This window comes from Leptodactylus fuscus, chromosome 5 (genome assembly GCF_031893055.1).
Source record: "Leptodactylus fuscus isolate aLepFus1 chromosome 5, aLepFus1.hap2, whole genome shotgun sequence".
Taxonomy (NCBI): Eukaryota; Metazoa; Chordata; class Amphibia; order Anura; family Leptodactylidae; genus Leptodactylus; species Leptodactylus fuscus.
In genome coordinates, this window is record NC_134269.1 from 6,903,581 (window position 1) to 7,191,938 (window position 288,358).

A 288,358-nucleotide genomic window follows, 5' to 3' on the forward strand; every position below is an offset into this window, starting at 1 on the left:
TATTCAGTGGATATACATCATCGGGATCTCATGGGTATCTCCCAATGTGCCCACAAGATTGTGGAAATATTGAGTATTCAATGTATTCACTGTTACCCAGACACAGGGGCATAACTACCGCGGTAGCAGTGGCACCGGCTGCCACGAGGCCTGAGACATCAGGGAGCCCAGCGGCAGCCGCTACAGCTGCAGATCTTTTTGTTGTTGTTTTTTTTAATAGGTCATTACCTGCTAGAGTAACTCCAGAGTAATGGGCCCTATTAACTTACCAACCCTGGCTCCTACTCCTACTAGCCGCTGGAGCTTCCCCTTCCCTCCCCGGGATCGGTAAGTGAGGCCGTGGGCCCGTGAACTCCACATACACCGCTATCATTATACTATTATACTGTAGAATCTATTCATGATTGGAGGCCCATGGTGAGGGAACTTAAAAACCACAGTTGCTTACCTCTCCTGGGTTCCAGCAAGCTTCGAACCTAGTTGATGACGTCACGTAGTAGGAGTTGCGACGCAAGCCTGGCTCAAGTGACATCCCATACATCATTGAACATGGCCAAAATCAACAAAGAGTGCTGTTTTTTATGTTTGTACCCTCCTCTGGTTCTCCGATTTCTGTACTCTCTGGTCTGATGTCAAATGTTCTCCTTGGGGCCCCACCATTCCTAGTTACTCCACTGCTCAGACACTCAGCCACCAAGACTAGAGTGTGTGTGTGGACCCATAGAAATGCATGTCTGTACTTTCATCGCAATTGAGGATCAAAACTATAGTTGTGTGCAGGAAGCCTAAGACTTTTGCATAATACTCTGTCTTTTTACATAACAATTTTTAGATACATTGCAAGAATTGTTGTTTTTTTCATTTTCTCCAAAAAGAAATAAAAAAAAACTATTAAAACATAAAAGCAAAACGCGCCCTGACATTGCTTTGTCAAATTAATAAAAATATTCAAAACTGTTCAAAAAATATACCCTCATATGGATACGCTTTTATCAGAAAGTCTGCAGATGTCTCCTTTGTGGACCTTCTACTTTCATCATCTCTATAGGGAACCCATTGGCATTTCCATAGGTATAATTGCTGCGAATTCCAAAACCACAATGATGTAAAACGTAGCGTTTTTTGCTGCGGCATTCTTTTATACAGAAGTATAAAACAAGATAAGTAACTGTCTATAGAGATTTATCGTCTTATGAGTTGTGCAGTAACTAGAGATGAGCCATCTGAAGCTGACAAATTGGAATTTGATCCGAATTTCAGGAAATATTCAATTTGCAACAAATGCAGATTTTCTCACGCGTTGTGCATTTTTTCTTAAAATGGCTGCTGCATGTTAGGACATGGGGCAAGGAAGTCTGGGAACGTGAGATCACCCACAGTGCCAATCAGCAGCCAGCCCGGTGATGTTACAGCCCTTTAACCCGTTCGTGACTGCCCACAGCATCAAGAGTGGGTGTTAACTGTAACAGATAGCTAATACCCTGCTCAGAGCACGGAGTTTTAACCTCTTGGATGCTGCGGTCAAACATGACCTTGGCATCTAAGTGGTTCCTCCATGCTACATGTCCCTCTCGGCACCCCCTGCAGTGAGTTTGGAGGGGGGAGGGGGTGCCGAGAGGGACATGTAGCATGGAGGAACCCCTTAGATGCCAAGGTCATGTTTGACCGCAGCATCCAAGAGGTTAAAACTCCATGCTCTGACTGGGGGTTATGGAGCAGGGTATTAGCTATCTGCATCTACTTGCCCAGAAGTGAAGAAGTCAGCCTATGCAGACATTTATTGTAGTCTACAGTGCTAAACCAGTGACAGGGCATTGCTGGTTCAGGTTCTCTAGTGGAACATCACTAAAAACCACTGTTAGGCACAGTGCTCTACACCACTATACAGGCTCTCTTCAGCCAGGAAATAGCAGGGTTTTTTAAACGCAATTTGCTGTGAATTAATTTTGATTGTATTGAATCTTATCGGAAAATTTGGCAAAGTTGCCGAATTAGAAAAAAAATTCACTGATCTCTAGCAGTGACCAGAATATTATGTCACTCCAAGCAAGGGTCACATTATACTGAGTTCATATGTGCACTACACGGCCATTTTTGCTATGTTTTTATAGACCCATTTGCTATGTGAGGCCTTAGCCTAAAGGATTAAGGATTTTAATTACTCATAATACAAGTTCAATACAATATTGTAACCCTTAGTCGACTGAAATCTATATCACCACCACTGAATGGTCACATATAGACACATATAGTATAAGTAACACCCAACAAATTAATTGCCAAGTGCCAAACCAGAGCCCCCGCTGCGATATACGGAGGATGCCGGCCCGCTGTACTAGTTGTGCCAGGTCTGTTGTTCCTGGGTCCTTTCTGGGGGAGGACCAGAACATCCGTAATAGTCTGCGGGGGTTGCTGGTCGCCTCCTGGGACCATAACCCAGACTTCCAGGGTCAGGGGTCAGGTGGCAAGCTAGAGGCTGTTTAGGCCTGACACTGGCACCAGCTTGCCACTGGCTATTCAGACATTCATCAGTATCAGCTTGCCCTGCATCCTATCCACCCCTGTCCCAGTTTGCCGACGCCTATTGTATATCTGCTACTTGCCTCTCATGTATATGACCCTGCTTGCTTTCCAGACCTCCTCTCCTTGACCTGCGACTCTGTATCTTGTGTCCTCCAGTTTATGACCCGGCTTGCCTGAAGAACATATCTCCTTGACCTGCGACTCTGTATCTCGTGAACTCCAGTGTATGACCCGGCTTGCCTGAAGACCACCTCTCCTTGACCTGCGACTCTGTATCTCATGATCTCCAGTGTATGACCCGGTTTGCCTGAAGACCACCTCTCCTTGAGCTGCGACTCTGTATCCAGTGGACTCCAGTGTATGACCCAGCTTGCCTGAAGACCACTTCTCCTTTAACTGAGACTCTGTATCTCGTGATCTCCAGTGTATGACCCGGCTTGCCTCAAGACCACCTCTCCTTGACCTGCGACTCTGTATCTCGTGTCTTCCTGTTTATGACCCGGCTTGCCTGAAGACCATATCTCCTTGACCTGCGACTCTATATCTCGTGAACTCCAGTGTATGACCCGGCTTGCCTGAAGACCACCTCTCCTTGACCTGCGACTCTGTATCTCGTGACCTCCAGTGTATGACCCGGCTTGCCTGAAGACCACCTCTCCTTGACCTGCGACTTTGTATCTCGTGAACTCCAGTGTATGACCCAGCTTGCCTGAAGACCACCTCTCCTTTAACTGCGACTCTGTATCTCATGATCTCCAGTGTATGACCCGGCTTGCCTGAAGACCACCTCTCCTTGACCTGCGACTCTGTATCTCGTGTCCTCCTGTTTATGATCCGGCTTGCCTGAAGACCATATCTCCTTGACCTGCGACTCTGTATCTCGTGAACTCCAGTGTATGACCCGGCTTGCCTGAAGACCATATCTCCTTGACCTGCGATTCTGAACCATGTGACCTCCAGTGTATGACCCGGCTTGCCTGAAGACCTCCTCTCCTTGACCTGCGACTCTGTATCTCGTGTCCTCCTGTTTATGACCCGGCTTGCCTGAAGACCACCTCTCCTTGACCTGCAACTCTGTATCTCGTGACCTCCAGTGTATGACCCGGCTTGCCTGAAGACCACCTCTCCTTGACCTGCGACTCTGTATCTCGTGAACTCCAGTGTATGACCCGGCTTGCCTGAAGACCACCTCTCCTTGACCTGCGACTCTGTATCTCGTGATCTCCAGTGTATGACCTGGCTTGCCTGAAGACCACCTCTCCTTGACCTGTGACTCTGTATCTCGTGATCTCCAGTGTATGACCCGGCTTGCCTGAAGACCACCTCTCCTTGACCTGTGACTCTGTATCTCGTGATCTCCAGTGTATGACTCGGCTTGTTCGACTACGTCCTGCCTCATCCCTGGAAACTGAGTGACCTCCTGACTACCCATCCGGCCTATATGACTACTCCGCAGTGCTTTCGTCTGGCAAAACTCTCTTTATTGTACTCTTTTCCGCTGACCAGCTTCATCAGTTTCTTCACCCACCTGGGTGAGTGTTTTTCTGGGTCCTGCTGTAACTTGGGGTGTGCTGTGTGTGTGAAGCCCTCTGGACGGCTGCGGTTCTGGGTCCCAGAATTTACCAGTCCAACTCCACCATCAGGAGCTCTGCCGAAGACCTCTGGGGTCTGGTTCTTCTCTGGCTTGGAGGGTGTTGGAGACTCAGTGCTGTTTTGACTCAGTGTGCAGGGGAGTCTGGTTGCCCGGGACTAACTGTCTGCTCTATACTGTATTTGGTCTCTAACATTAACCCTTAAATATTATCATGGTGTCTATCATAATGATATGTGTATGACGGTAGTGTATAATAGACACCCTGATAGTACTTAAGGGTTAATGCAAAGTCAAGTTTTAGGGGATTCTATGTTAGTAAATACTAATAAATTAGATGTAAACATCTTTTCTGTTCCTTTAAGACATCTAAATCTCCTGCTAGTATTAGACGCTGTTCTCAGGAGAAATGATTGGAGAAGTCTCCCGGGATCTGATCTGCTAGGATTGTAGCATTGTATCTATAAAAGGACACAAGTAATAAGCTTAGGAAGGAATTCTGCGTCTTAGAGGCTTCATGTCACACTTATTCCTTATTCTTCATCCAGCTCTGTACTGTATACTATATAATATTATATATACACTATAACCAGGCTTATAAATTATTAGGAACATGAATTGTATTGTTTGGTATTTGGGAATGGATTGAAATTGAAATAGATGGACATTCTGTTTGAAACATATTCAATTTTGTTTAACGAATTTGTGAATTTTGCTTGGCATTGCATCTTATTTTTAGGTAAATATTAACATATTAATAACATAACACTATATAAGATTGTTCACATTGGATCACATGCAATAAGCCGCAGAGGTTACAATGTGACAGGTTCCATCTAGAAGGTGTTTGCGTGGACGATGGAGAAGAGGAAACAGATCTGGCTACAAAGATTCTGCATGTGATTTGGACACCAGAGCTGATCAGAGAGTCCTTCTGATATTAGGGTCAGCGGATGAACACCTTCGGATCCCTGGATTTATATTGTTATAAATTTCAATGTAAGAAAACATTTCTATATCAAAGAGGAGGAAGAGAGAGAAGCCTTGAATAATGAATTTCTTTATTACTTTCTACATTATGACTCTGCCACGTAAGGGTATTTTCACACAGAGTTTTTGGAGCAGATTTTGACGTGGAATCTGTCTCAAAATCCGCTGCCAAAACAGCTCCCATTGACTTCAATGGGAGCCGCTTGCTTCTTTTTTCTGCTTGCTAGTAGCGGAAAAGAGAAGCAAGCCGTCCCATCTTGCTGCGGATTCCACGGCTGACACAGCCATGGCGTCTGCAGTGCGAGGATCCCTTCCGATTAGATCCATTCAATCGGGTCTAAACCGGAGCGGGATGCCAGTGTACTGAGCCAGCATTTCATCACAGCTAGCCGTGTGGAAAATTCACACGGCTGAATGCAAATTCGGCTGTGTGAACATACTGTAAAGCAGGGATAGGGAACGTACGGCTCTCCAGCTGTTGTAAAACTACAACTCCCAGCATGTATACTCGCTCTGCTGTTCTTGGAACTCCCATGGAAGTGAATAGAGCATGATGGGAGTTGTAGTTTCACAGCAGCTGGAGAGCCGAAGGTTCCCTATCCCTGCTGTAAAAGTTACCCAAGTCACATAAATAGACTGTGTGTAAGACTCATGACTTTAACCTAAGGATGAGGCTCCACGTTGCGAAAACGCAGCATTTTTTAGTTTCATATTTTACCGTGTTTTTTTCACCAAATCCAGGAGTGAACTGAGCTGAAGGTAGAAGTGTAAGAAATTCCTAGAAATTTCAATTTTTTTTTTGTAAGTACTTCTGGGTCTGCAAAATCTGAAACAAAAAAAATTGCTTCTTCACAACATGGGACCTCAGCACCACGTAGCAGGCCCCAACGAAAAAGCACTTTTCACAGAATGTCCACTGAGATTTCCTCTGTGGACTTGATGCTTCCAGCTTGCCGCCAGAATTTCCGTAGGGATAACACAATGGTTTTGGAAATCGCAGCATTTCTGCTTCACGTAGTTTTTTGCAATGTGTGGATGAATCCACTTTGCATTGACTGTATAATGCTGCTGTTTTTGCCATAGAGTTTACACCATATACAAATAACGCAATGACCCTTCCCATCTCCCGAGCTACTCTCTGCTCCTCTACTATACCATAGATAAGAGATCCAGATATTGTACGGTTGAATCATTTACTTCTCTATTCCATGTTGTTTTGTTCTATTTTCTCTTTTAGAAATGTATTTTCCTGAACATGCAGCACAGAAATTCTAACACAGTGACTGAAATTGTCCTCTTGGGATTCCAGAATTTACAAAATGTGAATATTTTTTGCTTTCTTCTCCTGTTAATTATTTACTGTGTGACCCTATGTGGAAACCTCCTGATCATCCTGGTGGTGTCCTCCAGCAGATCCCTCCACTCTCCCATGTACTTCTTCCTCACACAACTCTCTTTTTTAGACATCCTCCTCACCACCATCATAGTACCCAACATGCTCCATATTGTGTTGTACGAAGAAGCTTCTGTGTCTCTGATCGGCTGTTTCGTTCAGTTTTATTGTTTTGCGGCCACTGATTCATTGGAATGTCTTCTCCTGACGGTGATGTCCTATGACCGGTATCAGGCCATCTGTCACCCTCTACATTACACCTCCACCATGGACCTCACCTTTTGTATAAAAGTTGTTCTATTGTGCTGGCTGATAATATTTCTGATGGTTTTGATGCTCTCCATAACCATGAGTGGCTTTGAGTTCTGTGGACCAAACGTCATTGACCATTTCTTCTGTGATTTGGATCCATTACTTGCACTTTCCTGTTCGGATACGTTTGCAATGAAAATGGAAAGTGAAGCGCTGGTTATACCGCTCGCCATCTGCCCAGTTACAGTGATAATAGTCTCATATGTGTATATTATCATCACCGTACTGAAGATCCCGTCAGTGACCGGGAGACAGAAGACCTTCTCCACCTGTAGCTCTCACCTGGCCGTGGTCTGTATGTTTTACGGGTCACTTATTAGTATGTACTTATTTCCAAATCAGGGCGATATCAAAAAAATTCTCTCCTTGTTGTACACGGTTGTAACCCCTCTCCTTAATCCTATGATATACAGTCTGAATAACAGAGACATTAAACTGGCTCTTCGAAAGCTACTGTGGAATGTGTCTTCTGTCCTCCAAATGGCCAACAACTTCATTTATCTTTGTCCTTCATCTATGAAGTGCAACTAACTTTTTATTATGTGGTTGTCCTAATTGGAATAAATCGCCAGACAAAGTTGCCATGTGAGAAGTAGGGATGAGCCGATCGTGAGATTTCAGGATCGATTTTAAAATCTGATTTCCGATCATTTTCCAGCTGATCCCAATCGCGATTATGAAATTTGCTCGATCGCCGATCGGAATCCGATCTTTCCCAATTCCGATTGCTCAACCCTAGTTCTCAACCACCACCTTCACATTAGCTTCTACTCTTCTCTTGGTACCACAACCAGATTACCATCATGACAAGAACTATTTAATTACTCATTGGTTGGAAGCTGCAAAATCTCTCATTCCTCAAAACTGGTTCTAGACAACTCCTCAATCAGATACTCTTTGGATTGATAAGGTCAACTGGATTTCTAGGTCCGAACAGATCTTGAGTTGGTCCATTAGATCTCATGATCGCTTCTTCCACCTATGGTCTCCCTGGTTTTGAGATCAGAATATGGGGATAGTCACAGATTGACTCACTTCCTGATCCTTTTTTGAGGACTCTGGCTCCACTCAAGTGCACCCACTGCTATACTACCACACTTTCTGACCCTTACTTACTTTTACCTCTTACTCTTCTTCCTCCTCCTCTTCATCATCCATTTAATTTCAATGTAACAATCCACACTAGTTATAGTACTGGCTGAAACGTCATTCATCGGCCATATCTCCCACTGTACATATCACTTCTAACTATTACACTTTGTCTTCTCGTGTTCTTATGGATACTTTTTAATCAATTTAGTCAGTATCTCTGATGATGATGTTTGTACACATTATAAAATGCCTAATAAATTTAGATTTTTGTTAAACAAAGTAATAATAAAATATATTAATGACCCGTATTAGTAAACCCCATTACGACCCTAAAGATCCATACCTATCTCTGAGACCAGTTTCTTAGGTATTGTTGATGGAGGACAGTTATCTGTCAGGTCAGACACAACAATATATATAGTTGTATCATGTTTATAAAGCAAATTTTAAGAATTGTTAAAATCCTGCATCTGTGGCCCTTGGTCTCATCCACACATGAGAATGAAGATTGATACCTGCAATGGTGAGCTCAACATCTTGTGGGAGCCTCAAATGTAGAACTGGACTCCATGAAACGACCAAACATATCATTCCACTGGACCTAGATCATAGCATGCAATAAGTAGTAAAAAATTAAAAAAAAAAGATCTTAAAAATGTATGCATAGACATATAAACATGGGCCGATCTGCTTAAGCAGTGTGTATTGTGGTTTTCATCTCAGTATGGCAGATTGCCTCCACCTGTGACAACAGTGTGAGGGAGCCATGCAGTGACCCAGTGGCAGAGTGTGGAGGTTGCAGCAGACTTACAAGGCGAGGTGGCAGCAGTGTTAGGAACCCATACAGTTACCAAGTGGCAGAGTGCAAAGGTGGCAGCAGTGTGAGTAGCACACAGACTGGCAAATTGATATAATATGGTGGTAGCAACAGCCTTAGGAGGCCATACAGTGATCCGTTGGCAGAGTGAGGTGAGGCAGCATGGATCATTTAATCTGCTAAATCAGGCATTGGTGGAAATCCTGGCTGATCCATTCCTGATTCATCTTCTTAAAGGTGAGTCTGTCCAAATTTTCGGTGGACTGGCGAGTTCTTCTTGGGGAGACTATGGTCTATGCTGGACGCAACACCCATTCTGTTACCACACTACTGGCTGGGCAGGACAGTTTTTCCAGGCAAATTTGGCCATTTGTGGCCACAAATCCAGTTTGGATACCTAGACATCCAACAAATCTTCCACTACGGGAGGTAGGGTGCACTCTAAGTAGGCAACCACCTGCTGGTTCCTTCCACAGTAGCGCTCTATACAATTTCCTGTTTTTTTTCGCACCTCAAAACCCGGTAAAATCTGCCACTAATAAAAGCTGCGTTTTCGCAACATGGTGCCTCATCCTTAGGTTAAAGTCATGAGTCTATTTATGTGACTTGGGTAACCTTTACAGTATGTTCACACAGCCGAATATGCATTCAGTCATGTGAATATTCCACACGGCTAGCTGTGATGGGACGCTGGTTCAGTACACTGGCATCCTGTCGTGGCATGCCGCTCCGCTTTAGGTCTGAATGAATGGGCCTAATCGGGAGGGAGCCTCGCACTGAACAGAATGGTGAATATGCTCCTTGTCTGTTTCCCCACTATAAAACACCTTTAAATAAGTGTTAGAATAGCTGCTAACCGCGGAGATTAGTGACTAAGAATTATTGATTTTTGCCACAAATGTATTGAAAAATAACTTGTAATTGTATACTCAGTACACAATGGCTAATAAGCCCCTTATTTGTTTCCCCACTAATAAACACCTTTACAAAGGTGTGAGAACAGCTGAGTGCAGGTATTAGCGGATGGTAATTCACAGTTTTTTTTTTTTGCTGTAAAAGGCTTGTTGTGTTCCATAAACATAAATAAGCAACACAATTATCACACTTACTCCTATCAGTTCGGAGCTGCCTCTTCTCATAATATAAACTAGACAATAAAATTTCCAAAGACCAATGAACACTAGTAAACCCTTTTTGGTGTACAGGGTCCCTAGATGTACCATGGTGCAGCCCATTTCAGGGAGTCTAGGCTCAAGAATGCAGGAACTTTTCTTCATATACAATCTATAAGTGGCTCTATGATAAGTCCTCAGTATCTGGGTCAAAATAAATTGAAGCTAGTTACTAACAGATATTAATAAAATCTATGTAAACATCTTTCTATTCCTCGTGGAGATCCCTAAATCTCCTGCTGATATTAGAAATGGTTCCCGGGAGAAATTATCAGTGAAATCTCCCCGGCTTTGTTATGCCACGTTTTCTATATTCCCTCTATAAAAGAGCTGCGTGAAATAACCTTATGAAGAAATGAAGATTCTTCTTCCTGGTGCACATGAGAGGCTTCATCCAATGTTGCCCTTAATAATACATAGTAAATTCTGTGTTCTCTGTAACATTGCACTGTATACTCTATATGACCAGTATATAAGAGCTTTATAAGGGACCTGAATTATATCATCAAAACCTTTGTATTCCTTTGTCAGATATATTGTGAATAGATTCTCTTTATAATTGCAACACAGAAGGGAATTCGTATGAATTTCTAATTTTTTTTTCTTATAAATTTGGATTTAAAAAAAAGGAATATTGTGAATTTTGCTTGGAATGAATATTAACACATAAAATAAAAAAATTTCCACAGTATTTTTTTTTTTACCTAAGTTTTGTTACTTGAGGCTTTATCCTTAGAGCGATTTTCCTATCAGCCAAATCAAAGTCAAAGCCCCCCATGTAAAACCTTGATGTCCCAATGGCCATACATGCAATATAGTGGCCTTCAAAAGTCAAATTTTTCCCTTCTTTATCATATGTAATTTTTTGGATATTTTATTTGAGAAAATTAGTCTTCAGAGTATGCAGAACAGAAATTCTAGCACAGTGACCGAAATTGTGCTTTTGGGATTTCAGAATTTACAAAATTTGAATATTTTTTGCTTTCTTCTCCTGTTAATAATTTACTGCGTGTCTGTATGTGGAAACCTCCTGATCATCCTGGTGGTGTCTTACAGCAGATCCCTCCACTCTCCCATGTACTTTCTACTCACACAACTTTCCTTGTCAGACATCCTCCTCACCACCATCATAGTACCCAACGTGCTCCCCGTTGTGTTGCATCAAGTAAGTTCTGTGTCTCTTATGAGATGTTTGACTCAGTTTTATTGTTTTGCAGCCACGATATCATTGGAATGTCTTCTCTTGGCTGTGATGTCCTATGACCGGTATCAGGCCATCTGTCACCCTCTACATTACACCTCCACCATGGACCTCACCTTTTGCATAAAAGTTGTTCTATTGTGCTGGCTGGTGATTTTTCTTGTTGTTTTGATGCTCTCGATAACCATGAGTGGCTTTGAGTTCTGTGGACCAAACGTCATTGACCATTTCTTCTGTGATTTGGATCCATTACTTGCACTTTCCTGCTCGGATACGTTTGCAGTGAAAATGGAAAGTGAAGTACTGGTTATACCGCTAGGAATTTTTCCAGTTACTGTAATAATAGTCTCCTATGTGTATATTATCATCACCGTACTGAAGATCCCATCTGTGACCGGGAGACAGAAGACCTTCTCCACCTGTAGCTCTCACCTGGCTGTGGTCTGTATGTTTTACGGGTCACTTATCAGTATGTACTTATTTCCAAATCAGGGTGATATCAAAAAAATTCTCTCCTTGTTGTACACGGTTGTAACCCCTCTCCTTAATCCTATGATATACAGTCTGAATAACAGAGACATTAAACTGGCTCTTCTAAAGCTACTGTACAATATTGTATCGTCTGTCCTGGACATGGGAAAGTTGAGTATTTGCCTTTCTACCTCATCTATCAAGTGCAACTAGCTTTTTATTACGTGATTGTCAAAATCGAAATAACTCACTGGACAAAATTGCCATGTCAGAAATTCATTTAAAAATTGTTCAAATATGGGTGGAAATCAGGAGGTGGACCTCCATTATAGTATATGAGGTCCATGGGTTTCAGGGGGTAACCGCTTAGGTTTCTGTTCGTGGAACCCGAATGCAGGTGTAATACAATCACAGTGCTTGAAGTGTAAGGCACTGGGAATAAAAAGGGTGGTCATGTTTAAGTTAGGTTGACACTAGCATTCGGGTTTCTATTCTTCAAGTCCACTTTGGCGCTATGATATTCATGAATATTTTGGAAACCCACCAAGGGGTTGTTACTAGAGATGAGCGAACAGTAAAATGTTCGAGGTTCGATATTTGTTTCCAGTAGCCCCTCAATATTCGACTACTCGAATTGAATATCGAACCCTATTATAGTCTATGGGGGGGAAATGGGGGTAGGCAACGTTCGATCAAATTATACTTACCAAGTCCATGAGTGAGGGTCGGGCTGGATCCTCCGAGAAGTCTTCTCCATGCAGCGTCCCTGTGGCGTCTTCTGGCTCTTCATTCACTCTGCTAGACATCGGGCCTGGGCAGAGCCGACTGCGCATGTCCACACTACAAGCAGGCATGCGCAGTCGGCTCTGCCCAAGCCTGATGCCTGGCAGAGTGAATGAAGAGCCAGAAGACGCCGCGGGGAAGCTGCACGGAGGACTTCTAAAGGTAGGAGAAGAACCAGCGTTGATTGGCCGACTGTATAGCATTCGGCCAATCAATGCTCGTTCTGCATCGAACTTTTCCATTCGAACAGCGAGTGGTACTCAATCGAGTACGAGTATTTCGAATACCGTAGTATTCGATCGAATACCTACTCGATCGAATACAACTCGCTCATCTCTAGTTGTTACAGTTTCCAAAAGATAATAATAAGATGACTACATGTCTTCGTACAAAACTATGTGCATCCTTAGGATATTTTTTTGTATTTTGGCAAAAAAAAAATTGGTCAAGTGTTCTCTGAGGAATTTTTTTCGGGGTTACCCTGAGTTTTAAAAGGTTGGTAAACATTGCTGTAGGTGTCCCCAAAACTTTTACTTTACCTTTCGGGACTGAGTATAAATATCCAATAATAATACAATGTATTAATGACCCATGTTAATGGATCTCGATTAGACCCTAAGGGTAAGTTCACACAGGGTTTTTTTGGTTAGGATTTTGAGGCCATAATCACTTCAAACTCCTGACCAAAAAGATGGCTCCCATTTAAATCAAGCTGGCTTCTGGAAAAATAAGCGAGGTGCTCATTCTTCAGACCGTTTTGCCTTTTGATTTGGCCTGAATACACTCCCTCCTCCCGAATAGGCCCATTCATTGGGCCTAATCTGGAGTGGAGTGTGCAACTGGATGCCAGTGCACTGCATCAGCATTCAGTCGCGGCTACCCTTCTTTTGGATGGGAACCTGCGGAAGCCTCCGCCTCAAGTTCCGGTCCAAAAAACCCTGTGTGAACCCTAATGATCCATATCTATCTCTTCAAAGTTTTCGGAGCATTGTTAATCTAGCTGGAGATGGAGGACAGTTATCTGCCAGGTCAGACACAACAACATATAAAGTTGATTCATATTTAAAAAAGCAAATTAAGAATTGTTAATATCCTATATCTCTGGACCGTGGCCTCACCCATACATGATACTGAAGATTTATACCAGAAATGGGACAACATCTTGAGGGGGCCTCAAATATAGACCTGGACTCCGTAAAAGAGCCACACATCAGATTTGGGTCATGGCATGTAGACAAGTGTTATTCTTTTAAAAATGTGAACATAATTCTTATAAATTATTTATGAATAGAGATGAGCGAACACTGTTAGATCAAATAGGTATTCGATCGAATATCAGGCTGTTTGAGGTATTTGATTCCAATCGAATACCACGCGGCAAACGCAGTAAAAATCCATATCCCCTCCCACCTTCCCTGGCGCAATTTTTGCACCAATAACTGTGCAGGGGAGGTGGGACAGGAACTACGACAATGGAGGCAGTAAAAAAAAAAATTTGAAAAAACCCATTGGCTGCTGAAAACATGTGACCTCCCATTTATAAGAATAGCCAGCACCATTTCATTTCATTTTCAGGCTTTCAGACATACAGTGTTGGCCAAAAGTATTGGCACCCCTGCAATTCTGTCAGATAATACTCCGCTTCTTCCAGATAATGATTGAAATCACAAACTCTTTGGTATTATTATCTTCATTTAATTTGTCTTCAATGGAAAACCACAAAAAGAATTGTCAAAAAGCCAAATTGGATATAATTCCTCACCAAACATAAAAAGGGGTTGGACAAAAGTATTAGCACTGTTTGAAAAATCATGTGATGCTTCTCTAATTTGTGTAATTAACAGCACCTGTTACTTACCTGAGGCACCTAACAGGTGGTGGCAATAACTAAATCACACTTGCAGCCAGTTGAAATGGATTAAAGTTGACTCCACCTCTGTCCTGTGTCCTTGTGTGACCATATTGAGCATGGAGAAAAGAAAGAAGACCAAAGAACTGTCTGAGGACTTGAGAAGCAAAATTGTGAGGAAGCATGAGCAATCTCAAGGCTATAAGTCCATCTCCAAAGACCTGAATGTTCCTGTGTCTATCGTGCACAGTGTCATCAAGAAGTATAAAGCCCATGGCACTGTGGCTAACCTCCCTAGATGTGGACGGAAAAGAAAAATTGACGAGAGATTTCAACGTAAGATTGTGCGGATGGTGGATAAAGAACCTCAACTAACATCCAAACAAGTCCAAGCTGCCCTGCAGTCCGAGGGTACAACAGTGTCACCCCGTACTATCCAGCGTCAGCGTCTGAATGAGAAGGGACTGTATGGTAGGAGACCCAGGAAGACCCCACTTCTTACCCAGAGACATAAGCCAGGCTGGAGTTTGCCAAAACTTACCCGAGAAAGCCAAAACCGTTCTGGAAGAATGTTCTCTGGTCAGAGGAGACAAAAGTAGGAAAAGGCCTCAACATGGAGTTTACAGGAAAAAAAAAAAAAGAGGCCTTCAAAGAGAAGAAGATGCCCCTAGAGTCAGACATGGCGGAGGTCCCTGATGTTTTGGGGTTGCTTTGTTGCCTCTGGCACTGGACTGCTTGACCGTGTGCATGGCATTATGAAGTCTGAAGACGACCAACACATTGTGCAGCATCATGTAGGGCCCAGTGTGAGAAAGCCGGGTCTCCCTCAGAGGTCAGGGCTCTTCCAGCAGGACAATGACCCAAAACACACTTCAGGTCAGCACTAGAAAATGGTGGTGAGAGAAAGCCCTGGAGACTTGTAAAGTGGCAGCAATGAGTCCAGCCCTGAATCCCATAGAACACCTGTGGGGGAGGGGGAGAGATCTCTTGGTGGCAGTTTGGAGAAGGCCCCCTTCACATCTCAGGGGGGACCTGGAGCAGTTTGCCAAAGAAGAATGGTCTAAGATTCCAGCCGAGCCTTGTAAGAAACTCATTGCTGGTTAGCGGAAGCGGTTGTGCGCAGTTATTGTGTCTAAAGGTTGTGCGACCAAGTATTAGGCTGAGGGCGCCAATACTTCTGTCCGCACCATTTTTAGAGTTTTGTGTAAAATGATCAATGATTTGACTTTTTTTCATTCTCTTTTGTGTTTTTTTCTTTGCAAACAAAATAAATGAAGATATTACCAAATAGTTTGTGCTTGTGATCATTATCTGGGGGACACCGAGGATTATCTGACAGAATTGCAGGGGTGCCAATACTTTTGGCCAACACTGTAGGGACAAACGTGCTGCTGAGGGCTAGATAGGGATCAGCTTCAGATAGGCAGGGAAAAACGGAAGAACAACAACGGCTCTTTTCAGAGCTATATACTGCAGGGAGAGGAGTCGATATACGCTCAACCCAGCTTTGCCGGCAGTGTCTCCCCAAACACCTAATAGGGATATAGAGCAATTCAGTCCAGTGATATACGCTCAACATATGGTATCTAGGGTTTCTGCGTGTGGCGACCTCGCACAACAGCCGGTGCTTCAGGCAGATGTAGGCATTGCTGGAGTGTATTGAGGCTAGCAGCAGCTACTGTAGACTTCCCAAAGTAGGCACACAAGCACCGCGCTTTAACCAGTAGCTTGTGTAAATTGGGGTACGTTTTTAAAAACCATTGCACCAATAAGTTGAAAACATGGGCCAGGCATACACCGTGTTGGAGGCTGGCAAGCTTGAGAGCCGCTACCAGGTTCGGTCCATTATCACACACAACAAAAATGCCTGGCCCCAGGTGCAGCGGGGGAAACCACATTGCTATAATATCCAGTATGGTATACCTGACCTTGGAGGCACTGTGCTGTCTGTCCCCCAAGCTGATGAGCTTCAGCACGGCCTGCTGATGTCTCCCCGCACCAGTGTTGCAGCGTTTCCGGATCGTAGCTGGGGTCAATTTAATGGCAGAGGAGGAGCGTGGTGTTTCAGCACTCCTGCCAGGAATATTGGGTGGGGAGACAAGGCAGGCCACCACAATTTGTGACCTGGTCCCAGCCTCAACTACATTCAGCCAGTGTGCCGTGATTGAGATGTAGTGTCCCTGGCCGCATGCACTTGTCCATGTGTCGGTGGTCAAGTGGAACTTTGTGCAACTTAGCGCACAACTTAGCGTCCGTCTGATGTTACGGGACACACGCTGGTGCAAGGCTCAACTCACCCTAAGGCTGCATTCACACAGAGTAACGCCAGGCGTCATTTGTGTGTAATTTGTGTGTCTTTTACGGCCGTCATAAAACGTTTACATAGAGTTCTATAGGAAAAGACGTCCGTAATTTACTGCCGTCATTTACGGCCGTCATTACAATGACGGCCGTAAATGACGGCCGTAAATGACGGCGTCTTTTCCTATGGAACTCTATGTAAACGTTTTATGACGGCCGTAAAAGACACACAAATTACACACAAATGACGCCTGGCGTTACTCTGTGTGAATGCAGCCTAAGGGCCAAAAACACTGCTGGTGAATTTTCTTCAGTTCCAAAGGACTCTGTGTTTACATTTGGCTCAGTCGCAGCTCCAGGACGTGCCTTTGAAGGCAAGGTTTCCTTTAGTGGCTCCATCTCAGCAGGATGATGATGGTGAAGCTTGGTTAAATCTGGTGTTGGAAGGGAAAGTGGTTTCTGATCTACATCTAAAGTACTGGAGCATGTTGTTTGCGCAATTGATCAGAACCCTGTATAGGTAATGTAGAGTCCGATATTAGAGGACCATTACCGCTAGTAGTGGTTGCAGCCAATTCTCCCCCTTTGCGGTCCTCTAAATAAAAGTTACCCCCAGGACCTGATGCCAAAATGTTATCAATTTCACAATCAAAATCAAGGTCAATGTCTGGGTCCTCAGTCCAATCCACTGCATCAATCCAACACAATGAGAGTGATGGTTCTGGAACCACTGTTTTAGGGGCTAACAGTTTTAAAGGGGCTAACACTCTGCTGGTGCAAGGCTTTACTCACTCCAAGGGCCAAAAACACTGCTGGTGCAAGGCTCTACTCACCCAAAGGGCAAAAAACTCTGCTGGTACAAAGCTGAACTAAGTTAAAGGGCCTAAAACTCTGCTGGTAGCTCAGTTTCAGGGCCACATCACACACACACACACACACACACACACACACACACACACACACACACACACACACACACACAATGACAGTTCAGGGTGGGGACTGTTGGATTTCCCATTGCCTATTCCATCTGTGATTGTCATGGGTGCTTGATAATGTTTCTTTATCTTAAATTGGGGTTTCTGTCCATCCAATTGGGTAAGAAAAAAGGTTTCCAGGTATTTAAGTATAAGTAAGGTATAAGTGTGGAAAGTGTGTAGTTGTTAGGCTGTGATAGTGGGGTAATACTGTGACTTAGGCTTGTTAGATGCCCCCAGACATGCTTCCCCTGCTGTCCCAGTTGCATTGCAGAGGTGTTGGCATCATTTGCTGAGGTGTCGTAGTGGACTTGGTCACTCTCCTGAGTTGAATGGTGGGAAATGAAGCATTTTTCCCCATAGACTATAATGGGGTTCGATATTCGTTCAAACAGTCTAATATTGAGCGGCTACTTGAATCGAGTAACAAATATCCAATATGTTACTGTTCGCTCATCTCTATTTATGAATAGAGATGAGCGAACAGTGTTCTATCGAACTCATGTTCGATCGGATATTAGGCTGTTCGGCATGTTCGAATCGAATCGAACACCGCGTGGTAAAGTGCGCCATTACTCGATTCCCCTCCCACCTTCCCTGGCGCCTTTTTTGCTCCAATAACAGCGCAGGGTAGGTGGGACAGGAACTACGACACCGGTGACGTTGAAAAAAGTAGGCAAAACCCATTGGCTGCCGAAAACATGTGACCTCTAATTTAAAAGAACAGCGCCGCCCAGGTTCGCGTCATTCTGAGCTTGCAATTCACCGAGGACGGAGGTTTCCGTCCAGTTAGCTAGGGCTTAGATTCTGGGTAGGCAGGGACAGGCTAGGATAGGAAGGAGAAGACAACCACAACAGCTCTTATAAGAGCTAAATTCCAGGGAGAAGCTTGTCAGTGTAACGTGGCACTGACGGGCTCAATCGCCGCAACCCAGCTTTCCCAGGATCCTGAATGGAATACACTGTCAGTGTATTCCCGTATACCCGATATATACCCCCGATACCCGTTCCAACGGTGTGCCCCCCCACCTTCACCCCAGAAATACCCTGCAAGTCCCCTAGCAATAGGATTGGGGCTATATACACCCACAATTTTTGCTACTGCCATATAGTGCCATTGTCTCACTGGGAATTCAAAGAATATATTGGGCTTACATATAACTTCAATTCCAGGGAGAAGCTTGTCAGTGTAACGTGGCACTGACGGGCTCAATCGCCGCAACCCAGCTTTCCCAGGATCCTGAATGGAACACACTGACAGTGTATTCCCGTATACCCCATATATACACCCCAAATCCCCGTTCCAACGGTGTGCCCCCCCACCTTCACCTCAGAAATACCCTGCAAGTCCCCTAGCAATAGAATTGGGGCTATATACACCCACAATTTTTGCTACTGCTATACAGTGCCATTGTCTCACTGGGAATTCAAAGAATATATGGGGGTTATGTGCACCCACAATTTTTAATACTGGTATACAGTGCCATTGTCTGACTGGGAATTCAAAGAATATATGGGGGTTATGTGCACCCACAATTTTTAATACTGGTATATAGTGCCATTGTCTGACTGGGAATTCAAAGAATATATTGGGGTTATGTGCACCCACAATTTTTACTACTGGTATATAGTGCCATTGTCTGACTGGGAATTCAAAGAATATATTGGGGTTATGTGCACCCACAATTTTTACTACTGGTATATAGTGCCATTGTCTGACTGGGAATTCAAAGAATATATTGGGGTTATGTGCACCCACAATTTTTAATACTGCTATACAGTTCCTTTGTCTCACTGGGAATTCAAAGAATATATGGGGGTTATGTGCACCCACAATTTTTAATACTGGTATACAGTGCCATTGTCTGACTGGGAATTCAAAGAATATATGGGGGTTATGTGCACCCACAATTTTTAATACTGGTATACAGTGCCATTGTCTGACTGGGAATTCAAAGAATATATGGGGGTTATGTGCACCCACAATTTTTAATACTGGTATACAGTGCCATTGTCTGACTGGGAATTCAAAGAATATATTGGGGTTATGTGCACCCACAATTTTTACTACTGGTATATAGTGCCATTGTCTGACTGGGAATTCAAAGAATATATGGGGGTTATGTGCACCCACAATTTTTAATACTGCTATACAGTTCCTTTGTCTCACTGGGAATTCAAAGAATATATGGGGGTTATGTGCACCCACAATTTTTACTACTGGTATACAGTGCCATTGTCTGACTGGGAATTCAAAGAATATATGGGGGTTACGTGCACCCACAATTTTTAATACTGCTATACAGTTCCTTTGTCTCACTGGGAATTCAAAGAATATATGGGGGTTATGTGCACCCACAATTTTTAATACTGGTATACAGTGCCATTGTCTGACTGGGAATTCAAAGAATATATTGGGGTTATGTGCACCCACAATTTTTACTACTGGTATATAGTGCCATTGTCTGACTGGGAATTCAAAGAATATATGGGGGTTATGTGCACCCACAATTTTTAATACTGGTATACAGTGCCATTGTCTGACTGGGAATTCAAAGAATATATTGGGGTTATGTGCACCCACAATTTTTACTACTGGTATATAGTGCCATTGTCTGACTGGGAATTCAAAGAATATATGGGGGTTATGTGCACCCACAATTTTTAATACTGGTATACAGTGCCATTGTCTGACTGGGAATTCAAAGAATATATGGGGGTTACGTGCACCCACAATTTTTAATACTGCTATACAGTTCCTTTGTCTCACTGGGAATTCAAAGAATATATGGGGGTTATGTGCACCCACAATTTTTAATACTGGTATACAGTGCCATTGTCTGACTGGGAATTCAAAGAATATATGGGGGTTATGTGCACCCACAATTTTTAATACTGGTATACAGTGCCATTGTCTGACTGGGAATTCAAAGAATATATGGGGGTTATGTGCACCCACAATTTTTAATACTGGTATACAGTGCCATTGTCTGACTGGGAATTCAAAGAATATATTGGGGTTATGTGCACCCACAATTTTTACTACTGGTATATAGTGCCATTGTCTGACTGGGAATTCAAAGAATATATGGGGGTTATGTGCACCCACAATTTTTAATACTGGTATACAGTGCCATTGTCTGACTGGGAATTCAAAGAATATATTGGGGTTATGTGCACCCACAATTTTTACTACTGGTATATAGTGCCATTGTCTGACTGGGAATTCAAAGAATATATGGGGGTTATGTGCACCCACAATTTTTAATACTGCTATACAGTTCCTTTGTCTCACTGGGAATTCAAAGAATATATGGGGGTTATGTGCACCCACAATTTTTACTACTGGTATACAGTGCCATTGTCTGACTGGGAATTCAAAGAATATATGGGGGTTACGTGCACCCACAATTTTTAATACTGCTATACAGTTCCTTTGTCTCACTGGGAATTCAAAGAATATATGGGGGTTATGTGCACCCACAATTTTTAATACTGGTATACAGTGCCATTGTCTGACTGGGAATTCAAAGAATATATTGGGGTTATGTGCACCCACAATTTTTACTACTGGTATATAGTGCCATTGTCTGACTGGGAATTCAAAGAATATATGGGGGTTATGTGCACCCACAATTTTTAATACTGGTATACAGTGCCATTGTCTGACTGGGAATTCAAAGAATATATTGGGGTTATGTGCACCCACAATTTTTACTACTGGTATATAGTGCCATTGTCTGACTGGGAATTCAAAGAATATATGGGGGTTATGTGCACCCACAATTTTTAATACTGGTATACAGTGCCATTGTCTGACTGGGAATTCAAAGAATATATGGGGGTTATGTGCACCCACAATTTTTAATACTGGTATACAGTGCCATTGTCTCACTGGGAATTCAAAGAATATATGGGGGTTATGTGCACCCACAATTTTTAATACTGGTATACAGTGCCATTGTCTCACTGGGAATTCCACAAATAATTTGGGGATTCATTCACCCTACATCTCAGGCTCTTGCCATATTCACCCAGGTTGTCAGTGCTGCACCAGCTCGTTCCCAGACAGCTCGGCCCGAAAAACACGTTACCTATATAGAGGATTTGGACAATGAAGACAACATGTTCTAAATCTAATGTCTGCACCTTCTCCAGAATTAAAATAAAGGCAGCGTTTAACTTTCAAATAGCACTGCACAAAGGAAGAGCTTATCAGCTTGTCTCATGACATGCTACTGAAAAGTTTCATTTGTGTATCTTAATGTAAATATAGTTGTATAAGCTTTTTGGGTTTTAGGCACTGCCAAGTTATTTATTACCACCCGCTCCCTTATAATGATGATGACGCCAAAGTCACTGTGGGTGTTCAGAGCTCACAGCTTTGGGTGACATTTGTCTTGCTCTCTGTCGGTACCAGCTGTCTTTTTGGATACCGTAAAGTTATGTTGACTTTATTAACAGCTATAGAAGCTTTAGCCAGGTTGTGACGGTGTGTAACCCTAACAACACTAAGTGGGATACACATTAATAGTCAGTCTATGTACGCTAAACGTATCACTGAAGTAATTTTTTTTCCCTCTCCCCTAATATAAGAAAGGAACAGACATTAGACCTAGACCGGGGTTCGAGGCTTGAAAAAATCCAGTATTATTTGTTCTTCATGATGTGAAATATGTGTTGAAAAGCAACCCAAGATGAAGTCAGCCATGTGTGCCAGTGTGTTACTTGGCATGCCTTTGTTGGCCCCAACTGTAAGGGTCACTCTCCATTTCCTCCATTTTCCACTCCCCTTCACACCATTTGTGGTGAAGCAATGGGATGCACTGAAGTGCACCCTCTAGCCTCGTGTGGGATAGGGACATCAGATGCCACTCCAACCCCCTCGTCTTCCTCCGCCAGCCAACGGTGCGAAGATGAGAGGAGTGTGCTCTGAATGTTTTCTGCCTAGCAGAGGCTAGTTCTCACTTACGAAAATGGCCCCACTTTGACCTGTATATCAGGCACAATGGTGTAGGTTTCAAAGAAACATGGCACCAACAAGTTGGAAAACGTGGGCCATGCGTGGACCGTGTTTGAGTCTGGCAAGCTCCAGATCTGCTACCAGGTTCCAGCCATTATCACAGGCGCAAAAATGCCAGGCCCCAGGTGTAGCAGGGAAAAAAAAATGCCATCTCAGCCAGGATGGCATCCCTGACCTCGGAGGCACTGTGCTGTCTGTCCCCCAAGCTGATCAGTTTCAGCACGGCCTACTGACATCTCCCCATGCCAGTGTTACAGTGTTTTCCGCTAGTAGCTGGGGTGGAGGTTGCAGCTTCGTAGGGTTTCAGTCTACTCCTGCCATGAATTTTGGCCTGGGAGAGGAGATAGGCCACCCCAGTTTGCACCCGGGGAACAGACTCCACCACATTCACCCTGCCTGTCATTAAAGATAAGCACTGCAGCATCCCTGACCACAGGCGCTTGTCCATGTGTCGGTGGTCAAGTGGACCTTGCAGCAAAGCGCAGAGCTCTGGGCCCGACTGATGTTATGGGACACATGCAGGCGCAAGGCAGAGACAGCACACCAAGAGAAGTAGTAACGGCTAGGCCCAGCATAGGGAGGTGCCCCAGCTGCCATCTGCTGACGGAAGGCCTGGGTCTCCAGAAGCATAAACAAACACCAACATCTCCAGGGCCAGCAGTTTATCGATGAGGCTGTTACAGGCTTGGGCATGGGGGTGGGTTGTATTGTACTTCTGCCTGCAATGAAAAGCTTGGGAAATGTGGAGTGGCTGGGAAGAGGCGCATGATGGTGCAGGCCAAAAGGGCGCATGAGGGTGAACTCCCCAATGTGTCAGAGATAGGTGTGTAGGTGTCCTTGCATCATATACTTGCACCATATTTGGCTTTGGAAGTTAATTTTGTGCCAAAAAGTGGTTAAGACAGCGATCCCTCAGCTACTCCCGTTACACTGTCTATTGAAGTTACCATCTGTGGAAGTGGACCACCATTTCTAAGATCCCAAAGGAAGCAGGCAAGAGATGTGCAGTTCAGAAAAAAAGATGAGAAAATAAGTTTAGGCTGTAGAGCACAGAGGGATCGGAGAGGACAGAGCTGGTGTCGGCCAGGTATTCCCACAACATGCGCCTATACTTGTCCCTCCTGGTGACACTAGGCCCCTGAGTGGCAGTAATTTGTCCAGGGGGGCCATTAACGTGTTCCAGACCTAGGAATAAGTCTTCCAACAGGGTAGAGTTTTGCATGCCTTTGCTTCTACCCACTGTTTTTGCTGCTTAGCTTCCCTCCACATCTACTCTGCTTTCACCCCTAAACATCACCCCAGTTTATGCCTTTGCTTCTACCCAGGTTTTTTGTTGATTTAGCTTCCCTCTACATCTACACTGCTTTAGCCCCTAGACATCACCCCTGTCCATGTGGGGTCGGTGGCCTCGTCATCCACCAACTCCTCTTCCAATTGCGCACTGCCCCCTTACTGCAAACCGCACATGACCACAGCTTGCCTTGATGGCAACTGTGTCTCATGATCCCCACTTAGGTCCAGACAAGTCGGTGGCGGGTCCAAAACCCCAAAATTGGAAGGAAATGGCAGATGCTGCAGTATTTCTAACACCTGTTCCTGGTGCTCGGGCCTGGTCTGTGTTGTACCCTGCACCCTGCTTAACGCATCTGCCATATCCGAAGTTGTGCTGAGCGCATGCTAATGTTTCGTGTCCAGTGCAATGGATGGGATGGGATTTCACATAAGTCTGCCACCCATGGCCACTCATGGTTGAGCAACTGAGGGAGTTGACTTTGACGAACCCGAGGGTTTTGGAGTTGGAACTACATCAAAGGTCTGTGCTGCTCACACACTCTGCTCAACACATGATATGTTTAGTGCCAGCAGTGTGGAGACGTCGCACAACAGCCGTTGTTCCAGCAGGTACAGGCGTTGTAGGAGTGCATAGAGGCTAGCAGCGGCAACTATACACTTTAAAAACTATCCGCACAAGCGCCACACTTTCACCAGTAGCTCAGGAACATTGGGGTACCTTTTTCAAAAGATTAGCAGCAATGAGTTAAAAACGTGGCCCAGGCATGGAATATGTTGCAGGCTGCCAAGCTACAGAGCCAATCCCAGGTTACGGCCATTATCACACATGACAACATGCCTGGGCCCAGGTGCAGTGGCAAAAACCACATTGCCGTCTCATCGAGGATGGCATGACTCACTTTGTAGGCAGTGTGCTGTCTGGCCCCCAAGCTGATGAGCTTCAGCACGGCCCGCTGACGTCTCCCCACACCAGTGTTGCAGCGTTTCCAGCTCGTAGCTGGGGTCAATTTAACAGCGGAGGAGGGTGGTGTTTCAGCCCTCCTCCCAGGAATGTTGTGTGGGGAGACAAGTCAGGCCACCACATTTTGCGACCCGGTCCACGCCTCAACTACATTCAACCACTGTGCCCAAATTGAAAGGTAGCGTCCCTGTCCACATGCACTTGTCCATTCGTAACTGGTCACATGGAACTTTAGGGCTAAGCGCTGAATTTAGGGACCGCCTCATGTTTGGGGGAAAGTGCTGGTGTGGACGGCACAGTGCGGTGGCGCAGTAGACACTCTGCCCAAAAAGGGCAGAGTGTCCCCCAGCCGGGATTCCAACATCTCCTGGGCCAGATTTCTTGAGATGAGGCCGTTGAAGCCTTGGGCATGTGGGTGGGTTGCGCTGTACTTTAGCATGAAATGAAAGGCTTGGGAGATGGGGAGTTGCTGGGAAGAGGCGCATGATGGCGCGGGCAAAAGGAGAAATGGCAGGAAAAGGTGAGGATAAGGGTGAACTCCCCAAAGTGTCAGAGGCAGATGTGGAGGTGTCCTGGCTCCTGGTCTGGACTGCAGCGCCAGCCCTGTCAACAGTGGAAGAGGCAGTGGCCGCCAGGCCAAACGACGATTATCCTGCGCTTGCTCTCACCCACTGAGCCCAGGGCTTGCCTTCCAAATGATGGCACCCGCAAGAGGTGGTGAGATTCCTCTCCGCAGATCTCCAAACCATCTTGGACTTGCAAATTGCACTAAATTTGTCATGTAACTGACATGTATATGATGAGTCTATCCATTGTCTGTTCATTTTGGTGAAAGTCAGCCTGTCAGCTGACAGACAGCTGTGCTTGTCAGTGATGATGTCACCGGCTGCTTGTACCCCTAGTTTTTGCTGCTTAGCTTGCCTCCACATCCACACTGCTTTTGCCCCTACACATCACCCCTATCCATGCCTGTGCCTCTAGCCATAAGTCTGCCACCCATGGAAACTCATGGTGCAGAAAGTGAGGGAGCTGACTCTGAGGAACCCTTGGGTTTTGTAGCTGGTACTCCATCAAAGGTCTCTGCTGCTCACACACCCTGCTGAACATACGGTATCTAGGGTTAGAGCGTGTGGTGACCTCGCACAACAGTAGGTGCTTCAGGCAGATGTAGGCCTTGCTGGAGTGTATTGCGGCTAGCTCCAGGTACTGTAGACTTGGGAAAGTGGGTGTCCAAGTGCCGCACTTTCACCCTTAGCTCAGCTAATTTGGGGTATGTTTTTAAAAATCATTGCACCACTACATTGAACATGTGGGCCAGGCATGGAACGTGTTGGAGGCTGGCAAGCTCCAGAGCCCTCCAACAAGCTAAAAAACCTGGCCCCAGGGGCAGCGGGGATAAACAAATTGCCATCTCATCCAGGATGGCATCCCTGACCTCAGAGGCAGTGTGCTGTCCGTCTCCCAAGCTGATGAGCTTCAGCCCAGCCTGCTGACGTCTCCCCACACCAGTGTTGCAGCGTTTTCAGCTCGTAGCTGGGGTCAATCTAACAGCGGAGGAGGAGGAGGGTGGTGTTTCAGCCCTCCTCCCAGGAATGTTTTGTGGGGAAACAAGTCAGGAAAATTCTTGAAACGGGAGAGTTTTGCATCTTTGCCCTTGCTGCCTATGGACATCCCTTTGCCTCTAGCCACCATTTTCCCTGCTTTGCTTGCCTCCACATCCACACTGCTTTTGCCCCTAGACATCACCCCAGTCCATGCCTTAGCTTGTACCCCCAGTTTTTCCTGCTTAGCTTGCCTCCACATCCACACTGCTTTTGCCCCTAGACATCACCCCAGTCCATGCCTTAGCTTGTACCCCCAGTTTTTCCTGCTTAGCTTGCCTCCACATCCACACTGCTTTTGCCCCTAGACATCACCCCAGTCCATGCCTTAGCTTGTACCCCCAGTTTTTCCTGCTTAGCTTGCCTCCACATCCACACTGCTTTTGCCCCTAGACATCATCCCTATCCATGCCTCTTCCCCTAGCCATAACTCTGCCACCCCTGGAAACTCATGGTGCAGAAACTTTGGTTGCTGACTTTGAGGAACCCTTGGGTTTTGTAGATGGAACTCCATCAAAGGTCTGTGCAGCTCACACACCCTGCTCAAGATATGGTATTGTAGGGTTTCAGCGTGTGTGAATGACGGACAACAGCCTGTGTTTGGACAGATGTAGGCCTTGCTAGAGTGTTTTTAGGCTAGCAGCGACTCCTGTGCACTTGCAAAAGTGGGCGCACAAGCGCCGCATTTTCAACAGTAGCTTCGGTACATTTGGGTATGTTTTTAAAAAACTTTGCACCACTAGGTTAGACGTGGGCCAAACATGGAACGTGTTGGAGGCTGGCAAGCTCCAGAGCCGCTACCAGGTTCCAGCCATTATCACAGGCGTAAAAATGCCAGGCCCCAGGTGTAGCAGGGAAAAAAAAATGCCATCTCAGCCAGGATGGCATCCCTGACCTCGGAGGCACTGTGCTGTCTGTCCCCCAAGCTGATGAGCTTCAGCACCGCCTGCTGACGTCTCCCCACACCAGTGTTTTAGCGTTTGCCGCTAGTAGCTGTGGTGGAGGTTGCAGCGTCGTAGGGTTTCAGTCTACTCCTGCCATGAATTTTGGCCTGGGAGAGGAGATAGGCCACCCCAGTTTGCACCCGGGGAACAGACTCCACCACATTCACCCTGCCTGTCATTAAAGATAAGCACTGCAGCATCCCTGACCACAGGCGCTTGTCCAAGTGTCGGTGGTCAAGTGGACCTTGCAGCAAAGCGCGGAACTAAGGGCCCACCTGATGTTGAGTGACACGTGCTGGTGCAAGGCGGGGACGCCACACCGGGAGAAGTTGAGACGGCTAGGGACGGCATAGTGAGGTGCCACAGTTGCCATCAGGTCCGGGAAGGCGGGAGTTTCAACAAGCCGGAACGCCAACCTCTCCTGGGCCAGCAGTTTAGCGATGTTGGCGTTCTAGGCTTGCGTGGGTGGGTGGTTAGCGGTGTATTTCTGCCGGCGCTCCAATGTCTGAGAGATGGTGGGTTGTTGTAAAGAAGCGCCTGATGGTGCCTTTGATGGTGCAGGAGAAGGAGATAAGACAGAAACAGGGGAGGATGAGGGAGAAGTCAACAAAGTGGCGGAGGCAGATGAAGTGATGTCCTGGCTCGTCCTCTGGAGTGCATCGCCAGCACTGTGAGCAGAGGCAGTGGCATGAACAGCGGGCGACGTTTGTCCTGCCGTTGCTGCCTGCCACTGATTCCATTGCTTGGATTCCAAATGACGGTGCATTGAAGTGGTGGACAGGTTGCTCTTCTCAGGGCCCCTACTCGATTTCGAGAGGCAAATTGTGTAGACGACACTATATCTGTCCTCGGCGCATTCCTTGAAAAAACTCTACACCTTCAAGAAACGTGCCCTCGATGGGGGAGTTTTTCTGGGCTGGGTACAAAAGGGAACATCTTCAGACATTCCGGGTCTGGCCTGGCTTCGGCAAAGCAGCTGACCTCTGCCTCTGGACATGTCTCTGCCTCTAGCTACCCTTTTTGGTGCTGCACCTGCCTCAACATCCACACTACTTTCCCAGCTTGACATCTGCCTTGTCCAGGTGGGGTCGGTGTCCTCGTCGTCCACCACCTCCTCTTCCAACTCCTGTCTCGCCTCCTCCTCCTGCACAATGCGCATGTCAACTGGCTGCCCTGACAGCAACTGCGTCTCATCGTCGTCGATGAGGGTGGGTTGCTGGTCATCCGCCACCAAATCGACCGGAGATGGAATGGAGGAGACTCTAGTGTTTGAGCATCTGGACACAGATACTCGTCTGTTAGGTCCGTGGAATCGCGAAATGGAGGGGCAGGTTGCGGTACAGTCAAAGGAAGGGAGAACAGCTCTGGGGAGCAGGGACAGTTGGGGTTATTGTTCTGAGAAGATTGGGAATTTTGGGTGGAAGGAGGACAGGACTGTTGGGTAAGAGGAGGTAGAGGCTGACTGGCTGGTGGACAATGTGCTTTAAGCGTTATCCGACAGCCATTGCAAGACCTGTTCCTGGTTCTCGGGCCTACTAATCTTTGTACCATTCAGCCTAGTTAATGTGGAACTTTTGTGCAAAGCGCAGAACTTAGAGCCCGCCTGATGTTAAGGGACACACGCTGGTACAAGGCTCAACTCACCCTAAGTGCCAAAAACACTGCTGGTGCAAGGCTCTACTCATGCCAAGGGCCTCAATCTCTGCTGGTAGCTCAGCTTAAGGTCATGTAACTTTGTTTGGAAGGGCTCATGTTAAGGGCTAGAAAAGTGAATTTTGGAAGGTCTTACCACATCACACACACACACACACACACACACACACACACACACACACACTCAAAATGACAGTTAAGGGTGAGGGCTTTTGGAATTCCCATTGCCTATTCCATTTGTGGTTGTCATGGGGAACGTGATTTAAAGGGGTGGTTGTTACTGTTTGTTGAGCTTAAATTGGGGTTTGTGTCCATCCATTTGGGGAGTAAAGAAGGTTTCCAGGTATTTTCCCACTTTGATAGAGGTTTTTTTGAATGTGGAAAGTGTGTAGTTGTTAGGCAGTGATGTTGGGGTAATAGAGGGTCTTTGGTGTGTTAGATGCCCCCAGACATGCTTCCCCTGCTGTCCCAGTGTCATTCCAGAGGTGTTGGCATCATTTCCTGGGGTGTCACAGTGGACTTGGTGACCCTCCAGACACGGATTTGGGTTTCCCCCTTAACGAGTATCTGTTCCCCATAGACTATAATGGGGTTCGAAACCCGTTCGAACACACGAACATTGAGCGGCTGTTCGAATCGAATTTCGAACCTCGAACATTTTAGTGTTCGCTCATCTCTATTTATGAACAAATTACAAAAACATTTTAAAAAAAAAAAGCCTTCTAAAATTAGTTTTTGTTTTGGGTAAAATTTATTTTCAGTGAATACAGACATATAAGAATGTCCACATGTACATATATGTTACATCTCTCTGTGACAGTGTATATTGTGGTTTTCGTCTCTCACTATGGCACGGTGCCTTCACCTGAATCTTGCTGGGAGCTCAGTAGGAGGAGGGTCTTCCTCTTCTCCCATGTGCCGTTTCGGGAAGCCAATGCTAACAGTAATCTCAGTACACCCTCATTTTATCATTGTACAATCTCATTGATATCATTGTAAAACAGCTGGGCAGATTTATATTATAGAGGGCAAACAGCCGTGAGCATGAAAAATAGAAATAAGAGAGAAGTACAACCAGTTACACAACATAACACTAGTACAATCTCATATGATTAAAGGGGTTTTCCAGGATTTTTTTTTTCCCTTTAAAAAAAAAATTCTATTAGTGCCAATAATGGGTTAATAAATAGAGATGAGCGAGTAGTATTTGATTGAATACATCCCCTGCATAGTTATTGGTGTACCACACGGTAAACGCAGGAAAAATTCAATTCCCCTCCCACCTTCCCTGGTGCTTTTTTTTTTTTTTTTACACCATTAACTATGCAGGGGAGGTATTCAATTGAATACTACTTGCTCATCTCTATTAATAAGTACACCCAAATTCCTTTATTAGTATTTTGAGTGATTTTTGGGTTTCTCTGGGAGCTCCTTGAATCCTCTGTATTTGTTTAGCTTCCTACTCTTTTATCCTACAACTACCATGATGCTTTGCTCTTCACTCAGATCCCCTCTCACTCCCTCCCCTCTCTCTCACACCTCCCCCCTGTTTCTCTTGACCATTACTAACCCTTCCTAACTATCTAACTCAGCCCACCTCCCCACCTCATCTATCTTCTGGTCATGGGAGATCCCTTCCTTCTGTGCAGCAGGCTCCTTCCCCTGTTGATGTCTGCCGGCGTTTGCACAATAGAGCTGTAGTGCCGGCACTTTGTCTATATTGTGCAGACATGGGAGGCCAGCTCCTACGTCAAGAAGAGGAGGAGCTAGACCCCGTGAAGGAACTGATGTTTCATGCCCAGAAGGAAGACATGGGGTTGGGGGGGCTAGTATAGGTGACATTCCGTTTCTGGAAAATGGGAAACATAACTTCACCGAAAAAAATCTGAAAATGTGCCTTGGGTGGTAACTTCACCGCCCCGATGATCTGGGTATATACACATTTTTGGTAAAGTAAGTGAAAGAGGTGCAGGACAGGAATTGTAGAGCACGTTTGCCCCATGAAAGGTCCTTGTGTCACATATGCAACACAATATTGCCCCTCTGTGCCGCAAAAACTGGCTAGGAGGGATTGAAACATCGGTCATAGAAGTTTTTTTTTTGGGGGGGGCAGATAGGGGTAGCTCATGTTATCGTTATTAATGTTTGTTGCTTTCATCCATCATAGGATAAGAGCAATGGACATTAAGTGACAGAAGCAGACATGTTGTGTCCGTCTACATTCATTCTCATGTAAAAACCATCACATAAGCTTTCTCCAGTCATGTTTTTACTTTTCTGGTGGAAAAAGAGAAAGTTGCGCACGACTTCTCCTTCTATTACAAAAGTAAAGAAACAGGATAGAAGAAAGTGTCCGTCATGTTTTGTACATTATCGGCCACGTGAACAAACACAGATGGGGAGGAGGCACTGTATCAGTCCTCTTACTACTGTCAATGTCCATTGCTCTCATCCAATGAACGAGGAACAATAGTGTGAATGTAACCCGACACAATGGTTAAGATTTACTAAGCTAACTTAGCTATAACTGGTCCTCATGCAGTGTACGTCTTTTATTAGCTGACTCTGTTTAAGATACTAAATTATTAAAATCCAAATAGATGTGTCTCGCTGAAAGGAGGTGACTTAAAGGGATTCTACCATTAAAAACTTTTTTTGTGGATAAGACGTCAGAATAGCCTTTAGAAAGGCTATTTGTCTCTTACCTTTCGATGTGATCTCCGCCTCGCCGTTCCTTAGAAATACTGGTTTTTACCGGTATGTAAATTAGTTCTCTCGCAGTGATGGGGGCGGGCCCTAGTGCTGGAAATGCAATGGGGGCGTCCCCACTGTTGCTTGAGGACAGGCTCCAGCGACACCTCTATCTTCGGCTGGATCCTCCCCTTCTTTCTTCGTCTTTCTTCGGCGTCACCTCTGACGCCTGCGCAGTTGGCTCTGCCAGTGAGACACTAGTAGAGCCGACTGTGTATGCCCACGGCCATAGTTCTGATGCCACAATTGTGCTCATGTGCAGTCAGCTCTACTAGTGTCTCACTGGCAGAGCCAACTGCGCAGGCATCGGAGGTGACACTGAAGAAAGATGAAGAAAGAAGGGGAGGATCCAGTAGAAGATAGAGGTGTCGCAGGATTGTGTTCTCGCGCAGCAGTGGGGATGCTCCCATTGCATTTCTAGTAAGTTTTTTTGGGAATCTTCATTTCCCTTGGGTATGATGTTCACAGTATGAGATAAATCGGCAGCATTCCGCCTCCTCCTTCTTTCAGAGACGCCTCCTTCTTTTAAAACGAGTCCTCCTCTTCATCCTCTTTGCTGAATACTGAGTACTCCTTAGAACTACAAGAGCGTACGGCGCCTGCACGGGATTTGGATCTCCACAGAAGATAATTGGAGGATGAAGAGGAGCACTCATTTTATAAGAAGGGGGCATCTATGAAAGCAGGAGGAGGCGGAATGTTGCTGATGACGGTGCTGTGCTTGGAGCACAGGGGTAAAGAAAAGAAGAAAGGTAAGACTAGAAATGACTAAGGCTGGAGCCCCATGGGCCGGAAACGCAGCGTTTTACAGTACTTGCAAAGTGGATGGCATTCATGTGAATCCCACTTTGCGGAACAAAATCACAGCGCGGCCACACTGCGATTTCCAAAAACATTGTGGTTTTGAAAATCACAGCATGTCAATTATATCTACAGAAACACTGGCGGCTTTCCCATAGATATAATTGTAGCAGAAAGTCTGCAGAGAAAAACTGTGAACTTTCTGTTCAAAGCACTGCAGGAAGAACCACGATGCGTTCACGCATAAGTGAGGCGGTTCCGGCCTGTGGGGTCTTAGCCTAAAGGCTGTTCTAACATACAAATGCCTTAATCCAATGCTAAAGTTATTACCAAATATGTATTTAAAACATTGAAGTCATAGTAACCTTGGCTCCATCTAGAAGGAATATAGGTAGGGTTGAGCAATCGAAAACGGAAGAGATCGGATTCTGATCGGCGATCGAGTAAATTTCACGATCATGATTAGAGATGAGCGAACACTAAAATGTTCGAGGTTCGAAATTCGATTCGAACAGCCGCTCACTGTTCGAGTGTTCGAATGGGTTTCGAACCCCATTATAGTCTATGGGGAACATAAACTCGTTAAGGGGGAAACCCAAATTCGTGTCTGGAGGGTCACCAAGTCCACTATGACACCCCAGGAAATGATACCAACACCCTGGAATGACACTGGGACAGCAGGGGAAGCATGTCTGGGGGCATAAAAGTCACTTTATTTCATGGAAATCCCTGTCAGTTTGCGATTTTCGCAAGCTAACTTTTCCCCATAGAAATGCATTGGCCAGTGCTGATTGGCCAGAGTACGGAACTCGACCAATCAGCGCTGGCTCTGCTGGAGGAGGCGGAGTCTAAGATCGCTCCACACCAGTCTCCATTCAGGTCCGACCTTAGACTCCGCCTCCTCCGGCAGAGCCAGCGCTGATTGGCCGAAGGCTGGCCAATGCATTCCTATGCGAATGCAGACTTAGTAGTGCTGAGTCAGTTTTGCTCAACTACACATCTGATGCACACTCGGCACTGCTACATCAGATGTAGCAATCTGATGTAGCAGAGCCGAGGGTGCACTAGAACCCCTGTGCAAACTCAGTTCACGCTAATAGAATGCATTGGCCAGCGCTGATTGGCCAATGCATTCTATTAGCCCGATGAAGTAGAGCTGAATGTGTGTGCTAAGCACACACATTCAGCACTGCTTCATCAAGCCAATACAATGCATTAGCCAGTGCTGATTGGCCAGAGTACGGAATTCGGCCAATCAGCGCTGGCTCTGCTGGAGGAGGCGGAGTCTAAGGTCGGACCTGAATGGAGACTGGTGTGGAGCGATCTTAGACTCCGCCTCCTCCAGCAGAGCCAGCGCTGATTGGCCGAATTCCGTACTCTGGCCAATCAGCACTGGCTAATGCATTGTATTGGCGTGATGAAGCAGTGCTGAATGTGTGTGCTTAGCACACACATTCAGCTCTACTTCATCGGGCTAATAGAATGCATTGGCCAGCGCTGATTGGCCGAATTCCGTACTCTGGCCAATCAGTGCTGGCCAATGCATTCTATTAGCTTGATGAAGCAGAGTGTGCACAAGGGTTCAAGCGCACCCTCGGCTCTGATGTAGCAGAGCCGAGGCTGCACAAGGGTTCAAGCGCACCCTCGGCTCTGATGTAGGAGAGCCGAGGGTGCACTTGAACCCTTGTGCACCCTCAGCTCTGCTACATCAGAGCCGAGGGTGCGCTTGAACCCTTGTGCACACTCTGCTTCATCAAGCTAATAGAATGCATTGGCCAGCGCTGATTGGCCAATGTATTCTATTAGCCCGATGAAGTAGAGCTGAATGTGTGTGCTAAGCACACACATTCAGCTCTACTTCATCGGGCTAATAGAATGCATTGGCCAGCGCTGATTGGCCAGAGTACGGAACTCGACCAATCAGCGCTGGCTCTGCTGGAGGAGGCGGAGTCTAAGATCGCTCCACACCAGTCTCCATTCAGGTCCGACCTTAGACTCCGCCTCCTCCAGCAGAGCCAGCGCTGATTGGCCGAATTCCGTACTCTGGCCAATCAGCACTGGCTAATGCATTGTATTGGCGTGATGAAGCAGTGCTGAATGTGTGTGCTTAGCACACACATTCAGCTCTACTTCATCGGGCTAATAGAATGCATTGGCCAATCAGCGCTGGCCAATGCATTCTATTAGCGTGAACTGAGTTTGCACAGGGGTTCTAGTGCACCCTCGGCTCTGCTACATCAGATTGCTACATCTGATGTAGCAGTGCCGAGTGTGCATCAGATGTGTAGTTGAGCAAAACTAACTCAGCACTGCTAAGTCTCTGCATTCGCATAGGAATGCATTGGCCAGCCTTCGGCCAATCAGCGCTGGCTCTGCCGGAGGAGGCGGAGTCTAAGGTCGGACCTGAATGGAGACTGGTGTGGAGCGATCTTAGACTCCGCCTCCTCCAGCAGAGCCAGCGCTGATTGGTCGAGTTCCGTACTCTGGCCAATCAGCGCTGGCCAATGCATTCTATTAGCCCGATGAAGTAGAGCTGAATGTGTGTGCTTAGCACACACATTCAGCTCTACTTCATCAGGCTAATAGAATACATTGGCCAATCAGCGCTGGCCAATGCATTCTATTAGCTTGATGAAGCAGAGTGTGCACAAGGGTTCAAGCGCACCCTCGGCTCTGATGTAGCAGAGCTGAGGGTGCACAAGGGTTCAAGTGCACCCTCGGCTCTCCTACATCAGAGCCGAGGGTGCGCTTGAACCCTTGTGCAGCCTCGGCTCTGCTACATCAGAGCCGAGGGTGCGCTTGAACCCTTGTGCACACTCTGCTTCATCAAGCTAATAGAATGCATTGGCCAGCACTGATTGGCCAGAGTACGGAATTCGGCCAATCAGCGCTGGCCAATGCATCCCTATGGGAAAAAGTTTATCTCACAAAAATCACAATTACACACCCGATAGAGCCCCAAAAAGTTATTTTTAATAACATTCCCCCCTAAATAAAGGTTATCCCTAGCTATCCCTGCCTGTACAGCTATCCCTGTCTCATAGTCACAAAGTTCACATTCTCATATGACCCGGATTTGAAATCCACTATTCGTCTAAAATGGAGGTCACCTGATTTCGGCAGCCAATGACTTTTTCCAATTTTTTTCAATGCCCCCGGTGTCGTAGTTCCTGTCCCACCTCCCCTGCGCTGTTATTGGTGCAAAAAAGGCGCCAGGGAAGGTGGGAGGGGAATCGAATTTTGGCGCACTTTACCACGTGGTGTTCGATTCGATTCGAACATGGCGAACACCCTGATATCCGATCGAACATGTGTTCGATAGAACACTGTTCGCTCATCTCTAATCATGATCAGAATTCCGATCCCGATTTTTCCGGCGGGATTGAGGTCGGAGTTTATTTCCCACAATGATTGGCCAGTAGCCAGGCATCGTGGGAAAAGCTAACATTAGGGTTGAGTGATCAGGATCGGGAAAGATCGGATCCTGATCAGCAATCAAGCAAATTTCATGATCGGGAAGGGTGGAAAATGATCGAAAATCGTGAATCCTGAAATCTCAAGATCGGCTCAACCCTAACTATAAGATGTCTATCAACTCTCTAAACCTTTTACATTGCCCCATTGATACAAATCATACGTTTTTATTAGAGATGAGCGAACACTAAAATGTTCGAGGTTCGAAATTCGATTCGAACAGCCGCTCAATGTTCGTGTGTTCGAACGGGTTTCGAACCCCATTATAGTCTATGGGGAACATATACTCGTTAAGGAGGAAACCCAAATCCGTGTCTGGAGGGTCACCAAGTCCACTGTGACACCACAGGAAATGATGCCAACACCCCTGGAATGACACTGGGACAGCAGGGGAAGCATGTCTGGGGGCATCTAACACACCAAAGACCCTCTATTACCCCAACATCACAGCCTAACAACTACACACTTTCCACATTCAAAAAAACCTCTATCAAAGTGGGAAAATACCTGGAAACCTTCTTTACTCCCCAAATGGATGGACACAAACCCCAATTTAAGCTCAACAAACAGTAACAACCACCCCTTTAAATCACGTTCCCCATGACAACCACAAATGGAATAGGCAATGGGAATTCCAAAAGCCCTCACCCTTAACTGTCATTTTGAGTGTGAGTGTGTGTGTGTGTGTGTGTGTGTGTGTGTGTGTGTGTGTGTGGTGGTAAGACCTTCCAAAATTCACTTTTCTAGCCCTTAACATGAGCCCTTCCAAACAAAGTTACATGACCTTAAGCTGAGCTACCAGCAGAGATTGAGGCCCTTGGCATGAGTAGAGCCTTGCACCAGCAGTGTTTTTGGCACTTAGGGTGAGTTGAGCCTTGTACCAGCGTGTGTCCCTTAACATCAGGCGGGCCCTAAGTTCTGCGCTTTGCACAAAAGTTCCACATTAACTAGGCTGAATGGTACAAAGATTAGTAGGCCCGAGAACCAGGAACAGGTCTTGCAATGGCTGTCGGATAACGCTTAAAGCACATTGTCCACCAGCCAGTCAGCCTCTACCTCCTCTTACCCAACAGTCTTGTCCTCCTTCCACCCAAAATTCCCAATCTTCCCAGAACAATAACCCCAACTGTCCCTGCTCCCCAGAGCTGTTCTCCCTTCCTTTGACTGTACCGCAACCTGCCCCTCCATTTCGCGATTCCACGGACCTAACAGACGAGTATCTGTGTCCAGATGCTCAAACAGTAGAGTCTCTTCCATTCCATCTCCGGTCAATTTGGTGGCGGATGACCAGCAACCCACCCTCATCGACGACGATGAGACGCAGTTGCTGTCAGAGCAGCCAGTTGACATGCGCATTGTGCAGGAGGAGGAGGCGAGACAGGAGTTGGAAGAGGAGGTGGTGGACGACGAGGACACCGACCCAACCTGGACAAGGCGGATGTCAAGCTGGGAAAGTAGTGTGGATGTTGAGGCAGGTGCAGCACCAAAAAGGGTAGCTAGAGGCAGAGACATGTCCAGAGGCAGAGGTCAGCTGCTTTGCCGAAGCCAGGCCAGACCCGGAATGTCCGAAGATGTTCCCTTTTGTACCCAGCCCAGAAAAACTCCCCCATCGAGGGCACGTTTCTTGAAGGTGTAGAGTTTTTTCAAGGAATGCGCCGAGGACAGATATAGTGTCGTCTACACAATTTGCCTCTCGAAATCGAGTAGGGGCCCTGAGAAGAGCAACCTGTCCACCACTTCAATGCACTGTCATTTGGAATCCAAGCAATGGAATCAGTGGCAGGCAGCAACGGCAGGACAAACGTCGCCCGCCGTTCATGCCACTGCCTCTGCTCACAGTGCTGGCGATGCACTCCAGAGGACGAGCCAGGACATCACTTCATCTGCCTCCGCCACTTTGTTGACTTCTCCCTCATCCTCCCCTGTTTCTGTCTTATCTCCTTCTCCTGCACCATCAAAGGCACCATCAGGCGCTTCTTTACAACAACCCACCATCTCTCAGACATTGGAGCGCCGGCAGAAATACACCGCTAACCACCCACCCACGCAAGCCTAGAACGCCAACATCGCTTGTTGAAACTCCCGCCTTCCCGGACCTGATGGCAACTGTGGCACCTCACTATGCCGTCCCTAGCCGTCTCAACTTCTCCCGGTGTGGCGTCCCCGCCTTGCACCAGCACGTGTCACTCAACATCAGGTGGGCCCTTAGTTCCGCGCTTTGCTGCAAGGTCCACTTGACCACCGACACGTGGACAAGCGCCTGTGGTCAGGGATGCTGCAGTGCTTATCTTTAATGACAGGCAGGGTGAATGTGGTGGAGTCTGTTCCCCGGGTGCAAACTGGGGTGGCCTATCTCCTCTCCCAGGCCAAAATTCATGGCAGGAGTAGACTGAAACCCTACGACGCTGCAACCTCCACCACAGCTACTAGCGGCAAACGCTAAAACACTGGTGTGGGGAGACGTCAGCAGGCGGTGCTGAAGCTCATCAGCTTGGGGGACAGACAGCACAGTGCCTCCGAGGTCAGGGATGCCATCCTGGCTGAGATGGCATTTTTTTTTCCCTGCTACACCTGGGGCCTGGCATTTTTACGCCTGTGATAATGGCTGGAACCTGGTAGCGGCTCTGGAGCTTGCCAGCCTCCAACACGTTCCATGTTTGGCCCACGTCTAACCTAGTGGTGCAAAGTTTTTTTAAAACATACCCAAATGTACCGAAGCTACTGTTGAAAATGCGGCGCTTGTGCGCCCACTTTTGCAAGTGCACAGTAGTCGCTGCTAGCCTAAAAACACTCTAGCAAGGCCTACATCTGTCCAAACACAGGCTGTTGTCTGTCATTCACACACGCTGAAACCCTACAATACCATATCTTGAGCAGGGTGTGTGAGCTGCACAGACCTTTGATGGAGTTCCATCTACAAAACCCAAGGGTTCCTCAAAGTCAGCTCCCAAAGTTTCTGCACCATGAGTTTCCAGGGGTGGCAGAGTTATGGCTAGGGGCAGAGGCATGGATAGGGATGATGTCTAGGGGCAAAAGCAGTGTGGATGTGGAGGCAAGCTAAGCAGGAAAAACTGGGGGTACAAGCTAAGGCATGGACTGGGGTGATGTCTAGGGGCAAAAGCAGTGTGGATGTGGAGGCAAGCTAAGCAGGAAAAACTGGGGGTACAAGCTAAGGCATGGACTGGGGTGATGTCTAGGGGCAAAAGCAGTGTGGATGTGGAGGCAAGCTAAGCAGGAAAAAACTGGGGGTACAAGCTAAGGCATGGACTAGGGTGATGTCTAGGGGCAAAAGCAGTGTGGATGTGGAGGCAAGCTAAGCAGGAAAAACTGGGGGTACAAGCTAAGGCATGGACTAGGGTGATGTCTAGGGGCAAAAGCAGTGTGGATGTGGAGGCAAGCTAAGCAGCAAAAACTGGGGGTACAAGCAGCCGGTGGCATCATCACTGACAAGCACAGCTGTCTGTCAACTGACAGGCTGACTTTCACCAAAATGAACAGACAATGGATAGACTCATCATATACATGTCAGTTACATGAAAAATTTAGTGCAATTTGCAAGTCCAAGATGGTTTGGAGATCTGCGGAGAGGAATCTCACCACCTCTTGCGGGTGCCATCATTTGGAAGGCAAGCCCTGGGCTCAGTGGGTGAGAGCAAGCGCAGGATAATCGTCGTTTGGCCTGGCGGCCACTGCCTCTCCCACTGTTGACAGGGCTGGCGCTGCAGTCCAGACCAGCAGCCAGGACACCTCCACATCTGCCTCTGACACTTTGGGGAGTTCACCCTTATCCTCACCTTTTCCTGCCATTTCTCCTTTTGCCCGCGCCATCATGCGCCTCTTCCCAGCAACTCCCCATCTCCCAAGCCTTTCATTTCATGCTAAAGTACAGCGCAACCCACCCACATGCCCAAGGCTTCAACGGCCTCATCTCAAGAAATCTGGCCCAGGAGATGTTGGAATCCCGGCTGGGCAGAGTGGAATCCTTTTTGGGCAGAGTGTCTACTGCGCCACCGCACTGTGCCGTCCACACCAGCACTTTCCCCCAAACATGAGGCGGTCCCTAAATTCAGCGCTTAGCCCTAAAGTTCCATGTGACCAGTTACGAATGGACAAGTGCATGCGGACAGGGACGCTACCTTTCAATTTGGGCACAGTGGTTGAATGTAGTTGAGGCGTGGACCGGGTCGCAAAATGTGGTGGCCTGACTTGTCTCCCCACACAACATTCCTGGGAGGAGGGCTGAAACACCACCCTCCTCCGCTGTTAAATTGACCCCAGCTACGAGCTGGAAACGCTGCAACACTGGTGTGGGGAGACATCAGCGGGCCGTGCTGAAGCTCATCAGCTTGGGGGCCAGACAGCACACTGCCTACAAAGTGAGTCATGCCATCCTCGATGAGACGGCAATGTGGTTTTTGCCACTGCACCTGGGCCCAGGCATGTTGTCATGTGTGATAATGGCCGTAACCTGGGATTGGCTCTGTAGCTTGGCAGCCTGCAACATATTCCATGCCTGGGCCACGTTTTTAACTCATTGCTGCTAATCTTTTGAAAAAGGTACCCCAATGTTCCTGAGCTACTGGTGAAAGTGTGGCGCTTGTGCGGATAGTTTTTAAAGTCTATAGTTGCCGCTGCTAGCCTCTATGCACTCCTATAACGCCTGTACCTGCTGGAACAACGGCTGTTGTGCGACGTCTCCACACTGCTGGCACTAAACATATCATGTGTTGAGCAGAGTGTGTGAGCAGCACAGACCTTTGATGTAGTTCCAACTCCAAAACCCTCGGGTTCGTCAAAGTCAACTCCCTCAGTTGCTCAACCATGAGTGGCCATGGGTGGCAGACTTATGTGAAATCCCATCCCATCCATTGCACTGGACACGAAACATTAGCATGCGCTCAGCACAACTTCGGATATGGCAGCTGCATTAAGCAGGGTGCAGGGTACAACACAGACCAGGCCCGAGCACCAGGAACAGGTGTTAGAAATACTGCAGCATCCGCCATTTCCTTCCAATTTTGGGGTTTTGGACCCGCCACCGACTTGTCTGGACCTAAGTGGGGATCATGAGACACAGTTGCCATCAGGGCAAGCTGTGGTCATGTGCGGTTTGCAGTAAGGGGCCAGTGCGCAATTGGAAGAGGAGTTGGTGGATGACGAGGCCACCGACCCCACATGGACAGGGGTGATGTCTAGGGGCTAAAGCAGTGTAGATGTAGAGGGAAGCTAAATCAACAAAAAACCTGGGTAGAAGCAAAGGCATAAACTGGGGTGATGTTTAGGGGCTAAAGCAGTGTAGATGTAGAGGGAAGCTAATTCAACAAAAAAAACAGGGTAGAAACAAAGGCATAAACTGGGGTGATGTTTAGGGGTGAAAGCAGTGTAGATGTGGAGGGAAGCTAAGCAGCAAAAACAGTGGGTAGAAGCAAAGGCATGCAAAACTCTACCCTGTTGGAAGACTTATTCCTAGGTCTGGAACACGTTAATGCCCCCCCTGGACAAATTACTGCCACTCAGGGGCCTAGTGTCACCAGGAGGGACAAGTATAGGCGCATGTTGTGGGAATACCTGGCCGACACCAGCTCTGTCCTCTCCGATCCCTCTGTGCTCTACAGCCTACACTTATTTTCTCATCTTTTTTTCTGCACTGCACATCTCTTGCCTGCTTCCTTTGGGATCTTAGAAATGGTGGTCCACTTCCACAGATGGTAACTTCAATAGACAGTGTAACGGGAGTAGCTGAGGGATCGCTGTCTTAACCACTTTTTGGCACAAAATTAACTTCCAAAGCCAAATATGGTGCAAGTATATGATGCAAGGACACCTACACACCTATCTCTGACACATTGGGGAGTTCACCCTCATGCGCCCTTTTGGCCTGCACCATCATGCGCCTCTTCCCAGCCACTCCACATTTCCCAAGCTTTTCATTGCAGGCAGAAGTACAACACAACCCACCCCCATGCCCAAGCCTTTAACAGCCTCATCGATAAACTGCTGGCCCTGGAGATGTTGGTGTTTGTTTATGCTTCTGGAGACCCAGGCCTTCCGTCAGCAGATGGCAGCTGGGGCACCTCCCTATGCTGGGCCTAGCCGTTACTACTTCTCTTGGTGTGCTGTCCCTGCCTTGCGCCTGCATGTGTCCCATAACATCAGTCGGGCCCAGAGCTCTGCGCTTTGCTGCAAGGTCCACTTGACCACCGACACATGGACAAGCGCCTGTGGTCAGGGATGCTGCAGTGCTTTTCTTTCATGACAGGCAGGGTGAATGTGGTGGAGTCTGTTCCCCGGGTGCAAACTGGGGTGGCCTATCTCCTCTCCCAGGCCAAAATTCATGGCAGGAGTAGACTGAAACCATACGAAGCTGCAACCTCCACCCCAGCTACTAGCGGAAAACACTGTAACACTGGCGTGGGGAGATGTCAGCAGGCCGTGCTGAAACTGATCAGCTTGGGGGACAGACAGCACAGTGCCTCCGAGGTCAGGGATGCCATCCTGGCTGAGATGGCATTTTTTTTTCCCTGCTACACCTGGGGCCTGGCATTTTTGCGCCTGTGATAATGGCTGGAACCTGGTAGCAGATCTGGAGCTTGCCAGACTCAAACACGGTCCACGCATGGCCCACATTTTCCAACTTGTTGGTGCCATGTTTCTTTGAAACCTACACCATTGTGCCTGATATACAGGTCAAAGTGGGGCCATTTTTGTAAGTGAGAACTAGCCTCTGCTAGGCAGAAAACATTCAGAGCACACTCCTCTCATCTTCGCACCGTTGGCTGGCGGAGGAAGACGAGGGGGTTGGAGTGGCATCTGATGTCCCTGTCCCACACGAGGCTAGAGGGTGCACTTCAGTGCATCTCATTGCTTCACCATAAATGGTGTGAAGGGGAGTGGAAAATGGAGGAAATGGAGAGTGACCCTTACAGTTGGGGCCAGCAAAGGCATGCCAAGTAACACACTGGCACACATGGCTGACTTCATCTTGGGTTGCTTTTCAACACATATTTCACATCATGAAGAACAAATAATACTGGATTTTTACAAGCCTCGAACCCCGGTCTAGGTCTAATGTCTGTTCCTTTCTTATATTAGGGGAGAGGGAAAAAAAATTACTTTAGTGATGCGTTTAGCGTACATAGACTGACTATTAATGTGTATCCCACTTAGTGTTGTTAGGGTTACACACCGTCACAACCTGGCTAAAGCTTCTATAGCTGTTAATAAAGTCAACATAACTTTACGGTATCCAAAAAGACAGCTGGTACCGACAGAGAGCAAGACAAATGTCAACCAAAGCTGTGAGCTCTGAACACCCACAGTGACTTTGGCATCATCATCATTATAAGGTAGCGGGTGGTAATAAATAACTTGGCAGTGCCTAAAATCCAAAAAGCTTATACAACTATATTTACATTAAGATACACAAATGACACTTTTCAGTAGCATGTCATGAGACAAGCTGATAAGCTCTTCCTTTGTGCAGTGCTATTTGAAAGTTAAACGCTGCCTTTATTTTAATTCTGGAGAAGGTGCAGACATTAGATTTAGAACATGTTGTCTTCATTGTCCAAATCCTCTAAATAGGTAACGTGTTTTTCGGGCCGAGCTGTCTGGGAACGAGCTGGTGCAGCACTGACAACCTGGGTGAATATGGCAAGAGCCTGAGATGTAGGGTGAATGAATCCCCAAATTATTTGTGGAATTCCCAGTGAGACAATGGCACTGTATAGCAGTAGCAAAAATTGTGGGTGCACGTAACCCCCATATATTCTTTGAATTCCCAGTCAGACAATGGCACTATATACCAGTAGCAAAAATTGTGGGTGCACGTAACCCCCATATATTCTTTGAATTCCCAGTCAGACAATGGCACTATATACCAGTAGCAAAAATTGTGGGTGCACATAACCCCCATATATTCTTTGAATTCCCAGTGAGACAATGGCACTGTATAGCAGTAGCAAAAATTGTGGGTGCACGTAACCCCAATATATTCTTTGAATTCCCAGTGAGACAATGGCACTGTATAGCAGTAGCAAAAATTGTGGGTGCACGTAACCCCCATATATTCTTTGAATTCCCAGTCAGACAATGGCACTATATACCAGTAGTAAAAATTGTGGGTGCACATAACCCCAATATATTCTTTGAATTCCCAGTGAGACAATGGCACTGTATAGCAGTAGCAAAAATTGTGGGTGCACGTAACCCCCATATATTCTTTGAATTCCCAGTCAGACAATGGCACTATATACCAGTAGTAAAAATTGTGGGTGCACATAACCCCAATATATTCTTTGAATTCCCAGTCAGACAATGGCACTATATACCAGTAGCAAAAATTGTGGGTGCACGTAACCCCCATATATTCTTTGAATTCCCAGTCAGACAATGGCACTGTATACCAGTAGCAAAAATTGTGGGTGCACGTAACCCCAATATATTCTTTGAATTCCCAGTGAGACAATGGCACTGTATAGCAGTAGCAAAAATTGTGGGTGCACGTAACCCCAATATATTCTTTGAATTCCCAGTGAGACAATGGCACTGTATAGCAGTAGCAAAAATTGTGGGTGCACGTAACCCCCATATATTCTTTGAATTCCCAGTGAGACAATGGCACTATATACCAGTAGCAAAAATTGTGGGTGCACGTAACCCCAATATATTCTTTGAATTACCAGTCAGAAACTGGCACTATATAGCAGTAGCAAAAATTGTGGGTGCACATAACCCCAATATAATCTTAAAATTCCCAGTGAGACAATGGCACTGTATAGCAGTAGCAAAAATTGTGGGTGCACGTAACCCCAATATATTCTTTGAATTCCCAGTCAGACAATGGCACTATATACCAGTAGTAAAAATTGTGGGTGCACATAACCCCAATATATTCTTTGAATTCCCAGTCAGACAATGGCACTATATACCAGTAGCAAAAATTGTGGGTGTATATAGCTCCAATTCTATTGCTAGGGGACTTGCAGGGTATTTCTGAGGTGAAGGTGGGGGGGCACACCGTTGGAACAGGGATTTGGGGTGTATATATGGGGTATACGGGAATACACTGTCAGTGTGTTCCATTCAGGATCCTGGGGAAGCTGGGTTGCGGCGATTGAGCCCGTCAGTGCCACGTTACACTGACAAGCTTCTCCCTGGAATTTAGCTCTTACAAGAGCTGTTGTGGTTGTCTTCTCCTTCCTATCCTAGCCTGTCCCTGCCTACCCAGAATCTAAGCCCTAGCTAACTGGACAGAAACCTCCGTCCTCAGTGAATTGCAAGCTCAGAATGACGCGAACCTGGGTGGCGCTGTTCTTTTAAATTAGAGGTCACATGTTTTCGGCAGCCAATGGGTTTTGCCTACTTTTCTCAACGTCACCGGTGTCGTAGTTCCTGTCCCACCTACCCTGCGCTGTTATTGGAGCAAATAAGGTGCCAGGGAAGGTGGGAGGGGAATCGAGTAATGGCGCACTTTACCACGTGGTGTTCGATTCGATTCGAACATGCCGAACAGCCTAATATCCGATCGAACATGAGTTCGATAGAACACTGTTCGCTCATCTCTAGTTTTTATGTTTGACAGTGTCGGTGATGCTGAATGAAATAAATTTTCTCTCTTATGCACATCAGTCTGTGGGAGTAGTGGAGGCGTTCCCGACCATCCCCAAGCACTGCTCCCTCCATGGACATAGCTATAGAGGGTGTAGAGGTAGCAATTACTACCAGGCCTTGGAGCCTTATGGGGCTCTCTACAATGTAAGAAGTTACCAGTTGATAAGTTAAGGCCCCTTAGATATTTTGCATTTGGACCCAGGAACTCTGTCTCTCGCCATTGAAAACACACCCCTGTTCATGTATGAATAGCCTACTAAGCTTGGGGCAGGGCTCCGATGTCACCATCTCCTTGAAACACTATTGCGAACAGGAGCAGATTCTTTATGCTCGAGGTGAAACTCTTGGAACTGGTTAATTTGCATAATGGATGAAACTTATTTTTCGTGACATCCTCAGCACTAAACATAAAATATAAGATTTATCAGTGTTGCAGCATCTACAGCACTACGGGGCAGTGATATAGGGTTGGTGGAGGTGATAGACCCCCTTTAAATCTAACAAAGGAATACCCTTTTACATATATCAGTTGATAGACTGTTGCAATGGCGCTAACATTTTCCTTCTTGTTTCACTCATGGCTTTCTTAATGTCTTTGTTCCTCAAGCTGTATATGATGGGGTTGATGAATGGCGTGAACACAGTATATAGCAGGGAGAGGATTTTACTAACGGTCAAGGTTTGACCCCTTGTTGGAAAGACATAAACAATGAATATAGTCCAATAAAATATACAGACGACGATGAGGTGGGAGCTACAGGTGGAGAAGGCTTTCTTCCTATCTATATTGGATGGAATATGTAAGATGGTGACGATAATACGGACATACAATGCTATGATTATTATACTTGGGATGATGACTAAGGGGAGACTTAGTAACGTGACCTCAATTTCGACAATGAAAGTATCTGAACAAGCGTTTTCTAGCAGAGGGACATAATCGCAGAAGAAATGGTCAATGACGTTTGATCCACAAAAGTTTAGCCTTGACGTTGTTATGACATAGAGCGACACCATGGAAAAGCCTGTTATCCAACACATGGCGGCCAGCTTCACACAATGTCCACTTGTCATTATAGAACTGTATCGGAGGGGATTACAGATGGCCACATATCGGTCATAGGACATCACCGTGAGAATGAGACATTCAGATGCCTCTGTGGCCCCAAAAAAATACAACTGAGTGATACAGTCATTGAAGGAAATGGTTCTCCCGTTATACAGTAGGACGTGGAGCATGTTGGGGACAACATCTGTGGTCAAGAAGATGTCACTGATGGAGAGTTGTGTGAGGAAGAAGTACATTGGGGTGTGGAGGATCTTACTGGAGGACACCAGGGTGATGATCAGGAGGTTCCCACATATTGCAAGAGTGTAAATAATGAGAAGATGACAGAACAGGACAAGTTGTAGATGTCTGCTGCCTTGAAATCCTAACAGGAAAAATTCTGTAACCTCAGTCAGATTGTTCTTCTAGATTTGGAGCAATAAGAGATTTGTGATATAGACATCATATGGAATCAGGTGGTAGCAGTATTATAATATTATATAATATCACATGTAGTAGAATTAGTAGTATGAGACAATGTATAACTGTATGCATTATCAAACTGGAATTTAGAGGGGTCACCCAGCCTTAGATAATCTGGGGGGCTTTTTTCAGAAAACACTTCTGTCATGAATGTGCTTGCAGGGGTCCACTATAGATGACTGGTTCAGTGGCTAACCTATCCCCTTATCTGTGACAGGTCTGGATTAGGGACTGTAATGAGTGTTGAGAGTCTTTCGTCTATATCTATACACGTCTATATCAGGGCCGTTTTTGCATTCATGGAATAAGATTTTTGCTGAGCCATTGCTAGTTGTTTATTCCAATCTTTTGTGCTTTGTTTCTTTATAATATCACAACATACTAACAAACATCTGCAATCCTCTTTGCCCAGCTGGGTGGTCACTTATAGACACACAGGATAGCAGATGTGATAACTTATTATGAGACCATGTGATACATTATATCTGCACTAGGGGCACGTGGTCTTGATGAAGTAGTAACTTCACGAGCCATTCATCCCGGTCAGGCCGGGTCCTCCAGTCACCACGTTCTCAATATCATTTTCCTCAATTCAAGGGTTTTAGGGTTGTTTTGTCTCCTGCTGGGGCTTCACTCTCCGCTCCAGATACCCACCCCTCCCTGCAAACAAAATGGGAAAACCTGGGAGATGTCACTCAAGCAATAGGGAGCTGGTCGTCAATTACGAGTGGTTATCTAGAGCAGAGGGTGCAGCCCCTGATGAACGTCTGGTCATCAAACTAGCAATCACTTCCTAATATCTGATCTCATCTTTTGTGTCATCATAAAATTATTGTCAATGGGTCATGTGTTACTGAAATTTACTCCAATTGTACAAGGACCAAGTAATGCCGGAGTCCTGAGGACGTGGAGGTGGATTCTTCCTATTTTGGGGTGTATAGATCTTGGCATCAGTGAACTAAGTTTTGATGTGATGGTAACGTGAAAATATCTTAAAATGACTCACATCTGTAGAATTTTTTGTCTCAACCTTTGGCTTTTGACCTTCATTAGCCGACCTCTTATCTATAGCAAACAGATGTAACAATTTCATATTTCATATTGTATCAATGTACATAATGTATATAGATGTAGATAATGTATAGACTTCCCTGCAGTCCTATCATAGACATCAGCTGACCAGTTACTCCTTAATGTTCTGAATTCTACAAAGTCTATAACGTGAGGACAAAAACTCTAATATCAAAATGTATATAAATGAGATGACCTGGGGGGCGGAGCCTAACCGTCAATGCAGATGGACGCCTGAGCCTGCAGCTCCGTCTGTAAATCAGCTTATACCCGCTCCAAACTCAGCGAACAGCCGCACAAATGGGGAAGAACGGTCGTGACAGAAGCCAGGACGCTCCCGGTACACCGATTGGGAGAAATCAGCAAGGGGAAATGCATAAATTCTTTAAGAAGAAGCCGGCCCGGTCCCCCGCTTTGGCGCGCAAGATGGCGCAGGAGGAAGTCCAGGAGGGATACAACGCTGAGGACTCCGACATGGAGAGCGTGACCAGCGCAGACAGGTTAGACACAAACCCCTCCGCTACGGTCACTAAGTCCTTTATGCGCAAGCTAATTTCTCAGACGATGGCACCGATAATGTCGGAGCTAGCAGCTCTAAGGGAGGATATGCAAGGCCTAGGTAACAGGGTCTCGTCGGTTGAAACAGCATGCTCTGCCCTTGTTGCTCACTCTGCTACTGTAGAACAACATGTCGCCCTGCACCATGCTCACATCAATAGAGCCAGTGAAATGCTGGAGGACTTAGAAAACCGCAACAGACGTAGGAATATTCGCCTGAAAGGTTTGCCTGAATCCTACCCACAGGAGGATTTGAGAAATATCATGGCATCCATATTCACAGGGCTCCTGGGCCAGGAAAGGGCGAGCATTATTCAAATTGAAAGGGTACATCGTGCAGTCAGGCCCAAACCAGCAGCTACAGACCCCCCCAGAGACGTTATATGTGGACTATTAACCTCAGTGGACACTATGGAGATTTTGGCTGCAGCCAGAACAAAGAGACCACTCCAGTACGAGCAAACAGACATCCAGCTATATCAGGATTTGGCTCCACAAACCCTGTCTAAAAGACGCATGCTTCGGCCATTACTAGAGGCATTGAAGGAAAAAGGTCTGCAATACATGTGGCTTTTTCCATTTGGACTGGCAGTCCTGAAGCAGGGTCGCAGAATAGTAATCCGTTCGCCTGCAGACCTTGAAGCCGCCTGGCCTCTGTTAGATATATCGCCTATTCCTATACCCTCCTGGCAGGCGCTCAATATGGATATTAATGCTTGGCCTAGACTCCCGGATTCTGACTGGCCTGAACGCCCGCACAAGCCAAAATCCCCGAAGGCGAGGAAGGCGATTGTCCCCTGAGCCTTTGAAACTTTGGACTCTCGGAAATCTCTCTATTAGCGATGGGACTGGCTTGCTTCCTCCTGCTTATGGCAGCCTAAATTGCCCATCGGACGCTTTTTTCTGACTGGCTCTAGTTGGTCCTCTTGGTTCTTGGTTCCTGACCCTGGCACATATTTTTTGTTTTTTGTTATTTGGTTCTTCAGACTTAGAGTTGGTTCAGGACTCATTCTGTTATGCTCCACTGATGGCTACCTGCCTTTGGCGCTGTATTGTGCCAGGATATTTTCCGCCCTGACAGCCATAGTTCTGCTTGTACCATATTGTGTATCCTTGGGAGGGGTCCTGCCCGTGGCCCTGGGGCTCTTTTGGTGGCCCCGCGGCCTCGGGTGGCTATCCTTTCTCAGACCCTGTCCAGCATATGGATGGGGGATTATATTGCCTCAATTCTACTGTCCTTAAGCACAGGACCTGTGAAATAGCTACTTGTTAGTTTTTGAGGCACCCTGTAATTTGAGATGCTAGATTTACTTCTTGCATATTTGTCTTCCGTGCTCGCTAGTCTGTCTTTTACTGCTCCGTTATAAACCATGTCCCTCTCTCTTCTCCATGTGCTCATCTCTTTTTCGACTACTCTCCTGGTTCTTCTCCTTGCTCCATCCCTTGATTCCGTTCCCTCTGCTTGTAACCTCTGATACGTGTCTTATTTACTTTCAGTTATTGCATTTCTTTGTGCCTCGTTTGTACTTACATTTTCAGTTTGGAGTGGTCAGCTGATATTCACGATTAGATCCCAACTCCTACCTCCATTTGGCTGTCTGTTGACAGTGAATTTCATAGTCTGCGGATATCAGGCTTGCCGCGGCTATAGACACCCTAGTTTATCAGTTTCATAGTATAATTATTATTGTTTGTCTTGTACTATATTACTGCATATTTTTGCCTACTCTTTGAAACAATCTGTAGCGGGTAAATATAGAGAGAACCTTTCCCACACGTAAAGACCGCACCGCTTGGTTATTTCCTTGATCTGCATCCTCCTCACCCTCCCCCTCGCCACCTTTCCCCCCTTTCCCCAGCCTCTTATTACTTTTGTTGCGCTCTTAACATATAGTTCTACCTAGTTCTGATACCGGAGTGCCCCCATGGCTAAGCTAGTATTTACCTCCTTCAACACAAACGGGATGAACTCACCCAATAAGAGATCACAAGTCTTTACAATTTTGAAGAAGCTCCGTACCAACGTAGCTTTTCTACAAGAAACCCATTTTAAGTCTGGTTCCATCCCTAGATTCCCCACCAATGCTTTCCCCCTCTGTTTTCATTCGGCAAACCCGATTAAACGTACATGTGGGGTCTCTATCCTGTTTCATAATTCTGTCCCATTCATGTGTACTCACACATACGAAGATCCGGATGGTAGAATGCTTCTGCTGAAGGGAACGATAGCTTCCCGTGTCTATACATTTGCAAACTTATATGCACCTAACAAGGGCCAGGTGGATTGGCTTATTACAGCGCTGAAGACATTAGAACTTTTTGCTGAGGGACAGGTGATTTTGGCAGGGGATCTAAATGCTACGCTTAACCCGTCAGTTGACTCCTCTTCCGGGGTTTCCTCAATATCCCAGAAGGCGCTGGGTAGATTGAACCAGGCATTTACTGATGCAAATTTAGTGGATTTGTGGCGTACACATAACCCATCCATGAGAGATTATTCGTTCTTTTCCAACCCTAAAAAATCTTATCAGAGACTGGACTATATATTTGTTTCCAAATCTCTGGTTGGATACTCGCTGGACTCACGCATTGACTTGATCTCGGTTTCGGACCATGCTCCGGTATGGGCAACACTGACGCTGGATCAGCTCCCTAGGAGAGACTGGAATTGGCGCTTAAATGAGTCCTTACTGGACAGGGCTGATTTCCATCAAACAGTTAAACAACAACTGGATGTATATTTCGAGATAAATGCTAACCCAGACACTTGCCCTGTAATCACGTGGGAAGCCCACAAGTCCGTCATAAGAGGGGTCTTTATTTCATTGGCCTCCAAGGCTAGGAAGGAATCGCAGATTAAACTGGACTCTCTCCTTTCTGAGATTGCGGCCATAGAACGCCTAAGGAAGCTGAGTGTTCAGCGCCCCCTTCACGATAGACTCATCAAGTTGAGGGAGGAATTGAGGGACTTAATAAATGCCCGTACGGCGAAACAATTTCTCCACTTCCAACATAAGTTATATGCCCACGGCGACAAAAGTGGTAAGTTAATGACCTCACTGATTAAGAAAAGAAAGGCCAAATGTTTTATTGCTAAAGTTAAGGATCAGACAGGTGTAACTTGTACTTCCACTCCAGATATTACCTCCGCCTTTCTCTCATTTTACTCTTCTTTATACAACCTCAATGGAAATGACTCTGTTTCTGACACAGATGATAAGGCACAGAAGAGGAAGGACTTTCTGGAATCTGTTCCTCTACCGTCTCTATCGGACGAAGAGGCGACGGCCCTCCTGGATCCCATCTCTCACGAGGAACTTAAACAAGTGGTAGATAGTTTCCCCTCCGGGAAAAGCCCAGGCCCAGACGGCTTCCCGTTACAGTATTACAAAGTCTTTAAATCCGAACTTATTCCCCATCTCTCCAATTCATGTAACGCCCTACTTGGGGGTAAGCCCCTCCCCAGTCAGGCTCAGGAGGCCCACATTACCCTTTTACCCAAGGAGGGGAAGGACCCCTTATCCTGTGGCAGCTATCGTCCCATATCTCTATTAAATTTGGATTTAAAGATATGGGCGAAGGTGCTAGCCACTAGAATTAAGCCACTAATCCCTCATCTGATACACCCGGACCAAGCAGGGTTTGTGAAGGGGAGAGAGGGAAAGGATAATTCCCATCGCTTGCTTCATGCCATTGCACATGCCCGTAAGTACCAATCTAAATTAGTTTTGTTGGGCCTCGACGCAGAAAAAGCGTTCGATAGGGTAGACTGGGGCTTTATGTACGCAACATTGGAAAAATTTAAGTATCCTCTCCCGTTCATTAGAGCAATTTTCTCTCTGTACCATGCGCCGCATGCTAGACTCAAAATCAATGACACTCTGTCGTCGAGTTTCAATATTAAAAATGGTACTCGGCAGGGCTGCCCCCTTTCCCCCTCTCTCTTTCTCCTAGTGTTGGAACCCCTTCTGCAAACGGTTCGCCTACATCCAGATGTATCGGGACTTCAAATAGGGAAATTCCAGCTTTATTCTGCAGCTTTTGCGGATGATGTCCTATTTTTGGTCTCTAACCCAGAGAAGGGTTTGCCTACCATTATACGTTTGTTGTCCCAATACGGATGGATCTCAGGCTACAAAGCTAATCTAGATAAGTCGGAGGTATTGAATATTACTCTTCCGCGGTCTCAGGCCACTTCTCTGGCATCCTCCTCCCCATTTACATGGTCGTCCACATCCCTGAAGTACCTGGGAATCACTCTGACGGCGGATCCTAGTCAATTATATCCGGCCAACTTTGTCCCCCTGCTGAAAGATATACGCTCTAAATTGGCTTCCTACCGGAAACTTCCATTTTCTTGGTTGGGCCGTAAAAATTTCCTCAAATCGTATATCCTACCCAAAATTCTTTACAACCTGCATATGCTCCCCATAAGGTTGCCTCAAACTTTCTTTAAAGAAATCAGAACCCTCTTCACGACGTTTTTGTGGAATGGTAAAAAGTCGAGACTCCCTCTGTCGCTCCTTATGAAGAAAAGGACGGAAGGAGGTATAGGTATGCCAAATGTTCTAAGCTACTACAGAGCGATACAACTGAAGCGATGGGTTGACTTGACGAACCTTTCCACTCCATCCCTTGTTTCAGACATATCTTTACAAACCTTCGGCCCCCGATCTCAGGCAGACCTTTGGCTTTTTGGATCACCTGGTAATCGTACTAAGACGATTGACCAACTCATCTTGGGTCCCTGCGAAGTCTGGAGAGAGGTCAAGGGAAGATTGGCCCCCGATTCCTCGCTTTTGTCCCCTATAGGCCTCATCCCCTCACAACTAGGCCATCCACACTCTTCATATGGAGATATTTGGGAAAGACTTCTGCCACACAGGCTTATTGACAATATAGACAGTAGCTCAAAAATTGATTATGCCATGTTGGAATCGCGCTTGTCTCCCTCTACACTTTCCTTTCTCCAAAAACATCATTTGCACAAGTTGGCTGAGGAATGGTTGGCGAGTAACGCACCACGCACAGCCCTTACACCCTTTGAGCGATCGGTACTGGCGCACAACGCACAGCTTTGCAAGACAGCTTTTGTCTTGAAACAGTATATCGATCCACAATCGTTTTATAAACCTGCATATGTCTCTTCTTGGGAGTCTGACCTAGGGATCAAACTGACGGACGATCAAGTCACCGTGGTCTTGCGAAACTCTCATGGTTTTTCCCCATGTGTGCGTTTGCAGGAAACGCATTTCAAATTATTAACGAGATGGTATCACACTCCTGAACGCCTTTCACGTATGAAATTGAATGCCTCGGAGCTATGCTGGAGGTGCAAACTGCATACAGGCACCCTGTTTCATATCTGGTGGCAATGTCCGCTTATCCGCGCCTTCTGGGATGATGTTCAAACTACTGTCAGGAAAGTCACTTCACATTCTTTCGAGATTCTCCCCTCCATGGTAGTACTCTCACTCCCCAATGCAGACTATAAACCGTCCAGATCTAATTTAGTCTCCTTGCTTTTGTCGGCGGCCAACTCACTTATCCCGGGTAGGTGGCTTAGTACCGAACCCCCAACCAGACTTGAATGGATAGCTAAGGTAAATCAGATAGCTAGGTTTGAAGAGTTGTCCAGTTGGCAGGCAAGAAGGCATCAAGCTTTTCTCAAAACCTGGGGCCCCTGGAAACAGCTTCAACTCTAGCCCACAGTCTAATTACCCCCCTTACCCTCCCCCCCCTCCTTTCCCCTTTCTTTCCCCTCTGTCCTTGGATGCGCTCTCTATGTATATGTTCGTGTGGTGGAATGGCTCTCTCGTATTCCTCAATTCTTGTTCTCTAAATTAGCTAACACATGCTTTTTCAGTTGCTGAAACTAATAGCCTTCATAGGAATCGTTTACATTCTTTAGTACGCTCCTAAAATGTTTTGTATTTCTTTACGAATTTTCTGTTCACATTTCATATTATGCTGTTTAAGTGTCATTTCTTTATGGAAAACCAATAAAAATATTATGAAAAAAAAAAAAATGAGATGACCTCCTAGAATGTTAAGGTGATAGATATAGACCTGACGGCTCCTGGCTCCAGAATGTGGCCCTATAGTTACTTACATCAGCAGTTTTCATGTCCAAGAGGAAATATCTTCCTTCTAATGAATCTGAAGATTTCCGGAGTTATAGGATCAGAAGGGTTACAAAAAGTTTCCAGTTATCCATGTGAGATGATGTGTGAATCAGACACATGAATACTATATGTATATATTGTGGCCTATATAAATACACAGAAGGACGGCAAGGGACTGATTAGCAGAAATCCAGGGAGAGTCTTCTCATTGCCTCTGGGGTTTAATCCACACAGGAAAATAACAAAGAATATCGGTAACATTAGAAAGATTATGTCTTCTAGAATAAGAAATCACAATGAGCTTTCTTTCTTTCTATGTATCTGCTGAGGCCTCTTATTGAGCAGCTGTCACATGAAAACCTATAAGGTCACCCCAAGTGACCATCATAGGACCCAATCACAGGATTCGGCAGACCCCGATGTGTCACCAAGAAGAAGATGGAAGATACCAGAGAATTAAGGCAACAGTATTGGAAATCAAATCATGTCTGCTGCCCATATTTCCCAGCAATCTGTCGATAGGATTCACCACAGTCCCATCTACTCTGCAGAGACTGAGAAACACCAGGTTTAAGCCATTTGGGGCCCTGGCCTAAATGTCCATGTAGTAAATAGTGTTGTTTGGCACAGACCGATTTGAGTTTTCTCCAGACTGGCTTTTTGATGGGCAGAAATCATTCTGGGCAAAACTTACTTAGGTTCTTATGTAAGACATGGGTTTAGAACGAAGATGCCCAATATTAAATCATAGCTCAATTTTATCTAGATATAAATATTCAGTTGCAGCATTTTTTTCAGCAGACATGATCATTTTATGGCTTTTTATGGGTTGTAGTTTTTATTGCATATTGCATATTTATTGTATATCTTTACCATTATAACATAGTATATGACACTTTCTTAGGGCTTTATAAACATAGTATAGGAAACTGTCAGGGCTCCTAGGACTATATATCTATAATACATAGTGTATGACACTACTAGGACTCCTGGCCCGCAACAGAATCCCTGGCAGAACTGGATAAGCCAATCTTTAGAACCTGCCACCTGAGATCTCTGACAACTTAGAACTCGGTGCTTATAGATGTGTCAACACTAAGCACTGTATGCTAAGAAAAGCCTTGAAAGGCTGCAACTAGGGTTGAGCCGATCTTGACTTTTCAGGATCGATTTTAAAATCCGATTTCCAATCATTTTTCATTTGAACCCGATCTCAATCCCAATTCCGATCCCAATGCAAGTCAATGGGATTTTATTTTATTAATTGGAGATCGGATTTTAAAAGCAATCCTATTCACTATACAGTATGGAATCTAACAATTGAATGCTTTAATTATTTGAATCCATGCTGTGTAGTGAATCACTAAGTAGCCAGAGGATTTTTTTTTTAATCCTCTGGCTACTTAGTCCCCCCTGGTGTCCACTTACCTGCAGAGATGGCTGCTCCGCTGTTCTTCTTCACCTTGCTGCCGCTCCACGCTGCTCTTCTAGACAAAGTGTGAGCACCCGGTGGGTGTCGGCTCACACTATTTAAAGGGAAGTCCCCGCCCAATAGGCCATGACCTCACCACTCATGCTCAGTAGGGGGGAAATGGCACTTAGCTTGTGAGCAGCTGCAATAAGTCTGAGCATGCTCAGTAAGGTGAAAGCTGGATGGTTAGACTGACCTACAGGTGGCACTGTGCGCTATGATAGCAACCTGTGGGACCTAATCCTAACATCTAGCAGGAAGTAAAAAAACAAAACATGCCAAAAAAGTACAAAAACCTAACATGTCATCCCTTCCACTTTTGCACAAGTGCTTTGGCCATGGCCATGTGCTATATAGAAATTCTTCATGGTAGAAATTGTTATGCAGACTTTGCTTGAAAACTGTTTTTATTGAGTACAGAAGTAGGAGGCTATGAAAGCGCATACATCAAATATCAAAAACTTTGCACAACATTTTTCATTTTACAAATTAAAACAGGGTCTATCACTAGGCCCAAAAAGGCTCTTTGTAATGTCTTAGATAAACAGAAGAGGAATAAATGACCAGCTATCTCTAACTTGACTCTCCCTGGCACTCTAATGTCCCCCATTTAGAAGATCTGCGCCCCTTTTGTGGCTGCTGGAAAGGAACCAGTGTCCTATGTGAGGGACATCCCTGAGGCATCTGCTGTGGTCAGTGATTGTTCTGAAGGTCATGCAGGACTTCTAACAATAAAGGCACAAAATAAATTAGCGACAAGCGACAACAGAGTGCTGGAGACAAGAGAGCAAGAGAGCATTTATTTTTTAATTTTTAGATGTTATAGCTTCCGCGGCCTCCTCCGTGGTCTGTCCAATACCTAGGCAACCCCACAATCACCTTAAGTGCTAAGTTTGAAAATTTTGAGTTGCACATTTCCTTCCATGTCAACTTTGGAAAGTTTAGGAAGGTTAGTTATAAAAAAATGTTACATTCTGCCAAACTAACGCCACTATTTGTCAAAAAACTGCGAAAACTAGAAGGATGAATCAGCAGTAGAAAATAACTTGTATTCTCTCTTATGTATTCACCCCAAACCTTAGCTCGACATCATCTTTTTGTTACAGTAAGTTTCCTTTTACTAAATATTATCATTGTGTCATTTATAAAGTAGTCAGAACTGTAGTCGTAGTCAGAGTTTAATATAATAGTCGGGCACTTGACTTATGGACTGCACAGCCCTGGTAGGAGCCCAAAACTCAGTTTCCCTGAAACTTAAAGGGGTTTTCCTATCTCACTGTTTTGGCAGTCCTCCTGTTTTCTCTCCTTCTCACCTCCTGTATCCCCCCCTTCCTGAAGAGCACACTAAGATATCACAATACTTATGGAGATCAGATAATATGCACTTGCTTCTCGAGAATGGACTCAGTGTTATCTGTGTATTTACATTTAGAGATAACAGACTTTATCAGCAAATTGCAATGAACTGAACTGATTGTCCTGTTGGCACTGAGTAAGTGACTTGTCCTATCACACAGGTCTGTGGTTATGGCAATGATAGGAATAAGTTCACATAGCAGGCAAACAAAACAGAATTTCTAAAGCAATATATTTAGGAAACATCTTCAATTAACATAAGCTACCAGTATAGATAGGATCCTTGAGATGGGACAACCTGTTTAAGTATAATTGAGTTACAGATAAAGGAACTTATATATCTAGAACATTGACTTCTTGATACTCAATAGTTTCTTAAGACCCTTTTTAATGTCCCTATTACTCAGACTATAGATCATTGGATTAAGGAGAGGAGTTAAAACCGTATAAAACAGGGATAGAAGTTTCTTAACACTGTTTTGATTTGGGAATAAATAGATGGTAAAAAGAGATAAATAAAAGACGGACACGACAGTCAGGTGAGAGCTACAGGTGGAGAAGGTCTTCTGCCTCCCGGTCACGGAGGGGATCTTCAGTATGGTGATGATAATACACACATAAGAAACCATAATGATGGTAAATGGAGAAATTGCTAGTGGTATAACTAGAATAATATCTTCCATCTTTACTATAAATGTGTCTGAACAGGAAAGTTCTAATATCGGGTCTAAATCACAGAAGAAATGGTCAATGATATTTGGCCCACAGAAATCTAAATGACTCATTGTCACAGAAAACATCAAAACAACAGCAAAAACTATCACCCAAAATAGCAAAACTGCCTTCAAACAAAATGTGAGGTCCATGACCGTGGAGTACTGAAGAGGGTGACAGATGGCCTGATACCGGTCATAGGACATCATGGTCAGGAGAAGACATTCCATTGCTACAGAGCCTGCAAAGAAGTAAAACTGAATCAAACATCCAATAAAAGACACCGAAGCTCCGTCGTACAATACGACCTTGAGCATGTTGGGCATGATCGTTGTGGAAAGTAGAATATCGGAAAACGAGAGCTGAGTGAGAAGAAAGTACATGGGAGAGTGGAGGGATCTACTGGAGGACACCACCAGGATGATCAGGAGGTTTCCATATAGAGTCACACAGTAGATGAGCAGCAGAAGGCAAAACATGAGCAGATTTGGGCCTTGAAACCTCCGAAATCCCAACAGGAAAATTTCAGTCACTGCACTAAAGTTATAAGATTGCATGCTGTAACAAACAACTTTGTAGAAAGAATTCAGTCAGTCAGCCGCGGCGCATTGGTTGTCATTTCTAGGTTTGCCATCGAATATTTCCACGTAGACAAAAATTATTTTTCATATTAATGAATAGATAAATCATTGGCACAATTCTTATATATTTTTTTTTAAATAGAAAAATCTCCCAAAAACTAAAGTAAATTACGAAAATGATGTTTTACAATAAAATTAACCTAAAAAAATCACATGTAAAATTGAACTCTGTAAATGTAAATATACAAGACAAATGCAACATTAAAAATTAAAATTGTAACAAATTTTAAATTCTATCAAATAAAATTGTTTCATTCTATAAAATGATTTTCTATAAAATTAATGGGACATTTTAAATTAAAAGCAATTGCTATGAACATATATTCCATATAAATATATATAAACATGGATTATCACAACCATAAATCACAAAAAATAATAGTCTAAAAACAATGTAATACAACGTTTTCTGCATACCTGCTCCATCATTCTAGCCATGTGACTGGGGTTGTCTCATCATCAGTGGTAGCTAGCGAGAGGAGCTTGTGTTCTCCCCCTCCATCATGTAGTTTCATGTTAGAGGAAGTCGGATTGTGATATTTGTAATGCAAATTCCAGGAAGTCAGAAGATCACAGATAGAAAGGAACAATAAAATATCCAAGTTTAGAATTCAGTTTTTGACCAAGTGTATCGGACACAAGCACCTTCCACTTCGTAATCATATAGGCCACTGATGATTTTGGGTAACTCTGTTCGCTTGCTATATCCCTTAAGGATCGACCATTTCTGGGGTACCTCACAATTACCCCTTTCTTGAAATCAGATAACTCTGCACTTTGTGGCTTCTTGCATGTGACTAATGCCAATGCTGTTTCCTACATGTGGAAGGCGTGACGTACATCACGACCACAGATATCTTCATTTGCATGGGGTGTCCAAATACTTATTGGTAGACAGTGTACAGTATATCGAGAGATGTTTACATCGAGATCAGATTACAGTTATCTATACTTCTAGAAGTTTCTGCCCCACAACAAACTTCTGTTCCATTGTGGTTTCAGGACAGGACAGTGACAGCAACTCCTAGCAACATAGACACCATAAGGCTAGGACCGTGTCTAGGTAGACCGCTCAGATACGGACCGAATTTCATGGACGTAACTCAGTTGTGTGAACCTAGGCTTAGGATACCTTCCTACGTTATAGCATGTGTTGTGGAAGAGCTGATAAAAACACTTTCAACAAACACCTGGACTTCTACAAGCCCCATTCAGATGGATGGAGTTCATTTTCAGTTATTTTCTGCCACCCAACCTGCAATATGTGAAGACACTCCAGTGGTACTGAGCGCAACCGGGCTTTAGTAATGTGAAACATCACTCTAAGGACTTGTTCTACTTCCAAAAGTGAAAAACAGTTTAGCTAAGCCTCTTTACCATGAATTGAGGAGGTCAATTACAATCCCTGGGTCTTCATACTACAGATGTGCCATCTTTCTACAGTAGATGCATGTTAGGGCTCAGGATACACATTGAGGAAAAGTAGGGTTTTTAGTGCAGATTTTGCTGCATGTGGCCTCAGCCTGATGCTCATATTATATAGGTATTATTTATACCTTATGTCCAACAATGAAACTCTATATATCAAATATTTTATCATGTTATTGGACACATATGAAGGAAAATACAGTAGGGACTCTCAGGGTAGAACTTCACACGTTCTATGCGTCCTTCTCCTTACCTTCCTTTAGTTTCCTGATTCCAAACTCTCATCAAATTTCTAATAAGAAATTGTAATATACATATTATAATATAGGAAAAAATAATAATTTCTTACTTAAAGTAAAAACAAATTGTCTTTTCAGGTCGATGAAGTAAATATAAAGGTAGGATTTTCTGTTCCTTTTATGCTGTAAGTGAGAAATTACAACAGATACATAAAAGCCTTAGAGAGTTCTATTGATCCCACAAGGAAAGAAGCTGGAAAGAAAATGATATAAAAAAAAATGAAATAAAGTTTTTAGTATTAGAAAAGTTTTAAAAAGAAGTTTGTATTATAAAAGTCTCAGCACTGAGATGGAATAATAATTCTAATTTTGTTTGGGATCTCTGAAATTCCAATGCTGTATCATGTAAAAGTTTGTTTTTTATATACAGTAGATATATTTTTAGGTGTTTTTAGGTGGCAGTAGCTTGAGGAGGCCCTACAGGGACCCAGTGGCAGAGTATGGAGGTTACAGAAGCCTCAGGAGGCCAGACAGTGACCTATTGGCAGAGTAAGCAGGCAGCAGTGTGAGAAGGCCATACAGTGATCCAGTGGCAGAGTGTAGAGGTGGCAGTAGCCTTATGAGACCATACAGTGACCCAGTGGCAGAGTGTGGAGATGGCAGCAGCCTTATGAGGCCATACAGTGACCCAGTGGCAGAGTGTGGAGATTTCAGCAGCCTTTGTTCGCCCAAGCAAATGAGGTATAGAACAGCGTGACACCACTGTATCCTTCACATGTGGTATGCTGGAGGAGCACTAGTGATATGCTGGAGGAGTCCCTGCAGTGAAGGCTGAGGACACAGTGGAGGATGCACTCTACGTATGCCACCACCTGCTGGTTGAAGTTCTGCTCTGTGCCTATCTGCTGATGAGCAACTTCTTCACTATGTGGGTGATCAAAACTGCTCGTCAGCGACCCTAGGCTCAGGTTGCTGCTGATGGAGATGATACTGTTCCTGCCACCCCCACCCACTCCAACAGCTGCCATGCCAGTGCAATTGAGCGTGGACCGGGCCATTTGCGCAAGTGACTCCAAGGGATTCCCTGCATCCATCTCCACTGCAAACTGCCACAGTGTGTCTGGGTCAACTGCCTCGTCCTCCTAATCTTCCTCTTGATGTTCCAGTCCTGCTCCTCCTATCCATCCATTTGGCTTCACATTGCTTTTTCTTTTAATGTCCTCCTCATCCTCCTCCTCCAGTTCAGCTCCCACAAGGCTCATGTGACCGCAAGATGTTGGCACCACATCTCCACCCTCCTGACCAGCCAGATTGAAAAGCATATTTTCCTGGATGTGAATCAGTGGAATGACGTTGTTTATCCCGTAGTCCTGGCAATTGACTAACAAAGTTGCCTCATCAAAGGGAAAGAACATCATATAATCGATCCAGCATATGGAGCGTTGAATTCAAACGGGTGGAAACATCGCATACGAGCCTATATTGTGAGAGGCCATTATGCTGCTGCAGCTCAAGGAGGTTGTGCTTGGCTGTGTACGAGTGGCAGAAATACATGCAAGTTTCCTTGATATTTTTAGGATGTCTTGAAGATGGAAGACTTAAAGAAACTCTTGACAATCAGATTGAACACGCATGCCATGTAGGGCGCATAGCGCAGCCCTCTTTGATGTAGCGCCGACACCATGTTTTTGGCAGCGCCGACACCATGTGTTTGCTGTTGTGTGTCACCATGGTTCTGATTTTAAGTTCTCGATTTCTTGATTGAGATAATGGAGCAGTTCCTCCCCTTTGGGACTTCATTATCCCAGACAAACGAGGTGTAGAACAGCGTGACACTGTAGTACCCTGCATATGTAGTATGCTGGAGGAGCACTGGGAGTTTTCCCTGCAGTGCAAGCTGAGGTCAGTGGAGAATGAGGAGGACATTGCAGGACCAATGGCGTGAGAACATTGAGAAGCTGCGTCAACTGTCATGCGTGGAGGTTTCAGCAGCCTCATGATGCCATACAGCCACCGAGTGGCACAGTGGAGGTTGCAGCAGTGTGAAGAGCCAATACAGTCACCCAGTGGCAGAGTGCAGAGGTGGCAGCAATGTGAGGAGCCCATACAGTCAGCAAGGGGTAGAGTTTGGAGGTGGCAGCAGTGTGAGCAGGCCACAGAGTGGCAAGTTGATATATTGTGGAGGTAGCAGACCCAGTGGAAGAATGGAGGTTGCAGCAATGTTAGGAGCCCATATAGTCACCCAATGGCAGAGTGCAGATGTGGCAGCAGTGTGAGTAGGTCAAAGAGTGACAAGTCGATGTAATGTGTAGGTAGCAACAGCCTTTGGAGGTCATACAGATGATGGGAAGGACACACAGCTTCCTTCGCCTGAAGTGGTGGAGCCTTGACTCCCTGAAATGGGGTGCATGCCACTGGGTGTTTCAATGGTTCTTGAGGTAGGCTGGACCCCCACATTGGAGCCACGGCTCTCCCAGGCCACTTTATGGTGCCTCTATATATGTTGACACAGGGCTGTGGGCCTGTATTAATTAACAGTATCAACCAACATGAACAGCCCAAAAAGTAACAGTATAAGTCTCAAAAACCAACACAGTATACAACCAAAAGAACCAGAGAATATTTGAAAATAAAATAAATAGATACTTTATTATGCTAAATTAAAAATTATATATACAAACAAACATTACACTAACAAGGGGAGACAAGTGGGAACCCCAACATGCAGTAGCGGTATAACACTGCACCCTCCCACTGGTGGAACCAATCCCTAACCCCCAAAATAACAGTAACAATGTATTATAAACGTAAGAAATGAAGTCCTATATACATATACATATGTATAATACTAGCAGGTATGTATACTAAGTGATAAGCATAGATCCTATAATGTCACACTATCTAAATAGATATACTGATTAATGTTGACACTTAATATATCAAGACAACAATAATGAAATAGGGTAAGATGGAAGAGAGTGTTCCCTGGGGGATCACATATACATACCCGTAACAACAGACATCACTTCCACGATTAGATGGTAACAATAACAATAAATAATAGAGGGGAGGGGGGTGTTAAAGGTACACCACCAATGGGACCATCACAGAAACGCCTGACGCGCGTTTCCTCATCACCCGGCTTTGTCAGGAGTCATTAACAGTATGTCAGTCAGAGAAGCAGCAGACCATGCATGGGGGAGGGGCACAGGCCTAAGTGTTTCTGGTGCAGACACAGCGCGCAGCATAGTAAGTGGCCTTGGCAGCAGGGGTCACTCACAGAGGACTGAGCTCCCAGTGTCAAGTAGCAGTGGTGTCTTGACAAGCAACCCAACGGTTGTAGACTTGTTGACTCGGTCATCCACTTAATCCCAGTCAGGTGTCGGTGGATTCGTCAGACACAACCGTTAGTTGGCATGGCCAAGAAGCAGGCCCTGTACCCTAACATTTTCTCAACCTTCCTTTGTCCTTTAGTTAGGGAAATACTCTATGCTGTGGGCTCAGAGCCACTATTCAGTGAAGACTTAATACAGCCAAAATGTGGAGGAGACATTCACCACTTCCTCCAGTAGCAATGAGGAGAGTGGAATGGCAGCTGGTGTTGTGAGTGGTGAGGCTCCTGCCTCAGAGACCATTGAGGAGGATATCAGTGACCTGCAGACATTAGTGGATGATGATGTAGTCAATTGCAATTAGGAGCTGGATGGCAAAGCTTCTTCATCTTGATCATCTTATTGTGGAGTGTTGGGGGTAAAATCACCTACTCGGCAGTGTGGTAGTTATGTATTAAGTTGCCGGGGTAGGTGAATATGGCCATATGTACAATCTGTGGCCAGAAAATGAAGCGTGGCAAGGGTGCCAAAATGGCCTGGAATTTTAGACTTAGAACAGAACGGCAAATATTCTTATTGTCTGTTTCCCTATCATTAAACACTTTTAAATAAGCGTTGGAATAGCCACTAACTACACAGATTAGTTGCTAAGAATTTTTAGTTTTTGACGTAACTATATTGAGATATGGCCTGTAATTGTATACTCTGAACAAAATGGCTTATGAGACCTTAATTTCTTTCCCTCCTATAGAACGCCTTTAAAAAGGCATCAGAACACACAAGTGCAGGTATATGTGGATGATAATTCACTGTTTTGGCTGTAAAAGGCTTGTTGTGTTGCACCTTGTACACACAGGTATGAGTAATGAGCAGCTGTATAGCAGCAGTGAGCTCTGCAATGTGTATTAAGTTTCTTTCCATTAACGACGCTGCAACCTCCCCAAATTCTTCTCTGAGTTCCTCCCTATACTTTCCCTTCACTAGCAATCCTCTTTCCCTGAACTTCTATCTGTTTTCTATCCCTGTCCCGAGCTCCTGCTGATGTCTGTCCCTGCTGTAAGAGCGATGTGAAGTGACTATACATAAAATGGCCGCTGGTTATTATAGGGCTGTGACATCCCCGGGGCTGTGGCTGCTGATTGGCTGCATGCTTGGCATTATGAATGATCCCGCATTCCCAGAGTAGGTCAGAACTCCCAGAGCAGCTTCTGAATGAATAAAGCCCTTTTCACATCTGCGTTCGGGTCTCTGTTTGGTGAATCCACTTGGGGTCCCCCCAAATAGAAACCTGTGTGCATAACAGAGTGGTTATCTAAGGGAGCCCTCAAACCCCGTAGACTATAATGAGGTCCATGTGGTTTCTACACAAAACATGCAGAGAGAAAACAAGCAGCGCTTTTCTTTCCGCAAGTTTCATACAGAAATTGAGCAGAAACCACATGGACCCCATTATGGTGACTCGCTCTTTATGGTCCTCCCCTTTGACTGACACTTGTTTGTTCATTCATTGTTCCTTTGTTCAGTGCATTGACGTTTATACTCATACTTATGTTCCAGCCATTTGCAAACAATATAACATTATTATATTTGAAGGTTTGCTTGATTATGTGACACCTAATAATAAGAAATTTTAAAAGATAAGGAATAGCCTACTCAGGACCTGGATCTTTACCCAAAGAACAGTGAATCTATGGAATAGCTTACCCATGAGCTAGATCTATAATGTAAAGACTGTGACTCTATGGAATAGCCTTCCCAGCAACTGGATCTATAATGTAAGGACTGTGAATCTATGGAATAGCCTACCCAAGAGTTGGATCTATACTGTAAGGACTCACACTCTATGGAATAGCCAACTCAGGAACAAGATCTATAATGTAAGGACTGTGAATCTATGGAATAGCCTACCCAGGAGTTGGATCTATACTATAAGGACTGACACTCTATGGAATAGCCAACTCAGGAACTAGATCTATAATGTAAGGACTGTGAATCAAAGGAATAGCCTACCCAGGAGTTGGATCTATACTATAAGGACTGCAAATCTAACAAATAGCCTACACAGGAGCTGCATTTATAATGTAAGGACTGTGACTCTATGGAATAGCCTACGCAGGAGTTGGATCTATACTGTAAGGACTGAAAATCTAATGAATAGCCTACACAGGAGCTGGATCAATAATGTAAGGACTGTGACTCTATGGAATAGCCTACCCAGGAGCTGAATCTATATTGTAAGGACTGTGAATCTATGGAACAGCCTACCCAGGAACTGGTCACAGCAGTCACAGCTTGTTCAACAAAAAAGATGTATTGCCTTTCTAGATTACAATAGCATTGATGCTTATAGAAATGTACAGACTGACCTGCTCTATACATATTAACTATGTAACTATAAATTCAATGTTATTCAGCAAAAAATAATGGCAGAATCCTCAGGGAACATCATTTATAGCTAATTGTAGAATTTATAATCAGCAATGTCTAACGACCAATTATTGGAATAAATCTTTAGACGATGTACAAGGTCCCTGTTGGGAGAGCTCTGGGAATCTCCACGGCCTCAATGTGCACCTAGAATGTCATCTATAAAACGGTGCAGAGAAATCATCTCACAACACCGGCTCACCGAGAGGAACGTTCCTCGCTCCTGTGGGAAAGAAGAAGTGAAACGCGCCCAAATCAAATGTGCCCAAATCTATTCTGAAGATCGGAGTTTGCTTGGACTATGGATATTGTTTCTAAAAATTGTAGTTTGGTGACAGAAATATTTCTTCTGGGATTCCAGAATTTACAGAATTCAAGGATTTTCTTCTTCCTCCTGCTATTGGTCATCTACTGTTTGACTCTATGTGGAAACCTCCTGATCATCCTGGTGGTGTCCTACAGCAGATCCCTCCACGCTCCCATGTTCTTCTTCCTCACACAACTCTCCTTCTCGGATATCCTCCTCACCACCACCATTGTTCCCAACATGCTCCGTGTCCTGCTGCATGAAGGCAGTTTTGTGTCTTTCGTTGGCTGTTTGGCGCAATATTATGTTTTTGTGGCCTCTGAGGCGCTGGAATGCTTTCTCCTGACGGTGATGTCCTATGACCGGTATCAGGCCATCTGTCACCCTCTCCATTACACCATGGTTATCAGCATCCCGTTCTGTATTAAAACCGTTTTATTGTTCTGGTTGATGATTTTTTGTGTTATTTTGATGTTTTCTGTAACAATGGGTCAATATCAGTTCTGTGGACCCAATGTCATTGACCATTTCTTCTGCGACTTGGATCCCATACTTGAACTTTCCTGCTCGGACACTTCTATAGTGAAATTAGAAAGTATGATATTGGTTATACCCATAGTATTGTGCCCATTTACTGTGATTATTGTCTCCTACGTCTACATCATCTTCACCATACTAAAGATCCCGTCTGTGACGGGGAGGCAGAAGACCTTCTCCACCTGTAGCTCTCACCTGGCCGTGGTGTCTGTATATTACGGGGCAATCATTTGTATGTATTTATTTCCAAATACAGAACGGGTTAAGAAAATTCTCTCCCTGTTCTACACGGTTCTCACCCCACTTCTGAACCCAATAATATACAGCCTGAACAACAGAGATATAAAGGAAGCATATAGGAAGCTAAAGAGCAAAATGTCTTCTGGACTTCCAATGGGTTTCCTCAAAGACTAACCTGTATGTCAGAAACTGACAACCATGTGGGATTTATTTGTGCATTGTTGTCAGGATTTTGCATTGAGTAGTGGAATAATAATAATTCAAGCAGAAGAGGATCATATAAACAGAAGCAACTCCTTTCAGAAGAGGATGTGATGGATCATTCCGGGGACGTGGCAAAGTCAGCAAATTGCAGTTGAATATAATGTCAATGTTCTAACTAATGGACAATAGTGGGGACTCCAGTCCCGTATCAGAGGAGCCGTGCTCAATGGCCGTATGGGTGACACAAAGAGTCCAAATATTGGTAGAAGAACCTTTTATTGACGCATCTGGCCTGAAGTGACCTGGTAAATTTGCACTTGATAAAGGGCTATCTTAGAGCCTGAAACGCGTTGTACCTACTGTATTTTACTTCAATAAAAGGTTCTTCTACCAACATTTGGACTCTTCGTGTCACCAATATGGTCATTGAGCGCGGATCCTCTGGTATGGGATTTGAGTCCCCACTATTGTCCATTTCACTTCCCAGCTCTCCACTCTCACCAGGACCCTGAATGTAGTTAAGGGTGTTGTGATCCACTCACAACCCCACCAGGTGAGAGGCCAACTGGTCGTTTTTCAATTTTTCAATATTCTGTGTCACAATTTACTCCAATACTGCACTTAGTGGCACTCGGTGTCCTCTTTTCTCTTTGAATGTTCTAACTAAGGCCTTGTTAATATCGAAGTTGGTAATCCGTTCGGGGGAATCCACATGGGGATCCTCCTGAACGGACTACTGAATGCATTTGCAAGCGCTGTGCAGTGAAAGCACACAGATCCCATAGACTATAATGGACTCTGTGTACGTGCTTCAAGATTTCCGCAGGGAACATGTGGACAGGAGAGTACTTCACAGTCCGCACGACTTGTGCAGAGATCTGGCGGCAAGCACGCGGACCCCTTTATAGTCTATGGGCTCTGTGTGTTTTTACTCTTCACCACTTGCAAATGCGTTTGGTAGTCCATTTGGGGGGTCCACAACTAGAACAGATTACAAAACGCAGATGTGAACAAAGGGTAAGAGCTGGTGAATGAGGGGTATTTGGTGGGATGTTTTCTTGGCACACTCTGTAGATGTTACCAGTGTATGCTGTAATTCTAAAGGCCAATGGAAGTTCAATGCACTACTAGATGGTTGTCTCTAATAAAGTGGCCATTCAATGGCCAGTGAGATGTCGTCATCTTCAACCTGAATCTGATAACTTGCTGCAACGGGATGACTCTAAACAAGACTTTAAAAAGTCAAGCTGAAGTAATTAGTACCTATTTACTTAAGTTGTTATAATTCATGTTACACTTGGCTGCATCTGTATGTGTGTGGCGTCACATAACACAAAGGGCATTTGCTTCTGACCCAATGATGAGCCAATATTTCTATGTCATCCTGTTCTATGAGATCAAGACGGAATGGACACATAATATGACCATCATCTCGGAGAATAAGACAGGTTTTATTGCTTTATGTCCAATTTTCTTTTAGGTCCAAAATTATTTCTAAGATAACTAATAACTTTATGAGTATTATTGATATATTTTTTATACATTAACATAATAAATCTATGTTACACTTTATATAGATGGAACATTGTCATTGTGTACATATATTCTAAATATTGATATTAGGGTGCATTCACACAATGTAACGTGGAGCGTGATCTGGCACGTCTACGCGTGTCAGCAGATTGCGCCCTCTAAACGATCCCATTCATTTCAATGGTAGTTACGAGCGTATACGCCGCGTTATTTTGCACCCGTGATTTTGGTGAAAAGTGACCAATGGGGCTTCTGCAATTTGGCTGGTATTCAAGGGGCCACTTATGATCTTCATATGACTGTGAGTAATACATTAAGTTCAGGAACCCCTTCTTTCTTGTATGAGTCCCTGCACTCTAGTTCACGGAGATTCAAAAATGTGGGACAATTTGTGCAACGGGGGGACCAAGACATAGGGTGCTAGGGGTCATTGGTCTCCTATTCAATATAAGTCAATAAACACTAACTAAGCCTTACTATGTTATGTAGCCAATGAGCTGTTATTGGTTGGTTTATTTCATTGGAGAACTAGTGCTGGACCAAATCATCAGTCTAAACCAGGGGTCCTCAAACTGCGGCCCGCCAAGGACATTTGTCTGGTCCACTGCATGTGGTCTGCGCGCCAGGATTCCCCTATTAGTGAGCTTTTGTTGCTTTCAGTTGTATATGCAAATGCTGATCATGATATCACGAATGGCCAGGTGACAGAAAAATATGTACATTGGGGAAAACCAATATGATGATCAGAAGATTTCCTACTATGCTTGCTGAGTATACTGCTGTGAGAAGACGTATAAAGAGGACCTCCAAATCAGAGATCGTGGAACCTCAAGAGAAGAGATTCTGTGAGTGCTGTGAAGTTATACCTAAAGGGGACAGAAGAAAGGAAAATAAGTAACAGGACAGGAAGGAAATGGAGAAGATGAGGAGGAGAAGAAGAACATTAGATGAGAAAATCCACTAAGGAAGTGTTTGATCTCTAATGATGGGTTGGAAGGGAAGGTTGTCCTTAGAATGCTTAGAATCCATGTGTCCATTGTCCTTCAGATCGTAGTTAGCAATGTTGCCTGTTGAACATCAGGGTCTTATTCTTACTACACATTTCAATCAAACTGAAGTGCCCACCAACTTTTTTAAGTGGGTGCTTACTCTTTTTGTGGTGTTACTGTCGGATGAACACCACCGTTACAGCAGAGGGGAAACCACCCAACAACTGGAGAGCGTCCTATGTAAAGTGCCTGATATTACTCTGACTCCAGCTTCTGTTCTGTTGTATATCCGATACAAAAGAAGGATGATCCAGCAGACTATTTCCCAAATAAAAAATTTTCTTCTTTGTCTTTATTTTATTGAATAATTTCCATTAAAACACAAATTTGTACCAAGGAAAAGGAAAGTTCAGACGTGAAACAGAACAGTCTGTTCTTCTGAAGTCATTTCCTAGGTCGGAGGGAATTTGGAGTTCCGAGCAACTTTCCTATCCAAGGAACCGTGAGTGAGTCCTGCCATATACTTTCTAGTGCTACATTGTGGGCTGTGTTTCCCTTTCCTCATTTTTCCCTTCTTGTGTATATATTAATCTGTTCTGTTGTGGTTACCATCTGGGAATTGGTCGCCAGTAATGGGTGATCTTGCTACTCTTCTGATCCAAGCCTCTAAATCATTGATATCACTCAATTGGCTTAACATAGAACCCACTTCTGTGTCCAAATGGGTGAATAAGATGGATGAGATTGCCAGGCTTGAGGAATTATATACTTGAGAACTGCATAAACACCAATCTTTTGTGGAGCTCTGGCGCCCATGGTTTGAATTTAGAGGAAGCTGTAGACCCCCACAGGATACGCTGTTTCCTTCCTCTCCCTGTCAGCTGGTCATAGAGTTATCACCTGCTTATGATGCTCACCTGTCTGGATTGCTCACACCTAGACATCTTGTATCTTGCTCCATTTGCCTTCCCTTTTACGCCCTTCTTATTCCCTCTCCCTACATTATTGAGCACCACCCCTCTATCTCCTTTTCTTGCCTCTTTCCTTTCTTGGTCAATCTAAAGGTATCAACACAGTTTGTATATTTGGATTTTTCCTCTGGACTTGGGGCCTTCACTCCTAATCACTCATTTGTCTTTGTATTTGTTGGGTCTTTACTCAGTGTAGTGGCCATGGACTTCCCTCACCACCATCCACTTTGTTCATCATATTTCTGTATGTCCCATATCATTCTCTGTTACAAATCTAATCAAATCAAAAAAGCTTTATTGGCACGTCCGAATATAGATTTAGCATTGCCAAAGCAAAGAGAGTAGTTGGGGGGGGGGGGGGCATGGAGTGGGTGGATGAGTGTGAGAGTGGGTGGTTTGGGGGTACAATAGTTCTTGGGGTCTCATCGTTCTTGTTTGGGACATGTGGGTATGGGTGGGTTGCGGGTGGGTGATTAGATGGGGTGATAATGGGGTATAATAGTCCTTAGGGTCTTATCTTCCCCTTATTTGGTGACAGCTGGACACGTATTGGACAGCGATCCCCACAGTGGCCTCTTCTTCTCCCAGTAGGATGTAGAGTTTGCTCTTCTCGTCTGCAGATGTGAAGTCTGGGATGTGGGCTGAGAGTCTTTGGTAGTAGACGGCCCTCACAGCTGAGTATTTGGTGCAGTGTAGCTGGAAATGGGTCTCATCTTCTAGGGCCCCCTGGTCGCAGTGTTGACTTTACCCCATTTGTCTTATTTTATCTTATTATATTGCATTGCACCATAACTCATTGTTTTGTATGGTATCATATTCCATTTTATTTTATTTTAGTCTCACTTCCTTTACACATCTGAGTCTTTTGCATGTTGCAGTTGTTAATTTGAGATTGCGCAACATTTGCTCTTTCATGTTGCAATTTGTACGTTTACCTTTTTTTCAATAAAAAGAGGTTTGGAAGAAATATTGATAGGATTTAGGTTTCTCCTTTGTTCATTGAACAAAGGTACCCGCCCACTTGGTCAATACAAGATCATTTACATATCATGTTCCAGGGGCCATATATTTTGCATGGATGTCATATTGTGTAGGAGTGCAGCACCATAACACATTGTATGGAATTTATCACTTTGTACTGCAGAACCAGATGGCCGGCTGTAAGAAAATTAGGAAATACAATTAGATTTAACCATGAATACCCTGGCCAGTATTAGACTGTAACATACTCACTGAGCTTGTTAACAGCAGTTTTTCTATATTGGTTAACAAAAAAACCAAAAACACTACTGCCAAACAACCGCTTAACACAACTTTATATGTATTGGTTAACAAAGGACATGAAAAATTGTTTTACCATGGTAATGGGACGTTGTTAAAAAAAAAAAAAAAAAATATTGTGCAAAAAAAAAAACTCTTAATAAAATCAGAACTGAGTTTATCACCAAACTACGCAAAGAAATGACAAATCTGTTGCAAATTGTTGTGTTGCAAAATAAGACTTAGGTTAAAAATTAGATTATTAGCAAGGAAAGGCTGAGCTGCCCCCTGTATGTGTAACACAGTAACAATTACATTCATACAGTTCAGTTCAGCTATTCGTCCTCCGCACTAACTTATGATTTTTCTGTCAACATGGATACAATGTCATTCTCCTATAATTCTATAATGTAATATCTCTGCCTGTCTAGGTCTCTCCACCACTCTCTGAAGGAGGAGATTTCATTTTGACTCTTTGCTTAAAGTTTTTTTGTTGCTCTGTCTGAACACTGCTCTATTACCTCTGTAATTGCATTACCTCCACACCCATCTCCTGCACCTTGTTTCCCTCTGTTCTTCAAATAATCTTAGCCTTGCCTGTGTGATTCACAGCCTGTCTATCAATGAAGTTTCAGGCAGGTCCTGGACTTCAGGTCATCGGCCCACACAGGTTTGCTGGCTATTGTGACTATGTCCTGTGACTTTGTCCCTGCTAAGCTCCTCTTTCTGCTCCTATTATATTACTGAACTCTGACCTTTGGCTTCCCTTGTGACTTCTCTTTTGAATTACAATTTTGTACTGCTTTGTCACTCTGGTTTGGACCCTTGCCTTGCTGACTTCTCTTCTGTGTTGTTTTCTCCTGTCTTGTTCTGACAATTATTTTTAATGAAGGGGCCATCGCCAAGCTGCTCTTGGCATTAGTGCATCATGGCAAGTAGGTAAGGACAGGGGCTGAGTCAAGTTAAGGACTCACTGCCTCTGTCTCTCCCTTCTTTCTTGATTCAGCAGCAGCAATAACAAATTGCACAACTAGCAATTCCCTTACATATATACTGTGCTCCACTAGTCCTCTCCAATATTTCTATATACTGTGCTCCACTAGTCCTCCTCCTATAATTCTATATACTGTGCTCCACTAGTCCTCTCCTATAATTCTATAGACTGTGCTCCACTAGTCCTCCTCCTATAATTCTATATACTGTGCTCCACTAGTCCTCCTCCTATAATTCTATATACTGTGCTCCACTAGTCCTCCTCCTATAATTCTATATACTGTGCTTCACTAGTCCTCCTCCTATAATTCTATATACTGTGCTCCACTAGTCCTCCTCCTATAATTCTATAGACTGTGCTCCACTAGTCCTCTCCTATAATTCTATATACTGTACTCCACTAGTCCTCCTACCTATAATTCTATATACTGTGCTCCACTAGTCCTCCTCCTATAATTCTATAGACTGTGCTCCACTAGTCCTCTCCTATAATTCTATATACTGTACTCCACTAGTCCTCCTACCTATAATTCTATATACTGTGCCCCACTAGTCCTCTCCTATAATTCTATATACTGTGCTCCACTAGTCCTCCTCCTATAATTCTATATACTGTGCTCCACTAGTCCTCTCCTATAATTCTATATACTGTACTCCACTAGTCCTCCTACCTATAATTCTATATACTGTACTCCACTAGTCCTCCTCCTATAATTCTATATACTGTGCTCCACTAGTCCTCCTCCTATAATTCTATTTACTGTATCCCCACTAGTCCTCCTCCTATAATTCTATTTACTGTGCTCCACTAGTCCTCTCCTATAATTCTATATACTGTTCTCCACTAGTCCTCTCCTATAATTCTATATACTGTGCTCCAATAGTCCTCTCCTATAATTCTATATACTGTTCTCCACTAGTCCTCCTCCTATAATTCTATATACTGTGCTCCACTGGTCCTCCTCCTATAATTCTATATATTGTGCTCCACTAGTTCTCCTCCTATAATTCTATATACTGTGCTCCACTAGTCCTCCTCCTATAATTCTATATACTGTGCTCCACTAGTCCTCCTCCTATAATTCTATATACTGTGCTCCACTAGTCCTCTCCTATAATTCTATATACTGTGCTCCACTAGTCCTCTGCTATAATTCTATATACTGTGCTCCACTAGTCCTCTCCTATAATTCTATATACTGTGCTCCACTAGTCCTCTCCTATAATTCTATATACTGTGCTCCACTAGTCCTCCTCCTATAATTCTATATACTGTGCTCCACTAGTCCTCCTACCTATAATTCGATATACTGTGCTCCACTAGTCCTCCTCCTATAATTCTATTTACTGTGCTCCACTAGTCCTCCTCCTATAATTCTATATACTGTGCTCCACTAGTCCTCTCCTGTAATTCTATATACTGTTCTCCACTAGTCCTCCTCCTATAATTCTATATATTGTGCTCCACTAGTTCTCCTCCTATAATTCTATATACTGTGCTCCACTAGTCCTCCTCCTATAATTCTATATACTGTACTCCACTAGTCCTCCTACCTATAATTCTATATACTGTTCTCCACTAGTCCTCTCCTATAATTCTATATACTGTGCTCCACTAGTCCTCTCCTATAATTCTATATACTGTTCTCCACTAGTCCTCCTCCTATAATTCTATATACTGTGCTCCACTGGTCCTCCTCCTATAATTCTATATATTGTGCTCCACTAGTTCTCCTCCTATAATTCTATATACTGTGCTCCACTAGTCCTCCTCCTATAATTCTATATACTGTGCTCCACTAGTCCTCCTCCTATAATTCTATATACTGTGCTCCACTAGTCCTCTCCTATAATTCTATATACTGTGCTCCACTAGTCCTCTGCTATAATTCTATATACTGTGCTCCACTAGTCCTCTCCTATAATTCTATATACTGTACTCCACTAGTCCTCCTACCTATAATTCGATATACTGTGCTCCACTAGTCCTCCTCCTATAATTTTATTTACTGTGCTCCACTAGTCCTCCTCCTATAATTCTATATACTGTGCTCCACTAGTCCTCTCCTGTAATTCTATATACTGTTCTCCACTAGTCCTCCTCCTATAATTCTATATATTGTGCTCCACTAGTTCTCCTCCTATAATTCTATATACTGTGCTCCACTAGTCCTCCTCCTATAATTCTATATACTGTACTCCACTAGTCCTCCTACCTATAATTCTATATACTGTGCTCCACTAGTCCTCCTCCTATAATTCTATATACTGTGCTCCACTAGTCCTCCTCCTATAATTCTATTTACTGTATCCCCACTAGTCCTCCTCCTATAATTCTATATACTGTGCTCCACTAGTCCCCTCCTATAATTCTATATACTGTGCTCCACTAGTCCTCTCCTATAATTCTATACACTGTACTCCACTAGTCCTCTCCTATAATTCTATATACTGTGCTCCACTAGTCCTCTCCTATAATTCTATATACTGTGCTCCACTAGTCCTCTCCTATAATTCTATATACTGTTCTCCACTAGTCCTCTCCTATAATTCTATATACTGTGCTCCACTAGTCCTCTCCTATAATTCTATATACTGTTCTCCACTAGTCCTCCTCCTATAATTCTATATACTGTGCTCCACTGGTCCTCCTCCTATAATTCTATATATTGTGCTCCACTAGTCCTCCTCCTATAATTCTATATACTGTGCTCCACTAGTCCTCCTCCTATAATTCTATATACTGTGCTCCACTAGTCCTCTCCTATAATTCTATATACTGTGCTCCACTAGTCCTCTGCTATAATTTTATATACTGTGCTCCACTAGTCCTCTCCTATAATTCTATATACTGTACTCCACTAGTCCTCCTACCTATAATTCAATATACTGTGCTCCACTAGTCCTCTCCTGTAATTCTATATACTGTTCTCCACTAGTCCTCCTCCTATAATTCTATATATTGTGCTCCACTAGTTCTCCTCCTATAATTCTATATACTGTGCTCCACTAGTCCTCTCCTATAATTCTATATACTGTGCTCCACTAGTCCTCCTCCTATAATTCTATATATTGTGCTCCACTAGTTCTCCTCCTATAATTCTATATACTGTGCTCCACTAGTCCTCTCCTATAATTCTATATACTGTGCTCCACTAGTCCTCTCCTATAATTCTATATACTGTGCTCCACTAGTCATCCTCCTATAATTCTATATAGTGCTCCACTAGTTCTCCTCCTATAATTCTATATACTGTGCTCCACTAGTCCTCTCCTATAATTCTATATACTGTGCTCCACTAGTCCTCTCCTATAATTCTATATACTGTGCTCCACTAGTCTTCCTCCTATAATTCTATATACTGTGCTCCACTAGTCCTCCTCCTATAGTTCTATATACTGTGCTCCACTAGTCCCCTTCTATAATTCTATATACTGTACTCCACTAGTCCTCTCCTATAATTCTATATACTGTGCTCCACTAGTCCTCTCCTATAATTCTATATACTGTGCTCCACTAGTCCTCTGCTATAATTTTATATACTGTGCTCCACTAGTCCTCTCCTATAATTCTATATACTGTACTCCACTAGTCCTCCTACCTATAATTCAATATACTGTGCTCCACTAGTCCTCCTCCTATAATTCTATTTACTGTGCTCCACTAGTCCTCTCCTGTAATTCTATATACTGTGCTCCACTAGTCTTCCTCCTATAATTCTATATACTGTGCTCCACTAGTCCTCTCCTATAATTCTATATACTGTGCTCCACTAGTCCTCTCCTATAATTCTATATATTGTGCTCCACTAGTCCTCCTCCTATAATTCTATATACTGTGCTCCACTAGTCCTCCTCCTATAATTCTATATACTGTGCTCCACTAGTCCTCTCCTATAATTCTATATACTGTGCTCCACTAGTCCTCTGCTATAATTTTATATACTGTGCTCCACTAGTCCTCTCCTATAATTCTATATACTGTACTCCACTAGTCCTCCTACCTATAATTCAATATACTGTGCTCCACTAGTCCTCTCCTGTAATTCTATATACTGTACTCCACTAGTCCTCCTCCTATAATTCTATATATTGTGCTCCACTAGTTCTCCTCCTATAATTCTATATACTGTGCTCCACTAGTCCTCTCCTATAATTCTATATACTGTGCTCCACTAGTCCTCCTCCTATAATTCTATATATTGTGCTCCACTAGTTCTCCTCCTATAATTCTATATACTGTGCTCCACTAGTCCTCTCCTATAATTCTATATACTGTGCTCCACTAGTCCTCTCCTATAATTCTATATACTGTGCTCCACTAGTCATCCTCCTATAATTCTATATAGTGCTCCACTAGTTCTCCTCCTATAATTCTATATACTGTGCTCCACTAGTCCTCTCCTATAATTCTATATACTGTGCTCCACTAGTCCTCTCCTATAATTCTATATACTGTGCTCCACTAGTCTTCCTCCTATAATTCTATATACTGTGCTCCACTAGTCCTCCTCCTATAGTTCTATATACTGTGCTCCACTAGTCCCCTTCTATAATTCTATATACTGTACTCCACTAGTCCTCTCCTATAATTCTATATACTGTGCTCCACTAGTCTTCCTCCTATAATTCTATATACTGTGCTCCACTAGTCCTCCTCCTATAATACTATATACTGTGCTCCACTAGTCCTCCTCCTATAATTCTATATACTGTACTCCACTAGTCCTCTCCTATAATTCTATATACTGTGCTCCACTAGTCCTCCTCCTATAATTCTATATACTGTGCTCCACTAGTCCTCTCCTATAATTCTATATACTGTGCTCCACTAGTCCTCTCCTATAATTCTATATACTGTGCTCCACTAGTCCTCCTCCTATAATTCTATATACTGTACTCCACTAGTCCTCTCCTATAATTCTATATACTGTGCTCCACTAGTCCTCCTCCTATAATTCTATATACTGTACTCCACTAGTCCTCTCCTATAATTCTATATACTGTGCTCCACTAGTCCTCCTCCTATAATTCTATATACTGTACTCCACTAGTCCTCTCCTATAATTCTATATACTGTGCTCCACTAGTCCTCTCCTATAATTCTATATACTGTGCTCCACTAGTCCTCTTCTATAATTCTATATACTGTGCTCCACTAGTCCTCTCCTATAATTCTATATACTGTGCTCCACTAGTCCTCCTCCTATAATTCTATATACTGTGCTCCACTAGTCCTCTTCTATAATTCTATATACTGTGCTCCACTAGTCCTCTCCTATAATTCTATATACTGTGCTCCACTAGTCCTCTCCTATAATTCTATATACTGTGCTCCACTAGTCCTCCTCCTATAATACTATATACTGTGCTCCACTAGTCCTCCTCCTATAATTCTATATACTGTGCTCCACTAGTCCTCTCCTATAATTCTATATACTATGCTCCACTAGTCCTCTCCTATAATTCTATATACTGTGCTCCACTAGTCCTCCTCCTATAATTCTATATACTGTGCTCCACTAGTCCTCCTCCTATAATTCTATATGTAGTAGCCAATGTGATACAAAGTGAAACATAATGCAGTTAGATATACATGTATTATTATACCTTTTTGTGACATATTTCATATTTTCCATCCGTTTTTATAGATCTGACTGATCAGTTTCTGCATAGCTCGCTTCATCTCGTTGTTCCTCAGGCTGTAGATAATGGGATTCATCAATGGGGTCACTACGAGGTACAACAGGGATCTGTACTTGTTTATATCGCCTGAGCCCTCATCAGTTGAGCCCATGTATACTGTCATTAGGGTCCCATAATAGGCGCACACTGTGATCAGGTGGGAGCTACAAGTGGAAAAGGCTTTTCTTTTACCATAAGCCGAAGAAATTTTAAGGATGGCAAAGAAAATAAAAAAGTATGTGATAATGATAAAAGCAAATGGGAAAAAAACTGCCAAGATGCAAAAAACAAAGTCTAGCAACGCCAAAATAGTAGTGTCTGATGTGGACAATTCCAATATTGGTCCAAGGTCACAGAAGAAGTGATCAATGGAATCCAAGCCACAGAAGTTATATTGGATATAAATAAAGAACTCACTTGACATTAAAACGATGACTAAAAGCCATGACCCAACAACAAGCAGGAGACAAAGATCTGGACTCACCAGTGAAGAATAACGTAATGGATGGCAAATGGCCAAATATCGATCATAGGACATGATGGCAAGGAGGAAACATTGTACGAATCCAAACATACCAAATAAATACAACTGTATCATACAGCCCCAAAGAGACAATACACCCTCCTCAACAAATATTATGTCCAACATTGTGGGGACAATGCTGGTGGTGAGTAAGATATCAGCGGTGGATAAATGTTTCAGAAAGTAGAACATTGGGGTCTTCAGGTGGTCAATAGTGGTCACTAATAGGATGATGAGAAGGTTTCCGGCCAGTATAAATATGTAAGTCAAGAGGAACACGATGAATAGAAGAGGTTTGTATTTGTGTAGACCTCGGAATCCAAGAAGACGTATCTGAGTGACTTGTGTCTGGTTTTCCTCACACATCATTTATATCTTGAAGATCTTAGAATTGTTTCTTCTACGAATTGGAAATACTTAAACAGAAATGTATCTAAAATGCCCTGAAATGTATCACATGGAAATGTATTAGATTGCACAGTATATTCTACTTACTAATTGTTACCCTTAGGAGAAGCTCACAAGAGGATTAGGGAATTATCCGCCGAGATGAGATATACAGGCGTCGGGGCATTCTCTATGTAAATGGTGAAGCTCACAGATGTTGCGGTTTTTATAGTGTCAGATAAACAAAGAAATTCCCCGAAGGATCCGGAAATAATGATCATAGTCAAGTGATTGAAGTAAACTGATGAGACTGGAGGGTTACACTAATTGATAGGCTGTGCACGGTGTGAGGCTTGTTATGGTCCATTATTCTATATTATATAGTATATGACATTCAGAATGAACAATAAATAATATTAATAATCAATAAATAATCATTCCTTACCTTCCCTATTGACTCCAGATAGCCTAAGATCAGTAGTGCAAACTAAAAAAATGGACTCAGTGTTATCTGAGTATTTACATTTAGAGATAACAGACTTTATCAGCAAATTGCAATGAACTGAACTGATTGTCCTGTTGGCACTGAGTAAGTGACTTGTCCTATCACACAGGTCTGTGGTTATAGCAATGCTGTGTAAATAATGAGAGGAATAAGTTCACATAGCAAGCAAACAAAGCAGAATTTCTAAAGCAATATATTTAGGAAAAATCTTCAATTAACATGAGCTACCGGTATAAATAGGATCCTTGAGATGGGACAACCTGTTTAAGTATAATTGAGTTACAGATAAAGGAACTAGAACATTGACTTCTTGATACTCAATAGTTTCTTAAGACCCTTCTTAATATCTCTGTTACTCAGACTATAGATCATTGGATTAAGGAGAAGAGTTAAAACCATATAAAACAGGGATAGAATTTTCTTAACACTGTTTTTATTTGGGAATAAATAGATGGTAAAAATATGCAGATAAATAGGTTAGTGTCACCAGACCCAGCATATCACCCCAGCCCTGCAGATATATAGGTTAGTGTAACAAGAACCAGCATATCACCCCAGCCCCACAGATAAATAGGTTACTGTCACCAGACCCAGCATATCACCCCAGCCCTGCAGATAGATAGGTTAAGATAAGATAAGATAATCCTTTAATAGTCCCACATTGGCAAAATTTCAGCATGTTACAGCAGCATAGTAATACAGGTACAGGATATTACAGAGTAATATATTACAGACGTAGACACACATAAGCTGAGAAGAAAAGATATACTAGGAGTCCATAGCAGCTAAAGAAAAACGGAAGAGAAAGAGGGAGACCTCATGGTCATCGTCATAATCACTAGTTCTCTGTGCGGAGTGAACTTCGCTTGGTCTGATGTAGATTATACAGCCTGGTCGCGGTTGGAAGGAAGGACCTGCGATAGCTCCTTCTCACACTTGGGGTGAAGCAGACGGTCACTTACAGTGCTGCCAAGTCCCATCAGGGTCCCATACATGGGGTGGGATTTGTTCTCCCGCATGGAGGTCACCACAGACAGTATCCTTCTGTCACCCACCACCTGTACTGGGTCCAGGGGGCTCCCCAGGACAGAGCTGGCCCTCCTGATCAGCCTGTCAAGTCTATTTCTGTCCCTGGTTGATATACTGCTCCCCCAGCAGGCCACACCGAAAAAGATGGCTGAGGCAACCACAGAGTTGAAGAAGGCCCTAAGAAGTGTCCCCTGGACTCCGAAGGCCCTCAGCCTCCTGAGCAGGTAGAGTCTGCTGTGGCCCTTTCTGTGCAGCGCCTTCAGGTGATCAGCCCAGTCTAGTTTATTATTGAGGAGCACGCCCAGATACTTATAGGTCCTGACTATCTCAATACATGTTCCTTGAATCTCCACGGGGGTCGGAGCACCTCTCCATTTACTAAAGTCCACCACCATCTCCTTGGTCTTCCCAGCATTAATCCTGAGCTGGTTCTGCTGGCACCATTCAACAAAATCCCGGTATAAGTCTCTGTATTCCCTATCGTCGCCATCAGTGATAAGGCCTACTATAGCAGAGTCATCGGAGTACTTCTGTAAGTAACAGCTGGATGAGTTGTGCCTAAAGTCAGCAGTGTACAGTGTGAAGAGAAATGGGGCAAGAACTGTACCTTGTGGTGCCCCCGTACTATAGATCACAGTGTCAGACACACCGTCTTGGGCTCTCACATACTGAGGGCGGGTTGTCAGGTAGTCTAGGATCCAGTTGGACAGGTGATGGTCCACTCCACCAAGGTTCAGCTTCTCCCTCAGTAGCCCTGGCTGAATGGAAATCACAGAACATTATTCTCACAGTGTTACTGGGTTTCTCCAGGTGAAAGAGAGTTCTATGAAGAAGGTGGATGATGGCGTCATCTACCCCAATGCCCGACCGATAGACAAACTGGAGGGGGTCCTATCGGAGCTCACTAGGGGGCATAGGTGTGTCAGGACCAGTCTCTCTAGGACCTTCATCAGGTGGGATGTCAGTGCTACTGGTCGGTAGTCATTGTAGCCCATCGGGTTGGGTTTCTTTGGGACTGGTACCACGCAAGATGTTTTCCACAGTTGAGGTACCACTCCCAGCTTTAGAGTCATATTGTACATGTGTGTAATAATGCCAACGAGCTGCTCACTGCACATTTTAAGAACTCTTGCGCTTATACCATCAGGTCCTCCCGCTTTGTCTGCTCTAATCTTCTTCATTTCCTTACACACCTGAGACTCCTGCAGGATCAGATATTCAGATTGCAGTTGACCGCAGTTCGGTGGGGGTTGGGTCTTGGTGTGTGAGGGATGGGGGGTTGGCTGACATGCTGGTGGAGGGAGCATTGGCTTGGAGTAGAATCTATTGAAGAATAGATTAAGCTCGTTAAGCCACTTCCTGTCCCCTACTGTTCGATGCCCTGTTATTTTTTTCTTGTGTCCTGAAATTGCCTTAAGGCTGTCCCACATCTCCGAGATTCTACCCTCCCCCATCTGTTGTTCCATCTTCCGCCTGTAGTTGGCTTTCCTTTCTCTGATCAATTGTCTTAGCTGTTTCTGCACCGCCCCAGGCTATTTTTGTCCCCAGACCTAAAAATTCTCTTTTTTTTCCTTGAGAAGAGTTTTAATTTCAGAGTTAATCCATGGTTTGTTATTGGAGAAACACCTCACCTTTCTAGTTGGTACCGTGCTGTCCACGCAGAAATTAATGTAGTCCGTTATGCAGTGTGTGAGTCCCTCAATGTCCTCTGGAAATGAGTCTTGAAACACTTCCCATAAAGTTATATTGAAACAGTCCCTTAGAGACTCGACACTTTCCTCTGACCAGATTTTCACCGTACGGGTAACCGCCGGATCTCTGCGCACCAGTGGAATGTATGTGGGTCGCAGATTTACCAGGTTGTGATCCGATCTGCCTAGGGGTGGTAGGGCAGATGAGTTATATGCATCCCTTACATTAGCAAAGAGCAAGTCCAGTGTTTTGTTGTCTCTTGTATGGCAGGTTACATACTGTGTGAAGCCTGGTAGAGTGGATGCTGAGACATGGTTGAAATCTCCCGACACTAGGAGCAGGGCATGGGGGTGAGATGATTGCAGCTCGCTCACAGCAGCATGGAGGACTTCACAGGCAGCATCAGTTTTAGCAGAGGGGGGGGGGACATATGCAGCTAGTACCATAACATGTGATTGTTCCCTTGGCAGGTAATAAGGTCTCATGCTCACAGCTAGTAGTTCAATATCCTTTCCACACAATTGTTTCTTAACTACTATATGTCCTGGATTACACCATCTCTCATTGACAAATATTGCAAGCCCTCCTCCTTTTCGCTTACCGCTCTCTAGCATCCTGTCCGCCCGAAGAAGTTTGAAGCCCTCCACGGAGGCAAGTATGTCCGGAGTGATTTCAGTAAGCCAAGTCTCTGTAAACAGCATCATACTGCACTCACGAAACTCCTGTTGATGTCTGGTCAGTGCTGTCAGTTCATCCATCTTATTCACAATTGATCTCACATTCCCCATGATGATGGACGGGATCACATGCTTTTTGCGTTTTTTTCCTTCGCGTTTCAGTATGCCGGCTCATTTTCCGCGTTTTCTAAGTTTTCTTATTAGTTTGTGGGGGATGGTGAGAGCATGCTTGCCCTTTAGCTTGTCCTGCAGCATGCTTCTAAGCTGTAATAGTGTCTCCTTAGTGTACACCAGTCTTCCTTGTCTGTGTGGAGGCATGCTTCAGACAAAAAGGCTCAAAAAGGATTTCTTTATAAGAGTTTCTGCATCAAATTCCAGCCCACGGTAAGTTCTTATACTAATGTTCCTTATAGTAATAGAAAAAAGTGAAGAAAAAGGACAGGATAGAGAAAGATCAGTTTAGTTTGTAGCAGCTGTAAACACAGGCAGCCACACACTAGGCAGGCGCCAGAACCAGCATATCACCCCAGTCCTGCAGATAGATAGGTTAGTGTCACCAGAACCAGCATATCACCCCAGCCAGGGGTGAACCTGCCCCTTTTGCCGCCCGAGGCGAACAACAGAAAGCCACACACCCCCGGAGGGGGCGTGGCTGAACGGAGGTGGCGGGGCTAAACGAAGGGGCGGGGCTTATCGGAGTTCGCAGGCAGAGAGCAGGCACGGAGAGGACCTGCTCTCTGCCTGAGCGTGAGGGGAGGCTGCTGGAGCAGTGCTGCTTCAGTGGCCTCCCCAATCCACCACTCGGTGCTAAGCCAGTCCAGGACAGCTTGTCCTGGACTGGCTTAGGTAATCAAAAATGCCGCCCTCCCTGGGGCCCTGACATAGCACCGCCTGAAGCGGTCGCTTCAGGTCGCCTCATGGGAGGTGCGGCGCTGACCCCAGCCCTACAGATAGATAGGTTAGTGTCACCAGACCCAGCATATCACCCCAACGCTACAGATAGATAGGTTAGTGTAATCAGAACCAGCATAACACCCCAGCCCTACAGATAGATAGGTTACCGTCACCAGAACCAGCATATCACCCCTGCCCTACAGATAGATAGGTTACTGTCACCAGAACCAGCATATCACCCCAGCCCTACAGATAGATAGGTTACTGTCACCAGAACCAGCATATCACCACAGCCCTACAGATAGATAAGTTAGTGTCACCAGACCCAGCATATCACCCCAGCCCTGCAGATAGATAGGCTAGTGTCACCAGACCCAGCATATCACCCCCAGCCCTGCAGATAGATAGATTACTGTCACCAGAGCCAGCACATTACCCCAGTCCTGCAGATAGATAGGTTACTGTCACCAGAACCAGCATATCACCCCAGCCTTGCAGATAGATAGGTTACTGTCACCAGACCCAGCATATCACCCCAGCCCTGCAGATAGATAGGTTACTGTCACCAGAACCAGCATATCACCCCAGCCCTGCAGATAGATAGGTTACTGTCACCAGAACCAGCATATCATCCCAGCCCTGCAGATAAATAGGTTACTGTCACCAGAACCAGTATATCACCCCAGCCCTGCAGATAGATAGGTTACTGTCACCAGAATCAGCATATCACCCCAGCCCTGCAGATAGATAGGTTAGTGTCACCAGAACCAGCATATCACCCCAGCCCTGCAGATAGATAGATTACTGTCACCAGAGCCAGCACATTACCCCAGTCCTGCAGATAGATAGGTTACTGTCACCAGAACCAGCATATCACCCCAGCCTTGCAGATAGATAGGTTACTGTCACCAGACCCAGCATATCACCCCAGCCCTGCAGATAGATAGGTTAGTGTCACCAGAACCAGCATATCACCTAAGCCCTGCAGATAGATAGGTTAGTGTCATCAGATCCAGCATATCACCACAGTCCTGCAGATAGATAGGTTAGTGTCACCAGAACCAGCATATCACCCCAGTCCTGCAGATAGATAGGTTAGTGTCACCAGAACCAGCATATCACCCCAGCCCTGCAGATAGATAGGTTAGTGTCACCAGATCCAGCATAGCACCCCAGCCCTGCAGATAGATAGGTTAGTGTCACCAGATCCAGCATATCACCCCAGTCCTGCAGATAGATAGGTTAGTGTCACCAGACCCAGCATATCACCCCAGTCCTGCAGATAGATAGGTTACTGTCACCAGAACCAGCATATCACCCCAGTCCTGCAGATAGATAGGTTAGTGTCACCAGATCCAGCATATCACCCCAGTCCTGCAGATAGATAGGTTAGTGTCACCAGGACCAGCATATCACCCCAGTCCTGCAGATAGATAGGTTAGTGTCACCAGGACCAGCATATTACCCCAGCCCTGCAGATAGATAGGTTACTGTCACCAGGACCAGCATATCACCCCAGTCCTGCAGATAGATAGGTTAGTGTCACCAGGACCAGCATATCACCCCAGTCCTGCAGATAGATAGGTTAGTGTCACCAGGACCAGCATATAACTCCAGCTCCGCAGGTAGGTTAGGATCACCTGAATTGAACAGTGTTTTCTCCTTGTAAATTGGGCTCCATTGTCATAGTGATTTGAGATATTGTCATCTTTGTATATATGCATGTGAGCACTTTAGAGCTCCTAAGAAGTTAAGTTTATAGGGTTCATTTGGCAGAGTCATTAGAAATAGTAACAGGCTATGTAACTAGTAGGTTTTCCACCATTGACGACCTTTCACCACCTCCATCAATTCACATTTTTTGTGTGCCTCATTAGGTGATATTCCACTGATTCTGTTGCAGTTGGAATACTTTATCTCACCTCCACTGATTATGCTTTCTACTGTAATCTGGGTGGTCCTAGACTGGAGAAAGCCTGGGAATGTCCACCTGACAACGGAGTTCATAATAATAATAATAAAATTAACTGCACTCTATTTTCTGGAAGTGGGAGCTAGAGAAAAAAAATACAACTGCACCAGAATCAGTTCAGCATTGAAGGATATAAAGAGTAGGAGTTGTTGTAGTTGGTGAAAGCTGACCCCTTGTCCATTGCATGACTTAGAGTAGCCTATAAACCAATTAGAGTGCAGGGGCTTCTGCAATTTGGCTGGTATGTAAGGGGCCACTTATGATCTTAATATGACTGTAATACATTAAGTTCAGGAACCCCTTCTTTCCTGTATGAGTCCCTGCACTCTAGTTCACAGAGATCCAAAAATGTGGGACAATTTGTGCAACGGGAGGACCAAGACATAGGGTGCTAGGGTTCATTGGTCTCCTATTCAATATAAGCCAATAAACACTAACTAAGCCCTACTATATTATATAGCCTGTTATTGGTTGGATTATTTCATTGGAGAACTAGTGCTGGACCAAGTCATCAGTCTAAACCAGGGGTCCTCTAAATGCGGCCCACCAAGGACATTTGTCCGGCCCACTGCATGTGGTCTGCGTGCCTTTGCCCGGATCACTCACTAACAGGTAATCCAGTACAGGATTTCCCCATTAGTGAGCTTTTGTTGCAAATGCTGATCATGATATCACGGATGGCCAGGTGACAGAAGAATATGTACTTTGGGGAAAACCAATATGATAATTAGAGATGAGCGAACAGTGTTCTATCAAACTCATGTTCGATCGGATATTAGGCTGTTCGGCATGTTCGAATCGAATCGAACACCGCGTGGTAAAGTGCTCCATTACTCGATTCCCCTCCCACCTTCCCTGGCGCCTTTTTTGCTCCAATAACAGCGCAGGGTAGGTGGGACAGGAACTACGACACCGGTGACGTTGAAAAAAGTAGGCAAAACCCATTGGCTGTCGAAAACATGTGACCTCTAATTTAAAAGAACAGCGACGCCCAGCTTCGCGTCATTCTGAGCTTGCAATTCACCGGGGACGGAGGTTTCCGTCCAGCTAGCTAGGGCTTAGATTCTGGGTAGGCAGGGACAGGCTAGGATAGGAAGGAGAAGACAACCAACAGCTCTTATAAGAGCTAAATTCCAGGGAGAAGCTTGTCAGTGTAACGTGGCACTGACGGGCTCAATCGCCGCAACCCAGCTTTCCCAGCATCCTGAATGGAATACACTGACAGTGTATTCCCGTATACCCCATATATACACCCCAAATCCCCATTCCAACGGTGTGCCCCCCCCCCCCACCTTCACCTCAGAAATACCCTGCAAGTCCCCTAGCAATAGAATTGGGGCTATATACACCCACTATTTTTGCTACTGCCATATAGTGCCATTGTCTGACTGGGAATTCAAAGAATATATTGGGGTTACAAATACCCTCATTTCTTGCTACTGTTATATAGTGCCTTTGTCTGACTGGGAATTCCAATAATATATTGGGTTTGCAAATACCCTCATTTCTTGCTACTGCCATATAGTGCCAGTTTCTGACTGGGAATTCCAAGAATATATTGGGGTTACGTGCACCCACAATTTTTGCTACTGGTATATAGTGCCATTGTCTGACTGGGAATTCCAAGAATATATTGGGTTTACAAATACCCTCATTTCTTGCTACTGCCATATAGTGCCAGTTTCTGACTGGGAATTCAAAGAATATATTGGGGTTACAAATACCCTCATTTCTTGCTACTGCTATATAGTGCCTTTGTCTGACTGGGAATTCCAATAATATATTGGGTTTACAAATACCCTCATTTCTTGCTACTGCCATATAGTGCCAGTTTCTGACTGGGAATTCCAAGAATATATTGGGGTTACATGCACCCACAATTTTTGCTACTGGTATATAGTGCCATTGTCTGACAGGGAATTCAAAGAATATATTGGGTTTACAAATACCCTCATTTCTTGCTACTGCCATATAGTGCCATTGTCTGACTGGGAATTCCAATAATATATTGGGTTTACAAATACCCTCATTTCTTGCTACTGCTATATAGTGCCTTTGTCTGACTGGGAATTCAAAGAATATATTGGGGTTACAAATACCCTCATTTCTTGCTACTGCCATATAGTGCCATTGTCTGACTGGGAATTCAAAGAATATATTGGGGTTACAAATACCCTCATTTATTGCTACTGGTATATAGTGCCATTGTCTGACTGGGAATTCAAAGAATATATTGGGTTTACAAATACCCTCATTTCTTGCTACTGCTATATAGTGCCAGTTTCTGACTGGAAATTCAAAATGCGCAAGGCTCCCGGAAAGGGACGTGGACGAGGCCGTGGGCGAGGTCGGGGGAATGGTTCTGGGGAGCAAGGTAGCAGTGAAGCCACAGGGCCAGGGTTGCTTGCCACATTAACTAAACTGCAGGGTACAAACCTTAGTAGGCCCGAGAACCAGGAACAGGTCTTGCAATGGCTGTCGGATAACGCTTACAGCACATTGTCCAGCAGCCAGTCAGACTCTGCCTCCTCTCCTCCTATTACTCAACAGTCTTGTCCTCCTTCCTCCCAAAATTCCCAAGCTTCACAGAACAATAACCCCAAATGTCCCTGCTCCCCAGAGCTGTTCTCCGCTCCTTTCATTGTCCCTCAACCTGCCCCTCCACGTCGCGATTCCACGAACCTAACAGAGGAGCATCTGTGTCCAGATGCTCAAACACTAGAGTCTCCTCCATCTCCGTTCGATTTGGTGGTGGATGACCAGCAACCCACCCTCATCGACGATGATGTGACGCAGTTGCCGTCAGGGCATCCAGTTGACCTGCGCATTGTGCGGGAGGAGGAGATGAGACAGGAGTTGGAAGAGGAAGAGGTGGATGATGAGGACACTGACCCGACCTGGACAGGGGGGATGTCAAGCGGGGAAATTAGTGTGGATGTTGAGGCAGGTGCAGCACCAAAAAGGGTAGCTAGAGGCAGAGGCAGAGGTCAGCAGCTTAGGCGAAGCCAGGCCACACCCGGAATCTCCCAAGATGTTCCAGTTCGTACCCAGCCCCGAAAAACTCCCACCTCGAGGGCACGTTTCTCGAAGGTGTGGAGTTTTTTCAAGGAATGCGCCGAGGACAGATATAGTGTTGTTTGCACAATTTGCCTCTCGAAATTGATTAGGGGCTCTGAGAAGAGCAACCTGTCCACCACTTCAATGCGCCGTCATTTGGAATCCAAGCACTGGAATCAGTGGCAGGCAGCAACGGCAGGACAAAGGCCGCCTGCCGTTCACGCCTCTGCCTCTGCCTCTGCGACTGCCTCTGCCTCTGCCTCTGCCACTGCCACTGCCACTGCTGACTGTGCTGGCGATGCACTCCAGAGGACGAGCCAGGACACCACTTCATCTGCCTCCGCCACTTTGTTGACTTCTTCCTCATCCTCCCCTGTTCCTGTCTTATCTCCTTCTCCTGCACCATCAACGGCACCATCAGGCGCTTTTTTACAACAACCCACCATCTCTCAAACATTGGAGCGGCGGCAGACATACACCGCTAACCACCCACACGCGCAAGCCTTGAACGACAACATCGCTAAACTGCTGGCCCAGGAGATGTTGGCGTTCCGGCTTGTTGAAACTCCCGCCTTCCTGGACCTGATGGCAACTGCGGCACCTCGCTATGCCGTCCCTAGCCGTCACTACTTCTCCCGGTGTGCCGTCCCCGCCTTGCACCAGCACGTGTCACTCAACATCAGGCGGGCCCTTAGTTCCGCGCTTTGCACAAAGGTCCACTTGACCACCGACGCGTGGACAAGTGCATGCGGACAGGGACGCTACATTTCACTGACGGCACACTGGGTGAATGTAGTTGAGGCTGGGACTGCTTCCCAAACTGGCCCGGTGTACCTCGTCTCCCCGCCTAACATTCCTGGCAGGGACACGAGAAGAACACCCCCTCCTCCTCTTCCTCCACCGCCTCCTCCTCCGCCACCGCCTCCTCCTCCGCTGTTAGATTGACCCCAGCTACGAGTTGGAAACGTTGCAGCACTGGCGTTGGTAGATGTCAGCAGGCCGTGCTGAAGCTGATCAGCTTGGGGGACAGACAGCACACTGCCTCCGAGGTGAGGGATGCCCTCCTCGATGAGACGGCAATATGGTTTGAGCCGCTGCACCTGGGCCCAGGCATGGTCGTTTGTGATAACGGCCGGAACCTGGTAGCAGCTCTGGAGCTTGCCGGACTCCAACATGTTCCATGCCTGGCCCACGTCTTCAACCTAGTGGTGCAACGTTTCCTAAAGAGCTACCCCAATGTTCCAGAGCTACTGGTGAAAGTGCGGCGCATGTGCGCCCACTTTCGCAAGTCGACAGTAGCCGCTGCTAGCTTAAAATCTCTCCAGCAACGCCTGCATGTGCCACAACACCGGCTTTTGTGCGACGTCCCCACACGCTGGAACTCAACGTTTCAGATGTTGAATAGAGTGGTTGAGCAGCAGAGACCTTTGATGGAATACCAGCTACAAAACCCTAGGGTGCCACAAAGTCAGCTGCCTCAGTTTCTCATCCATGAGTGGCCATGGATGAGAGACCTTTGTGACATCCTACGGGTGTTTGAGGAGTCCACAAGGAGGGTGAGCTCTGAGGATGCGATGGTGAGCCTTACAATCCCGCTCTTGTGTGTTCTGAGAGAATCCCTGATTGACATCAGGGATAACTCAGATCACACAGAGGAGTCAGGGATAGCATCCGATCCGTCACAGCTGGAGAGTAGGTCCACACATCTGTCCGCTTCATCGCGTTTAATGGAGGAGGAGGAGGAGGAAGAAGAGTTGTCCGATGATGTGATGGTGATACAGGAGGCTTCCGGGCAACTTCGAATCGTCCCATTGTTGCAGCGCGGATGGGTAGACATGGACGATGAGGAGGAAATGGAGATTGAACTTTCCGGTGGGGCCAGAGGAGTCATGCCAACTAACACTGTGGCAGACATGGCTGAGTTCATGTTGGGGTGCTTTACAACCGACAAGCGTATTGTCAAAATCATGGAGGACAACCAGTACTGGATCTTTGCTATCCTTGACCCCCGGTATAAAAACAACATCTCCTCTTTTATTCCGGTACAGGGGAGGGCCAATCGCATCAATGCTTGCCACAAGCAATTGGTGCAGAATATGATGGAGATGTTTCCAGCATGTGACGTTGGCGGCAGGGAGGGCAGTTCCTCCAGTAGGCGACCAAGTTCTCACCGGTCCACACAAACGAGGGGCACACTGTCTAAGGTCTGGGACACCTTGATGGCACCCCCTCGCCAAAGTACCGCCACGGAGGGTCCTAGTGTCACCAGGCGTGAGAAGTATAGGCACATGTTGCGGGAATACCTTTCCGACCACAGCCCTGTCCTCTCCAACCCCTCTGCGCCCTACACGTATTGGGTGTCGAAGTTGGACCTGTGGCTTGAACGAGCCCTATATGCCTTGGAGGTGCTGTCCTGTCCTGCCGCCAGCGTCCTATCTGAGAGGGTGTTCAGTGCAGCCGGTGGCATCATCACTGACAAGCGCACCCGTCTGTCAGCTGAGAGTGCCGACCGGCTCACTTTGATAAAAATGAACCACCACTGGATAGAGCCTTCATTTTTGTGCCCACCTGTGTAAAGCACCCCAACATGAAACTCCATGTCTGTGCTCAACCTCTCCAATTCCTCCGCATCCTCATACTCATCCACCATAAGCCTTGCACAATTCTGCTAATACTAGGCTCCCTCCACCCTGATTTCCCCCAACTCTGCTGGTTAGAGGCTCCCTCCACCCTGATTTCCACCAACTCTGCTGGTTAGAGGCTCCCTCCACCCTGATTTCCCACAACTCTGCTGGTTAGAGGCTCCCTCTACCATGAATTGGTCCAAACTGGGCTGTTTAGAGGCTCCCTCCACCATGAATTTGGCCTAACTGGGGTTTTTAGAGGCTCCCTCCACCATGAATTGGTCCAAACTGGGGTTTTTAGAGGCTCCCTCCACCATGAATTTGCCCAAACTGGGCTGTTTAGAGGCTCACTCCACCATGAATTGGTCCAAACTGGGGTTTTTAGAGGCTCCCTCCACCATGAATTGGTCCAAACTGGGGTTTTTAGAGGCTCCCTCCACCATGAATTTGCCCAAACTGGGGTGGTTAGAGGCTCCCTCCACCATGAATTGGTCCAAACTGGGCTGTTTAGAGGCTCCCTCCACCATGAATTGGTCCAAACTGGGGTTTTTAGAGGCTCCCTCCACCATGAATTTGCCCAAACTGGGCTGTTTAGAGGCTCCCTCCACCATGAATTTGCCCAAACTGGGCTGTTTAGAGGCTCCCTCCACCATGAATTGGTCCAAACTGGGGTTTTTAGAGGCTCCCTCTACCATGAATTGGTCCAAACTGGGGTTTTTAGAGGCTCCCTCCACCATGAATTTGCCCAAACTGGGCTGTTTAGAGGCTCCCTCCACCATGAATTTGCCCAAACTGGGCTGTTTAGAGGCTCACTCCACCATGAATTGGTCCAAACTGGGGTTTTTAGAGGCTCCCTCCACCATGAATTGGTCCAAACTGGTGTTTTTAGAGGCTCCCTCCACCATGAATTTGCCCAAACTGGGGTGGTTAGAGGCTCCCTCCACCATGAATTGGTCCAAACTGGGCTGTTTAGAGGCTCCCTCCACCATGAATTGGTCCAAACTGGGGTTTTTAGAGGCTCCCTCCACCATGAATTTGCCCAAACTGGGCTGTTTAGAGGCTCCCTCCACCATGAATTTGCCCAAACTGGGGTTTTTAGAGGCTCCCTCCACCATGAATTTGCCCAAACTGGGGTGGTTAGAGGCTCCCTCCACCATGAATTGGTCCAAACTGGGGTTTTTAGAGGCTCCCTCCACCATGAATTGGTCCAAACTGGGGTTTTTAGAGGCTCCCTCCACCATGAATTTGCCCAAACTGGGGTGGTTAGAGGCTCCCTCCACCATGAATTGGTCCAAACTGGGGTTTTTAGAGGCTCCCTCCACCATGAATTGGTCCAAACTGGGCTGTTTAGAGGCTCCCTCCACCATGAATTTGGCCTAACTGGGGTTTTTAGAGGCTCCCTCCACCATGAATTTGCCCAAACTCTGCTGGTTAGAGGCTCAATCCACCCTGATTTCCAAAACAAATGCTGGTGCCAACCTCAACTTACTACAAGGGCCAAATTCACTGCTGGTGACAAGCTCTCCTCACTCCAAGTGCCAAATACACATGTTTCAAGGTGTTTTCCTACTGTCAGAGAGGTGGTATTGAGTGTGTAAAGTGTGTAGTTGTTAGGCTGTGATGTTGGGGTAATAGAGGGTCTTTGGTGTGTTAGATGCCCCCAGACATGCTTCCCCTGCTGTCCCAGTGTCATTCCAGAGGTGTTGGCATCATTTCCTGTGGTGTCATAGTGGACTTGGTGACCCTCCAGAGACGGATTTGGGTTTCCCCCTTAACGAGTATATGTTCCCCATAGACTATAATGGGGTTTGAAACCCGTTCGAACACACAAACAGTGAGCGGCTGTTCGAATCGAATTTCGAACCTCGAACATTTTAGTGTTCGCTCATCTCTAATGATAATCAGAAGATTTCCTACTATGCTTGCTGAGTATACTGCTGTGAGAAGACGTATAAAGAGGACCTCCAAATCAGAGATCGTGGAACCTCAAGAGAAGAGATTCTGTGAGTGCTGTGAAGTTATATCTAAAGGTCTCCTGTAAATGGGACAGAAGAAAGAAAATAAGTAAAAGGACAGGAAGGAAAAGGAGAAGATGATGAGGAGAAGAAAATTAGATGAGAAAATCCACTAAGAAAGTGTTTGATCTCTAATGATGGGTTGGAAGGGAAGGTTGTCCTTAGAATCCTTAGAATCCATGTGTCCATTGTCCTTCAGATTGTAGTTAGCAATGTTGCCAGGGTCTTATTCTTACTATATATTTCCATCAAACTGAAGTGCCCACCAACAATTCCATGGTAATCTTCTTTGGTAAGTGGGTGCTTACTCCTTTGGGGGTGTTACTGCAGGATGAACACCACCGCTACAGCAGAGGGGAAACCACCCAACGGCCAACAGCAACCCTGCTACTGTAAGGGGGGAGGAGGAAGGGAAAGACACGGCAGCCGACTGGCTACCGGGGCTCTTGCAGGAACTTTTAGGATACAGCGGTTCCACGGACAGGCACAACCACACCAGACACGAAGTAAGAAATATAAATTTTACTCTATACCCTTTTGGGGTGAACTCCAGGCTAACAGGCCTGATGAAATCAATAATTACAAGACACTCAGCCGAGGGCTGAGACCCCTGAGTGACACTGCACCGTGACCTAATATGTCAGAACTAGTGAACTATGCCTTTAACTAGCGGCTACATATATATAGCAGCTGCAATTTACCTATTAATACCAAGCTAACAAAACAATGTAAGTATGCAGAGGAAGATCACCTGCGGTGTCACACTGGGGTTAACAATATCACAGTTTACTATTTAACTTACCCACTCCCCAATATCCACATTTCAACACACTACCCCAACCCTGCAGGGAGGACTTCAGCAACCGGTTTTGTTTTATCAGAAGTTGGTGCTTAGCTGCACAAGTCTTAGTGAAACAAATAACTCCTCTTATGATGTACTTCTGGTACTATAATCCAGGATATAGTGTCTCTTTTGAATAGCAGGACAACACGTGCTGTATCTCCGTTTAGATAGAACTCGCTTTAAAGCAAAATGGCCGGAACCAGTCTATGCTAGGTTTTTGGCGCCAAAAAAAAACAAAAAAAAAAAACTATTTACTGCGTGTATACACTATTCACCCTTATGAAAGGTGAATCGGAGCTCCGCTTACCCGGGTTAGCAAGGGGGCGAACAGTCAGATGGACTTTTCGAAGGAAACAGGAATTTCTTTGCCTCCAGGCAACTGGAACACGGTGTCACAAGGGCTGGTCCTTCTTGTCATCCGCTCCGCGGCGTCTGCACAGCAATCGTCTCCAACTCTCCTGACATGGGAACCAGCAACAGGTTCGGGCTTCTCCAGAGCTGGCCCTGGCCTGAAACAAGCGTTGCAGGGCAGCGGATGGCAATGGATTGTCCCTCAGATCTCTCACTGCTCACAGCCAGCTTCTTCTCCCCCACTACAGCAGTCCACTTCCTGAACTCGTCACTTCCTGGTTTTTCCTTTACCTAACACAGCGGCATCTTGTGGTCAAAAAGAATTACTACAATAGAATTTTTCATTACAGAAACATCTTTTACCACTGCTATTACACACTTGTCAGTGAGAAGTGTTCTGAGACTGTATAGCATTAGTCACCCCGTGACACACCACCCCACTAGAGGTCGGCGTCCTCGACAGACCTCCCCAGACAAACTCATCCTGGGCGTATCGCTGTGGGGGAACCCCAGCATTAGACCTTGGCGTTCTGCGTAAAGTCGGGGCGTCAGTCACTTCGTTCCCACAGGTCGGCTCAGGTTCCTGTACAGGGGCAGCCATTAGTGTCGTCCCCTCCCGTGGAGGTAAGATCACCACGGCTGGAACCGTTTCAGACATGGGAACTGGTACATCCCACCACTCATCGGGATCAATCTGTGCAGCAGGTGTGAAGGTTGGGGCTGTTGGATTCAACCGAGACACCTCAGTCTCTGTTGTGGGAGTCTCTGAATTACAAGGTCTGAGCATATTACGGTGAAGAGTCCGGGTAACTCCTTCACCCCTTTCAGGCTCTATCTCATACACTGGTCCGTCAGGGATGACCCTTCGTTTTACTCGATATGGCATTGCCTCCCACCGATCATCCAACTTTCCTGAGGGTCTCTTGGCCCTTACTAACACCCTGTCCCCAGGTTGGAAGGGTTCATGTTGAACCGGGGTCTTGTCTGGGTGACTGGACAGTCGGGTTTTGTCAATCACCAATCGGTGTATGGTCTGCAGTTTTCGACGGTGTAGTTCTACCCAGTCATCGGGCGAGCGAGCGCCCTCTCTCTCAGGATTTGTCAAGTTCAATTCTTCAATCTCCCGTCCGGGATGCCCAAACAGCATCAGGTATGGCGTGTAGCCGGTGGTACTATGGACCCGATTATTATAGGCCCAGAGCAACTCAGCTAAGCTCTCTGGCCACCGAGCTTTTTGATCTTTCTCCAACGTTCGCAACATCTGAAGGAGGGTGCGATTGAATCGCTCACAGGCCCCATTCCCCTCTGGGTGATAAGGAGTCGTCCGGGATCTGTGGATACCATACACCCGATACAACTCCGACATGAGCCGCCCCTGAAAACATGCCCCCTGATCTGAGTGAATACGAGTGGGGCACCCATACACTTGGATGAAGTGCTTACACACAGCCCTGGCGGCAGATTCGGCAGTCTGATCTTTCGTAGCTACTGCTACTGCAAACTTGGTAAAGTGATCGGTCATTACCAAACAGTACTGATGTCCGCTGTTGGAGTGTCCTATCAGGACATAATCAATCATCAGCACCTCCAACGGCGCAGTGGTCCTAATCGTCTGAGTGGGGGCCCTTTGTTCTGGGGGTTTAGCGAGCTCACAGGCCCTGCAGGCTTGGCACACGTCCTGCACTGTCTGCTCAAGACCAGGACAATAGACAAATCGCTGGAGCCACTTGAACGTTTTATCAGGACCAAAGTGGGCCCCTCTCACATGAGCCTCACGGGCAACTTCCCTGGCACTGGTACTTGGTATTACTAGTTGCCATCTCACCTCCAACTCAGTCTCTAAATATACTTTACGGTACAGTAACCCATTCTCACACTTCAGTCTATCCCACTGTTGCATTACTCTTGCCCCCATAGGTGGCAAGCGTTTGCGCTCCATCGGGGTAGGCCACTCCTTTGCCATCACCCACTGCTTGATCTTTCTTAGGGTCACGTCATCATTCTGAGCATATACCCAATCTCCATGGGTTTTCCCAAGCAACACTGGTCGGTCTGTCACCACCCCACTTGTCCGTGCCAGTATCACAAACAAGGGTATTCTACCCAAGTGGGGAACCTCTGAGTCTTCCAACTCTCCATCCTTATCTCGTCCGGAGTCATCCGGCGTCACTCGAGACAGGGCATCCGCATTTGCATTTTCTCTACCGGATCGGTACTTGATCTTGTACTTGTACCTGGACAACCTGGCCATCCATCGCTGCTCCAAAGCACCCAACTTTGCATTGTCTAGGTGCGCCAAGGGATTGTTGTCGGTCATAACAGTCACTTCCGCTCCTGTCAAGTATTCTGAGAATTTCTCCGTCATGGCCCACACTAGGGCCAGTAGTTCCAGCTTGAATGAACTATAGTTGTCAAAGTTCCTCTCTGTCTCCCTCAGGGACCGGCTTCCATAGGCTATGACCCTCTCACGGCCATCTTGTTCTTGGGCGAGCACCGCACCTAGGCCATGGAGACTCCCATCTGTGTATAACATGAAGGGCTTGTCAAACTGCGCATAGGCGAGTATTGGTGCACTCGTCAGGGCTTCCTTCAACTCCTCGAACGCCTGTTGTTGTTTCTCTCCCCATGGAATGGGCTGGTTCTTTGGCCCCCGGGAGGTCCCCCTCAGCAATTCGTTCAGCGGTCCTGCCTTCTTTGAAAAATTTCTTATGAAGCGCCGGTAATATCCAGCTAGGCCCAAGAATGCGCGAAGTTCCCTGAGGGTTCTTGGGACAGGCCAGCGTTGTACCGCTTCCACCTTGCTGCTTGCCGGTTGCACCCCCTCAGCAGAGACAATATGCCCCAGGTACTCAATCTGTGTCTGGAACAGCTGGCACTTCTTGGGCTTGACCTTGAGCCCATGCTCCATCAGGCGCTTCAGGACTTGTCTCAGCCTCTGAAGATGTTGTTCGAAGGACGATCCGAAGACCACAATATCGTCCAGATAGATGAGCACCGACTCAAAGTTTAGGTCACCAAGACAATACTCCATAAGTCTTTGGAATGTGCCGGGGGCATTGGACAATCCAAAGGGCATCCTTCTGAACTCATACAAGCCCATCGGCAAGATGAACGCCGTTTTCTGTCTGTCTTCTGCTGCCATTGGCACTTGCCAGTATCCGCTCGCCAGGTCTAGGGATGAGAAGTATTTCGCCTTTCCCAATGCGGATAAGGATTCCTCGATCCGCGGCAAGGGATAAGAGTCTCTCACTGTCTGTGCGTTCAGCTTCCGGTAGTCGACACAGAAGCGTAGGGTGCCGTCTTTTTTTCGGACCAGCACCACCGGGGCAGCCCACGGACTCTGACTTGGTTGTACCACGCCATTATCCAACATTTGATGTAACATCTCTTTCACTTCTTGGTACATGTTTGGTGGGATCTGTCGATACCTTTCACGGATTGGGGCCGTGTTTCCAGTCGGTATTCGGTGCTCGATAGCAGACGTACAGCCAAAGTCTTCGTCATGCCTAGAAAATGCAGCTTGGAACTCCCATAGGGTCTCTTCCACTAGCCGTACTTGGTCTGGACTCAAAGAGGGACGGTTTATTCCCATCATTTCCAGGATCTTCCTCCCATTCCACTCGGGCGTGGGTTTTTCAGGTTGATCCATCTGTACCGCCAAGGTCCAAACGTCCCCTCTCTCTTCCCTAAGAGTAAAGGGTCTTCTCCGGGCTGTCTCACCCTGGTGTAGGAAGACTCTGGCGACCTTGACTCTCCTTGGTAGGGTCACTTCATGATCCTGTAGATTCACGCACCGCACCGGCACTCGCCCGTTTCGGACTGTGGCCACCACTCGCCCAAACATCACACCAGTTATCTCTTCACACCGCTCTACCGGTTCCAGCTCGACATCCAATCCGTCCACATTCAGATTGGTCCCCACAGGCAACATCAATGTCCGTTCCTGCCGGGGAGGTATTTTTACGGGCGCACCATTCGGGGTATACACCGCCCCCAGCCGGTGGTTTTCAGGGAGTCCCTTCTGGATTCGGCAAGTCTGGACAATTTGCCGGAAAACTTGCTGTGTTGGCCTATGTGCCGTAGTCCGCTTCCAGTACTCCGGTCCTTTCTTGGTGAAAAGCACGTGGTTCAGGTCTCGCAACACATTCATGCCTAGAATCACCGGGACCTCCGGCAAGTAGGTAGACTTGACAAGGATAACTCCCTTGACTCCTAATTCTTGGCCACAGGCCCGAAGCCGCATCCAGACTACCCCATGTACAGGGATAGTTCCATTATCTGCCGCTCTCAGTCGGATAACCATTCCGGTGTTTGGTCGCATAAGGTGGCCATGATGCCGTTCAAAATAGTCTAAGGGCATTGTTGTCACTTCAGAACCCGTATCCACTAGGCAGGGGACCTTCTTTCCCTCAAAACTCACTTCCAGCACGGGGCTTTTTGCGATCAAATCATGTGGGCTTTTTGGAGGACTTGGGCCCCCTGATACCCCCGCAGTGCGCCCTCTTACCGCGGAGGTCTCCCGTTTAACGGCGGTGAGTTGCTTGGCCTGGCCCTTCTCGGTCCTGGGCAGTTCCTTGAGATATGCCCGAACTCTTGACATTGCCAACATTGAACATTGCTATAGTCCCACTCCCGAGGTGGTGGCCTTTGTCGCAGTTGGGGGTCAGGAGGAGAGCGATACCACGGCCGTGATGGAGATGGCCTTCCCTGTGGTTCCTCTGTTTGCCACATGGGGGGTCTTGCTGAGCATTGACATGGGGGCCCGTCTGAGGGAGTTGGTAACGGGTTCCCAGCAGCAGGAGTCTGTACCCTACTCTGCACCTGGCTCAATTGTTGGGTTAGCGCATCTATAGTACGCTGCATTTCTCTCATCTGGGCCTCTGTCTCACCCCCTACAGCATTGGTCATCACCCTTCCAGCTCTCTGCATGGCGACCTGACCCACCTCTGGCTCCTCCATTTGAGTCCTGGCGATGGTCTCCTCCAGAATCTGGACAAAGGTCAGGGTCTTGTCCGCCAGCACGCGGTTCTGTAGTTCCCGCCTCACCGTACTCAAACATAATCCCCGAATAAAATAGTCCCTCAACAGCTCATCATCTTCCTCAGGGGCACGCTGGGCGTGGGATTCGGCCCTCCGGACATCAGCTAACAACCCCTGTAGTTCATTAGCATACTCAGGGACGGTCTCCCCCTCCCTCTGTCTCCGATTAACAAACCGGGCAAGTAAATCAACTGACGGGGCACGGTTCCCGTAAACCTTCTCCAACCTGTTTACTATGTCTGTCACCGTACTCCTCTGGGACTCTGGCAGTAATGTGATTGTCCGTCGGGCATTCCCTTCCAGAGCATTTATCGCTACCTCCGGTTGGAGTTCGGGGGCTAGATTACACAGTTTAATCGCACTCCTCAGTCGTTCAGTCCAATCGGTCAGCAACATGTTATGTCCGTCAAATTTAGTCAGTTGGTTTAAGATGGCACCTGCTGGTAAACACCTGACTGGGGCTGTCGGTGCAAGGGTAGGTGCAACAGGCGGGAGGACAGCACCTACAGCCACCCCGCCATTAGGCACACGGTCCGCGTCCACCAAGGGCGCGTCCCCAGATGCGTTGTCCATGTCCATGGTGGCACCGTATCCTACCGACTACGCCAAAAATGTAAGGGGGGAGGAGGAAGGGAAAGACACGGCAGCCGACTGGCTACCGGGGCTCTTGCAGGAACTTTTAGGATACAGCGGTTCCACGGACAGGCACAACCACACCAGACACGAAGTAAGAAATATAAATTTTACTCTATACCCTTTTGGGGTGAACTCCAGGCTAACAGGCCTGATGAAATCAATAATTACAAGACACTCAGCCGAGGGCTGAGACCCCTGAGTGACACTGCACCGTGACCTAATATGTCAGAACTAGTGAACTATGCCTTTAACTAGCGGCTACATATATATAGCAGCTGCAATTTACCTATTAATACCAAGCTAACAAAACAATGTAAGTATGCAGAGGAAGATCACCTGCGGTGTCACACTGGGGTTAACAATATCACAGTTTACTATTTAACTTACCCACTCCCCAATATCCACATTTCAACACACTACCCCAACCCTGCAGGGAGGACTTCAGCAACCGGTTTTGTTTTATCAGAAGTTGGTGCTTAGCTGCACAAGTCTTAGTGAAACAAATAACTCCTCTTATGATGTACTTCTGGTACTATAATCCAGGATATAGTGTCTCTTTTGAATAGCAGGACAACACGTGCTGTATCTCCGTTTAGATAGAACTCGCTTTAAAGCAAAATGGCCGGAACCAGTCTATGCTAGGTTTTTGGCGCCAAAAAAAAACAAAAAAAAAAAACTATTTACTGCGTGTATACACTATTCACCCTTATGAAAGGTGAATCGGAGCTCCGCTTACCCGGGTTAGCAAGGGGGCGAACAGTCAGATGGACTTTTCGAAGGAAACAGGAATTTCTTTGCCTCCAGGCAACTGGAACACGGTGTCACAAGGGCTGGTCCTTCTTGTCATCCGCTCCGCGGCGTCTGCACAGCAATCGTCTCCAACTCTCCTGACATGGGAACCAGCAACAGGTTCGGGCTTCTCCAGAGCTGGCCCTGGCCTGAAACAAGCGTTGCAGGGCAGCGGATGGCAATGGATTGTCCCTCAGATCTCTCACTGCTCACAGCCAGCTTCTTCTCCCCCACTACAGCAGTCCACTTCCTGAACTCGTCACTTCCTGGTTTTTCCTTTACCTAACACAGCGGCATCTTGTGGTCAAAAAGAATTACTACAATAGAATTTTTCATTACAGAAACATCTTTTACCACTGCTATTACACACTTGTCAGTGAGAAGTGTTCTGAGACTGTATAGCATTAGTCACCCCGTGACACTACATGGTACAGTTCCCTTTGCTTTAGACCCTGTGACAGCAATGAACCAAGTGAACAGATCACAAAAACAATGTGGTCTTAGGGAACAGAGAGCAAGTTATTAGTCCTAGTTAAAGATGAGCGAGTACTGTTCAGATCAGCTGATCCCAACAGCACGCTCCATAGAAATGAATGGAAGCACCCGGTACTTCCGCTTTGACGGCGGCCGGCCTCTTAACCCCCCCGCGTGCCGGCTACGTCCATTCAATTCTATGCGAGCGTGCTGTTTGGATCGGCTGATCCGAACAGTACTCGCTCATCTCTAGTCCTAGTATACGAATGTTTTGCAAATTTTACAAATAAACTGGACATTTTGCAATATGATGGTGTACCAAGCAACCTCAGTGGTGGTCAGGGTCTCTTCTCAATATAGAGCGACCATGAGGTAGTTGTAAAGGGTTGCTCTGTGGTGGGTATCTCATGAGAAGAGAACCTGACCACCACTGAGGACTATAAGGTCCATAAATATAATGCAAGAAATAAAATACAGTGAAGACTGACACACTGGCACTGAACTAGTAGAAGAGAGGCAAGGTTATGTTTCTTACGATCTGTGGTCTGTATGGCTTCCTCTACTTCTTTGCATCCAAAAGGGCAAAAGAACAGCGGCATAGCAGTCTCAGAGAAGAGTGTCAGATGACAAATCACCTTATCCCAGCTTTAGAAAGACCTGAGGAAGACGCTGGACCGGCGTCGAAACGTGTAGCCATTTCCTGTCGATTTGGAACCAATAAAGCTTTTTTAACTCATCCTTGACTTTTCTTGGCTCCATCCAATATCCCTTTTTTTTTTTCCCTTTGTTTCCTTAGCTTTAATCTGGGAGATTTAAAACTGGGGCAAAGCACAATAGCTAAAGTGTTCCTCCAGTTACAAACATCCTATCAGATGAATAATGCATTCAAATATAAAAAAAAAAATAAAAAAAATAAAAAATTGTCACATATCTCATTAAGGATTTCTGTTTTCTTCTCCATTTATTAGATGGTTCTCCTTTTCCGTATCTACAATCTACTTGTTTAGATTATATCCTTCTCAGCATTCAGCCTCATACATACAACTCTAAGAGGAGTTTTTTTGTCTCATTCTGTGTACTAATAACCTCTTATCTACAACCTAGTATTGTCAAAAAGCTAGGAATAGCAGAGTGTAACAGCAGCAATTATTTGAGTGTCTTTTCTACACCGCTCCTCTCTTCAGAGACTAATATGGAGAAAGTAACTCCCTGGAAAGTGGGGAAGAAATCATAATTATTTAGTATTAAAAAGTTTCATATATTAATCTATACTATTCATTTCTATAAAAGTTTTTTATAATTGGCTTCAAATAGACTATGACATCTGTTGCAGATGATGCAACATGATTTCTTTCTTTATTTTTAGGCCAACACTGTAGCAGTAGCAAAGAGTTATAGTGATATCTGATGGACCAGGCCAGGACAGGTCTGACTAAGTGGTGTTAGCTGTGGCAATATGAGTGGCAGTATGGCACCAAACAAGCTGTGTGACTCGGTTCGTTGGGTGAGGAAAAAACCCTTAAGGCTGTTCGACTGTTCGAACGGGTTTCGAACCCCATTATAGTCTATGGGGAACATATACTCGTTAAGGGGAATCCCAAATCCATCTCAGGAGGGTCACCAGGTCCACTATGACACCCCAGGAAATGATGCCAACACCCTGGAATGACACTGGGACAGCAGGGGAAGAATGTCTGGGGGCATATAAATCATTTTATTACATGGAAATCTTTGTCAGCTTGCGATTGTCGCAAGCTAACTTTTTCCCATAGGAATGCATTGGCCAGCGCTGATTGGCCACAGAGTACAGAATTCGACCAATCAGCGCTGGCTCTGCTGGAGGAGGCGGAGTCTAAGATCGCTCCACACCAGTCTCCATTCTGGTCCGACCTTAGACTCCGCCTCCTCCAGCAGAGACATCGCTGATTGGCCGAATTCCGTACTCTGGCCAATCAGCGCTGACCAATGCATTCTATTGCATTCTATTAGCGTGATGAAGCAGAGCTGAATGTGTGTGCTTAGCTCAACTACGCCAGTGGAGTAGTTGAGCTAAGCACACACATTCAGCTCTGCTTCAATCAGCGCTGGCCAATGCATTCTATTAGCGTGATGAAGCAGAGCTGAGTGCGCACAAGGGTTCAAGCGCACACTCGGCTCTGATGTAGCAGAGCCGAGTGTGCACAAGGGTTCAAGAGCACCCTCGGCTCTGATGTAGCAGAGCCGAGTGTGCACAAGGGTTCAAGCGCACCCTCGGCTCTGATGTAGCAGAACTTGAACCCTTATGCACACTCAGCTCTGCTTCATCACGCTAATAGAATGCATTGGCCAGCGCTGATTGGCCAGAGTACGGAATTCGGCCAATCAGCGCTGGCTCTGCTGTAGGAGGCGGAGTCTAAGGTCGGACCAGAATGGAGACTGGTGTGGAGCGATCTTAGACTCCGCCTCCTCCAGCAGAGCCAGCGCTGATTGGTCGAATTCTGTACTCTGTGGCCAATCAGCGCTGGCCAATGCATTCCTATGGGAAAAAGTTTATCTCACAAAAATCACAATTACACACCCGATAGAGCCCCAAAAAGTTATTTTTAATAACATTCCCCCCTAAATAAAGGTTATCCCTAGCTATCCCTGCCTGTACAGCTATCCCTGTCTCATAGTCACAAAGTTCACATTCTCATATGACCCGGATTTGAAATCCACTATTCGTCTAAAATGGAGGTCACCTGATTTCGGCAGCCAATGACTTTTTCCGATTTTTTTCAATGCCCCCGTTGTCGTAGTTCCTGTCCCACCTCCCCTGCGCTGTTATTGGTGCAAAAAAAGCACCAGGGAAGGTGGAAGGGGATACAATTTTTTTTTGAGTTTTCCACGTGGTGGAACAGCGAACAGCGAACAGCCTGATATCCGATCAAACTTGTTTAATAGAACACTGTTCGCTCATCTCTATATATGATCTCTTGCCTACAGCCTAATTGTTTATGTACTATGTCTGCTTGCCCTAGGTCTCCCCTCTGTTTTATTCTCTCATGTTTTCTTTGTGTTTCCCCTCTGTCCCTCTCTGTTTCCCTCTTCCACTTACCCCATTCCTTTTCCCCTCTCAGTTCTAGCCTCCCTTCTGGTACATCTTGTAAGGTATAGATGACTTTGTTAATCATTGGAATAACAGCAGCATTCACCAGAGATAAGATTTTATTGAAAGTGAATGAATATCCTCTTGTTGGAACAGTAAACAGTATGAGATTGCGTGTTCCCTCGAAAGTAATCTGGGAGTAATGGTGGAGGAGGATGAGGAAATATAATCCATGAATGCCTTCTCCTCTACATTTACATAGGAAAATGCAATGAGGGTTTACATCATGAGAGATAATGTAAATTCCCCATTAAATGATACCTGCCTTACCCACAAAAAAGCTCAGACGTGTCTTAAAAACAGTAAACTAGACAAGTCAACGGGTCCTGATAAAATTCATCCACAGGTTCTGAAGGAGCGATAGGAGAGACCACCATTAGAGACATTGGGTGCACTATGATCTATCGCTGTGAAAACAATTGTGGCAGTGGGCAAAAAAATGGTATAGCCCCATTATATTTTTCACCCACTGCCACCAATTTGTATACTATCCCTGTACTATGACATCATAGTGTCACGAGACACCTTCTCTGGCACAAAATTCAAATGGACAAAGTGTCTATACATAGTAATAATAATACATTTTATTTATATAGCGCCAACATATTCTGCAGCACTGTACAATTTATAGGGTTCAGATACAGACATACATAACAAAGAACGTCATTTCAAACAATGGGACTGAGGGCCCTGCTCAAAAGAGCTTACAATCTATGAGGTAGAGGGGGTGACACAAGAGGCAGCAGGGGCGGCATTGCTTATACAGTGTTCAGACAATTTTGTGCATTAGGAATTGTGATAGGCCTGTCTGAAAAGATGCGTCTTTAGTTTGCGTTTGAAACTGTAGAAGTTGGGAGTTAATCTTATTGTCCGGGGTAGAGCATTCCAGAGAAGTGGTGCAGCTCAGGAGAAGTCTTGTATACGAGCATGGGAGGTTCTGATAATAGAGGATGTAAGTGTTAGATCATTGAGTGAGCGGAGAACACGGGTTGGGCGGTATGGACCCTTAGTAGAGCCACCGCCAACTCCGTTATGTTTTTGTTTTTTTTCTATTTTTGACCCACTGCCACCAATTTTCTTTTACTATTCCTGTACTGTGACATCATAGTGTCATAGCACAGGGATTGCTCATAGCTGGACCAACACTGCTATTATAAGCGGAGATCCTGCTTTCACAGTGGAGCCAATAGCAACAGCAGCACTCCTGTGATTGGCTCACACAAGCGTCAGGTTTTTCTACAGTATGTTTTATACCAATTAAGGGTCCATTCACACGGCGTAACGTGGTGCTCATTTGGTTCTTATTTTTACGCCGAGCGCCACGTTACGGTAGCGTGTACGCCGCGTTTGTGCTGCGTGTTTTACGGTTCGTGTTTACGGCCGCGTTTTCAAATTTCAGGGGTGTCATTTATCTCAAAATAGTTGGATAATGATTCCGCAATCTGTCTAACTGTGTCTGGATTGTCTAAGAGGGACTCGTTCAGTCTCCAGGTCCATTGTTTACTTGGAAGTTCCGGGAGAGAAAAAGTCATAGTTACGGGAGCGTGATCGGAGATGCTTATGCAGCCTTTTTTGGATTTAATGATTTGCGGTAGCAGGGAGATATGGGAGAAAATATGATCCAATCTCTGGTACGAGTTGTTAGGAGGGGAAAATAAATTAAAATCTTTTTCGGATGGATTATAGAACCTCCATGAGTCCCGCAGGTGGAGATCCTGTATGGCTATTCGAAGGCGTCCTAAGGCACTTTGGGAAATAGCTGACTTCCCAGTTGAAGTGTCCATCAACGGGTTGAGAGCAATGTTTAGATCACCCCCTAGGATTATTTCTCCCTCCACAAAGCATGACAATGTTTGGAGGGTATCAATAAGCCAAGAGACTTGTTTATTAGGAGCATACACCGTGGCTATGGTAACTTTTCTAGAGGCTAGGAAACCTTTTAAGAACAAAAATCGACCCTCTGAGTCCGAATGTTGACTTGTGATGGAGAGAGGGCAAGAGTTTTTGATTGCAATTGCTACTCCTTTGGAATTGGAGGACAGACTATTTGAATAAAACCATTTTGTGTACATAGATTTTGGTGGTTTCGGGTTTTTTTCTTGCGTATAATGAGTTTCCTGCAACAGTAGGATATCAGAGGCCAGACTTTTGCATACATCTATGACCCATCGCCTTTTCTGTGGAGAGTGGAGACCTTTCACATTCAAAGATGTGATCGTGAGGTTCTTAGGGGTATCACCCTGTTTGGGAGGGGGAGACATGCTGTCTAAGAGTTATATAAGCTATTCAATAACTATAAACGACCTTAGAAAAAATGTAAAAATCTATAAAAAAGGAGGAGGGGGGAAGGGGAAAGAGAGTCTGAACAAGGGTTGGTGTTAGTCCGTACCGTAAGGATGAAGAAAATTCTGTAGAGAGTGGAGAAAAAGGGTGGAGGGAGGGAAGGGTAGGTAGGGAGTTAAGGCTAGGAGTGGAGAGAAGCGATCCCTACGAGTTGCCCACAATTAGCCCACCCCTCGGATCAGGAGACACGAGTAGTAGGCCGTTAGGGCCCCTCCAGGGATCTGCTATATTCACAATACAATGACAAGTGAACTGGGTAGGGTGTGGAGAAAATTTCCTGATTGGTGTTGTGCCCCAATTTCCCTGTCTTGAATCGGTTAGCATCTTCAAAAGAAACACTCTAAAGCATGCAATAACACATGGTAAAGGGTACCGGGCAGAGTAAGTAGACATACTAAGTACAAGTAACTAAGTCATAACTATAAACCGTTATATGAGTCCTTGATAACCACTAAAACAAGCTATGCATAACATAAGTCACTGACGATAAGCAACCAAAATATGGAGGAGTCATTCAATAAGCGCTCACAGTCCCTGATTTGGGTAGAGGACGGTTTCGCTCACAAGGTCGCTTGACGCAGTTTTGAAATGGCTTTCCTCATTCTTGGCAATCTGGAATTCCCCTCTGACCAGGAGGAAAGAGGAGGTAGATCAGGTATCGGTGCGATATCCGCTGTGGGTAGCCATGACTGGATAGGGACCGGATCAATATCCAAGATTTGCCAAATTGGAGACAGGTCTTCAGGTGAGTGAACAACAAACCTTTTGCCCCTTAAAAGAACTGCCAGTCCAAAAGGGTACATCCATGCATATTGAATATTTCGTGATCTAAGGATTTCCAATAGTGGTTTCAAAAGCCGGCGCTTTGCCAAAATGGAGGGTGCTGTGTCTTGATATAGGGATATTTCAGTATCCTCGTAGGTAATTTTATCTTTGTCCCTGGCTGCTGACAAGATCGTTGCAGTGTCCACATAAGGCAAGAGACCGCAAATGACATCCCTCGGCGGTTGCCCCGTTTCGGTTTTGGTCTTAGGGCTCTGTGAATCCTCTCTATCACTATAGAGGTGGCTCTCTCTTGTCCCAACTGATCTGAAAAAAGACTGGTGGCCATCTTAGATAGTTCATCTGGCATTATAGACTCCGGTAGGCCTTTTATTCTAATGTTTCTCCTCCTAGAGCGGTTTTCTTGATCTTCTACCCACAATAATGATTTATCTAGGAGGTCTTTATGTCTCTGAAATTGATTGGCCACAGCATCAGTGTGGGACCGTACAGCTGTGTATGCCTGTTCTAGGACCTGAACTCTCTGTCCTACAGACTGAATTTCGCTTTTTATCTCCGCCACCGCATGTGCCAGTGCTTTTTGTAGAAAAGTCTTAGACATTTGGACAGGCCCGCTATCACCTACTTCAGTGTCTGCAGTGCCATCTTCTTCTGAGTCGTCCATATACTCCCGGCCTGCTCTGTGCTCCGGCGCCATCTTGCGATCGCTTCTCGGAGGGGTAAGTGCTTTCTTTCTCAAAAAAACGCTGCATATCGCCTTGTTTGCTCGTCTTAGGGGTGCTTGGACCTTCTAGAAAGCGATCTCTGCCATTTTTACCCACGTTGGGTCGCTGAAAACTGCTTTATACAGGGAAAGTTAGGGCACCTTGCGGAGGAGCTCAGTGTCTTGCGTCCTTCGCCAAGGCTCTGCCCCAAAAAAGCATCAGGATTTTGTGATTTTGAGTTTCATCTATTCCATCCAGTTTAAAAGACCAGATTGACCATTTTCTGCATAGCTCTCTTGATCTCGTTGTTCCTCAGGCTGTAGATAATGGGATTCATCAATGGGGTCACTATGAGGTATAACAGGGATCTGTACTTGCTTGTATTGGATGTGCCCTCATCGGGTGGGGCCACGTACAGATGTGTCCTTCCTTCCTTCTGTTACATTTGTGTCCAGACCCAGAATCTGGACTGCAGATTGCACCGCTAAGGGGACAGGGACTTTCCCTGACACTACGGCGGCTAGCTAGGCCCTTCCTGCGGGTGGTGGTCAGCTGTTCCCAAGCTAGCCTTGGCCCCGACAACTCCTGGCTCTCTAACACAAAGGCCTAGCCGACAGATAGGGCGAGAGCTACAAGAGAGTTAGGGACTAGGGATACTAAGGTGGTCACCCCTACAGAAACCAAGGTGCAGCTGCAGACAACAAACAGCATGGGATGTGCTGGACAACAGACAGACAGCACAACACAATAAACAACAAGAGAATGAGGAGAGGGACAGTGGAAAGGTGAGGAAAGGGTTACACAGGACTGGGGGAAAACAAACTAGAACCCAAACCTCAAACAACCAGATAGTGCCAGGAAAACAGAACTGATGGAAAGGGTAGCATTGAAGTGTGGAAGGAGAAACCAGACTCGCACACAAGGCAACACTCACACCACTTCCTAGTCAGTTGTAATTCCACCCAAACACTACTCCTCCCAGGGCCACAAATTCAGTTGGTAACCACGAAAACCGGCAACTAGTGAAGCCAGCCCTCCTCCTAATAAAGGCCCCAGAACCGTCCCATAAGATAATGACAACGACCAACACCTGAGGTTCGCTCTAGAGAACCACAAGTATACTCTGAAGGCCAATACCAAATGCACAAATAGATGGACCAACGGCAAGGAAACCACCAGAAGACCACAGAACACCAGACCAAATCCCCACCAGAAAAATACACAATTTTATTACAAGAATTCAGGTCGTGACACCTTCCTTCCTCCCTCCCTTCCTTCCTTTCCTCCTTCCTTCCTTCCTTCCTTCCTTCCTTCCTTCCTTCCTTCCTTCCTTCCTTCCTTCCTCCCTCCCTCCCTTCCTTCCTTCCTTCCTTCCTTCCTCCCTCCCTCCCTCCCTTCCTCCCTCCCTTCCTCCCTTCCTTCCTTCCTTCCTTCCTTCCTTCCTTCCTTCCTCCCTCCCTCCCTCCCTCCCTTCCTTCCTTCCTTCCTCCCTTCCTTCCTCCCTCCCTTCCTCCCTTCCTTCCTTCCTTCCTTCCTTCCTTCCTTCCTCCCTTCCTTCCTTCCTTCCTTCCTTCCTTCCTTTCTTCCTCCTTTCCTTCCTTCCTCCCTCCCTCCCTTCCTCCCTCCCTTCCTTCCTTCCTTCCTTCCTTCCTTCCTTCCTCCCTTCCTTCCTCCCTCCCTTCCTCCCTCCCTCCCTTCCTTCCTTCCTTCCTTCCTTCCTCCCTCCCTTCCTTCCTTCCTTCCTTCCTTCCTTTCTTCCTCCTTTCCTTCCTCCCTTCCTTCCTTCCTTCCATCCTTCCTTCCATCCTTCCTTCCTCCCTTCCTCCCTCCCTTCCTTCCTCCCTGCCTCCCTTCCTTCCTTCCCCCATATGACCCATTGAAATGAATGCAATCTGTTTTGAGCGCTCACATTCTGACACGTGTATACGTGCCAGAATGCGTGCCCATAAACTCTGTGTGAACTGGCCCTAAGGCCTTAAAACCCTGACCAAAAAACTCTGTGTGAACTTACCCTTAGAGTCTAGCTGACCTGGCTATTATGGGGTTATGCACGGATGATCAGTGTTGGAGATATGAAGATCGTGGTGGTTCAGTGGGCATATTTTTTGTGCCTAAGGTCATTTCTCCCTTTTGGTTATAGCTGGAGAGCGTCCTACTTAAGGTGGGGGTGCCTGATATTACTCTGACTCCAGCTTCTGTTCTGTTGTGGTTACCATCTGGGAATTGGTCGCCAGTAATGGGTGATCTTGCTACTCTTCTGATCCAAGTCGCTAAATCATTGATATCACTCAATTGGCTTAACATAGAACCCACTTCTGTGTCCAAATGGGTGAATAAGATGGATGAGATTGCCAGGCTTGAGGAATTATATATTTGAGAACTGCGTAAACACCAATCTTTTGTGGAGCTCTGGCACCCATTGTTTGAATTTAGAGGAAGCTTTAAACTCCCACAGGATACTCTTTCCTTCCTCCCTCTCCCTGTCAACTGGTCATAGATGTATCACCTGCTCCGGACGCTCACATGTCTAGATGCCTCACACGTAGAAGTATCGTATCTTGTTTCATCTCCCTTCCCTTTTTCACCCCTTCTTATTCCCTCTCCCTACATTGCTGAGCACCACCCCTCTATTTCCTTTTCTTGCCTCTTTCCTTTCTTGGTCGAGCTAAAGGTAGTAACACAGTTTGTATATTTGGATTTTCCCTCTGGACTTGGGGCCTTCGCTCCTAATCACCCATTTGCCTTTGTATTTATTGGCTCTTTACTCAGTGTAGTGGCCATGGACTTCCCCCACCACCATCCTTTTTGTTTATCATATTTTTGTATGTCCCATATCATTCTCTGTTACAAATCAAATCAAAAAGCTTTATTGGCACGTCTGAATATAGAATTAGCATTGCCAAAGCAAAGAGAGTAGTTGGGGGGCATGGAGTGGGTGGATGGGTGTGAGGGTGGATGGTTTGGGGATACAATAGTCCTTGGGGTCTCATCATTTGGGACATGTGGGTATGGGTGGGTGTCGGATGGGTGGGTGATTAGATGGGGTGTAACAATCCGTGGAGTCTCATCTTCCTCTTAGTTGGTGACAGCTGGACACGTATTGGACAGTGATCCCCTAGTGGCCTCTTCTTCTCCCAGTAAGATGTAGAGTTTGCTCTTCTCGTCTGCAGATATGAAGTCTGGGATGTGGGCTGAGAGTCTTTGGAAGTAGACGGCCCTCACAGCTCAGTATTTGGTGCAGTGTAGCAGGAAATGGTCCTCGTCTTCTAGGGCCCCTTGGCAGTGTTGTCTTTACCTCATTTGTCTTATTTTATGTTATCTTATTATATTTCATTGCACTGTAACTCAGTGTGGTATCGTATTCCATTTTATTTCTTTATTTTATGTTACTCTTTGTCTGACTTCCCTTACACATTGGAGTCTTTTACATGTTGCAGTTGTTAATTTGAGATTGCGCAACATTTCACGCTCTATTTCCATGTTGCAATTTGTACTTTTACCTTGTTTTTAATAAAAAGAGGTTTGGAAGAAATATTGATAGGATTTAGATTTCTTCTTTGTTCATCGAACAAAGGTACCCGCCCACTTGGTTAATACAAGATCATTTACATATCATGTTCCAGGGGCCATATCTTCTGCATGGGTGGATGTCATATTGGTCAGGAACCCAGCAGCATAGCACAATGTATGGAATTTATCATATTGTAATAATAATCCAGAGGGCCGGCGGCTGTAAGAAAATTAGGAAATAAAATTAGATTTAACCATGAATACCCTGGCCAGTATTAGACTGTAACACACTCACTGAGCTTGTTTTTTTTTTCTCTCTTTTCTTGCCATGCTAACAGCAGTTTTTCTATATTGGTTAACAAAAATGACCCAAAGACACTACTGCCAAAAAACCGCTTAACACAACTTTATATGTATTGGTTAACAAAGGACATGAAAAATTTTTTCACCATGGCAATGGCATGTTGTTAAAAAAAAATCAAATAAAAAAATATATTGTGCAAAAAAATAAAGACTCTTAACAAAATCAGAACTGAGTTTATCACCAAACTACGCAAAGAAATGACAAATATGTTGAAAAATAAGACTTAGGTTAAAAATTAGATTATTAGCAAGGAAAGGCTGAGCTGCCCCCTGTATGTGTAACACAGTAACAATTACATTCATACAGTTCAGTTCAGCTATTCGTCCTCCGCACTAACTTATGATTTTTCTGTCTACATGGATACAATGTCATTCTCCTATAATTCTATAATGTAATATCTCTGCCTGTTCGGGTCTCTCCACCACTCTCTGCTCGCACACTGCGGTGCAGGAGGCGACTTCAGTTTGACTCTTTGCTTAGAGTGTTTTTGTTGCTCTGTCTGAACACTGCTCTATTACCTCTGTAATTGCATTACCTCCACACCCATCTCCTGCACCTTGTTTCCCTCTGTTCTTCAAATAATCTTAGCCTTGCCTGTGTGATTGACAGGTTGTCTACCAATGAAGTCTCAGGCAAGTCCTGGACTTCAGGTCATCGGCCCACATAGGTTTGCTGGCTATTGTGACTATATCCTGTGACTTTGTCCCTGCTATGCTCTTCTTTCTGCTCCTATCGTATTACTGACCTCTGACCTTTGGCTTCTCTTGTGACTTCTCTTTTGGATTACAATTTTGTACTGCTTTGTCTCCCTGGTTTGGACCCTTGCCTTGCTGACTTCTCTTCTGTGTTTTTTTTCTCTTGTCTTGTTCTGACACTTATTTGAATGAAGGGGTCAACGCCAAGTTGCTCCTGGCGTTAGTAAAGCATGGCAAGTAGGTAAGGACAGGGACTGAGTCAAGTTTAGGACTCACTGTCTCGTTCTTTCCCTTTTTTCTTGTTTCAGCAGCAGCACTAACAAATTGCACAACTACCAATTACCTTACATATATACTGTGCTCCACTAGCCCTTCTCCTATAATTCTATACACTGTGCTCCACCAGTTCTCTCCTATAATTTTATATACTGTGCTCCACTAGTCCTCCTCCTATAATTCTATATACTGTGCTCCACTAGTCCTCCTCCTATAATTCTATATACTGTGCTCCACTAGTTCTCTCCTATAATTCTATATACTGTGCTCCACTAGTCCTCCTCCTATAATTCTATATACTGTGCTCCACTAGTCCTCTCCTATAATTCTATACACTGTGCTCCACTAGTCCTCTCCTATAATTCTATACACTGTGCTCCACTAGTCCTCTCCTATAATTCTATATACTGTGCTCCACTAGTCCTCCTCCTATAATTCTATATACTGTGCCCGACTAGTCTTCCTGCTATTTTAACACATTTCATTGTGACCATTTCAGTTCACACAAATAGGAAAGGTTTCGATTTCCTCCAAAACATAATTTTGGACAATTTAGATTGAGTCTGCCTCCTTATTAATTCCTTTGCTCATCTCTAGCACGGGCCAACACAATGACTAGGTGGTTGCACATAGACACATTAAATAAATGTTATATTGTAGTTGCCAATGTGATACAAAGTGAAACATAATGCAGTTACATATACATGTATTATTATACCTTTGGGTGACATATTTCATATTTTCAATCTGTTTTGACAGAGCCGACTCATCAGTTTCTGCATAGCTCTCTTCATCTCGTTGTTCCTCAGGCTGTAGATAATGGGATTCATCAATGGGGTCACTACGAGGTACAACAGGGATCTGTACTTGTTGATATTGGCCGAGCCCTCATCGGTTGAGCCCATGTATACTGTCATCAGGGTTCCATAATAGGCGCACACAGTGATCAGGTGGGAGCTACAAGTGGAAAAGGCTTTACTTCTACCATAAGCTGAAGAAATTTTAAGGATGGCAAAGAAAATAAAAAAGTATGTGATAATGATAAAAGCAAAAGGGACAAAAATTATTAAGACGCATAAAACAATGTCTAGCAACATCAAAATAGTAGTGTCTGATGTGGACAATTCCAATATTGGTCCAAGGTCACAGAAGAAATGGTCAATGGAATCCAAGCCACAGAAGTTATATTGGATAAGAACAATGAACTCACTAGATATTAGCACGATGACTAACAACCACGACCCAACAACAAGCAGGAGACAAAGATCTGGACTCACCAGTGAAGAATAACGTAATGGATGGCAAATGGCCAAATATCGATCATATGACATGACGGCAATAATGTAACATTGTACAAATCCAAACATACCAAATAAATACAACTGTATCATACAGCCCCAAAGAGACAAAACACCCTCCTCAACAAATATTATGTCCAACATCACGGGGACAATGCTGGTGGTGAGTAAGATATCGGCTGTGGATAAATGTTTCAGAAAGTAGAACATTGGGGTCTTCAAGTGGTCAATAGTGGTCACTAATAGGATGATGAGAAGGTTTCCGGCCAGTATAAATATGTAAGTCAAGAGGAACACGATGAATAGAAGAGGTTTGTATTTGTGTAGACCTCGGAATCCAAGAAGACGTATCTGAGTGACTTGTGTCTGGTTCTCCTCGCACATCATTAATATCTTGAAGATCCAAGAATGGTTTCTTCTAAAAATTGGAAATACTTAAACAGAAATGTATCTAAAATGCCCTGAAATGCATCACATGGAAATATATTAGATTGCACGGTATATTCTACTTACTAATTGTTACCCTTAGGAGAAGCTCACAAGAGGATTAGGGCACTATCAGCCGAGATGAGAGATACAGGCGTCGGGGCATCCTCTATGTAAATGGTGAAGCTCACAGATGTTGCGGTTTTTATAGTGTCAGGAAAACAAGGAAAATCCCCAAAGGATCTGGAAATAATGATCACAGTCAAGTGATTGAAGTGAACAGATGAGACTGGAGGGTTACAGTAATTGATAGGCTGTGCACGGTGTGAGGCTTGTTATGGTCCATTGTTCTACAGTATACAGTATATAGTATATGACATTCAGAATGAACAATAAATAATATTAATATTCAATAAATAATCATTACTCACCTTCCCTATTGACTCCAGATAGCCTAAGATCAGTAGTGCAAACTAAAAAACTGGTCAACAGCAGTGCACCAGAATCCCATCGAGGCATTCCACTCCAGATTAGGTCCAAATGAAGGGTCAGCTCGTTTTTTTTTTCCGCCAGTGGAAGTGAGTTGCTCCCATTTTAGTCAATGGGAGCCGGTTTTGGCAGCGGATTTGGAGGCATCAAAATCTGCTGCCAAAAAACTCCATGTGAATTGACCCTTAGAGAGAGGCCTCCTAGGAGTAGTCTCGTTCCACAAGTGATATATCCACCATGATAGAAAATGTCTTATTACTACCTGGTCAAACCCAATGGTCCAAATTTTTTCAGGGGTCGAGGTCTGCTAACCCTCCCCTTTTCCCTTTCTTTACTCATGAGTCATGACCATTCTGGTTTCACAACATAGAAACCTGGAGAGAATACCCCACCCCAAACACAGACAGACCCTGAACCGGTACAGACTGAGCGCCCACAACCTAGAGATAGAGACGGGGTGGCACAGGAAGATGTACAAGCCACGGGAGAACAGACTGTGCCAACACTGCGACCAAGGGGCCCTAGAAGACCAGACCCATTTCCTGCTACACTGCACCAAATACTCAGCTGTGAGGGCCGTCTACTACCAAAGACTCTCTGCCCACATCCCAGACTTTATATCTGCAGACGAGAAGAGGAAACTCTACATCCTACTGGGAGAAGAAGAGGCCACTGTGGAGATCGCTGCAAAATACGTGTCCAGCTGTCACCAAACCAGAGGAAGATGAGACACATGGACTATCAAACCCCCACCCCCCATGGACTATTAAACCACCCACCCACCACCCAAAAGACCCCACGGACTGTTATACCCCAAATCACCCATCCCGCTCCCCACCCTCCCACACAGCAGTCACCAAGAGGAAGATGAGACCCCACGGACTGTTATACCCCACCCCACCCCACCCCACCTCCCACTTTTCTAGCTTTGGCAATGCCAGATATCTATTTGGACGTGCCAATAAAGCTTGCTTGATTTGATTTGATAGGCACCATGCATGGCTATATGGAAAGCTAATATGGAGCACCATGGACCTTTTCCATCATCTACTATCAGAGGTATCAGATCATGAACACTAGTCAGCATGAAAGTGCGCAGTAGGGCTCATATAGTGATATATACCTTCTGAAGCACTGAAGTATCACACCACATAAGGAACCAGATTGCAAGCCAACTAACTCATCATCTGCTCTGCCCCATGCCCCCCATCTTTTTGCCCCCTCCACCCCCCACTTCTTCACCTCTCACATTGTTAATTTTTTTTTTTTTTTTTTTTTTTTTTTTTTAATTGAATTTTATCATATTTACCTTTAAGGATAAAACTTAATCAAAATGACTTTAAAAAAAAAATGGAAAAATAATTTGTTGTGTTTGCAATCCGGGGCTCTTGGTGAGGGATATTAAAAGTTGAACGTTTTTGGATTCATCAATGACAAATCTGGTAAGTAAGCAAATGCTCCAAAGTATTCCCCTATCTGACAAGATGCATGACGCAACGTTGTTGTAGTGCCATCCTGGGAAAATATTAAAGGGGTTATCCACTTTCTAATATTGGTGACCTATCTTTAGGATAAGTCATTGATATTAGCCCTGCGAGGATCCAACACAATCGGGACACATGCAGATCAGCCACTCCCTGTAAGGCTGGGTTCACATCTACCTCAGAATCTGACTCAAAAAACCGCCTCCTATTGACTTCAATGGGAGCTGTTCACTTCCTTCTTCCGCGAGCGGTTTTTTTCCCGCTCGTGGAAAAAAGCTAGCTGCCCTTTCTTGCTGCAGATTCCGCAACTGAATCAGCTGAGGACGTCCACGGCGCGACACTCCCTCTCAACTAGGTCCATTTGTTTAGGCCTATTCCGTAGTGGGATGCCGCCACTAACCGCGACAGTCGCGTTAGCTGATGGAATACCGCGATAGTCACGTTAGCTGAGGGAGGACTGGACTGGATTCTGAGGCAGATTTATGTGTCAAGAACCATTCCAAAACCCCCCGTATCAACCCAGTCTTAAGAGTAGGTTCACACAAGGTTTTTTGGATCGGATCCAAAAGCCAGGTAGCCGCCACTGAAAGCTGCTGCACTGCACCAGCATCTAGCTGCGCACTCCGCTCTGGATAAGGCTCAATGAATGGGCCTAGTCCAGAGGAGGGAGTGTCTTCAGGCCAAATCGTGAGGCGAAATGGCCTGAAGAATGAGCACCTCGCTTCTTTTTACATGCAGTGAAATAACAAATAAGAAACTAATTAGTAAAAGTATAAAGCTGTGGATGGTTTCCTTATACCAAATGGAAGTTCCTATAAATGGAGAGATAATGGAGTGGGAAGGGAAGGAAGGGGAGGAGAGGGGGGAGGTGGTGGTTTAGTATGGAGGAGTTAGGCTGGGTTCAAACAAGGTTTTTTGGTCAGGATTTTGACGGTAAAAAGAAGCGACATGCCCTTTCTTCAGGCGGTGGCTGATTCAGCCGCGAACTTCCATGGCACAACACTCCATCCCGTATCGGAATGCCGTGACTTGAAGCCGGTTCAATCTATGCAATGCACCGGCATCCAGTTGTGGCTAGCCATTCTCTGGACCGGATTCTGAGGCGGCCTCTGCGTCATAATCTGGTCCAAAAAAAACCCATGTGACCCCGGCCTTAGGTAATTAAAGGAATACGAGTGTAAAATGTGGTGAGATCAGGATAGGATACAAAGGGAGTAAGAAGCTGGAAGAAGAGGAAGTAAGAGAAGAGAGGAAGAAGAGAAGTGCAGAGGTTTACATAAAAAAGATTAATTTAGTCCCAGTAATCAAGCCAGGGTTGCACGTTTCTTGGAATTTGTGATGGGTTCTGTTTTTCCAACTCGAGAGTTCCTCATTGTGGGCGGTTTGAGATACTTTAGTAATCCATAATTGTTTAGTTTGATTCTCAGTCTGAAGCCAAAATTGTGGAGTAAGTAGTTTGGCCATTGCAGTCATAGGCATGACCAGATTTGACTTAGAAGTGTGATAGAGAAAGGATGTTTTAGGACTCGCTGGATAGTGGTCTGAACTAGAGATGAGCGAGTAGTGAAATATTCGAGATTCAATATTCGTTTCAAGTAGAGCCTCAGTATTCGACTGCTCAATCAAATATTGAATCCCATTATAGTCTATGGGAAAAAATGTTTGTTTCAGGGGAAACCACTATTCAACTAAAGGAGAGTCACCAAGTCCACGAGTAGCAGGAGGAGAGTGTTTAGGAGGAGCGCTGTGCAGTTAAAGTGCACGGACCCCATGGACTATGGGCCGGTTCACATTAGTGCTTGCCTCCCGCCCAGAAAGAGTCCACAGGAGGACCCCCCTCCGTGTGTTTGCAGCGCACTGCCTGCACGAAGCACAAGGAGCTCAGTATATGCTATGGGGTCCGTGTACTTAACTGTCCAGCACTTGCAGTTGCACTGATATTCCGTTTGGGGGTGTCCTCCTGCAGACTTCTTCCAGATGGGATGCAAGCGCTAAAGTGAACCGGCCCTTACTCGTCCTGCAGAACCAGCATTAGTTCTGTATAGCATTCGGCCAATAAATGCTGGTTCTAAATCAAATCTTTACTGCAAATAGGAGTAGTATTCGATAGAGTACGATTATTTCGAAAACCGCAGTATTCGTTTGAATACCTACTCGATCAAATACTACTCGCTCATCTCTAGTCTGGACGTCTTCCTAAAAAGGTTGGATGGCAGGGCGGAGCCACCAAATGTGCGATAACATTCCTTCCTGGGATATACAGTGCCAATAGACATTGGAGGATGATAGAAAATGTTGGAAAAGCCAAGAGGGAGAGCGGTACCATCTCATTAGTAGATCATACTGATTTTCTTGAGTTTGTACACATTGGGAATCATCATGAGCAGAAAGCAGGACTGCATCAATTTCTTTTTGTGAAAGAGTAACACTCAATTCGGATCCCCATGAAAAGAGAAAATCTGGTTTGAAGAATTCGGTTGGATGGACTTATTGATGCAAAATGGACAAAATCATCCACGCCTTAGGGGAACTGACGGGAAGGGCCTTCTCAATGGGAGTGAGATGCCTTTGGAATCCTTTCCATTGGAGAAGTGATTGGAAAACATGTTCTAGATTAGGGGTCGGCAGCCCCTGGAACGCGTGCCAAGAGTGGCACGGGAGGCATATCTTGCTGGCATGGCAGCCAGCCTGCAAACTTCAAGCATTAAATTATGAGAGAGCGTCCCTTCTCTGCTCTACTACAGCTGACGTATAGGACACGCCCCCTTCTCTCACTGCCCACCAATGAGAGTGAGCCTCTCACTGTACAGGATAAGGGCTTTCTGACCCTGCGGCTACACATGAGAAGCTCCTGCAATCTGCAGCCCTGAATAGGAGAGGAAGCTCCACTGAGCAAAGTGAAAGTAAAAACAACACCAGGTACATGTGAGTTACTAATACTAACTATTCGTAAGTAGAGATGAGCGAACACTAAAATGTTCGAGGTTCGAAATTCGATTCGAACAGCCGCTCACTGTTCGAGTGTTCGAATGGGTTTCGAACCCCATTATAGTCTATGGGGAACATAAACTCGTTAAGGGGGAAACCCAAATTCGTGTCTGGAGGGTCACCAAGTCCACTATGACACCCCAGGAAATGATGCCAACACCTCTGGAATGACACTGGGACAGCAGGGGAAGCATGTCTGGGGGCATAAAAGTCACTTTATTTCATGGAAATCCCTGTCAGTTTGCGATTTTCGCAAGCTAACTTTTCCCCATAGAAATGCATTGGCCAGTGCTGATTGGCCAGAGTACGGAACTCGACCAATCAGCGCTGGCTCTGCTGGAGGAGGCGGAGTCTAAGATAGCTCCACACCAGTCTCCATTCAGGTCCGACCTTAGACTCCGCCTCCTCCGGCAGAGCCAGCGCTGATTGGCCGAAGGCTGGCCAATGCATTCCTATGCGAATGCAGACTTAGCAGTGCTGAGTCAGTTTTGCTCAACTACACATCTGATGCACACTCGGCACTGCTACATCAGATGTAGCAATCTGATGTAGCAGAGCCGAGGGTGCACTAGAACCCCTGTGCAAACTCAGTTCACGCTAATAGAATGCATTGGCCAGCGCTGATTGGCCAATGCATTCTATTAGCCCGATGAAGTAGAGCTGAATGTGTGTGCTAAGCACACACATTCAGCACTGCTTCATCAAGCCAATACAATGCATTAGCCAGTGCTGATTGGCCAGAGTACGGAATTCGGCCAATCAGCGCTGGCTCTGCCGGAGGAGGCGGAGTCTAAGGTCGGACCTGAATGGAGACTGGTGTGGAGCGATCTTAGACTCCGCCTCCTCCAGCAGAGCCAGCGCTGATTGGTCGAGTTCCGTACTCTGGCCAATCAGCGCTGGCCAATGCATTCTATTAGCCCGATGAAGTAGAGCTGAATGTGTGTGCTTAGCACACACATTCAGCTCTACTTCATCAGGCTAATAGAATACATTGGCCAATCAGCGCTGGCCAATGCATTCTATTAGCTTGATGAAGCAGAGTGTGCACAAGGGTTCAAGCGCACCCTCGGCTCTGATGTAGCAGAGCTGAGGGTGCACAAGGGTTCAAGTGCACCCTCGGCTCTCCTACATCAGAGCCGAGGGTGCGCTTGAACCCTTGTGCAGCCTCGGCTCTGCTACATCAGAGCCGAGGGTGCGCTTGAACCCTTGTGCACACTCTGCTTCATCAAGCTAATAGAATGCATTGGCCAGCACTGATTGGCCAGAGTACGGAATTCGGCCAATCAGCGCTGGCCAATGCATCCCTATGGGAAAAAGTTTATCTCACAAAAATCACAATTACACACCCGATAGAGCCCCAAAAAGTTATTTTTAATAACATTCCCCCCTAAATAAAGGTTATCCCTAGCTATCCCTGCCTGTACAGCTATCCCTGTCTCATAGTCACAAAGTTCACATTCTCATATGACCCGGATTTGAAATCCACTATTCGTCTAAAATGGAGGTCACCTGATTTCGGCAGCCAATGACTTTTTCCAATTTTTTTCAATGCCCCCAGTGTCGTAGTTCCTGTCCCACCTCCCCTGCGCTGTTATTGGTGCAAAAAAGGCGCCAGGGAAGGTGGGAGGGGAATCGAATTTTGGCGCACTTTACCACGTGGTGTTCGATTCGATTCGAACATGGCGAACACCCTGATATCCGATCGAACATGTGTTCGATAGAACACTGTTCGCTCATCTCTATTCGTAAGTTAATGGGATATTGTCTCTCCTTAGGGAGAGACCGCCATGTAGGTGTGTGGAGTCTTATTAAGCCATTTAGGCTCCACTGTGAGGGATCATGGGAAGAATATGCAAATCTGTCTCACGAGATGTAAATCGGGGAGACAGTGCCTCAGTGAAGCTGCCCACTAGGGGAAGCTCCCTTTAATATCTTGCCCGACCTTCCCAGAGGCCTTTGCTGCACTGATGTGTCTCGGCTCGGCTGAGAGACTAACTTGGTAAAATCCCAAATCATTGCAGCAAAGGCCTCCGGGAAGGTCGGGCATGATGTTAAATTGAGCTCCCCCTAGTGGGCAGCATGACTGAGGCACTGTCTCCCCTATTTACATCTCGATAGACAGATTTGCATATTCTTCCCATAACTATTCTTATTAATGTCAGGTATTTAGGGTTGTTACTTTAGTTTTAGTAACTCCATGTGCTTCACATTAATAGCAATTAACCCCATCATGTCCCTCACATTAAACCCTGTGTGGCTCGCATAAGGGTTACTGATATGCGAGACATATGGGGGTAATAATAAAGAACCTATATAATGAAGATATTCACTTATTACCTCCATATGTCTCACATATCAGTGTCCCTTATGTAAAGCACACAGGGGTTAATGTGAGGGACATGATGGGGTTAACTGTAGAGATGAGCGAATGCCGTTTGATCGAATAGGTATGCAATCAAATATCAGGACAAATTCGTACCACCTCCCACCTTTCCTGGTACTTTTTTTGCACCAATAACTGTGCAGAGGAGGTGGGACAAGAACTATGACAATGTAGGCAGTGAAAAAATTTTGAAAAAAAACCCATTGGCTGCCGAAAACATGTGACCTCTGATTCATAAGAATAGTGTCTGCCATCTTTGTCTCATTTTCGTTTTGGAGTGATAGGGACAGATTGGTCTCAGGGCGATACAGTGCATACTAGCTTTGGTTAGGCAGGAAATAACAGCTCTTTTCAGAGATTAATTAATCTGCAAATCATGCAGCGTAGCAGCAGGGGACATGGGCAAGGACGTGGACGAGGATATCCAGCTGGGTATCCAGTCCACAGTCCAGGTACTGGAGAGGGGCTGCCGGCAGTGTCCCTCGTCAGTAGCAGCAGGGGACGTGGGCTAGGATGTGGATACCCAGCTGTATATCCAGTCCACAGTCCAGGTACTGGAGAGGGGCTGCCGGCAGCAGCAGGGGACATGGGCGAGGACGTGGATATCCAGTTGGGTATCCACTCCAGAGTCCAGGTACTGGAGAGAAGCTGCCCCAGAAGCAGCACCCAATTTACTCTTCCTCCTCATACTCCTCATCCTCCTCATTCTCCTCATCCTCCTCCTACAACCCCAGCCCCTACTCCTGAATGCTCAAGGGCCTGCAAAATATTTTTTTAGGGCTCACCCCTCCAAGGGCCTGAAAATTAATGTTTTGGGGCTCACCCCAAGGGCCCAAAAATAAAACACTGCTGCTGCATGGCTCTAGTCACCCCAAGGGCCAAAAACACTGTATTTTAAAGGCTGTACTCACTCTAAGGGCCAAAAACTAAATCTCTGCTGGTGCAAGGCTGAACTAAGTTAAAGGGCCTCAATCTCTGCTGGGAGCTCAGCTTAAGGGCCTGTAACTTAATTTGGAAGGGCTCATGTTAAGGGCTAGAAAAGTGAATTTTGGAAGGTCTTACCACACACACACACACACACACATACACACACACACACACACACACACACTCACATCCACAATGACAGGTCAGGGTGGGTACTGTTGGATTTCCCATTGTCTATTCCATCCGTGGTTGTCATGGGGAACGTGATATAAACGGGTGCTTGTTAATGTTTCTTTAGCTTAAATTGGGGTTTGTGTCCATCCATTTGGGGAGTAAAGAAGGTTTCCAGGTATTTTCCCACTTAGATATTTTTTTTTTTTGAGTGTGTAAAGTGTGTAGTTGTTAGGCTGTGATGTTGGGGTAATAGAGGGTCTTTGGTGTGTTAGATGCCCCCAGACATGCTTCCCCTGCTGTCCCAGTGTCATTCCAGAGGTGTTGGCATCATTTCCTGGGGTGTCATAGTGGACTTGGTGACCCTCCAGACACGGATTTGGGTTTCCACCTTAACGAGTATATGTTCCCCATAGACTATAATGGGGTTTGATATTCGTTCAAATAGTCGAATATTGAGCAGCTATTCAAAACGAAAATCGTATATTTCACTGTTCGCTCATCTCTAGTTAACTGCTATTAATATGAGGCACATTGAGTTGTAACCTGCAATGTACATGACCAGACTCTTTATCTACAACTGTGGATATAAGTACAGACCTATACATTATAAGGACCTGTATATACAGCCATTCTATTTGTGGTTGTTTATCTGGGCCAAATTGAAAAGCTGAAAATTATGGAGCAGATCCTATATCTGCCCTATACATCCCCCTATATCTGCCTGCATTTGTGGCCCTATCAATTCATTCTCAATCTATAGGTCAGTGAAAACCACATCCGTACCATTTGTGTGGAGGAGGCCTAAGGCAGATTTTGCAGATTTTGATGCTGTTTATTTCAAACAAAGCTAAAAATGGCTACAGAAGGAATGGGAAATATATAGGAAGCTTCTTATACGTCTCTCTTCTTCTCAGTCCACTCCTGGCTTAGGCTCAGAAAAACACAGCTAAATCTGCAACAAAAAAGCTGTGTTTCCACAGCATCGGGGCCTCAGCCTTAGTGTGATTCTATTGGGTGGTGACACTGTAACCAGATGCAATTATAGCCAAATCCAGTTCCTGGGCACCAGTGCGGTCACTTTGGTGTAAGTGTGACACCCATTAATTCCTAGCTGGGGTTTTGCTGTTACTGCACCGCCAGGAGCTAAAAGTGACTGAAATTAATCTGTGTTTCACTTACAGAAAACTGAAGTTACTAACGGCCGAGGACTGGATGCAGCATCATCAGGTACATTGTGTGTCTCCCCCTACAGGTGTTACCTCACTCTGCTCCTCTGCTCCCGGTCACATACATTACCACTAATTGTGGGTTATACATCTACTTACATTGCTTCTAATGAACAAGTACAGGTGTATCCCACCATTGTATCCAGGCAAATAGTGGTAAGTGCATGTGGCTTGGAGCACAGTATGGCAGCACCCCTATGTTGTGGTTTATGCTATATGACTTTAGTGTAGGTGTCGTCAGCTTTACAATTATTGTCCGGGACTCCAAAGACCTCATCTTTTATTTTTTAATTTAAATCGGCACACCGAACAAAAACGGTTGCCGACCCCTGTTCTAGATGATTCCGATGAAGGAAAGAAAGGTGTGTTAAATTTTCAAGCAGATAAATGGCTTGGGTATCTATATTCGGACTATATTGAGTCAGGACATCCCAAACTGTGGAGAAGCCAAACTTTCTCCAGAGGTCTTTTTAAGCTGGTAGACGCATAGTCGCTATTGCAAGAAGCAGGCGTATTGTGTCAATAATGACGGAGCAGGGGCTATCGAGGCTCTAAGATCCCACCAAGTTTCACCCGCACCCAGTAGTACTTGATCTAATTTCTTTTTTGTGCTCCACTAGTCCTCCTCCTATGATTCTATATACTGTGCTCCACTAGTCCTCCTCCTATAATTCTATATATTGTGCTCCACTAGTTCTCCTCCTATAATTCTATATACTGTGCTCCACTAGTCCTCCTCCTATGATTCTATATACTGTGCTCCACTAGTCCTCCTCCTATAATTCTATATATTGTGCTCCACTAGTTCTCCTCCTATAATTCTATATACTGTGCTCCACTAGTCCTCCTCCTATAATTCTATATACTGTGCTCCACTAGTCCTCCTCCTATAATTCTATATACTGTGCTCCACTAGTTCTCCTCCTATGATTCTATATACTGTGCTCCACTAGTCCTCTCTTATAATTCGATATACTGAGCTCCAATAGTCCTCTCCTATAATTCTATATACTGTGCTCCACTAGTCCTCTCCTATAATTCTATATACTGTGCTCCACTAGTCCTCTCCTATAATTCTATATACTGTGCTCCACTAGTCCTCTCCTATAATTCTATATACTGTGCTCCACTAGTCCTCCTCCTATAATTCTATATACTGTGCTCCACTAGTCCTCTCCTATAATTCTATATACTGTGTTCCACTAGTCCTCCTCCTATAATTCTATACACTGTGCTCCACTAGTCCTCCTCCTATAATTCTATATACTGTGCTCCAATAGTCCTCTGCTATAATTCTATATACTGTGTTCCACTAGTCCTCCTCCTATAATTCTATACACTGTGCTCCACTAGTCCTCCTCCTATAATTCTATATACTGTGCTCCAATAGTCCTCTGCTATAATTCTATATACGGTGCTCCACTAGTCCTCTCCTATAATACTATATACTGTGCTCCACTAGTCCTCCTCCTATAATTCTATATACTGTGCTCCACTAGTCGTCTCCTATAATTCTATATACTGTGCTCCACTAGTCCTCCTCCTATAATTCTATATACTGTGCTCCACTAGTCGTCTCCTATAATTCTATATACTGTGCTCCACTAGTCCTCCTCCTATAATTCTATATACTGTGCTCCACTAGTCCTCTCCTATAATTCTATATACTGTGCTCCACTAAATAATCAGTTTGTACAATGCATAGAGGCTTAAGCAAATCAGGACTGCCTGAAACATGAAATGCAGAATTCCCACAATCCATCCTTTAACACTTTTGAACCAGTTTGCAGGATTCAAGAATGACAAAGTGTCGGACCACCAACTATCTTGTTTCTTTGCATGCTCTTTTTCCCACTTTTCTCTCATTTCTTGGATTTTCTTGACTCCTGCATGTACCTGGAGATTCCCCTCTGGATCAATGTAATGACAGCAAGTAGGACCTATCACCTGGCACATACCACCCTGAACCGCAGTCAAGTAGTCCAATACTATTGTATGCTGGTTTGTGACTACTATCAATTGTCCTTGTACAGAGTTAGTCTCATTCAGCAAATCTAAGATGTCATATATTTGCTCATCCAGATAGTCAGTAGACTCAACCAGTTTATCCCATGTCTGCATCACCATTGGCCATAGAAATATTGTGCTACCAATCTTATCTCCATTTAACATTGAACAGTTCAGTTTCTGTCAGGGGAGCGGCTAAATAAGGCATAGTGGCGGCGGATACTGGACTATGAGTGCAAATCCAACAGTCCTTTGGCTTCTTCTCTGGTTCCATGTCCTTTATCAGAACCTGATGGTGCTTTATCAACTTGTTGTCCCATTTGTCCTTAAGAACGTCATTTAATGAAGACACCACCGAGGCAACAATTAGGATCATCAGGTATTTCTTCAACATCCTTCCTCTTGGGCCGTCACCTTCTTGCAGTGGCTGGCGTGCACCCAGTTAGGCCTCCCTTGCAGTTTCACAGCTGTGCTGGTCGTCAACAGGACCTGGAATGGACCGTCGTACCGTGGCTCCAGAGCTTTTCTCACGTGTCTCTTTATCACCACCCAATCTCCTGGCTGGAGGTGATGAGAACCTGGAACTGCTTCAGGATCTGGAAGGGAAGAGAAAACTCGGGAATGTATATTAGTTAATTGTTTCTGTAAAGTTATCACATAGTCTGTCATCACACCATATTGCATTTGGAGCAATTGTGGAAAATACAATCCCAACCTAGGGGCTGTCCCAAAAAGAATCTCAAATGGACTCAGACCTGTCCTCTTATCTGGTGTGTACCTTACCGAGAAGAGTGCTAGGGGAAGGCATTCAGTCCAAGGCTTACCTGTATCAGCCATGGCCTTTTGAATTTTTGACTTCAAGGTACCATTCAACCTCTCTACTCTACCACTACTCTGTGGATGGTACGGAGTATGAAAGGCTTGTTCTATCCCTACTGCCTTGAGAATAGATGTCATGATTTTCCCTGTGAAATGAGTTCCATTGTCACTTTCAATAGTCTCTGGTACACCATACCTGCGCACAATTTCTGACAGAAGTTTCTTTGCCGTGACTTGCGCCATGGCGTTGGTTACAGCATAGGCCTCAGGCCAACCAGAAGATGTCCACACACACCAAAACATATTCATAGCATCCCACCTTTGGCATCTGAATATAATCGATCTGCAGTCTTTGAAAAGGATACATTGGACGCGGCGTGTGTTTCCTAGGTGATTTCACCGTTCTGCCTTGATTGTTTAAGGCACATATCATACATGCCTGACTAAAAGCTGCTGCAGCAGTGCTGAATCCAGGGGCAAACCAGTGAGCACTTACCAAGTCATTCATTGCAGTCTTAGATTGGTGTGTCACCCCGTGTGATACCTGAGCCATCATAGGATAGAGTGTCCGAGGCAAGCAAAGTTTATTGTCCTTTTGCCAAAGTCCATCCACTCTCTCTGTGGCCCCTTTCCGCTGCCATTGCTGGAATTCTTCTTGAGAAGCTTGTTTCTGTAAAGTCTTAAGTAAAGCAGGGGAGACTGTTATGTCCGTAGCAGCAGCTACCATTACCTGTGGCGTTGTATAGGTGGCTGCAGCCCTCTTAGCAGCTTGGTCCGCTCTGTCATTCCCCCTCCTGGTAGACGTATCAGCTTTATGACTTTTAACTTTCACCACAGCTACTTGTTCTGGTAACAATAAACAGTCCATCAGATATTTTACACTTTCAGAGTTTTTAATCGGCTTACCACCAGATGTCAAGAAGGATCGGGCCTTCCAAATAGGTCCATAGTCATGAGCAATGCCAAAAGCATATCTGGAATCCGTGTAAATGTTTGCTGATTTACCTTCCGCTATCTTGCAGGCCTCTGCCAGGGCTCTGAGCTCTGCTTCCTGAGCTGACATATGAGGTGGTAAGGGTTCAGCTCTCACAACATCATGCTCTGTTACCACAGCATACCCTGTATAAAACTTTCCCTCAATACCATACCTCGATCCATCCACAAAGAGTTCAAATTCAGGGTTAGCTAAAGGGTGGACTGTAACGTGTGAAAAACCCACTGTCTCTTGCGCCATAAGGGCCAAACAATCATGCGGCTCTGACATTTCAGGGTCTATCTCCTCCTCCCCCCCTTGCTCCATAGGCAATAGGGTTGATGGATTAATTGTATTGCATCGTGTAAATGTGACATTTGATGGCATAAGTACTGCATGTTGTATGCGGAGGTGTCTAGCATGTGATAAATGTCGTGGTTGTACTTGTGATAACACGGCAGTAACGTCATGTTGTGCCAAAACAAGAAGAGGATAATCCAACACAATATCTGCTGACTTGTCTAAGAGTAACTGCACAGCCATAATTGCACGAACACAAGATGGGGCTCCTTGTGCTACTGAATCTAGTTTAGCAGAGTAATATGCTGTGGGTCTCTGCTGTGCATCATGGGTTTGTGTGAGAACTGCAGCAGCATGTCCATTCATTTCTGTGCAATACAACCTAAAAGGTTTGTCATAGTTTGGAAGTCCCAAAGCCGGAGCACTAGCAATACTCTCCTTCAGTAAGTGAAAATTCTCTACTGCTTGATCTGTAAAAACAAAAGAGTCTGGTTTTAGACAGTCATAAAGAGGCTGCATTAACATGGAAGCATTTGGTATCCATGCCCTACAGTAGGAAACCAATCCCAGGAAAGTCCGTAAGTGTCCAACATTTCTCGGAATGGGTATATTCTGTATTGCCTTGATCCTGTCTGGCAAAAGATGTTTAACTCCTGCGGATATGCAGTGTCCCAAAAATGTAACAGTTGTACAACAAAACTGTAACTTGTCTTTGCTCGCTCTGCATCCCTTTTCAAACAAAAAACAAAGAAGTGAGAGGCTGGACTTCACACACTGAATTTTGCTGGGACAGCACAGTAACAGATCATCAACATATTGTAGAAGTACCACCCCCGGTCCTGGTTCCCCACAATTAAAACAACGAATCACCTTCCCTCCTGCAGCTTGAGGGTTTCTATTACCCACCCCATAATATGGGTTAATGCCAGCCACCGGTTTGCGGGACTTACTATCCAATTCTACCCCTTGGGCCACTTTACACAAAAGTCCACTTAGGCCTGGATTTTTGCACTGCCTCTCTGACTTGTCTCCCAAGCCCCTCCATAAAGGCAGAGGCTAACAATCTCAAGTGCATTTTGTTGTCAGTTTCATACCCCATATCTTTCCAAGCAGTATACACTCTGTTGTAGAACTTCTCTACATTCTCTCCTTTATCCTGTATCATGTCTGTCAAATTAACTGATAAGTCACTTTGTCTGTTTTTCACCCATCTATGCAATTGAGCAACATAGTCCTGTCCTGAGACTTTGCTTGTCAAATAGTCTTTTTCTATTAACATGGCATCACAGTCTGGAGCGAATTTACCCAGCATGGTACTAGTCATGTCGCCCATTTTAGCTTCAACCAATTGTTTCATGTCATCCCAGGTAGCACCGTACGTACCCTGTATTTGAGACAATACTTTTACAAAGGGCATAGGTCTGGTTTCGGGGTCTGGTAACGTCTTAAGTAGCTGCATCATGTCAGTCGGGGACCATGGTTTATACATCTGATATTGTCTCACTGGCTCGCCTGGAGGCTGTGCCATTCTCCGCAGAGAGTCTGCAATGCTTGCAACCACATGTTTCATGTACTCTGTCTCCCCGTCATCTCTATTTACAGCTTCAGGTGTTCTTATTACAGCTTCCTGGACCTCCTGTTTATTACCCATATTAGTCAATTCACTTCCACCTCCCAGTAAAGTATACTGGGGAAAATCATCAGAAAAGTTAGGGGATGTATAAGTCTTCCCACCTTCTCTTTTAGGTGTTTTCATTGCAGTCTCTACTGGAACACCAGAAGGCATTCCGGGGGAGTCAGTGAAGTCACGTACCATCCAGCCCCCTGTCGGTCTTGGAGACCCTTCTGGTTTCCCTGTCTCACGTCCGTCACTATCCTCAGAATCAGGAATAGCTTCTCCTCCCTCAGCTCCAGACTTTGATTTAGCTCTAGTTGTCACAGGGGCCACTATAACTGGAGCTGCTTGCTGAGGACTCACAAAAGGATTGTTGGATGAATATCCCGGTCCTGTCCATGTAATGACCGGATACAGCCCTGGTCTAGGTTTTGGTCTACCACAACTCAAACAATTCTCTCTCCACTCAGGATTCTGCTGTCCACACCCCAGACACACCCATCCTCCTGGACTATCCATCACTGAGGGTACATCAGGATAACTTGGGGGCTCTATCTCTTATTCTCTGAACTCAACTTTCTTGCCTTTCACTCCACAGTGTCTGAGCACATCTCTGCCTTGTTTCTGGAAACATATATAGTAATATTTCTCCCCTTCTCTTATCTCCTTGCACCCTTCAGCTTGAACCTCTTGGGACACTTGGGACCACACCCTGGCTTGGCTACTCAAGCCACTATCCTTCAACCATCCCCTATATCGCTTCTCAATCTGTTCCCATTTTTCCGGATGAAGCCTGCCACCTTTTGGCATCCCCACTCCTTTCATTAATTTCTGCATATTCTTAATGGCTGCTTTCCCTTCCCTCTGCACTATCACCTCTGCAGGGGTCAGGCCTGGCTTGGGCTGAAAACTGGAGGAACCCCCCATCTTTGCTGAACTTCACACACTCTGGCCAGAGAGTTTTCCCGGCAAAGACAAATCCATTGGATCCGACCAGAACCTCAGATTTTTAAACCTAAAATTCCTAAACACTTTTTCAGATCCAACATGGGGCTCTCTCCTTCTCCTACTCTCTCTCCCCAGCCCAATACCTCAAAATATGCCAACCACTTTTTTTTTCAATCCTCGTCACTGTCTCCTAACCCTTCATCCTTTATGTTTAAGGGTGTGGTTGTACAGATAAATCCCCCTTCTGGTTTCTGTGGTATGTGGTCCCTTCTCTTTACCAATTCCTCTAGTGGTTTCTCCTTCCAGTACTCTGGGTGTGACACAGCATGTAAACTACAGGTATAATACATCCAATCATTCAATTCAGTGATATGACCAGCTTGGTCATGCCTCACAGAATAATGTATCTGAGTAATCCACCACTTTCCATCAAAAATTCCATGTCCTCTGCGTTTAGTCCACCGTTTCACTACTACAGTACATACAGAATATGGGCAAGGCATTTATCTAACCAAGAATCTTTTCAGCTATTTTGTCCTCGTGAGCTTTTCCTCTTTTCCAGAACACCACAAACCAACTTGACAATCAATTATCTGCGGGAATACAGATTCTTTGTACAAAAACCAACCATGTAATACAACTTCCCTTTTTTTCACTTACCACTAGACGCAACATCTGGAGCTGACACACAACCGAAGAGACAGATATTATGTAAGAGAAAATTCTTACCGTTTTGTTTTGTTTGCAGCTGCTAATCTGTCCATTCGGATGCGCGAACCATCTCCTCATAGATCTCGGGCCCAGTGGTTGATGGATTGGTTTTTGATCTCAGCAGTGCCTCCATTTGTTATCGGAACCCCAAACTGGGTTCATCATCTTGATTGTCAAGCGGTGCCAAATTATGTATAGTTGGATATATATATATATATATATATATATATATATATATATATATATATATATATATATATATATATAATGAGCTCATGTGGAAATCAACCAGCCCGACACACACACAATTGGTGATATCAGCAAGTTCCCCTTTTATTGTACATCGCATAAGATTTTATACAGTAAAAGAAATGGTCGTGTCCATTATAATGAAACATGCCCAACAATTTATGATTACGATTTATCATTGGCGGGATGAGTTCCTTGACCCTCCCCTTTTAGTCATCTCTGTATCTCTATAAGCAATCATTGTGATATTCCTTATAGGGCCTTAACCTTAACAGTTTCCGTTAGTCCTAAAAATAATCATGGCAAAGATCATTTGTCAGCTTATGTGAGGTTTCACCCTTGGCCTAAATATCTAGATTCAGACAACTCTCCTTTGCCCCCCTTCTGCCCTGGGTCAGTTATGCTGACACAAGGTGTCTGATACTTCAATGGCTAGAATTGAAAGAGGAAGGAGAGAGAGAGTTACGGAATCATATGGTGTAATGCAAGCAGCTCTTTCTGCAAATCTTTATATTTTTAGAATAAGCCAAGCTGAATATAAAATGTTCTCCATATCTCTTAAAGGGACATTGCATATCGATCACAATACTGTGCTCCACTAGTCCTCTCCTATAATTCTATATACTGTGCTCCACTAGTCCTCCTCCTATAATTCTATATACTGTGCTCCACTAGTCCTCTCCTATAATTCTATATACTGTGCTCCACTAGTCCTCTCCTATAATTCTATATACTGTGCCCCTCTAGTCCTCCTCCTATAATTCTATATACTGTGCTCCACTAGTCCTCTCCTATAATACTATATACTGTGCTCCACTAGTCCTCTCCTATAATTTTATATACTGTTCTCCACTAGTCCTCTCCTATAATTCTATATACTGTGCTCCAATAGTCCTCCTCCTATAATTCTATACACTGTGCTCCACTAGTCCTCTCCTATAATTCTATATACTGTGCTCCACTAGTCCTCCTCCTATAATTTTATATACTGTGCTCCACTAGTCCTCTCCTATAATTCTATATACTGTGCTCCACTAGTCCTCTCCTATAATTCTATATACTGTGCTCCACTAGTCCTCCTCCTATAATTCTATATACTGTGCTCCACTAGTCCTCTCCTATAATTCTATATACTGTGCTCTAATAGTCCTCTGCTATAATTCTATATACGGTGCTCCACTAGTCCTCTCCTATAATTCTATATACTGTGCTCCTCTAGTCCGCCTCCTATAATTCTATATACTGTGCTCCACTAGTCCTCCTACTATAATTTTATATACTGTGCTCCACTAGTCCTCTCCTATAATTCTATATACTGTGCTCCACTAGTCCTCTACTATAATTCTATATACTGTGCTCCACTAGTCCTCTCCTATAATTCTATATACTGTGCTCCACTAGTCCTCTACTATAATTCTATATACTGTGCTCCACTAGTCCTCTACTATAATTCTATATACTGTGCTCCACTAGTCCTCCTCCTATAATTCTATATACTGTGCTCCACTAATCCTCCTACTATAATTTTATATACTGTGCTCCACTAGTCCTCCTCCTATAATTCTATATACTGTGCTCCACTAGTCCTCTCCTATAATTCTATATACTGTGCTCCACTAGTCCTCTACTATAATTCTATATACTGTGCTCCACTAGTCCTCTCCTATAATTCTATATACTGTGTTCCACTAGTCCTCCTCCTATAATACTATATACTGTGCTCCACTAGTCCTCCTCCTATAATTCTATATACTGTGCTCCACTAGTCCTCTCTTATAATTCGATATACTGAGCTCCAATAGTCCTCTCCTATAATTCTATATACTGAGCTCCACTAGTCCTCTCCTGTAATTCTATATACTGTGCTCCACTAGTCCTCCTCCTGTAGTTCTATATACTGTGCTCCACTAGTCCTCTCCTATAATTCTATATACTGTGCTCCACTAGTCCTCCTCCTATAATTCTATATACTGTGCTCCACTAGTCCTCTCCTATAATTCTATATACTGTGCTCCACTAGTCCTCCTCCTATAATTCTATATACTGTGCTCCACTAGTCCTCCTCCTATAATTTTATATACTGTGCTCCACTAGTCCTCTCCTATAATTCTATATACTGTGCTCCAGACTAGTCCTCCTCCTATAATTCTATATACTGTGCTCCACTAGTTCTCTACTATAATTCTATATACTGTGCTCCACTAGTCCTCTCCTATAATTCTATATACTGTGCTCCACTAGTCCTCCTCCTATAATTCTATATACTGTGCTCCACTAGTCCTCTCCTATAATTCTATATACTGTGCTCCACTAGTTCTCCTCCTATGATTCTATATACTGTGCTCCACTAGTCCTCTCTTATAATTCGATATACTGAGCTCCAATAGTCCTCTCCTATAATTCTATATACTGTGCTCCACTAGTCCTCTCCTATAATTCTATATACTGTGCTCCACTAGTCCTCTCCTATAATTCTATATACTGTGCTCCACTAGTCCTCTCCTATAATTCTATATACTGTGCTCCACTAGTCCTCCTCCTATAATTCTATATACTGTGTTCCACTAGTCCTCCTCCTATAATTCTATACACTGTGCTCCACTAGTCCTCCTCCTATAATTCTATATACTGTGCTCCAATAGTCCTCTGCTATAATTCTATATACGGTGCTCCACTAGTCCTCTCCTATAATACTATATACTGTGCTCCACTAGTCCTCCTCCTATAATTCTATATACTGTGCTCCACTAGTCGTCTCCTATAATTCTATATACTGTGCTCCACTAGTCCTCCTCCTATAATTCTATATACTGTGCTCCACTAGTCCTCTCCTATAATACTATATACTGTGCTCCACTAGTCCTCCTCCTATAATTCTATATACTGTGCTCCACTAGTCCTCCTCCTATAATTCTATATACTGTGCTCCACTAGTCCTCCTCCTATAATTCTATATACTGTGCTCCACTAGTCGTCTCCTATAATTCTATATACTGTGCTCCACTAGTCCTCCTCCTATAATTCTATATACTGTGCTCCACTAGTCCTCTCCTATAATTCTATATACTGTGCTCCACTAAATAATCAGTTTGTACAATGCATAGAGGCTTAAGCAAATCAGGACTGCCTGAAACATGAAATGCAGAATTCCCACAATCCATCCTTTAACACTTTTGAACCAGTTTGCAGGATTCAAGAATGACAAAGTGTCGGACCACCAACTATCTTGTTTCTTTGCATGCTCTTTTTCCCACTTTTCTCTCATTTCTTGGATTTTCTTGACTCCTGCATGTACCTGGAGATTCCCCTCTGGATCAATGTAATGACAGCAAGTAGGACCTATCACCTGGCACATACCACCCTGAACCGCAGTCAAGTAGTCCAATACTATTGTATGCTGGTTTGTGACTACTATCAATTGTCCTTGTACAGAGTTAGTCTCATTCAGCAAATCTAAGATGTCATATATTTGCTCATCCAGATAGTCAGTAGACTCAACCAGTTTATCCCATGTCTGCATCACCATTGGCCATAGAAATATTGTGCTACCAATCTTATCTCCATTTAACATTGAACAGTTCAGTTTCTGTCAGGGGAGCGGCTAAATAAGGCATAGTGGCGGCGGATACTGGACTATGAGTGCAAATCCAACAGTCCTTTGGCTTCTTCTCTGGTTCCATGTCCTTTATCAGAACCTGATGGTGCTTTATCAACTTGTTGTCCCATTTGTCCTTAAGAACGTCATTTAATGAAGACACCACCGAGGCAACAATTAGGATCATCAGGTATTTCTTCAACATCCTTCCTCTTGGGCCGTCACCTTCTTGCAGTGGCTGGCGTGCACCCAGTTAGGCCTCCCTTGCAGTTTCACAGCTGTGCTGGTCGTCAACAGGACCTGGAATGGACCGTCGTACCGTGGCTCCAGAGCTTTTCTCACGTGTCTCTTTATCACCACCCAATCTCCTGGCTGGAGGTGATGAGAACCTGGAACTGCTTCAGGATCTGGAAGGGAAGAGAAAACTCGGGAATGTATATTAGTTAATTGTTTCTGTAAAGTTATCACATAGTCTGTCATCACACCATATTGCATTTGGAGCAATTGTGGAAAATACAATCCCAACCTAGGGGCTGTCCCAAAAAGAATCTCAAATGGACTCAGACCTGTCCTCTTATCTGGTGTGTACCTTACCGAGAAGAGTGCTAGGGGAAGGCATTCAGTCCAAGGCTTACCTGTATCAGCCATGGCCTTTTGAATTTTTGACTTCAAGGTACCATTCAACCTCTCTACTCTACCACTACTCTGTGGATGGTACGGAGTATGAAAGGCTTGTTCTATCCCTACTGCCTTGAGAATAGATGTCATGATTTTCCCTGTGAAATGAGTTCCATTGTCACTTTCAATAGTCTCTGGTACACCATACCTGCGCACAATTTCTGACAGAAGTTTCTTTGCCGTGACTTGCGCCATGGCGTTGGTTACAGCATAGGCCTCAGGCCAACCAGAAGATGTCCACACACACCAAAACATATTCATAGCATCCCACCTTTGGCATCTGAATATAATCGATCTGCAGTCTTTGAAAAGGATACATTGGACGCGGCGTGTGTTTCCTAGGTGATTTCACCGTTCTGCCTTGATTGTTTAAGGCACATATCATACATGCCTGACTAAAAGCTGCTGCAGCAGTGCTGAATCCAGGGGCAAACCAGTGAGCACTTACCAAGTCATTCATTGCAGTCTTAGATTGGTGTGTCACCCCGTGTGATACCTGAGCCATCATAGGATAGAGTGTCCGAGGCAAGCAAAGTTTATTGTCCTTTTGCCAAAGTCCATCCACTCTCTCTGTGGCCCCTTTCCGCTGCCATTGCTGGAATTCTTCTTGAGAAGCTTGTTTCTGTAAAGTCTTAAGTAAAGCAGGGGAGACTGTTATGTCCGTAGCAGCAGCTACCATTACCTGTGGCGTTGTATAGGTGGCTGCAGCCCTCTTAGCAGCTTGGTCCGCTCTGTCATTCCCCCTCCTGGTAGACGTATCAGCTTTATGACTTTTAACTTTCACCACAGCTACTTGTTCTGGTAACAATAAACAGTCCATCAGATATTTTACACTTTCAGAGTTTTTAATCGGCTTACCACCAGATGTCAAGAAGGATCGGGCCTTCCAAATAGGTCCATAGTCATGAGCAATGCCAAAAGCATATCTGGAATCCGTGTAAATGTTTGCTGATTTACCTTCCGCTATCTTGCAGGCCTCTGCCAGGGCTCTGAGCTCTGCTTCCTGAGCTGACATATGAGGTGGTAAGGGTTCAGCTCTCACAACATCATGCTCTGTTACCACAGCATACCCTGTATAAAACTTTCCCTCAATACCATACCTCGATCCATCCACAAAGAGTTCAAATTCAGGGTTAGCTAAAGGGTGGACTGTAACGTGTGAAAAACCCACTGTCTCTTGCGCCATAAGGGCCAAACAATCATGCGGCTCTGACATTTCAGGGTCTATCTCCTCCTCCCCCCCTTGCTCCATAGGCAATAGGGTTGATGGATTAATTGTATTGCATCGTGTAAATGTGACATTTGATGGCATAAGTACTGCATGTTGTATGCGGAGGTGTCTAGCATGTGATAAATGTCGTGGTTGTACTTGTGATAACACGGCAGTAACGTCATGTTGTGCCAAAACAAGAAGAGGATAATCCAACACAATATCTGCTGACTTGTCTAAGAGTAACTGCACAGCCATAATTGCACGAACACAAGATGGGGCTCCTTGTGCTACTGAATCTAGTTTAGCAGAGTAATATGCTGTGGGTCTCTGCTGTGCATCATGGGTTTGTGTGAGAACTGCAGCAGCATGTCCATTCATTTCTGTGCAATACAACCTAAAAGGTTTGTCATAGTTTGGAAGTCCCAAAGCCGGAGCACTAGCAATACTCTCCTTCAGTAAGTGAAAATTCTCTACTGCTTGATCTGTAAAAACAAAAGAGTCTGGTTTTAGACAGTCATAAAGAGGCTGCATTAACATGGAAGCATTTGGTATCCATGCCCTACAGTAGGAAACCAATCCCAGGAAAGTCCGTAAGTGTCCAACATTTCTCGGAATGGGTATATTCTGTATTGCCTTGATCCTGTCTGGCAAAAGATGTTTAACTCCTGCGGATATGCAGTGTCCCAAAAATGTAACAGTTGTACAACAAAACTGTAACTTGTCTTTGCTCGCTCTGCATCCCTTTTCAAACAAAAAACAAAGAAGTGAGAGGCTGGACTTCACACACTGAATTTTGCTGGGACAGCACAGTAACAGATCATCAACATATTGTAGAAGTACCACCCCCGGTCCTGGTTCCCCACAATTAAAACAACGAATCACCTTCCCTCCTGCAGCTTGAGGGTTTCTATTACCCACCCCATAATATGGGTTAATGCCAGCCACCGGTTTGCGGGACTTACTATCCAATTCTACCCCTTGGGCCACTTTACACAAAAGTCCACTTAGGCCTGGATTTTTGCACTGCCTCTCTGACTTGTCTCCCAAGCCCCTCCATAAAGGCAGAGGCTAACAATCTCAAGTGCATTTTGTTGTCAGTTTCATACCCCATATCTTTCCAAGCAGTATACACTCTGTTGTAGAACTTCTCTACATTCTCTCCTTTATCCTGTATCATGTCTGTCAAATTAACTGATAAGTCACTTTGTCTGTTTTTCACCCATCTATGCAATTGAGCAACATAGTCCTGTCCTGAGACTTTGCTTGTCAAATAGTCTTTTTCTATTAACATGGCATCACAGTCTGGAGCGAATTTACCCAGCATGGTACTAGTCATGTCGCCCATTTTAGCTTCAACCAATTGTTTCATGTCATCCCAGGTAGCACCGTACGTACCCTGTATTTGAGACAATACTTTTACAAAGGGCATAGGTCTGGTTTCGGGGTCTGGTAACGTCTTAAGTAGCTGCATCATGTCAGTCGGGGACCATGGTTTATACATCTGATATTGTCTCACTGGCTCGCCTGGAGGCTGTGCCATTCTCCGCAGAGAGTCTGCAATGCTTGCAACCACATGTTTCATGTACTCTGTCTCCCCGTCATCTCTATTTACAGCTTCAGGTGTTCTTATTACAGCTTCCTGGACCTCCTGTTTATTACCCATATTAGTCAATTCACTTCCACCTCCCAGTAAAGTATACTGGGGAAAATCATCAGAAAAGTTAGGGGATGTATAAGTCTTCCCACCTTCTCTTTTAGGTGTTTTCATTGCAGTCTCTACTGGAACACCAGAAGGCATTCCGGGGGAGTCAGTGAAGTCACGTACCATCCAGCCCCCTGTCGGTCTTGGAGACCCTTCTGGTTTCCCTGTCTCACGTCCGTCACTATCCTCAGAATCAGGAATAGCTTCTCCTCCCTCAGCTCCAGACTTTGATTTAGCTCTAGTTGTCACAGGGGCCACTATAACTGGAGCTGCTTGCTGAGGACTCACAAAAGGATTGTTGGATGAATATCCCGGTCCTGTCCATGTAATGACCGGATACAGCCCTGGTCTAGGTTTTGGTCTACCACAACTCAAACAATTCTCTCTCCACTCAGGATTCTGCTGTCCACACCCCAGACACACCCATCCTCCTGGACTATCCATCACTGAGGGTACATCAGGATAACTTGGGGGCTCTATCTCTTATTCTCTGAACTCAACTTTCTTGCCTTTCACTCCACAGTGTCTGAGCACATCTCTGCCTTGTTTCTGGAAACATATATAGTAATATTTCTCCCCTTCTCTTATCTCCTTGCACCCTTCAGCTTGAACCTCTTGGGACACTTGGGACCACACCCTGGCTTGGCTACTCAAGCCACTATCCTTCAACCATCCCCTATATCGCTTCTCAATCTGTTCCCATTTTTCCGGATGAAGCCTGCCACCTTTTGGCATCCCCACTCCTTTCATTAATTTCTGCATATTCTTAATGGCTGCTTTCCCTTCCCTCTGCACTATCACCTCTGCAGGGGTCAGGCCTGGCTTGGGCTGAAAACTGGAGGAACCCCCCATCTTTGCTGAACTTCACACACTCTGGCCAGAGAGTTTTCCCGGCAAAGACAAATCCATTGGATCCGACCAGAACCTCAGATTTTTAAACCTAAAATTCCTAAACACTTTTTCAGATCCAACATGGGGCTCTCTCCTTCTCCTACTCTCTCTCCCCAGCCCAATACCTCAAAATATGCCAACCACTTTTTTTTTCAATCCTCGTCACTGTCTCCTAACCCTTCATCCTTTATGTTTAAGGGTGTGGTTGTACAGATAAATCCCCCTTCTGGTTTCTGTGGTATGTGGTCCCTTCTCTTTACCAATTCCTCTAGTGGTTTCTCCTTCCAGTACTCTGGGTGTGACACAGCATGTAAACTACAGGTATAATACATCCAATCATTCAATTCAGTGATATGACCAGCTTGGTCATGCCTCACAGAATAATGTATCTGAGTAATCCACCACTTTCCATCAAAAATTCCATGTCCTCTGCGTTTAGTCCACCGTTTCACTACTACAGTACATACAGAATATGGGCAAGGCATTTATCTAACCAAGAATCTTTTCAGCTATTTTGTCCTCGTGAGCTTTTCCTCTTTTCCAGAACACCACAAACCAACTTGACAATCAATTATCTGCGGGAATACAGATTCTTTGTACAAAAACCAACCATGTAATACAACTTCCCTTTTTTTCACTTACCACTAGACGCAACATCTGGAGCTGACACACAACCGAAGAGACAGATATTATGTAAGAGAAAATTCTTACCGTTTTGTTTTGTTTGCAGCTGCTAATCTGTCCATTCGGATGCGCGAACCATCTCCTCATAGATCTCGGGCCCAGTGGTTGATGGATTGGTTTTTGATCTCAGCAGTGCCTCCATTTGTTATCGGAACCCCAAACTGGGTTCATCATCTTGATTGTCAAGCGGTGCCAAATTATGTATAGTTGGATATATATATATATATATATATATATATATATATATATATATATATATATATAATGAGCTCATGTGGAAATCAACCAGCCCGACACACACACAATTGGTGATATCAGCAAGTTCCCCTTTTATTGTACATCGCATAAGATTTTATACAGTAAAAGAAATGGTCGTGTCCATTATAATGAAACATGCCCAACAATTTATGATTACGATTTATCATTGGCGGGATGAGTTCCTTGACCCTCCCCTTTTAGTCATCTCTGTATCTCTATAAGCAATCATTGTGATATTCCTTATAGGGCCTTAACCTTAACAGTTTCCGTTAGTCCTAAAAATAATCATGGCAAAGATCATTTGTCAGCTTATGTGAGGTTTCACCCTTGGCCTAAATATCTAGATTCAGACAACTCTCCTTTGCCCCCCTTCTGCCCTGGGTCAGTTATGCTGACACAAGGTGTCTGATACTTCAATGGCTAGAATTGAAAGAGGAAGGAGAGAGAGAGTTACGGAATCATATGGTGTAATGCAAGCAGCTCTTTCTGCAAATCTTTATATTTTTAGAATAAGCCAAGCTGAATATAAAATGTTCTCCATATCTCTTAAAGGGACATTGCATATCGATCACAATACTGTGCTCCACTAGTCCTCTCCTATAATTCTATATACTGTGCTCCACTAGTCCTCTCCTATAATTCTATATACTGTGCCCCTCTAGTCCTCCTCCTATAATTCTATATACTGTGCTCCACTAGTCCTCTCCTATAATACTATATACTGTGCTCCACTAGTCCTCTCCTATAATTTTATATACTGTTCTCCACTAGTCCTCTCCTATAATTCTATATACTGTGCTCCACTAGTCCTCCTCCTATAATTCTATACACTGTGCTCCACTAGTCCTCTCCTATAATTCTATATACTGTGCTCCACTAGTCCTCCTCCTATAATTTTATATACTGTGCTCCACTAGTCCTCTCCTATAATTCTATATACTGTGCTCCACTAGTCCTCTCCTATAATTCTATATACTGTGCTCCACTAGTCCTCCTCCTATAATTCTATATACTGTGCTCTAATAGTCCTCTGCTATAATTCTATATACGGTGCTCCACTAGTCCTCTCCTATAATTCTATATACTGTGCTCCTCTAGTCCGCCTCCTATAATTCTATATACTGTGCTCCACTAGTCCTCCTACTATAATTTTATATACTGTGCTCCACTAGTCCTCTCCTATAATTCTATATACTGTGCTCCACTAGTCCTCTACTATAATTCTATATACTGTGCTCCACTAGTCCTCTACTATAATTCTATATACTGTGCTCCACTAGTCCTCCTCCTATAATTCTATATACTGTGCTCCACTAATCCTCCTACTATAATTTTATATACTGTGCTCCACTAGTCCTCCTCCTATAATTCTATATACTGTGCTCCACTAGTCCTCTCCTATAATTCTATATACTGTGCTCCACTAGTCCTCTACTATAATTCTATATACTGTGCTCCACTAGTCCTCTCCTATAATTCTATATACTGTGTTCCACTAGTCCTCCTCCTATAATACTATATACTGTGCTCCACTAGTCCTCCTCCTATAATTCTATATACTGTGCTCCACTAGTCCTCTCTTATAATTCGATATACTGAGCTCCAATAGTCCTCTCCTATAATTCTATATACTGAGCTCCACTAGTCCTCTCCTGTAATTCTATATACTGTGCTCCACTAGTCCTCCTCCTATAGTTCTATATACTGTGCTCCACTAGTCCTCTCCTATAATTCTATATACTGTGCTCCACTAGTCCTCCTCCTATAATTCTATATACTGTGCTCCACTAGTCCTCTCCTATAATTCTATATACTGTGCTCCACTAGTCCTCCTCCTATAATTCTATATACTGTGCTCCACTAGTCCTCCTCCTATAATTTTATATACTGTGCTCCACTAGTCCTCTCCTATAATTCTATATACTGTGCTCCAGACTAGTCCTCCTCCTATAATTCTATATACTGTGCTCCACTAGTTCTCTACTATAATTCTATATACTGTGCTCCACTAGTCCTCTCCTATAATTCTATATACTGTGCTCCACTAGTCCTCCTCCTATAATTCTATATACTGTGCTCCACTAGTCCTCTCCTATAATTCTATATACTGTGCTCCACTAGTCCTCCTCCTATAATTCTATATACTGTGCTCCACTAGTCCTCTCCTATAATTCTATATACTGTGCTCCAATAGTCCTCTGCTATAATTCTATATACGGTGCTCCACTAGCCCTCTCCTGTAGTTCTATATTCTGTGCTCCACTAGTCCTCCTCCTATAATTCTATATACTGTGCTCCACTAGTCCTCCTCCTATAATTTTATATACTTTGCTCCACTAGTCCTCTCCTATAATTCTATATACTGTGCCCCTCTAGTCCTCCTCCTATAATTCTATATACTGTGCTCCACTAGTCCTCTCCTATAATACTATATACTGTGCTCCATTAGTCCTCCTCCTATAATACTATATACTGTGCTCCATTAGTCCTCCTCCTATAATACTATATACTGTGCTCCACTAGTCCTCTCCTATAATTCTATATACTGTGCTCCACTAGTCCTCCTACCTATAATTCTATATACTGTGCTCCACTAGTCCTCCTCCTATAATTCTATATACTGTGCTCCACTAGTCCTCTCCTATAATTCTATATACTGTGATCCACTAGTCCTCCTCCTATAATTCTATATACTGTGCTCCACTAGTCCTCTCCTATAATACTATATACTGTGCTCCACTAGTCCTCTCCTATAATTCTATATACTGTGCTCCACTAGTCCTCCTATAATTCTATACACTGTGCTCCACTAGTCCTCTCCTATAATTCTATACACTGTGATCCACTAGTCCTCCTACCTATAATACTATATACTGTGCTCCACTAGTCCTCTCCTATAATACTATATACTGTGCTCCACTAGTCCTCTCCTATAATTCTATATACTGTGCTCCACTAATCCTCCTACCTATAATTCTATATACTGTGCTCCACTAGTCCTCTCCTATAATTCTATATACTGTGCTCCACTAGTCCTCCTCCTATAATTCTATATACTGTGCTCCACTAGTCCTCTCCTATAATTCTATATACTGTGATCCACTAGTCCTCCTGCTATAATTCTATATACTGTGCTCCACTAGTCCTCTCCTATAATTCTATATACTGTGCTCCACTAGTCCTCCTCCTATAATTCTATATACTGTGCTCCACTAGTCCTCTCCTATAATTCTATATACTGTGATCCACTAGTCCTCCTGCTATAATTCTATATACTGTGCTCCACTAGTCCTCCTCCTATAATTCTATATACTGTGCTCCACTAATCCTCTCCTATAATTCTATATACTGTGCTCCACTAGTCCTCTCCTATAATTCTATATACTGTGCTCCACTAGTCCTCTCCTATAATTCTATATACTGTGCTCCACTAGTCCTCCTCCTATAATTCTATATACTGTGCTCCACTAGTCCTCTCCTATAATTCTATATACTGTGCTCCACTAGTCCTCTCCTATAATTCTATATACTGTGCTCCACTAGTCCTCCTCCTATAATTCTATATACTGTGCTCCACTAGTCCTCCTCCTATAATTCTATATACTGTGCTCCACTAGTCCTCTCCTATAATTCTATATACTGTGATCCACTAGTCCTCCTGCTATAATTCTATATACTGTGCTCCACTAGTCCTCCTCCTATAATTCTATATACTGTGCTCCACTAATCCTCTCCTATAATTCTATATACTGTGCTCCACTAGTCCTCTCCTATAATTCTATATACTGTGCTCCACTAGTCCTCTCCTATAATTCTATATACTGTGCTCCACTAGTCCTCCTCCTATAATTCTATATACTGTGCTCCACTAGTCCTCTCCTATAATTCTATATACTGTGCTCCACTAGTCCTCTCCTATAATTCTATATACTGTGCTCCACTAGTCCTCCTCCTATAATTCTATATACTGTGCTCCACTAGCCCTCTCCTATAATTCTATATACTGTGCTCCACTAGTCCTCTCCTATAATTCTATAAACCAGAGGTTCTCAAACTGATTTTGTCTACCGCCCGCTTTAAGAATCAATTATTCTCTATCGCCCTCTGAAATTTTTAACTTTACCACACCTAAAAAAATCAATCACAATCTTTACATCATATGAATTATAGCGACCATAAGAATCTTTCTCTGAGATCTAATGAGAGCGATAAAAAACAACTTTCTAAATAATATTTAAGAAAAACTTATATTCAAATTAAAATAAACCTTTCAATTTAAATTTTAAATCTCATCTAATGTGAGGGGAGAATTTGATGATTTTTAGAAAGATTCTTAATATCAGGCTCAAATTTTCTGAAAAACAGCCGTAAGTCACCGCGTTCGGTAACATGCAAACAATTTTTTTTTATTTTTTTTATTTTTTTTTAATCTGCCTAATCCTTTATTTATTTTAATACAGTTTTTATTGTTTTTTTCGAAAGCAAGAAACATTACAAAAACGAGGCATGCTGTCCAAAAGTACAAATAGGTACAAACAAAGCAAATACAAACAACATTGCTTGATAAGAGATATTTCCAAAGAGGCAAAAAATATCCACATAAGACATCTAATGCAGGCATTTAATGCAGCGGGCAGCGTAAATAATATACCTTGTAAACCTAAGGTAAGTAAAGCAGAGAGTGCTGCAATCATTAGTCCAACTTAATATATGTGTAAACAAAAACAAAATAATCCGAATCAAAGTCAGTAAAGGAGAGGGAGGGGAAGAGGGGGGGTAGGAGGATGGAAGTGGACTGGTACATAAGGGGGGGGGGGGGGGACGAATATGTAGATCCAGAGGCATGGTCAGGGGTTAAGTACTAAATGATGTCCAAGTCAGTCAAAGGTATGTCTCAGGTTTAGCCAGGTATTCCATACCTGGAGGAACTTGCAGTGATTTCTATTTCTCCAGCTGATCAGTTCCTCGAAGCGAACCATTTCATTTACTTTGGCTACCCATCGGCCCATAGAGGGTGTGGAGTCAGTCAGCCACATTTGTGGTATTATAGAGTTAGCTGCAAGTAACAAAAGGCGAAGTAAACAATTCAGGTTAGTGCCATAACTTAGCGTAGGTAATGCCAGTAGAACTTGTTTAGGAGAGAGTGTCAGCGATGGGGATATAAGCTTCTGCAAGCAGGATTGTACCTCAGACCAGAAAGGAGTAATTTTAGGGCAGTTCCACCATATATGCAACAGTGAACCGGTATGTGTCTTACACCTCCAGCATTTGTCATCTGTGGTCAGCGTCATCTGAGCAAGTTTTTCAGGAGTGCGATACCATCTTGTTAATAATTTATAGTTTAATTCTTGAAGGCGAACACACCTGGAAGTGCCATGAGAGTGTCGTAAAATCTGTGATATTTCCTCAGCTGAGAACGTAGTGTTAAGTTCCCTCTCCCAGGCGTAGATAAAGGCAGGTTTGCAGGGTATCGAGGGATCAATGTAAGTATGTAGAAGATGAGATATTTTCAACAATTTGTTGGATTTGGTCAATAACAGTTTCTCAAAGGAAGTAAGATCTTTGCGCAAGGAGTATTGGGATGTGAATTGCTGTGTATAAAATTTCAGATGCTCCATGAGGAGGAAGTTAGAGGAGGAGTCCTTTACTTTGTGAGACAATTCGCTTAGTGAGATAGTCCGACCATCTAGAGAGAGATCTCTAAGAGTCCAGGAGTTCAGGCTACTCCACACACTGTCAAAGAGGTTTTTATTCTTATCCAAAAACTTCGGCATGAGACCAGCCGGTAGTAAAGGAGATGGAGCGGGTGCAATAGTGTCTTGAAGGCTATTCCAGACATCCATAAGGCCAGAAAGTAAAGGACGTGCGTAAGCGTCTCTAACAGGGTACAAGGAAGGCAACCAAACATGACTTAATAGAGAGGACCCTGTGAGTAAAGACAGAAGTTGATTGTCCATGGAATCTGAGCTCATGGTTGCAGTAGAAATCCACCTGCCCAGTTGTATGGCACGATAGTATTTTCTAATGTCGGGGAGACCAATACCACCCAGTTGTTTTTTACGGATCAGCTGAGACCATGCAACTCTGGATCTACAATTCCTCCAAATAAAATTAGCGAACAATCGTCTCAGTGTCTGGAAGAAGGACAAAAGCAAATGGATCGGGACCATATTGAGCTTATACAAAATTTTTGGAACCAGGTACGTCTGAATATAATTCTTACGTCCAAACCATGAAAGCGGTAGGGAAATATGTGAAGCCAGTTGAGATTTAACCTCTGCTAGAAGGGATAGGTAATTCTTGTCATATAAAGCAAAAGGGTCTGCTGTGAGAGAGATACCAAGGTACTTTATATGTGATGACGTCCATGGGAAGGGGGTCTGCGAAGCAAGCGACTGCTGGGTTGCTTTAGACAGAGTAACATTTAACACTTCTGATTTAGTAAAGTTGACTTTATAGCCAGACAGTTTACCATAATCCTCCATCAATGTAGCTATGTGTTTAAGACCTACTTCAGGGTTCGTTATTATAAATAATACATCGTCCGCAAATGCGGTTGCATGTAATGACTCGCTTCCCACCTCCACTCCCTTGATATGGGGATGTTGGCGCACTGCCTGCAGCAACGTTTCCAAGACTAAAATGAAAATTGTCGGGGACAAGGGGCAGCCCTGTCTCGTGCCGTTAGTTATTAAGAAAGGTGGGGTGAGTGTCCCATTAAGTTTCAGGCGGGCTGACGGGCAATGGTACAATGAAAGAATGGCCGTCACATATTGTGCAGGGAAGCCAAAGCGGAGCAAGACTGCCCTCATGAAGTTCCAAACACAACAACCAAAGAGCCATTTAACTAGTAAATCAAGACCACCAGTTTTCTTAGCTTCAAAAATAAAATCTGGCGATACGACAAAGGATCAATTGAAATTTAAGTTCCCTGACGCAAGAGAATCAACCTCTCTAGCTTTACCAGCTACTACATTTCTATCTCCCAAACCCAGTTTAAAATCTCCCAATTTGTATCATACTCCAGCTGAATTTTTGCCTTCTAGTCTCAGGTCCAATACACATAATTCACCTTCACATCTTATAAACATTGCTACTTTGGATGACAGCAATGTCTCCACTCCTATGGAACTAGAAGATTCACTAATCACTGTACATGACAGCTCTATTCCTGACACTCCGGTTCCAGGAGTTCAATCAAATCCAGATATATCACTCAACAATACTACTTTTCAGAATAACACCATCACCAAGGTGTCTTTTTTAGCCCTTCCCCTAGAGATCACTCCGTCCAGTCCACTCATGTCATATCACACACAGGAGAAACCTCTTCTAACCAAAATCTCAGATTATTTTACACCAATACAACAAAAGCGGAAATTGAGCAACAACAGTCATTCTCCATCACCAGAAAGAAAATCCGACGAGGTACTAGGGGAAAACAAAAACATAAACCCTTCAGAAATAGACCCGGTCAGTCCCACCAGGAAAAAGAACAAGGGCTCCCTAAATGTATTTTCAACCTCTCCAAATATGTCCTCAGCCATGCCGAAATAGATCTCTTATCCAAAGGCCTCTCTTTCTGTCCATCACAAGCACCAAATGAGGCCGATTTATTTGTAGATCTCAATGCTTTTGCACGCAAATTAACTTTGAAGAGGCATTTCTCTATAACTAATCTGGGCAAATCTCAGAATTTGGTAAAAGATATTAATCGGGGAGATATTCTTCTATCCTCAATAAATACTGAAACCAAACCTCCTGTTATCCATACTGAGTTGAAACCAAAATCCAAGTTTCATCCTATCCATCATCGTGGTAATAACATAGAAACCTTTTACTCTATGGTAGCAGCAGATTTTAGGAAACTAAACAATAGTGAACAACCTTATCAAAAAAATCTCACACTTTTAGAAAGGCAAGCATGTAGAGCACTAATGAATAATACTGAGCTAATTATACGGTCGGCAGACAAAGGGGGAGGGGTGGTTGTTCAGGATAGAGAAGATTATCTTAGTGAAGCTGAACGTATATTGTCAGATGTAAACTATTATTCTCCTCTTGCTGAGGATCCCTCAGCAAGACATACAGAGGAATATAGATCTCTCATCCAACAGGCCTATTCACAAGGCATACTAACAGATAATGAAAAAACCTTCTTAGATGTAAAGAACTCAACACCTGCACTTTTTTACCACCTTCCTAAAGTGCACAAGAGCATAATAAACCCGCCGGGTAGGCCTATCATATCAGGTCTGAATGCCTTGACCCGGAATCTCTCACATTATGTTGATTTGTTATTACAACCATATGTAGTGAATTTACCTTCATATTTAAAAGATTCAGCAATGTTAATCCGAGAATTACTTCCTTTGGAATGGAAAGAATCCTATAGATGGGCAGTTTTAGATGTCACCAGTTTATACAGTAATATATCTCATGACTTGGGTTTGACAGCAATTGATACCATTCTGAAATCTGATGATTTGCTCCCACCTATACAAAGAGAATTCATACTAAACAGCATTGAATTTATCTTGAAACGGAATGTTTTTGAATTCAACGGAAAACTCTTTATACAAAACAAAGGTACTGCGATGGGGACAAGGATGGCCCCCAGTTATGCTAACCTTTTCATGGGCATTTTTGAAAAAGAATGGATATATGGTAGCCATCGTTGGTCTAACAATCTAGTTTATTTTAAAAGATATATTGACGATCTTATCTTTATTTGGGATGGCCCGGCAGTATCCTTCGATTTATTTACCCAACATTTGAATTCTAATACCTATGGCATCCATCTATCAGGGAAATCGGACTCAAAATCAATTGAATTTTTGGATCTAGTACTAACAGGTGAAGAGGGTAAGATCTATACAAAAACATTTTTTAAGACTGTGGATTGTAATAGTCTGCTAGACTTCCATAGTCTTCACTATAGAAAGTGGAAGCAAAATGTTCCCTATGGACAGTTTTGCCGTATACGGCGAAACTGTACAAGGGATACAGATTTCCAACTTCAAAGCAACATTCTCACAGGGAGATTCCGAGAAAAAGGGTACCCTGTTAAAATGATTGAAGCTGCATACCATAGAGCAAGCGGATTCAACCAACAGGAATGTCTTGCTCCAAGACAATCCGTGAAAACTAATGAGTATGAACTGAATTTCATAACGGCCTTTAGTTCATCTCATCAACAGATCAAAGATATTATTATGAGACATTGGCCAGTCCTACAGAATGACCCTTTTCTTAAAAAGGTTCTTCCTATAAGACCCAAATTCACCTTTAGAAGGGCACGAACGCTCAAAAGTATTCTAGCGCCCAGTAAATTACGGTCATCCAATACAACCTCCGTAACAACTAATACCTCCTCCGGAGGGAGTTTCCGTTGTAACCGTAATAGATGCAAGTGCTGCAGATCAATTAGAAATAAAGTATGTGAGATTAGTAGCTTCACTACCAACGAAATTTTTAGATTAAAATACCATCTTGATTGTACTTCGTCATTTGTAATATATTTATTGGAATGCCCGTGTGGCCTCCAATATATAGGCAGAACATCTAGACAATTAAGCGAGCGTATCAACAAGCATCGCTCGAATGTCACAAACGGTTACATGAAACATAGTGTGTCGCGACATGCAGCTGAACATCACAACAAAAGCTTCAGCGGATTTTTGGTAACACCAATTGACTGGGTTCCCCCGGGTAATAGTGATAGACTGAGTAAGCTAAATAAAAAAGAGATGTTCTGGATGTTTAAATTTAATACATTACATCCAGCGGGCCTAAATATCGCAACTGAGGATGTAAACAGATGAGTTACCTTGTATAATCCTTTTGGTCATTCTTAATGTATACTGTTAACTAAAAGGTGTATTTTTAGGGAAGGGCCTATATAATTGGTTGAAATGCATGTTTTAAACTATTTAAATTATTCAATTTATTTTTCATTTTTAATTTGTATAATAGTCAGATAGAAATTTAATGTACCAATATCGAGTATATCATGAACATGGTGGGCTATATTTATATATATATATATTTTTAGGAATGTAATCATATAGATTTTTATGTTTTCTAATTAGAATCATTTTCTAAACTTTTATGTTACGTCCTAGGCAAATATCATCACTATGAATTCTTTTAGATGACTCGTGTAGCAGATTGTCCTTTTACACATGCGCAGAAGTTCATGCGTTCCAGGTTGAACCGCATGACTTCCTTTTATTTTATTTTTTATTCACATTTGCATATTTAGCTATACGACTCTTGATAGGTCGTACCACCGTTTTTTCTTAGCCCGTACTGTTGGTTTCTCTGGTGCGGGCGGAGTGCCCGTGCTCTTGTGGTGATAGAATATTCCGCCGAAAAAATTTGCACAAAGGCTCGTAACATCTAGCTAATGAGCATGCGTTCCAGCTTGGACCGCATCTTTTTCCTCCGGAAGTGGCACATGGAGCGGTACGGTTAAATAGGCCGAGGCGCTCCGGATAGAGTTTATTTCTTCCTAGCTTGAGTGAAGCTCGATTAGTGAAGGTAAGACAATATTATTGCTGGAATCTTGTTCTAATGAAATATAATAATAGTCACTGAACATATGGGATGTTAAGGATCTATAGTTATCTCGAGTATGAATAATATGATCAATATATAATAGTTTGTCTATGACTAATGATGTGTAATACATCACCTGAGCTTAATTCAGAATTCATATAATATACCTTGGATTTGTTTATAGGTTCTGGGTTTATAGGTAAATGATTTTCTTGCCTAATAACGTCATGGTCTGTTGTTTTTTTCTTTGACAAGCTATTCTGTTTTTTAAATTATGTCTTTGTATATTCATGTTTTTTATACATATACTATATTTATTGTTTTTAACTAGTTACGCACTTGATAAAGGGTTCCGACCCGAAACGCGGCAACTGTTTTTGCGTTGTGCAATCTTCTTTTTGAATAAATTCCTTTGGACCTGAGAGCGCCGTCCTTTTGTTCTTCCATTGGTGCATCCTTCTGGTTTTTGACCAGTGTTATAGAGACGTGCTGCCACTCTCACTCTGACGAAGCCTAATATTGCTGAAAACGGAGTTGTGAACGGAGTCACAACCCGATCAGGTGAGAGGCCACCAGGTCCTGAGTTCTTTTCATAAACACCAGATAATTCATCTATATATTTATAATAGACCATCTACACTATAAGTGTGCTCGGTATCTCTCTATTCTCATGAAGTTCCAGTCCACCCTGGCGAATGCTTTTTCAGCATCTACACTGAGGAGAGCTAGGGGAAATTTCTTCTTTTTAGCTAAATATAAGAGGGGGAGAAGTTTCGCTGTGTTGTTCTTTCCTTCCCTTCCTAAAACAAAACCAGATTGCTCTGGGTGGATTAGTGAGGGGATAAGTGGTTTCAATCTCAGTGCCAATATTTTTGCCCAAATCTTTATGTCTAAGTTCAAAAGGGAGATGGGACGATAGCTACCACAGGCCTGAGGGTCCTTACCCTCTTTAGCAATGAGGGCTATATGGGCCTCTTGTGATTGTTTGGGTAGATGTTTGCCAGACATTAAAGCATTACACAGAAGTGACAGGTGCGGAGACAGGGTGGACTGGAACTTCCTATAATACTGGAGCGGCAGCCCGTCCGGGCCCGGGCTTTTCCCAGGAGGGAAAGTCTTCAAAACCTGAGTAATCTCATCTAAAGAGATGGGTGCAGTTAGTTTTTCTCCCACATCTTGCGAAAGAGTCGGGAGGTTGAGCTCCATCAAAAAAGCATCAATGCGTTTAGTGCGTTCATCTGAAGAATAATGGACATTACCAGGGTTTGCTTTAAGGTTATACAGGGAATCATAAAAGGAGACAAATTCAGTTGCAATATCTGTAGTTGCTGTTACTAATTTGCCACTAGGAGTTTTAATAAAAGGGATGAATGTTTTGGCTCTGGCCTTTTTAATAAGTGCTGTCATAAGGCATCCCCCTTATCACCATGTGCGTATAGCAATTGCCTATACTGAAGATGGAATTTAGCTGCCTTCTTGTTCAGAATATCTTTCAAAGATTCTCTAAGAGACTGTAATTCTTTGAAATGTGACATCGCTGTGGATCTCTTGTGGGTTCGCTCAAGCATGGTTATACGGCATAAAAGATCATCTAGTTCTTTTTGTGCCTTCTTTTTAAGCCGTGTGGCTAAAGAGATAAGAACTCCTCTAATGAAAGCCTTATGGGCCTCCCAGGTGATAGTCGGGCAGATGTCAGATCTAGAATTAAGTGAGAAGTATTCCTGCAATTGGTCAAGTAAGTATTTTACATTTTCCTCACTATCCAGTAAGGACTCATTCAATCGCCTTTGCCATTCTTTAGCTGGTAGCGGTTTTAGTTCCGCAGTTACAGATACTGGTGCGTGGTCAGACAGGGTTATTGCACCAATACACGCCTTGGTGGCAGAGGTGAGGAGGCCCTGGGTAGCAAAAATATAGTCTAGCCTATGGTAGGTCTTTCCTGCTGAGGAATAGAAAGAATAATCTTTAACAGATGGGTGAAGACGTCGCCACACATCAGATAAACCTAGGTCCTGAAGGGTTTTGATTAGTTTGCTAAGTAGCTTTTGGGAAATTGGAGGTCTCTGCGTGGTAGAATCTATGAGCGGGTCTAACGCTAAACTGAAATCTCCCCCTACTACAATTTGACCTTCTGCAAAAAGTCTAAGTTTTTCTAACACTTCCAATAACCAAGAAACTTGACGCCTGTTAGGAGCATATATATTCACAAAAGTATAAGGTATAGATGCAATACTACCTTTAAGCATGAGGACTCTCCCCTCTGCATCCTGATATTGCTGAGTACATAGAAAGGGAACAGAGGGAGCAAACAGAATGGAGACACCCTTGGCCGTGGAGGTGGGGTGGGTACTATGAAAGGACACAGGAAATTGTTTAGATGGGAGCTTGGGTATTTTCCCCAATTTAAAATGGGTCTCCTGGATAAATGCCACATCTGTCCCTAGTTTCTTCAATAACGTAAATATACTATGCCTCTTCTGCGGGGTGTTAAGCCCATTAACGTTGTACGAGGTAAAGGTGAGTTTGGACATTGTTGAGAAGAGGGAGAAAGTATGTCACAGTCCAAGCCAGAGGGAGGAAGGGGGGGGGGAGGGAGGGGTGGGGGAGCGAAATAAAAAAAGAAGAAAAAAAAAGAAATAAAGAGAAGGGTAGGGACAGGTAAAAAATGTGGCAGGAAAGTCGGACTAACTAACAAAACTATTCAACGCTTCTGCCAGAAGCGTGCTAAGTAGATAATAGTGGTCCGTGTTCTGGGACGGCACACTATAAACAACAGATTTCAAAAGTACGAGGGAAGGAGTAATTCCTGATCGGTAACGACCGGGTCAGCTTCCGTAAAAACACTTTGGAGCAGATTCGACAAACAATAGTCAAGAACAATTCGTCTGAATAAGGGAGGGCAGGAGGTGAGGGTAGCATACACATGGGGGGGGGGAGGGGGGGGTGCTATAGATAGCGGTAAAGGACATAGCCAAGGGCGAGTCACCCAGTAATGGCCATGTCCCCGCAGCAAGCACGGTGAGACACGGCGGCCACCGGGCAAGTGCACACTCAGCAATAAGCTATACGGAAAAGGGGGTGGGGGGGGAGAGAGAAAAGGAGCAGCTAGCACAGCAAGATTCAATAAAAACTATTAAAGTTTTAAGTGCAATACACTAACTTACGCAAACTGTAATTATATGAACATGTACTAAAGATCGCCACTCATATTACCGTATAACAACCGCGTATGCAGAATAAGAGTCAAATATCGCTGTTTGAAGCCTCCCGTGGGGGAGAAAATAAAGCAAATGGCGTCCAAGTAATCTTCACTCCTTTAGTAGAGCACCCAGTTGTCTGCTTACTTGTTTCCGACTCTTCGGAGATTTGAAGCGGGGTCTGGATCTAGGGAATTCCACTTCTTGGAGGTCAGGAAGCTGCTCTATGTCCTGGACTGGAAGCCATGAAGGGACTTGGATCGGAGGAATGCCAAGGACGGACCAGGCCTGGTCCAGGTCTGAAGGGGTGCGGATCGTAATACGTTTGCCATTCTTAAGTATGGACAATCCGAACGGATATAGCCAGGCATAAGGTAAGTTGTGGGCCCTTAAAGCGTCCAACAATGGTTTCATAAGCCGCCGCTTGTTCAGCGTAGACGGGGCTAAGTCCTGATAAAAAGCAATGGTGTGGCCTTGGTATGCAAGTGGATCCTTCTGTCTCGCGGCCTGTAGGAGTGTAGTTGTATCCGTGGAATTAAGAAGTCCACAAACTATATCGCGGGGGGGATCGTCTTGGCGGGGTTTAGGGCGCAAAGCCCTGTGTGCTCTTTCAATAGGAATCATGGCCGCCTTTTCCGGTCCTACCAGTGAAGTGAATATATCTGCTAGAACTTCCCGGAGAGACTCCGGTTCTATGTCCTCTGGTAGGCCTTTAATGCGGATGTTCCGCCGTCTATTGCGATTTTCCAAATCCTCAATCATTGTGTATGTCTGATTCAAATGTTCCACTGCAGCATCCTGGTTCTGTGCTAGTTGTTTGGTATGCTGGGAGACGTCAGTATAGGCCCCTTCCAATAACTCTACTCTCCCGCCAATATGCGTCATCTCTTTCCTCAGCTCTGCTAGTTCTGCAAGAATTGGTGAAAGGGCTTGATTCAAAGTTTTCCTGAAAAAGTTCTTAGTTATAACTGAGGAGCTAAGATCAGGTTGGGAGCCTTCCTGGTCAGAGTCTGCATTACCTTCTCCTTGGCTGCTCTCATCCGGCGCCATTTTGGAAGCACGGGCCGGGGAGAAGAGGTTCTTTTTTCTGAGGAAACGCTGCATGTCTGTCTGCGAATTTTTAATTCTCGGGGAGTCCACACGTTCCCCTCCACCATCCTTGCCCAATTTCCCCATTTTGCTAAGATTGTCGCTGGTTAGAAGCTGTTACCCGGTCTGTTGAGATGGAGCACCAGAACTATGCGACCATCTCCTTCTGCGGTCAGGCTCCGCCCCCCCATGCAAACAATTTCTTTTAGAGATGAGCGAACAGTGTTCTATCGAACTCATGTTCGATCGGATATTAGGCTGTTCGGCATGTTCGAATCGAATCGAACACCGCGTGGTAAAGTGCGCCATTACTCGATTCCCCTCCCACCTTCCCTGGCGCCTTTTTTGCTCCAATAACAGCGCAGGGTAGGTGGGACAGGAACTACGACACCGGTGACATTGAAAAAAGTAGGCAAAACCCATTGGCTGCCGAAAACATGTGACCTCTAATTTAAAAGAACAGCGACGCCCAGCTTCGCGTCATTCTGAGCTTGCAATTCACCGGGGACGGAGGTTTCCGTCCAGTTAGCTAGGGCTTAGATTCTGGGTAGGCAGGGACAGGCTAGGATAGGAAGGAGAAGACAACCAACAGCTCTTATAAGAGCTAAATTCCAGGGAGAAGCTTGTCAGTGTAACGTGGCACTGACGGGCTCAATCGCCGCAACCCAGCTTTCCCAGGATCCTGAATGGAATACACTGACAGTGTATTCCCGTATACCCGATATATACCCCCGATACCCGTTCCAACGGTGTGCCCCCCCACCTTCACCCCAGAAATACCCTGCAAGTCCCCTAGCAATAGAATTGGGGCTATATACACCCACTATTTTTGCTACTGCCATATAATGCCATTGTCTGACTGGGAATTCAAAGAATATATTGGGCTTACATATAACTTCAATTCCAGGGAGAAGCTTGTCAGTGTAACGTGGCACTGACGGGCTCAATCGCCGCAACCCAGCTTTCCCAGGATCCTGAATGGAACACACTGACAGTGTATTCCCGTATACCCCATATATACACCCCAAATCCCCGTTCCAACGGTGTGCCCCCCCACCTTCACCTCAGAAATACCCTGCAAGTCCCCTAGCAATAGAATTGGGGCTATATACACCCACAATTTTTGCTACTGCCATATAGTGCCATTGTCTGACTGGGATTTCAAAGAATATATTGGGGTTATAAATACCTTCAAGTCCTGCCACTGCCATATAGTGCCATTGTCTGACTGGGAATTCAAAGAATATATTGGGGTTACAAATACCTTCAAGTCCTGCCACTGCCATATAGTGCCATTGTCTGACTGGGAATTCAAAGAATATATGGGGGTTACGTGCACCCACAATTTTTGCTACTGGTATATAGTGCCAGTTTCTGAGTGGAAATTCCCCAAATAATTTGGGGATTCATTCACCCTACATCTCAGGCTCTTGCCATATTCACCCAGGTTGTCAGTGCTGCACCAGCTCGTTCCCAGACAGCTCGGCCCGAAAAACACATTACCTATATAGAGGATTTGGACAATGAAGACAACATGTTCTAAATCTAATGTCTGCACCTTCTCCAGAATTAAAATAAAGGCAGCGTTTAACTTTCAAATAGCACTGCACAAAGGAAGATCTTATCAGCTTGTCTCATGACATGCTACTAAAAAGTGTCATTTGTGTATCTTAATGTAAATATAGTTGTATAAGCTTTTTGGGTTTTAGGCACTGCCAAGTTATTTATTACCACCCGCTCCCTTATAATGATGATGACGCCAAAGTCACTGTGGGTGTTCAGAGCTCACAGCTTTGGTTGACATTTGTCTTGCTCTCTGTCGGTACCAGCTGTCCTTTTGGATACCGTAAAGTTATGTTGACTTTATTACCAGCTATAGAAGCTTTAGCCAGGTTGTGACGGTGTGTAACCCTAACAACACTAAGTGGGATACACATTAATAGTCAGTCTATGTACGCTAAACGTATCACTGAAGTAATTTTTTTTCCCTCTCCCCTAATATAAGAAAGGAACAGACATTAGACCTAGACCGGGGTTCGAGGCTTGTAAAAATCCAGTATTATTTGTTCTTCATGATGTGAAATATGTGTTGAAAAGCAACCCAAGATGAAGTCAGCCATGTGTGCCAGTGTGTTACTTGGCATGCCTTTGCTGGCCCCAACTGTAAGGGTCACTCTCCATTTCCTCCATTTTCCACTCCCCTTCACACCATTTGTGGTGAAGCAATGGGATGCACTGAAGTGCACCCTCTAGCCTCGTGTGGGACAGGGACATCAGAAGCCACTCCAACCCCCTCGTCTTCCTCCGCCAGCCAACGGTGCAAAGATGAGAGGAGTGTGCTCTGAATGTTTTCTGCCTAGCAGAGGCTAGTTCTCACTTACGAAAATGGCCCCACTTTGACCTGTATATCAGGCACAATGGTGTAGGTTTCAAAGAAACATGGCACCAACAAGTTGAAAAACGTGGGCCATGCGTGGACCGTGTTTGAGTCTGGCAAGCTGCAGATCTGCTACCAGGTTCCAGCCATTATCACAGGTGCAAAAATGCCAGGCCCCAGGTGTAGCAGGGAAAAAAAAAAAGCCATCTCAGCCAGGATGGCATCCCTGACCTCGGAGGCACTGTGCTGTCTGTCCCCCAAGCTGATCAGTTTCAGCACGGCCTGCTGACATCTCCCCACGCCAGTGTTACAGTGTTTGCCGCTAGTAGCTGGGGTGGAGGTTGCAGCATCGTAGGGTTTCAGTCTACTCCTGCCATGAATTTTGGCCTAGGAGAGGAGATAGGCCACCCCAGTTTGCACCCGGGGACCAGACTCCACCACATTCACCCTGCCTGTCATTAAAGATAAGCACTGCAGCATCCCTGGCCACAGGCGCTTGTCCATGTGTCGGTGGTCAAGTGGACCTTGCAGCAAAGCGCAGAGCTCTGGGCCCGACTGATGTTATGGGACACATGCAGGCGCAAGGCAGGGACAGCACACCAAGAGAAGTAGTAACGGCTAGGCCCAGCATAGGGAGGTGCCCCAGCTGCCATCTGCTGACGGAAGGCCTGGGTATCCAGAAGCATAAACAAACACCAACATCTCCAGGGCCAGCAGTTTATCGATGAGGCTGTTAAAGGCTTGGGCATGGGGGTGGGTTGTGTTGTACTTCTGCCTGCAATGAAAAGCTTGGGAGATGTGGAGTGGCTGGGAAGAGGCGCATGATGGTGCAGGCCAAAAGGGCGCATGAGGGTGAACTCCCCAATGTGTCAGAGATAGGTGTGTAGGTGTCCTTGCATCATATACTTGCACCATACTTGGCTTTGGAAGTTAATTTTGTGCCAAAAAGTGGTTAAGACAGCGATCCCTCAGCTACTCCCGTTACACTGTCTATTGAAGTTACCATCTGTGGAAGTGGACCACCATTTCTAAGATCCCAAAGGAAGTAGGCAAGAGATGTGCAGTTCAGAAAAAAAGATGAGAAAATAAGTTTAGGCTGTAGAGCACAGAGGGATCGGAGAGGACAGAGCTGGTGTCGGCCAGGTATTCCCACAACATGCGCCTATACTTGTCCCTCCTGGTGACACTAGGCCCCTGAGTGGCAGTAATTTGTCCAGGGGGGCCATTAACGTGTTCCAGACCTAGGAATAAGTCTTCCAACAGGGTAGAGTTTTGCATGCCTTTGCTTCTACCCACTGTTTTTGCTGCTTAGCTTCCCTCCACATCTACTCTGCTTTCACCCCTAAACATCACCCCAGTTTATGCCTTTGCTTCTACCCAGGTTTTTTGTTGATTTAGCTTCCCTCTACATCTACACTGCTTTAGCCCCTAGACATCACCCCTGTCCATGTGGGGTCGGTGGCCTCGTCATCCACCAACTCCTCTTCCAATTGCGCACTGGCCCCTTACTGCAAACCGCACATGACCACAGCTTGCCCTGATGGCAACTGTGTCTCATGATCCCCACTTAGGTCCAGACAAGTCGGTGGCGGGTCCAAAACCCCAAAATTGGAAGGAAATGGCGGATGCTGCAGTATTTCTAACACCTGTTCCTGGTGCTCGGGCCTGGTCTGTGTTGTACCCTGCACCCTGCTTAACGCAGCTGCCATATCCGAAGTTGTGCTGAGCGCATGCTAATGTTTAGTGTCCAGTGCAATGGATGGGATGGGATTTCACATAAGTCTGCCACCCATGGCCACTCATGGTTGAGCAACTGAGGGAGTTGACTTTGACGAACCCGAGGGTTTTGGAGTTGGAACTACATCAAAGGTCTGTGCTGCTCACACACTCTGCTCAACACATGATATGTTTAGTGCCAGCAGTGTGGAGACGTCGCACAACAGCCGTTGTTCCAGCAGGTACAGGCGTTGTAGGAGTGCATAGAGGCTAGCAGCGGCAACTATAGACTTTAAAAACTATCCGCACAAGCGCCACACTTTCACCAGTAGCTCAGGAACATTGGGGTACCTTTTTCAAAAGATTAGCAGCAATGAGTTAAAAACGTGGCCCAGGCATGGAATATGTTGCAGGCTGCCAAGCTACAGAGCCAATCCCAGGTTACGGCCATTATCACACATGACAACATGCCTGGGCCCAGGTGCAGTGGCAAAAACCACATTGCCGTCTCATCGAGGATGGCATGACTCACTTTGTAGGCAGTGTGCTGTCTGGCCCCCAAGCTGATGAGCTTCAGCACGGCCCGCTGACGTCTCCCCACACCAGTGTTGCAGCGTTTCCAGCTCGTAGCTGGGGTCAATCTAACAGCGGAGGAGGAGGAGGGTGGTGTTTCAGCCCTCCTCCCAGGAATGTTGTGTGGGGAGACAAGTCAGGAAAATTCTTGAAACAGGGGAGAGTTTTGCATCTTTGCCCTTGCTGCCTATGGACATCCCTTTGCCTCTAGCCACCATTTTCCCTGCTTAGCTTGCCTCCACATCCACACTGCTTTTGCCCCTAGACATCACCCCAGTCCATGCCTCTGCTTTTACCCCCAGTTTTTTATGCTTAGCTTGCCTCCACATCCACACTGCTTTTGCCCCTACACATTACCCCTATCCATGCCTGTGCCTCTAGCCATAACTCTGCCACCCATGGAAACTCATGGTGCAGAAAGTGAGGGAGCTGACTCTGAGGAACCCTTGGGTTTTGTAGCTGGTACTCCATCAAAGGTCTCTGCTGCTCACACACCCTGCTCAACATACGGTATCTAGGGTTTGAGCGTGTGGTGACCTCGCACAACAGTAGGTGCTTCAGGCAGATGTAGGCCTTGCTGGAGTGTTTTGCGGCTAGCTCCAGGTACTGTAGACTTGGGAAAGTGGGTGTCCAAGTGCCCAACTTTCACCCTTATCTCTGCTAATTTGGGGTATGTTTTTAAAAATCGTTGCTCCACTAGATTGAACACGTGGGCCAGGCATGGAACGTGTTGGAGGCTGGCAAGCTCCAGAGCCCTCCAACAAGACAAAAAAGCCTGGCCCCAGGAGCAGCGAGGATAAACAAATTGCCATCTCATCCAGGATGGCATCCCTGACCTCAGAGGCAGTGTGCTGTCCGTCCCCCAAGCTAATGAGCTTCAGCCCGGCCTGCTGACGTCTCCCCACACCAGTGTTGCAGCGTTTCCAGCTCGTAGCTGGGGTCAATCTAACAGCGGAGGAGGAGGGTGGTGTTTCAGCCCTCCTCCCAGGAATGTTGTGTGGGGAGACAAGTCAGTCCACCACATTTTGCGACCCGGTCCATGCCTCAAGTACATTCAACCACTGTGCCAAGATTGAAAGGTAGCGTCCCTGTCCGCATGCACTTGTCCATTCGTAGCTGGTCACGTGGATCTTTTGGGCAAAGCGCTGAACTTAGGGACCGCCTCATGTTTGGGGAAAAGTGCTGGTGTGGACGGCACAGTGAGGTGGCGCAGTAGCCAGCAGGCCCAAAAAGGGCAGAGTGTCCACAAGCTGGGACCCCAACATCTCCTGGGCCAGAATTTTTGAGATGAGGCCGTTGAAGCCTTGGGCATGTGGGTGGGTTGTGCTGTACTTTAGCCTGGAATGAAAGGCCTGGGAGATGGGGAGTCGCATTGCAAAGTGTGTAAACCACACTCAGTTTGTCCTCGACCTATACATTTAGAAATTATCTCCCCCAGCGAGGAACGTGGCTTCGATGGGGGAATTTTTCTAAGGAAGCTAGAAAAGAGGGCATCTTGGGCCTTGCTGGCTCAGGTCTAGCTTCTGTCATGCAGCTGTCTTCTGCCTCTGGACATCCCTTTGCCTCTAGCCATCTTTTTCCCTGCTTAGCTTGCCTCCACATCCACACTGCTTTTGCCCCTAGACATCACCAAAGTCCATTCCTTAGCTTGTACCCCCAATTTTTGCTGCTTAGCTTGCCTCCACATCCACACTGCTTTTGCCCCTAGACATCACCCCAGTCCATGCCTTAGCTTGTACCCCCAGTTTTTGCTGCTTAGCTTGCCTCCACATCCACACTGCTTTTGCCCCTAGACATCATCCCTATCCATGCCTCTTCCCCTAGCCATAACTCTGCCACCCCTGGAAACTCATGGTGCAGAAACTTTGGGAGTTGACTTTGAGGAACCCTTGGGTTTTGTAGATGGAACTCCATCAAAGGTCTGTGCAGCTCACACACCCTGCTCAAGATATGGTATTGTAGGGTTTCAGCGTGTGTGAATGACGGACAACAGCCTGTGTTTGTACAGATGTAGGCCTTGCTAGAGTGTTTTTAGGCTAGCAGCGACTCCTGTACACTTGCAAAAGTGGGCGCACAAGCGCCGCATTTTCAACAGTAGCTTCGGTACATTTGGGTATGTTTTCAAAAAACGTTGCACCACTAGGTTAGACGTGGGTCAAACATGGAACGTGTTGGAGGCTGGCAAGCTCCAGAGCCGCTACCAGGTTCCAGCCATTATCACAGGCGTAAAAATGCCAGGCCCCAGGTGTAGCAGGGGAAAAAAATGCCATCTCAGCCAGGATGGCAACCCTGACCTCGGAGGCACTGTGCTGTCTGTCCCCCAAGCACTGCCTGCTGACGTCTCCCCACACCAGTGTTTTAGCGTTTGCCGCTAGTAGCTGGGGTGGAGGTTGCAGCGTCGTAGGGTTTCAGTCTACTCCTGCCATGAATTTTGGCCTGGGAGAGGAGATAGGGTACCTCAGTTTGCACCCCGGGACCAGACTCCACCACATTCACCCTGCCTGTCCTTAAAGATAAGCAGCATCCCTGACCACAGGCGCTTGTCCAAGTGTCGGTGGTCAAGTGGACCTTGCAGCAAAGCGCGGAACTAAGGGCCCAACTGATGTTGAGTGACACGTGCTGTTGCAAGGCGGGGACGCCACACCGGGAGAAGTTGTGACGGCTAGGGACGGCATAGTGAGGTGCCACAGTTGCCATCAGGTCCGGGAAGGCGGGAGTTTCAACAAGCCGGAACGCCAACATCTCCTGGGCCAGCAGTTTAGCGATGTTGGTGTTCTAGGCTTGCGTGGGTGGGTGGTTAGCAGTGTATTTCTGCCGGCGCTCCAATGTCTGAGAGATGGTGGGTTGTTGTAAAGAAGCGCCTGATGGTGCCTTTGATGGTGCAGGAGAAGGAGATAAGACAGAAACAGGAGAGGATGAAGGAGAAGTCAACAAAGTGGCGGAGGCAAATGAAGTGATGTCCTGGCTCGTCCTCTGGAGTGCATCGCCAGCACTGTGAGCAGAGGCAGTGGCATGAACGGCGGGCGACGTTTGTCCTGCCGTTGCTGCCTGCCACTGATTCCAGTGCTTGGATTCCAAATGACGGTGCATTGAAGTGGTGGACAGGTTGCTCTTCTCAGGGCCCCTACTCGATTTCGAGAGGCAAATTGTGTAGACGACACTATATCTGTCCTCGGCGCATTCCTTGAAAAAACTCTACACCTTCGAGAAACGTGCCCTCGATGGGGGAGTTTTTTTGGGCTGGGTACAAAAGGGAACATCTTCGGACATTCCGGGTCTGGTCTGGCTTCGGCAAAGCAGCTGATCTCTGCCTCTGGACATGTCTCTGCCTCTAGCTACCCTTTTTGGTGCTGCACCTGCCTCAACATCCACACTACTTTCCCAGCTTGACATCCGCCTTGTCCAGGTGGGGTCGGTGTCCTCGTCGTCCACCACCTCTTCCAACTCCTGTCTCGCCTCCTCCTCCTGCACAATGTGCATGTCAACTGGCTGCCCTGACAGCAACTGCGTCTCATCGTCGTCGATGAGGGTGGGTTGCTGGTCATCCGCCACCAAATCGACCGGAGATGGAGGAGACTCTAGTGTTTGAGAATCTGGACACAGATACTCGTCTGTTAGGTCCGTGGAATCGCGAAATGGAGGGGCAGGTTGCGGTACAGTCAAAGGAAGGGAGAACAGCTCTGGGGAGCAGGGACAGTTGGGGTTATTGTTCTGGGAAGATTGGGAATTTTGGGTGGAAGGAGGACAAGACTGTTGGGTAAGAGGAGGTAGAGGCTGCCTGGCTGGTGGACAATGTGCTTTAAGCGTTATCCGACAGCCATTGCAAGACCTGTTCCTGGTTCTCGGGCCTACTAAGGCTACTAAGGTTAATGTTGAACTTTTGTGCAAAGTGCAGAACTTAGGGCTCGCCTGATGTTAAGGGACACACGCTGGTACAAGGCTCAACTAACCCTAAGTGCCAAAAACACTGCTGGTGCAAGGCTCTACTCATGCCAAGGGCCTCAATCTCTGCTGGTAGCTCAGCTTAAGGTCCTGTAACTTTGTTTGGAAGGGCTCATGTTAAGGGCTAGAAAAGTGAATTTTGGAAGGTCTTACCACATCACACACACACACACACACACACACTCAAAATGACAATTAAGGGTGAGGGCTTTTGGATTTCCCATTGTCTATTCCATTCGTGGTTGTCATGGGGAACGTGATTTAAAGGGGTGGTTGTTACTGTTTGTTGAGCTTAAATTGGGGTTTGTGTTCATCCATTTGGGGAGTAAAGAAGGTTTCCAGGTATTTTCCCACTTTGATAGAGGTTTTTTGGAATGTGGAAAGTGTGTAGTTGTTAGGCTGTGATGTTGGGGTAATAGAGGGACTTTGGTGTGTTAGATGCCCCCAGACATGCTTCCCCCGCTGTCCCAGTGTCATTCCAGAGGTGTTGGCATCATTTCCTGGGGTGTCATAGTGGACTTGGTAAAAAACACAAAAAAGCACCGCGCGGCACCTGGTGCATTACCTTTGATAGCAACACAAGACCAATATTAGTATATATGCAATCACCTTGTGGTGCTGTGAAATCACAGCATTCAAAACAGCCCCACATACAAATCAGAAGTCAGAAGCAGCAGATGACAAACGCACTAGGCGTATACAGGATATCCAAACCTGGACCAGTTCAAACTTCCACCAACAGTGTAGGGAAAATGAAAGAAATCCGCGCTTACCGACTATATTCTTGCCAATAGACCTTTATTAAAACCTTCCACTCACACAACGCGTTTCGAAACCTATAGCCGGTTTCTTCCTCAGGTGTACATAAGGGTAGTAAAAGAACAACATGCCCCCTCCATATATATATACAAATGACCGGGACAAGGAGGCAAAGAAAGAGACCCGCCCCCTCATCTCGTCACTACATTCCGTTACAAATTATCTCTCTTATTTCCCAACACATTGTATAATCCACATATTAAACATACATGACATGCCGGCATAAAAGAAAAAAGAGTCATCATTACCTTCCGTCGGCACATGTCTGCGGCGTCTACCACTCCCCCGCTGCACAACGGTGTTGGGAAGGTCGCCCAGAAGTTGTCATGCATATGCCGGTGGAGCGCAAATGCGCTCCAAACACCGGAAGTGGTGTATGCAGGGCACATACGCTCCTGCATTCCATACACCGGAAGTGGTGAGATCCAGACAAGGATCTCTCCACCCAAACCTATCGCTGGGAAACTATTTACCCACATCAGTTACTTAAAAAAAGAGGGATAACGTACAAAATATAAAATACACAATGCAAATGAAAAATTGAATAGAAAACATAAATATACACATTTCTGTCCTATTTAAACTACTACTATCAGATGTCTCTGTTCTCCCTCTAGTACTATTCAGATGATTTTAGAACATTCCCACCATTTTCATTGACCTTAACCAATATGTCAGGAAACTGACATTGGCTAGACATTTTGATATCATGTCGAAAGGACGGAAAGATTCTATAGTGGGGATAGAACGGAGTGATTCTAATATGGAGGAAACTGGAGTGATTCATACAGAATTAAAACCTAAATCAAAGTTCTATCCATTGCACCACAAGGGGAGTGCTGTGGAAACATTTTTCTCCCTAGTATCAATGGAATTTAGGAATATAAATGGAACTGGTACCAAGCGAAAGTCCAATTTAACGAATGCAGAAACAAAAGCTTTGCGTTCTCTGGCCGAAAATAGACAGATAGTGGTCCGTAATGCGGATAAGGGTGGGGGAGTTGTGGTACAAGACCGTAAGGATTATGTACAGGAAGCTCAGAGAATTTTATCTGATACGGTGTACTATAAACCTCTTTTGAATGATCCTACCAAGGAACACCTCTGCCAATATAAACAATTGATTGATTCGGGATACCAGGAGGGGATTTTGACTAGTAAAGAGAGGGACTATTTGATGATAAGGGACCCTACACCAGGGGTCTTCTATCATCTCCCGAAAATTCACAAATCTCTGTCTAATCCCCCTGGTCGCCCGATAATATCAGGTTTAAACGCGGTTACACGCAACCTATCGGAATATGTGGATATTCAACTCCAGAAAATTGTTGTTAATCTCCCCTCCTATTTACGGGATTCGAGTAGTTTGCTCACTGATTTATTAAAGCAACAGTGGAGCCCATTATACTCATGGGCAGTATTGGATGTGACATCTTTGTATTCAAATATCCCCCATGCAAAGGGGTTAAAGATGATTAAACAATCGTTAGATACGAAGTCGGAGTTACCTGAGAACCAGAAGGGGTTTATAGTTGACAGTATCAAATTTATATTGGAGCATAATGTTTTCCAATTTCAGGAACAATTGTTTCTCCAAATGTGTGGCACAGCTATGGGGACGAAGTTTGCCCCTAGTTATGCTAACCTTTACATGGGGGAGTTTGAACAACAATTTATCCAAAAACACCCCGTCTGGTCTAGCCATATTGTATATTTTAGAAGATTTATTGATGATCTTCTGTTCATTTGGAAAGGAACATCAGAGCTATTCAATGAATTTGTAACATCTCTGAATAATAATGATTGGGGGTTGAAGTTTTCTGGAAAGATTGATAGTAAAACTATAGAGTATTTAGATCTGATTCTTATAGGAACAGATGATAAGATCTCTAGTAAGACGTATTTTAAAGACGTTGATTGTAATGGCCTTTTAGACTATAATAGCTCACATTATAGAAAATGGAAAAATAACATTCCATTTGGCCAGTTTAAAAGAATTAGAAGGAACTGTACTTCTGATTTAGATTATGAAACACAGAGTGGGATTTTAGCTCACAGATTTAAAGAGAAAAGATATCCGCGCAAGATTATTAGTGCTGCAAAGATTAGGACAGACCAACTTACGCAAACTGATTGTTTGATACCTAGACCGAAGGTTAGTAACGATTCTTTTAAATTCAATTTTCTGACTACTTATAATGGATCGCATTCAGCAATCCGAGAGATTTTATCTAGATATTGGTATATTTTGTCATGTATGTTTAATATGTGGATTATACAATGTGTTGGGAAATAAGAGAGATAATTTGTAACGGAATGTAGTGACGAGATGAGGGGGCGGGTCTCTTTCTTTGCCTCCTTGTCCCGGTCATTTGTATATATATATGGAGGGGGCATGTTGTTCTTTTACTACCCTTATGTACACCTGAGGAAGAAACCGGCTATAGGTTTCGAAACGCGTTGTGTGAGTGGAAGGTTTTAATAAAGGTCTATTGGCAAGAATATAGTCGGTAAGCGCGGATTTCTTTCATTTTCCCTACACTGTTGGTGGAAGTTTGAACTGGTCCAGGTTTGGATATAGTGGACTTGGTGACCCTCCAGACACGGATTTGGGTTTCCCCCTTAACGAGTATATGTTCCCCATAGACTATAATGGGGTTCGAAACCCGTTCGAACACACGAACAGTGAGCGGCTGTTCGAATCGAATTTCGAACCTCGAACATTTTAGTGTTCGCTCATCTCTAATTTCTTTTATTAGTTAGCAGCGCTGCCACAGCATTAAATCCATGTTCATATACAAGGATCTGAATGCTATCAAATATTGGTGAACAATTGACCACATTCCAGGGTACAATTGCTGGATTGGATTTTGTAGACAAAATTTTTGGTAGCCATTTTTTAATTTGATTTTTATTTCCTTGTTTGTTGTTAGTTCTATAAGTTCTTCTTCCAGCTGGGATGATCCTGCTGTGTTGATATTTGAAAATGGCTCCACACCCAGTCCTGTTTTTCCCATATTAAAATGTCCTGAAATCGTTCTTTGAAATCCCTGTGAAGGTTCTCCAAGTGTCGGCACTAAACAAGCAAGTTGCTGTAGGATGCTGCTGATAAATTAGGGAAATTGTGAAATTCATGACTGCCGCAATTTTTTTTTTTTTTTTTGTGTAAGAGCAGTTTTTCTATGAAAGCAGGAACATTTTTTTGTTTTAATCAAGTTGAAGTTGTCACCTTTATGTTTGAAATTGATATCATTAAATAATTGATATAGGTCTGCCATTTACGCAATATCATGCTCAGATGTGATGAGGTTGTCGCACAATTCTGTCTTTGTTTTCCAAGAACCCTAAAAAATAGGGTCAGAAAAGGACAGGAAGGGAATAATAAATTATTTGATGTAGTGTAATAGGTAGGGTTTGAGACTAGTTTTAAATATTAGAAAAACACAAATCAGCCATTGCTACAAAACTGCTTCAACATCCCCTTTATACTGAGCTCCACTAGTCCTCTGCTATAATTCTATATACTGTGCTCCACTAGTCCTCTACTATAATTCTATATACTGTGCTCCACTAGTCCTCTCCTATAATTCTATATACTGTGCTCCACTAGTCCTCTCCTATAATTCTATATACTGTGCTCCACTAGTCCTCTCCTATAATTCTATATACTGTGCTCCACTAGTCCTCTCCTATAATTCTATATACTGTACTCCACTAGTACTCTCCTATAATTCTATACACTGTGCTCCACTAGTCCTCTCCTATAATTCTATATACTGTACTCCACTAGTACTCTCCTATAATTCTATACACTGTGCTCCACTAGTCCTCTCCTATAATTCTATATACTGTGCTCCACTAGTCCTCTCCTATAATTCTATATACTGTGCTCCACTAGTCCTCTCCTATAATTCTATATACTGTGCTCCACTAGTCCTCTCCTATAATTCTATATACTGTGCTCCACTAGTCCTCTCCTATAATTCTATATACTGTGCTCCACTAGTCCTCTCCTATAATTCTATATACTGTACTCCACTAGTACTCTCCTATAATTCTATACACTGTGCTCCACTAGTCCTCTCCTATAATTCTATATACTGTACTCCACTAGTACTCTCCTATAATTCTATACACTGTGCTCCACTAGTCCTCTCCTATAATTCTATATACTGTGCTCCACTAGTCCTCTCCTATAATTCTATATACTGTGCCCCATTAGTCCTCCTCCTATAATTATATATACTGTGCCCCACTAGTCCTCCTCCCATAATTCTATAGACTGTGCTCCACTAGTCCTCTTTATATAATTCTATAAACTGTGCTCCACTAGACCTCTCCTATAATTCTATATACTGTGCTCCACTAATCCTCTCCTATAATTCTATAAACTGTGTTCCACTAGTCCTCTCCTATAATTCTATATACTGTGCTCCACTAGTCCTCCTCTTATAATTCTATATACTGTGCTCCACTAGTCCTCCTCCTATAATTCTATATACTGTGCTCCACTAGTCCTCCTCCCATAATTCTATATACTGTGCTCCACTAGTCCTCTTTATATAATTCTATAAACTGTGCTCCACTAGACCTCTCCTATAATTCTATATACTGTGCTCCACTAATCCTCTCCTATAATTCTATAAACTGTGTTCCACTAGTCCTCTCCTATAATTCTATATACTGTGCTCCACTAGTCCTCCTCTTATAATTCTATATACTGTGCTCCACTAGTCCTCTCCTATAATTCTATACACTGTGCTCCACTAGTCCTCCTCCTATAATTCTATATACTGTGCTCCACTAGTCCTCTCCTATAATTCTATATACTGTGCTCCACTAGTCCTCCTCCTATAATCCTATATACTGTGCTCCACTAGTCCTCTCGTATAATTCTACATACTGTGCTCCACTAGTCCTCTCCTATAATTCTATACACTGTGCTCCACTAGTCCTCCTCTTATAATTCTATATACTGTGCTCCACTAGTCCTCTCCTATAATTCTATATACTGTGCTCCACTAGTCCTCCTCCTATAATTCTATATACTGTGCTCCACTAGTCCTCTCCTATAATTCTATATACTGTACTCCACTAGTACTCTCCTATAATTCTATATACTGTGCTCCACTAGTCCTCTCGTATAATTCTATATACTGTGCTCCACTAATCCTCTCCTATAATTCTATATACTGTGCTCCTCTAGTCCTCCTCCTATAATCCTATATACTGTGCTCCACTAGCCCTCTCCTATAATTCTAAAAAACTGCAATATTGGTTTTGTTTTCCTAGTAGCAATAGGAGCAATTGTTTAGATCATAGAGTGATGATAACACATCTATCTCCTACGGCTTTCTTCCTAGCCACAGTAGCTACTAGAGATGAGCGAACAGTGTTCTATCAAACACGTTTGATCGGATATCAGGCTTTTCACCATGTTCAAATCGAATCAAACACCGCGTGGTAAAGTGCATGAAAATTTAATTCCCCTCCCAACCTCCCTGGCGCTTTTTTTGCTCCAATAACAGCGCAGCATACCACCCTCAATTCTTGCTATTGGCGTATAGTGCCAGGGTCTGAGTGTGAATTCCTAAAATATATTGGGGCCTTCATACAACCCTCAATTGTTGCTATTGGCATATAGAGCTAGTTTTTGAGTGTGAATTCCCCAAATATATTGGGGCCTGCATCCCCCCTTAATTTGTTGATATTCGCATAAACACACAAGTTCTAAGTGTTAATCCCACCAAATAAATTGGGGCCTACATACACCCTTAATTTATTGGTATTGGCATATACACCCAGGTTCTGCTCCGCTCCACAGTGCCAGGGTTGCTTGCCACATTAACTAGGCTGCAGGGTACAAACCTTACTAGGCCTGAGAACCAGGAACAGGTCTTGCAATGGCTGTCGGATAACGCTTACAGCACATTGTCCACCAGCCAGTCAGACTCTGCCTCCTCTCCTCCTATTACCCAACAGTCTTGTCCTCCTTCCTCCCAAAATTCTAAATCTTCCCAGATCAATAACCCCAACTGTCCCTGCTCCCCAGAGCTGTTCTCCGCTCCTTTGACTGTACTGCAACCTGCCCCTCCATTTCGCGATTCCACTGACCTAACAGACGAGTATCTGTGTCCAGATGCTCAAACACTGGAGTCTCCTCCATCTCCGTTCGATTTGGTGGCGGATGACCAGCAACCCACCCTCATCGACGACGATGAGATGCAGCTGCTGTCAGGGCAGCCAGTTGACATGCGCATTGTGCAGGAGGAGGAGGTGAGACAGGAGTTGGAAGAGAAGGTGGTGGATGATGAGGACACTGACCCAACCTGGACAGGGAGGATGTCAAGCTGGGAAAGTAGTGTGGATGTTGAGGCAGGTGCAGCACCAAAAAGGGTAGCTAGAGGCAGAGGCAGAGGTCAGCAGCTTAGGCGAAGCCAGGCCACACCCGGAATCTCCCAAGATGTTCCAGTTTGTACCCAGCTCCAAAAAACTCCCACCTCGATGGCACATTTCTTAAAGGTGTGGAGTTTTTACAAGGAATGCGCCGAGGACAGATATAGTGTTGTCTGCACAATTTGCCTCTCAAAATTGATTAGGGGCTCTGCCACTGCCTCTGCCTCTGCCACTGCCACTGCTCACTGTGCTGGCGATGCACTCCAGAGGACGAGCCAGGACACCACTTCATCTGCCTCCGCCACTTTGTTGACTTCTCCCTCATCCTCCCCTGTTCCTGTCTTATCTCCTTCTCCTGCACCATCAAAGGCACCATCAGGCGCTTCTTTACAACAACCCACCATCTCTCAGACATTGGAGCGGCGGCAGAAATACACCGCTAACCACCCACACACACAAGCCTTGAACGCCAACATCGCTAAACTGCTGGCCCAGGAGATGTTGGCGTTCCGGCTCGTTGAAACTCCCGCCTTCCTGGACCTGATGGCAACTGCGGCACCTCGCTATGCCGTCCCTAGCCATCACTACTTCTCCTGGTGTGGCGTCCCCGCCTTGCACCAGCACGTGTCACTCAACATAAGGCGGGCCCTTAGTTCCGCGCTTTGCACAAAGGTCCACTTGACCACCAACACGTGGACAAGTGCATGCGGACAGGGACGCTGAATTTCACTGACGGCACACTGGGTGAATGTAGTTGAGGCTGGGACTGCTTCCCAAACTGGCCCGGTGTACCTCGTCTCCCCGTCTAACATTCCTGGCAGGGACACGGGAAGAACACCATCCTCCTCCTCCTCCACCACCTCCTCCTCCGCTGTTAGATTGACCCCAGCTACGAGTTGGAAACGTTGCAGCATTGGCGTTGGTAGACGTCAGCAGGCCGTGCTGAAGCAGATCAGCTTGGGGGACAGACAGCACACTGCCTCCGAGGTGAGGGATGCCCTCCTCAATAAGACGACAATATGGTTTGAGCCGCTGCACCTGGGCCCAGGCATGGTCATTTGGTAGCAGCTCTGGAGCTTGCCGGACTCCAACATGTTCCATGCCTGGCCCACGTCTTTAACCTAGTGGTGTAATGTTTTTTAAAGAGCTACCCAAATTTTCCGGAGCTACTGGTGAAAGTGCGGCGCATGTGCGCCCACTTTCGCAAGTCGACAGTAGCCGCTGCTAGCTTAAAATCTCTCCAGCAACGCCTGCATGTGCCACAACACCGGCTTTTGTGCGACGTCCCCACACGCTGGAACTCAACGTTTCAGATGTTGAATAGAGTGGTTGAGCAGCAGAGACCTTTGATGGAATACCAGCTACAAAACCCTAGGGTGCCACAAAGTCAGCTGCCTCAGTTTCTCATCCATGAGTGGCCATGGATGAGAGACCTTTGTGACATCCTACGGGTGTTTGAGGAGTCCACAAGGAGGGTGAGCTCTGAGGATGCGATGGTGAGCCTTACAATCCCGCTCTTGTGTGTTCTGAGAGAATCCCTGATTGACATCAGGGATAACTCAGATCACACAGAGGAGTCAGGGATAGCATCCGATCCGTCACAGCTGGAGAGTAGGTCCACACATCTGTCCGCTTCATCGCGTTTAATGGAGGAGGAGGAGGAGGAGGAGGAGGAGGAAGAGCTGTCCGATGATGTGATGGTGATACAGGAGACTTCCGGGCAACTTCGAATCGTCCCATTGTTGCAGCGCGGATGGGTAGAAAGGGAGGATGAGGAGGAAATGGAGATTGAACTTTCCAGTGGGGCAAGAGGAGTCATGCCAACTAACACTGTGGCAGACATGGCTGACTTCATGTTGGGGTGCTTTACAACTGACAAGTGTATTGTCAAAATCATGGAGGACAACCAGTACTGGATCTTTGCTATCCTTGACCCCCAGTATAAAAGCAACATCTCATCTTTTATTCCGGTAGAGGGGAGGGCCAATCGCATCAATGCTTGCCACAAGCAATTGGTGCAGAATATGATGGAGATGTTTCCAGCATGTGACGTTGGCGGCAGGGAGGGCAGTTCCTCCACTAGGCAACCAAGTGCTCCCCGGTCCACACAAACAAGGGGCACACTGTCTAAGGTCTGGGACACCTTGATGGCACCCCCTTGCCAAAGTACCGCCACTGAGGGTCCTAGTGTCACCAGGCGTGAGAAGTATAGGCGCATGTTGCGGGAATACCTTTCTGACCACAGCCCTGTCCTCTCCGATCCCTCTGCGCCCTACACGTATTGGGTGTCGAAGTTGGACCTGTGGCTTGAACTTGCCCTATATGCCTTGGAGGTGCTGTCCTGTCCTGCCGCCAGCGTCCTATCTGAGAGGGTGTTCAGTGCAGCCGGTGGCATCATCACTGACAAGCGCAGCCGGCTGTCAACTGAGAGTGCCGACTGGCTCACTTTGATAAAAAATGAACCACCACTGGATAGAGCCTTCATTTTCATGGCCACCTGTGTAAAGCACCCCAACATGAAAGTCGATGTCTGTGCTCAACCTCTCCAATTCCTCCTCCACATCCTCATATTCATCCACCATAAGCATTGCACAATTCTGCTCCTACTAGACTCCCTCCACCCTGATTTCCCCCAACTCTGCTGGTTAGAGGCTCCCTCCACCATGAATTTCTCAAAACTTGGCTGGTTAGAGGCTCCCTCCACCTTGAATTTCCCAAAACTCTGCTGGGTAGAGGCTCCCTCCACTGTGAATTTCCCAAAACTTTGCTGGGTAGAGGCTCCCTCCACCATGAATTTCCCAAAACTTGGCTGGTTAGAGGCTGCCTCCACCATGAATTTCCCCAAACTGTGCTGGTTAGAGGCTCCCTCCACCATGAATTTCCCCAAACTGTGCTGGTTAGATGCTCCCTCCACCCTGATTTCCCACAACTTTGCTGGTTAGAGGCTCCCTCCACCCTGATTTCCCACAAGTCTGCTGGTTAGAGGCTCCCTCCACCATGAATTTCCCAAAACTTGGCTGGTTAGAGGCTCCCTCCACCTTGAATTTCCCAAAACTCTGCTGGGTAGAGGCTCCCTCCACCGTGAATTTCCCAAAACTTTGCTGGGTAGAGGCTCCCTCCACCCTGATTTTCCATAACTCTGCTGGTTAGAGGTTCCCTCCACCATGAATTTCCCCAAACTGTGCTGGTTAGAGGCTCCCTCCACCATGAATTTCACAAAACTCTGCTGCTTAGAGGCTCCCTCCACCCTGATTTCCCACAAGTCTGCTGGTTAGAGGCTCCCTCCACCATGAATTTCCCAAAACTTGGCTGGTTAGAGGCTCCCTCCACCTTGAATTTCCCAAAACTCTGCTGGGTAGAGGCTCCCTCCACTGTGAATTTCCCAAAACTTTGCTGGGTAGAGTCTCCCTCCACCATGAATTTCCCAAAACTTGGCTGGTTAGAGGCTGCCTCCACCATGAATTTCCCCAAACTGTGCTGGTTAGAGGCTCCCTCCACCATGAATTTCCCCAAACTGTGCTGGTTAGATGCTCCCTCCACCCTGATTTCCCACAACTCTGCTGGTTAGAGGCTCCCTCCACCCTGATTTCCCACAAGTCTGCTGGTTAGAGGCTCCCTCCACCATGAATTTCCCAAAACTTGGCTGGTTAGAGGCTCCCTCCACATTGAATTTCCCAAAACTCTGCTGGGTAGAGGCTCCCTCAACCGTGAATTTCCCAAAACTTTGCTGGGTAGAGGCTCCCTCCACCCTGATTTCCCATAACTCTGCTGGTTAGAGGCTCCCTCCACCATGAATTTCCCCAAACTCTGCTGGTTAGAGGCTCCCTCCACCATGAATTTCCCAAAACTTGGCTGGTTAGAGGCTCCCTCCACCTTGAATTTCCCAAAACTCTGCTGGGTAGAGGCTCCCTCCACCGTGAATTTCCCAAAACTTTGCTGGGTAGAGGCTCCCTCCACCCTGATTTCCCATAACTCTGCTGGTTAGAGGTTCCCTCCACCATGAATTTCCCCAAACTGTGCTGGTTAGAGGCTCCCTCCACCATGAATTTCACAAAACTCTGCTGCTTAGAGGCTCCCTCCACCCTGATTTCCCACAAGTCTGCTGGTTAGAGGCTCCCTCCACCATGAATTTCCCAAAACTTGGCTGGTTAGAGGCTCCCTCCACCTTGAATTTCCCAAAACTCTGCTGGGTAGAGGCTCCCTCCACTGTGAATTTCCCAAAACTTTGCTGGGTAGAGTCTCCCTCCACCATGAATTTCCCAAAACTTGGCTGGTTAGAGGCTGCCTCCACCATGAATTTCCCCAAACTGTGCTGGTTAGAGGCTCCCTCCACCATGAATTTCCCCAAACTGTGCTGGTTAGATGCTCCCTCCACCCTGATTTCCCACAACTCTGCTGGTTAGAGGCTCCCTCCACCCTGATTTCCCACAAGTCTGCTGGTTAGAGGCTCCCTCCACCATGAATTTCCCAAAACTTGGCTGGTTAGAGGCTCCCTCCACCTTGAATTTCCCAAAACTCTGCTGGGTAGAGGCTCCCTCAACCGTGAATTTCCCAAAACTTTGCTGGGTAGAGGCTCCCTCCACCCTGATTTCCCATAACTCTGCTGGTTAGAGGCTCCCTCCACCATGAATTTCCCCAAACTCTGCTGGTTAGAGGCTCCCTCCACCATGAATTTCCCAAAACTTGGCTGGTTAGAGGCTCCCTCCACCTTGAATTTCCCAAAACTCTGCTGGGTAGAGGCTCCCTCCACCGTGAATTTCCCAAAACTTTGCTGGGTAGAGGCTCCCTCCACCCTGATTTCCCATAACTCTGCTGGTTAGAGGTTCCCTCCACCATGAATTTCCCCAAACTGTGTTGGTTAGAGGCTCCCTCCACTATGAATTTCCTCAAACTGTGCTGGTTAGAGGCTCCCTCCACCATGAATTTCACCAAACTGTGCTGGTTAGAGGCTCCCTCCACCATGAATTTCCCCAAACTAGGCTGGTTAGAGGCTCCCTCCACCATGAATTTCCCCAAACTAGGCTGGTTAGAGGCTCCCTCCACCATGAATTTCCCCAAACTTGGCTGGTTAAAGGCTCAATCCATCCTGATTTTCAAAATCAATGCTGGTGCCAACCTAAACTCACTACAAGGGCCAAATTCACTGCTGGTGACAAGCTTTCCTCACTCTAAGGGCCAAATACATAGGTTTCAAGGTATTTTCCTACTGTCAGAGAGGTGGTATTGAGTGTGTAAAGTGTGTAGTTGTTAGGCTGTGATGTTGGGGTAATAGAGGGTCTTTGGTGTGTTAGATGCCCCCAGACATGCTTCCCCTGCTGTCCCAGTGTCATTCCAGAGGTGTTGGCATCATTTCCTGTGGTGTCATAGTGGACTTGGTGACCCTCTTGAGACGGATTTGAGTTTCCCCCTTAACGAGTATATGTTCCCCATAGACTATAATGGGGTTCGAAACCCGTTCGAACACTCGAACAGTGAGTGGCTGTTCGAATCGGATTTCGAACCTCGAACATTTTAGTGTTCGCTCATCTCTAGTAGCTACTGAGTATTCTAAGTATTCTGTATGTGACATCGGCCCTGTAACCTTTCCATTTACCACTTTTTATTGGCTGAGAGTCATCAGGTATAGCCATAAGCCCATCTATGTCACTGAGACCATGTGATCCTCCTTACATTCTGCATTTTATATGTGAATTACATTTTATTGTGTCCTTTTTAGTTCACACAAATAGTAAAATTTCTGGACATTTTAGGTTGAGCCAGGTTTTTGGTAATCTCTAGTAATTGCCAACACAACGGCTAGGTGGTTGCACATAGACAAATATAGGATAGGTGGCATTAAATAAATGATTTATTATAGCTGGCAAAGTGATGCACAGTGAAATGTAATGCAGTTAGATATACATGTATTATAATACCTTTAAGTGACATATTTCATATTTTCCATCCATTTTTACAGAGCCGACTCATCAGTTTCTGCATAGCTCTCTTCATCTCGTTGTTCCTCAGGCTGTAGATAATGGGATTCATCAATGGGGTCACTACGAGGTACAACAGGGATCTGTACTTGTTTATATTGGCTGAGCCCTCATCAGCTGGGACTATGTATACTGTCATTAGGGATCCATAATATACACACACTGTGATCAGGTGGGAGCTACAAGTGGAGAAGGCTTTTCTTTTACCATAATTTGAAGAAATTTTAAGGATGGTGAAGAAAATACAACAGTAGGTCACAATGATAAAAGCAAAAGGGAAAAAAATCATGAAGATGGAAATGACAACGTCTAGCAACATCAAAATAGAAGTGTCTGATGTGGACAATTCCATTACAGGTCCAGAGTCACAGAAGAAGTGGTCAATGGAATCCAAGCCACAGAAGTTGAATTGGATCAGAACAATGAACTCACTAGATACTAACCCACTGACTAAAAGCCACGACCCAACAACAAGCTGGAGGCAAACATCTGGACTCATCAGTTTAGAATAACGTAATGGATGGCAAATGGCCAAATATCGATCATAGGACATGACGGCAATAATGTAACATTGTATGAATCCAAATATAGCAAAGAAATACAACTGTATCATACAGCCCCAAAGAGAGAAAATACCCTCCTCAACAAATATTATGTCCAACATTGTGGGGACAATGCTGGTGGTGAGTAAGACATCAGCGGTGGATAAATGTTTCAGAAAGTAGAACATTGGGGTCTTCAGGTGGTCAATAGTGGTCACTAATAGGATGATGAGAAGGTTTCCGGCCAGTATAAATATGTAAGTCAAGAGGAACACAATGAATAGAAGAGGTTTGTATTTGTATAGACCTCGGAATCCAAGAAGACGTATCTGAGTGACTTGTGTCTGGTTCTCCTCACACATCATTAATATACAGATGAAGATCCAAGAATTGTTTCTTTGACAAATTGGGAATATTTCAACAGAAATGTATCTAAAATGCCCTGAAATGTATCACACGGAAATGTATTAGATTGCACGGTATATTCTACTTACTAATTGTTACCCTTAGGAGAAGCTCACAAGAGGATTAGGGAATTATCAGCCGAGATGAGAGATATACAGGCGTCGGGGCATCCTCTATGTAAATGGTGAAGCTCACAGATGTTGTGGTTTTTATAGTGTCAGATAAACAAAGAAATTCCCCAAAGGATCCGGAAATAATGATCACAGTCAAGTGATTGAAGGAAACAGATGAGACTGGAGGGTTACAGTAATTGATAGGCTGTGCACTGTGTGAGGCTTGTTATGGTCCATTATTCTATATTATATAGTATATGACATTCAGAATGAACAATAAATAACACTAGGTAACAAATTTTTATTTTTGTTTTGTCTTTGTTTCAATAATGTTATTTTCTGATTATTTAGATCTGAAAAGAATCTTAAACACTAATGTCAACTCATAAACGTTGCTTTTGCTACCAGGACATCGATATTTTAAAATCATATATTTTAATTAGAAACTTAGAGAATTAGAACACTAAAATGTTCGGGGTTCGAAATCCGATTCAAATAGACGCACACTGTTCGACTGTTCGAACGGGTTTCGAACCCCATTATAGTCTATGGGGGGATATGCTCGTTTCAGGGGTAGGCAACATTCAATCAAATTATACTTACCAAGTCCACGAGTGACGGTCGGGCTGGATTCTCCGAGAAGTCCTCTCCCGGCGCAGCGTCCCCGCGTCCTCTTCCGGCCTTGAATTCACTCTGCTAGGCATCGGGCCTAGGCAGAGCCGACTGCGGGCATGCGCTGTCGGCTCTGCCCAGGCCCGATGCCCAAGCAGAGTGAATTCAGAGCCGGAAAAGGACGCGGGTACGCTGCGCCGGGAGAGGACTTCTAAAGGTAAGAGAAGAACCAGCGTTGATTGGCAAAATATAGCATTCTGCCAATCAACGCTGGTTCTGCATCAAATCTTAATTTCGAACAGCTAGTAGTGTTTGATCGAGTACGAGTATTTTGAATAGTGTAGTATTCGATCGAATACCTACTCCATCGAACACTACTCGCTCATCTCTAATTTTAATTAACAAGCCTATCCTATGTCTAGATGCTGGTGAAATATTCTAGACTGTTCTGAAAACTTCTAACGTCTGCATCATTCTAGCCATGTCTAGAGGTCAGTAGACTATTCTAGGTGTCTGCCTGTTTACTATATAAGCACGTCTTCTGGACAATAGTACTTATTGTAATTTTAGTTATAGGGGATAGCGATATAGTGTGAGAGCAAGTGCAGCAACTGAATAGGACTGAGAAATATAGTGTGGAATTAGATGCAAAGATGGCACCAAGAGGCTGTGAGTCCCATATCTCGTATCAAGTCCTTTTGCTTGGGGTAGTATCTCTCCGTTTCTCCCCTACTGACTCTATAGACTGGATCAGTTACATCTTCTTGTTCTGATGTGCCCCTTTCTTCTGCTGATGGCTGATTTCTTTCAGGAGGTGGAGGTATGGGGAGCTCAGTGCAGTGTGGTACTGGAGCAATTGATGATGGGATATCAGGATATGCCACTGGAGGAGCATTCTTGCCACTTTGACGTTTGGAAGGATTGACCATGCAAAAGTAGCAGTTCATTAAGTGGTTGGTAAGCTCTCGACAAATTCTTACCAAGCTTCATGGAATACCAAGCTTCATGGCTTCTTTCCATTGGAACCATCCCTCAAGTGTTCTTTTGCGGTTTTCACAACTGTAGTGAGGTGCCCAAGGTTTGTCCTGGTCCCCAATCTGTACTCCGAAGTATATCTTATAGGCTTCACACATCCTGTCCGGTGTTCTCATTGAATATTTCTTGGCTTGCGTCTTCATGAATTCGCCACATATGAAGCAAAATGAATCAGCGGAATTCTACTTTTGCATGGTTGATCATTCCAAACATAAAAGTGGCAAGAATGCTTCTCCAGTGGTGTATCCAGATATCCTATCATCAATTGCTCCAGTACCTTACTGCACTGAGCTCCCCATACCTGCACCGCCTGAAAGAAATCAGCCATCAGCAGAAGAAAGGGGCACATCAGATTTTGAACAAGAAGATGTAACTGATCCAGTCTACAGAGTCAGTAGGGGAGAAATGGAGAGATACTACCCCAAGCAAAAGGATCTCAAGGATTTGATACGAGATGTAGGACTCACAAAGTCCAATGTTGAGCTACTGACATCTAGACTGAAGCAGTGAAACCTTCTGGACGAAAGTGTTCAAGTTGGGGACCAGTGGAAACGTCGCTATAAAGGACAGTACAACGAAAACATGATGGGAGATTACATTTGGGGACTTGTTCAAGAAAAGTGACTTACAGTATAATTGTAAATGTTTACATTCCGGGAGCTGCACTGATCACTCGCCATACAATGTGTAGCAGCAGCTTTAGGTACTGCAACACTGTCCCATAGACTTTAATGGTCGACATTTTGTATGATGATTTGGTTTTCAAATATTTTTATTAGAATTTTACATTATAGCATTATAAAATAATCCCGGATAAAGAATTGAATACAGTTTTGTGTCACATTATTGCTTAGATAATCCAATAGAACTACAAGAACCTCAAAGTACAAAATCTTGCAGTGTTTTACATGCTGTGAAATAAGAAATAAGAAACTAATTAGTAAAAGTATAAAGCTGTGGATGGTTTCCTTATACTAAAGGGAATTTCCTATAAATGGAGAGATAATGGAGAAGTGGGAAGTGAAGGAAGGGGAGGAGGTGGTGGTTTAGTATGGAGGAGTTAGGCTGGGTTCACATGGGGTTTTGGGGTCCGGATTTTGATGAGGAATCTGTGTCAAAATCCAGCTCAAAATAAGCAACATGCCCTTTCTTCCGGCGGATTCCCTGGCTGATTCAGCCGAAAACGTCCATGGCGGGACACTCCCTCCCGACTAGGCCTATTCATTTCGGCCTAATCCGGAGCAGAAGGTCACGACTGGATGCCGGTGCACTATATGCATCCAGTTGTGGCAAGCCATTTTTGGACCGGATTCTGAGGCGACCTCTGCGTCAAAATTCTGTCCAAAAAAAACCCATGTGACCTCGGCCTTAGAAAATTAAAGGAATACGAGTGTAAAGTGTGGTGCGATCAGATAGGATACAAAGGAAGTAAGAAGATAGAAGAAGAGGAAGTAAGAACAAAGAGAAGAGAGGAAGAAGAGAAGTGCAGAGGTTTACATAAAAAAAGATTCATTTAGTCCCGGTAATCAAGCCAGGGTTGCACGTTTCTTGGAATTTCTGCTGGGCTCTGTTTTGCCAACTCGAGAGTTCCTCATTGTGGGCGATTTGAGATACTTTAGTAATCCCTAATTGTTTAGTTGAAGTCTCAGTCTGAAGCCAAAATTGTGGGGTGAGTAGTTTTGCCATTGCAATCATAAGCATGACCAGATTTGACTTAGAATCGGTGTAGTGAGGAGATGGCAAAGACAAAAAATAACAATTTCAAGTGTGATAGAGAAAGGATGTTTTAGGACTTAGATAGTGGTCTGAAGGTCTTCCCAAAAAGGTTGGATGGCCGGGCGGAGCCAGCAAATGTGCGGTAATGTTCCTTCCTGGGATATGCAGTGCCAAAATACATTGGAGGATGATAGAAAATGTTGGAAAAGCTGAGAGGGAGAGCGGTACCATCTCATTAGTAGTTATAGGGATTTTCTTGAGTTTGCACACATTGGGAATGACCATGAACAGAAAGCAGGACTGCGTCAATTCATTTTTGCCAAAGAATAATACTTAATTTGGAATTCCCATGAATAGAGAAAAGCCGGTTTGAAGAATTTGGTTGGGTGGAAATATTGGTGTACAATGGATGAAATCTTCCAATCCTTAGGGGAACTGACGGGAAGGACCTTCTCACAGAAAGTGAGGTGCCTACGGAATCCTTTCGATTTGAGAAGCGTTTGGAAAACATGTTCTAGCTAATGTTCCGATGAAGGAAAGAAAGGCGTCTTCCTTTTTCTAGCAGAAAAATGGATTGGACCGTTTTGAGTGAGGACATCCCAAACAGTGGAGGAGCCAAACTTTCTCCAGAGGTCTTCTTAAGCTGGTAGATGCATAGCCGCTATGGCAGGAAAAATTCATATTGTAAGGACTGAGCAAGGGGCTATCGAGGCTCTAAGATCCCAACAAGTTTCACACGCACCCAGTATTACTTGATATAATTTCTTAGGGTGACATCCATTTGAACCAAAAGGATGTAGACATTTCATAAGGACAGAACCAAAGGAGTGAGTTGAGAAGTAATGGGACGATTTGTTAGTGCCTAGGCACAGCAAGTCAATCCATCTAGAGATCTGGAAAAACTTTGTAATAAAGATGAATGACCGGTAAATCAAAATCTTCCAACGTCTTCTGTGCTTCAATAGTCCTCTCCTATAATTCTATGCACTGTGCTCAAATAGTCCAATATTAAAATGTCCTGGAATCGTTCTTTGAAATCCCTGTGAAGGTTCTCCAAATGTTGGCAAAAGGAAAATGTTTGTTGCAGTAAACAAGCAAGTTGTTGAAGGATTCTGCTGATATATTAGGGAAATTGTGAAATTCATGTCTGCCACAATTATTTTGTGTAAGAGCAGTTTGGCTATGAAAGCAGGAACATTTTTTTTTTTTTAATCAAGTTCAAGTTGTCACCATTAAGTTGGAAATTGACATCATTAAACAATTTATACAGGTCTGCCAAGTACGCAACATCATTCTTGGATGTGATGAGGTTGTCACACAATTCTGTCTTTGTTTTCCAAGAACCCTAAAAAAATCGAGACAGACAAGTACAGGGAGGGAATAAGAACAAATTATTTGATGTAGTGTAGTAGATTTTAGTGTAGTAAATTTAGTTTAAAATATTAGAAAAACAAAAATCAGCCATTGCCACTAAAATGCTTCAAAACTCCCCAATTTTCCACACAAGGGGGCGTTGTCACCCACTTTGAGAAAGACTGCTATATACTGTGCTCCACTGGTCCTCCTCCTATAATTCTATATAGTGTGCTCCACTGGTCCTCCTCCTATAATTCTATATAGTGTGCTCCACTGGTCCTCCTCCTATAATTCTATATACTGTGCTCCACTGGTCCTCCTCCTATAATTCTATATACTGTGCTTCACTAGTCCTCCTCCTATAATTCTATATACTGTGCTCCACTGGTCCTCCTCCTATAATTCTATATACTGTGCTCCACTGGTCCTCCTCCTATAATTCTATATACTGTGCTTCACTAGTCCTCCTCCTATAATTCTATATACTGTGCTCCACTAGTCCTCCTCCTATAATTCTATATACTGTGCTCCACTAGACCTCTCCTATAATTCTATATATTGTGCTCCACTAGTCCTCCTCCTATAATTCTATATACTGTGCTCCACTAGTCCTCTCCTATAATTCTATATACTGTGCTCCACTAGTCCTCCTCCTATAATTCTATATACTGTGCTCCACTAGTCCTCCTCCTATAATTCTATATACTGTGCTCCACTAGTCCTCTCCTATAATTCTATATACTGTGCTCCACTAGTCATCCTCCTATAATTCTATATACTGTGCTCCACTAGTCCTCTCCTATAATTCTATATACTGTGCTCCACTGGTCCTCCTCCTATAATTCTATATATTGTGCTCCACTAGTCCTCCTCCTATAATTCTATATACTGTGCTCCACTAGTCCTCCTCCTATAATTCTATATACTGCAGTGGCGGATCCAGGGTTTGCGGGGCCCTGTGCAATTGACTTTGGCGGAGCCCTACGCGCAGCACGCCGCAGCAAATTAGGCCCCGCCCACTTTTATGTTGACTCCGCCCATTCTCATTCATTTTTTCATGTAATTCCACACAGTATAATCCTCCTACAGCCACCCGTAAATTATATGTCCTCCCTCCATCTCTCCCCATTTTCATATACACCCTTCATCTACCCCTAGTTTCATGTCCCCCCTCTATCTCTGTCCCAAGTGTCATGCCGTTCTCCCCCCTTCATCTGCCCCAATGTCATGCCATTCTCCCCCCCTTCATCTGCCCCAGTGTCATGCCATTCTCCCCCCTTCATCTGCCTCATCTGCCTCATGCCGTTCTCCCCCCCTTCATTTGCCCCAGTGTCATGCCGTTCTCTCCCCCTTCATTTGCCCCAGTGTCATGCCGTTCTCGCCCCTTCATCTGCCCCAGTGTCATGCTGTTCTCCCCCCCATCCACCCCAGTGTCATGCTATTCTCCCCCTCCATCCACCCCAGTGTCATGCTATTCTCCCCCTTCATCTGCCTCAGTGTCATGCCGTTCTCCCCCCCTTCATTTGCCTCAGTGTCATGCCGTTCTCCCCCCCCTTCATTTGCCACAGTGTCATGCCGTTCTCCCCCTTTCATCTGCTCCAGTGTCATGCTGTTCTCCCCCTCCATCTGCCCCAGTGTCATGCCGTTCTCCCCCCTTCATCTGCCCCAGTGTCATGCTGTTCTCCCCCTCCATCTGCCCCAGTGTCATGCCGTTCTCCCCCTCTCCATCTGCTCCAGTGTCATGCTGTCCCCCCTCCATCTGCCCCAGTGTCATGCCGTTCTCCCCCCTCCATCTGCCCCAGTGTCATGCTGTTCTCCCCCTCCATCTGCCCCAGTGTCATGCCGTTCTCCCCCTCCATCTGCCCCAGTGTCATGCTGCCCCCCCCCCTCCATCTGCCCCAGTGTCATGCCGTTCTCCCCCCTTCATCTGCCCCAGTGTCATGCTGTTCTCCCCCTCCATCTGCCCCAGTGTCATGCTGCCCCCCCCCCTCCATCTGCCCCAGTGTCATGCCGTTCTCCCCCCTTCATCTGCCCCAGTGTCATGCTGTTCTCCCCCTCCATCTGCCCCAGTGTCATGCTGTCCCCCCCTCCATCTGCCCCAGCGTCATGCCGTTCTCCCCCCTCCATCTGTCCCAGCGTCATGCCGTTCTCCCCCCTCCATCTGCCCCAGTGTCATGCCGTTCTCCCCCCTCCATCTGCCCCAGTGTCATGCCGTTCTCCCCCCCTCCATCTGCCCCAGTGTCATGCTGTTCTCCCCCCCCTCCATCTGCCCCAGTGTCATGCTGTCCCCCCGCTCCATCTGCCCCAGTGTCATGCCGTTCTCCCCCCTCCATCTGCCCCAGTGTCATGCCGTTCTCCCCCTCCATCTGCCCCAGTGTCATGCCGTTCTCCCCCCTCCATCTGCCCCAGTGTCATGCTGTTCCCCCCTCCCCTTCATTTGCCCCCCAGTTTCATGGGCCCCCTTCATTATGTCCCACCTTAATATTTAATACAAAACAAACACTCACCTTCTATCACTCACCTTCCATCGTTCCCCCGACGCTCCTCTCTCCAGTCACATACGCGATGCAGGAGCTGTGACCTCAGCTCCCTCTTAGCTCCGGCCCGGCTTGCGTGTGTAAGCGTGATGTGATGACGTCATCACGCCTACACACGCAAGCCGGGCCGGAGCTTTAAAGCAGGAGCTGATCTCACAGCTCCTGCATCGCGTATGTATTCCAGCTCATCGGCGGACGGACGCCGATGAGCTGAAATCGTGACAGGCAAGTGCCAGGGGGCCCCCAGAGGCTCTGTGGGCCCTGGCACTTGCCTGACTATGCCGAGGCTGACCCGGACCATTTTATTAGGTTGCCCGGCTCGCCCGGCCCTGGATCCGCCCCTGATATACCGTGCTTCACTAGTCCTCCTCCTATAATTCTACATACTGTGCTCCACTAGTCATCCTCCTATTATTCTATATACTGTGCTCCACTAGTCCTCTCCTATAATTTTATATACTGTGCTCCACTAGTCCTCTCCTATAATTCTATATACTGTGCTCCACTAGTCCTCTCCTATAATTCTATACACTGTGCTCCACTAGTCCTGTAACTGTGCTCCAATAGTCCTCCTCCAATAATTCTATATACTGTGCTCCACTAGTCCTCCTCCTATAATTCTACATACTGTGCTCCACTAGTCCTCTCCTATAATTCTATATACTGTGCTCCACTAGTCATCCTCCTATAATTCTATATACTGTGCTCCACTAGTCCTCTCCTATAATTCTATATACTGTGCTCCACTAGTCCTCCTCCTATAATTCTATATACTGTGCTCCACTAGTCCTCCTCCTATAATTCTACATACTGTGCTCCACTAGTCCTCTCCTATAATTCTATATACTGTGCTCCACTAGTCCTCCTCCTATAATTCTATATACTGTGCTCCACTAGTCCTCTCCTATAATTCTATATACTGTGCTCCACTAGTCCTCCTCCTATAATTCTATATACTATGCTCCACTAGTCCTCTCCTATAATTCTATATACTGTGCTCCACTAGTCCTCTCCTATAATTCTATATACTGTGCTCCAGTAGTCCTCTCCTATAATTCTATATACTGTGCTCCACTAGTCCTCCTCCTATAATTATATATACTGTGCTCCACTAGTCCTCTCCTATAATTCTATATACTGTGCTCCATTAGTCCTCCTCCTATAATTCTATATACTGTGCTCCACTAGTCCTCCTCCTATAATTATATATACTGTGCTCCACTAGTCCTCTCCTATAATTCTATATACTGTGCTCCACTAGTCCTCCTATAATTCTATATACTGTTCTCCACTAGTCCTCTCCTATAATTCTATATACTGAGCTCCACTAGTCCTCTCCTATAATTCTATATACTTTGCTCCACTAGTCCTCTGCTATAATTCTATATACTGTGCTCCACTAGTCCTCTCCTATAATTCTATATACTGTGCCCCACTAGTCCTCCTCCTATAATTCTATATACTGTGCCCCACTAGTCCTCCTCCTATAATTCTATATACTGTGCTCCACTAGTCCTCCTCCTATAATTCTATATACTGTGCTCCACTAGTCCTCCTCCTATAATTCTATATACTGTGCTCCACTAGTCCTCTCCTATAATTCTATATACTGTGCCCCACTAGTCCTCCTCCTATAATTCTATATACTGTGCCCCACTAGTCCTCCTCCTATAATTCTATATACTGTGCTCCACTAGTTCTCCTCCTATAATTCTATATACTGTGTTCCACTAGTCCTCTCCTATAATTCTATATACTGTGCTCCACTAGTCCCCTTCTATAATTCTATACACTGTGCTCCACTAGTCCTCCTCCTATAATTATATATACTGTGCTCCACTAGTCCTCTGCTATAATTCTATATACTGTGCCCCACTAGTCCTCCTCCTATAATTCTATATACTGTGCTCCACTAGTCCTCTCCTATAATTCTATATACTGTGCCCCACTAGTCCTCCTCCTATAATTCTATATACTGTGCCCCACTAGTCCTCCTCCTATAATTCTATATACTGTGCTCCACTAGTCCTCCTCCTATAATTCTATATACTGTGCTCCACTAGTCCTCCTCCTATAATTCTATATACTGTGTTCCACTAGTCCTCTCCTATAATTCTATATACTGTGCTCCACTAGTCCCCTTCTATAATTCTATACACTGTGCTCCACTAGTCCTCCTCCTATAATTATATATACTGTGCTCCACTAGTCCTCTCCTATAATTCTATATACTGTGCTCCACTAGTCCTCTGCTATAATTCTATAAACTGTACTATTGGTTTTGTTTTCCTAGTAGCAATAGAAGCAATTGTTTAGATCATACAGTGAAGATAACTAGAGATGAGCGATTGCCGTTCGATCGAATATCATGGCGTTCAATGTATTTGTTCACAATTGAATACAAAGCCGCATACGCAGTAAAAATTCATATCCCCTCCCACCTTCCCTGACACGTTTTTTGCACCAATAACTGTGCAGGGCCAGTGGGACAGGAACTATGACAACGGAGGCAGTGAAAAAATTTGAAAAAAACCCATTGGCTGCCGAAAACATGTGACCTCCCAATTCATAAGAATAGTGTCGGCCATCTTCGTCTCATTCTTGTGTTGGAGTGATAGAGAGAGTGTGGCGTCAGACTGTCAGTGCGATTAGTTGTGCTTTGGTTAGGCAGGAATGTCAATAACAGCTATTTTCAGAGTTCAATAATAGCTAGTTAGCTAGCCAATCATGCACGGTAGCAGCAGTGGATGTGGATACCCAGCTGGGTATCAGCTCCAGAATCCACGTACTGGAGAGGGGCTGCCAGCAGTGGTCCTCGCCAGCACCAGGGTAGGTGGGTAATCCCTTGGACGTGGATATACAACTGGGTATCCACTCCACAGTCCATGTATTGGAGAGAGGCTGCCAGCAGTGCCCCTCGCCAGCACCAGGGTACGTGGTAGAGTACGTGGAAGTGGATACTCAGCTGTATATACACTCCAGAGTCCAGGTACTGGAGGGGGGCTGCCAGCAGTTCCCCTCACCAGCACCAGGGTATGTGGGTGAGCACATGGACTTGGATATCCAACTGGGTATCCACTCCAGAGTCCAGGTACTGAAGAGAGGCTGCCAGCAGTTCCCCTAGTTGCTAGCAGCAGGGGACGTGGACATGGATATCCAGCTGGGTATCCACTCCACAGTCCATGTACTGGAGAGAGGCTGCCAGCAGTGCCTCTCGTCAGCAACAGGGTACGTGGGTGAGGACGTGGACGTCAATACCCAGCTGTATATACACTCCAGAGTCCAGGTACTGGAGAGAGGCTGCCAGCACCAGCAGGGGACATGAGCGAAAAAGTGGATATCCAGCTGGGTTTCCACTCCATAGCCCAGGTACTGGAGAGATTCAGTCAGCAACCAATTTACTCTTCCTCCTCATCATCCTCCTCCTCCTCCTACAACCCCAGCCCATATTACTGAATGTAGTAATAATTTATTTTATTTTTTTTAATTAAAAAAAATTTCTTCATGCATACCCCCCACAGGGGTGTGCAAAACAATGTTTTAGGGCTCACCCCACAAGGGCCTGCAAATTAATGTTTTAGGGCTCCCCCAAGGGCCTGAAAATTAATGTTTTAGGGCTCCCCCAAGGGCCTGAAAATTAATGTTTTAGGGCTCCCCCAAGGGCCTGAAATCTAATTTTTTAGGGGTCACCCCAAGGACCAAAAAAAAAGCAATGCTGCTACAAGGCTCTAGTCACCCCAAGGGCCAAAAAATGAAAAACTGCTGCTGCATGGCTCTAGTCACACCAAGGTCCAAAAGCACTGCTGCTGCAAGGCTCTACTCATGCCAAGGTCCAAAAGCACTGCTGCTGCAAGGCTCTACTCACTCTAAGGGCCAAAAACAATGCTGGTGCAAGGCTCTTCTCATGCCAAGAGCCAAAAACACTGCTGTTTAAAGGCACTACTCACTCTAAGGGCCAAAAAACGAAATCTCTGTTGTTTAAAGGCTCTACTCACCCAAAGGGCCAACAAATCTCTGCTGATACAAGGCTGAACTAAGTTAAAAGGCGTAAAACTCTGCAGGTAGAGGCTGAAGTCACCTGAAGGGCCTCAATCTCTGCTGGGAGCTCAGCTTAAGGGCCTGTAACTGTTTGGAAGGGCTCACGTTAAGGGCCATAAAAGTGAATTTTGGAAGGTCTTACCACATCACACACACACACACACACACACACACACACAATGACAATTCAGGGTGGGGACTGATGGATTTCTCATTGCCTATTCCATCTGTGGTTGTCATGGGCAATGTGATTTAAAGGGGTGCTTGTTAATGTTGTTGAGCTTAAATTGGGGTTTGTGTCCATCCATTTGTGGAGTAAAGAAGGTTTCCAGGTATTTTCCCACTTTGATAGAGGTTTTTTTGAGTGTGTATAGTGTGTAGTTGTTAGGCTGTGATGTTGGGGTAATAGAGGGTCTTTGGTGTGTTAGATGCCCCCAGACATGCTTCCCCCGCTGTCCCAGTGTCATTCCAGAGGTGTTGGCATCATTTGCTGAGGTGTCATAGTGGACTTGGTGACCCTCCTGAGTCGAATGGTGGGATCCCCTGAAACAAAGCATTTTCTCCCATAGACTATAATGGGGTTCCATATTTGTTAGAATAGTCCAATATTGAGGGGCTATTCGGAACAAATAACGAATATCAAATATTTTACTGTTCGCTCATCTCTAATGATAACCTGTCTGTCTCCTATGGCTTTTTTCCTTCCCGCAGTAGCTAATATTCTAAGTATTCTGTATGTGACATCGGCCCTGTAACCTTTCCATTTACCACTTTTTATTGGCTGAGAGTCATCAGGTATAGCCATAAGCCCATCTATGTCATTGAGACCATGTGATCCTCCTTACATTCTGCATTTTATATGTGAATTACATTTTATTGTGTCCATTTTAGGTCATACAAATAGAAAAATGTCTGGACAATTTAGGTTGAGCCAGGTTTTTGGTAATCTCTAGTAATTGCCAACACTAGGAGGTTGCACATAGATATAGGATAGGTGGCATTAAATAAATGACTTATTATAGCTGGCAAAGTGATACTCAGTGAAACGTAATGCAGTTAGATATACATGTATTATAATACCTTTAAGTGACATATTTCATATTTTCCATCCATTTTTACAGACCCGACTGATCAGTTTCTGCATAGCTCTCTTCATCTCGTTGTTCCTCAGGCTGTAGATAATGGGATTCATCAATGGGGTCACTACTATGTACAACAGGGATCTGTACTTGTTTATATTGGCTGAGCCCTCATCGGTTGAGCCCATGTATACTGTCATCAGGGTTCCATAATATGCACATACAGTGGTCAGGTGGGAGCTACAAGTGGAGAAGGCTTTACTTTTACCATAAGCTGAGGAAATTTTAAGGATGGTGAAGAAAATACAAAGGTAGGTCAAAATGATAAAAGCAAATGGGAAAAAAATCATGAAGATGGAAATGACAAAGTCTAGCAGCATCAGAATGGAAATATCTGAAGTGGACAATTCCATTACAGGTCCAGAGTCACAGAAGAAGTGGTCAATGGAATCCAAGCCACAGAAGTTAAATTGGATAAGAACAATGAACTCACTAGATATTAACACGCTGATTAAAAGCCACGACCCAACAACAAGCTGGAGGCAAACATCTGGAGCCATCAATGAAGAATAACGTAATGGATGGCAAATGGCCAAATATCGATCATAGGACATGACGGCAATAATGTAACATTGCACAAATCCAAATATACCAAAGACATACAACTGTATCATACAGCCCCAAAAGGGTAAAACACCCTCCTCAACAAATATTATGTCCAACATCACGGGGACAATGGTGGTGGTGAGTAAGACATCAGCGGTGGATAAATGTTTCAGAAAGAAGAACATTGGGGCCTTCAGGTGGTCAATAGTGGTCACTAATAGGATGATGAGAAGGTTTCCGGCCAGTATAAATATGTAAGTCAAGAGGAACACGATGAATAGAAGAGGTTTGTATTTGTGTAGACCTCGGAATCCAAGAAGACGTATCTGAGTGACTTGTGTCTGGTTCTCCTCGCACATCATTAATATCTTGAAGATCCAAGAATGGTTTCTTCTAAAAATTGGAAATACTTAAACAGAAATGTATCTAAAATGCCCTGAAATGCATCACATGGAAATATATTAGATTGCACGGTATATTCTACTTACTAATTGTTACCCTTAGGAGATGCTCACAAGAGGATTAGGGAATTATCCGCCGAGATGAGAGATATACAGGCGTCGGGGCATCCTCTATGTAAATGGTGAAGCTCACAGATGTTGAAGTTTTTATAATGACAGGTAAACAAGGAAAATCCCCAAAGGATCCGGAAATAATGATCACAGTCAAGTGATTGAAGGAAACAAATTAGGCTGGAATTTTACACTAATTGATTGGCTGTGCACTGTGTGAGGCTTGTTATAGTCCATTGTTCTATATTATATAGTAAATGACTTAAAGAATGAACAATAAATAATACAGATGTGTCTTTCTTTCCTTCCTGGAGGACTGGGGGAGGAAGGTGGGAGTGAGAATGGAGGGTAGACAATGAGCAGAATGGCCAGGGAGGGTTTGAGCCCATTGTAGTATCCCATCAGTTAAGACCCATGTAAGTGACTCAAACCTCAGGACTCACTGAGGCGTGGGTAAGGAGGGGTACACAGAAACATTTCATTTTGTGGCGACCATATTTTTTTTAGAATTCTGTCATGCATTCTGCTGGACCAACTAATCAATTCTTCAAATCTCATGATTTGGTTAGCTTTGTCTATCCAGACCTGGATGGGAGATGCAATGGATTGCAGCCAGAACAAAGGGATAATGGCCTTAGCAGCCTCGATGAGTTGGGTGACAAAGTTAAATTTGGAATGGCACATCTTATGTCTCACTCTGGGGAGAGGTCGGCCTCGTCCCTGAGCAAAGGTTGCAGATAAGCCTGGACCTGATTCCAAAATGGTGTGACTATCTCACATGAACACCAAATATGAGACATAGCCCCAATAAACTTGTGACACCGCCAACACAAACCTGAGGAAGCTAAACCATGAGTGTATAACCAATCGGGCATTTTGTACCATCTAGATAAAATCTTGTAGTGGGATTCCTGCATACTAATGCATGTGGAGAAACCATGTGAAGGTCCGAGGACAAATTTCAAGTCCTCAGGCGACAGCAATATATTGAGTTCTTTTTTTCCCAAGAGTGTATGTATAGCGGGGTGCAATCAGTCGGTAGAAGAGTCCAAGAGTCTTTGACAATACCCAATTTTACTTGGCAAAGGGATCTTACGTAAGAAGAGTTTCTCAAACTCTGTGAGTGGCCTACTCATGGAACCTATGGCCTGAACTGCTGCATTTATCTTATTGAAGTGTTTGTGGTGAAGGAACGTGAACGTGGTGTCAGGGAATTTTAAGTTAAGTTGGGCTATCGAATTTGGACAAAAAGTATTGCTACAGGTGAGTTGAAGGAGTCTTGACCATGGGAAGAAGGTCTGCGGGTAAAAGCAATGAGGAGGTGGGTGAAAGTATCTGGCCATGGCCAAACCAAAGCTCGCAAGTATAGTAATAAAGGGTTCAAAGTCACACCTAGGTAGTAAGCATTTGGAGGGGAGCCACAAATACTGTCTGAATGAGCTTTTATAAGGTTCTCCTTGTATCTGTAGCTAAGTCAGGTGGAACTGTTATTTTTATAAGCTCGGACTTGGACTCATTGACCCTATAATTTGACAACGCCCCATACTGTGCCAACAAGAACTGAAGTGCTGGCAAACCTACGCCTGGATTCTAAATCAGTATCAAAACATTGTCTACATATGTGGCAGACTGCAGCGTGTGGGAGCTTACACTAAAATTTCATATATCCAGGTGTTGAAAGACCGCCTGAAGCAAGGTCTCCAGTTTGAGGATGAATAACATGGGGGGGAGTGGGCATCCCTGTCTGGTGCCATTCATTATCAGAAAAGGTTGAAAGAGGGTACCATTGACCATCAGGCGTGCTTGTGGTTGGAAGTAGAAGGAGAATATGACTGAAATGAAGGAAAATGCCAAATGCTGACAGGGTCGCCCTCATGTAGGACCAATCGACCAAGTCAAAGCCTTCTCGGCATCCACTCCCAGCAACACCTAGAGTGTCTAGCTAAGGCAATCCTGTCCCAATCTGGCCACCAATCACTATAATGAAACCCTTAAAAATGCATTGGATGAGGTGGCTCCCCCCTCCACTCGTAAAGTCCCACATAGGAGGCAGCAACCCTGGCACACGCCACAGACACAATTTTTTCAGCGGTGCTCTAGGTGTGCCGAACGTCTCTGGAGAAAATCTGCAGATTTCCTCCATTTCAAATTTACGCTTAAAACATATAGTTCTGCCCTTTACCTCGCCAAACAAGACTATTTCACTGCCCTCATCTCTTCTCTCTCCAGCAACCCTAAAAGGCTTTTTGAAACTTTTCACTCCTTACTCACACCCAAGGTGCAGACGCCATTCACAGACCTTAGTGCCGATGACCTTGCCACTTATTTCCATGATAAAATTGATAAGATCCGTCAGGAAATCACTGCCCAAGCCCCAGGTGGCATTGATCCCACCACCTACCATAGCAATAATCCCCTCACCAACCACACTTCAGATTGTCCATTCTTTCTTCATCTTTTGAACCTGTTACAGAAGAGGAAGTCTCCCAACTACTTTCTTCATCTCGCCCTACAACCTGCAGCAGTGACCCCTTCCCCTCACATCTTCTCCAGTCTCTGTCGCCTGCTGTCACTACTTACCTTACTAAAATATTTAACCTCTGTCTCTCTTCTGGAATCTTCCCATCCTCCTTCAAGCATGCTGTTATAACCCCGCTACTGAAAAAACCCTCCCTGGACCCATCCTGTGCTGCTAACTATCGACCCGTCTCTAACCTCCCCTTCATCTCTAAACTCTTGGAACACCTGGTCTATTCTCGTTTCATCCGCTATCTCTCTGCTTGACCCCTTACAATCTGGTTTCTGCGCTCTGTACTCTACTGAAACGGCTCTCACAAAAGTCTCCAATGATCTCCTAATGGCTAAATCCAATGGTGACTTCTCTCTTCTTATTCTTCTGGACCTCTCTGCAGCTTTTGACACTGTTGACCATCAACTCCTCCTCACTATGCTCCACTCAGTTGCCCTCAATGACACTGCGCTCTCCTGGTTCTCCTCTTATCTCTCAGACCGCACTTTCAGTGTATCATTTGCGGGCTCTGTTTCCTCCCCTCTTTTTCTTGCTGTTGGGGTTCCTCAGGGCTCGGTCCTAGGCCTCTTGCTCTTTTCTCTCTACACAGCCCCCTTTGGACAAACCATTGCCAGATTTGGCTTCAGGTACCATCTTTATGCTGATGACACCCAATTATACACATCTTCCCGTGACATCACCCCTGCACTCATACAGAACACCAGCAACTGTCTCTCTGCTGTCTCAAATATCATATCCTCACTCTATCTGAAACTAAATATCTTTAAGACTGAACTACTACTGTTTCCACCATCTAATAGATCTGTCCCTGATATATCCATTGCAGTCTCAGGCCTTACTATAACTCCTAGGCAGCATGCCCGCTGCCTCGGGGTTATGTTTGACTCAGACCTTTCCTTCACCCTCCATATCCAATCATTCGCATGCTCATGTCACCTCCACCTGAAAAACATCTCCAGAATATACCCTTTCCTCACCAGAGATACATTAAAGACACTTATTGTCTCTCTGATTCATTCTCGCCTTGACTACTGTAACTCCTTACTAATCGGTCTTCCCCTCACTAAACTCTCCCCTCTACAATCTATTCTGAATGCAGCGGCCAGGCTCATCTATCAGGCTAGACGCTACAGCGATGCCTCTGGTCTGTGCCGGTCACTACAGAGAGGCCTCCGGTCTGTGCCGGTCACTACAGCGAGGCCTCCGGTCTGTGCCGGTCACTACAGCGAGGCCTCTGGTCTGTGCCGGTCACTACAGCGATGTCTCCGGTCTGTGCCGGTCACTACAGCGATGTCTCTGGTCTGTGCCGGTCACTACAGCGATGTCTCCGGTCTGTGCCGGTCACTACAGCGAGGCCTCTGGTCTGTGCCGGTCACTACAGCGATGTCTCTGGTCTGTGCCGGTCACTACAGCGAGGCCTCTGGTCTGTGCCGGTCACTACATTGGCTGCCAATTCATTATAGAATAAAATATAAAGTTCTCCCCCTCCCCCACAAGGCTCTCCATAATGCCGCACCTCCATACATTTCTTCCCTCATCTCTGTCTACCGCCCAACCCGTGTTCTCCGCTCACTCAATGACCTAACACTTACATCCTCTATTATCAGAACCTCCCCCGCTCGTATACAAGACTTCTCCCGAGCTGCACCACTTCTCTGGAATGCTCTACCCCGGACAATAAGATTAACTCCCAATTTCTACAGTTTCAAACGCAAACTAAAGACGCATCTTATCAGACAAGCCTATCACAATTTCTAACGTAAACCCTTAACCCTCCTCTGTCCCTGCTCCCACACTTCACCACATGATATGATGTCATCTCAGGATAACTTTATCTGTCCAAGCTCCATCCACATGTTACAGGACACGACTGGTGACGGCTCATAAAGTCTTACGTTTATGCAATGACAGTCACCTCTATTACACAAGTGTCTGACCTCTGCATAAGCAATGCCGCCCCTGCTACCTCTTGTTTCACCCCCTCTACCTTATAGATTGTAAGCTCTTGTGAGCAGGGCCCTCAGTCCCATTGTGTGAAATGACTTTCTTTGTTATGTATCTGACTGTATTTGAACCCTACAAATTGTACAGCGCTGCGGAATATGTTGGCGCTATATAAATAAAATGTAATATTATTATTATTATTATTATTATTATTATTATTATTATTATTATTATGAATAATAACAGGTAACAATCTAGCTGTTTTATCGGAGCCTTGCTTGCCCTTCACGAACCAGGTTTTCTCCTCATGAACCAGATTGGGGACTAAATTTTGTCATCTCAAAGCTAGTAGCTTGGCCCATATTTTAAGATCCAAATTAAGTAGGGACATGGGTCTGTAGTGGGGTCTTTACCTTCCTTTGTGATCAATGTAAAATACGCCTCTTGGGTCTGTTTAGGCAACTCATGGCTCTATAACAGAGAATTACACATGTTGGCCAAATGGGGTAAAATGGTGGATTGAAATATTTTATAATAGATCAGGTGAAAGCCATCAGGCCCCAGACTTTTACCTATTGTGAGGCTGTTAAGGACTCTTGATAGTTTGGGAACTGTTACCGATGCCAATAAAGGGTCAGCATCAGAGGTAGTAAGTTTTTGGAGGGAAAGGGAATTCAGGGGAAGATGCACCAGTACCCAAATTATATAAATTGGAGTAAAAATCCTGAAAATCAGCAATCTTGGGGGTATTGCTAACCAGTGATCCATCACGCATTCAAATTTTCTCTATATGGGACTTAGCTTTATCTCTCTTGATCATCCCTGACATCAATTTGCTTTTCTTATCACCATGATTGTATAGTTTTGCTATACAATTGAGCAGCTGCTTAGCAGTCAAACAATTCAGAACTTTTTTCAACCGTTTTCTTAAAGCATGGATGTCAAAGATAAGGCCCGTAGGTCTAATCTGGCCCGCCGCCTTGTGTTATCCAACCCGGCACTTGTTTTTTAGCCAAGCCAAAATGATGACTGCAGCTCAGAACCAGGTAACTAAGTAGCAGCCACTGAGCTTTTACACTCATTGGCTGCTGCCAGAGGCATAGCTAGTGCGAAGGGGAGTGTTCGGCAGAGGGGTGATGGCCCCGGGCCCAGTGAGAAGGTGGAGGCCCATTAACGGTAGGTCATAAGATTTACATCTACATCAGCTGCTCAGGACTTTACATCCTACACTGGTTCCTCACTTGGCTGCTTCTGGCTTAGGAAGACATATTAACCAATTGAGTAACCAGTCCAGGATGTGTAGCGCTGAGCACATCGCCAGATTTCACAGCGCTTACTTTTCCTGCTCAGCCTCACTTGTTATTCGCTAATCTATTCCCCAGGATGTAATAAGGAGAACAGTGCACGCTGTACACCGCCCTCTAGGGGCAGCCTCCTTAACATCATGCATGACTCAGTTAATAAGCCTGCTATCATAATGCGGATTTAATTGCCAAATTAGTATTTCTATTCCGAAAGCAACAGATTCCCAGCTATGGACAGCGCTGTTTCAGTCTTTTTGACCTCCTCAGCATAGCGCAGGGATACTGAATGGGCAAAGTGAGAGACTATAGACCAGGGTCAGGGGAAAATCATACACATTAGGGATAGTGTGTGCCTACATTGGCAGTACGGAGACTTACAAGTCATTCCTGCTCTGCTAGGGATTCTGGGTAAAAAATCTACAGGGCAGCATACAGAGGCACTGTTCTCCTAATTACATCCTGGAGAATAGATTTGCATATTTTTTACCCAGAAACTCTAGCGGAGCAGGAATGACTTGTAAGTCTCTGTACTGCCTATGTAGGCACACACTTTCCCTAACGTGTATGATTATCCCCTGACCCTGGTCTATAGTCTCTCACACTGCCAAATCAGTATCCCTGCGCTATGCTGAGGATGGCCCAAAAGACTGAAACAGCGCTGTCCATAGCTGGGAATCTGTTGCTTTCGGAATAGAGATACTAATTTGGCAATTAAATCCGCATTATGATAGAAGGCTTATTAACTGAGTCATGCATGATGTTAAGGATGCTGCCCTCTAGAGAGTGGCATACAGAGGCACTGTTCTCCTAATTACATCCTGGAGAATAGATTTGCATATTTTTTACCCAGAATCCCTAGCAGAGCGGGAATGACTTGTAAGTTTCCGTACTGCCTATGTAGGCAGACACTCTCCCTGATGTGTATGACTATCCCCTGACCCTTGTTATTCACTGACTGAGGTTGAGCAGGGAAAGGTCCCTGCAACTAATTACAGCAGAATGCTGGCACATGACACATGGGACAAAACTCCTCCTCCTGGTGCCTGCCTGAGCAACAGGACATTCTGTAGCTGTGTTCTCCATATCTGGGCCCTTCTAGGCCAGGCTGTAAATTCACATGTGGTCAGAACTAAGGTTAATAGGCTGCATTTGTGTGATCTTGTCCCATTGCAGTTCACTGTTAAAGGAGTTGGTTAGTTCTGAAGATATTTGATGCTTATGACCTTTCCATAAGAGAAGATAAGTCAGGTGACAGTCTCAAAACTGAACCCTATGTTGATCAGCTCATGTGGCTGCCGATAGTGCCCTGCTCCTATTTAAGTGAATGGGATGGGGTTGAAGCTCCAGGTACCTCTGCTACAATGTATGGAGCGCCACACACTGAGTACATATCTGTACGCTGTAGCGGTGACACCTGGAACTACAACCGCGCTCCCATTCCCTTGAAAAGTAGGTAAGCATAAAACATAATGTTCTATACAATTGATTTGTTGTACTTGTATTTTGCTTAGTTTTTGTTATATTCAGAAAATGATCAATGGATGAGGATAGTAAGCAACAGGCCAATGTCTTAGGTTTTAACAATATGTTCTTATGTTCTTGGTTGTCCTCAAAGGGCTGATTATAACAACAGTAATGTATAAATGTAACGACTCCTTATTAGCTCGCTTAACTTAGAGGTTACTTTTATGCATGTCTAAAATAATCTTGGCCCGTCATGAGGCTGAAGTGGCCCCCAGTGAAAATAAATTTGAGACACCTGCCATAGACTATAATGGGTTGTGGTTTCCGCTGGAATTCCTCAAGAAAAAAGTGGAGATAAAAGTGCTCTGAATATTTCATGTGGATAGGATAACGTAGATGTGAATCAGGCCTAATCCTCTGGACGAGAACAACATCTGCGTTGGTAATCCGTTTGGGGAGTCCATATAGGGACCCCTGAAGAGACTACTGAGCACATTTGTAAGCGGTGTGCAGTGAAAACACACGGGCCCGAGATCATGCACTTCTCAGTTCTAGAGCCCTTCTTTGTCCTTCCCCCTCCCCCCTATTCTCTTCTTCTTCTTTTCTCTTCCCCTCCGTCCTCCCCTTTTTAATTTCATATCTTTCTCCTCCATTCACTGCCACTTTCTCTTCATTCTCTTTATTCATCTTTTTCTTTTCTCTCTCTCCCCACTTTTTCTCTCCCCCTCTATCTATTCCCTCTACCTTCCTCCTCCCTTTTTCCCTCTACACTTTATTGATCCACCCTCCCTCTCCCTCTTTTCTCTCTCCCCTCCTTTCTCTTCTCTCTGGCATTTTACCTCATGCTACCACACTTCCCACATCCCTAGTCCCCTTTCTCTCTTTGGCTTTCTCATTTACCTGGCTGACAATAGTGTTTTAGAACGAGATTAGACAATCTCTGAAGTGTCATGAGGCTCTCAGATGCATCTTATTTGTAGTCGCCTGAAAGTTGGCTTTCTAAACTGCGTGGTACTACTTATAGTAGTCGGGCGGGATCCGCCTTCATCTTGCTCTGCTTGCTTTTTAGTTAGGTTAGAGTGACGCATTACGCTCTTACACGAGCTTAGTTTCGTTCTGTTTTCTTATTGACCTTGGGTTCTTATTTCTACCCCGCATATAGGCGGTCAGCATTTCCGTTCCGATCAGGAATTTTACCTCATTATCCCAGTTCATTGCCCTACAGTTGTTTAGGGATCTTTCCCTTGAAACTAGTGAGCGGTGAAGAGATTATAGGATAGTTTTATTGACAGGTGAAGGTACATCACCACCCTTTCTTTCTTCCCCTTTGGTGGTATTTCTGTAGGGACTCCCTTGAGTTCTTGATATACCCACTTTCCCCCTCTCTTGTCTTTTTCACCTTACTCTTTCCTTCTTTAATTCTTGTTTCTGATTCTTTCTTACCCTCTACTTACCTCGCGTGCAGTTCCTCCTTTTACCTGGCTTCCGTTCTTCTTTCTTTCTTTATCCTCTCTTCTGCTCTTGACTGAGGATGGCTGAACTCAATTGTATTTCCTACAATGTCAAGGGACTGAATTCCCCACAGAAGAGACGTCATCTCCTGCTATTCCTCAGACGGGCGAAGGCTGGTCTGATATTTCTACAAGAAACACACTTTAAGGGATCCAATATCCCTATTTTCCCCAAAGCACAGTATGCACAAAGTTTTCACAATCCGCACCCGACTTCTGCTTCCAAGGGAGTATCGACATTGATACACCGAGACGTTCCATTTATCTGTTCAGGACACTATATGGACTCTGAGGGTCGTCTCCTGCTGCTTAAAGGGACTATCGCTTCTGAACGGTACACGTTTGCCAACTTATATGCACCCAATAGCGGCCAGGTGGCATGGATACTGGCCGCCCTGCAAAAGCTCCAGACGTTTGCTGAAGGCTTGATTGTCCTGGGGGGAGATTTGAACTTAACGTTTAACCATTCACTGGACTCGTCCTCTACTGCTCGCCAGCAAACTTCGCAAAGAGCGATACGGAAGCTGCTAATATCTTTACAAGAACTTCGTCTACTGGATGTATGGCGCTTGCAGCATCCCACTGTGAAGGATTTTTCGTTTTACTCCACTCCTAACAATACTTACCACAGACTGGACTACATTCTGGCCTCTGACCGTTTACTTCCATATGCTCTGAAATCTTCAATAGGTTCCCTGACTGTCTCGGATCATGCACCAGTGCATGTCACATTCCGTCTTGGGCAGATTCCTAAACCCGATTGGACGTGGCGTTTGAATGAGACACTACTCGATTCCGAGGATGATGTCGAAACATTATCTACTCATCTAAAAGACTTCTTTGAATTAAATGCTACACCAGAGGTAAGCTACCCAATTGTGTGGGAAACGCACAAAGCGTACATGAGAGGGGCCCTTATAGCCTTAGCCTCAAAAGTCAAAAAACGGCGTCAGAAAGAACTGGACACGCTACTTTGTAAGATCTCTCTTTTGGAACGCCTGCATAAACGGTCCTTAGTGGTCACACATCTTGCCGAACTCTCTCTCTTGAGAAGCAAACTGCTGGATCTTTTGAATGTTAGAGCAGCGAAACAACATATGCAATTCAGAAAACTCCTATATGCGCACGGAGACAAGGGGGGGAAAATGATGACCCGCCTTATTCAAAAAGAGAAGGCTAAGACCTTCATATCTTCCATTAAAGATAGTACCGGGAAGACACTTGATAGCACTGCGGCAATAGCCTCTGAATTTTTTAGGTTTTACAGATCGTTATATGACCTGAAATCTGCCTCTGCTACTGAACCTGATAGAACTCAGCGGATCCGGTACTTCCTCGATACTCTTTCTCTACCCTCACTCTCAAAGAACGCTGCGGATACTCTTTTGCTACCAGTCTCAACTGAGGAGGTGGAAGATGCTTTGAAAAGCGTTCCCACTGGAAAAAGCCCGGGCCCAGATGGACTCCCGCTGCTGTATTATAAGAAATTTGCAAAGATCCTATTGCCCCAATTATCGCTTCTCTGCAATTCACTTATGGCGGGGACTCCCTTACCGAAGCAATCGCAAGAGGCTTTTATCGTGCTAATACCCAAGGAAGGTAGGGACCCTGCCTGCTGCGGTAACTACCGTCCCATCTCGCTTATTAACCAAGATGTTAAATTATGGGCCAAGGTCTTAGCCAGGCGTATTCAACCATTGATCCCTCACTTGGTGCAGGAGGAGCAATCTGGGTTTGTGCTTGGAAGAGAGGGGAGGCACAACACTGCGAAACTTTTGCCGCTGATACACCTGGCGCACAAGCGTAGATTCCCGTTGGTCCTTCTCAGTGTGGATGCTGAGAAGGCCTTTGACAGAGTGGCATGGGACTTTATGTCGGAGTCGCTTCATAGATTCGCTGTTCCAGGCCAGTTTGTCCAGGCCATCCTGTCGCTATATGCACAGCCAACTGCAAAATTAAAGGTGAATGGAACACTTACGGATAGTTTCCCCATCTCTAACGGCACACGCCAAGGGTGTCCACTCTCGCCCTCGCTCTTTGTCCTTGTATTAGAGTCGCTTCTACAGGCGGTACGTCAAGACAGTTCGGTTTCGGGTGTGGAGGTGGATGGCCAGTTTTTCCAATCCACGGCATATGCCGACGACGTATTGTTTGTCGTCTCAAATCCCACGGAAGTGTTGCCAGCCCTTATGGACATAATACAATCCTACGGGGCACTATCTGGATACAAAGCTAACTTTATGAAATCAGAAGTACTGAATATAACACTTACTCCTGACAAGGTCTCGGCCTTGAAATCCGCTACCCCTTTTCAGTGGACAAATAAACCGCTCAAATATCTGGGAGTTTATCTGACTCCACTGTTGGAAGACCTGTATGCGGCTAATTTCCCTCCCCTTATTGAGGAGTTGAAACGATCCTTGACTGGCTACGAGAACTTACCTCTCTCCTGGTTCGGCAGGAAGAACCTGGTGAAAATTTACCTGTTTCCAAAACTTCTATACAGACTGGCGATGCTCCCAATTGCATTGCCCACAGCGTTTTTTCGTTCTGTAAGACGTCTCTTCACGGGATTCATATGGAGACACAGGACACTTAGAATTTCTTGGCAGCAATTGACCAAACGAAAGAGTCAGGGTGGTATTGGCTTACCGGATCCGCAAAAATATCATACCGCAATTCGTTTAAGCTGGTGGTCAGATCTAGCGTTTCCTCTCACGTCAAAGATCCCTTCTCTCCTGCTGCAGAAGAGCATAGAGGTTCCGCTGGCAGTATTGCTATGGTTCCCTCGCTCCGCTGGCTCAAAGAAAACTTCTGCGTGTCCGTTATTCCCGGATACTTCACCTTCTTGGACAACTCTCATGGATGCAGTACTTCCAGCCCCCTCCCCTGTCCTCCCGCTTAACTTGCTTCCTCACTTGCTTGGAATGCCGCATCATGCTTATGGCGATTTATGGAACAAGCTACGCGGCCTCCTCCTTAGAGATGTTGTTACGACAGATGGAATAATTCCGACAGAGGAACTCTGCGCCCTAGTACCAAGTGGACATTTCACCTTCCTCCATAAACAACATCTTAGTGGCGCTTTTCAGAGATTGCAAAAACAATTCTCACTACGGTCAACTCTGACGGAATTTGAAAAACTGCTTACTTCTGAGACGAAAATGCTACGGAAAATCTCCCACTGCCTCTCCCGTTTTGTAGACCCTCCTCGGTTTTATAAGCCCTCATTTATCTTGGAATGGGAGAAAGAACTGAACCTCTCCCTTTCGGATGAAGAGGCGGACTCTGTTCTCTCACATTCACACGGATTTTCCCCTTGCATTAGATTACAAGAGAATAACTACAAACTGGTTTCTAGATGGTATAGGACCCCTGTCTGGCTACATCGGAGGGGTTTACATGACGCTAACGTCTGCTGGAGATGCGGATCCGACAGGGGTACCTATCTTCACATATGGTGGAGCTGTCTAGCTATTCAAGATTACTGGAAGCAGATACAGGAGGTGATCAGAGCTGTGAGCTACCCGTATTTTCAGCTCACTCCTGATACTATTTTTCTTTTTCTTCCCTCGGGAGATTACAGGCCCAACAAGGACAGGCTAGTTACACATTTGATCTCTATAGCAAAATCGCTCATTCCTCTATATTGGATGAACCCAGAAGCTCCCCCTGTCTCGCTGTGGGTTGATAGAGTTAATCAAGTGGCGCGGTTTGACGAACTGATGTGTTAGTCCGCACGTACGAGGGACCGCTTTGTGAAGACTTGGACCCCCTGGTTTCTTTATAAACATTGAGTCTGTGCTTGATGGAAAATCCGGACTTACTGTACCTGATCTCTCCTATGTGAGCTCTCTCTTCTTTCTTTCCTCCTCCTCTTATTTCCTTTCTAATCCTTTTTCTCATCCTCTCTTTCTTCTCTTCTTTCGCCTCCTCCCTACAACCACACTAAGCGCATCAACTTTACCTCCCTCTAGTAGCTCTCCTTTCTTCATTTTCGCTCTTTGACTTTCCTCTTTCAGACTGCCCTCTTACTTTAAGCTCACTTGGCTACTCCTTTTTCTTCTCTGTTCCCTCTTTCTCAACTTGGCTTAGTTGTCCTTCACCTATTTCATATTAGAGTTTCTACTGCTCAACTGTTTGCGTAAGATCCTAACTGATAATTTTTTGGCTATGTTGACTTGCATTACTTATGCTACTGTTTATTAACGTTTTTGTTTTTCTTACGTTGGGTTTGCTTCAGTGAGTCTTTTTGTTGCATACTAGCCGCTGTCTGATAATACTGTGGCATGTTCCTATGTACAATTGCTTTCACTGTGGTTTTCGTTACCTTGCATATGATACGTTATGACATTATCTGAAATGTTCTTTTACAAATGTATTTGAAAAACCAAATAAAGCTTGATTCAAAAAAAAAAAAAAAAAAAAAAAAAACACACGGGCCCCATAGACTATAAGGGGTTTGTATACTTGCCACAAGATCTGATCTAATATCTGATATTAATAAATAAAAGATAATGATATATTTGGGATAATTTGGGTGTTGCTGCCAATTCTATATACCAAATGAGCTGATAAGGAATGTCCATGTCAGTATGGAGAAAAAACCAGACTTCAGTAAATTAAGTAATTTTAATAAAATAAAACATAATAAGTAGAACAATCAAGCAAGTAAAATATATTCAATTAGAATGTAAATAGCCATTTACTTAAATTTGGAGGAACCCCTATGTTGTGGGCTGACACCCCAAGGCTGTTCAAACATAATAGGAGCTGGTAGGCATCATGTGGGCTGCCCCGCACACCATACACAAAATCTTTATACCCTTCTAGCTGCTGTTGCCTCTTTTCTGCCTCCTTGAGCCTCGGGCAGTGTGTGTCTTGCAGTATCGGACACTCTTCTGTGCTGTCATGTGCCAAGGTCATGATGCTCATAATATCCATGTCATCGCTGGGGCCAAATCTAAGATCTATGGTGAACCCTGGGTGCATGATGCCATAGATGAGTCCCAGTTGCCGTAAAGAAGGAGACACAGAGCGCCAAATGCCGTGGGAAGGCCTATAACAGGTAACCCAATGTTTTATTTTATTTTTGTCACCATCCCTAAAGAGATCCAAGAGTAGAATAATTTCCCTTCTGGTTCTATCCAAACAAGTTGAGGCTGAACCGAACCAGGGGTTTACTTTGTCCGAACACTGGACGAAACAAATCTTCTGGGGTCCATAACCAATGACACGTTAAAAAATATTGGTCCAGGTTTATTAATAGTTAGATGATGCCTTTGGCATATTCTTAGGCCATCTAGTCTAAGTTTGTACCACCTTGTAGTTGGCTTACTATGAGCCAACATTTTACAACACAGTTTTGGTTCATTTTTGGCCTATCTAAGTCACGTCCCTCACGTCTATCAAGTTGTAGACCAAATTAGATGTCACGAGATGCTCCAAAGATAACCCAGATTAAGGCAACGATGTACCAAAGATGTGCCAAGTCTACACTGGTGTCTCATTGTAACCACAATTGTATCCAGGCCTTTGTTCTGAGACTTCAGACTATTATACATAAAAATAATGCAGTGTTAGATAGTTTGGATCCAAAAAGGCAAAACTATTGTAGATAAAATGCCCTTGTTAGGTAGCCATGAGCCTGAAGAAGGAGCCTCTGTGCTCTGAAAGCTTGAAAACGTATTTTGTTCCGGTTAGCCAATAAACCCACCTACCTACAATATATTATTTTTTCCATTTCTTTCCTGTAATGCATATGATACATGTATACACATATATGTATACATATATGTGTATACATGTATCATATACATTACAGGAAAGAAATATGTGTATACATATATATATATATATATATATATATATATATATATATATATATATATAATTCATGTATGTAGAAAACATATAATACACTTGATACATACAAATACCAACGAATAGTGACTTAATACATGTTTTTGATTGTTTCATGAAAGGGTGATATGTGGCCATAAGGACCAATGTCACTGGTCTTCAGAAGATTCCTCTTTTTCTCCTAATGGTTGATTAACTGGTGATTCATTTTTCATTATTAATGGGTTAATAATTATTTCACGAAATTCTCTTTCATATATAGTTATATAGTTACATGGTAGATGAGGTTGGATGAAGACATTAGTCCATCAAGTCCAACCTATAACCCTACAATCCCTACAGTGTTGATCCAGGGGCCACACCAACCGTATCATTATGCATTGGGGCAAACTGAAATTGTTTCCATCACAAGCACACAATTGTCCAGATTAGAATTCTTCATACATTTATGACTTCAGGTTGGGTTATATGTATTTTGCTTCCATTGGTTAAGGATTTGTAGGTGGATGTCTAGTTGTTCGCTAGAGACATTTTATAATGTATACTCTATTATTTAACCCCAAATGGATTTTCCACACTGATGACCAATCCAGGTCTTTGCTATGTGATCTGTGGAGCTCTGACATCCAGACTCCACTTACAATAACTGTTCCAGCACCCCAAGCGCCAAAAACGTCTAGTGGAGCAGGAGCTCGTATAGTCTGGATATAGTTCCAGATATAGTTCCCTGGATCCACCAGAGTGGTACAGTATAGAGTTATACTGACTGCACTCATAATCTCCATTGCGGCAGATTATGGCACCTGGAGGCTGCCAGTTAAGCTACTGCATGTTGGGTCCAGATTTCGGACACCCACAAATCAAATGCTGAACAGGTTCGGACAACCCCTTCCTGATTTTGTAATAACTTAAAGGGATACGCTAAATGTTTTATTTGTGTCTTTGTGTGGTCACTATTTGGGGATAGGTGAATATTTTCCTTTTGGGCTTGTTATTTACAAATCATTTTATCTTGTTAAGTTGCTTTCAAGAGTACTAGCTCTGAAACTGGAGATCGGTTAATAGTAGATACATTGGGGATGTGTTTAGCATTAACTTAGCTCTGATCTTTCTTTGTAATGACTCCAATGAACCCAAATTCTAATTTGATTACACACTAACTAAACTAACTAAATACTTGACAGTCTACAATAAACAGCACAATGGCTAGGCGGCCACAGAGATACATTTATGATACACAGTATATAACTTTATGGTGGAATAAATCTTTATTACATTGTAGTCAGCTAGGTGATACTTAGTGCAAAGTAAGGAAGTTAAGTCTTCAAACACTATAATACCTTTCGTTGACAGGTTTCATCTTTTCCATCCATTTTGAAAGACCCGATTGACCATTTTCTGCATGGCTCTCCTGATCTCTTTGTTCCTCAGGCTGTAGATAATGGGATTCATCAGTGGAGTCCCTACTGTGTACAACAGGGATCTGTACTTGTTGATATTGGCCGAGCCCTCATCGGTTGAGGCCATGTATACTGTTATTAGGGTACCATAATATATACAGACAGTGGTCAGGTGGGAGCTACAAGTAGAGAAGGCTTTTCTTTTACCATAAGCCGAAGAAATTTTTAGGATGGCAAAGAAAATAAAAAAGTAGGTTGTAATGATAAAAGCAAATGGGAAAAAAATCATGAATATGGAAATAAAAAAATCTAGTATCATCAAAACGGAAGTGTCTGAAGTGGCCAATTCCACTATGGGACCAAAGTCACAGAAGAAGTGGTCAATGGAATCCAAGCCACAGAAGTTAAATTGGATGACAACAAAAACCTCACTTGATATTAAGACAGTGACTAAAAACCATGACCCAACAACAAGCTGGAGACAAAGATTTGGGCCCATCAGTGAAGAATAACGTAATGGATGGCAAATGGCCAAAAATCGATTATAGGACATGACGGCAATGAGGAAACATTGAACAAATCCAAATATACCAAAGACATGTAACTGTATTATACAGCCCCAAAAGGGTAAAACACCCTCCTCAACAAATATTATGTCCAACATCACGGGGACAATGCTGGTGGTGAGTAAGACATCGGCTGTGGATAAATGCTTCAGAAAGTAGAACATTGGGGTCTTCAGGTGGTCAATAGTGGTCACTAATAGGATGATCAGAAGGTTTCCGGCCAGTATAAATATGTAAGTCAAGAGGAACACAATGAATAGAAGAGGTTTGTATTTTTGTAGACCTCGGAATCCAAGAAGACGTATCTGAGTGACTTGTGTCTGGTTCTCCTCACACATCTTTAATATCTTGATGAAAATCCAGAAATTGTTTCTTCTACAAATTGGGAACATTTAAACAGAAATGTATCTAAAATGACCTGAAAATAAAATAAAAATAATATTAGGTGATGCGGTAAATTCTACTCACTAATGATTCCCCTTTAGAAATGCTCAAGAGGATTAGGCTGAGATGAAACATACAAACATTGTGGCATTCTCTATGTAAATGGTAAAGCTCACAGATGTTGAGGTTTTTATAGTGTTAGGTAAACAAGGACAATTCTCAAAGGATCCGGAAATAATGATCACAGTCAAGTAAAGGAAGTAAACAGATGAGACTGGAGGGTTACAGTAATTGATAGATTGTGCATTGGGAACAGTCTATACTGTATATGATGATCAGACTGAATAATAAGATGGATGTGTCCCTGTAGTATATTTTCCCTCTCTTTACTTTTACTTTTGACTCAACACTAAAATAAGTGGTATAAACTTAAAGCTGGTCATCCCAGTATCTATAGGATATGCAGAGGTAGCTTTCACTACTGAGCCCCGGAGTCTGAGGGACTCAAAGTCCTCTCTACAACAAAACAGACACCAGTATTATAGATAGTACATTGTAAGTGGCAGCCCATTACAAAGTTTGCACTGAGGCCCCGGAGCCCCAATCATCAGTGTGAAGGATACCGCCTTACCAAGCCATTTGCACACCACTTCCTTGCTTTCCACTCGCACCTGCAAGTGTGTCTGGGTCTTATAGAATAATACGAAACAAGCTTTCTAAATTTTAGATTTATTAACCTTGAATGGATCAGTACTAGGCACTTAGTATATACAGAAATATATATCAGTGGAGGGCAAGCAAATACGGTTGCAGCATAATACAATACATAAAAGAAAATGGAGATAAAGATAGAAAGGAAACAATACCAAAATAATCTCTGAAGCCTATCTGCTAGACTTCAGGGCACATGCTTAGTCAGTAAGAGATCCTCCATCTTATCATATGGCTTCCAGTAGTAGAACGTCTTTTGTCCACCCCTCCAGAGGAAGCTAGTCAAAGACCATGTGGCTGCTCACATGGTGTTCATGACAATGAGACAGAATTCTCCATCTTGAAACCAATTAACTATGCAAAGTCATAATTACTCATCAGATGACCATAGTGTCAGGTAAGGGGTATACTGGGGATGATGGCAAGACCCCCATTGTGTAGACACCAAGGATGACACTACAAACCCCTTTGGGTAATGAGTTCAGTGTCTGGACCTTTCCCTTGCTCTCAACAGCACAATGTTGGGAGTGGTAACGTGCATCTTCACCTTCTGCATCTGAGGAATTTATCCGGGTGACAGTAGCATATTTTCCTGGGAAATATTGTCCTAAAGCCATATCTCCTTTGAAGTTTGACTTGCTTGAACTCTAGCAGGTTCCCCTCTGCTGTGATAACGAGATTAGAATTTAGGTGTAAACAAAAGCGCCTCTCTGGGAAACAAAGGGTTTGATTAAATCAGAAATATTCCTGTGATCAAGGGTTAATATGATCATGTGATATTACATAGAATAAAAATACATGACTGATGGTCTCTTCATCCCAATCAGATTACACCCTTGATCTCATGCCTCCATCTTTCTCCATCTTAAGCAGAGAAGAAAGGTAACCATGGTCATATTTGTACTTCTGGAGAGAAATACAACACACCATCTAATTCTAGGCTGTTTGTAGGCTATGTTGAAAGTGGAGAGTTTTTAGATTTATCTCTGGCAACTCTTGTAACTAAATAAGCATTCCAAATTGTTACATTATATGTAAAGATATATGACATAACTGTTAGGACAGGACGGGGCCTCCACTGAGGTTCCGGTTTTCCCCTGGTGCTGGAGCCAGCACTTCCGGGTCAGGGGGATCACCGGCGGGCCTGAGGCTATTTAGGTCTAATTCTGGCCCTGGACTATTAGCTGAGCTCAGCGAATGGCCAGCTCTGCTTCATCTCTGATGTACCAGTGCTGGCCGATGTAGCAGCGTCCGATGTAGCAGTCCGTTGCAGCAGAGCTGAATGTGCAGCATGTTCAGCTGAACCTGCTACACACTCAGCTTTGCTGCATCAGACTGCTACATCGGACACTGCTACACTGCTACATCGGCCAGCACTTAGGGTTGAGTCGATCTTGAAATTTCAGGATGATTTTAAAATATGATTTCCGATCATTTGGAGATTGGATTTTAAAAACGATCCTATTCACTACACAGCATGTAGTCCAAAAAAATTTCAATTTTTGGACCCCACCCTGTGTAGTGATTGACCCCCTCACTGGTGTCCGCTTACCTGCAGCAGTTCTTCTTGGTCCGGGCGTCTGTCCTTTACATGTCTTCAGAGTGCCATGCGCCCTGCCCCTGCCTCCCGAGACTAGTATTATAGAGAAGGTGGGGCTTAGGAGAGTGTGGGTGGGTACTGGGAGGCGCCCACACTCTCCAGGTACATCAAGCCCTGCCTACTCCCTGCATCTCTACAATACTAGCATCTCTACAATACTAGTCTAGGGATGCGGGGGCAGGGCGCTCTGAAGACATGTGAAGGATAGAGCACCTCCACAGTCCAGGTACTGGAGAGGGGCTGCCAGCATTGCCTCTCGTCAGTAGCAGCAGGATACATGCACGAGGACGTGGACGTGCATACCCAGCTGTATATCCATCCCACAGTCCAGCTACTGGAGAGGAGCTGCCAGCTGTGTCCCTCGTCAGTAGCAGCAGGGGGCGAGGACATGGACGTGCATACCCAGCTGGGTGTGTAGTCCACAGTCCAGGTACTGGAGAGGGGCTGCCAGCATTGCCTCTTGTCAGTAGCAGCAGGGGATGTGGACGTGCATACACAGCTGGGTGTCTAGTCCACAGTCCAGCTACTGTAGAGGGGATGCTACCAATGTCCTTCGTCATTATGAACAGGGGACATGGGCGAGGATGTGGATACCCAGCTGTATATCCACTCCACAGTCCAGGTACTGGAGAGGGGCTGCCAGCAGCAGCAGGGGACATGGGTGTGGACATGGATATCCAGCTGGGTGTCCACTCCAGAGCCCAGGTACTGGAGAGATTCAGACAGCAAACAATTTACTCTTCCTCCTCATCCTCCTCATCCTCCTCCTACAACTACAACCCCAGCCCCTAATTCTGCATGTGAATTTTTTTTTTTAAATACAATATAATATATATATATATATATATATATATATATATATATATATATATATATATATATACACTCACCGGCCACTTTATTAGGTACACCTGTCCAACTGCTCGTTAATAGAGATGAGCGAACAGTGTTCTATCGAACTCATGTTCGATCGGATATTAGGCTGTTCGGCATGTTCGAATCGAATCGAACACCGCGTGGTAAAGTGCGCCATTACTCGATTCCCCTCCCACCTTCCCTGGCGCCTTTTTTGCTCCAATAACAGCGCAGGGTAGGTGGGACAGGAACTACGACACCGGTGACGTTGAAAAAAGTAGGAAAAACCCATTGGCTGCCGAAAACATGTGACCTCTAATTTAAAAGAACAGCGACGCCCAGGTTCGCGTCATTCTGAGCTTGCAATTCACCGAGGACGGAGGTTTCCGTCCAGCTAGCTAGGGCTTAGATTCTGGGTAGGCAGGGACAGGCTAGGATAGGAAGGAGAAGACAACCACAACAGCTCTTATAAGAGCTAAATTCCAGGGAGAAGCTTGTCAGTGTAACGTGGCACTGACGGGCTCAATCGCCGCAACCCAGCTTTCCCAGGATCCTGAATGGAATACACTGTCAGTGTATTCCCGTATACCCGATATATACCCCCGATACCCGTTCCAACGGTGTGCCCCCCCACCTTCACCCCAGAAATACCCTGCAAGTCCCCTAGCAATAGAATTGGGGCTATATACACCCACTATTTTTGCTACTGCCATATAATGCCATTGTCTGACTGGGAATTCAAAGAATATATTGGGCTTACATATAACTTCAATTCCAGGGAGAAGCTTGTCAGTGTAACGTGGCACTGACGGGCTCAATCGCCGCAACCCAGCTTTCCCAGGATCCTGAATGGAACACACTGACAGTGTATTCCCGTATACCCCATATATACACCCCAAATCCCCGTTCCAACGGTGTGCCCCCCCACCTTCACCTCAGAAATACCCTGCAAGTCCCCTAGCAATAGAATTGGGGCTATATACACCCACAATTTTTACTACTGGTATATAGTGCCATTGTCTGACTGGGAATTCAAAGAATATATGGGGGTTACGTGCACCCACAATTTTTGCTACTGCTATACAGTTCCATTGTCTCACTGGGAATTCAAAGAATATATTGGGGTTATGTGCACCCACAATTTTTGCTATTGGTATATAGTGCCATTGTCTGACTGGGAATTCAAAGAATATATGGGGGTTATGTGCACCCACTATTTTTAATACTGGTATACAGTGCCATTGTCTGACTGGGAATTCAAAGAATATATGGGGGTTACGTGCACCCACAATTTTTGCTACTGCTATACAGTGCCATTGTCTCACTGGGAATTCAAAGAATATATGGGGGTTATGTGCACCCACAATTTTTACTACTGGTATATAGTGCCATTGTCTGACTGGGAATTCAAAGAATATATGGGGGTTATGTGCACCCACAATTTTTACTACTGGTATATAGTGCCATTGTCTGACTGGGAATTCAAAGAATATATGGGGGTTATGTGCACCCACAATTTTTACTACTGGTATATAGTGCCATTGTCTGACTGGGAATTCAAAGAATATATGGGGGTTATGTGCACCCACAATTTTTACTACTGGTATATAGTGCCATTGTCTGACTGGGAATTCAAAGAATATATGGGGGTTACGTGCACCCACAATTTTTGCTACTGCTATACAGTGCCATTGTCTCACTGGGAATTCAAAGAATATATTGGGGTTATGTGCACCCACAATTTTTACTACTGGTATATAGTGCCATTGTCTGACTGGGAATTCAAAGAATATATGGGGGTTATGTGCACCCACAATTTTTACTACTGGTATATAGTGCCATTGTCTGACTGGGAATTCAAAGAATATATGGGGGTTATGTGCACCCACAATTTTTAATACTGGTATACAGTGCCATTGTCTGACTGGGAATTCAAAGAATATATTGGGGTTACGTGCACCCACAATTTTTACTACTGGTATACAGTGCCATTGTCTGACTGGGAATTCAAAGAATATATGGGGGTTACGTGCACCCACAATTTTTGCTACTGCTATACAGTTCCATTGTCTCACTGGGAATTCAAAGAATATATTGGGGTTATGTGCACCCACAATTTTTACTACTGGTATATAGTGCCATTGTCTGACTGGGAATTCAAAGAATATATTGGGGTTATGTGCACCCACTATTTTTAATACTGGTATACAGTGCCATTGTCTGACTGGGAATTCAAAGAATATATGGGGGTTATGTGCACCCACAATTTTTACTACTGGTATACAGTGCCATTGTCTGACTGGGAATTCAAAGAATATATGGGGGTTATGTGCACCCACAATTTTTACTACTGGTATATAGTGCCATTGTCTGACTGGGAATTCAAAGAATATATGGGGGTTATGTGCACCCACAATTTTTACTACTGGTATATAGTGCCATTGTCTGACTGGGAATTCAAAGAATATATGGGGGTTATGTGCACCCACAATTTTTAATACTGGTATACAGTGCCATTGTCTGACTGGGAATTCAAAGAATATATTGGGGTTACGTGCACCCACAATTTTTACTACTGGTATACAGTGCCATTGTCTGACTGGGAATTCAAAGAATATATGGGGGTTACGTGCACCCACAATTTTTGCTACTGCTATACAGTTCCATTGTCTCACTGGGAATTCAAAGAATATATGGGGGTTATGTGCACCCACAATTTTTACTACTAGTATATAGTGCCATTGTCTGACTGGGAATTCAAAGAATATATGGGGGTTACGTGCACCCACAATTTTTGCTACTGCTATACAGTGCCATTGTCTGACTGGGAATTCAAAGAATATATTGGGGTTATGTGCACCCACAATTTTTACTACTGGTATACAGTGCCATTGTCTGACTGGGAATTCAAAGAATATATGGGGGTTATGTGCACCCACAATTTTTACTACTGGTATACAGTGCCATTGTCTGACTGGGAATTCAAAGAATATATGGGGGTTATGTGCACCCACAATTTTTACTACTGGTATACAGTGCCATTGTCTGACTGGGAATTCAAAGAATATATGGGGGTTACGTGCACCCACAATTTTTACTACTGGTATATAGTGCCATTGTCTGACTGGGAATTCAAAGAATATATTGGGGTTATGTGCACCCACTATTTTTACTACTGGTATACAGTGCCATTGTCTGACTGGGAATTCAAAGAATATATGGGGGTTACGTGCACCCACAATTTTTGCTACTGCTATACAGTGCCATTGTCTGACTGGGAATTCAAAGAATATATTGGGGTTATGTGCACCCACTATTTTTACTACTGGTATACAGTGCCATTGTCTGACTGGGAATTCAAAGAATATATGGGGGTTATGTGCACCCACAATTTTTACTACTGGTATACAGTGCCATTGTCTGACTGGGAATTCAAAGAATATATGGGGGTTATGTGCACCCACAATTTTTACTACTGGTATACAGTGCCATTGTCTGACTGGGAATTCAAAGAATATATGGGGGTTACGTGCACCCACAATTTTTACTACTGGTATATAGTGCCATTGTCTGACTGGGAATTCAAAGAATATATTGGGGTTATGTGCACCCACTATTTTTACTACTGGTATACAGTGCCATTGTCTGACTGGGAATTCAAAGAATATATGGGGGTTACGTGCACCCACAATTTTTGCTACTGGTATACAGTGCCATTGTCTCACTGGGAATTCCACAAATAATTTGGGGATTCATTCACCCTACATCTCAGGCTCTTGCCATATTTTTCCAGGTTGTCAGTGCTGCACCAGCTCGTTCCCAGACAGCTCGGCCCGAAAAACACATTACCTATATAGAGGATTTGGACAATGAAGACAACATGTTCTAAATCTAATGTCTGCACCTTCTCCAGAATTAAAATAAAGGCAGCGTTTAACTTTCAAATAGCACTGCACAAAGGAAGAGCTTATCAGCTTGTCTCATGACATGCTACTGAAAAGTTTCATTTGTGTATCTTAATGTAAATATAGTTGTATAAGCTTTTTGGGTTTTAGGCACTGCCAAGTTATTTATTACCACCCGCTCCCTTATAATGATGATGACGCCAAAGTCACTGTGGGTGTTCAGAGCTCACAGCTTTGGGTGACATTTGTCTTGCTCTCTGTCGGTACCAGCTGTCTTTTTGGATACCGTAAAGTTATGTTGACTTTATTAACAGCTATAGAAGCTTTAGCCAGGTTGTGACGGTGTGTAACCCTAACAACACTAAGTGGGATACACATTAATAGTCAGTCTATGTACGCTAAACGTATCACTGAAGTAATTTTTTTTCCCTCTCCCCTAATATAAGAAAGGAACAGACATTAGACCTAGACCGGGGTTCGAGGCTTGAAAAAATCCAGTATTATTTGTTCTTCATGATGTGAAATATGTGTTGAAAAGCAACCCAAGATGAAGTCAGCCATGTGTGCCAGTGTGTTACTTGGCATGCCTTTGCTGGCCCCAACTGTAAGGGTCACTCTCCATTTCCTCCATTTTCCACTCCCCTTCACACCATTTGTGGTGAAGCAATGGGATGCACTGAAGTGCACCCTCTAGCCTCGTGTGGGATAGGGACATCAGATGCCACTCCAACCCCCTCGTCTTCCTCCGCCAGCCAACGGTGCGAAGATGAGAGGAGTGTGCTCTGAATGTTTTCTGCCTAGCAGAGGCTAGTTCTCACTTACGAAAATGGCCCCACTTTGACCTGTATATCAGGCACAATGGTGTAGGTTTCAAAGAAACATGGCACCAACAAGTTGGAAAACGTGGGCCATGCGTGGACCGTGTTTGAGTCTGGCAAGCTCCAGATCTGCTACCAGGTTCCAGCCATTATCACAGGCGCAAAAATGCCAGGCCCCAGGTGTAGCAGGGAAAAAAAAATGCCATCTCAGCCAGGATGGCATCCCTGACCTCGGAGGCACTGTGCTGTCTGTCCCCCAAGCTGATCAGTTTCAGCACGGCCTGCTGACATCTCCCCATGCCAGTGTTACAGTGTTTTCCGCTAGTAGCTGGGGTGGAGGTTGCAGCGTCGTAGGATTCCAACATCTCCTGGGCCAGATTTCTTGAGATGAGGCCGTTGAAGCCTTGGGCATGTGGGTGGGTTGCGCTGTACTTTAGCATGAAATGAAAGGCTTGGGAGATGGGGAGTTGCTGGGAAGAGGCGCATGATGGCGCGGGCAAAAGGAGAAATGGCAGGAAAAGGTGAGGATAAGGGTGAACTCCCCAAAGTGTCAGAGGCAGATGTAGAGGTGTCCTGGCTCCTGGTCTGGACTGCAGCGCCAGCCCTGTCAACAGTGGAAGAGGCAGTGGCCGCCAGGCCAAACGACGATTATCCTGCGCTTGCTCTCACCCACTGAGCCCAGGGCTTGCCTTCCAAATGATGGCACCCGCAAGAGGTGGTGAGATTCCTCTCCGCAGATCTCCAAACCATCTTGGACTTGCAAATTGCACTAAATTTGTCATGTAACTGACATGTATATGATGAGTCTATCCATTGTCTGTTCATTTTGGTGAAAGTCAGCCTGTCAGCTGACAGACAGCTGTGCTTGTCAGTGATGATGTCACCAGCTGCTTGTACCCCCAGTTTTTGCTGCTTAGCTTGCCTCCACATCCACACTGCTTTTGCCCCTACACATCACCCCTATCCATGCCTGTGCCTCTAGCCATAAGTCTGCCACCCATGGAAACTCATGGTGCAGAAAGTGAGGGAGCTGACTCTGAGGAACCCTTGGGTTTTGTAGCTGGTACTCCATCAAAGGTCTCTGCTGCTCACACACCCTGCTGAACATACGGTATCTAGGGTTAGAGCGTGTGGTGACCTCGCACAACAGTAGGTGCTTCAGGCAGATGTAGGCCTTGCTGGAGTGTATTGCGGCTAGCTCCAGGTACTGTAGACTTGGGAAAGTGGGTGTCCAAGTGCCGCACTTTCACCCTTAGCTCAGCTAATTTGGGGTATGTTTTTAAAAATCATTGCACCACTACATTGAACATGTGGGCAAGGCATGGAACGTGTTGGAGGCTGGCAAGCTCCAGAGCCCTCCAACAAGCTAAAAAACCTGGCCCCAGGGGCAGCGGGGATAAACAAATTGCCATCTCATCCAGGATGGCATCCCTGACCTCAGAGGCAGTGTGCTGTCCGTCTCCCAAGCTGATGAGCTTCAGCCCAGCCTGCTGACGTCTCCCCACACCAGTGTTGCAGCGTTTTCAGCTCGTAGCTGGGGTCAATCTAACAGCGGAGGAGGAGGAGGGTGGTGTTTCAGCCCTCCTCCCAGGAATGTTTTGTGGGGAAACAAGTCAGGAAAATTCTTGAAACGGGAGAGTTTTGCATCTTTGCCCTTGCTGCCTATGGACATCCCTTTGCCTCTAGCCACCATTTTCCCTGCTTTGCTTGCCTCCACATCCACACTGCTTTTGCCCCTAGACATCACCCCAGTCCATGCCTTAGCTTGTACCCCCAGTTTTTCCTGCTTAGCTTGCCTCCACATCCACACTGCTTTTGCCCCTAGACATCACCCCAGTCCATGCCTTAGCTTGTACCCCCAGTTTTTCCTGCTTAGCTTGCCTCCACATCCACACTGCTTTTGCCCCTAGACATCACCCCAGTCCATGCCTTAGCTTGTACCCCCAGTTTTTCCTGCTTAGCTTGCCTCCACATCCACACTGCTTTTGCCCCTAGACATCATCCCTATCCATGCCTCTTCCCCTAGCCATAACTCTGCCACCCCTGGAAACTCATGGTGCAGAAACTTTGGTTGCTGACTTTGAGGAACCCTTGGGTTTTGTAGATGGAACTCCATCAAAGGTCTGTGCAGCTCACACACCCTGCTCAAGATATGGTATTGTAGGGTTTCAGCGTGTGTGAATGACGGACAACAGCCTGTGTTTGGACAGATGTAGGCCTTGCTAGAGTGTTTTTAGGCTAGCAGCGACTCCTGTGCACTTGCAAAAGTGGGCGCACAAGCGCCGCATTTTCAACAGTAGCTTCGGTACATTTGGGTATGTTTTTAAAAAACTTTGCACCACTAGGTTAGACGTGGGCCAAACATGGAACGTGTTGGAGGCTGGCAAGCTCCAGAGCCGCTACCAGGTTCCAGCCATTATCACAGGCGTAAAAATGCCAGGCCCCAGGTGTAGCAGGGAAAAAAAAATGCCATCTCAGCCAGGATGGCATCCCTGACCTCGGAGGCACTGTGCTGTCTGTCCCCCAAGCTGATGAGCTTCAGCACCGCCTGCTGACGTCTCCCCACACCAGTGTTTTAGCGTTTGCCGCTAGTAGCTGTGGTGGAGGTTGCAGCGTCGTAGGGTTTCAGTCTACTCCTGCCATGAATTTTGGCCTGGGAGAGGAGATAGGCCACCCCAGTTTGCACCCGGGGAACAGACTCCACCACATTCACCCTGCCTGTCATTAAAGATAAGCACTGCAGCATCCCTGACCACAGGCGCTTGTCCAAGTGTCGGTGGTCAAGTGGACCTTGCAGCAAAGCGCGGAACTAAGGGCCCACCTGATGTTGAGTGACACGTGCTGGTGCAAGGCGGGGACGCCACACCGGGAGAAGTTGAGACGGCTAGGGACGGCATAGTGAGGTGCCACAGTTGCCATCAGGTCCGGGAAGGTGGGAGTTTCAACAAGCCGGAACGCCAACCTCTCCTGGGCCAGCAGTTTAGCGATGTTGGCGTTCTAGGCTTGCGTGGGTGGGTGGTTAGCGGTGTGTTTCTGCCGGCGCTCCAATGTCTGAGAGATGGTGGGTTGTTGTAAAGAAGCGCCTGATGGTGCCTTTGATGGTGCAGGAGAAGGAGATAAGACAGAAACAGGGGAGGATGAGGGAGAAGTCAACAAAGTGGCGGAGGCAGATGAAGTGATGTCCTGGCTCGTCCTCTGGAGTGCATCGCCAGCACTGTGAGCAGAGGCAGTGGCATGAACGGCGGGCGACGTTTGTCCTGCCGTTGCTGCCTGCCACTGATTCCATTGCTTGGATTCCAAATGACGGTGCATTGAAGTGGTGGACAGGTTGCTCTTCTCAGGGCCCCTACTCGATTTCGAGAGGTAAATTGTGTAGACGACACTATATCTGTCCTCGGCGCATTCCTTGAAAAAACTCTACACCTTCAAGAAACGTGCCCTCGATGGGGGAGTTTTTCTGGGCTGGGTACAAAAGGGAACATCTTCGGACATTCCGGGTCTGGCCTGGCTTCGGCAAAGCAGCTGACCTCTGCCTCTGGACATGTCTCTGCCTCTAGCTACCCTTTTTGGTGCTGCACCTGCCTCAACATCCACACTACTTTCCCAGCTTGACATCTGCCTTGTCCAGGTGGGGTCGGTGTCCTCGTCGTCCACCACCTCCTCTTCCAACTCCTGTCTCGCCTCCTCCTCCTGCACAATGCGCATGTCAACTGGCTGCCCTGACAGCAACTGCGTCTCATCGTCGTCGATGAGGGTGGGTTGCTGGTCATCCGCCACCAAATCGACCGGAGATGGAATGGAGGAGACTCTAGTGTTTGAGCATCTGGACACAGATACTCGTCTGTTAGGTCCGTGGAATCGCGAAATGGAGGGGCAGGTTGCGGTACAGTCAAAGGAAGGGAGAACAGCTCTGGGGAGCAGGGACAGTTGGGGTTATTGTTCTGGGAAGATTGGGAATTTTGGGTGGAAGGAGGACAAGACTGTTGGGTAAGAGGAGGTAGAGGCTGCCTGGCTGGTGGACAATGTGCTTTAAGCGTTATCCGACAGCCATTGCAAGACCTGTTCCTGGTTCTCGGGCCTACTAATCTTTGTACCATTCAGCCTAGTTAATGTGGAACTTTTGTGCAAAGCGCAGAACTTAGGGCCCGCCTGATGTTAAGGGACACACGCTGGTACAAGGCTCAACTCACCCTAAGTGCCAAAAACACTGCTGGTGCAAGGCTCTACTCATGCCAAGGGCCGCAATCTCTGCTGGTAGCTCAGCTTAAGGTCATGTAACTTTGTTTGGAAGGGCTCATGTTAAGGGCTAGAAAAGTGAATTTTGGAAGGTCTTACCACATATCACACACACACACACACACACACACACACACACACACACACACACTCAAAATGACAGTTAAGGGTGAGGGCTTTTGGAATTCCCATTGCCTATTCCATTTGTGGTTGTCATGGGGAACGTGATTTAAAGGGGTGGTTGTTACTGTTTGTTGAGCTTAAATTGGGGTTTGTGTCCATCCATTTGGGGAGTAAAGAAGGTTTCCAGGTATTTTCCCACTTTGATAGAGGTTTTTTTGAATGTGGAAAGTGTGTAGTTGTTAGGCAGTGATGTTGGGGTAATAGAGGGTCTTTGGTGTGTTAGATGCCCCCAGACATGCTTCCCCTGCTGTCCCAGTGTCATTCCAGAGGTGTTGGTATCATTTCCTGGGGTGTCATAGTGGACTTGGTGACCCTCCAGACACGGATTTGGGTTTCCCCCTTAACGAGTATCTGTTCCCCATAGACTATAATGGGGTTCGAAACCCGTTCGAACACACGAACATTGAGCGGCTGTTCGAATCGAATTTCGAACCTCGAACATTTTAGTGTTCGCTCATCTCTACTCGTTAACACTTAATTTCTAATCAGCCAATCACATGGCGGCAACTCAGTGCATTTAGGCATGTAGACATGGTCAAGACAATCTCCTGCAGTTCAAACCGAGCATCAGTATGGGGAAGAAAGGTGATTTGAGTGCCTTTGAACGTGGCATGGTTGTTGGTGCCAGAAGGGCTGGTCTGAGTATTTCAGAAACTGCTGATCTACTGGGATTTTCACGCACAACCATCTCTAGGGTTTACAGAGAATGGTCCGAAAAAGAAAAAACATCCAGTGAGCGGCAGTTCTGTGGGCGGAAATGCGTTGTTGATGCCAGAAGTCAGAGGAGAATGGCCAGACTGGTTCGAGCTGATAGAAAGGCAAAAGTGACTCAAATAGCCACCCGTTACAACCAAGGTAGCCAGAAGAGCATCTCTGAACGCCGCACAGTACGTCGAACTTTGAGGCAGATGGGCTACAGCAGCAGAAGACCACACCGGGTGCCACTCCTTTCAGCTAAGAACAGGAAACTGAGGCTACAATTTGCACAAGCTCATCGAAATTGGACAATTGAAGATTGGAAAAACGTTGCCTGGTCTGATGAGTCTCGATTTCTGCTGCGACATTCGGATGGTAGGGTCAGAATTTGGCGTCAACAACATGAAAGCATGGATCCATCCTGCCTTGTATCAACGGTTCAGGCTGGTGGTGGTGGTGTCATGGTGTGGGGAATATTTTCTTGGCACTCTTTGGGCCCCTTGGTACCAATTGAGCATCGTTGCAACGCCAAAGCCTACCTGAGTATTGTTGCTGACCATGTCCATCCCTTTATGACCACAATGTACCCAACATCTGATGGCTACTTTCAGCAGGATAATGCAATGCCATGTCATAAAGCTGGAATCATCTCAGACTGGTTTCTTGAACATGACAATGAGTTCACTGTACTCCAATGGCCTCCACAGTCACCAGATCTCAATCCAATAGAGCATCTTTGGGATGTGGTGGAACGGGAGATTCGCATCATAGATGTGCAGCCGACAAATCTGCGACTGCAACTGTGTGATGCCATCATGTCAATATGGACCAAAATCTCTGAGGAATGCTTCCAGCACCTTGTTGTATCTATGCCACGAAGAATTGAGGCAGTTCTGAAGGCAAAAGGGGGTCCAACCCGTTACTAGCATGGTGTACCTAATAAAGTGGCCGGTGAGTGTATATATATATATATATATATATATATATATATATATATATATATATATATATATATTTTTTTTATTTTTTTATTTTTTTATTTTTTTTCCATTATCCCCCCCCCCCCCCCTCAGGGGGTTCCAACTCAATTTTTTAGGGCTCACCTCCATGGGCCACTGCTGCTGCAAGGCTCTATTCACCAAAAGGGCATAAAACACTGCTTTCTAAAGGCTCTACTCACTCCAAGGGCCAACAAATCACTGCTGGGATCTCAGCTTAAGGGCCTGTAACTTAATTTGGAAAGACTCACATTAAGGGCCATAAAAGAGAATGTTGGAAGGTCTTACCACATCACACACACACACACACACAAACACATACACACACACACACACACACAAACACATACACACAATGACAGTTCAGGGTGGGTACTGTTGGATTTCCCATTGCCTATCCCATCTGTGGTTGTCATGGGCAACGTGATTTAAAGGGGTGCTTGTTAATGTTTGTTGAGCTTAAATTGGGGTTTGTGTCCATCCATTTGGGGAGTAAAGAAGGTTTCCAGGTATTTTCCCACTTTGATAGAGGTTTTTTGGAATGTGTAAAGTGTGTAGTTGTTAGGCTGTGATGTTGGGGTAATAGAGGGTCTTTGGTGTGTTAGATGCCCCCAGACATGCTTCCCCTGCTGTCCCAGTGTCATTCCAGGGGTGTTGGCATCATTTACTGGGGTGTCATAGTGGACTTGGTGACCCCCCTGAGGTGAATGGTGGGATCCCCTGAAACTAAGCATTTTCTCCCATAGACTATAATGGGGTTCCATATTCGTTCCAATAGTCTAATATTGAGCGGCTATTCGTAACGAATAACGAACATTGAATATTTTACTGTTCGCTCATCTCCAGGAGCTACAGTAAATCTTTTTTTCCACTTTAAATTTTTATTATTTTGTCATTTTACATTTTAGACTTCTATGGAGCCTGCAAAATTCACAGCTATGTGCACAAAGAAGTCTATGGAACCGCCAAATCCATGGCCCAGAGGCCCGTGAAAAATAAGGATACCAGACATGTTTTGTCAGTGTGTGTATCTGTGTGTGTGAGTACACGTGTAATCCATGTGCATGTATGCGTGTGTGCTTGCACATGTGTGGTCCGTGTATATATTTGCATGTGTGTGTGTGTGTGTGTGCACGCTTGTGATCTATGTGTATGTATGCTTGTGTGCATGCACATGTGGGGTCCGTATATATGTATACATGTATGTACACGTGATTCATGTGTTTGTGCGTGCACAGTTCAAGTGTCTATGTGTGCGGTAGTTGTGTGTGAGTACGCATGTACTGGGGGGGGGGAGAGGTCTATGACCAGCAGCAATATCAATGTATAGAACCTCCCATAAAATAGTGGAAAAAAAAAAAAAGAAGCTTTAAAAAAAATAAAAAAATTAAAAGTTCTAAATCCCTCCTTTCCCTAGAATAGACACATTAGGTATCCCTGTGTCTGAAAGTGCCCGGTCTACTGAATATAGGGGATCTGCAGTGCTCCTGTTCCGTCGGGAAGGGGTTAATAGGAGTACTGCAGATCCCCTATATTCAGCCAGGCTGAATTCCAAGTGGGGGGAAAAAAAAGCAGTCCTCAAGCTCAGGGAAGGGGCAGACAGACAACCAAAACACCCCCTCCCCTTCCCCATCACCCAGCAACTACTGCACCCAAAAACTCCGACCATTTAAATTTTTGAAATTTTCCAGTAGCTGCTGCATTTCCCCCCCTCGGCTTATACTCGAGTCAATAAGTTTTCCCATTTTTGTTTGGTAAAATTAGGGGGGTCGGCTTATATTCGGGTCGGCTTATACTCGAGTATATACGGTACTTACTATCTCTTGTCATGTCCCTGGTCATTTTCCTATGTAAAAGTAGTAGAGAAGACATAATGGAAAAATATCTTTGCACCGTGTTAGTTAGTGGATATGAAATTAACATTTTTTTGGAGAAGTCTTCAGTAGTTGATACCTTCATTAATGGCTAACTTAAAAAAATGATGACATATTGCGAGCTTTCGGGACTACTAATGGTCCCTTCATCAGGCTGGTATAACACAGTGTCTGAAGGCAGGCATATATATACAGGAATAGAGTGTTAGATGGAAAATAGATGGAAAGCAGAACATGCAAATAAACAGTTCAAAAATATATACAGTATATCAGTTCACAGGAAAGTTCTCTGGGTTTATGGTTCCTTTGATCAGTGATGTGTTGTCTAGTTGTTGTAAAACGTCATAAAACCCTGTGACTGGTTTAGCCCCATTTGGAGCGTGTCAAAGTGGGTCATCATGAGTTTACATTCCCAAATCCTTCCTGTTTTTGAAATTTCCTCTTAGTACCAGGATCTTCATATCCTGGGTCATATTACGATTTTGATTGCAGAAGTGTTTTGGCACAGGGAGGTCCATTCTTTGCTCTCTAATCGTATGTCTGTGTGAGTTTATCCTCATTCTAAGTGCCTGGCCTGTCTCCCCTACATACAGGCCCTCAGGACACTTGATACATATTATTAAATACACTACATTAGGTGTGCTGCAGGTGAAGGTACCTGGGATCTTGTAGTCTTGATCAGAGTTCGGGATCTTTATTTTATCCATGGTCAGCATGTGAGGGCAGGTTTTGCACTTTTCTGTCCGCATGGAAATGTTCCTGTGATAGTTGGAGGTGACAGTGAGCTGCTAAACACCATATTCCTGAGGTTTGGTGGCTGTCTATAGTACAGGAGAGGGGGGTCTGGAAATATGGATTTTAGATGGTTGTCTTTTTGCAGTAGTGGATGCAGTTTGCGCTTAATTCCTCTAAGCATCTCCAGGTGTGGCTTATATGTGACAACCAGGGGCACCCGAAGACATTTAACAGATTAGCCTTTTCCTCATCCTCTTCCACCAATACTCCCAGATTACTGTTTAAACACTTTCTTTTTTAGCATTTTAGCATTTTGTGCTCCTTACAGATTTGTTACTGAAATTGAAGTCCTCCATTGTAATGAGCTCATTATTTTAGCTGCTAAAACACTTATTCCATTATTCTTATATAATATTCCTGTTCCAGGAAAGCACGCATTATACACTATGAAAAAAGTTACCTTTACCTTCTTAACTGCTCTTCCACTGCAAGATGATTATTTGATAGAAATTAGGTGCAAAATTCCTTCTGCCTAACACATAAAACTGTGCAAAGAATGACTCAAAAATAAATTCAGAAGAAAATGTACTGACCCACCAGTGCCTTGGAAGTCTATATATGATATTTTACCAGGGGCAACATCTACTATACAGTTAGGGCCAGAAATATTTGGACAGTGACACAAGTTTTGTTATTTTAGCTGTTTACTAAAACATGTTCAGAAATACAATTATATATATATAATATGGGCTGAAAGTGCACACTCCCAGCTGCAATATGAGAGTTTCCACATCCAAATCGGAGAAAGGGTTTAGGAATCATAGCTCTGTAATGCATAGCCTCCTCTTTTTCAAGGGACCAAAAGTAATTGGACAATGGACTCTAAGGGCTGCAATTAACTCTGAAGGCGTCTCCCTCGTAAACCTGTAATCAATAAAGTAGTTAAAAGGTCTGGGGTTGATTCCAGGTGTGTGGTTTTGCATTTGGAAGCTGTTGCTGTGACCAGACAACATGCGGTCAAAGGAACTCTCAATTGAGGTGAAGCAGAACATCCTGAGGCTGAAAAAAAAAGAAAAAATCCATCAGAGAGATAGCAGACATGCTTGGAGTAGCAAAATCAACAGTCGGGTACATTCTAAGAAAAAAGGAATTGATTGGTGAGCTTGGGAACTCAAAAAGGCCTGGGCGTCCACGGATGACAACAGTGGTTGATTGATCGCCGCATACTTTCTTTGGTCAAGACGAACCCGTTCACAACATCAACTGAAGTCCAGAACACTCTCAGTGAAGTAGGTCTATCTGTCTCTAAGTCAACAGTAAAGAGAAGACTCCATGAAAGTAAATACAAAGGGTTCACATCTAGATGCAAACCATTCATCAATTCCAAAAATAGACAGGCCAGAGTTAAATTTGCTGAAAAACACCTCAAGAAGCCAGCTCAGTTCTGGAAAAGTATTCTATGGACAGATGAGACAAAGATCAACCTGTACCAGAATGATGGGAAGAAAAAAGTTTGGAGAAGAAAGGGAACGGCACATGATCCAAGGCACACCACATCCTCTGTAAAACATGGTGGAGGCAACGTGATGGCATGGGCATGCATGGCTTTCAATGGCACTGGGTCACTTGTGTTTATTGATGACATAACAGCAGACAAGAGTAGCCGGATGAATTCTGAAGTGTACCGGGATATACTTTCAGCCCAGATTCAGCCAAATGCTGCCAAGTTGATCGGACGGCGCTTCATAGTACAGATGGACAATGACCCCAAGCATACAGCCAAAGCTACCCAGGAGTTCATGAGTGCAAAAAAGTGGAACATTCTGCAATGGCCAAGTCAATCACCAGATCTTACCCCAATTGAGCATGCATTTCACTTGCTCAAATCCAGACTTAAGGCGGAAAGACCCACAAACAAGCAAGACCTGAAGGCTGTGGCTGTAAAGGACTGGCAAAGCATTAAGAAGGAGGAAACCCAGCGTTTGGTGATGTCCATGGGTTCCAGACTTAAGGCAGTGATTGCCTCCAAAGGATTCGCAACAAAATATTGAAAATAAAAATATTTTGTTTGGGTTATGTTTATTTGTCCAATTACTTTTGAGCTCCTAAAATGTGGAGTGTTTGTAAAGAAATGTCTACAATTCCTACATTTTCTATCAGATATTTTTGTTCAACCCTTCAAATTAAACGTTACAATCTGCACTTGAATTCTGTTGTAGAGGTTTCATTTCAAAACCAATGTGGTGGCATGCAGAGCCCAACTCGCGAAAATTGTGTCACTGTCCGAATATTTCTGGCCCTAACTGTATATTCTATAGACTGCCATAGTGATTGCTTGGACTCATTGCTTTATTTTGTGCTACTAAAGAGTTAAAGGGTCTTTCCTTGAAGCGCTACATATTGTATGTGAACATTAGAAATGGGTTAAGAAAGGGCTGATGTCAGTAATGATTCTCTGTAGCCAGGACCATTGGTGGAACCAGTGCAAAGGTTTCATAAGCACTCCCCCCTCCATTGCTTAGGCATACCTCCCTCCATTGCTTAGGAATACCTCCCTCCATTGCTTAGACATTCCTCCCTCCATTGCTTAGGCATACCTCCCTCCATTGCCTAGGCATACCTCCCTCCATTGCTTAGGCATAACTCCCTCCATTGCTTAGGCATAACTCACTCCATTACTTAGGCATACCTCCCTCCATTTCTTAGACATACCTCCTTCTACTGCTTAGGCATACCTCCCTCCATTGCTTAGGCATTCCTCCCTCCATTTCTTAGACATACCTCCTTCTACTGCTTAGGCATTCCTCCCTCCATTTCTTAGGCACTCCCCCTCCATTTCTTAGGCACTCCCCCCTCCATTTCTTAGGCATACCTCCCTCCATTGCCTAGGCATACCTCCCTCCATTTCTTAGGCATACCTCCCTCCATTGCTTAGGCATAACCTCCCTCCATTACTTAGGCATACCTCCCTCCATTGCTTAGGCATAACTCCCTCCATTACTTAGGCATACCTCCCGCCATTGCTTAGGCATACCTCCCTCCATTTCTTAGACATACCTCCTTCTACTGCTTAGGCATACCTCCCTCCATTTCTTAGGCATACCTCCCTCCATTGCTTAGGCATACCTCCCTCCATTGCCTAGGCATACCTCCCTCCATTGCCTAGGCATACCTCCCTCCATTTCTTAGGCATTCCTCCCTCCATTTCTTAGACATACCTCCTTCTACTGCTTAGGCATACCTCCCTCCATTTCTTAGGCATACCTCCCTCCATTGCTTAGGCATACCTCCCTCCATTGCCTAGGCATACCTCCCTCCATTGCTTAGGCATACCTCCCTCCATTGCCTAGGCATACCTCCCTCCCTTGTTTAGGCATTCCTTCCTTCATTTCTTAGACATACCTCCTTCTACTGCTTAGGCATACCTCCCTCCATTTCTTAGGCATTCCTCCCTCCATTTCTTAGGCATACCTCCCTCCATTGCTTAGGCATTCCTCCTTCTACTGCTTAGGCATACCTCCCTCCATTTCTTACACATACCTCCTTCTACTGCTTAGGCATACCTCCCTCCATTTCTTAGGCATACCTCCCTCCATTGCTTAGGCATACCTCCCTCCATTGCTTAGGCATACCTCCCTCCATTGCTTAGGCATACCTCCCTCCATTTCTTAGGCATACCTCCCTCCATTGCTCAGGCATTCCTCCCTCCATTGCTTAGGCATACCTCCCTCCATTGCTTAGGCATACCTCTCACCCAGTGCCTCAATACATTAATAGTCCTCTTCTTTGGACAATTCATGGAGTACTATGGAGAGCCCTCACCAGATGACTAGAAGTTTATGGGACTTCACACCTGTCTACAGTTCATTCTAAAATTATATATAATCATCTGGAATTGTACCATTATGTGGCTATAAAACCCTCCAGTCCAAACCTTGAACAGCAGCTGTAAACTATTATTCCCTACAACAATTAGATGAATGTCTACATAATATAAACTAAATGGTATAAGTCCAGGTCTCATCGCAGAAAGCCATGTGATCCTTAATACAAAATTGAATAACCATTCAGTGTGGTCTTCATATGACTCAAATATTTTGTCTTCTCAATCCTTTTGATAGACCCGACTCATCATTTTCTGCATAGCTCTCTTCATCTCGTTGTTCCTCAGGCTGTAGATAATGGGATTCAACAATGGCGTCACTACTATGTACAACAGGGATCTGTATTTATCGATATAAGATGTGCTCTCACCAGATCGACCTATGTATACTGTTATCAGGGATCCATAATATACGCAGACAGTGGTCAGGTGAGAGCTACAAGTGGAGAAGGCTTTTCTTTTACCATAAGCCGAAGAAATTTTAAGGATGGCAAAGAAAATACAACAGTAGGTCACAATGATAAAAGCAAACGGGCAAAAAATGACCAAGATGCAAAGAAGAAAGTCTTGCCATAAGAAAATAGAAATGTCTGACGTGGTCAATTCCATGACTGGTCCAAGGTCACAGAAGAAGTGGTCAATGGAATTCAAGCCACAGAAGTTAAACTGGATGACAACAAAAAAGTCACTCAGTGTTAACACAATGACAATAAACCACGAACCGACAACAAGCAGAAGGCAAAGATCTGGACTCATCAGTGAAGAGTAACGTAATGGATGGCAAATGGCCAAATATCGATCATAGGACATGATGGCAAGGAGGAAACATTGTACGAATCCAAATATGCTGAACAAAAACAGTTGCATTTTACAACCCCAAAAGAGTAAGATACCCTCCTCAACAAATATTATGCCCAACATCACGGGGACAATGCTGGTGGTGAGTAAGACATCGGCTGTGGATAAATGTTTCAGAAAGTAGAACATTGGGGTCTTCAGGTGGTCAATAGTGGTCACTAATAGGATGATGAGAAGGTTTCCGGCCAGTATAAATATGTAAGTCAAGAGGAACACGATGAATAGAAGAGGTTTGTATTTGTGTAGACCTTGGAATCCAAGAAGACGTATCTGAGTGACTTGTGTCTGATTCTCCTCGCACATCATTAATATCTTCGTGAAGATCCAAGAATTGTTTCTTCTAGAAATTGTGAATATTTAAGAAGAAAATTAAAATTATATGAATTGCAAAAAATGATATTAGATAGCAGTGCACGTTCTAGTTACTAATGGTTCCCCTTAGGAGTTCCTCATAAGAGGATTTTAAGCCAAGATGAAACATACTAAGGTTGTGGTATCCTCTACGTAAATGGTGAATTTGACAGATGTTCATGTTTTTATAGTGTCAGACAAACAAGAAAAATTCCCCAAGGATCCCGACATAATGATCCTATTGAAGGAACGGAGTAAACAGATGAGACTGGAGGTTACATTAATTGATAGTTTGCTCATTAGGAGATGCTTGTTATGGCCTAATATTCTACAATGTAACAACGGTCTATCAGTCTCTTCCAATGGTCTACCAAATGTATCCTTACCATACAGATATCTGATAGTCCAGGATTACAGTGTTGGCCAAAAGTATTAGCACCCCTGCAATTCTTTTTTTTTTTTTTTTAATAATAATAATTTTTATTGATTTTCAAAAAGTATAGACATACCTAAATTGAACATGCATATATATATATATATATATATATATATAAGGCACAGCTGCTGCGAAAATACAATTACAAAAGATACATATGCATGGTGTCATACATAAGGGAATAAGAATACCAAAAATTACATACAAGGAAAGGGTATTCCAATGATGTCAACATGACCATTACCTATGAAAATGAACAATAAATAAAGGGGGAATTAAGGAAAATCGTGAGAAAAACCAAAATGACATGGCAAGCAGTATCTGAGAACCTAGGTCACTAGGAAGAGATGAAAGAAGACGTACCCAGAAAAATGAGGGAGGGGAATGGGAAGGTTTGGGTGGGACGGGGGGGCCGGAGGGATGAGGGTGGGTAAGGGGGGTAGGGGGGGGGAGGAGGAAAGGAGGCCTGATAATCCACTAGATCTCTGAATGGCTAATAGTACATTACGAATTCAAACGTTTCCATGGCTCCCAAGTCTTAAGGAAAGCCTGGTGCCTTCGCAGACGCCAGCTAGAGAGTTCCTCAAACCGGGCAATCTGATTCACTTTAGCAATCCACTCAGCTCTGGTTGGGGGTTCAGAGTTCAACCATCTGCCCGGAATCAGAGAGTTCGCTGCTGACAACAAAAAGGAGACTAAGTTGGACCTGGACGGGGCATAATCGGAGCTAGGCAATGAAAGAATAACCATAGAAGGGAGAATAGTGAAGGGTTGCGAGGTAATTTTCCTGACAGTGTCCTGGACGTCATCCCAGAAGGCGCGAATTAGTGGACATTGCCACCAAATGTGGAAAAGGGTGCCTGTGTGCAGTTTACATCTCCAGCATAACTCTGAGACACCCAGTTTCATGCGCGAGAGGCGTTCAGGGGTGTGATACCATCTTGTCAATAATTTAAATTTCGTTTCCTGTAGGCGCACACACGGAGAAAAACCATGGGAGTTTCTCAGGACTACACTGACCTGTTCGTCCGTTAGTTTGAGCCCCAGATCGGACTCCCAAGACGAGACATAGGCGGGTTTATAAAACACTTTCGGGCTAATGTAGTGCTTCAAGACAAAGGATGTCTTGTTCAGCTGTGAGTTGTTCGCCAAAACCGAGCGTTCAAAAGGCGTGAGTGCCGTACGAGGTCTGTAAGCTTGTAACCAATCACCCGTCAACTTAGATAAGTGATGTTTTTGGAGAAAGGAGAGTGTAGAACGGGGTAGGCGTGATTCCAGCATGTCACAATCAATCTCAGAGTTACTATCCAAATTATCAACCAGCCTATGCGGCAGAAGACGTTCCCAAACATCGCCGTAGGAGGAGTGAGAATGACCCAACTGTGAGGGAATGAGACCTACAGGAAACATGAGTGAGGAATCTGGGGCCAACTGTCCCCTCATGTCCCTCCAAGTCTCGCAAGCTCCCAGCAAAAGCTGGTCTATATCTTTTGGACGATGTCCAGGTGACCCATAGAGCCAGAGATCTGCCTGGGATCGTACCCCAAAAGTATTCAAAGAAATGTTTGAGATCAGAGAAGGGGTAGAGATATTGGTCAGGTCTACCCACCGTTTCAGCTGCACCGCCTTATAATAGTCGGTGACACTCGGCATATCTATACCACCTTCCGTCTTTTTCCTCATGAGGAGCGAGAGAGGGAGCCTGGATTTCTTGCCGTTCCAAAGGAATGTCGCAAACATGGATTTGATTTCTTTGAAGAAAATTGGGGGCAGTTTTATGGGGAGCATGTGTAAGTTATAAAGTATTTTAGGAAGGACATATGATTTAAGAAGATTCTTACGGCCTAGCCAGAAGAATGGCAGCTTCTTATATGAGGCCAGTTGAGCTCGAATCCCTTTCAGCAAAGGGGTAAAATTAGAAGTGTATAAGTCGCTAGGATCCGCCGTCAGGGTAACTCCTAGGTACTTCAAGGACTTGGATGACCACTTGAACGGAGAGGAGGATGCGAGAGAGGCGACCTGAGAATTCGGGAGGGTAATATTCAGAACTTCCGACTTTTCTAAATTGGCTTTATAGCCTGAGATCCAGCCGTATTGGGACAACAGACTTATAATGGTGGGTAAGCCTTTCTCTGGATTGGAGACCAGAAATAATACATCATCCACAAAAGCTGCGGAATAAAGTTGGTAATCACCTATTTGGAGTCCCGATACATCTGGATGTAGGCGGACAGTTTGCAAAAGGGGTTCTAGCACCAGTAAGAAGAGCGAGGGGGAGAGAGGGCAGCCCTGTCTCGTGCCATTTTTGATGTGGAAGCTCGGAGACAATGTATCATTAATTTTGAGTTTAGCATGAGGCGAATTGTAAAGTGAAAATATGGCCTTGATAAACTGGGGCGGGAAGCTAAACTTTTCAAGCGTTGCGTGCATAAAACTCCAGTCCACTCTATCAAATGCTTTTTCGGCATCTAGTCCAAGCAGAACTACTTTAGATCTATGCTTACGAGCATGTGCAATGGCATGGAGCAAGCGGTGGGAGTTATCCCTGCCCTCTCTCCCCGTCACGAACCCCGCCTGGTCTGGGTGAATAAGGTGTGGGATCAGGGGTTTGATTCTGGTGGCCAATATTTTTGCCCAGATTTTAAGATCCAAATTGAGAAGGGATATGGGGCGATAACTGCCACAAGACAGGGGGTCCTTCCCCTCCTTGGGTAAGAGTGTAATGTGTGCCTCTTGGGCTTGGCTGGGGAGGGATTTACCCTGAAGGAGTGCATTACACTCAAGATGGCAAGATGGGGGATGAGTTCAGACTGAAAAATTTTATAATATTGCAGCGGAAAGCCGTCCGGGCCTGGGCTTTTCCCAGTAGGAAAGCTGTTGAGTACCTGTTTAATTTCCTCATGGGAAATGGGGTCTAACAAGGCTGTCGCCTCTTCCTCCGATAAGGAGGGCAGGGGTACAGCTTCCAGAAAGGCTTTCCTCTCTCTCGCCTTATCCTCTGTGTCAGAGGGTGAATCTTCGGCATTAAGGTTGTATAGAGAGGAATAAAATGTGAGAAAGGCGGAAGTGATATCTGGGGTAGAAGTATGGGAAGCACCTGTCTGATCTCTGATTTTTGAAATGAAACATTTAGCTTTCCTCTTCTTAATCAGGGACGTCATCAATTTCCCACTCTTATCCCCGTGAGCGTAAAGTTTATGTTGGAAGTGTAGAAACTGCTTTGCTGTACGTACGTTTATTAGGTCTCTAAGCTCCTCTCTCAGCTTGAACAATTTGTCGTGTAGTGGGCGTTGAGTGCTTAATTTTCTGAGGCGTTCTATTTTCGCAATCTCAGAGAGGAGGGAGTCCATTTTTTCCCGCGACTCCTTCTTAGCCTTGGAAGCGAGGGAAATGAAAATTCCTCTTATAACAGATTTATGGGCTTCCCATGTAATCACGGGGCAAGTGTCCGGGTTCGCGTTCAGCTCAAAGTACATATCAAGGTGACGTTTAACCGTTGCGTGAAAGTCTGCTCTGTCTAACAAGGCTTCGTTTAGGCGCCAATTCCAATCTTGTCTAGGGAGCCGATCAAGAGTCAAAGCCGTCCAAACCGGGGCGTGGTCCGAAACCGAAATCAAGTCAATACGTGAGTCCAGGGAGTTACAGACCATAGATTTGGACAAAAATATGTAGTCCAGTCTCTGGTACGATTTTCTAGGGTTGGAGTAAAATGAGTAATCTCTCAATAAGGGATTGTGTGTGCGCCACAGGTCTACCAAATTTGCCTCTGACAGTGCCTGATTTAGTTTACCAAGCGCCTTCTGGGATATGGAGGAGACCCCCGAAGAGGAATCTAAGGCTGGAGTGAGAGTGACATTTAGGTCCCCCGCTAGGATCAGCTGGCCCTCAGCAAACAGCTCTAATACCTTCAACACCGACAGAAGCCAACCTACTTGGCCCTTGTTAGGGGCGTATACATTCGCAAACGTATACGCCTGGGAAGCTATCGTGCCCTTTAATAAAAGGACTCTGCCCTCCGGGTCCTCATAAGTCTGTGTGCATTGAAACGGGACTGAGCTGTGAAACAATATGGAGACTCCGCATGTGTGTTTAATCGAGTTCGTGGAGTGGAAATCTAAAGGAAAAGCATTAGTAGGGAGTCTGGGAATGGAACCAGATTTAAAATGAGTCTCCTGTAGGAAAGCAACATTCGTGCAGAGCCGTTTGAGGATTGTAAAGATTTGAGAACGTTTATTGGGAGAGTTCATCCCATTAGTGTTATAGGATGTGAACACTAGTTTAGCCATGAGTCCGGCGTAGGGTCAGGGAGGTATGATGTTAAAGGCCCAGGTAAAGGGAACACGTAGGGGAGGGGGGGGAGGGAAGGTTGGGAGAGGGTGATCAAGAGGGGGAGGAGGGCACAACTAGAGGTAGTCAGTAAAAAAAGAGCGAGAAATTGCAAATGACAGAAGTGGTTCTCACTGCAAATAACAACCACAGTTTAATGTGAAAAGCAATCAACAATATAAAACAATAGCAGTCAAATTATGCGTATTATAGCAGCGGCAAGCCTGATATCCGCTAGCTATGCAAAACACTGTCCAAACGACAGCTAAACGGAGGTAGGAGATAAAGTCCAATCGTGGTCATCGGCCGACCACTCCAAACAGGAGATAGATAACTATACAAAGAGGGTGAAAAGGGGGGAGCAGTTAAAGAGGGGGTGGACACATAGCATAGAGGGTAGGAGACCCTGGAAGTAGGCATAAGAGGCAGAGGAGGGGGGGGGGGAATGAGTTGAGGGGGGAAAACAGAGAGAGCATGAAGGACACATATTACCGGCGTAACAATTAGCAGACCAGAAGATCCCAAAATCTGCACATGCCCGATAAGGACAGACGCAATCACTGGCTATTCACATAGGAAACTAGGGATTGAGGCGCCCCACGAAACATACCCGCACTACCCATATAAGCTGGGCAGGTTGAACCGCTGCGTGTGTGCAATGCAGGGTCTGGGAAAGGGCGGCCACCCGGGGCCACGGGGCCCATCCTCGGTACCCCAGGGCCACGGGCGGGAACCCCCCCCAAGGATACAATAACACTAAGCAATAAAAATGCCAAAGAACTAGTATAAATCAGATTGCTTCAAGTAATCTGCCACCAACACTGCCAGTATGTGAAATATGACTTAAGACCCGGCGTAGCATGAGAATAAAGAAAACCATAAATATAAGCAATACTGAGACGCTCTGGGTATGGGGCCATAACGCAAGTTCAAAAAAACTGCGAAGATGTGCCAAAAGAGAAGTCCAGGGTCTGGGTGAAGTCGTATAAGATCCTGATAATCCAGGGTTCAGGGGACAAGTGTCTTCCTTGCCTTGGGAGACTTTGGCTTATACGGGCGATCCGGCCCGGTGATGCTGGGAAGCGAAGGCCAAGCAGTTATGTCCATATTGAGTGCCTGCCAGGAGGGAATGGGAATAGGCTGGATGCCTAACAGGGGCCACGCGGCTTCAAGGTCTGCAGGCGAGCGTATCACAATTCTGCGGCCCTGTTTCAGGACTGCCAGCCCAAATGGAAACAACCACATGTATTGTAGGCCTTTCTCCTTCAATGCCTCTAGCAGCGGGCGCAGCATGCGCCGCTTAGATAGGGTTACCGGAGCCAAGTCCTGATAAAGTTGTAACTCTGATTGTTCATAATGAACCGGCCTCTTTGCCCTGGCCGCGGTCAGAATCTCCACAGTGTCTACTGAATTCAAAAGTCCGCATATAATATCTCTGGGCGGGTCGGTGGTTGCGGGTTTAGGCCGCACAGCACGGTGTACTCTTTCAATTTGAATAGCCCCAGCCCTCTCCTGGCCCAGGAGAGATGCAAAGATAGACGCCATACTGTCTCTCAAATCCTCCGGGGGGTAGGATTCAGGCAGACCCTTCAGACGTATGTTTCTGCGTCTGTTTCGATTTTCCAAATCCTCTAACATATCACTTGCTCTATTAATATGGGCATGATGCAACACGACATGCTGTTCTACGGTGGTGGAGTGAGTGGCGAGAGCCGAGTAGGCCGACTCCACTGACGACACTCTGCCCCCCAGGCTTTGCATGCCTTCCCTGAGGGCTGCTAATTCCGACATAATCGGGGCTACCGTATGTGAGCGTAGTTTGCGCATAAAGGACTTAGTAACTAGAGCCGAAGAGTTGGTATCTGACCTGTCCGCGCTGGTCACGCTTTCCATATCCGAGTCCTCGGCAGTGTACTCCTCCTGCACTTCCCCCTGCGCCATCTTGCGCGCCAAGGCCGGGGACCGGGCCGGCTTCTTCTTGAAGAATTTGTGCATTTCCCCCTGCTGATTCCTCCCGATGGGTGTACCGGGGGTCTCCTGGCTCTTGTCTCGCCCGTTCTTCCCCATTTGTGCTGCTGTTCGTTAAGTTTGGAGTGGGTAAGGCCGATTCACAGACGGAGCTGCAGGCTCAGACGTCCATCTGTGTTGACGGTTAGGCTCCGCCCCCTCAGCACCCCTGCAATTCTGTCAGATAATACTCGGTTTCTTCCAGAAAATGATTGCAAGCACAAATTCTTTGGTATTTTCTTCATTTCATTTGTCTTCAATGGAAAACCACAAAAAGAATTGTCAAAAAGCCAAATTGGATATAATTCAACACCAAAAATAAAAAAGGGGGTGGACAAAAGTATTGGCACTGTTTGAAAAATCATGTGATGCTTCTCTAATTTGTGTCATTAACAGCACCTGTTATTTACCTGAGGCACCTAACAGGTGGTGGCAATAACTAAATAACACTTGCAGCCAGTTGAAATGGATTAAAGTTGACTCCACCTCTGTCCTGTGTCCTTGTGTGACCACATTGAGCATGGAGAAAAGAAAGAAGACCAAAGATCTATCTGTTTTGGGGTTGCTTTGCTGCCTCTGGCACTGGACTGCTTGACCGTGTGCATGGCATTATGAAGTCTGAAGACGACCAACACATTGTGCAGCATCATGTAGGGCCCAGTGTGAGAAAGCTGGGTCTCCCTCAGAGGTCAGGGCTCTTCCAGCAGGACAATGACCCAAAACACACTTCAGGTCAGCACTAGAAAATGGTGGTGAGAGAAAGCCCTGGAGACTTGTAAAGTGGCAGCAATGAGTCCAGCCCTGAATCCCATAGAACACCTGTGGGGGAGGGGGAGAGATCTCTTGGTGGCAGTTTGGAGAAGGCCCCCTTCACATCTCAGGGACCTGGAGCAGTTTGCCAAAGAAGAATGGCCTAAAATTCCAGCAGAGCCTTGTAAGAAACTCATTGCTGGTTACTGGAAGCTGTTGTGCGCAGTTATTGTGTCTAAAGGTTGTGCTGCCAAGTATTAGGCTGAGGGCGCCAATACTTCTGTCTGGCCCTGTCACGGAGCAAAGGTATACGTCTTCCTCCGGAAGGTCTTTTGAATCAACACGGACGCAAGAGGTCGGGAGACAACAGCAATTTATTGTAATCCACAAAGTTAGAAGCCGGCGGCGGTCACATCAACCGTAATAACAATAAGTCCACAGAAGTCACAATCCAATGATAGCTTTGGTTCCTTGGTCCTGTAACTAAATCCTGGCTCTCTACAGAGCTGTGCACAGGCCGGCTAACACATACTAACTGCAAGCTACAACTATATACTAAACTGTTACTTCCTCTATCTGTGGGTGGGAAGGGCTGAGTCACAGATCCTTCCCCCCTCACCTATACCAAGGAGAGCAGACTCCCTGTCTCTTTTGAACAATGCACAGTCCAACATCTTCTTGGAGACACTGATCAGATTATCTCCACCCATTGTCCTCACTGGTCCTCACTAGTTAGAGGGATTTGCATACAATGTGCTAACACACTAGACCCGAATCAGCCAACTACACACTGATGTTTACAACAGGTTAGAGAATACATTCCACATGAAATATATATTACACATTGCCTATAGTATAGACTCTAACCATCCCGTGACAACCCCTCCCCCTCTCAAAACATGTGCATGACACAATTGGCCTACACAGGTAAATTGGGGAATGCACATCAGTCTCTATAGCTCATATGTCCTCCTGCCGGGATAACCCATCTGTGTTCTGGTGTTGGTTCCCTCGGCGGTGCTGAATGGTAAAGTTGTAGGGTTGAAGGGCTGGCATCTGTCAGAAAATCCGGTGGATCCATGCTGGCTTCTCCCTGAGCTTGGCTTCGGGTCACTGCTCCCACAAAGTGGCACTGTAGATTTCCAACATCGTTGCCTAACAGAACATCGGCCGGCAGCCCGCTCATCACACCAATTGTGCATCGTTTTGGTCCATAACCATAGTCGAGTTCCACGGTAGCTTTAGGAATACGTCTTTGAGTACCCCCTGCCAACTTGATAGAAATGCCAGGGCCCTCCTCTAGGGCCTCGGGTCGCACAACTCGGGGGTCCGCTACCGTTAGGAAAGCTCCCGAGTCCCTGAATCCAACAACTGTTCGGCCATCCAGTAGGACCTCCTGCAAGTGCTTCCTCTGAAGGTTTGCGGGATGTGTGGCGGAAGGCTGAATCCCATAGACCCCTGGAGGTGGAACAGATGGGTCATTCATGGAGTCATCTGGAAATGGGGCCAAACTTTCTGTCCTAGGGGTGGTTCCCAGGTAGTGAATAGGCCGAGATGCCACGGTGGCCCGTGCCCCCATGTTAACAGGGCAACTAGCTTGCAAATGTCCAGGCTGCCCGCAACCAAAACATCTGCGCTCTAGCATTCTTCCAGTAGGTCGTTGTCTAGGGACAGGGTTGTTCATAGCTGGAGGCCAATGGGCTGGGGCAAGGGTAGAGGGGGAATTGTAATCCTGAGGCCGGGCACGAAAGGTGGGTGGCTGGCTGAAGGGTGTCTGGCGGACTGTGGTAGTTTTCCGCTCCTCTGCAAACAACCTCTTCCACTGCGGCTTGATGGTCAGGCCCTCATCTGCAAGAGAAGCAGCTTGCTCAACTGTGGCTGGGTTCCGTTCCAGCACCCACTCACGGATCTCAGCGGGGCACTGGGAAAAGAACTGTTCCTTAAGTATGACTTGGAGGATCTTATCGACTGTGACAGCCTCCTCTCCTTCTAGCCAGCGCTTGCATGCTTGCTTCAACTTGTGGGCGAACATGTGGAAGGAGCTTCCCCCATTGTAAGACAAAGAGCGGAACTGAACTCGGTAGGTCTCTGGAGTGACTGCATAATAATTCTGCACCGCTCTTTTAATGGCCTCATAGTCCCGCTGATCACTAGGGTCCATGGCTCTGAGAGCTTCCGCAGCCCCATCTCGTAGGTGCCCCACCAGATACCGGACCCAATCCTTCTCTGGGACTTCCATCAGGCGGCACTGGTGTTCGAAGTCCTGAAAATATCCATCAACATCCCCAGCCACTTCATCAAAGGTCTTGAAGTGTTTATGGGAGACATATGGTGGTTCTCTCACTGTTGGGCTGGGGGTCGACGTTTGATTATAATTCCGTGCAGTTATCTCAGCCATTCGCATTTCATGCGCCATTCTTTCCTTTTCATACGCCATTCTCTGTTCCTCCTTCTCCGTTTCCTGAGCCCTCTGTAATGCTCTACTCCTTTGCTCTGCAGTTGCTCCTAGCCCCAGCACTGCCAATTCCTCCTCATACAAAACAACCCATCTGCTCTTTTGGGTCTGTACCTGCCACTCCCGTATCTCTCCAGTCTCCTGGGGGCAGCCCTCCTCATGGTCGCTTTGCAGGGTCATCTCCTCCAGTGCCTCGATCAGTTGCTCTTTCGTTCTTCCCTGGTAACTCAGGTTTAGTTCCCGGGCTCTTACTTGTAGACTTGCCATAGTCCAGTTCCTGTATTCTGAGGTTGTGGCTCCATTAATCGCTGGGCTGCTGTAGTCCATCTCGCTGTCCGCTGTTGATCCCACCGCTGCCAACCAGTTGTCACGGAGCAAAGGTATACGTCTTCCTCCGGAAGGTCTTTTGAATCAACACGGACGCAAGAGGTCGGGAGACAACAGCAATTTATTGTAATCCACAAAGTTAGAAGCCGGCGGCGGTCACATCAACCGTAATAACAATAAGTCCACAGAAGTCACAATCCAATGATAGCTTTGGTTCCTTGGTCCTGTAACTAAATTCTGGCTCTCTACAGAGCTGTGCACAGGCCGGCTAACACATACTAACTGCAAGCTACAACTATATACTAAACTGTTACTTCCTCTATCTGTGGGTGGGAAGGGCTGAGTCACAGATCCTTCCCCCCTCACCTATACCAAGGAGAGCAGACTCCCTGTCTCTTTTGAACAATGCACAGTCCAACATCTTCTTGGAGACACTGATCAGATTATCTCCACCCATTGTCCTCACTGGTCCTCACTAGTTAGAGGGATTTGCATACAATGTGCTAACACACTAGACCCGAATCAGCCAACTACACACTGATGTTTACAACAGGTTAGAGAATACATTCCACATGAAATATATATTACACATTGCCTATAGTATAGACTCTAACCATCCCGTGACAGGCCCATTTTCGGAGTTTTGTGTAAAATGATCAATGATTTGACTTTTTTTCATTCTCTTTTGTGTTTTTTCATTGCAAGCAAAATAAATGAAGATATTACCAAAGAGTTTGTGCTCGTAATCATTTTCTGGAAGACAGCGAGGATTATCTGACAGAATTGCAGGGGGGCCAATACTTTTGGCCAACACTGTATAGCCTGACTGAAATGCTGTGTATACCACTTAGGTGTTTGGGGGTACACACCGTGGATATCTGGACTGAGCGTATATGGACTTCTCTCCCTGCAGTGTATAGCTCTGAAAAGAGTTGTTGTTGTTCTTCAGATTTCCTGCCTAGCAGAAGCTAATCCCTCTCTAGCCCTCAGCAGATCTCTGTCCTTATATCTCCAAGTCGCAAATGAGACGAACATGGCGGCCACTATTCTTACAAATCGGAGGTCACCTGATTTCGGCAGCCAATGGCTTTTTTTTTTTTCAATGCCTCCATTGTTGTAGTTCCTGTCCCACCTCCCCTGCACAGCTATTGGTGCAGAAAAAGCGCCAGGGAAGGTGGGAGGGGACACAAATTTTTACTACATTTGCCTCGTGGTATTCGATTGGAATTGATTATCTCGAACAGCCTGATATTCAATCGAATACCTATTCGATCGAACGGAGTTTGCTCCTCTCTAATCAGTGTATACACTCATCCTGCAGAAATTTCACAAAAGCATTTTTTAGGGCTGAAATTCCATACCACTGGTATACAGTTTATACCTGTCCCATAGGGGTGAGAAGAAACCTGTATACTGTCATCTGGTATATATGGTAGTAGATAAACGCCATATATCTGCTGATGCAAGGCTGAATTCACAGAAAGGGGAAAAAAAATAAACTCTGCTGGTGTAAGGCTGAAGTCACGTAAAGGGTCTGACACTGTAAACTCTGCTGGCAACAACTAAAAATGCAGGTGCAGAAATCAAATTTGAACTCAAAAGAAAACAGACACGCAGGTTCTATTATGAAATTAGAAGTAGAAGAGTCGCTCAGTAAGTGACATTTGTGGTTCTTTGTGTACACTCTCTCCCACCAAAAAGGCTCACTTGTGGGCATACTGGCACCCCCTCGCCAAGATCACCAATTCCCTCTACCGGAATGAAAGACAAGATGTTATTTTTATACTGGGGGTCGAGGATTGCAAAATTCCAGTATTGGTTGCTCTCCATGATGTGAACTATGCCTTTGTCACTGGAAAAGCAGCACAACATGAAGTCAGCCATGTGTGCCAGAGTGTTACTTGGCATGACTTCACTGCCCCCACCGGAAGTGTCACTCTCCATTTCATCCTCTTCTTCCTCCCCTTCACACCATCCACACTGAAGCAATGGGATTTACTGAACTTCCCCGCTAGCCTCGTGTGTGACAGTGACATCATTTGCCACTTCATCCTCCTCCTCCTCTTCCTCTGTCATTCAACGGTGCGAAGCTGACAGGAGTGTGCTCTGAGGGTTTTCAGGCTAGCAGCGGCTACTATAGACTTATGAAAGTGGCCGCACTTTCACCAGTATCTCAGACACAACGGGGTAGGTTTTTAAAAACCTTTGCACCACCAAGTTGAAAACTTGGGCCAGGCATGGAAAGTGTTTTCAGTCTGGCAAGTGGTCAAAGAGAAGACATAGTGAGCACAACTTCAAGTGGTTAAAGAAAGATGGTGGGAATGTAGCCTAACATGGGAAAAACTAATCTGAACTCCATATATAGCCTTCTGCATCCAGTTCTGAGGGGGGCCCCTATACCCCCAGGCATGCGATGTGTATATTTCTAATTCCTTCCTCCCACTGGGGGATACATAGTATAGCTCTGATAGTGAGCCGATGATGCTGGCAACTGCAATTGCTCCTGATGCCGAGAGTTCTCTCATTCCAGCAATGTAGTTTTGCACCCTGTATTGCTGCAGCCAGCACGTCAAACAGATACAGTGCACCTCTCTACCGCTCTCCTACTAAAAGTGTCCTCAGCTAACTTTCTCTCTGACCAAGCTCATGTTTCTTGTTCCCCCCCTCCTCAAACCCCCCTCCTCATTTAATGTCTGGAGGAGAGAATGTTTGACCAGCAACATAGAAAGGAATTCTTTACAGTAAGAACAGCGAGGGTACAGAACTCTCTGCCCCGGGAAGTAGTGATGGTGGATTCACTGAACACGTTGAAAAAGGGCCTGGATACCTTTCTCGAATAGAACAATATTATGGGTTAAGGGGTCTAGATTTTAAGGAAACGTTGATCCAGGGTTTTATGCTGATTGCCAGATTGGAGCCAGGAAGGAATTTTCTTCCCTTGAAATGGGGCAATTGGCATAACCCTCATGGGTTTTTTTGCCTTCTTCTGGATCAACACTGTAAGGATTGTAGGGTTATAGGATGGACTTGTTGGACTGATGTCTTCATTAAACCTCATCTACTATGTATCTATGTAAGAATACATTAGCAACACGGCCTTTCCTACTTTGCCTACTTTCTCGACAGATGCTTCTTCTTCTCTGGTTGCCCCGTTCTCCCCTACAGTAATGGAGATGGGTTAACTGAACTCTCAAGTAGTTAAAGCCCAGGCCTGTAGCAGAGTATGGAGGTTGCAGCAGCAATAGGAGTCCATACAGTGATCAAGAGGCAGAGTGGGGAGGTGGCAGCAGCAATGGGAAGGCCATACAGTGCCCAGTCACAGAGTATGGAGGTTGCAGCAGCCTTAAGAGGACATACAGTAACCCAGTGGCAAAGTGTGGAGGTGGAAGCAGCGTGAGGAGGCCATACAGTCACCCAGTGGCAGAGTGAGGAGGCATCAGCAACAATGGGAAAGCCATACAGTGCCCAGTGACAGTGTGAGAAGGTGGCAGCAATGTTAGGAGGACATAACATTAAAGCTACACAGGGGAATACCTCTGTCTGCTTGGATCATCAATAAATTGTTTATTGAATTGTCTTTGTTCATATAGTCGATCAAATATATGGAAGGTTAAATTCCAAATGGTGGAAACATTGCATATCAGCCTATGTTGTGAGGCCAATCTCCCACTGCAGCGCAAGGTTGATGGTATATGAGTGCCCATACAGTGACCCAGTGGCAGAGTGTTGAGATTGCAGCAGCCTTATGAGGCCATATAGTGACCCGTTTATAGAGTACGGATTTGGCAGCAGCCATCTAAGGCCATACAGTAACCCAGTGGCACAGTGTAGAGATTGAAGCAGCCTTATGAGGCCATATAGTGACCAAGTGATACTATAAATCTGCTGCCAGATGCAGAAGATTTAATGATCCATTGTATGGCCTCCTCACGCTGCTGCCACCTCCGTATTCTGCCACTGGGTCTCTGTATGGCCTCATAAGGCTTCTGCAATCTTCACACTCTTCCACTGGATCACTGTGTGGCCTCCTTACGCAGCTGCAATTTCCTCACTCTGTCACTGGGTCACTGTATGTCCTTATAAGCATGCTAAGATCTATGCATTCTGCCACTGGGTTACTATATGGCCTCCTCACGCTGCTGAAATTTAAACATCCGCCACTGGGTTACTGTATGGATTCCTAAGGCTGCTGTAACCTCTATGCTCTGCCAATGTTTAGAGTAATGGATAGAAGAAAAGGCCTTCAGGGTATTATCACATGCCTCTTTATGATGGGTAAAGCCTACCAGATCAGGATGGATCCGGGAAATTATATCATGGTGCAGTCTGTTGACAATTAGTTTTGTTAACAGTTTGGCATCCGTATTTGTCTACACCTAAGGAAAAGTTGGGGGTCTTTTCCCTCCTTCAGTATGGTCCTTCAGTGATATGGACATGGACAAAGGAATGGGGGGAATAGTACAGCATGGTAAACAGTATTAAAGGCTTACAGAAGTAGAAAGAAAAGTTCAGATTGTAAGACATTATAAAATCATGCAGTGTACCAGTCTGGTCCTGGGCTTTAACTACTTGGGAGTTCAGTTATACCCATCTCCATCTCTTTAGGGGAGAACGGGGCATCTGGAGAGGCGGCGTCATCTAACGAGAAAGTAGGCAAAGTAGGAAAGGCCGTGTTCTTAATGTATTCTTACATAGTAGATGAGGTTGGATGAAGACATCAGTCCAACAAGTCCATCCTATAACCCTACAATCCCTACAGTGTTGATCCAGAAGAAGGCAAAAAAAAAATCATGAGGCTTATGCCAATTGCCCCATTTCAGAGGAGGAAAATTCCTTCCTGGCTCCAATCTGGTAATCAGTATAAAACTCTGGATCAACGTGTCCTTAAAATCTAGAGTCCCTAACCCGTAATATTGTTCTATTCGAGAATGACATCCAGGCCCTATTTGAACGTGTTCAATGAATCCGCCATCACCACTTCCCGGGGCAGAGAGTTCCAGAGCCTCACTGTTCTTACTGTAAAGAATCCACTACTAAGTTGCTGGTAAAACTTTCTCTCCTCCAGACATTCAGTTGGGAGGGGGGTTTGACTAAGTAGTGCATTTATGGGGTAGGGGTTAATTATAGAGGGAATTAAGGTAGTCTCGGAAAACAAATGCTATGTCCATTGTTAAGTAGGATGTGTGGCTTTGATGCTTTTTAATGAACAATACATGTTGGGCAGTGCGCCTATTCCTAACCACAAAAGGTGCTCAGCCTTGTTACCAAATTCAAAGAATGAGGGTTGACTAAGTTGGTGGAGTCAATGTTGCTTATATTCGAGAAGGGATCTGATCAGGTGACAGGTCATCGTCAGGTCTGTGAGATTTGGACAATGGAGAGATTGCTTATGTTGAGTCTCCTGATCATTCAGTGTCTTGAGGAAGGATTGAAATATCACACCTGCCTCATGCTACAGTCTATCACCGTGTTTGATCAGAATCCACAAAAAACACATTTCAAGATCTCCCATTGCATAGGCAGAAAGGTTTCATCATGCAGGTAATCCTGAGCAAAATTGGTAATGGCAAGTCTAAGATCCATTAAGCACTGAGCATCCTGCAAGGGCAACTCATTAAATCTCCATGAGTTAGTGCAAGGAGAGGGTGGTCAGAGAGTTAGGGAACAAGTAACAGGAGCGTGGTCCGAGAGAATGTTAGCCGAAGACACTTTTAGTAGAAGAGTGGTAGAGTCTTGCGCTGTATCTGTGTGCTGGTTGCAGTAATACAGAGTGCAAACTGCATTGCTGCAATGGGAGAACTTTCGGCATCAGGAGTAATTGCAGTTGCCAGCATCATCGGCTCGCTATTGGAGCTATACTATGTATCCCCCAGTGGGAGGAAAGAATTAGAAATATACACATCAGGTGCCTGGTGGTATTGGGGCCCCCCTCAGAACTTGATGTGGATGGCTATACATGGAGTTCAGATTAGGCTTTCCCATGTAAGGCTACGCCCCCACCATCTTTCTTTTACCAGTTGAAGTTGTGCCCACTATGTCTACTCGTTGACCATTGAAGTTGTACCCACTATGTCTTCTCTTTGGCCACTTTGGCCACACTTTGTCCTCTTTTTAACCAGTTGGCGATGTGCCGCACTATGTCTTGTGTTCTTTCTTTGGTCTCTAAATATCTGATAGGAGACTTCTGCCCAGCTACTGGTCCCATAATCTCTAGTAGAGGTCAGAGATAGTTGCATGTTTATAGTTTAATGTCAAATGTGTATTCCATTGTATGACATTGTATCACAGATACCTGCAATGACAATATAGTGTGATTCTTGTACAAGGAAAGGGGGGTTTGGACATACTAATAATACTACAGCATAAAAAATAGGTCATCAATATGAAACCAGTGGAGACCAAACTTGGCCAGAAAGTCATAACCAAAAGTGACTACATGATTAAGAGTAACCAGTCGTACTGCTACAGTAGAGATGGGTATCCAGTTTATTGCCATATATAGGGCTGTGGGAAATTTTGTTTTTTTTCTTGTATGGGTAAAGATTGTGTATGGGGAGAGATAGGAACAATGGTGTGTGCTAAACTGTGACTTAATCCTGGACTTCCAATCAATAACAAAAAGTAAGTGACTGCCGCTTACCACTTTCGCCGTAGTACAATGGGGTGCTAGACCGGCCTCTGGACCAACAAGGACTTCCAACAATAGGTAGGTATGAGAAAAAAAGGATAAGGTAAGGATATATTTGATAGACCTGTTGCAAGAGACTGATAGACCGTTATTACATTGCGTAGAATATTAGGCCATAACAAGCGTCTCCTAATGAGCAAACTATCAATTAATGTAACCTCCAGTCTCAACTGTTTACTCCGTTCCTTCAATAGGATCATTATGTCGGGATCCTTGGGGAATTTTTCTTGTTTGTCTGACACTATAAAAACATGAACATCTGTCAAATTCACCATTTACGTAGAGGATACCACAACGTTAGTATGTTTCATCTTGGCTGAAAATCCTCTTGTGAGGAACTCCTAAGGGGAACCATTAGTAACTAGAACATGCACTGCTATCTTGTCAGATCTGAGATCATGAATCAATATTTTTATACTTTTATATTATACATGTTGTGTGTTACAAATACTAATTTTTCCTTGCTACTAAAGAAATCAGCTTTGGAACAAAGAGTGTATCTAAGATGGCGCCGACTCCCCGGTTTGCTGAATTCCTTAGATTGTAACCAAGACTACAACCTGCTATGCGTCAAGATCAAGAGCCAATCAGAAGTGTGCAGTTCTGGGACGTCAGAAGAATTTCATGTTATATTATGCATTAACCCTTTCCTTTCCTGTATAACTATGTGTGACGTGAAATAAAGTCAGTTCAGTGCTAGCCGAGGCAATGATATGGCATGAGCTAAAGTTCTGAAGCCGATTGAGTCTGATTCATTTCTTAAAGCGACGGTGCACACATGTTAATACTGATTTGACCTGGCTGATTGACCCGTGCTGTCGATTACGACCCTGACAATCTAATATCTTCATTTTATACAATTCATTTCATTTTAGATATTTTCTGCTTAAATATTCACAATTTCTAGAAGAAACAATTCTTGGATTTTGATCAAGATATTAATGATGTGTGAGGAGAACCAGACACAAGTCACTCAGATACGTCTTCTTGGATTCCGAGGTCTACACAAATACAAACCTCTTCTATTCATTGTGTTCCTCTTGACTTACATATTTATACTGGCCGGAAACCTTCTCATCATCCTATTAGTGACCACTATTGACCACCTGAAGACCCCAATGTTCTACTTTCTGAAACATTTATCCACAGCCGATGTCTTACTCACCACCACCATTGTCCCCGTGATGTTGGGCATAATATTTCTTGATGAGGGTATCTTACTCTTTTGGGGTTGTATAATGCAACTGTTTTTGTTCGGCATATTTGGTTTCATTCAATGTTTGCTCATTGCCGTCATGTCTTATGATCGATATTTGGCCATTTGCCATCCATTACGTTATTCTTCACTGATGAGTCCAGATCTTTGCCTTCTGCTTGTTGTCGGTTCGTGGTTTATTGTCATTGTGTTAACATTAAGTGAGTTTTTTGTTGTCATCCAGTTTAACTTCTGTGGCTTGAATTCCATTGACCACTTCTTCTGTGACCTTGGACCAGTTATAGAATTGACCACGTCAGACATTTCTATTTTCTTATGGCAAGACTTTGTTCTCTGCATCTTGATCATTTTTTGCCCGTTTGCTTTTATCATTGTGACCTACTGTTGTATTTTCTTCGCCATCCTTAAAATTTCTTTGGCTTATGGTAAAAGAAAAGTCTTCTCCACTTGTAGCTCCCACCTGACCACAGTCTGCATATATTATGGAACCCTGATCACAGTATACATAGGTCGATCTGATGAGAGCACATCTTATATTGATAAATACAGATCCCTGTTGTACATAGTAGTGACCCCATTGTTGAATCCCATTATCTACAGCCTGAGCAACAACGAGATGAAGAGAGCTATGCAGAAAATGATGAGTCGGGTCTATCAAAAGGATTGAGAAGACAAAATATTTGAGTCATATGAAGACCACACTGAATGGTTATTCACTTTTGTATTAAGGGTCACATGGCTTATGAGACCTGGACTTCTACCATTTAGTTTATATTATGTAGACATTCATCTAATTGTTGTAGGGGATAATAGTTTACAGCTGCTGTTCAAGGTTTGGACTGGAGGGTTTTATAGCCACATAATGGTACAATTCCAGATGATTATATATAATTTTAGAATGAACTGTAGACAGGTGTGAAGTCCCATAAACTTCTAGTCATCTGGTGAGCCATGGACAAAGAGGAAGTTTTTGGAACTTTCATTAGGGCTTCTCATGACTATAGACCATATCCATATTGTCTACATCTGATTCATCCCAAGTAATAAATTGTTCTATCAATCTTTTTTTTTTTTTTTTCTTTAACAGGTGAGGCCATTGAAATACAATAAATAGTACAAATTATGGGGTGTCTCCATAGTACTCCATGAACTGTCCAAAGAAGAGGACTATTAATGTATGGAGGCACTGGGTGGGAGGAATGCCTGAGAAATGGAGGGAGGTATGCCTAAGAAATGGAGGGAGGTAGTCCTAAGAAATGGAGGGAGAAATGACTGAGCAATGGAGGGAGGTATGCCTAAGAAATGGAGGGAGGAATGACTAAGCAATGGAGGGAGGTATGCCTAAGCAATGGAGGGAGGTAGTCCTAAGAAATGGAGGGAGGAATGCCTGAGCAATGGAGGGAGGAATGCCTGAGCAATGGAGGGAGGTATGCCTAAGAAATGGAGGGAGGTAGTCCTAAGAAATGGAGGGAGGAATGACTGAGCAATGGAGGGAGGTATGCCTAAGAAATGGAGGGAGGAATGCCTAAGCAATGGAGGGAGGTAGTCCTAAGAAATGGAGGGAGGAATGCCTGAGCAATGGAGGGAGGAATGCCTGAGCAATGGAGGGAGGTATGCCTAAGAAATGGAGGGAGGTATGCCTAAGCAATGGAGGAAGGTAGTCCTAAGAAATGGAGGGAGGAATGCCTAAGCAATGGAGGGAGGTAGTCCTAAGAAATGGAGGGAGGAATGCCTGAGCAATGGAGGGAGGTATGCCTAAGAAATGGAGGGAGGTATGCCTAAGCAATGGAGGAAGGTAGTCCTAAGAAATGGAGGGAGGAATGCCTAAGCAATGGAGGGAGGTATGCCTAGGCAATGGAGGGAGGTATGCCTAAGCAATGGAGGGAGGTATGCCTAAGAAATGGAGGGAGGAATGACTAAGCAATGGAGGGAGGTATGCCTAAGCAATGGAGGGAGGAATGCCTGAGCAATGGAGGGAGGAATGCCTGAGCAAAGGAGGGAGGTATGCCTAAGAAATGGAGGGAGGTATGCCTAAGAAATGGAGGGAGGAATGACTAAGCAATGGAGGGAGGTATGCCTAAGCAATGGAGGGAGGTATGCCTAAGAAATGGAGGGAGGTATGCCTAAGCAATGGAAGGAGTAATGCCTAAGCAATGGAGGGAGGAGTGCCTATGCAATGGAGGGAGGAATGCCTAAGCAATGGAGGGAGGAATGCCTAAGCAATGGAGGGAGGAATGCCTGAGCAATGGAGGGAGGAATGCCTGAGCAATGGAGGGAGGTATGCCTAAGAAATGGAGGGAGGTATGCCTAAGCAATGGAGGGAGTAATGCCTAAGCAATGGAGGGAGAAATGCCTAAGCAATGGAGGGAGGAATGCCTAAGCAATGGAGGGAGGTATGCCTGAGCAATGGAGGGAGGAATGCCTAAGAAATGGAGGGAGGTATGCCTAAGCAATGGAGGGAGGAATGCCTAAGAAATGGAGGGAGGTATGCCTAAGCAATGGAGGGAGGTATGCCTCAGCAATGGAGGGAGGTATGCCTAAGAAATGGAGGGAGGTATGCCTAAGAAATGGAGGGAGGAATGCCTAAGCAATGGAGGGAGGTATGCCTAAGCAATGGAGGGAGGTATGCCTAAGAAATGGAGGGAGGTATGCCTAAGAAATGGAGGGAGGTATGCCTAAGAAATGGAGGGAGGTATGCCTAAGAAATGGAGGGGGGAGTGCCTAAGAAATGGAGGGAGGAATGCCTGAGCAATGGAGGGAGGAATGCCTGAGCAAAGGAGGGAGGTATGCCTAAGAAATAGAGGGAGGTATGCCTAAGAAATGGAGGGAGGAATGCCTAAGCAATGGAGGGAGATATGCCTAAGCAATGGAGGGAGGTATGCCTAAGCAATGGAGGGAGGTAGTCCTAAGACATGGAGGGAGGAATGACTGAGCAATGGAGGGAGGTATGCCTAAGAAATGGAGGGAGGAATGCCTAAGCAATGGAGGGAGGTATGCCTAAGCAATGGAGGGAGGTATGCCTAAGAAATGGAGGGAGGTATGCCTAAGCAATGGAGGGAGGTATGCCTAAGAAATGGAGGGAGGTATGCCTAAGCAATGGAGGGAGGTAGTCCTAAGAAATGGAGGGAGGAATGCCTAAGAAATGGAGGGAGGAATGCCTAAGCAATGGAGGGAGGTATGCCTAGGCAATGGAGGGAGGTATGCCTAAGCAATGGAGGGAGGTATGCCTGAGCAATGGAGGGAGGTATGCCTAAGCAATGGAGGGAGGTAGTCCTAAGCAATGGAGGGAGGTAGTCCTAAGAAATGGAGGGAGGAATGCCTAAGAAATGGAGGGAGGAATGCCTAAGCAATGGAGGGAGGTATGCCTAGGCAATGGAGGGAGGTATGCCTAAGCAATGGAGGGAGGTATGCCTAAGCAATGGAGGGAGGTAGTCCTAAGAAATGGAGGGAGGAATGCCTGAGCAATGGAGGGAGGTATGCCTAAGAAATGGAGGGAGGTATGCCTAAGCAATGGAGGAAGGTAGTCCTAAGAAATGGAGGGAGGAATGCCTAAGAAATGGAGGGAGGAATGCCTAAGCAATGGAGGGAGGTATGCCTAGGCAATGGAGGGAGGTATGCCTAAGCAATGGAGGGAGGTATGCCTGAGCAATGGAGGGAGGTATGCCTAAGCAATGGAGGGAGGTAGTCCTAAGAAATGGAGGGAGGAATGCCTGAGCAATGGAGGGAGGAATGCCTGAGCAAAGGAGGGAGGTATGACTAAGAAATGGAGGGAGGTATGCCTAAGAAATGGAGGGAGGAATGACTAAGCAATGGAGGGAGGTATGCCTAAGCAATGGAGGGAGGTATGCCTAAGAAATGGAGGGAGGTATGCCTAAGCAATGGAGGGAGTAATGCCTAAGCAATGGAGGGAGGAGTGCCTATGCAATGGAGGGAGGAATGCCTAAGCAATGGAGGGAGGAATGCCTAAGCAATGGAGGGAGGAATGCCTGAGCAATGGAGGGAGGAATGCCTGAGCAATGGAGGGAGGTATGCCTAAGAAATGGAGGGAGGTATGCCTAAGCAATGGAGGGAGTAATGCCTAAGCAATGGAGGGAGAAATGCCTAAGCAATGGAGGGAGGAATGCCTAAGCAATGGAGGGAGGTATGCCTGAGCAATGGAGGGAGGAATGCCTAAGAAATGGAGGGAGGTATGCCTAAGCAATGGAGGGAGGAATGCCTAAGAAATGGAGGGAGGTATGCCTAAGCAATGGAGGGAGTAATGCCTAAGCAATGGAGGGAGGTATGTCTAAGAAATGGAGGGAGGAATGCCTAAGAAATGGAGGGAGGAATGCCTAAGCAATGGAGGGAGGTATGCCTAAGCAATGGAGGGAGGTATGCCTAAGAAATGGAGGGAGGTATGCCTAAGAAATGGAGGGAGGTATGCCTAAGAAATGGAGGGAGGTATGCCTAAGAAATGGAGGGGGGAGTGCCTAAGAAATGGAGTGAGGAATGCCTGAGCAATGGAGGGAGGAATGCCTGAGCAAAGGAGGGAGGTATGCCTAAGAAATGGAGGGAGGTATGCCTAAGAAATGGAGGGAGGAATGCCTAAGCAATGGAGGGAGATATGCCTAAGCAATGGAGGGAGGTATGCCTAAGCAATGGAGGGAGGTAGTCCTAAGACATGGAGGGAGGAATGACTGAGCAATGGAGGGAGGTATGCCTAAGAAATGAAGGGAGGAATGCCTAAGAAATGGAGGGAGGTATGCCTAAGCAATGGAGGGAGGTATGCCTAAGAAATGGAGGGAGGTATGCCTAAGCAATGGAGGGAGGTATGCCTAAGAAATGGAGGGAGGTATGCCTAAGCAATGGAGGGAGGTAGTCCTAAGAAATGGAGGGAGGAATGCCTAAGAAATGGAGGGAGGAATGCCTAAGCAATGGAGGGAGGTATGCCTAGGCAATGGAGGGAGGTATGCCTAAGCAATGGAGGGAGGTATGCCTGAGCAGTGGAGGGAGGTATGCCTAAGCAATGGAGGGAGGTAGTCCTAAGCAATGGAGGGAGGTAGTCCTAAGAAATGGAGGGAGGAATGCCTAAGAAATGGAGGGAGGAATGCCTAAGCAATGGAGGGAGGTATGCCTAGGCAATGGAGGGAGGTATGCCTAAGCAATGGAGGGAGGTATGCCTAAGCAATGGAGGGAGGTAGTCTGTCACGGGATGGTTAGAGTCTATACTATAGGCAATGTGTAATATATATTTCATGTGGAATGTATTCTCTAACCTGTTATATACATCAATGTGTAGTTGGCTGATTAAGGTCTAGTGTGTTAGCACATTGTATGCAAATACCTCTAACTAGTGAGGACCAGTGAGGACAATGGGTGGAGATAATCTGCTCAGTGTCTCCAAGAAGATGTTGGACGGTGCATTGTCCATAGTAGACAGGGAGTCTGCTCTCCTTGGTATAGGTGAGGGGGGGAAGGATCTGTGACTCAGCCCTTCCCACCCACAGATATAGGTGTAACAGTCTTAGTATATAGTTGTAGCTAGCAGTTAGTATGTGTTAGCCGGCCTGTGCACAGCTCTGCAGAGAGCCAGGATTTAGTTACAGGACCAAGGAACCAAAGTTATCATTGGATTGTGACTTCTGTGGACTTATTGTTATTACGGTTGATGTGACCGCCGCCGGCTACTAACTTTGTGGATTACAATAAATTGCTGTTGTCTCCCGACCTCTTGCGTCCGTGTTGATTCAAAAGACCATCCGGAGGAAGACGTATACCTTTGCACCGTGACAACTGGTTGGCAGCGGTGGGATCAACAGTGGACAGCAAGATGGACTACAGCAGCCCAGCGATTAATGGAGCCACAACCTCAGAATACAGGAACTGGACTATGGCAAGTCTACAAGTAAGGGCCCGGGAACTAAACCTGAGTTACCAGGGAAGAACGAAAGATCAACTGATCGAGGCACTGGAGGAGATGACCCTGCAAAGCGACCATGAGGAGGGCTGCCCCCAGGAGACTGGAGAGATACGGGAGCGGCAGGTACAGACCCAAAAGAGCAGATGGGTTGTTTTGTATGAGGAGGAATTGGCAGTGCTGGGGCTAGGAGCAACTGCAGAGCAAAGGAGTAGAGCATTACAGAGGGCTCAGGAAACGGAGAAGGAGGAACAGAGAATGGCGCATGAAAAGGAAAGAATGGCGCATGAAATGCGAATGGCTGAGATAACTACGCGGAATTATAATCAAACGTCGACCCCCAGCCCAACAGTGAGAGAACCACCATATGTCTCCCATAAACACTTCAAGACCTTTGATGAAGCGGCTGGGGATGTTGATGGATATTTTCAGGACTTTGAACACCAGTGCCGCCTGATGAAAGTCCCAGAGAAGGATTGGGTCCGGTATCTGGTGGGGCACCTACGAGATGGGGCTGCGGAAGCTCTCAGAGCCATGGACCCTAGTGATCAGCGGGACTATGAGGCCATTAAAAGAGCGGTGCAGAAGTATTATGCAGTCACTCCAGAGACCTACCGAGTTCAGTTCCGCTCTTTGTCTTACAATGGGGGAAGCTCCTTCCACATGTTCGCCCACAAGTTGAAGCAAGCATGCAAGCGCTGGCTAGAAGGAGAGGGGGCTGTCACAGTCGATAAGGTCCTCCAAGTCATACTTAAGGAACAGTTCTTTTCCCAGTGACCCGCTGAGATCCGTGAGTGGGTGCTGGAACGGAACCCAGCCACAGTTGAGCAAGCTGCTTCCCTTGCAGATGAGGGCCTGACCATCAAGCCGCAGTGGAAGAGGTTGTTTGCAGAGGAGCGGAAAACTACCACAGTCCGCCAGACACCCTTCATCCAGCCACCCACCTTTCGTGCCCGGCCTCAGGATTACAATTCCCCCTCTACCCCTGCCCCAGCCCATCGGCCTCCAGCTATGAACAACCCTGTCCCTAGACAACGACCTACTGGAAGAATGCTAGAGCGCAGATGTTTTGGGTGCGGGCGGCCTGGACATTTGCAAGCTAGTTGCCCTGTTAACATGGGGGCACGGGCCACCGTGGCATCCCGGCCTATTCACTACCTGGGAACCACCCCTAGGACAGAAAGTTTGGCCCCATTTCCAGATGACTCCATGAATGACCCATCTGTTCCACCTCCAGGGGTCTATGGGATTCAGCCCTGTGCCACACATCCCGCAAACCTTCAGCGGAAGCACTTGCAGGAGGTCCTACTGGATGGCCGAACAGTTATTGGATTCCGGGACTCGGGAGCTTTCCTAACGGTAGCGGACCCCCGAGTGGTTCGACCCGAGGCCCTAGAGGAGGGCCCTGGCCTTTCTATCGAGTTGGCAGGAGGTACTCGGAGACGTATTCCTAAAGCTACCGTGGAACTCGACTATGGTTATGGACCAAAACGATGCACAATTGGTGTGATGAGCGGGCTGCCGGCCGATGTTCTGTTAGGCAACGATGTTGGAAATCTACAGTGCCACTTTGTGGGAGCAGTGACCCGAAGCCAAGCTCAGAGAGACGCCAACATGGATCGACCGGATTTCCTGCCAGATGCCAGCCCTTCAACCCTACAACTTTACCATTCAGTACCGCCGAGGGAACCAACACCAGAACGCGGATGGGTTATCTCGGCAGGAGGACATATGAGCTATAGAGACTGATGTGCATTCCCCAATTTACCTGTGTAGGCCAATTGTGTCATGCACATGTTTTGAGAGGGGGAGGGGTTGTCACAGGATGGTTAGAGTCTATACTATAGGCCATGTGTAATAAATATTTCATGTGGAATGTATTCTCTAACCTGTTATATACATCAATGTGTAGTTGGCTGATTAGGGTCTAGTGTGTTAGCACATTGTATGCAAATACCTCTAACTAGTGAGGACCAGTGAGGACAATGGGTGGAGATAAAAACATGAACATCTGTCAAATTCACCATTTACGTAGAGGATACCACAACGTTAGTATGTTTCATCTTGGCTGAAAATCCTCTTGTGAGGAACTCCTAAGGGGAACCATTAGTAACTAGAACATGCACTGCTATCTTGTCAGATCTGAGATCATGAATCAATATTTTTATACTTTTATATTATACATGTTGTGTGTTACAAATACTAATTTTTCCTTGCTACTAAAGAAATCAGCTTTGGAACAAAGAGTGTATCTAAGATGGCGCCGACTCCCCGGTTTGCTGAATTCCTTAGATTGTAACCAAGACTACAACCTGCTATGCGTCAAGATCAAGAGCCAATCAGAAGTGTGCAGTTCTGGGACGTCAGAAGAATTTCATGTTATATTATGCATTAACCCTTTCCTTTCCTGTATAACTATGTGTGACGTGAAATAAAGTCAGTTCAGTGCTAGCCGAGGCAATGATATGGCATGAGCTAAAGTTCTGAAGCCGATTGAGTCTGATTCATTTCTTAAAGCGACGGTGCACACATGCTAATACTGATTTGACCTGGCTGATTGACCCGTGCTGTCGATTACGACCCTGACAATCTAATATCTTCATTTTATACAATTCATTTCATTTTAGATATTTTCTGCTTAAATATTCACAATTTCTAGAAGAAACAATTCTTGGATTTTGATCAAGATATTAATGATGTGTGAGGAGAACCAGACACAAGTCACTCAGATACGTCTTCTTGGATTCCGAGGTCTACACAAATACAAACCTCTTCTATTCATTGTGTTCCTCTTGACTTACATATTTATACTGGCCGGAAACCTTCTCATCATCCTATTAGTGACCACTATTGACCACCTGAAGACCCCAATGTTCTACTTTCTGAAACATTTATCCACAGCCGATGTCTTACTCACCACCACCATTGTCCCCGTGATGTTGGGCATAATATTTCTTGATGAGGGTATCTTACTCTTTTGGGGTTGTATAATGCAACTGTTTTTGTTCGGCATATTTGGTTTCATTCAATGTTTGCTCATTGCCGTCATGTCTTATGATCGATATTTGGCCATTTGCCATCCATTACGTTATTCTTCACTGATGAGTCCAGATCTTTGCCTTCTGCTTGTTGTCGGTTCGTGGTTTATTGTCATTGTGTTAACATTAAGTGAGTTTTTTGTTGTCATCCAGTTTAACTTCTGTGGCTTGAATTCCATTGACCACTTCTTCTGTGACCTTGGACCAGTTATAGAATTGACCACGTCAGACATTTCTATTTTCTTATGGCAAGACTTTGTTCTCTGCATCTTGATCATTTTTTGCCCGTTTGCTTTTATCATTGTGACCTACTGTTGTATTTTCTTCGCCATCCTTAAAATTTCTTTGGCTTATGGTAAAAGAAAAGTCTTCTCCACTTGTAGCTCCCACCTGACCACAGTCTGCATATATTATGGAACCCTGATCACAGTATACATAGGTCGATCTGATGAGAGCACATCTTATATTGATAAATACAGATCCCTGTTGTACATAGTAGTGACCCCATTGTTGAATCCCATTATCTACAGCCTGAGGAACAACGAGATGAAGAGAGCTATGCAGAAAATGATGAGTCGGGTCTATCAAAAGGATTGAGAAGACAAAATATTTGAGTCATATGAAGACCACACTGAATGGTTATTCACTTTTGTATTAAGGGTCACATGGCTTATGAGACCTGGACTTCTACCATTTAGTTTATATTATGTAGACATTCATCTAATTGTTGTAGGGGATAATAGTTTACAGCTGCTGTTCAAGGTTTGGACTGGAGGGTTTTATAGCCACATAATGGTACAATTCCAGATGATTATATATAATTTTAGAATGAACTGTAGACAGGTGTGAAGTCCCATAAACTTCTAGTCATCTGGTGAGCCATGGACACAGAGGAAGTTTTTGGAACTTTCATTAGGGCTTCTCATGACTATAGACCATATCCATATTGTCTACATCTGATTCATCCCAAGTAATACATTGTTCTATCAATCTTTTTTTTTTTTTTTCTTTAACAGGTGAGGCCATTGAAATACAATAAATAGTACAAATTATGGGGTGTCTCCATAGTACTCCATGAACTGTCCAAAGAAGAGGACTATTAATGTATGGAGGCACTGGGTGGGAGGAATGCCTAAGAAATGGAGGGAGGTATGCCTAAGAAATGGAGGGAGGTAGTCCTAAGAAATGGAGGGAGAAATGACTGAGCAATGGAGGGAGGTATGCCTAAGAAATGGAGGGAGGAATGACTAAGCAATGGAGGGAGGTATGCCTAAGCAATGGAGGGAGGTAGTCCTAAGAAATGGAGGGAGGAATGCCTGAGCAATGGAGGGAGGAATGCCTGAGCAATGGAGGGAGGTATGCCTAAGAAATGGAGGGAGGTATGCCTAAGCAATGGAGGAAGGTAGTCCTAAGAAATGGAGGGAGGAATGCCTAAGAAATGGAGGGAGGAATGCCTAAGAAATGGAGGGAGGTATGCCTAGGCAATGGAGGGAGGTATGCCTAAGAAATGGAGGGAGGTATGCCTAGGCAATGGAGGGAGGTATGCCTAAGCAATGGAGGGAGGTATGCCTGAGCAATGGTATTCCTAAAGCTACCGTGGAACTCGACTATGGTTATGGACCAAAACGATGCACAATTGGTGTGATGAGCGGGCTGCCGGCCGATGTTCTGTTAGGCAACGATGTTGGAAATCTACAGTGCCACTTTGTGGGAGCAGTGACCCGAAGCCAAGCTCAGAGAGACGCCAACATGGATCGACCGGATTTCCTGCCAGATGCCAGCCCTTCAACCCTACAACTTTACCATTCAGTACCGCCGAGGGAACCAACACCAGAACGCGGATGGGTTATCCCGGCAGGAGGACATATGAGCTATAGAGACTGATGTGCATTCCCCAATTTACCTGTGTAGGCCAATTGTGTCATGCACATGTTTTGAGAGGGGGAGGGGTTGTCACAGGATGGTTAGAGTCTATACTATAGGCCATGTGTAATAAATATGTGGAATGTATTCTCTAACCTGTTATATACATCAATGTGTAGTTGGCTGATTAGGGTCTAGTGTGTTAGCACATTGTATGCAAATACCTCTAACTAGTGAGGACCAGTGAGGACAATGGGTGGAGATAATCTGCTCAGTGTCTCCAAAAAGATGTTGGACGGTGCATTGTCCATAGTAGACAGGGAGTCTGCTCTCCTTGGTATAGGTGAGGGGGGGAAGGATCTGTGACTCAGCCCTTCCCACCCACAGATATAGGTGTAACAGTCTTAGTATATAGTTGTAGCTAGCAGTTAGTATGTGTTAGCCGGCCTGTGCACAGCTCTGCAGAGAGCCAGGATTTAGTTACAGGACCAAGGAACCAAAGTTATCATTGGATTGTGACTTCTGTGGACTTATTGTTATTACGGTTGATGTGACCGCCGCCGGCTACTAACTTTGTGGATTACAATAAATTGCTGTTGTCTCCCGACCTCTTGCGTCCGTGTTGATTCAAAAGACCATCCGGAGGAAGACGTATACCTTTGCACCGTGACATAGTCCTAAGAAATGGAGGGAGGAATGCCTGAGCAAAGGAGGGAGGTATGCCTAAGAAATGGAGGGAGGTATGCCTAAGCAATGGAGGGAGGTAGTCCTAAGAAATGGAGGGAGGAATGCCTGAGCAATGGAGGGAGGAATGCCTGAGCAATGGAGGGAGGTATGCCTAAGAAATGGAGGAAGGTATGCCTAAGCAATGGAGGAAGGTAGTCCTAAGAAATGGAGGGAGGAATGCCTAAGAAATGGAGGGAGGAATGCCTAAGCAATGGAGGGAGGTATGCCTAAGCAATGGAGGGAGGTAGTCCTAAGAAATGGAGGGAGGAATGCCTGAGCAATGGAGGGAGGAAAGCCTGAGCAATGGAGGGAGGTATGCCTAAGAAATGGAGGGAGGTATGCCTAAGCAATGGAGGGAGTAATGCCTAAGCAATGGAGGGAGGAGTGCCTAAGCAATGGAGGGAGGAATGCCAAAGCAATGGAGGGAGGAATGCCTAAGCAATGGAGGGAGGAATGCCTGAGCAATGGAGGGAGGAATGCCTGAGCAATGGAGGGAGGTATGCCTAAGAAATGGAGGGAGGTATGCCTAAGCAATGGAGGGAGTAATGCCTAAGCAATGGAGGGAGTAATGCCTAAGCAATGGATGGAGGTATGCCTAAGAAATGGAGGGAGGAATGCCTAAGAAATGGAGGGAGGAATGCCTAAGCAATGGAGGGAGGTATGCCTAAGCAATGGAGGGAGGTATGTCTAAGAAATGGAGGGAGGTATGCCTAAGAAATGGAGGGAGGTATGCCTAAGAAATGGAGGGAGGTATGCCTAAGAAATGGAGGGGGGAGTGCCTAAGAAATGGAGGGAGGAATGCCTGAGCAATGGAGGGAGGAATGCCTGAGCAAAGGAGGGAGGTATGCCTAAGAAATGGAGGGAGGTATGCCTAAGAAATGGAGGGAGGAATGCCTAAGAAATGGAGGGAGGTATGCCTAAGAAATGGAGGGAGGTATGCCTAAGCAATGGAGGGAGGTTGTCCTAAGAAATGGAGGGAGGAATGCCTGACCAATGGAGGGAGCAATGCCTGAGCAATGGAGGGAGGAATGCCTAAGAAATGGGGGGAGGTATGCCTAAGTAATGGAGGGAGGTAGTCCTAAGAAATGGAGGGAGGAATGACTGAGCAATGGAGGGAGGTATGCCTAAGAAATGGAGGGAGGAATGCCTGAGCAATGGAGGGAGGTATGCCTAAGAAATGGAGGGAGGAATGCCTAAGCAATGGAGGGAGGTATGCCTAAGCAATGGAGGGAGGTAGTCCTAAGAAATGGAGGGAGGAATGCCTGAGCAATGGAGGGAGGAATGCCTGAGCAATGGAGGGAGGAATGCCTAAGAAATGGAGGGAGGTATGCCTAAGCAATGGAGGGAGGTATGCCTAAGCAATGGATGGAGGTATGCCTAAGCAATGGAGGGAGGTAGTCCTAAGACATGGAGGGAGGTATGCCTAAGCAATGGAGGGAGTTAGTCCTAAGACATGGAGGGAGGAATGACTGAGCAATGGAGGGAGGTATGCCTAAGAAATGGAGGGAGGAATGCCTAAGCAATGGAGGGAGGTATGCCTAAGCAATGGAGGGAGGTATGCCTAAGCAATGGAGGGAGGTATGCCTAAGCTATGGAGGGAGGTAGTCCTAAGAATTGGAGGGAGGAATGCCTGAGCAATGGAGGGAGTAATGCCTGAGCAATGGAGGGAGGAATGCCTAAGAAATGGAGGGAGGTATGCCTACGCAATGGAGGGAGGAATGCCTAAGCAATGGAGGGAGGTATGCCTAAGCAATGGAGGGAGGTAGTCCTAGGAAATGGAGGGAGGAATGACTGAGCAATGGAGGGAGGTATGCCTAAGAAATGGAGGGAGGAATGCCTAAGCAATGGAGGGAGGTATGCCTAAGCAATGGAGGGAGGTAGTCCTAAGAAATGGAGGGAGGAATGCCTGAGTAATGGAGGGAGGAATGCCTGAGCAATGGAGGGAGGAATGCCTAAGAAATGGAGGGAGGTATGCCTAAGCAATGGAGGGAGGTATGCCTAAGCAATGGAGGGAGGTATGCCTAAGAAATGGAGGGAGGAATTCCTAAGCAATGGAGGGAGGTATGCCTAAGCAATGGAGGGAGGTAGTCCTAAGAAATGGAGGGAGGAATGCCTGAGTAATGGAGGGAGGAATGCCTGAGCAATGGAGGGAGGAATGCCTAAGAAATGGAGGGAGGTATGCCTAAGCAATGGAGGGAGGTATGCCTAAGCAATGGATGGAGGTATGCCTAAGAAATGGAGGGAGGAATGCCTAAGCAATGGAGGGAGGTATGCCTAAGCAATGGAGGGAGGAAGTCCTAAGAAATGGAGGGAGGAATGACTGAGCAATGGAGGGAGGTATGCCTAAGCAATGGAGGGAGGTATGCCTAAGCAATGGAGGGAGGTAGTCCTAAGAATTGGAGGAAGGAATGCCTGAGCAATGGAGGGATGAATGCCTGAGCAATGGAGGGAGGAATGCCTGAGCAATGGAGGGAGGAAGTCCTAAGAAATGGAGGGAGGAATGACTGAGCAATGGAGGGAGGTATGCCTAAGCAATGGAGGGAGGTAAGCCTAAGCAATGGAGGGAGGAATGCCTAAGAAATGGAGGGAGGTATGCCTAAGCAATGGAGGGAGGTATGCCTAAGCAATGGAGGGAGGTATGCCTAAGCAATGGAGGGAGGTATGCCTAAGAAATGGAGGGAGGTATGCCTAAGCAATGGAGGGAGGAATGCCTAAGAAATGGAGGGAGGTACGCCTAAGCAATGGAGGGAGGTATGCCTAAGCAATGGAGGGAGGTATGCCTAAGAAGTGGAGGGAGGAATGCCTGAGCAATGGAGGGAGGAATGCCTGAGCAATGGAGGGAGGTAGTCCTAAGAAATGGAGGAAGGAATGCCTGAGCAATGGAGGGAGGTAGTCCTAAGAAATGGAGGGAGGTATGCCCAAGCAATGGAGGGAGTAATGCCTAAGCAATGGAGGGAGGAATGCCAAAGCAATGGAGGGAGGAATGCCTAAGCAATGGAGGGAGGTATGCCTGAGCAATGGAGGGAGGAATGCCTAAGAAATGGAGGGAGGTATGCCTAAGCAATGGAGGGAGGAATGCCTAAGAAATGGAGGGAGGTACGACTAAGCAATGGAGGGAGGTATGCCTAAGCAATGGAGGGACGAATGCCTAAGAAATGGAGGGAGGTATGCCTGAGAATGGAGGAAGGAATGCCTAAGAAATGGAGGGAGGTATGCCTAAGCAATGGAGGGACGAATGCCTAAGAAATGGAGGGAGGTATGCCTAAGCAATGGAGGGAGTAATGCATAAGAAATGGAGGGAGGTATGCCTAAGCAATGGAGGGAGGTATGCCTAAGCAATGGAGGGAGGTATGCCTAAGAAATGGAGGGAGGTATGCCTAAGAAATGGAGGTAGGAATGCCTAAGCAATGGGGGGAGGTATGCCTAAGCAATGGAGGGAGGTATGCCTAAGAAATGGAGGGAGGTATGCCTAAGCAATGGAGGGAGGTATGCCTAAGCAATGGAGGGAGGAAGTCCTAAGAAATGGAGGGAGGAATGACTGAGCAATGGAGGGAGGTATGCCTAAGCAATGGAGGGAGGTATGCCTAAGCAATGGAGGGAGGTATGCCTAAGAAATGGAGGGAGGTATGCATAAGAAATGGAGGTAGGAATGCCTAAGCAATGGAGGGAGGTATGCCTAAGCAATGGAGGGAGGTAGTCCTAAGAATTGGAGGAAGGAATGCCTGAGCAATGGAGGGAGGAATGCCTGAGCAATGGAGGGAGGTATGCCTAAGAAATGGAGGGAGGTATGCCTAAGCAATGGAGGGAGTAATGCCTAAGCAATGGAGGGAGGAGTGCCTAAGCAATGGAGGGAGGAATGCCAAAGCAATGGAGGGAGGAATGCCTAAGCAATGGAGGGAGGAATGCCTGAGCAATGGAGGGAGGAATGCCTAAGAAATGGAGGGAGGTATGCCTAAGCAATGGAGGGAGTAATGCCTAAGCAATGGAGGGAGTAATGCCTAAGCAATGGAGGGAGGTATGCCTAAGAAATGGAGGGAGGAATGCCTGAGCAATGGAAGGAGGAATGCCTGAGCAATGGAGGGAGGTATGCCTAAGAAATGGAGGGAGGTATGCCTAAGCAATGGAGGGAGTAATGCCTAAGCAATGGAGGGAGGAATGCCTAAGCAGTGGAGGGAGGTATGCCTAAGAAATGGAGGGAGGAATGCCTAAGAAATGGAGGGAGGAATGCCTAAGCAATGGAGGGAGGTATGCCTAAGCAATGGAGGGAGGTATGCCTAAGAAATGGAGGGAGAAATGCCTAAGAAATGGAGGGAGGAATGCCTAAGCAATGGAGGGAGGTATGCCTGAGCAATAGAGGGAGGTATGCCTAAGAAATGGAGGGAGGTATGCCTAAGAAATGGAGGGAGGTATGCCTAAGAAATGGAGGGAGGTATGCCTAAGAAATGGAGGGGGGAGTGCCTAAGAAATGGAGGGAGGAATGCCTGAGCAATGGAGGGAGGAATGCCTGAGCAAAGGAGGGAGGTATGCCTAAGAAATGGAGGGAGGTATGCCTAAGAAATGGAGGGAGGTATGCCTAAGTAATGGAGGGAGGTAGTCCTAAGAAATGGAGGGAGGAATGACTGAGCAATGGAGGGAGGTATGCCTAAGAAATGGAGGGAGGAATGCCTAAGCAATGGAGGGAGGTATGCCTAAGCAATGGAGGGAGGTAGTCCTAAGAAATGGAGGGAGGAATGCCTGAGCAATGGAGGGAGGAATGCCTGAGCAATGGAGGGAGGAATGCCTAAGAAATGGAGGGAGGTATGCCTAAGCAATGGAGGGAGGTATGCCTAAGCAATGGATGGAGGTATGCCTAAGAAATGGAGGGAGGAATGCCTAAGCAATGGAGGGAGTAATGCCTAAGCAATGGAGGGAGTAATGCCTAAGCAATGGAGGGAGGTATGCCTAAGAAATGGAGGGAGGAATGCCTGAGCAATGGAGGGAGGAATGCCTGAGCAATGGAGGGAGGTATGCCTAAGAAATGGAGGGAGGTATGCCTAAGCAATGGAGGGAGTAATGCCTAAGCAATGGAGGGAGTAATGCCTATGCAATGGAGGGAGTAATGCCTAAGCAATGGAGGGAGGTATGCCTAAGAAATGGAGGGAGGAATGCCTAAGAAATGGAGGGAGGAATGCCTAAGCAATGGAGGGAGGTATGCCTAAGCAATGGATGGAGGTATGCCTAAGAAATGGAGGGAGGAATGCCTAAGAAATGGAGGGAGGAATGCCTAAGCAATGGAGGGAGGTATGCCTAAGCAATGGAGGGAGGTATGCCTAAGAAATGGAGGGAGGTATGCCTAAGAAATGGAGGGAGGTTGTCCTAAGAAATGGAGGGAGGAATGCCTGACCAATGGAGGGAGCAATGCCTGAGCAATGGAGGGAGGAATGCCTAAGAAATGGAGGGAGGTATGCCTAAGTAATGGAGGGAGGTAGTCCTAAGAAATGGAGGAAGGAATGACTGAGCAATGGAGGGAGGAATGTCTAAGAAATGGAGGGAGGTATGCCTAAGCAATGGAGGGAGGTATGCCTAAGCAATGGATGGAGGTATGCCTAAGAAATGGAGGGAGGAATGCCTAAGCAATGGAGGGAGGTATGCCTAAGCAATGGAGGGAGGTAGTCCTAAGACATGGAGGGAGGTATGCCTAAGCAATGGAGGGAGTTAGTCCTAAGACATGGAGGGAGGAATGACTGAGCAATGGAGGGAGGTATGCCTAAGCAATGGAGAAAGGTATGCCTAAGCAATGGAGGGAGGTATGCCTAAGCAATGGAGGGAGGTAGTCCTAAGAATTGGAGGGAGGAATGCCTGAGCAATGGAGGGAGTAATGCCTGAGCAATGGAGGGAGGAATGCCTAAGAAATGGAGGGAGGTATGCCTACGCAATGGAGGGAGGAATGCCTAAGCAATGGAGGGAGGTATGCCTAAGCAATGGAGGGAGGTAGTCCTAGGAAATGGAGGGAGGAATGACTGAGCAATGGAGGGAGGTATGCCTAAGAAATGGAGGGAGGAATGCCTAAGCAATGGAGGGAGGTATGCCTAAGCAATGGATGGAGGTAGTCCTAAGAAATTGAGGGAGGAATGCCTGAGCAATGGAGGGAGGAATGCCTGAGCAATGGAGGGAGGAATGCCTAAGAAATGGAGGTAGGAATGCCTAAGCAATGGAGGGAGGTATGCCTAAGCAATGAATGGAGGTATGCCTAAGAAATGGAGGGAGGAATGCCTAAGCAATGGAGGGAGGTATGCCTAAGCAATGGAGGGAGGAAGTCCTAAGAAATGGAGGGAGGAATGCCTAAGCAATGGAGGGAGGTATGCCTAAGCAATGGAGGGAGGTAGTCCTATGAATTGGAGGAAGGAATGCCTGAGCAATGGAGGGAGGAATGCCTGAGCAATGGAGGGAGGAATGCCTGAGCAATGGAGGGAGGAAGTCCTAAGAAATGGAGGGAGGAATGACTGAGCAATGGAGGGAGGTATGCCTAAGCAATGGAGGGAGGTATGCCTAAGCAATGGAGGGAGGTATGCCTAAGAAATGGAGGGAGGTATGCCTAAGAAATGGAGGTAGGAATGCCTAAGCAATGGAGGGAGGTATGCCTAAGAAATGGAGGGAGGAATGCCTGAGCAATGGAGGGAGGTATGCCTAAGAAATGGAGGGAGGTATGCCCAAGCAATGGAGGGAGTAATGCCTAAGCAATGGAGGGAGTAATGCCTAAGCAATGGAGGGAGGTATGCCTAAGAAATGGAGGGAGGTATGCCCAAGCAATGGAGGGAGTAATGCCTAAGCAATGGAGGGAGTAATGCCTAAGCAATGGAGGGAGGTATGCCTAAGAAATGGAGGGAGGAATGCCTAAGAAATGGAGGGAGGAATGCCTAAGCAATGGAGGGAGGTATGCCTAAGCAATGGAGGGAGGTATGCCTAAGAAATGTAGGGAGGAATGCCTAAGAAATGGAGGGAGGAATGCCTAAGCAATGGAGGGAGGTATGCCTAAGCAATGGAGGGAGGTATGCCTAAGAAATGGAGGGAGGTATGCCTAAGAAATGGAGGGAGGTATGCCTAAGAAATGGAGGGAGGTATGCCCAAGCAATGGAGGGAGTAATGCCTAAGCAATGGAGGGAGTAATGCCTAAGCAATGGAGGGAGGTATGCCTAAGAAATGGAGGGAGGAATGCCTAAGAAATGGAGGGAGGTATGCCTAAGAAATGGAGGGAGGAATGCCTAAGCAATGGAGGGAGATATGCCTAAGCAATGGAGGGAGGTATGCCTAAGCAATGGAGGGAGGTTTTCCTAAGAAATGGAGGGAGGAATGCCTGACCAATGGAGGGAGCAATGCCTGAGCAATGGAGGGAGGAATGCCTAAGAAATGGTGGGAGGTATGCCTAAGTAATGGAGGGAGGTAGTCCTAAGAAATGGAGGGAGGTATGCCTAAGAAATGGAGGGAGGAATGCCTAAGCAATGGAGGGAGGTTTTCCTAAGAAATGGAGGGAGGAATGCCTGACCAATGGAGGAAGCAATGCCTGAGCAATGGAGGGAGGAATGCCTGAGCAATGGAGGGAGGAATGCCTAAGAAATGGAGGGAGGTATGCCTAAGCAATGGAGGGAGGTATGCCTAAGCAATGGATGGAGGTATGCCTAAGAAATGGAGGGAGGAATGCCTAAGCAATGGAGGGAGGAATGACTGAGCAATGGAGGGAGTTAGTCCTAAGACATGGAGGTAGGAATGACTGAGCAATGGAGGGAGGTATGCCTAAGAAATGGAGGGAGGAATGCCTAAGCAATGGAGGGAGGTATGCCTAAGCAATGGAGGGAGGTATGCCTAAGCAATGGAGGGAGGTAGTCCTAAGTAATAGAGGGAGGAATGCCTGAGCAATGGAGGGAGGAATGCCTGAGCAATGGAGGGAGGAATGCCTAAGAAATGGAGGGAGGTATGCCTAAGCAATGGATGGAGGTATGCCTAAGAAATGGAGGGAGGAATGCCTAAGCAATGGAGGGAGGTATGCTTAAGCAATGGAGGGAGGAAGTCCTAAGAAATGGAGGGAGGAATGACTGAGCAATGGAGGGAGGTATGCCTAAGCAATGGAGGGAGGTATGCCTAAGCAATGGAGGGAGGTAGTCCTAAGAATTGGAGGAAGGAATGCCTGAGCAATGGAGGGAGGAATGCCTGAGCAATGGAGGGAGGAATGCCTGAGCAATGGAGGGAGGAAGTCCTAAGAAATGGAGGGAGGAATGACTGAGCAATGGAGGGAGGTATGCCTAAGCAATGGAGGGAGGTATGCCTAAGCAATGGAGGGAGGTATGCCTAAGAAATGGAGGGAGGTATGCCTAAGAAATGGAGGTAGGAATGCCTAAGCAATGGAGGGAGGTATGCCTAAGCAATGGAGGGAGGTAGTCCTAAGAAATGGAGGGAGGAATGCCTGAGCAATGGAGGGAGGTAGTCCTAAGAAATGGAGGAAGGAATGCCTGAGCAATGGAGGGAGGTAGTCCTAAGAAATGGAGGGAGGTATGCCCAAGCAATAGAGGGAGTAATGCCTAAGCAATGGAGGGAGGAATGCCAAAGCAATGGAGGGAGGAATGCCTAAGCAATGGAGGGAGGTATGCCTGAGCAATGGAGGGAGGAATGCCTAAGAAATGGAGGGAGGTATGCCTAAGCAATGGAGGGAGGAATGCCTAAGAAATGGAGGGAGGTATGCCTAAGCAATGGAGGGAGTAATGCCTAAGCAATGGAGGGAGGTATGCCTGAGAATGGAGGGAGGAATGCCTAAGAAATGGAGGGAGGTATGCCTAAGCAATGGAGGGACGAATGCCTAAGAAATGGAGGGAGGTATGCCTAAGCAATGGAGGGAGGTATGCCTAAGCAATGGAGGGAGGTATGCCTAAGAAATGGAGGGAGGTATGCCTAAGAAATGGAGGTAGGAATGCCTAAGCAATGGAGGGAGGTATGCCTAAGCAATGGAGGGAGGTATGCCTAAGAAATGGAGGGAGGTAGTCCTAAGAAATGGAGGGAGGAATGACTGAGCAATGGAGGGAGGTATGCCTAAGCAATGGAGGGAGGTATGCCTAAGCAATGGAGGGAGGTATGCCTAAGAAATGGAGGGAGTTATGCCTAAGAAATGGAGGGAGGTATGCCTGAGCAATGGAGGGAGGAATGCCTAAGAAATGGAGGGAGGTATGCCTAAGCAATGGAGGGAGGAATGCCTAAGAAATGGAGGGAGGTATGCCTAAGCAATGGAGGGAGGTATGCCTAAGCAATGGAGGGAGGTAGTCCTAAGAAATGGAGGGAGGAATGCCTGAGCAATGGAGGGAGGAATGCCTGAGCAATGGAGGGAGGTAGTCCTAAGAAATGGAGGGAGGAATGCCTGTGCAATGGAGGGAGGTAGTCCTAAGAAATGGAGGGAGGTATGCCTAAGCAATGGAGGGAGCAATGCCTAAGCAATGGAGGGAGGTAGTCCTAAGAAATGGAGGGAGGTATGCCTAAGCAATGGAGGGAGGTATGCCTAAGCAATGGAGGGAGGTATGCCTAAGCAATGGAGGGAGGTATGCCTAAGAAATGGAGGGAGGTATGCATAAGAAATGGAGGGAGGTATGCCTAAGCAATGGAGGGAGGTATGCCTAAGCAATGGAGGGAGGTATGCCTAAGAAATGGAGGGAGGTATGCATAAGAAATGGAGGTAGGAATGCCTAAGCAATGGAGGGAGGTATGCCTAAGCAATGGAGGGAGGTAGTCCTAAGAATTGGAGGAAGGAATGCCTGAGCAATGGAGGGAGGAATGCCTGAGCAATGGAGGGAGGAATGCCTGAGCAAAGGAGTGAGGTATGCCTAAGAAATGGAGGGAGGAATGCCTAAGAAATGGAGGGAGGTATGCCTAAGCAATGGAGGGAGGTATGCCTAAGCAATGGAGGGAGGTATGCCTAAGCAATGGAGGGAGGTAGTCCTAAGAAATGGAGGGAGGAATGCCTGAGTAATGGAGGGAGGAATGCCTGAGCAATGGAGGGAGGTAGTCCTAAGAATTGGAGGTAGGAATGCCTGAGCAATGGAGGGAGGTAGTCCTAAGAAATGGAGGGAGGTATGCCTAAGCAATGGAGGGAGTAATGCCTAAGCAATGGAGGGAGGAATGCCTAAGAAATGGAGGGAGGTAGTCCTAAGACATGGAGGGAGGTATGCCTAAGCAATGGAGGGAGTTAGTCCTAAGACATGGAGGGAGGAATGACTGAGCAATGGAGGGAGGTATGCCTAAGAAATAGAGGGAGGAATGCCTAAGCAATGGAGGGAGGTATGCCTAAGCAATGGAGGGAGGTATGCCTAAGCAATGGAGGGAGGTATGCCTAAGCAATGGAGGGAGGTAGTCCTAAGAAATGGAGGGAGGTATGCCTACGCAATGGAGGGAGGTAGTCCTAAGAAATGGAGGGAGGAATGCCTGAGCAATGGAGGGAGGAATGCCTAAGAAATGGAGGGAGGTATGCCTAAGCAATGGAGGGAGGTATGCCTAAGAAATGGAGGGAGGAATGCCTAAGAAATGGAGGGAGGTATGCCTAAGCAATGGAGGGAGGTATGCCTAAGCAATGGAGGGAGGTATGCCTAAGCAATGGAGGGAGGTAATCCTAAGAAATGGAGGGAGGAATGCCTGAGCAATGGAGGGAGGAATGCCTGAGCAATGGAGGGAGGTTGTCCTAAGAAATGGAGGAAGGAATGCCTGAGCAATGGAGGGAGGTAGTCCTAAGAAATGGAGGGAGGTATGCCCAAGCAATGGAGGGAGTAATGCCTAAGCAATGGAGGGAGGAATGCCAAAGCAATGGAGGGAGGAATGCCTAAGCAATGGAGGGAGGTATGCCTGAGCAATGGAGGGAGGAATGCCTAAGAAATGGAGGGAGGTATGCCTAAGCAATGGAGGGAGTAATGCCTAAGCAATGGAGGGAGGTATGCCTGAGAATGGAGGGAGGAATGCCTAAGAAATGGAAAGAGGTATGCCTAAGCAATGGAGGGACGAATGCCTAAGAAATGGAGGGAGGTATGCCTAAGCAATGGAGGGAGTAATGCATAAGAAATGGAGGGAGGTATGCCTAAGCAATGGAGGGAGGTATGCCTAAGCAATGGAGGGAGGTATGCCTAAGAAATGGAGGGAGGTATGCCTAAGAAATGGAGGTAGGAATGCCTAAGCAATGGAGGAAGGTATGCCTAAGCAATGGAGGGAGGTATGCCTAAGAAATGGAGGGAGGTAGTTCTAAGAAATGGAGGGAGGAATGACTGAGCAATGGAGGGAGGTATGCCTAAGCAATGGAGGGAGGTATGCCTAAGCAATGGAGGGAGGTATGCCTAAGCAATGGAGGGAGGTAGTCCTAAGAAATGGAGGGAGGAATGCCTGAGCAATGGAGGGAGGAATGCCTGAGCAATGGAGGGAGGTAGTCCTAAGAAATGGAGGGAGGAATGCCTGAGCAATGGAGGGAGGTAGTCCTAAGAAATGGAGGGAGGTATGCCTAAGCAATGGAGGGAGTAATGCCTAAGCAATGGAGGGAGGTATGCCTAAGCAATGGAGGGAGGTACGCCTAAGCAATGGAGGGAGGAATGCCTAAGCAATGGAGGGAGGTATGCCTAAGCAATGGAGGGACGAATGCCTAAGAAATGGAGGGAGGTATGCCTAAGCAATGGAGGGAGTAATGCATAAGAAATGGAGGGAGTAATGCCTAAGCAATGGAGGGAGGTATGCCTAAGCAATGGAGGGAGGTATGCCTAAGCAATGGAGGGAGGTAGTCCTAAGAAATGGAGGGAGGAATGCCTGAGCAATGGAGGGAGGATTGCCTGAGCAAAGGAGGGAGGTAGGCCTAAGAAATGGAGGGAGGTACGCCTAAGAAATGGAGGGAGGAATGCCTGAGCAATGGAGGGAGGAATGCCTGAGCAAAGGAGGGAGGTATGCCTAAGAATTGGAGGGAGGTATGCCTAAGAAATGGAGGGAGGAATGCCTAAGCAATGGAGGGAGATATGCCTAAGCAATAAAGGGAGGTATGCCTAAGCAATGGAGGGAGGTAGTCATAAGAAATGGAGGGAGGAATGACTGAGCAATGGAGGGAGGTATGCCTAAGAAATGGAGGGAGGAATGCCTAAGCAATGGAGGGAGGTAGTCCTAAGAAATGGAGGGAGGAATGCCTGAGCAATGGAGGGAGGAATGCCTGAGCAATGGAGGGAGGAATGCCTAAGAAATGGAGGGAGGTATGCCTACGCAATGGAGGGAGGAATGCCTAAGCAATGGAGGGAGGAATGCCTAAGCAATGGAGGGAGGTACGCCTAAGAAATGGAGGGAGGAATGCCTAAGCAATGGAGGGAGGTATGCCTAAGCAATGGAGGGAGGAATGCCTAAGCAATGGAGGGAGGAATGCCTAAGCAATGGAGGGAGGAATGCCTAAGCAATGGAGGGAGGTATGCCTAAGCAATGGAGGGAGGTATGCCTAAGCAATGGAGGGAGGAATGCCTAAGCAATGGAGGGAGGAATGCCTGAGCAAAGGAGGGAGGAATGCCTGAGCAATGGAGGGAGGAATGCCTGAGCAAAGAAGGGAGGTATGCCTAAGAAATGGAGGGAGGTATGCCAAAGAAATGGAGGGAGGAATGCCTAAGCAATGGAGGGAGGTATGCCTAAGCAATGGAGGGAGGTATGCCTAAGCAATGGAGGGAGGTATGCCTAAGCAATGGAGGGAGGTATGCCTAAGCAATGGAGGGAGGTATGCCTAAGAAATGGAGGGAGAAATGCCTAAGCAATGGAGGGAGGTATGCCTAAGCAATGGAGGGAGGTATGCCTAAGCAATGGAGGGAGGTAGTCCTAAGAAATGGAGGGAGGAATGCCTGAGCAATGGAGGGAGGAATGCCTGAGCAATGGAGGGAGGAATGCCTAAGAAATGGAGGGAGGTATGCCTAAGAAATGGAGGGAGGAATGCCTAAGCAATGAAGGGAGGTATGCCTAAGCATCGGAGTGAGATAGTCCTAAGAAATGGAGGGAGGAATGCCTAAGCAATGGAGGGAGGAATGCCTGAGCAATGGAGGGAGGTATGCCTAAGAAATGGAGGGAGGTATGCCTAAGAAATGGAGGGAGGAATGCCTAAGCAATGGAGGGAGGAATGCCTGAGCAATGGAGGAAGGAATGCCTAAGCAATGGAGGGAGGTATGCCTGAGCAATGGAGGGAGGAATGCCTAAGAAATAGAGGGAGGTATGCCTAAGAAATAGAGGGAGGTATGCCTAAGAAATGGAGGGAGGTATGCCTAAGCAATGGAGGGAGGTATGCCTAAGCAATGGAGGGAGGAATGCCTGAGCAATGGAGGGAGGTATGTCTATGCAATGGAGTGAGGAATGCCTAAGAAATGGAGGGAGGTATCCCTGAGCAATGGAGGGAGGAATGCCTAAGAAATGGAGGGAGGAATGCCTAAGAAATGGAGGGATATATATAGGGACCAGGAAGAAGGACCGCGCTTTACCAGATAGCAAGAAAACCAATTTATTAAAATTCAGCAAACACGTTTCGGGCATATGTCGCACTTCTTCAAGAGCAAAGGAACTTGGTGGTTCAGATGTGCTCCATGTCTCGGCCTGCCTTTGATGTACCATGGACCGGTGAAGGCTGCAGCTCGCCCCATCCTCCTCTCTTCCTGCTGCCAGAGCCGCAAACACTTCCTGCTATGATCAATGCAACAAGGAGTCTGCCATTAAGAAATGGAGGGAGGTATGCCTAAGCAATGGAGGGAGGAACGCCTAAGCAATGGAGGGAAAAATGCCTAAGAAATGGAGGGAGGTATGCCTAAGCAATGGAGGGAGGTATGCCTAAGAAATGGAGGGCGGAATGCCTAAGAAATGGAGGGAGGTATGCCTAAGAAATACTTTAATTACTTTAATTTACTATAATTACATAATATATGTAATATTTTTTATCGGAACCTACCCATACTGTTGCAAGACCATTTCAAATAAAATCTTAGAGAATGGAGTTCAATGTATTACAAGAAGAGGACATATTCGGGGGGACATTCTGTCCCCTAGTTTTTTTTTTTTTGTCTGAAACAACCCTTCTTTATCTAAAACTTGGTTGGACATAAAGGGATTTCATAAGTGTGGCCATAAACGGTCTAATACGTGTAATTTTCCTAAGAAAACTAAAACTTTCTATGATGTAGATCACAGACACACTTATTCCATAAGTAAATTTGTAAATTGTAATAGCCACCATGTGATCTATGTCATTGAATGCTCCGTTTGCAGTTTGTTGTATGTAGGCTGCACAATTCGGAATGTAAAAATCAGAATCTCAGAACATATATCAGTACTCAAAAAAAAATCACACAAATACATCCAATGCGTCTAAACATTTTTTTCATGTACATCAAGGCAACACTGAGTCATTAATTTTCTATGTGATAGAACAAGTTTTAAAACCTAATAGAGGAGGTAATTGGAAGAAAAAATGACTCCTTAGGGAAGCCTATTGGATTGTGCGATTGGGTTCTAGGTTCCCCAAAGGTCTTCTTTGTCCGATCATGTGATGTATCACATGATCTGGTGTTATATCTTTCGGGATAACATTGTTTGTTCCGATCATGTGATTCAACGTCATGTGACTTCCACATAGTATATGTATTCCGTGTTAGTGACGTGGTTTTGGCCAACTTGCCTTATTGATTTATCTGATAAGAATACTTTAATATGTAGATTTGTAACAAATAATGATGGGCTTTCATTCACTGCTAAATAGATTCTCCTGAGCCTTCACATTGGCATTTGGTTTCTAGGAACAGAACAAAGATTTATATGTCGGATATGTAATGTGTTGAATTTATATTATGTTTTGGTATGAAATGTTTCTTAAAATAATGTCACAAGGAATGAGATGTATCTATAATATTTATGTTATAAGTATGTGTATTTTATGAAAATACATGTTATATGCGGTTGATGTGTATATTGAGATCGAGGATCTACCTTCATATTTATCCTTAGGGGTTAACTTTTTATGGGTGGGGTTAGCAATTAAGGATTTTGTTTTTAAGTCGAACTTCACAAAGCATTAGGTATGCCATGAGGAAGGAACGTCAGTTCCGAAACACGTAGCCACAGCTTCAATGTGTTGGTATTTCCTCGATCCAATCTGACTACCATGATGTGATTCTTCTTTTAACAGAGAAATAAAGGCTAAGTTTTATTCTATTCCTCGGTTTGACGCTGGATTTTCTTGAACAGTTCACATTAGCGCTTGCCTCCCGTCTGGAATGAGTCCGCAGGAAGACTGTAAGCACTGTGCAGTTAAAGTGCACGGACACCATAGACTCTAATGGGGTCCGTTTGCTTTAACTGCACAGCACTCCTCCTAAACACTCTCCTCCTGGGGGCCACACGGTGGCTCAGTGGTTAGCACTGCAGCATTGCAGCGCTGGAGTCCTGGTGTTCAAATCCCACCAAGGGCAAAAAACCATCTGCAAGGAGTTTGTATGTTCTCCCCGTGTTTGCATGGATTTCCATCCCATATTCCAAAGACATACTGATAGGGAAAAATGTACATTGTGAGCTCTATGTGGGGCTCACAATCTACATTAAAAAAAAAAAAAAAAAAACACTCTACTCGTGGACTTGGTGACTCTCCTTTAGTTGAATAGTGGTTTCCTCTGAAACAAGCATTTTTTTTCCCATAGACTGTAATGGGATTCGATATTCAATCGAGTAGTTGAATATTGAGGTTCTACTCGATCATCTCTACTGGGCAGTACTGTAAGTGACCGCCTACTTCACCCCAAGTGTGAGAAGGAGCTATCGGAGGTCCTTCCTCCCATGGTCAGGCTTTATAATCTACATCAGACCAAGTGAAGAGAGAGAGAGCTAAATGAAGGATCATTTCAAGCTCTTTCTTTCTTTCTTTCTTTCTTTCTTTCTTTCTTTCTTTCTTTCTTTCTTTCTTTCTTTCTTTCTTTTTTTTTTTTTTTTCTTTTCCCAGCATTTTTCTCAGCCTACATGTGTCTTCTCCTGTAATATATTACTGTTGTCAGGATCTGGGCTTGCTAGGTGCAGCGGCATAGACACACAAGTCCAGTTTCTTTAGTCCAAAAACAAAGGTAGAGTTTTATTTTAACTCAAAAAAGGGAGTGTAGCAACAAAAGGAAACAATACAAAAATAAATCCCTGCCCGGCTCCAACTAAACATAGAATAGGTGACCTCACCTAGAATAACAGAAAACAAAAGCCAGTAGAATCAGGACACAGCTCCAAAAATATGACCTCTCTTTCGCTCTCCAGCCAAGCTCTGCCCCCAGTCTGCTGCTGGAGCTGACTTCTTAAGCCTCCTTGACGAGGAGACTCTCTGCAGCTGAGTCGCTGCCGGAACATCCCCAAAGTGTGGATTGGAGGGGGGTGTAATGACAGGTCCCACTACCAACCTACCTGCCATTCCTAAAAATCCAGCCCAGTACTGAGCATTTACCAAAATGATGAAAGTTGTCTGCTGAGAACAAACATTCCTGGAGTTTTCTCATCTCACCCACCTGAGTAGTCTGGGTGAGATGTGCACCCCCTCAATTACCTGACCAGCCATCGGCTTAAACTGTGTATTATCATGTATCTGTATTACTATGCTACTGTAACACACTGAAATTTCCCCAAGGTGGGACTATTAATGGATTATCTTATCTTATCTTAAATTTAGAAACTGCAAGGAGTCAATGAAAGAAAAAATAAATTGTGTTATCATCTTCATATGTGGCAGAAAAGGAAAGTTGTGAAAGACCAAGAGAAGCGGTTACTGGGAGAAAGTGTGAGGCAGCTGGGGAGACAGGGGTGTCAATAGGGATGTTAAAGTCACATATGATTGAGGTAGGAATTTCACAGGATAGAAAGAGGGGAAGCAAAATGATCCTGAAATTGGTAGGGTGAGGAAGGTAAATGGTAGATAACGCCTACGCGTTAGGAGAGTGGGCAGAAAAGTCTGATGGCATGGATTTCAAATGAGGGGAAGATGATTGAAGGTATCGAGGGAATGATCTGAAAAGTGCACTGTGGTGATAAAAGTATGCCTACCCCTCCAGCCTATCTGTTGTCAGGCCTAGACATTTTGTGAGAAATGTAGGCCACCATGAGCAGCAGGGGAGGCCGTATCAGACTGTTGGATCCAGGTTTCAATAAGGGAAAGCAGGTTTAGAGATTTACTGAGGAATAAATGATGAATATATTCTAGTTTGCTACACACTGAGCAGGCGTTCCAGAGAGAACAGGTATATGGAACAAGAGAAAGATAATAATAAGAGAACATGGTGACTATTGATGAGGTTAGTAGGAGTTCTATGTGTGCCGGAAGAGGAAAAGTTAGAGAAAGAAGAAGGGCCAGGGTCAGGAGAAATATCCCCAGCATCTAGTAAAAGCATTGGAAATGTTTCCCCCATAAAAATGATGGATAAACTTATTTATTTAAACACAAGGTTGCAACATAACAAAATATGAAAAACATGAAAGAGTCTATAGACTTTTACAATCTATTGTAGAATATTAGGACATAACAGGCATCTTCTAATGAGAAAATTAACGATCAATTAATGTAACCTCCAGTCTCACCTGTTTACTTGTTTCACTTGTTTATGATCATTACTTCCGGATCCTTTGGGGATTTTCCACCTTTATCTAACACTATAAAAACATCAACAACTGTGACATTCACCATTTACTGTACGTACAGGAAGCCACGACGCCTGTATGTCTTATCTCCACTTAACATGGCCTAAAATCCTCTCGAGAACCTCCTCTAAGAGGAACCATTCGTAAGTAGAATCTACTGCACAATGTAATATTATTTCCATGTGATACATTTCAGGTCCTTATTGATACATTTTTGCTTAAGTAGTCTCAATCTATAAGAGAAGAACAATTTCTGGATCATCCTCAAGATTCTAAAGATGTGCGAGGAGAATCAGACACAAGTCACTCAGATACGTCTTCTTGGATTCCGAGGTCTGAACAAATTTAAAATTCTTCTATTCATCGTGTTCCTCTTGACTTACATATTTATACTGGCCGGAAACCTTCTGATCATCCTATTAGTGACCACTATTGACCACCTGAAGACCCCAATGTTCTACTTTCTGAAACATTTATCCACAGCTGATGTCTTACAAACCACCATCGTTGTCCCCGTGATGCTGGACATAGTATTTGTCCATGAGGGCATTTTACCCTTGTGGGGTTGTATGATGCAATTGTTTTTGTTTGGTATATTTGAATTTGTTCAATGTTTCCTCCTTGCCGTCATGTCCTACGATCGATATTTGGCCATTTGCCATCCATTACGTTATTCTTCACTGATGGCTCCAGATCTTTGTCTCCAGCTTGTTGTCTGGTCGTGGCTTCTAATCTTTTTCATGGTTATCAGTGAGTCAGTTGTTGTCATCCAATTTAACTACTGTGGCTTTAATTCCATTGACCACTTCTTCTGTGACGTTAGACCAGTAGTGGATTTGGCCACGTCAGACATTTCTGTGTTCATTTGGCTAGACTTTGTTCTTTGCGTAATCGTTATTTTTCTGCCATTTGCTTTTATTATTCTGACCTACTGTTGTATTTTCTTCTCCATCCTTAAAATTTCTTCGGCTTATGGTAAAAGAAAAGCCTTCTCCACTTGTAGCTCCCACCTGACCACTGTTTGTATCTATTATGGAACCCTAATGACAGTATATATGGTCCCAACTGATGAGAGCACATCTTATATCGGTAAATACAGATCCCTGTTGTACATTATTGTCACCCCATTGATGAATCCCATTATCTACAGCCTGAGGAACAAAGAGATGAAGAGAGCTATGCAGAAAATGATGAGTTGCATCTGTCACAATGGATGGAGAAGATGAAACATTTGACTTATATTATTTGGCTAAATCATGTGGACAGTCTTCTGTTTATTGTAAGGGTTAAAAATGTAGAACGGCGTTTCAAGGTTTGGACAAAATTTTATGTTAGATTTTACAGTATATAATATAAGCTGGGTACACAGACCCTAAGATTACAGAACATACCTGCAGACGTGTGAGAAAGTAGTAAGTAACAAACAACTATAGAGTATCATTCTAAGCACCTAGTTTAAAAAAAAATTGGTAAGCTCCATTGGGGAAGTCTCATCTATCTCGTATCCTGGGATAAAGAGTTAATTTGTAGTGGAACATTAAAGAACATGGAAAGAACCAATTGATGGACTTGTGTCCAATAGGTTTTTGGCCCAGGACCATAATCCATTATATAAATCCATAAGTTATGTTGTTGACAGTTCGGACAATGTATCCGCTTATCAGGTTTGGTGGGGCTTGGGGAATATCAAAAGCTAAGAACGCTTTCTACATGATTCTATAATGGATATAGAATCTCTGAGTATGCTTTAGCTTCTGGTTCTATTACCTGCATCCGTTACATTAAACTGCTTGTACCATTAGCAAAAAGAGTATTAGGATGACTAGTGGGCCACTGACCTTGTAGTTTGGCATGTATCAATATCTCATAGATCGTAAGCTCTTGTGAGCAGGGCCCTCAGTCCTATTATGTGAATTGATTATTTCTGTGTAATGGATCTTTATTTCTGGACTTGAACCCTACACATTGTACATTGCTGCAGAATATGTTGGCTCTATATAAATAAAATATGCATTAAAAATCAGTCTACTAGATGGGTGGTCTTCGCAAAGAACATGGTTGACTGTGGAAAACTGAAAATCCATCACAGAATGTGTGGTTTGGGTAAGGGGGAGGTCTCTATTATGAAAATTGAATTAAGCTTGATATAGTAATCATATAGGAATGTCTATGAGCCTATATATAAGCTATAAGTGTATGGGGTCATTATTGTGCATAACGGAAGAAGTTAAGGAATGTGCTGAGTGGTGTTTGGTGGGTGCAAAAATGAAGACAATAACATCCCGCCTTGTAGATCATTAGGTCATGGCCCAGGTTTGAACTGATAGGTTTTATATATCATAACTATCTTCTTGGGTATTTAATAGGGTTGAGCGATCGGGATCGGCTGGAAAATGATCAGAAAACAGATTTTGAAATCTCAACATCAGCTCAACCCTAAAAGTGACTTTTCCCATACAGAAGCATTGACTAGGGTTTAAAAATCGCGATCGGAAAAGATCGGATTCCGATCGGCGATTGAGCAAATTTCACGATCGGGATCGGCTGGAAAATCTCAAGATCTGCTCAATCCTAATAGTATGAACATTATTGATAATTAAATTCTCCTAATATTTGGGTCCTTCGAGCTCAAATTCTACATCTCCTCAAATATTTGGCCAAAATTGGTGCATCGGGGACCATGTAAGTATACTTTGGTTCTCAACCTAAAAGACTTGGCTGCATTGCCGTAAAAAGATGCCGGTCCAACAGGATCCAGATGGAGTGACGAATTCTGAATAGTCTGAGGAGAATTGGACACCAGGTCACCGGAATTCAGGTAGGATAAAGTAAATGATGAATGAGTGAAGAATGAATGGAAGAATTCCTTATAGAGTGTAAGATGTCTGAAATAACCTATGGGACTGTAGTTGGCTTTACTACAGTTGGGTTTATCGTCCATAGTGTTGATTGACTGGGATATCCTTTGGGGTGTAGTCCAGAGAAAGGGTACCACCCTTTTTGGGGGTTGGATACCACAAAAGACTATAAAAGGCTGGGGTTAATTTTTGTTTTGTTCCGGTTGCCCGCAGACATCATAGATTAACAAGGGTCATAGACTGAGACTACAAATGAGAAAGTTCTGGAGACTTGTTTGCAGGTGGTTACTCATCCACATCCTTCCCTTCTGCAGGACTCAAATCAAGGCTTTATTGGCACGTCCGAATAGATATTTGGCATTGCCAAAGCTAGTAAAGTGTGTGTGTGTGTGGGGGGGGGGGGGGGAGCTGGAGTCGAGGGGGAGAGTATGGGGGGGTGGGGTGGGTGTTTTGGGGTATAACAATCCGTGGAGTCTCATCTTCCTCTTAATTGGTGACAACTGTATGGGGGGGGTGATTTGGGGTATAACAGTCCGTGGAGTCTCATCTTCCTCTTATTTGGTGACAGCTGGACACGTATTGGGCAGCGATCTCCACAGTGGCCTCTTCTTCTCCCAGTAGGATGTAGAGTTTCCTCTTCTCGTCTGCAGATGTGAAGTCTGGGATGTGGGCAGAGAGTCTTTGGTAGTAGACGGCCCTCACAGCTGAGTATTTGGTGCAGTGTATCAGGAAATGGGCCTAGTCTTCTAGGGCCTCCTGGTCACAGAGCTGGCACAGTCTTGCACAGGACTTATTGGTCGAACAGTGACCTATGGCCTGGGGACTCAATGACATTGTTATAGTAAGGTCTGTTGGGTTTTCATCGGTTTAACCCCACAGGGAAGTGCATAGCCTGAGTAAGTGGGCTATAGGGAAGAATATAATCCATGTGACATGTAAAAGAAGAAGGTCTTGAGACATTCATGGTTTGTTACAGTTTGGTTGAACTCTACTACCTGTTTGATATTTGTTGTACTGTCTGTTATCGTATGTTTCTTAATTGTTGCAAAAGTAAGGGTTAAAGTCTGTCACGGTTAATCATGGATGGAGGACCCCACTGTCTGAAAGATGTGTTTAGGTAAATGTCCCTATGTCCGATTATGTAGGAGCCTTCTAGTGTCTGAAAGTGGGCAACCATATAAAACTTTACCAAAATGCTTAATTCTTACAATAGGTAAGTTTCAGTCTTGAGGCAGTTTCCCTAGTTTTCTTGGTAAGGCTGTATGAACTAGCGATACCTTCTGTAGAGAATACAGTAACTAACTATGGTAATGTGACATAGGGCGACAGTCCAATAATCGCCAATGTCATTAGTCTTTGCCCTGAGTATTATACAAGAACTATAACATATCTGTTATAGGATCACTAGGATATAGAGATTTCATAATTTGATGACCAGAGGAAAAAATTAAAAAAGAAGACTAGAGATGAGCGAACACTAAAATGTTCGAGGTTCGAAATCCGATTCGAACAGCTGCTCACTGTTCGAGTGTTCGAACGGGTTTCGAACCCCATTATAGTCTATGGGGGGAAATGCTCGTTTCAGGGGTACACAACATTCGATCAAATTCTACTTACCAAGTCCATGAGTGAGGGTCGGGCTGGATCTTTCTCCCTGCGCAGCGTCCCCGCGTCCTCTTCCAGCCTTGAATTCACTCTGCTAGGCATCGGGCCTAGGCAGAGCCGACTGCGCATGCGCTTTCCGCGTGCTGCCCGTATGAGTCATGCAGACATGAAAGTAGATCACAAAGTACTCTTCTGTCCACACGGAACATGTGGACACTGTGCGGAAAGCACATAGACCCCATTTTTTAAAATAAAATGGACACTGACTGTGTTAGAAGAAGGGGCAGGGAACTCTGGGAACATGGGATCACCCACAATGCCAAGCGTGCAGCTAATCATCAGTCAGCCGCCCCGGTGACATCACAGCCCTATAAAAACTAGCGGCCATTTTAGGTACTGTCAATTCACATCACTCTTACTGCAGGGACAGACATCAGCAGGAGCTTGGGACAGGGATAGAAAACAGATAGAAGTTTAGGGAAAGTGTAGAGAAAGTATAGGGAGGAAGTCAAAGATGAATTTGGGGTGGTTGCAACTTTAGTAAAAGCAAGAATCGTAATACACATTGCAGTGCTCACTGCTTCTATATTGCTGTTCACTACTCATACCTGTTTATTAAAGGTGACATGGCCCTGTGCCCTCAAGTGTCCTGAACCTGCCTCTGTCCTTTTCTGTTTCCTCAGCTAGAGTATTACTGTTAGAGATGAGCGAACACTAAAATGTTCGAGGTTCGAAATTCGAATCGAACAGCCGCTCAATGTTCGTGTTCTCGAACGGGTTTAGAACCCCATTATAGTCTATGGGGAACATATACTCGTTAAGGGGGAAACCCAAATCCGTGTCTGGAGGGTCACCAAGTCCACTATGACACCACAGGAAATGATGCCAACACCTCTGGAATGACACTGGGACAGCAGGGGAAGCATGTCTGGGGGCATCTAACACACCAAAGACCCTCTATTACCCCAACATCACAGCCTAACAACTACACACTTTACACACTCAATACCACCTCTCTGACAGTAGGAAAACACCTTGAAACATGTGTATTTGGCACTTGCAGTGAGGAGAGCTTGTCACCAGCAGTGAATTTGGCCCTTGTAGTAAGTTGAGGTAGGCACCAACATTTGTTTTGAAAATCAGGGTGGATTGAGCCTCTAACCAGCCCAGTTTGGACCAATTCATGGTGGAGGGAGCCTCTAAAAACCCCAGTTTGGACCAATTCATGGTGGAGGGAGCCTCTAAACAGCCCAGTTTGGACCAATTCATGGTGGAGGGAGCCTCTAAAAAACCCAGTTTGGACCAATTCATGGTGGAGGGAGCCTCTAAACAGCCCAGTTTGGACCAATTCATGGTGGAGGGAGCCTCTAAAAACCCCAATTTGGACCAATTCATGGTGGAGGGAGCCTCTAACCAGCCCAGTTTGGACCAATTCATGGTGGAGGGAGCCTCTAACCAGCCCAGTTTGGGCAAATTCATGGTGGAGGGAGCCTCTAAAAACCCCAATTTGGACCAATTCATGGTGGAGGGAGCCTCTAAACAGCCCAGTTTGGACCAATTCATGGTGGAGGGAGCCTCTAAAAACCCCAGTTTGGACCAATTCATGGTGGAGGGAGCCTCTAAAAACCCCAGTTTCGACCAATTCATGGTGGAGGGAGCCTCTAAAAACCCCAGTTTGGACCAATTCATGCTGGAGGGAGCCTCTAAAAAACCCAGTTTGGACCAATTCATGGTGGAGGGAGCCTCTAAAAACCCCAGTTTGGACCAATTCATGGTGGAGGGAGCCTCTAACCAGCCCAGTTTGGGCAAATTCATGGTGGAGGGAGCCTCTAACCAGCAGAGTTGTGGGAAAGCAGGGTGGAGGGAGCCTCTAACCAGCAGAGTTGGTGGAAATCAGGGTGGAGGGAGCCTCTAACCAGCAGAGTTGGGGGAAATCATGTTGGAGGGAGCCTAGTATTAGCAGAATTGTGCAACGCTTATGGTGGATGAGTATGAGGATGCGGAGGAATTGGAGAGGTTGAGTACAGACATGGAGTTTCATGTTGGGGTGCTTTACACAGGTGGGCACAAAAATGAAGGCTCTATCCAGTGGTGGTTCATTTTTATCAAAGTGAGCCGGTCGGCACTCTCAGCTGACAGACGGGTGCGCTTGTCAGTGATGATGCCACCGGCTGCACTGAACACCCTCTCAGATAGGACGCTGGCGGCAGGACAGGACAGCACCTCCAAGGCATATAGGGCAAGTTCAAGCCACAGGTCCAACTTCGACACCCAATACGTGTAGGGCGCAGAGGGGTCGGAGAGGACAGGGCTGTGGTCGGAAAGGTATTCCCGCAACATGCGCCTATACTTCTCACGCCTGGTGACACTAGGACCCTCTGTGGTGGCACTTTGGCGAGGGGGTGCCATCAAGGTGTCCCAGACCTTAGACAGTGTGCCCCTCGTTTGTGTGGACCGGTGAGAACTTGGTCGCCTACTGGAGGAACTGTCCTCCCTGCCGCCAACGTCACATGCTGGAAACATCTCCATCATATTCTGCACCAATTGCCTGTGGCAAGCATTGATGCGATTGGCCCTCCCCTCTACCGGAATAAAAGACGAGATGTTGTTTTTATACCGGGGGTCAAGGATAGCAAAGATCCAGTACTGGTTGTCCTCCATGATTTTGACAATACGCTTGTCGGTTGTAAAGCACCCCAACATGAACTCAGCCATGTCTGCCACAGTGTTAGTTGGCATGACTCCTCTGGCCCCACCGGAAAGTTCAATCTCCATTTCCTCCTCATCCTCCATGTCTACCCATCCGCGCTGCAACAATGGGACGATTCGAAGTTGCCCGGAAGCCTCCTGTATCACCATCACATCATCGGACAACTCTTCTTCCTCCTCCTCCTCCTCCTCCTCCTCCTCCATTAAACGCGATGAAGCGGACAGATGTGTGGACCTACTCTCCAGCTGTGACGGATCGGATGCTATCCCTGACTCCTCTGTGTGATCTGAGTTATCCCTGATGTCAATCAGGGATTCTCTCAGAACACACAAGAGCGGGATTGTAAGGCTCACCATCACATCCTCAGAGCTCACCCTCCTTGTGGATTCCTCAAACACCCGTAGGATGTCACAAAGGTCTCTCATCCATGGCCACTCATGGATGAGAAACTGAGGCAGCTGACTTTGTGGCACCCTAGGGTTTTGTAAGTGGTATTCCATCAAAGGTCTCTGCTGCTCAACCACTCTATTCAACATCTGAAACGTTGAGTTCCAGCGTGTGGGGACGTCGCACAAAAGCCGGTGTTGTGGCACATGCAGGCGTTGCTGGAGAGATTTTAAGCTAGCAGTGGCTACTGTCGACTTGCGAAAGTGGGCGCACATGCGCCGTACTTTCACCAGTAGCTCCGGAACATTTGGGTAGCTCTTTAGGAATCGTTGCACCACTAGGTTGAAGACGTGGGCCAGGCATGGAACATGTTGGAGTCCGGCAAGCTCCAGAGCTGCTACCAGGTTTCGGCCGTTATCACAAACGACCATGCCTGGGCCCAGGTGCAGCGGCTCAAACCATATTACCGTCTCATCGAGGAGGGCATCCCTCACCTCGGAGGCAGTGTGCTGTCTGTCCCCCAAGCTGATCAGCTTCAGCACAGCCTGCTGACGTCTACCAACGCCAGTGCTGCAACGTTTCCAACTCGTAGCTGGGGTCAATCTAACAGCGGAGGAGGAGGCGGTGGCGGAGGAGGAGGCGGTGGCGGAGGAGGAGGCGGTAGAGGAGGAGGAGGAGGGGGGTGTTCTTCTCGTGTCCCTGCCAGGAATGTTAGGCGGGGAGACGAGGTGCACCGGGCCAGTTTGGGAAGCAGTCCCAGCCTCAACTACATTCACCCAGTGTGCCATCAGTGAAATGTAGCGTCCCTGTCCGCATGCACTTGTCCACGCGTCGGTGGTCAAGTGGACCTTTGTGCAAAGCGCGGAACTAAGGGCCCGCCTGATGTTGAGTGACACGTGCTGGTGCAAGGCGGGGACGGCACACCGGGAGAAGTAGTGACGGCTAGGGACGGCATAGCGAGGTGCCGCAGTTGCCATCAGGTCCAGGAAGGCGGGAGTTTCAACAAGCCGGAACG

General features: G+C 45.3%; 14 protein-coding genes and 1 long non-coding RNA gene across 15 annotated transcripts; 7 read left to right on the forward strand and 8 right to left on the reverse strand.

Moving 5' to 3' along the window:
- The first annotated feature begins 2,319 nt into the window (after nt 1–2,319).
- LOC142202381 (olfactory receptor 10A3-like) lies at nt 2,320–7,340 on the forward strand. The gene is made up of 3 exons (XM_075272472.1): nt 2,320–2,449; nt 4,030–4,055; nt 6,342–7,340. The coding sequence occupies exons 1-3, from the start codon at nt 2,320–2,322 to the stop codon at nt 7,338–7,340; spliced, it is 1,155 nt and encodes a 384-aa protein (XP_075128573.1).
- Nucleotides 7,341–10,791: 3,451 nt separating this feature from the next.
- Nucleotides 10,792–11,775, forward strand: LOC142202385 (olfactory receptor 11L1-like). The gene has a single exon (XM_075272477.1). It carries the CDS (start codon nt 10,792–10,794, stop codon nt 11,773–11,775), a length of 984 nt encoding a protein of 327 aa, XP_075128578.1.
- Nucleotides 11,776–46,110: 34,335 nt separating this feature from the next.
- Nucleotides 46,111–48,209, reverse strand: LOC142202386 (olfactory receptor 5AP2-like). Its single transcript, XM_075272478.1, has 2 exons — nt 48,123–48,209; nt 46,111–47,058 (listed from the first exon to the last, which is right to left on the reverse strand). Exons 1-2 carry the CDS (start codon nt 48,207–48,209, stop codon nt 46,111–46,113), a joined length of 1,035 nt encoding a protein of 344 aa, XP_075128579.1.
- Nucleotides 48,210–58,038: 9,829 nt separating this feature from the next.
- Nucleotides 58,039–58,968, reverse strand: LOC142202401 (olfactory receptor 11L1-like). Its single transcript, XM_075272496.1, has one exon. The coding sequence runs from the start codon at nt 58,966–58,968 to the stop codon at nt 58,039–58,041; it is 930 nt and encodes a 309-aa protein (XP_075128597.1).
- A 7,811-nt stretch (nt 58,969–66,779) lies between these two features.
- Nucleotides 66,780–67,736, forward strand: LOC142202408 (olfactory receptor 11L1-like). Its single transcript, XM_075272505.1, has one exon. The coding sequence runs from the start codon at nt 66,780–66,782 to the stop codon at nt 67,734–67,736; it is 957 nt and encodes a 318-aa protein (XP_075128606.1).
- An 11,402-nt stretch (nt 67,737–79,138) lies between these two features.
- On the reverse strand, nt 79,139–80,089 carry LOC142202411 (olfactory receptor 10A7-like). Its single transcript, XM_075272509.1, has one exon. The coding sequence runs from the start codon at nt 80,087–80,089 to the stop codon at nt 79,139–79,141; it is 951 nt and encodes a 316-aa protein (XP_075128610.1).
- Nucleotides 80,090–85,181: 5,092 nt separating this feature from the next.
- On the forward strand, nt 85,182–235,831 carry LOC142202338 (uncharacterized). Its single transcript, XR_012716075.1, has 3 exons — nt 85,182–85,213; nt 86,534–86,556; nt 235,819–235,831. It is a non-coding gene; the product is annotated as an uncharacterized LOC142202338 (long non-coding RNA).
- Nucleotides 115,243–116,193, reverse strand: LOC142202430 (olfactory receptor 1f45-like). Its single transcript, XM_075272533.1, has one exon. The coding sequence runs from the start codon at nt 116,191–116,193 to the stop codon at nt 115,243–115,245; it is 951 nt and encodes a 316-aa protein (XP_075128634.1).
- LOC142202438 (olfactory receptor 5P81-like) lies at nt 179,147–180,097 on the reverse strand. The gene has a single exon (XM_075272542.1). It carries the CDS (start codon nt 180,095–180,097, stop codon nt 179,147–179,149), a length of 951 nt encoding a protein of 316 aa, XP_075128643.1.
- Nucleotides 192,641–193,591, reverse strand: LOC142202443 (olfactory receptor 5AK3-like). Its single transcript, XM_075272547.1, has one exon. It carries the CDS (start codon nt 193,589–193,591, stop codon nt 192,641–192,643), a length of 951 nt encoding a protein of 316 aa, XP_075128648.1.
- LOC142202455 (olfactory receptor 5G9-like) lies at nt 209,713–210,660 on the reverse strand. The gene has a single exon (XM_075272573.1). The coding sequence runs from the start codon at nt 210,658–210,660 to the stop codon at nt 209,713–209,715; it is 948 nt and encodes a 315-aa protein (XP_075128674.1).
- LOC142202466 (olfactory receptor 1f45-like) lies at nt 231,423–232,364 on the reverse strand. The gene has a single exon (XM_075272588.1). It carries the CDS (start codon nt 232,362–232,364, stop codon nt 231,423–231,425), a length of 942 nt encoding a protein of 313 aa, XP_075128689.1.
- Nucleotides 235,832–250,339: 14,508 nt separating the features above from the next.
- Nucleotides 250,340–251,281, forward strand: LOC142202472 (olfactory receptor 5G9-like). The gene has a single exon (XM_075272601.1). The coding sequence runs from the start codon at nt 250,340–250,342 to the stop codon at nt 251,279–251,281; it is 942 nt and encodes a 313-aa protein (XP_075128702.1).
- A 7,922-nt stretch (nt 251,282–259,203) lies between these two features.
- LOC142202473 (olfactory receptor 5G9-like) lies at nt 259,204–260,145 on the forward strand. Its single transcript, XM_075272602.1, has one exon. The coding sequence runs from the start codon at nt 259,204–259,206 to the stop codon at nt 260,143–260,145; it is 942 nt and encodes a 313-aa protein (XP_075128703.1).
- A 19,916-nt stretch (nt 260,146–280,061) lies between these two features.
- LOC142202480 (olfactory receptor 5G9-like) lies at nt 280,062–281,009 on the forward strand. The gene has a single exon (XM_075272615.1). The coding sequence runs from the start codon at nt 280,062–280,064 to the stop codon at nt 281,007–281,009; it is 948 nt and encodes a 315-aa protein (XP_075128716.1).
- The last annotated feature ends 7,349 nt before the right edge of the window (nt 281,010–288,358 follow it).

Bases quoted from the DNA above. Each gene is read 5' to 3' on its own strand.
- LOC142202401 (XM_075272496.1), bottom strand. From the start codon at position 58,968: ATGCAATCTTATAACTTTAGTGCAGTGACTGAAATTTTCCTGTTGGGA.
- LOC142202385 (XM_075272477.1), top strand. From the start codon at position 10,792: ATGCAGAACAGAAATTCTAGCACAGTGACCGAAATTGTGCTTTTGGGA.
- LOC142202443 (XM_075272547.1), bottom strand. From the start codon at position 193,591: ATGATGTGCGAGGAGAACCAGACACAAGTCACTCAGATACGTCTTCTT.
- LOC142202472 (XM_075272601.1), top strand. From the start codon at position 250,340: ATGATGTGTGAGGAGAACCAGACACAAGTCACTCAGATACGTCTTCTT.
- LOC142202430 (XM_075272533.1), bottom strand. From the start codon at position 116,193: ATGATGTGCGAGGAGAACCAGACACAAGTCACTCAGATACGTCTTCTT.
- LOC142202466 (XM_075272588.1), bottom strand. From the start codon at position 232,364: ATGATGTGCGAGGAGAATCAGACACAAGTCACTCAGATACGTCTTCTT.
- LOC142202386 (XM_075272478.1), bottom strand. From the start codon at position 48,209: ATGAAATTGTTACATCTGTTTGCTATAGATAAGAGGTCGGCTAATGAA. The intron at 47,059-48,122 runs GTGAGTCATTTT...CTCCAAATCTAG, and splicing joins AGACAAAAAATTCTACAGAT to AAGAACAATCTGACTGAGGT.
- LOC142202411 (XM_075272509.1), bottom strand. From the start codon at position 80,089: ATGATGTGTGAGGAAAACCAGACACAAGTCACTCAGATACGTCTTCTT.
- LOC142202473 (XM_075272602.1), top strand. From the start codon at position 259,204: ATGATGTGTGAGGAGAACCAGACACAAGTCACTCAGATACGTCTTCTT.
- LOC142202408 (XM_075272505.1), top strand. From the start codon at position 66,780: ATGGATATTGTTTCTAAAAATTGTAGTTTGGTGACAGAAATATTTCTT.
- LOC142202455 (XM_075272573.1), bottom strand. From the start codon at position 210,660: ATGTGTGAGGAGAACCAGACACAAGTCACTCAGATACGTCTTCTTGGA.
- LOC142202480 (XM_075272615.1), top strand. From the start codon at position 280,062: ATGTGCGAGGAGAATCAGACACAAGTCACTCAGATACGTCTTCTTGGA.
- LOC142202438 (XM_075272542.1), bottom strand. From the start codon at position 180,097: ATGATGTGTGAGGAGAACCAGACACAAGTCACTCAGATACGTCTTCTT.
- LOC142202381 (XM_075272472.1), top strand. From the start codon at position 2,320: ATGCCGGCCCGCTGTACTAGTTGTGCCAGGTCTGTTGTTCCTGGGTCC. The intron at 2,450-4,029 runs GTCAGGGGTCAG...TCCGCTGACCAG, and splicing joins CCATAACCCAGACTTCCAGG to CTTCATCAGTTTCTTCACCC. The intron at 4,056-6,341 runs GTGAGTGTTTTT...TTTCTCTTTTAG, and splicing joins CAGTTTCTTCACCCACCTGG to AAATGTATTTTCCTGAACAT.